The following is a 288,358-nucleotide window of genomic DNA, read 5'->3' on the forward strand; positions in this document are numbered from 1 at the left end:
TGAGCTCCCTTGGAAACTAAAATATTCTTTGGTTTATGTTTACATTCACTGTTCTCAGGCCTGAATAAAAGCTCCATTCCTAGTCCTCCCTAGGGAATCCCACTACTAACTACCAGCATAAAACAGGAATTAACTTAGTCTCACATATGTAGGATCTGGTTACAGCTTCTCAAGTCTTTTCTCTCTAAGAATGACACCTCCCAAGTCGATAACTATCATCCCCATCCCCAAATTATTATGAGCCAACAATAGTTTATAATTAAATTAGCAAAAAAAAAAAAATTAAAAGAGGAAAAATCAGTGCTAATTCTTAGTGGAATTTCCAAACTGTAAAACAGAGAAATATTAAGAAATCATTCTGTGATTGTGTGATATTCAGTGAAATGGAAGAATCTGAGGAAAAAGCCCTCCCTTGTTTTCATAATGTGGGAGTATGAAAAGGATATTTCCTCAAGGACAATGCACCTAAGTCAAACTAAGAGATAGATTCTTTGCCCAGGCTCTTCATAGCTGTTTGAAGCAGCTCTTTTCAAGCCTCTTAAGTGAATCTTGGTGGGGGGTGGGGGGGGTAGGGGGGGGAGGTGGAAATCAACCATAAGATTTACTGTGTTCTGTTTTCATTTTGCAGAATGAACAGTGTTACCAGGTCACAACATCAACCCTAAAAGCAGGAATGAGGAATAAATGTTCTATTAAATTCTGTCGCAAAATAGAGGAGTGGACAGGCATTATGCTCTATGGTTTTGGCTGGAATTATTTACTGAGTTCTCATGTTCTTCATTGTTATCCTCTGATTCCTTCAGCAGAGAAAACCAAACCCCACCAAAATCCACTCTCGTGTATAGGCATGAATGTATGTAGCATTGTGGTACATAAAGCTTGTCCTAAGTTTTGTATGTTTACAAACCTAGACCAACAATCTTTGGTTTTGTGGGTTTTATTGCTGAAACATGTGTTTTCCTCTCCTTAGAAAATCAAATTGTAAAGTTTTTTCCAAAATTACAAAGTACAATTTTTAATCCAATTTGTGTTGAAACATAAGTCATCGATGTACACTTCATGGACCAGAGGAAAACAGCATCTCTTTTAAGAGAAGGTCTTCCTGTAGCCAAGCTTAAACCATTGTAAGCTGCTAGGAGATTTAACAGACATTTCTTAAAAGTTCATTTACTTGAATAAGGAGACCTGAAGTAAAGCCTTTAAGAGATTCTTCCATGTTTGTCTGCTATTTCCTATACAGAAAGCAAAAATGATTTGCTAATGTTTCCCAATGGGAAACTCTTATACAGTCAAAGACCTACAGTCACATATCTTTTTACTCCTTTTTCTTTTTTTTTTCTTTTTCTTTTTCTTTTTCTTTTTCTTTTTCTTTTTCTTTTTCTTTTTCTTTTTCTTTTTCTTTTTCTTTTTCTTTTTCTTTTTCTTTTTCTTTTTCTTTTTTTTTCTTTTTCTTTTCTTTTTCTTTTTTTCTTTTTTCATTGAGGGGTAAGGACAGCATTGCAATTTGGGTTTTCTCAGTAGCACTGAGCTCAACAGTGAGAACAGCAGGAGGAAGCACAGGGGAATCAAATTCTATTTCAGTTTTTCTCCATGTTTTAGAAATCTGTGTGGGGTTTTACATGTTGGTTGTGGCCAATTTTCTCTTTCTCTGATTTTCTCTTAGGCTCCTTAGTTGTCTTCCTGCCTAGTCACTGAGCTTTGGTGTAGATCTAAAATCAAAAGTTCTTTTTCCTTCTGTTCTTGCCCTTAAATCAGATCAAAATATATACTGTCACAGTAAAAAAAATAGGAAAAGGTACAAAAGGACACAGGGAGAGAGACGAAAAAAAAGTGAAAGAACTTCTTTCCTTTAAATTGTTTCAGAAAGAAAAAAGCTCCAGAAAATATTATTTGGGGTTCTTATCTTTATGAGAGTCTCTTACAGTAAGTGCTTTTTAATACTAAGAAAGCATAACACAGTGTTTCTCTAGGATCTCTGGTCTCTGTTAGCTGCATGGTTTTGGCTACGTTTTTCTGATTTTTCTATTCATGAACAGAAAATAATTTTGCTTGGGGGTTGACCTGTCACCTTTGATTACATGCAGCAGTTGTACAATATAAACCACAGCATGCAGAGTACAGGTAGTTATCAGTCCTCACTGAGAGGGGGGAGAGGAGGAAGATGAGGATGAGAAAAAGGAGTTTATTTGGGTTTTAGGATGTTTTTTGCAGGTGGGTGGTTTTTTTGGGAGGGAAGGTATTGATTGTTTCTTACTATTTAAACAGAAAGTAGCTGGATTATTAAAATTGCATTGTAATGTAAAATTACATTTCTGCAGAAAGATAAATATAAAACAAAGAACACTGCTAGAAAGATCTCTGGCTCTTAAGCACAATGTGAATATTCAAAGATGAACAAATGTAGAAAAACTGAGAGAGACCTCACAGAATCTCCACAGAGGAGTCTGGCTTGTGAAAATCTTATGGTGGGAGAAAGAGAGTAAATAAGGCTGATGCAATGCATTGCTTCAAACTATAAAATTAAAAAGACCAAGCCATAGTTTAAAATTAAAATATCTAGCTCTCACAATGGTCAGCTCCCTCCACCATAAATACCTCTTTTCTGCATTCACAGCCCTCCATTTTTTTAATACAATAGACTCAAACTTTAAATGTCAAGAAAAATATCCTCCTGCTGAGATATTCTTACTCTTAACGTTCTGTGTTATGTCACTAGTTTAGTTAATTGACTTTACTGTTAATGCAAGTCTGGAATTATTATTTTAATTACTGTTATCACTATAACTATTATAATTTTAGCAAGCCTTCTGCATATACACTATTTGTTGGGAAAATTATACAATAGTCAAACACTGATGGCCACACTTTAGGATCAAGCAAAAATTACCTTTTCTGTTATTGCATGATAAAGCTTCCATTTCCTCTTTAGTTACAATGGTAGTTGGAAATATCTCTGTTAACATCCATACTAACTGTTCACAAAAAAACTTCTTTAAACCCTAATTTTCACATAGGATGCTATATTGTTTCTTTGGAAAAATAAGTTGTTTTAATTACGAATTTTGCATTTTTTGTAATTTCTACTCTTTTCCTTTTCTTCCCAATAAAAATGCAGTAGAAAGGCACAATGCTTTATTATTTTCCTTTAACCAACTGTAATTTCAGAAAAGAAATCCTAAGTTAAACATAATAAAAAATAAAACTGCAAGTGTTGGATTTTGGTTATACTTTTGCTTCTCCCACAGATGTACTTTTTTTGCGAAAAAAAACAGAGTGATGGACACAGGAGGAGAACAGGCAAAAAGAAGTTGTGAGAAATTATGAAAAGAATTTTAAAATGCGAAAACCAGTTCCATTGGAAGAGACCGCTAATAAATCTAGACCTAGTCTTGAAGAGTTTTACTGAAAATATGTTTTCTAATTTTGCAGAAAGTTTTTTTCCTAAAAAAAAAGCTGCACATTTCTTGTTGATTCTAGAAATGCTGTGGCCATCCCAAACCTCCACAATTGCAGACTGTTTAAATGAAAGCAGAAGCAACTAGAAGAGAAATAGTCAGAAAATATATTTATGAGTTCTAGCAAGATGTAGTTCTAGCAATGGTATAGAAATACCAATAGTATATATGACTAATTTTATACATATTTGATACCAAAATTTGTTCATTATTTGCTTTTTTCCCCTGATATATCTAACAGGTGAACCTACTATGGCTGAACCATCTTAAGTTTCACTTTATTTCTCTTCATCATGGTATATATTTTAATTTTTAAAAGACTAGTAGGTTTGAGTAAAGTGATAGTCAAAAGTCAAAAACACACTTGGAAGCCATGACTGTAGATATTCAATAGGCTAAAGAGGTGCATTCGGGGCAGACTGGCAACTTATACTCTTCAAAAATTAGATTATTTTCAAACTTTATATATTAGAAAAAAAAAGAAGTGAAAAATCTTCTGTAGTAAATAGTGGTTCAATGACATTATAAACATTAAGGCTGGTTGCACCATCATACTCAGGAAAACAGACTTAACAAAAGGTTGGTATCCTTAAAATCAAATGTGCGCTAGGGACAACTGAAGGTAAAGGATTGTTTTACATGTTGTTCTAGCAGGGAAAGAAAAAGAAGAAAACAGTGACAGAAACAGCGTATGAGGAAAGTGAAGAACAATCTTTTTTTTAGTTTTCTCTTTAGTATTGTCTCAGCTATAAAATAATGTAAAATTTCAGCTGAAAAAACAGCATCCTGGAAGCAACCATACAAATAGCAGCAATTTCTAAATGCTCCTTTTGTCATGATTTGTTGTCTGGAGGTCAAAAGTGCCATTCTAGCATAGGCTTCATTAAAAGTTATTTACATAACAGCAGGAGTCTCTTCTCCCAGGTTATGACAGGCTCCTACCACGAACAAACCACTAACCCACAAAATGGTCCTCAGAATGAAACAGTACAAATCAAATAATTGCTATAATAGCATAGCAAAAGACAGATAAATGCAGAAATCAGGGGAAAGGTATGGTAAGAGAGGACTTCCATCTAGTATTTAGGAAGACTATGGATTGCATTAGCTGCAACTCTTAATGATTATTTTTGTAAACCTAAGAGTCATACAGACTGTATCATACAGATTTTGACAATTCCCATAATATAAAATGGCTCAAACTCCTATTACAATCAACAGCTATTACAATCAACTGCAGGACATGGTAGGAAGATGGTGAAATGTATTTTCTGCCAAGTTGTCATTCACTGAGGCTGACCTCAGACCATTTTATTCCCTTGCTGATTAGACCATCTCTTGCTGCAGCCAGAATTCCAATTTAATACACAAGAATAAAACAGTAATTCTTTTTTATGGGGATTTTTTCATTGTGTTGTCACTTTATGCAAAATTCTGGCATTTTATGTATGTCAAGAATGCAGATAAAATGTGTTCAGGGTGTTACAATAGATTTTTGGGTGCTGACTAACTACCACTGTCTTTGTTTATTTTATGTCACTGTAATTACAAGCTGGAAAAAGAAAGGACAGCCTTGGCTCTAAAGAGATGGGAACAGGGACTTTCTTTCATAGGCACCTGAAAGAAACTGCAAATTGTCCCACATCCCCCACTGCCCCTTATTGTCACATTGCAACCTGGTGCTCCCCCGGTTTGCAAATATTTTTGCACAATGCAGTTGTGATAGGCTTACTTGTTATAGCCTGTTGCATTTTGGTACTAACAGCTTCTGCCCGCTCTGGTATTTTCTTTGCTTACAAGTACTGGTGTCACCTTTATCCCTGTGAAAGCAGCAGTCCAGACACAAATCAGGACAGCACAATACAGTGTTTCCCTAAGCATCCTTCAGAAGAGTAATAACCAGATGAGCTAAAACCCACAACAGACTAGAATGTGGAGTCTAGTGCTTTTTCAGTAGCAGCAGAGTTACACAAATGCAATTCTGTTGGTGTCAGTGAGCTCAGAAGAAGTGGGAACAGAACTGTGAATTTCAGCTTTAAAAACAGAGTTGGCTGCTTCACCTCTACAGACATTACATTGGAGAGTGAAGACTTCTCTCGTGTTTATTCATTGCAAATTAATTGCCATTATGACTTTGCTGGATTAGAAAAAGCAGTTGGCTTGAAAGAGAGAATAATAATTTAAGATGATGAGAAAAGTCTGAGATCAGTGTTTACTTTTTTCCATTTTCTTTCCAATCGTCAGTCATTAAATATTCTGCAATTTTCAGGAGCATGTGCTTGTTTGCCAATATGTTGTACACAATGTCTGAATATGTATCAGAAGTATGCTGACTTTCTTACTTATATACAAAATTAGAAAAAAAGACAGATTAACCCAGAAAAGACTTGAACATCTCTTTAGGGGGTAGGGAGATGGGGGAGTATTTCATATCCAGAACACAGCCAGACATACATTTCTTACAATGCCAGTAGGAATGTTAGATATGTATTTTCTACGAGTTTTATTGGCATCCATTTGTCTTAAGCTTTCCTTCAAGAATGCAGGAAAATTGAAAAATTACAAAGATCCCTTCCAGCAGTTTTTATCTCCATTTTTTCATTATTGTTCATCTGAAAAGAAAAATCAAATTTCATGAGATACATTTCATAAGCAATGATATTCACTATCACAGTTTTGTTCATTTGCTGTTTCTCTTTCTAAAAGACCACAGAACTAAGATTTTTGTCTAGAGGGACAAAATTAAATGAAAATTAATTTGAACCATTGTCCCTATTCAATGGACCTGCTGAATAAGTTATGGAAGTAGTCATATTTCTTCAGTGCCAAAACACACAGCTTCATTTAAAAATTAGACAGCTTTTGTCTCTGAAATGTATGTGTGCAACACAAATTAGGCTTTTAACTCTTCTGCAGCTTCTAGAGGATGACATCCTGGAAGCAGTGGGAATTCCAGAATAAAGGTGGGGAACTCTATGAGTGCAAAGAGGATTTAAGGTAAATTTCCTGTGAGTCTAGAAGAAATGTGAAAACACTGGCCCTGCTTTGGAAATGTCTTCAAATTACTTAAGGATGTCCTCCAAAACTTTCAGTGGAATTAGAAACCAGTTTGAAAAGGTAAGTGAAATCAGAAAGTAAAGGACATATGAACAGCCACTCTGGTCTCTTAGCTACTGTACCACCTGTGTCATTGGCTTCGGCATCAGTTCTTAGCAGTGTTACAGAGTGTGTTGTGTTGCTCTTCTATATTTTCTGGATTTGAGAGTGTTTTCATGCTTTTATGAATATTTCCAGCAAAAGAAAAGCAACTATGCTTTCTATATCCCAAACCATGTGCTAAATAGTTTCATTATTAAAACTGTGAGATGTTTTAAAGCACAGACTTTGGAGACTAATGGGAGCCAAAGAGCTGGCAAGGCATCTGCTGGGGAACTCTAAGGACATTCTTGTGTTGAAAGATTGACAGTGATTTTGGGGATGCAATCTGTAATGTAACATCAGTGGATAACTACTGTGTGTGAGTATGTGCTTAGATTTATTTTTTAAGACAACTTGATACTCTGTAGCTGCACTGATCTTTTGCTTGTTTCTTGGATCTGCCTATTTAAATGTACAAATACAACAAACCACACTGTAAAATATATTCTTGTAAAGTACTCACTAATAGAATATGGTAATTTTAGTTCTGGTGAAGAATGCTAATACTTGTAAAAAATACATATTAAAGAAAAAGATACTTTAAATTTTGGTTAAAACATTATAATGTCCATGTATACCAGCAGATGAGTCCACACTAAACACCACAGCTTTACAGCTGTCTGCTCATGCTAATTTCTTTTTTTTTTTTCTTTTCATTATGAGGCATTCTTTTGTGGCCCAAAATGTGATTGTATTCCATATCTATCTATGTCCAAAAGTTCCTGCTGTGTCTGTAAGACCCTACAGGTAGACACCTTGTGTGTGTGTCTGGGGGTGCCTGGGGAGAGACATGATACAATTTTAAAATTGTCTCTCATGGGGATCTTCTTTGCCACATGGTATTTTCTTCGTGTGCTGTTTGATTTCAACTCAGGCAAATGGTTTTTTCTTCTCTTTTCAGTTTTTGGGGTTTTTTCCTCATCTCAGAGGGGCTGCAGCAGGAGTTTTGGGCTGCCCTGGGGAGGATTCCGCAGGTGCCTGTCCACAGCCGAGGCTCTGCCCGCAGTGGCGCAGTGGCAGCGCTCCGGCCGGGGACAGAGAGCACCGAGTGTCCCAGGAGAGAGGGGACAGAGAGCACCGAGTGCCCTGGGACAGCGGGGACAGAGAGCACCGAGTGACCCGGGACAGCGGGGACAGGGAACACCAAGTGACCCGGGCCAGAGGGGGCAGGGAACACCGAGTGACCCGGGACAGCGGGAACAGGGAACACCGAGTGCCCTGGGACAGCAGGGACAGGGAACATCGAGTGACCCGGGACAGCGGGAACAGGGAACACCAAGTGACCCGGGCCAGAGGGGACAGGGAACACCGAGTGACCCGGGACAGCACAGGGAACACCGAGTGCCCTGAGACAGCAGGGACAGGGAACATCGAGTGACCCAGGACAGCGGGAACAGGGAACACCGAGTGCCCTGGGACAGCAGGGACAGGGAACATCGAGTGACCCGGGACAGCGGGAACAGGGAACACCAAGTGACCCGGGCCAGAGGGGACAGGGAACACCGAGTGCCCCCCACCCTGCTGGGCCTCTGGGGGAGGGTGCCGGCCCTGGGGAACCATCAGGTCTCCATGTGCTGCTGCACCTGCCCTGAGAGCTCTGCCTTCTGGCACGGATCTGTTGCTGCCATCTCGTCCCTCAGTCCTACAAGCCCGAGGCCGTCCCTGCTGGGCATGGTTTCAGGAAGGGCATTTCCAGCATTTCGGGTCTCTTTGGTCATGTGGCAGATTGTGAATTTGTTATTTTCCTTTTTTCCCTTGCCTGTTGGCATTCTTTTATTAAACTGCTACTATTTTAACTTGTATCTAGTCATATCTCATTCATCATGGATGAGAAGAGATTGCTTGGAATCAAGGAGGAAGTTAATAATTTCAGACTGCCCACCTCTTTAAACTGTCTCAGTCCAAGACAGGCATTAAAAAATTTCCAGGTCAAAAAGGCTTTTCACCTACTTGAAGATTAATTAGGTCTAACCAAAAGGGGAGTGTGTGACAGCAGGCTGTTTGAGACTATAACAGTTGTCTAGGTTTGTAATTTAGGGCTGCCTTTTGAACCTGGATTATTCCCATATTTCTGTTTGGTTCTCCAGATTAAAAGCATTTTGCTGACCTGTATCTCACAAGCTTTTTATCAAAGGTCAGGCTTATCAGTGGGTCAGGCACATGTAACTTTCAGGCCAAATCACTTCTATACTCCCTACAACATCCTCAAAAGGCTATTGGAACTGATGCTGGATGCAGCTGCCCTTCTATTAAGCTGTAAGTAGATCACACCACCTGCATCCCATTTTTTTCCACCAGCAATCCTAAGCATTGATTGTGAGTGCCATGTTTATGCAACTGGGATTCCTACTGTAGGTTGTTGGTGCCATGAAGAAAAGTCACCTATTCCACTACTCCAAGGACCAGAAAATTAACAAGGGACAGAGCAGACCTTCAGCCATGTTCAAATTTTCTTTGTTTCTTTGTACATGAAACACAGTCCAACACCTCTTTTGAACTGGATCAACGAATTAATTATAATCCTAGCAGCCTAAAAAATTAGTCAGTAGTCAAAGTGAGAGTAGACAGTTTAAACAAATCAAGAATATTTGTAATGCATTGCACATTTGCAATTCTTTTCCAAGTAAACACCTTTGTGTGGCAGCAAACAACGCTATTTCAGAATCAATTTTTAAATTTCTTAATGAATTGCTCTTAATTCAATGGGAAAAAAAATACAAAGAAAGCCCAAACTAACAAACAAAAAACCCACAAAATTCCAAAAAGCCGAACAACACCCATCTTTGCCCCAACATTTGGATAGGGTTGGTTAAAATAAAGGTTACTTTAAAGGTTACTGAGTCATTGCTGGAACTTTTAAACTGCAGTGGTTTGTTTTGTTTGCATTTCCAGATATCTAAAGAAAATATGAAAATTGGGCACTCCAGACTTTAATCATTTTGCAGACTATACAAAAAGGGTGCAAACATAGAGAGCTTGTTTCATGACCTTTTTTACCATAAACATACAAATTAAAATTGTTTTGTTGTATCATTGTTAGGGGCAGCACAGAGTTCATAACTCAGGGAAAGCAGACCCCTGTTATGAAGAACAGATTGAGTGCAATGGTGGAAACTGAAGTAAAAAAATTACTTTTCATACCATGATTCACATATTTTTCTTGGTAGACATTTCTGTGGTAGTTTCTATACAATTCTTTGGCCTGTGTACATGTTTTGTAATGCAGCTCTTAACTTTAAGACGTAGACTCCCCAATGGCAGCAGCTATCCTAAACATGAGGGGAGGGGAGGAAATAGGAGGGAAGAAGGAGACAGGGGAAACAACTGGCACAGAGAGGGCAAAACCGTGTTGAGGTCAGCAGCAGCTTGGACTAGATTACTAGAAAGGGTAAAACTGCTGCTGTTTTCCCTGGCTCAGAGACTGCAGTGAGTTTGCCTTGGCTGAACAGGGAATGATGCTTAAGAAACCAGTGCACTTCATTATTAACTTAATTCTTCAGGGATTAATTTTACTTTGAGTTCTAGAGTATCTCATGGCAAAATTCCTGTAGCTTTGCTTCTGGATTTCCTCTAAATACCTATAATCCTCTCACTGTGGTTCTTACATTGATGATCCACTTGCATTGCTGCCTGGACCAGGCATTTGCCATGTGATGTCTGGACTAGCTATCACGATGTCTGGACAAGTTATCAGGGCTTCTGCACAAACCAGCTGTGAATCATGGAGCACATACAAATATACAAATGTTGATGTAAGTGTATTTATACCACAGCAGTCACCTTAGGATCTGTACAAAGTCACAGAAGCACAAGTGAGAACAGGACATGGGCTCAAAGGACAGGTGCACATGGCAGCGTGTGACACCCTATAGGTGTAGGTCTTTTGTATCTGCACGGTATTCACTTCATTCAGTAGGAGTGTAGATGCTTCTACTACTCATTTGTATGTGTAACAATTTCTGTATAAAAATTGTTAATAACTAATAAAACACTTTCACTAACAGTAAACTAAGCCAAAAATTCATGCATCTTTCCCAATTCTTCAACATTCATAAATGTACAGCTATGGGTGCTTGTCAACAGTCAGCCATTAACATTCTTCTAAAACTGACACCTTGTTATACTAAATATTTGTTTACATTTATCAGCTACAAATTAATAGTAATATCAGATCCCTAGCTTCAGTACTTCATTCATAGAGCATGAAAGAAGCATGGCAACAAGAAAAATTCATGACTCTCTCCACTGCCATTATCCATCTTTTCTGTCTCTTTCTCCCTAAATGTACATTTTACAAATACATTCTAGAAAAGCATCTAAATGCAAATACATGTGCCTGAAAACGTACTTGTCTTAATCATTGCAGCAGAAAATGACACAAAAAAGTCTTGTATATGCTTACATGCATGCCTTATTTTTATTGATAAGGAAACTGGATTGGGTTTTTTAATTTCATATTTTATTTTGTATTTCTTTGTTTCATAATTTTCCTAATTAAACTGGCAATTTTAGCAAAATTTTACAGACTCATAATGTCAATACAATTCTAAATATTACCATGGCACAGGTAGCTGAAAAACAAAACAACTTTAAAAAGCAATAGAAATAAAAGCAATGGGTAACTTTTCAGATGCATTTCCCACAAAACAGGACACAGAACATTTATAGATGTAACTGAAAATAAAACCTCATAATCTATTTTGATTCAGTTCTACAAGCATTCCCTGATACATTGCCAAGTGGCACTGAATTCAATAATCTAGACAGATTAGTACAGGACTCCTGTTTTCAGGGATCCATCTGGTATTGTGGCAGTTGCAGCTCATCAGATTACTGCTATGTCCCAGCTATGTAAAATGCATCAAGGCTGCAAGAGAAACCTGCCCTGTACCACTTCAGTCACAATGTCAGGCCAATTGCTTGACAAATATGTATTAACTTTTTTTCAAAAATCATTATTTATAATTAATTAATGAACAGTCATATCATGTTTAAATTTTACACTACCTTCTTGTATCATGTCGAATGAAGAAGGACTGATAAATTCAGAGACTGCAAAAAGACCTACATAATATTGTAAGGAAAGCGATAATATGAAGATTTTATTCTTAAAAAGTAAAAATCCAAAACATCACTTACATCACCAACAAATACCCAGCTGGGAAGAGGAGGAGGAGGGGGCAGGCAGGTGTGGGTGTGTTTTTGGGCGTGTGTGCTCTTCCTGCTGCAAGCACCAACAGCTACATCTAGTGGTTTTAGGCAGTATGAACAATTTACCCACAGCCAAACCCTGTCTTAGGGAAGCATTTTGTATTCTCCATTAAGGAGAAAAGTTAAATTTTTCTCCAGTGTAGAGCTTTGTAGCAGCACTGATGCTTCACTGAAAGTACTTTTTCCCCCAGTTAATTTTGTGCTAATAAATCTATGGAGACTGGAAGTTCTTTGTAAGTTTTCAGTTGTATATTTGTAAAAGTTCCATATTCTGTATTTGTGTATTTTCCTTAATAGTTGGCTAAATATGCATATAGATAAAAATATAAATTCCAAATCCTAAGATTTCAATTTTGTGGAGTGGAAGTAAACAAATTCAGGAGACTTCCTACAGGTTGATACCAGAGCATCATAAAAATACTTAACTATCACATTGTTTCTAGACCTGGTAGATGAACCATAGATTAAAAAAAACCTTCAAGTTTCCATAATACCAAGTGTCCTGTTTTTCAGATATTCTATAAGCACTTGCCTCAATCAATTAGAGGCAAACTTCCTATATATCAAACAATTCCACATAATGGTAATTTCATAATATGAAAAAAAAAAGTCCACACACAAACCTCCACTATTTTTTGAAAAAGTGTTAGCAGAAATAATTAGCAATATATGGTATTTATTTATATCCAGTTATAATTTGAAATAAGCAAGTATTTGGAAGTAATATTACCAATTCAGAAATTAAAAGCATTCAATTTGTCAATAAACTCATTTAACTGAAATGTTCAGTGCAAAGAAAAATATGTTTAAAAACTCCTAATCATCCCCATAATTAAACATACATGACTCCACAAGAGTGAAGTGTTTCACTGTAAAGTGGCAGAAATAGCAGAAGAACTTTTGCAACTCAACTGGACTTCTTGAAGCCTGCCATAACCTCCCAAGAAACTTCTAAGATCTTTGTTAGCTGTTTAGCAGCCAAGTTCTAGCATAGCTTAGAATATGGCAAGAGATGGTTGTGGAAAAGAAGAAAGTGTTGAAATTTAAAATGGATAAAACAGAGCAATAAGAAATTAAAAATTTTTCTTCATTCATTACATTCATCAATGATCTTGAAAAATCATCTGCCATTTTTTGTAATGACCTACAACCACTTTATGTGGATAAGAGGGAAGGACTAAACAGAGTTTGAAAGAGGTGGAATAAGTTTAACTGCCAAGGTAAGTTATCACTGCCAGTCACAAATGCATGTTATGTAATACTTACTACCTGCAACTGCTCAGAAAACTTCTGTTGGTATCACAGTGATCAATTTAATGTAAAATTCAGCACAGCATAATCAAGGAATGTCAAAGATCTAATTTCCACCATTCTTTATTCAGACAATGCTAGAAATATTATGATTCACTTGTTTGTGAAGAATAGCATAGAAAACAATAATAAATATAGTAATGGGCACCTTGACACCACTTTTGCAAATCTCAACTCCTACGAGCAGTGCATTTATCTTTTCTATATTTGGCCCCACTGAATGAAGGAGGCACTTGAATAGGTTGGAAAACAAGACATTAAAACTAAAGCCCAGATTTTAAAATAACCTTTTGTCTACATTGTTCCAATAATCTGAAGCAAAATGGGCATACAATAAAAGCACATAGCAATTGATAGAATTGGGCACAAGCCACCTCTGGAATGGAGATGGAAAACCAGCCTAATTTCCTGGAACAGATTTATGTGATTTTGTCTTTATACTAGATAAACACACAGGACTACTTAGCTGTATCACCTTGCCATAGCACCTTCTGTAGTGGTGTCTCTTAGAAGTTCCCCTTTCTATGTCCAAGTCTGCTGAATAAGAGAGACATACCACAGGATGGATGAGTCATTCAAGTACAGGGCTTGTTGTAAACACCCATGCACATTTGCTACCGTTTTTAAGAGGCCTGGTGATGTGTTGGGTTTGGAGGTTTTTCTCATATTCTACAACTGTCTGTGTCAGCAATTTGAGAAACTTCTCTTTGCTGCTCCCCTTGAGAATACATCAGATAGTTCTTTTTTTCTACTTGTTCTTTTTGAAACCCGTGGGAAAAAATGGACACTGGAGCAGGGGGAAATAGAAAACACCTATTTTCCATGATATGCTGAACTACTTTAGCTCTCTTTATTATGGCAGTTCAGAAACAGTGTCAGTATATGAGCCTCCGCTGTTTGAGGCTGAATTTCTGTTGAAATACTATCCCTTGTCCTTGTTCTCGACAGTCACAAGGTGGCACCAGATGTCAAATTTTTTGGAAACGCCATTGGAAACTCGTAATACTTTTTCTCCTATAAATCCATTATTTGCTTTTTGAGGGCAAAGCCAAAAGGGTCAGATAAGCATTCACAGTGAAAGAGAGCCTGAAGAATCTGTCCAAGCATGCAGCAGATGGCTAATCATAAAATAATACAAATTAAATGTGACAAATGTAGCATTTCCAGAATATTTTATTAAACAGTTTTATTAAACAGTTGTGAAAGAATTAGTACTATTTGAAGGAATCGTTTTCCAATCTATTTCTAAATTATTTCAAAGTTAATAGCCCTTAAGAAAGCTTTTCCTGGTGAATACGCAGGGTGACTCTTTAATTTACATGTTTGTGTCAAAGCTGTGCCCTCACAGTAGTTTTCTGTTGATAGACTACATATGTATAATGATTAAAAAAATCGTATTTCAATCTTCTTGAAGCCTTTCTTGTGACCCTTTTGTCTCTCCCACTCCCACCAATTTGCAAGGAAACCCTTCTCATGAATGTCACTATGGCCTTTACTGTAAGGTATTTATTGACATCCCCCTGACACTTCCCCTTGATTTCACCACTCACCTCCCTCCATCACCTTTAAATGGCTGGATGGCCCTTCTCATCGAGTGGATCACCATTCTTCATGCATTTGAATGCAATTCAAATAATAATACATGACTTTCCAATAAAATAATATCTTACTGTCCTTGAAACATAATAGGCTACATTCCTTCTATTCCATGTTCACACCTGATCAAAGGCTTCTTTATTTTTGTAGCTTGTTATGAAATACCAGCCCTGTCTCAGAAGAGGGATTATAAAATTCAAAAATCGTGTTTCACTAAAATAGAGGTGAAAATTCCAGCACTGTGCCTCAGCAAACCTTCCTCTGGACAGCCTGAATAAGCACTAAGAAGTTCTTTACAACACTGTCACAGTTGACTTTTTGATTTTGAGATAACTTTAGAAAAATGTCTTTTTTATTTTGCCTTTCTTATTTTTCCTTATGCTGCTGCTTAATATCTAATATTGGTTGGGAAAACAGCAGGAGAAAAATTGTAAATATATTTCCTTGGTACAAATCTGTGGACTCTTCCCATGTTTGAACCTCAGCACAGAGAGAAGTATGTTTCTAAATGGAGTCCTTAGGGACTTATTAAAACTCACTTGCAGTGATTTTATGTGACATTGTCTCCTTTGATGCAAAAAGATAGGGACAAAAAATCAAAACAACCATTGATTACTAGTCTTCTATGGTAATCCATTTTATCTTAATGATAATCTGACTAGAGCTAGCATATGTAGACTCTTACTTACATTTCATTGCTGATGCTGTTATTAATTTTCATTGAAAATTAAGATTATTTGTGCTTCCATTCAATTCTCCGTCTCTCCCCTTTACTGTGCAGCATAACTCTTTAAGACAAGGACTGTCCTTCTTAATGCCAGGAAATTACCTTTCCATTTATGTCAGCATACCTAAAAATCTTTGTTTGTTTTATTTTGGTTTTTGTTTAGAAACATCTCTCACTTCTACTCAGACCATCACGGGGCCTTCTGGCAGTGAAATAGATGCTGCTCTGTTTCACAAGCTTTAACCTCAGTCCTATTTTTTGCAGTATGAAAGTTTCCAGACTACAATAAAGGGCTGCAAGTTTCCATGGCAATAAATAGATCACAACATTTAAAACAATTGTGAAATAGTCATATGAAAGAGCCATATGAATGGAATTTTCTAAAAAACTTCTGTTTTTCTAAATGTTTAAGTAGCTCCCTAACTGTACAGAAACTTATGCCTCTCAGACAAAAATGAACATCCTGGGGATTGAGCTGGCTTGCAGTGAAACTGTGTCTTCTCCTTGATACACCACTATGCAAACCAATCCGTCCTCTTCTTCATTTTTGAAGTAGACAAAACAGAATACAATCAAAATGCAACTAACTCTGACTAAGATGCATACATACAATACTTTAAAAAATAGTGAAATGCCTTAAAATTAGGAGAAGTGCTTTGAATACAGCAATGCACAAACATTTCCTCTATTGCATGGTCTGGCAATGCCCCTGTAATCAGATAACAACTGTTTTCATACTACTAACATGTTTAACTTTATCTCCTCCTTTACTCTAAATTAAAATTCTATTAAAATTCTAAATTAAAATGCTCCCTCATTCCTATTTTGAAGTTGAATAGTTAGGCTGGGCTCTCACAGAGGACACATTTCTGCTGAAACCCTGTTGCAGTCTGCCAAAAAGAAATCTTATGCAGATCAGAGCTATACTTGATATTACTACATTATTTTTTGATTAAGCTGTTTACTGATTTTTTCCCCTCACACACACTGCACTCACACAACTTGAAGTTAAATGCAGAATAGCAACAAAGGACATACAAAGTTACACATGGATGAATTTTATTTTTAAAAGTTTATTTGCTTCGCATAGATTAAAACTTTACCATTTTCATGATTAATCATGTGAATAGAAACTTGGGGGCATTCTTTCACTTAGGATAAATAACGACAACCAGAAATAATGATGCTGTTCAGAGCAAGGATATTGAAAAAAAACATTCTGGATTAAAGGTTTTCAACATAGTATGTATATACTAAGTGCCATTCCACAGAAACCTTTGTGTGTAAAGCCTGTGTTTTACATAGACATGCAAATGTAAAGATTTTCAGCAACTGGGCTTGAGTGCATTTCAGGAACATGAAACTTAGTTATCACTTCCACATAAAGCCACCAGGATGGTTTCATAATCCCCTTTGAGTTCATCCTGTAAATTTAAGCATGAAAACCCGACAATTGTTAGAATAATGGTCTCAAGTAAAATAAATTTCAATTAATATTCAATATACATCAATCAAATATCAGTGCTCCATCTATGTAAATTAATCCCTTGATAAAACACAAGTTAGCCACAGACTGAGATGGAACCAAGCACCATCACTGAAGTTATTTGTATGATCTAGAAATAAATGCATGCATATCCAGAGTGGAGCACAGGTAGACAAGGCTAGTAAAAATGTTGAGAGGTTTAGTGGCAAAAGTGAAGAAGAGAAGCATAGAAGTGTTTTATCTACCCAGGAGCTTAAGCTTTTGCTCTAAATAAAGGGAAACTTTCTTTCTTGATCAGTGGTGTCTAATGCTCATTAATATTAAAACACTGTGTATACACATTGTGTCTAGGAGCATCTCAAACAAAGGCTAACAGTGCAGTGATACTCTGCTCATCATGGGACTGATTACTCAGCTTGATAAAAATGGATAATATGCTTTAAGTATGCAGTGTAATTATTACATGCATTTCTTGTTTTCTCTAATTTTAATGTAGTTTTCAGAGGTAAATGAAAAGTGTAGCCAAGCTATGCCTCAAGACATTTGGATGCAATCACCACTTTGGAACATGATGAGGTGGTGTAATAACATACAAAATTACAGTAACACACATGCTTAAGGAAGATTTAAAATGACCTATGGCACCAAACTGAAAAAGTAGCAGACATCAATAAAAATCCAAAAGGCATTTCCATACATGTAGGGAGTATGATTCTACTCCAATCAAGACATATTTTTTTTTTTTTCAGTAATGTCTACTACTCTCCACAAAAATGCTTTCAAAGTTTAGCTTTCTTTGAGTCCCTCACCACTTGAATTTTCTGGAAAGTACATTGGGTGGTCAGTCCCTTTTAACAAAATATTTCTGTTAGTTTAACTCATTTACTTAGGTCATACAGAAAACAGGCCAAATACATGTTAATAAAATTAAAAATTCATTTGCTGGAGTACCCCAAATGTTAAAAGCCAATATCCAGTTGTGCCAAAAACCTCCCTTAGAGCTGTCATGGCAATCATCTCCACTCTCCTGCCAAGGACAAGAATTTGGGGATATTGTACTCTCCTTTCAGCTCTTGGATTCTACTGTAAGGTGATATCCTGAGACATGTATCACTACTAATTCTATAGCTCTTTCAACAACAACTTTGACCTGGAAAAGCAATTAGTCTCCCAGCCTGTGGACCATTAGAAACGTAAGGTATTTGTCTACAATGAGCTATGCAGGACAAACTGGTGACTGAGGAGCAGAAAAGTTAGCAGACTTCAAAAATCTGGACTTCAAAAATCATCTGGCTGCTTTGTGTTTCATGTGTCACATGGGAGAAAACCTACCATGATGGCTTGGCGGAGGGAGATGCCATAGAGACTCTTGTAATAGCCTTTGATCTCATTCAGATCCACCTCATGGCGCGAGACCATGATTCTGATGAGGTCTTTGTGCCGGGTCCCAGAACCCTGTTAAAACAAAGAAGAAAGGGGGAGAAAAAGGAGGGAAAAGAATTATGCTACTTTTATCACTGAAATACTTTTTGATCAAGTTCCTTAGGTTAAACCATCAGACTTCTTTATGGATGAACATACCCCTTTCTTTTTCCTTTAGTATCTTTTGTCACAGGGAGGTCTCATATCTGCCCTATGAGCACAAAACACGTCTGATAGGCTACCTCCACCCTGCTGTTTTTAGGGTTTTTAATATTTTTAGACATTTCTTTTAGCTGTTTCCTAAAAACAGACATCTCCTTCACGGTGCTTGCTCGACATTAGGGACAGCCTAAACTTTACTGCCTTTTTAAATTACTCTTTTGATAGTGCAATGATATGCATTTTCATAACGTTTCACTTAATTTTTCCCATATTGCTCCTAAACAAGTCATAACAGAAGTTATGACAATAACTACATACTAGACTATTTCATGATCATCAGCTGCCTCACTAACATGGGCTCCAAACTTGCCAGAAGGATCATGAATTTCTCATAATAGATTAGCCTTCCACAAGGTTCTTGCTAAGATCTATAATTGCTCTCCTTTTCCCTTTTTACTATAATTCTTGTTTCACAAGAAGGGTTCCAGTCTGCTTCCTGTCCCTGTAACAGTAAAAGATATGTGTGGATGGACAGATGCCCTCCTGAGCATATTACAGCAAACAGACAACTCCTCCAACAGAAAGTCTCCAGTTTCAAAGGAAGGAATAAAAGGAGAGAGAGAAATACCCTGAATTTTCCTCTGCAGTCTTTTTCTACAACACAAAGGGCCTAGAGACCTCTAGCTAACTTTTTATTTTTCAGCTTATAAAGCACCTCATGTTTACAAAGAGGATATCTTTATTTAGATTACCTTCATTGCCAAATGGAGTTTTTCTGCAAAGAAAGCTGGCTTGCTTGTGGCACACTTTACTGTAATGAAGCAATGAAACAAGGTCACTTCTGCTATACATGTAATAAAAGTATAATAAGACGCTTTCAAAACCCTCTCATTTTTCCTACCCACATACCCTATTTATGTACTTCTTTATTACTTTTCTTCATAATGTATGAGGACGGTAAGATCCTTTCCTCTGTTTACTCAGAAAGCAATTCAGTCAGTGGAGAATAATTACCATAAAAACAACACATTTCTCCCTAGCTTACTGTCCTAAAATTAATGAAGGTGTTGCAATTCCCAAGAAGAAAAATGGAAAACATTTTTGCCTTCTATAGCAGAGCTGGAGGTTGTAATCTGATGTTCTGTAAAACAAGTTGTAGTTCAATTTTGATATTAAGAGCAATCTGATGAAAATTATTCTTTTATCCGAAGTATATTTGACTGTGATACAAAAGCTAAGAACAAGATGAGGGTCTGGTTCCCAATCACATCCCTGATCCACTGGTAAGAGGGAGTCCCTTCCTTACCTTACTGTTCATGAACAACAGCCACTAATTTTGTATGAACATTTTCTCGAACAAAACCACTGAAGGAATGTTTTTTAATGTTTTTAATAACCACTATTATAAGTATTCTTGCAACATGAAACTTAGAGAAGAGTGGCTTTGGTTGAAGATAGGTTTAAAACTATTGGACTTTTTGATACAAACTATACCTGTTTTGACAGCTTTTTTTGGCGTACTGGTTTCATTTAAAGCTATTCCTATGTTGGCAACTCATCTGTTCCCATTAAAAGACCTTTCCAAATATTGGGAGAGGTATTTCTACTCATTCATCAACTTCAACTTATTTTAGGTGCGTCAATTAAATCACCAAGACTAGATTAGACTTTACAAGGTATTATTTAGCAAGCTCAGTGAAGCAGGGTAAGTACAGAACAGTTTCTGATCAGAGCAATTATGGCAAAAATAAAAGATTTAGTCAGAATATACAGTAGATTTCAATGTGCAGAACCACTTACCAAGGGCAGTGAGGCAATTCTCAATATCACCTTTCAGCTCCAAATCCAGTACCTTGTTCATGTCATGCTTGCTGTATTTGGTGTACTTCTGAAAGACTAAATAATGGAAAGAACAGTGTTCTCCCTGCTCTGTCTCTGCCCTATTCTGTCCTCACTGCTGCAGCAGAGGACTGTTTGTGGGTCATCCTTCTCACTTTCTTCAGACAGCACAGTGTAAAGAGCAGTGTTACTGCACACCAGGTACTGCTGATGGAGTCAGCATAGGGAATGGGACTTTGGTAGAATGGAAGGGCTCACTTCCCATTGGCTGGAGTAGAGGTGGCCAACTGACTGGCCCAGAGCCTGTGACATTGTGTGATAGCCGCCCGTCTAGGGGAAACTGGCTAAGAAGCAAGACCACTTTGGGAAGCTCCCATTACTTGGCACTGTGATCACAATCCAGCTGAGACTTCAGACTTTTTAATAGCCTACATGATATTGCTCATCTCTACTACTGAAAGAACAGCTAGGCTGCCAACCACACCCTTAGTCTGCAGGCAGACTTCCAATTAGAGCAATGTCTTGATAATCTGTATCTTCTCTGAAGTCATGACCAGACAATGTTCAAAAATCATCCCAGAGAAGCATGAAGCTTTGTTCAACTTACCCCTTCGAAGATGTGGGTAGCTTCTTGTAGTAAGAACAGTTACAAACACACCAGTATCTGTTCCTTTCCTTTTCTCTCCTGCTTCATACAAGGCCTGTCATAAAGAAAAGAAGGTCACAAGGTCAATATCAGAATAGTAAAACTCAAACAGGAATACTGTATTTTCAGGGCCATTGCTTGTTAGTAATGAACACTGGCCCTTGACCCAATCCAGATCAAAACTCTACCTCAGACTAACTCCAGATCTGTCAAATAACACTTCATACTTCACTTATGTCTTAATACTACCAAGGGAATGCTATGCATACAGAAAACATATTTTCAGACATTTTAGGACCATCATCTAGCTTTCCTGGGTGTATTACATTCTTGAACGAAGTTATTTTTCATTTGTCATGACAGCAGTCTGCACAAAAGCCTCAGGACTGGTAGGATTTCATAAGACTGACTAAATTATCTCTGCAACTATCTGGTGCAATATGTAGGAGAAACCTATCTACTAAGCACTTCCTCATCTTTCCAGGGGTCACTTTTACTACCAGGAAAGTAAAAACCAAATCAGTATCCTCCATTTTCCTCACCTCCTCAGACCTCTCTAAGAGTAATAATAGAAGACCTCCACACAGCATGAAGATTTAACACTCTGCATCAAAATAAACAGTGCTATACTTTTGAGCTTAGGAAAAGTATTAATTTACTTTCATATCCAGGGCTGATGACAGAACTAAACTCCTTATGTAACAGGAATTAAAGCAATATTTCTCAATGGTCTTCTCTTTGCTGTGTTTTTTTAAAAATCAATTTGAAGTCATCTAAACTTAAATTGTAACTGTGATGTAACATTTTGTTGGTGAAAACTTGGCAAGGACTGCTGAGTTTTATCAAGATTTTAGCAAAGATAGTCCTGCTAATTTGGAAGAAGAAAGAAAAAGATCAGATGTTTATTTTAGAATTACTGAGAAAATGACTGTGAGGTTTACCAATAATCTTGAAACATTCATCACTAAAAAGCAATACCAATATCTAACATACTGCAGAGTTCACAATGGCCAGTGTATGGTAGCTGATCTGAATATAGATGAGCACACCCTTGTTCCTTGATTCAAGAACTCTTTTATACAGAAGCAAGACTGGGTCTGATTCCTCCACCTGTTGACTTGTACTTCAAATGGTCTTCATGCTTTTCATGAACTAGACAAGGTCCTGCAGAAATGTTTCTGAAGCTACATATCAGGGTGAAGATCTAATTTCCTTCATATAATTAACTTCCATGAATTCTGTAAAATACTATCAGAATTCTGTAAAATACTCCTCAGAAATGATTGCTGTGTGACATTGAAATCTGTTAGGTCTGCAATGCAGAGGATTCAGACAGTCAGAGGAATCTCAAGAAGTCAGAAGAAGTTCTGCAAAGTGCCAATGACCATACCCTGGCATCATTGTCAGCAAGTTCATCATTCACGTGAGGGTTTTCACATCGGTCAGCCTACATGAAGAAATAAATAAAATTTCACTGGTATTCACAATCATTCAGTTCACTAAAGCTCAACATTTGAGAGCTCTGCAGCACCCCTCTCATACATAAGCCAATACATAACTGGAAATAGGTGCTGTTACATGAATGATCCTGTGAATAAAACTGTTATATTTGTAATCAGAGAACATACTTCTACAGACATCAGTGACTTATTCCTTAATTCCTGCCTAAAATTCCACAGGAAGTATTTGTTTCTTGACTTGAAACTACAGGCTTCAAATCTGTCACCTGGTCCCTCATGATCATTTAATAGACTCCTTTCAAGTTGATTTGAAATTTAAAACTGGAAGTCCAAACCATGCACATGGATGTATCAAAAAATCATCCTGTATACAAGTACAAGATTCATATACGTACATTCAAAAATCAAATATTTATTAATTTTAAAAGGGTATTTTAATTGGGAAGGTTAAAATGTGTTTGAACTCATCTACTTTTGAATGCAAATATATGAAGCATTTTGTCTACTTGTTAACTCCCTGCCCTTGTCCCATTATCTAACTACTAGAAATATTCATTAACAGGAAAGAAAATAACTTTATTTCTCTAATATTAAACATTTATTCTTTTTCTAGTCAATTGACCTGACATTATGCCTGTTACATTTTCTAGTGCTTAAATATAACACAAAAAAGTCTTAAAAGCATAATTGATTAAAAAGAAATATTGTTTTACAATTAAGTTTTTAAAAGGCATTTGAGATAAAATCTCATTATATTTTGTTTAAGGACAGTTTCTAATGGTCTAGGATTTGAAAGTTTAAAAAAGCAATGCAAATAAATAAATTTTGCCTAAATCTTTATTTATTGCGCGTCTCTCTAAAGTAGTCTTGAGAACATTGATTTTTGATTATAGATATTGCCACTCAAAATGCTTAAGCATAGCATACCTTGGCTAGAGCAACCAAAGCCTTTTGAAAGTCTCCAGATGTGTCAGAGATGATGTCTTGTGTCAGATCTCTCTTCAGCACTGCAATCAAATAGTTTGTTTTGAAGTTATCGACTAAGTTGACTACATAATCCTTAAAGGTCCCATCAAACCACTCTATGATCTTCTTCAGTATTTTCTTAATTTCCCACTGTAAAATGCCCACTAGAAATATGGTTTTCTTTTAATTTGGTTTCAAGTAAAGGAGTTTATTTATAACATATCCTTTAAATTCTGAGATGTGCTTGAAATTGGAGGTTAAACCTAAAATGTGCTGAGAACTGTCCTTCTCTAAGGTCTTGTGGGTAGCATTGTCTCGGGTTTCTGCTTGTAAAATACACAAACCTTGTTTTGAGCCTTTTTCATTCTTACTTCTGGCTGCTCTTATCAGTATTGAACTCAAACACAAAACTCTCCCAAAAAATCAAGCTTTTAATATAGGGATCTAAGAAGAAACATCTTGGTAAAAGTTACCTCATCATCTCAGAAAACAGGATTCAATTAGACAATACAGTAAACTCAACATTTAAGAGAGACACCACATTACATTGTAGTAATTTCTTCAAGTAACTTCCCCCTGCAGTTCACTGGCTGTTCCTACTGCTAACACTTCTGTGTTGCTGACTCAGTAAGATTTTTTTTTCAAGCCTATGCTTTTATCTTAAAATGTCAGCCAAGGTTTAGTTACAGGGGAAGAAGAGCAGCTTGTCTTTGCATGCATCCAAGAAAACATCTGAATGTATGACTCATTCCATGAGACCACCACAACCCCAGCAGTGGTGATGTATCTTTTCCTTCACTACTGGGATTGACATAATTCAGCAAAAGTCACCCTGATCTCCCTCACAGCAGCCCTGTCAAATTTTTGTGAAGCTTCATTTGCCTCCCATTTTGTTCTCAGCTCCTCATACTAAGAGAGGTTGTGAATCCAATGTATCTGCTATAGGGTTATACAATGGTATAACTTCTTTCTTGCTTCTTAATACTTCTTTCTTGCTCTGAATTACCTTCCTTGTAGTATCTGCTGGCTTCTCTGATCTCTTGGTTGTTTCTTGAGGCCAGAATCTCAATTAAGGTATCTTCATCAGTTCCAAGCCCCTGATAAAAGTGATTGAAGTTTTAGAGATGTTATTCAATAGAACAAACTTAAAATTTGCAACAGAAATAAGATGAAAATCATTGGCTTGGCTTTGAAGACACCACATGGAATGAGAAATAAAAAATAAACATGTTGTGCTTCCATATTATGTGATTTCAGCTCTTTTACAATTAAATTTTTATCACATTCAATACACTGGTGTCAAAAGAAGTGGTAAAAGGATCAAGCAGTGCACATAAAATATAAGACTGTAAAATCTATGAAGAGAAAATACCTCCTTCCCTTTTTTCTTTCTCCTATGTAAACATTAATGTAAGTGCTATAGCTCCCATTAGCAACCAGTTTTCAGAAGGCAAGAAAGAGTTCATTCTCTCAAACGAATTTCTTCCAACTCTGAAATTCAGCAGGGATTACTGGGTCCTGTTCTCATAAACTGAGTTGCCAATACAAATTTATTTAACAAAATGGAGTTAAAATAAAGATAATACACAAACCTTGAAATGTCCAGTGTTATTTACAGGCCTTGATAAGTACAGATGTTCTCTAGGAAAGTTTTTCTCTGAAGATTTTGCCTTACCTTCATAGAGGCTCTTAATTCTTCAGCATCAAATTGAGCTGGAGTTTTCAGCAGAGCCACAACAACATCTTCTAGATGGCCTTTCAGAGCTTTTTTCAAGGCCTCTTCCAGACTCTGTTTCAGGAAGAATAAGAAATGCACCAAGTTAATGAATGGTGGAAGTGTAGCTGCTGTTCAGTTGCAATCCAAAAATTAGTCTGACCTCTGATCAATCTAAGTCTACATCATTCCTATATCTAACAGAAAGAATTATGAAGCCCTACTTCAAGATTCAGATTTGTCACATTTGACACTTTACATTAATTAAAGTGTCAGGCAGGGTTTTTCAGTAAGTATTCTGGAGTGCTTTCACACATTGCAGTTCAACTGCATTGAAATATTTACAGCATCAGAAGAAGACTCTCAAAACACTGCTCATTTTTCCAGAGAAGATAATGTCATATTACTCTTACAATTATGGCTGAGTTGCTTATTTGTGTAACATTTGAACTCATTGTTTATTGCATGAAGTTTGAAGTGAACATATGTAATAACACCCTAAACAAAACCACAAGTTCTGAAGATAAAGGCTATATTCTAATTTAACCTAAATTTAAGTGGGGGGAAAAATAATTAAAATCTGGTTTATTCTGCTGTCCATCCAAAAATGTTCTAAAATCACTAGAAGCCTGTCCCTATGGCAGCATTGGTAGGCTTGTGGAAGAGTGTTACGGTCCTACAACTCTCCTATCCTACTCAGTATTCTATCTTTGCTCATCTATACCATTTGAGCCAGGAGAAACTTTGATAATCTGAGGGAAAATTAAGCTTGGTTTGATATACATTACCTTTCCTTTAGCCTGCTGATAGGCAGCTTTGATCTGCTGTCGCTGAGCATTTGTTCTCTTAGTCAAGATGTCAATGATTGTGGCTTCATCCACACCTTTAAATAAACAAACAAAATTCCAATATATTGAAAATATATACATCATTAAGCCAGTTAAATTATTTTATCTGCTTTATTTCATATTTTGATTTCTTGACAAACTCAAATTCAACCAAAGGAAAAGTTGCTATTGTCTACAAACTAAGAGGATTAGTTAATTAGCCAAGAAACCAAATAAATAGACCCATGTGGGACACAGAAATTTCATACAAAAAGTCTCAGTGTTCTGAGTGTAGATCTTCCACTAAACTCAAAAAACCCTAAAAAACCCCAAACAAACAGAAGCCACATTAAAAAGCAAATTAGATGGCATTCTCCATTAATCTCAGTAAGTCAAACTGAAAAACCTTTGGAATCATAAAGCACCAAATGTGATTTTCATTAAAAGAGAGATATGTAACAGAAGCATACAATATATTATCAGCATAATCACATACAATATATTATCAGCATAATCACTGCCTCTTGCAGGAATTCTGTGGTAATCAAGCCAAAAAGTATTAGTATGGTATGTTGCAATATTATTTCCTTCCCTAGAATTTACATTTTTTCAATCCTTCCTTCAACATATTCAAGAACTTTAATATAGCATTAAGGTCTGAAATAATAATACAAAGTCAGGTTATCAAAGAGTTGAGATTCTTCACCAAGTGGCATAATTTAATGTATTGCCAGGCTTTTAAAAGTAGAGGCACCTCTCCCACTTGTCACTGCCTCTTGCTCCCATATTTTATTCAGTGCTATTCTCAAAATTTTCTAAGGAAGAGTCCTAATGTAGTAAGTTAAAATATTTACTCCTCTTACCTTTTACAGTAATAGCTCTGTCCAAAGCAACAACATCAGCTGATGGATCAAAATTTGGGTATGTCTGTACTCCACGGATACCTTTTGAGCTCTTCTGCAGAGCGAAAATAAAAAGTAAAATTTAAAACAGAAAAAAAGAAAAATATTGCTCTTACCAAATAATATTTTTGTACAGAAGCAGTTTTGAATGCTCAAATAAACTATGCATTTGGGATTGCCCCTTATCATCAGGGAACATACAGTTTTGTAGCTACAGGTAATTGAACAGGTTCAATAATGGACATGCATTGGATCTATTCCTTTCACAGCTCTCATATTAAACAAAAAAGTACTTCATAAATTGGTTTAGGTACCTGAACATCTATTTCTTAGTGTAAGTTGGATTGCATAGGAAAATAATTAACTGTCATAATTAGGAAGTTATGCTCAAATTTTAAAGGCTCTAAACACAAAATTAAATTCTATAGGCACTTCCAGTAAAGTGCTATTTTCTTTGCTCATCTTATGCAAACTGACTTTGTTATCACATTGCAAGTGTCCTCAGCTGATTCATATCTAAGCTTTCAAACATTTCTCGCATTCAAGATCTTGGGGAAGTGTCCAAGCCTAACCCTACAAGGAAGTGGAGACCTCTTGCCCAGCTTCTTTGAAACTTTAGACAAAAGCCACAGTCTTTGCAAAACATTATCCACTAGCTGATTTTGGTGAATCTGCTCCTAGATGGGCACTGCCTAGTCAATGGCTGAAGATCTCTGGGAAGTGTACAACAGATCATTTGGCTTGTCCTATGTCAGCAACGTGACACATCAAGTTACAGGTAGGACTAACAGCACTAAATAACTCATACGGCACTCACCTCAACAGCACTAAATAACAGATTCTAGTCTACTACTATTACAGAATTATAAAATGCTCAAAGATTCTTGGATGAAAGATTTATAGAAAATTCCCATTGTTGTGATATGCAATGAGGTTTCTTATTAGAAGACACCACTAGTTTAGCTAGATGATTCAGAATCTCCTATAGTCTTGCTCTTGTTTCAAAAATAGGATTTCAAGTTTTTAATCTTTTGCCATTAAAATAAAATACCCCAAAAGAAAGGGCAAGGTTTTATGAGTACATATTTTATATACAACAGTTTGTATTGAATTTTGTACACTTCTAGCATCCGATAATTAAAGCTCATCTCCCTACACAATTGTCTCACTAGGAGTTGTAAGAGAGCAGACAGACTGCATACTTAAATCTCTAGCATAGAGATACTTAAACCTCGTATTTAAATCTCATATTTAAATCTGTGCATCTTAACTCTCCAGCATACTTTTCAAGAGATCATTGCGTCTTGGCTGCTCAGTCAACAAAAGAGTGGGACTGTCTCACTGCCTGTTTCTCAATCTTGCAGGCTAACCTTTGTATGCTGGTTTCCATGCCAAACTTATCTACCAGCAATACAAAAGTCTCCGTAACCACCATAGCCAAGAATGCCTCAGAACCCTAGGAATGGAAGTGGAATAGGATGGTGGAGCCAAAGGTTTGTGCACAAAATGTTATGGAGTCAAAATTACAAAATCTACAAGGGCCTAGAGCAGAAAACTTTTGTTTACTGAAATTTACCCTATAAAATTTTGTTTTCAAATTTTAAGTTTTTTTGGGAACTTGTGTGATTTCACAACATACTGCTTTACCTTTGCTTTCATTTCATATCTCCACCTCATCATTACAAAGATTCTCCATATCATCCTAGCACAGTAACTCTTGACTCCTCACAACCTATCCCTCCCTTCTAATGTATAACCATACTCATTGAGGTTTTTTATTTCATGTTGCGGCTTGTTCCACCATGAGCATGACATATGATATGAAAGCTAGGATAAATACTAGTGACTTTACTTCCTCTTTTACATTCCTGGGTTCCAACTCTTGGCTTCCTAGACCTCAGCCAAAGAGTCCCTGGTTTTTTCACATACGTTACCTGTTCATACATGTTCACACAACTCAGCATCAGATTAGTACATTAAAGAGGACCATCTGAGTCAGTCAGTGACTGGGAATTACAGTTTAATCACACTAACTAGCTCCGCTGAGGAACTGATAACTGGACTGATAGGTGCAAATAAGAGCAATTTTTCATCTTGTAGCAAACTTCCTACGTTATATGGTTACCTTAGATTATACATTGAAATAAAATTAGGTTCCAGTTCTAATCTGCTAGAGTTTTGCCACTGTTTTCGTTCCATTTGCATGTATGAAAGATGATGTTTGGCTGTCTTTAAACCACTTGTAAGACTACAAGCAAATAAGCATGGTGGTCTCAAAAGTTGATAATACTTACAATACATTCCTGCTCCTGGTTGTCAATGAACCATGCCTGCTTCAGAAATTCTGATACCATAGCCATGTTGACAGAGTTTCTGGGAAGAGACGCATCAAGTTACAAACAATTTTTCATCATTTTCAGCATCAGTGCAACTCAAGATTTCCCACCCTCAAAATCACTTCTCTAGCACAATGACATGTTGTGGTTAATGTCCCACATGGTAATTGCCTGTGCTATTGGAGGCAGGTAACTTTGATGTTTCGTGAGTGATGTGATGCTCCACAGCTGCTGGCTCACCCCTACACTCCTAGCTACTTTCAGAAGTTTTAGGTAAGAACAGCAGCAGTACTGTGTATGTGCTTATAGCAATGCATTAGAATTAGCACTTACTTACAAAGGGAAGTTACTAGAAACCAATTAGTTAATCTATCATCTATGCCCATTTAGTTTGATCATTTTGAAATTCACTGGTAAGCAAGGGTTCTTGTCTCAATCTTTATGGACATTGGAGTTCTTGTGTATTATGTTAGGAAAAAAGAAATTCCTTGTTAATATACTTTCATGTAATTTCTTTGACAAGACATTTTCTAAGAAAGATGAGAAAATCTGGATAGTTTTATATACATTGCTTTTTCTTACATATTTTCTACAATTTCTACATAATAATAATAAATCATTACCAATTTAAGAAGAGGAAATAAAAATAAGTTTTGCCTTTTACCACTCAGAAAGAAAGTCCACCCAGCTTTTCCAAAAGTCACTATGCAGAAAGGGAAAAAATGAGAGGCGATGTAACATTAAGTACTCAAAAATAATGAATAGGTTGCTTCATAACAACTTCTGTTGCTGGTGTGGGGAATATTCTGTTTGTTAACTGAAATAGTGAGGAAACAGAAAGAAGAAAGAAATGGTTTATCAAATAAAGTTATTCAAACTAGATTTTTTTTTAAAAACACTCTTCCTCAGCAAATCTGGGAAGACTTGGTTTTTAAGCATACATGTAAGCAATAACTAGAGATAGTGTTGCTGAGTAAACAAGACTGATTTTGAAACTGGTGTTAAAAGACAAAATTCTGTTTGCAGTCTTGGAGTACAGATCATATACACAATTATAAAAAATTATGTTAGTTATGCTGCTAACACATCCCCTCTGTCCTGTAGGAAGGACAGAGACCAGCCTTTTGACTTGATACTAGTTGAGGACCAGGGAGTGTAGCTGCAGCCCAGCTCTTTCTTTCCTTCACAGCAAAACTGTAAAGCTTGCTTCTGTACCCAGCAGCCAAAAAAGTGACAAATACTTCACAGCCTGCCTGCAGCTCTCTCCAAGGTAAGAGCCAGCCATATTCTCTCTTCCTCAAAAAACTCTTGCTTTTGTTTACTTCCCTCAGGAAGGAATTTAGTTCTGCCTGTGCTGCCAGAAAAGCTGAAACTGTTTTAAAATCTGTATTTGTATGCTATCTGGAGTAGGTCTCAACTGGGTAAATAATGGACAGAATATTCAGTCAGATTTAAGGATAAACTTTTTTGACCTGCTATTTCTTCAGGATCAGAAAAGCATGCTCACATCACAATTGCAACCTGCACTTTTCTCAAGCTGTCAGAGTGACTCCTTCACCCTTTTGTGGACAGAAGTTAGCAGGGGCAGATGAAGCAATATGCCCAAAAGCCTGCTGCATTTTGTAACAGCACACATGGAGGCCATATGCAGGAGATGGGAACACTTCAAGTCTCCATACTGGGTACACTGAGTCATCAAGGCTGGCATGTCCTGGTATGTCTGCTGACTAACTGATTCACAGAGCAGAGAACCACTCCACACTATAAAACAAGATTCAGTCTCCCAGCACCAGATCTGAGAAGAAGTGTATTTTGCCTGATAAAGTAACCCTATTCAGAGAGAGCTACCTGCAGGAAGCACATCCCTTTCTTCTATATGTTCCCACACCTACCTGTGACACCAAGCTCTAAATGTTTCCACGCCTTTGGGGCTCACTGGAGCAGAAGGCTACTAGACTACACTAAATTGGGTTTATTAAGCCTCTAAAACTTCATGTGTTTTCTGGCTTAAATGATACAGTAAGAAAAAGAAGTCTGTGCCTTTAAAACTTTTAAGTTTTTTTTTTCTTTTGAAATAAAGACACTGGCATGCAGATCCATCTATTTCCATCTAGTAAAGAAATAATGCAATTTTAATATAAGTCAAAGTAGCCAACAGCCCTTGGCGGAAGCTGAAGACCTTAGTCTGCTTAAATTAGCTTTGCCAAGTAAGAAACCAACTTAATATAAAACTCTTCTTCTGCTTTGGATGAAACTACAGCTGATAAGAAAAAAGAAGGCTGGAATCTAGGAAGACAGCCAGCCCCCTGATGGAGACAAGGTCTTGCCCAATACTTTGTTCTGCCACTCTAAAAGGCAAAGAGATCATGTAAACAATACATACATTCAGGAGGGATACATTCAATCCAAATACCACTTTAATGTGGTATTAAAAGGACTGAAGCAACTGATTCCCAGTTGGAACGATCAACATCGCAATGGGATTGAAAAATCAGACAGACATCCAGACTGAAAGACCTTACTGTTGTTTCACAAAAATCACCACAATATTGTTTTCTGACTGGCTCTTAATCCCCTGAAGATGCACCCTTAAACAGGAGCAATAAAAAATTTTAATATTTTGAGAAAATGCTTTACTGAAATATTTAAAGATTAGATTTAGATTTTTACACAACTAGATTTTTACATTACAGTCTGTGTCAAATGACAGCATTTATCTATGCTTATTTAACCATATCATGAAGCATGTCAGATGCCTGGTTACTTTCAAAGGCTCAGTACCAGGATCTTGATGTAAATTACTGTCATGTCACCCAGTAAGAAATATAGGCAGGAAATCTAATATAGTAATTTACTTTGCAGTGGAAAGTCTGCTGAATATGGAAACATCAGAGAGAAAAATAGCCTCATCCTTGTAAAATTCTATGGAAAGATTTAGCAGGAAGAACTCCAGATGATATAGCTTTTACGTGGCTTCGCCAAGTTCTTAGTCAGAAAAGCAGGATTTTGCTCTTATGTTTCTAAAACATTGGTTTGATTTCTAAAATTGTATTTCTATTTTGATTTCTAAGAGATTTGATTCTCATCACTTTCATGAACAATGACTCCTCTACAGTCATAATGCAGCAAACTGTTGTTAAAGTATCAACAGCTGTTTCTATTTTTCAAGTTTACATACACAGCATAGTAGTTTTCTAGGAACTATGGTTTTACCACAGATTTCTATAGCAGCCTATTAAAAAGGCAAAGAGAAAGCATATGAAATGGTAAGTTCCAAGTAAGTTTGCTTTTGAAGATTTACCCATTTTTTATTCCCTTTATTTAATTGCATTAAATAAAAGCAATCATTGTCCAAGCCCTTGTGTAAAATGTTTCTGAATGGAAAGAATTTCTCCTGCCCGCACCCGTCTTTTTCCCTGACAACAAGTCCAACCCACAGAAAGTTTCCACCAGGTCACTTGACAAATTCAGCATACAACTCCTAAAGTGCTGAGTCTACAGAGAGCAATAATGAACTACAAAATCCTACCTTCCTCTTCACGAGCACTGCCTTGCAGGGCTGCACAGTCCGGAGCAAAGGAGCAGAGGGCTCTCGAAGCTTTTGTAGCCTGTGCAGGAAACTCCACCCAGCAACCAGTGTTTCCACACTCCTAGTAATCATCTGTAGCAGCTATATCTGGGTGCCGCCCAAAGTCGAGAAACATTAGGAAAAAAAAAAAGTAATTGTGAAACTATGTGCTGGCAAAAGTATGAGCAGTTTTCAGAAGGGAAAAAACAACAAACGAGCAAGCCAGGGTAGCTCTTCTCTCCTGCCCTAGCCAGTTTTAATAAATTGCCATAAATCTTTCGGGATCACACGATTAAATATTAAGAAAACAAAATTTGAATAATTCTTTTCACATTTTAACATCTGATATAATTTCAAAAGTGAACATATTAAGATATATCTTTGCTCAGTGAAACTTTGAGAGAAGAAACAGTGAAGAGTCAAGGCAGCATCCTCACTTAACTGAGATCCGGTGGCTATCAGCTCTGCAGCATTTGCCCATGAGTCCATGGCAGAAATAACCCAGGAATAAACCACATCTAGTATTTAATGTAAATAATTTTTTCTTTTCTTGAAAAGAAGCTCATGGAAAAAGGCAGACCTAATATAAGGGCAATAATTGGCACCTACATCATAAGAAAGAGATTGAAACAATCAGATTAATCTCTGAAGTACAAAGTGAGAGTGATTTGCCAAGATGAGGGTGTACCTGCTAGAAGTGGTTTTCTGCAAGCACTTCCTTGCCAAGCCAGCACAGCACAACACCATCACTAACATCTCAGATTGGCCTGGAGCATGATGTCCAGTGAAGAAATACCTGTTGCTGAGCCAGAAGTGCTTGCAATGGGCAGATAGGGCTCCCAGCAGACTTCCATCCTCCTTCTGCTAACAGGCTGCAATGCACAAGTACCCCCAAGTATGGCTGATCTGCCCCACATGAGCATACATGAAATGCAGTCTGCCCTTGAAACCCATGTCTAACAATTAATTATATGAGGAGGAAAAGGAACAGACTGATAGTAATTATTAGAGGAAATCCTCACAAATTTCTCAAAGGTAAAATAACACACATGGATGTTCTAGCATAACTTACATCTTTCTCTGTACACCCAAATGTGTGTTGCTCAGAGCAATCTGCTCATCACATTCAAGGAGGTCCCCATCGCAGCAGCCTAAGGAGAGAGCCTCCAAGAGTGCTAAGGACAGAGCAGCCAGTCCACCCCAGCCCCAGGATCTGCCCTCATCAAGGGGCTCAGCCCTCATTCCCCACTTGAGTCACTGCCCTGCTGCCTAACACAAGGCAGGACTGAAAGTGAGACCCAGCCTATGGACTGATGGCCTGTCACATTCCAACCCCAGAGAGGTGCCAGATGCCTGGAGCTGGGACTGCCTACCCCAGGTCTTCTGCTCCTCCTGGGGTGATAGGATAGGAGGGGCTGCCAGGCCCTGCCTGCTGACCCCCATGGGAACACTTCTGGCCCCCAGGGAGTTCCCAAACACCCTGATTCTCTGAGAGCAATTTTCTCCTATGCTTTGTTATTTCCTTTTCCCCCTGCGCATTTAATATATCATTTGACAAAAGTATTTTAGATGTTTTCAGTAAACTGAAGAATTGAAGGGGCCTACCAGCTGAAAATTATAGTGAGCAAGTTGTCAGGTGTATGTTGATTTGTTTATTTAATTATGATGTGTGATGTACAAATAACTCTAGCCCACCCAACTTCCATATCAGAATGACACTAGCAGTTTTATTTCACTTCACTCAGGTATTGGCCAGAATCTCTGTTTTTACACTTTCTCTGGGACTGTTTCCCCTGTCTATTAATGAGCACAGCTAAGGGTAGGAATCAGTGTGCTAGAAGTGCATAGTAAGACACTCCTCCATGTTGTTGACTTTTTTTCTAATATGGTTTTCCCATAATCAAATTACTACCCCATTTTTATAATAGTACTTTTTAATACTATTTTCTGGTTTAGTTCTTTTGTTTTTTGGGCTTTTTTCTAAATCTAATTCTTTTGTCTTTCAGGCCCATGTTTCCACCTTCAGAGTGATATGACAAGAAGGTACAATGACTTGTGCTACTAGTCATAGAAGAAGCTGTTTGCATTTGCTTTTCCTTCTTAATGGGTGGACAGATGCTTGTTGACTCACTGTCTTCCTGGAGCTCAACTGAGTCACCATCTGCACTAGAGTGTTCTATTGTACAAAATGCTGCCACCTAAAAAAAATGCAGTTTTGAATTTGGATGGAGCTCTTAACAATTGTTTATTGATAAGTTTTTAATTGTTACTCTGTCATTTGTTTCATAAAGCTATCACAGTTTGCATATTGTTTATTGTTGAGTTGTCATTATCTATTCAGAAGTGGCAAAGCATGCAGCCACTGTTGTAGACTGTCAAATGCCTCAAAAGTGACAAAAAAAAGTATATTTGTTTAGAGCACTCAATGCATGGAATGCAATTGAGAGAAACAGAAATGTTCAGTGGAAATAAAAAAGAAAAATGGTCACTTGATAAACTGCCATATTTGGCCATGCCACATATTTCTCTTAAGGCTAGTGATGACTCAGCTCAGTTGGGAAGATGGGATTTCCCAAAGAAATCCATCCTACACAAAATTATAGGAAAATGAGTCAGGAATTTTCATGGAGTTTGACCGTGAGAGCAGCAGCCCTTACATCTATTTCAGGCTGCTAGCAACCTGCTGTAACTCTGTGTTTATTCCACCCAAGTGCCTTAAAGAAGAGTTAAGGCTGGAGAAATTTAGCAAATGATGATTCTACCTACCCGAAACCAAAGACCACATTTTACAAATGACCTTCAGACTGCCTATGAGATAAACTTTGGGAGAAAATTGATGCTCACAAATTGCATAGTTATGAAATAACATTATTCTGAGGGAGCTACTGACATAGAGCAGAGCTCTGCCTGTTTCATGCCATGACAGCCATCCATTTTGAACCATCTGATAGCAATCCAGAGCCAACTGGAATCAGCCTCTCAGATCTTTTGCACCTTGTGACTTCATTTATCTTCAGTAGCTTTTATCCATTTCCTAAAAAACTGAGGAGGAACACATTAGTCCATTTCCTTAGGCACCCAGGACCTGCAGTGTAGCACCTGTACTCAGGTTACAGGTAACAGAGACATTAATATCAAAGATACACATCTAAGAGTATGTATGACTTACAGCAGGCCTACTGAAGGCAGTAATACCCTCAAGAAGACATGCAGAAAAAATGCAGTGGTTTTACTACATATTTACCAATTTCTGGACAAATCCTATTTCAGGAAGTGTGTCTCAGTTACATTATTCAGAAAAAAATTTCCTGCATATTGAGGTAAAGGGCCTCCTCAGACCTTCATCTCTTCCTTTGACATACACAAGAGATAAAATATCAAATTCATTGAGAACAGCTACACTATCTATTCATTTGCACCTGATCTCCATGGTTCTAGTGAGGTCCATCTAGAGTCCATCTAGGTTGTAATTATTTGTATCCCTGTGATGCTACATTATGGGCTGGATGGATTAAAATCTAGACATACATTTTTTTAGCTTCATGCTTAAACAAAAAAAAAATTCATTAGACACAATAGGATATTCAAAACTGTGTAATATCTCTTATGGATTCTCTGTTAAAGGTTTGATTTTTATTGTATTTCCCATTCAGATGATGTTTCAGTTCTGAACCTCTTTGCAAACTTGTAAATAATGAAAAGATTAGGCAACATTTGTTGATGCTGATGCAAAACAAATCATAAATATTTTTGAGGAATCTTCTAATAACGATTCATTTTATTTACACTGCATTAAATATTTAACACCTCTGTCTTTTAACATGGATTTGCATTTTGTTATTGCCTCATGAAATACTGAATTAGCATAATTCTAAAGCAGCTGGAATTCCATGATTTAATCAAACATACATCAGCTTCTATAATCAGCTTTAATACTACTGCTCTCTTAGTTGTAGTAAATACTTTTTTGCATTTCCATACATTTTTTGAAGTGTAATGGGATATTCTGAGTCTCATGGTTAAACATGGCTTGGCTATCCAGAAGACACAAAATGTTAATGAGCAGCCCCCTGCACAGAGAAATAAAAATAGCCCATCCTCTCACAGAAACAAGCAGAGTAGCCACATGAGAAATCATGTCAAGGTAACATCCTTTTGGAGATTAGAAATCCCATTCAGTTTAAATGAAGTCAGGTTCAGAAAAACGCTTCCAGAAGCTTTTTAATGTCTCAGACAGCCTTACAGACAAAAACCCCTATAATGCCAAAGTAATTTAGATGAGGAAAATGTAGGCCTTCTAGGAAGCCTCTTGGAAGAATAGGTTGGATGTCTGTTACATATCTTCATCCAAATCACAGTATAGAGCACACCAGACCTGTTTGATGATGAAGTTGTGACAAAAATAGTAAATTACAGTGGAAGGTAAAACTCAATGCACATTCAGGGGAAAGTGCTAAGGGGACAAGAAAAAGTGGGAATGCATAATCTTTCACAGACCTATGCAGTGTACAATGCTAATCAGAGGCTGTAAATAGTAACAGAAGAGTCATTCAGGTCAAGGGAACACAAGTGAATTTAAACAATTGTACTGCATATAAAAATTGTGGAAATGTCAGTGTCCTTAATGGAGAAAACATCCAAACATCCTCCCCAACAGAAAAAGCAAACCAAAACAAGAGAATTGGTGGTATGTCACAACTGATCTAAGGAGGAAGGGAACTGGGCCATCTCTTCTAGGGAAACCACGCAGAAGGATGAGTCCTCCGATTTACAAGAGACTGAACCCTGCTGCACAATTAAGTTGTTGTAACTTCAAAGAAAAAAGAGACAACACTAATTAACAAAAAATTAACCAGCAGATAAACCACCTGTGGTACTGCAATTTGCAAGTTAAATTTAGCCATCTGGGATTTCCCAATTTAATTGGCATTCTGAAATTGATTCCTTGAAGTAGCTTTACATCTACTGCCATTTCTTGTGCCACTTTTTTCTTTTAAAGAAAATTAATATTATAAATATTTATAAATATGCCCTTAGCAAACTGTGCTCCTTTGGTTGCTGCTGAAATACATACCTCTGAGTGGATCTATTGACAAAAAATGTCCATGTTAAAAACAATAAAACAATAAAACATATCTCATTCCCTATCTACAGTGAGGAGCAAGTGTCATCCTCTGAATCTTCAGAATCACTTCAGTCAAGGTCATATTTGTTGTGAGCGGCATAGCCCTGACTTGGGGCTACTATGAAGAAACAAGAATTCATTACTATGAAGAAACAAGAATTACATAATAAGTGCATAATAGTAAATCGTGTTTTGCTCATTGTGTACGTTAAAGGTGGGGTAAGAATAGTCATAAAAACCTGAGGAGACTATACATTCCATTCACTCTTGTAACATCTTGTTCCCAGAATATTGAGGGTGGTTTGTGGTTAGAAGTTTTTGGAGACTGCTTGGCTGTTACTATTTCACTCAGCAGCTTACCTGCCAAAATTAGGAGACAGAACTAATTCACAATTAGTCAGTGATTGCAAAACCGGTTTACTTCTGTGGAACATCAGAACAGTTTAACCTCAGACAAAATAAAACTCTTCATGTACCTTTCCCTCAAATTTACACAAAATCAAAATGTTGATAGTGAAAAATCTAAACTGCAGTATTCCATTTGAAAAAGTAGTTTTTCTAAGCTCCTCCATTTTATGTGGGTTTTTTTCCCTCAATTTAAATATAAGTTTATTGTCGACTTTCCACAAAATATGATTTGTATCCAGGAGATGTCCTTCAAAGTCCTGCATTGTGATGTTGAACAAGAATTCCCTATTGTGTTTCCAGGTAAACCCTATTTTAAAAACTCCTGTTCTTTTGTTTCAGTTTTACTCTAGACTGGATTGCCTCAAACTGCTGGGGAAGAAATATCACTAGGGCACAATGGTGCAAGTCACAGTTATTGAAGGGAAATCTTAAAGAGTTTAAGCTTGCTTCTGTTTCAGAGAGAACAAGATTCAAGGCATGTTTGTATTTGTTGTAATTTGTCCCATTATAGAACTGCCTAAAGGTACATAATTCAGAGTTTGATTTGCATTTGATTTTCCTCAAATAGAAAGATGCAGATGCAACATTTCAAATGTAGCCCAGTTCTATACTAGTGCAAATTATTTATCCCTGGAGCTGCTATAAGTTTCTTAAGGTAATCAAAGTCATTGGGAATATACAAATAGGAACATGAAACTCCTAGCCATAGAAATTTAACTTCACATAATTATCCATTAACTATCATGGATAACAAAATATGAGACAAGAGTGGAGTAGTGAGTCCCAATGACACTAATTTAAGAAAAAGACATACAGTGTAACTGTAAAAGTATAGGACTTTTTGAAGGGTGTTTTAAGTAAAAATGTAAAGGTTTGTGAGGTAAATATTTTTCTTAAAGTAAAATTAGCAAGAATACCAGCCAAAACAAACATACCAAAAGGAGTGATCTCAAGATATCGGTGGCACTACCAATCTGTTTTAGAGTGTTTATTTAATAGATAGCACTGTCACATTCTAGTTCTAGAATGGGACTATTACACAGCCCTCAAAGATTAAACAAAGCAAGAAACATCACAGTGAAAATTAAAAATCTAAGAAGAAACCTATAATATCTTATTTAAATACAAGTGGGAGTCTGTTATTTTCTGTTTGCTTTGCCAGTTTCTTCATTTAGCAGTAGTTGTAGTGCAAATATGTCTTACTTAATTTATTACTCTAAAAATAATTTGGAAACCTAATCGGTCAAATATGTTTTTATTTTTTGTAAGATTGTGAATATTAAAAATCTAACACCCTCATTCATTCAGATGGTTGATTTTTCTATTTTTCTTTCTCTCTTTTTCCATTTTTTATTCCTTTTTTCTGGTAAGAGGAAAGAGAAAGGAAGGCAAAACCCACTTTGTTATCATAAAAATAAAAATCACAAAATAGTTCATTTTAAAAAAATACTTTCTCAAAAAAGCCTTTTGTATAGGTCCCATTGTTATATGTGTTCTTCACATCCCAGTGAAGCTATAAAATATTCAAATTAGCACAATAGAGCAAATAGTTATAGAAATTAAATTAGCTGTGGATTAGTTGTACAAAGGTTCACAATAAAGCTGCTTCCTGTAAACTCACAGCGAAACTGCTTGTTGAGTTAGTGATACCAAAAGCCTTTCTTTTGTACTACAATCAAAAGGCAAGTTCCTGGGTTTAGTCCTTTTTGTCATAAGGGTGGGGTACATAACAATAGCAGTGAGGTAGAAATCCTGAGCCATTTATCTCACCTGCCTAGGCTGGATCACGTCAGCCTGCAGATTTCATTCTCTATTTTTTTTTTTTTTTGCAACTGCTAAATAGTACTTGCTTCTCCCTATTTCTGCTCCTGTTTTGTTCATATTTATCTAGGAATATATCAGAAGTTTTGTGCCTGGAGTCATTCCAAGAGAGCAGCATATTTGACTTACAGTTCAAAATAACCTGCCTGTCTCAGCTGAGGCCAGTCACAGCATAATGGCATAGGAAGTGATAAAAGTGTGGGCTTGCTGTACATTTAATTAGCAGGAAAGGGAAATAGAAATTCACTTCCTTGAAAAAATTGTAAAAAGCAGGGAAAACTTTGTTCTAATGTAATAACAGCTTCATCTGGACTGATTTAATCACTCAGTTCATATGAAATAAGACCTGAAATTGTATAAAATACCCCTTGGAACTCTATCAATTTAAATACTCCTGGAAGTGTAGCAAGAGAATCATGTTTCACATTCTTGCAGCCAAAAAAGCGTGGACATTTATAAATTATTCTAGTGAAACCCTTCTCATCTTGTGGGTATTTGTGCCTTCAGATACATAGAACCAATCTATATTTTTTCACTTATAATAAGTTTTAGTTTGCTGGCAAAAAAAATATTGCCTGACACAGGAGTGAGTGAGAAGAAACCTGATCCACGTCTATTTTACTTTCTGTAGGTATCTTGTTACCTAGAGAGGCTCTTGCATTTTTTTCAGGTTAAATATTTATGTACACAGTGTGGGAGGTTTTCAGAAAATACCAGAAGTTAAATCTCATCTCTCTGGAAACACTGAGAAACAGGCGGATGACCATGGATGAAGGTAATTATTTGAGACTTAGTGTGTATTTAGTAAAAATGAGAAATGTTTGTGTATGTTACGTTATGACACACAACTATTGAGAGTGGAAGGGTGGAGTGAGGCTACTATTTCATCAAATAAATTGAGTGCAAAGTGTGAAGAGGACAACCATCTGTTTTTCAGGGAAAGAAAAGAACTCACTCATATGAAATATGTACCAAAAGAGCTAAGTCCTTTACATAGCAGAAAGATAAGCACAAATGAATGACAATAGTTTTAAACACAGCTAATTATTTTTCAAAAGCTGTCTTGCTAACCTAGGAAATATGGTTTTGAATGATAGGGATAATTTGGAAAGTTGTGTATGTGTCTTCATAAACATTTAGGAAAGTGTCATAAATTAAGAAAAGTCACCATTCTAAGTAAAGTCACTGCAGGTTTTACAAATAGTTTGTGATTTTTTAGAAACACAGGCCTGACTTTTCACAGTTCAACAAGTTATTGAATATTTCAGACATGACACTCATGTCTTTTCAGAAAATTGCAATCTTAGAAGATAAGCAAGAGAGATTATACAAAGGAATCATCAAAGGGCTGATGAATGTGGCTTCTGGTGAAAGTCTGAAAAGTGGAATGATGGTAATAATGGAAGAACCTTTAGTTATTTCTCAGAAGACTGAGTTCAGAAATCTTAAAAAATTATCTATTTGATTGCAGGACAGGAAGCTATGAACTTAAGGAAAGGGAGTTTCATTTGGATTTTAAACATAAACCATTTTCACCAAAAGTGATTAAAAATGGGTTAAATAGGTCCTAATTTCTTTTTTACCATTATTTTATTTAGGACTATTTTTTTTGCAAACTTAGACCTTTTCTCAAAGCCTTACATCCCTGCTCCTTATTTCTTCCCTGAAATGTTAACTCTTGTTTGCTGAAAAAAAATTAACCTGCAAGGCAAATAAATTTTCCCAGAGGATTCTGCCTCAAAGAGATGATGAGGTCATAACCAAATAAAAATAATGTTGCCAAAAGTTGCACATTTCCTCATAGATTTTCCACAGAGATAACATGTATCCTAACTTGACACCTTAAAGTTGTCTTCAAATTGCACTTGTACTCTTAAAATAATTTTTGTTATGCAGATTACCTCCTACAAAAACTATTGTGATTGTTCATTTTTTTTTTCTGATACAAACCCCGATGCGGCCATATTTGAGGCACTGAAAAACACAAGGTGGTTTGTCTTGCCCCACCTTAGAAAGCAGGGTGTTGAAAGGCAGTACAGGGAAATATGAGGAAGATTTACAGCTTCTTCTATGTAACCTGCGGATTCTGTCCATAAATCATGAGGGAACCGTCTTCTCTTTCCTAGTATTAGGCCTTCCCACACATATTTGTAGAAGTAGTTTTTCCTCAGATGTCAAACATAGTTTTTAAGCATTGTGTTTCAAATTTAAACACAATAGTAAAGATTAACATTGAAATGCCATGTCTGATTTAGAGATAAATAGCAAGATTAATGGGGAACTGAGGTCCGTGTGTAGTCTCAGGCAGCTGACTAATGAATGAGCAGACTGGTAATACCATGGAATCTCAGGTCTAACCAACATGAAGGAGCAACTCTTGTCTCATACATACACAAACAGACATCTTTTTCCAAGGAAAGTTAAATCTACATTCTTGCATTTTATCCAGCATCTCTGTGACTTATAGTACAAAATTAATGCCTTTATTTTTATTTCCAAGATGAAAGTTCAGCAAAATACAGTAAGAAAAGCTTTGCTGTCTGTCATAGCAAGCTGTTATTTTAACTCTTGATATGGATGTTTTGCTCTGCATTGACAACCTATCAGGTGATAGCTGCCACATTTTCTCTTCTTCTTGCTAATATACTATATGTACATATATATGTCCTGACTGTTTAACCTTCACACCAGAAGTGAAGAATAACAAGTTAAACACGTTTAATTGTCAGCTCTGTTGGGCAATACAACTGGGCAAGATTGTTACTTAAGGCAGCGTAACCTGAGAATGTTAGAAATAAAAATGTGGTTTGACCAGACAGAGTAAAAAGAAAATGTTTGCATAATACATTTCCATCTGGACAAGAACTGAGTTGTAGCTTGTAACAATATAAACAAGCCTTTACTTGTAATACGCTGTCCAACTTCATTGCTAAATCACTTTCAGGGAATGAGATGGAGTCATAAAAGATATCCTGGTACAAATCTTCATACCAGTTGATACCAGTGTGATGTAGTACTAATGAGGAAGGAGTGGACTTCAGTGGCAACTGCTGTTGCTGAATTCCTGCTTCTCTGCGTGATCGCAGCAGGGTTAAAAATGACAATTTCCGCTTTTTTGTAAGCCACAAAGGGAAACAATATGGTCTTGCTTGTCAGGACATTGGGAGAACAGAGAACAGTTACTCTCCATTTTCCACATGATGAAGTAGGAAACGCTTTTTGTATCTCTCTGCTCAAGTCCAGAAGCAATAGTCTTTTTCACTCCACACTTTAAGGACACTCCCACCACTCTTCTCTCACACTGCTGTTCTTTGTTTTGCATCACAGCACAGAGGGTGGGACAGGCTCTGTTCAGTCTGCTGATGTTATTACAAGAAAGCCTAGTGCATGCATTTGCACTATGGGTAATGTTAAATAGTAGAGAGTTTATGCATCAATAGGAAGTGCTGTAACAAGAAGCAAGAAAGAAACTTGCTCTCAGACAGCCTCTCTACACAAAGTTATTAAAAGAGCCTTTTTTTTACATTATGAGAGAGTGGTGTGTGGTTTAGGAGAGTGTTGGTGCAGGCACTGGGGATTACAATTCCTAAACAACAACACTGTCCAAAGGGATATCCCATGCCATACCATACTGTGTGCTGCAATAAAAGTTTAGCCTTAAGATAAAAAACAAAGGACTTTTTGAGTTACAGAATTTGTCTTTTAAGTAGCAATTTTATGCAATGGAGCCCTACTTTCCTGTAGATGACTGAACATTGACTTCCAATGGCAACTAGTGAATTAATTCCTTATTATGTTTTGCGTGCATATAGACCTTTGCTTTACCTATTAAACTCTGTTTAACTCAACCCATGTTTTTTATCACTTTTATCCTTCTGATTCACTCACCCATCACTGTGGGGGAGTGAGGTAGTGGCTGCATGGACCTGAGCTGCTAGACAGGCTTAAACCACAGCAGAAGCTGCTATCAATCTAGCAACATATTCTTTGTGCTGCTTCTTTGGGTAGTACTACTTACTAAATTGATCAAGAAAATATTAAAAAAAATTCAAACTGTGGTGATAGTGGGAGGGAAGGATTAGTTAAACCAGACTGATCTTTGTTATACTGCATTTCTAAGCTGCATTTCTCAATCCCTCTTATGAAAACATTCTGTCAGCTTCATTAGCTGTGAAGAACTTCAACTGGTCCATGGTCATTTCAGTAATAAATTTGCTCTCATTGTAATTCTTTTTGACCACTTTTAGGTGAAATTTTTAGGTCTTTTCAGGGGACAAAAGCCAAGTTTTAAAGGCTTTAACACTTTTTGTGCGATGTTGACAGGCAGCGGCAAGTCCCCTAAGCAGATAGTTGAAATTACTGCATGTCATGTCTTCAATTGCTGAACTTACAATCACTTACAATCACCTACTGTTTCATTCCTGTGCACGTGCTCTAATTGCTTCCCAAAAGCGTGTCATTTGCATTTCATGTTCAGAATCCAGTATTCATTTTATTCCTGGCTGTTGTATAAACCTTGAAGAGCTAGAAAAGCAACATTTGTCTATGAAACTTATGAGGTTGGCAAGGTATTAAAAAAAAACAAAACAGTCTTTTTGGTCACAAGTTGAAGCGGTCCAGCTGGAGAAATATTGTCCTTTTCGGGCGTCTCGGCTAGCTATCCAGCACCGCTAGCAGTACAGGGGCACTATCCCAATTGCCGTGGTTCGGGACAGCACCTAAGGCAAACGCTCTGTGCTAAGACAGCAGCACTACCTTGTGGTGGGACGTGGCTTGGCTGATGGCTACAGTCAGCAGAAACAACAGAGCGCCCCCCAGAGCAACCAACAGCCAAAAAGAAAGAGGAGGAAGTTGCAACAGCTTATAAGGAGAGAGGGAAACAAGGGAGGAGTCAGTCCTTGGACGAATAGGGTTTCAGAGGGGAGTGGGATACAAAAGATTGACTTAGGGAGAACACCAATGGGGATAACTTGAGGGTGGGGTCCCGGCCCCTGAGCCAATCACTCGACGCTCTAGCTGGAAGTTTCTAGAGAGTTCTAGAGAGAAGGGTGGGAGCGCCGAGTGACAGACAGGGCACTGGGGAGGGATTTGAGAAAGGGTACAATAATGTCCAAGGCAACAGGGGAGGAGTTGGGATAACTGGCAGCATAAAGGAGGGAAGCGAGAACCAGGGCAGAACCATTGCATGATAGGGGGGAACAGAACAATCCAACTTATACAGACACAACACAACAGCAAATATCCTTGATTTCTTTAAAATTCATCGAGAAAGCATTTTTTTTTTCTGGGGAAATAGAAATTGATCAAAAAGAGATCAAATAGCTTAGTGATATCCAGAGACAAAAGCTGGCCAAGAGTTATGCATTGAGGAGTGTGTTTGAGATGCACTTTTGGATGGAAGCTGCATGAGACTTGACAGGTTTTATTCAGGATAGATAGTGAATTCTGACTATTTTATTTCATGGACCTCAATGTGTTTTACTAATTCAGCTAAATCTGACAGTCAAACCAGGATTAAATCACCAAATCATGTTAGATTTCAAAAAAGGCAGAAAGAAAAACCCAAAACTAAAGGTTTGCTCTGATCAGTTTCTAAAAAAGTCACCCAGGTTTAATTAAACTGCTGACAGTTTGGAGTATTTTGATCTTAAACCCATTTTGGTGTGTGATATTACAGTTCTGGTCTTGTTTCGCAATTTTGATTTTAAGACTCTTTTTAAGACTCTTTAATGCCTTGTCCTGGCATTTTATTAAAAGCAATTATGTTGCTTGTTTTTCAGAAGCATGGGTGCAAAGTGATGACCTTTCAGGCTGGCAAGTTAAAGATTCAGTACGAATTGATCCTACAACTAAACCACAGACCACCAGGCACTCCACTATTCCTCTACCAGGCAGTGTTATTGATTACTCAGAGGAGGTACAGGAACATCCTTCATGTGTGATTGAAAGCGTGGTGGAAGACACACATGAGGGGGGTAAGTAGTAGTGGTAGTGCCTCATATGTTTGGAATGAGATTGTACTTCACTGCTTTCCACAAAAGGTAGTGGTAGTATCTGTATTGTAGGGTCACAAAAGCAGAACTGCATGAACATTATAGCCCACATTATCATCAGTGCTGATATACCTTGAATATGGATAAAAGTCAGTATGGACTAAGTGAAAGGGTTCCTGTCATGATTCAGTTTATAGCTTTTGGATATGATCTTCAAGCTCCTCATGTACAACAGATGCATAGTGGCTTTGTGTCTGTTAAAACAAAAGCCATCAGAACAGGACTAGATTTTTTATATGGTCTACACCTGTAACTTCTAAAACAAAGTGTGCAATCTCTCTGAAAACTGTCAAAAAGTACAGCTGTATTTATTCAGAAATAGTAATGTGGCTGCCTAGACTCTGCTGGATGCTTTCATTGTAGCTGTAATCTGAGAAAGGAGAGACCTCTGGTTTGAGGAGCCTTGCACTCTAAGAGAACTAAACTGCAAGGAGCTGTCGTACCCAGAGTGCCCTTTCGGAGCAGTCTGACTGGAGGCAATGGAAAGAAGGGTAAAGAACTGTTACAGATGTCTCATCCCTGCCACTCCACAGAGTTCTGTGTGAGTTAACTCACAAGTGGTGTGAAAAGGATGGTCAGTAGCTTTGAGAGGCACATGCTCTGTGAAATGCTAAGTTAAACAGAAGACATACAGACTGATTTTAGCATTCATTAATTAACCAGTTGGAGTTTCCAATATTTTTCTTCCCAATGGTCTGTCTAAATTGAAGACAAATTTTGCAGTTGCAGCAGTACATGACATAGTAATGTATTTTTTAACTTGGAAATGAAATCTGGATGTCTGATTAATCTTCATACTAAGGAAAATATAGACCCTATGCTCTTGGCCTGAAAGCATTGATGCATAAGTAGCTAATTTTGCCCAAAGTAGGATTATGTGAAGTGAAGGGCTGCTAAGAGTCTCCAAGATGGCAGAAAAAAACAAAATGTGAACCAAAAGGATGTAGATGCAAGACCTCAAGTCTTTTTAAAAGTTCTATACAGATTTTGTGTCCTTCAATGACATTACTCACAGAACAAATGCTGACATTTTTTTTTATCTGTAATCTATAGCAATGAAAAGACTGAATTTAGAAAAAATAATAGCTTGGGTACTCTTTGCAACATGTATTTTATGCATTTCATAAATCACCAAAATTGGATCTTGAAAAACAAGACTTTTATGGCTGTACCTGAACAGGACTGATGATCCACCGAGTAGCTGGACAGACTGTATATTAGAATGGTGCATCCACTAGTTCAGCTAGTCAAGAAAACATGCCAAGACAGGTATTTGTTAGTATAAAATCATTGCAGTATGTAACTAGAATTGTGTTAGGAACTCAGGAAAGGTATACCTTTATATTTCCTCAGTGCAAAAAATTTCTCAAATTCTGATAATTGTTTGATCAATTCAGAGTCAGAGGACTTCTTTCAGACACTGTTTTCTCTTTCACATCAGAGCACTTGAAGGTGTTGTGGCTTGGTTTTGTCTCAGCAGGAGTGTTGAATGCATCCAGAGCTCTCATAAATATACCTGTCAGACACACCTTATGTAACAATGTGATACAGCCTCACCTCTTAACACACACACACACATACAACCACATTTTCCAAGATATTGGGGCAAAATCCAGTTTATTTTGTAATTTTTCAAAATAACATTTTGAAAACATTCCTACAGAAGATGAGAAAGAAGTCCAGAATATAGGCTTTGCATTCAATATCTCTATTTTCAGGATCAAGTGGAACCATTCAAGTCTCATGCAAGTCCTCACACAACCTTCTTATGCTTCTGGTTTTCTCAATTACTTCCCAGTTTCTCACATCTGTGTAACCCTTTTAATTACTTAAAACACTTTTTAGACAAAGAGAATGAAAGCAAGAATGTCAATGATTTTCACAATATTTTAGCACTTGAATTTTGTTAACAGTTGGAGAGGGAAACTCATGGTTGCACAAGCTTGGAATTAATATAAACAAGTGGTCATTTCTGAATTCCCTGATTGGATGGAGTGAAGACAGAACTCAAGAAAAAGGTATATTTACAAAGCAAGTATTATTCTTGCTTTCTGGAACAGATAATACTTAAAGAAAAATAAGAGTTTTATTCCTTTTTTTCCCTTTTATGTGACCTCTGATTGAATTTACCTGTGTTACTTGGATTTTCAAATAAAGTTCTTTAGCTTAGATATACACAAGTCACAATTCCATGTAATTACATCAATAATTTTTAACTTATACTCCTGTTAGTTAATAATGATACTGGGTTGTGATACTTAAATTAATTTTCCAATAGAAAGTCAGCTCTGTATTAAGCCAGAGCAATCTGACAGGGAGAAAAAAAAGTAATCTTATGTTCTTATTTACCAAAAAGGAAGATTAGAAAAATAAAATTTGTATCATACTCTGATAAAAAAATATGTCTATCAAATAACTTGTAAAAGATAGTTTCTCAGGACATAAAGTGTCCTCTTAGTTGTGGTAAAAGCTAGTTTTCTTAAGGGGCAACATGTTTCTGCATGGGTTTTTAAACCTGATTTTTAATTTTTAGTTTTAATGACATACACATATGTAAGGAATGAATATCAGAGTATTCAGGAACAAGTAATTGTGAAACATAAGTTTGTATGGTGTCCCAAGACAAAAGCTAACAAGTCTGAATTGCTGTATTTCTCCTCCCAGGGGCCTATTTTGTTATCAGAAAAAAAAAAAAAAAGTAGTCAATGCCTTTAATAAAAAATTTTCAATGTAATATGTATATGTGAAGTTGCAGTGCATTTTAGGTGATAAGGTAAGTTTTGTTTTTCACCAGATCAATTTACCACATCTGGAGTTTGTTCTGCTGCTGATCACAAAGCAACTGAGTTGGAGGAATGTACAAGCAAAAAAGTGCCATACATTCCATACAGCTTAGCTACACTGCATATCATCAAGGTAAGAAAAAATTAAAACAAACATCCCCTTCCCTCAAAGAAAGTCCCCAATCATTGGATAGTTTACAATATTTTAAAAATTGACAGTATAAGCAAGAATCTCTGCTTAGGATAAACTGGATGAATTGTCATAATCACTGTCATTGTATAAACTCAATTCACACAATCCTTTTACCCAGCAGGTTGGGGTTTTGATTCGCATTTGGAAGCCTGCAGTTAAATTTTGAATATTGGTATAAAAATGCAAACACTAATATCGAAGTGCAATCTTAACTTAGATCAGACTGTAAATTGCTTAAATGCCTTTCCCAGGTTGGTGTCTAAAGATGAAAACTCCCTTGTAACTGTGTTTGGAGGAAATCCGTGCCTTCTTATATATATTTTTCATCATTTTTCCTCATTGCTGGAAGTGGTATGTGACTGGAAGTGTGAGGGTTTTGTCCTATTATAATATTTTTGGTGCCAGAAACTAGAATAACTTCTGATTTTGTATTTAGATTTATTTAATTTATGGAACATTATGTGTGCACGTTCGTCTGTATATAAAATTAAAACAAATGTACATATATCCTGGTTTAATGGTTTCCTTGCTTTATTTATTCCACTAGATATGGTCTTGTATTCTTGGTCTTTTAGTATGAATCAAAAATGTTCAGTGGTGATTTCTTTTGTACAGACTACATAAAGGCTGCTGAGCTAGCTGTAAGACACAAGTTAAATACCTGAAGCAAATTACTAAAATGACTCAGACCTCTGTGGGTGATGAGATCTGGAGCCCATCTGGAGCTTTTCAATCCTCTCAAAGAGGCTTTTCTTTGATTGTGTCTCTCTAAAATTTCTCTACTTCCTCTGTAGTTTTTGTGGATGAGGTGTAAATAGGAGAGTATATTTCAAGACTGCATCGCTGTTTGGTTATTTTTATGTCATTTGAACTGTGACAGTGTCAGGTGATAGACATTCCTCACTCCCAAGCCAACTGCTTGTAAATATTAATAAATATTTAATCTGTCAACCTAGATCCACGCTGACAACCACAACTATTTTCAAATAATGCATCAGCCACAATAAATAATCTGAGATTTTATTATTTTTGTTTTGATTTTGCTGAGCTGCTTACTGTCAGCAGAATCTGCATCACGTGAAGCTTAAATGAAGAACTGAAACCAGGGAAATCTCTAGAAAAGTTCTAGATTTTTATAATTTACATATGGTCATGTTCATTCCTGCTGTAATTGACTGAGCAGTATCTGTTAATCTCATTCATGTGTCAGTGCAATTTGACATTGCACCTACCAGATAGCTATGTCAAATAAAGGTGGACAGCAGAAGCTAGGACAGGAGCTGGTGGACTTTTCCTGTAGTGACTATTGTGAATTGATTTAAAACCAAAATTAATTAAAGAGGAACCTGATGCAATTTAAAGCTTAAATGATTCACTTTCAAACATGAAAATGCTCAATTTGTCCATCCTTGATGTACACATCTATATTTATTAGTCATTAAAACTGCCAGTGTACTTAAAGTTATATCAATTTTGTAGGATTTCAAATTATTTTAATGAAATACAACATAAAATAGAGTGTATTCTTTAACCACTTTGCTTTTCTAACTCTTAAATGAGAAAATGCAATCTTCCCTACTGACTGCCTTTTTTTCCCAGTTACAGGCCTCATAATGCTATTCTTCTTTTTCAAGAACTTTAGAATTGTTTTAATGACAATGTCTTCCATTTTCTATTTAGATCACAACATTAAAAAGGAAGAAGTGAAGGTACAATGTTAGGAACAAAAGAGAAATTCCATTTCAAGTTATTCACAGACTTTCATTCAAAAGCATAATATATTTTCTATTACTGAAGGCTGAAAGTTTTGGCCTGTACTTCTACTGGGTACTTATCTCTGGTTCATTGCAGCTGGAGTTGGTAGTGCCCTGAGTTTATAATTTCCTTCTTCCTTCTGCTCTGAGTTTCAATTTCTTTCTTCCTCTACAGATTGTAAAAGACATGCAGCAAATGAAGAATAGACACATGAAGATAATCAGAAAACTAGATGATATGAGGAAAGAAAAGCAGGTAATTATACTGAAGCATTAGAACTCTTGACCATTAACCAAAGTGATACAGAGAGATAAAATTGCCTTCATTCACAATTAAATATCCATTCCTGTACCATTCTTCTTATCTGTAAATAATGCCAGTGTATCTTGAAGTGTATTTTATCTTACAACTTTGTGAAGTCTGGTTTTACTTTTTATTTGGCACAATGGCAGAGATTTTTGTAAAATTTATCTGTTACTAAAATTTTCTCTTAATGACACCTTCATGTCATGACTGGCACCATGTTTTCAACATTTGCATTTCTGTAGGCTGTGCCTCTCAATGACTGTATTGTTAAGGCCTGTGCCAGGCTGTATTGCCTTTATGGCTTTTTATTTTTCTCTGTGTATTTTTTGTCTACTTTTTACTTAGCTTGGTTTTAGCCTTGCAATATTTTTTTTAATGTAGTTTATAGCATAACAGAATCTCTTCACCTGTAAACTCCTTCAAGGTGACAAAGAGAATCCAGAGGTGCCATTCCTGTGACCTAAATTCCACAATAGCTCTCTATCCTTAGTGGAAGTATTTGTTTCTCTAAAAATATCTCTAAAATATTTTTAGAATATTTTAGAAAAATATTCTAAAAATAGAATATTTTTTCTATTTATATAGTGGAATAATTTCTAGAATTATTTCCATCAGTCAATTATTCTCCCAAAAAATGGAATTACTGACATCATCTTTTGCTATTCTGTCCTGGAATGTTTTCTTGCAGTTAGAGCTTCACATTTCTGTTTATTTGTCACACATTCTCCTTTTCTGATCCACAGTAAGGCAGGAATTCAGCTCCTATAGAGAACAATGCTTTCCACGCAATTAAAGTTTACTGTGGGCACTCAGAAAGAGGAGATTCAGAAATACCTCTAAAGCCACCAAGGGGAACAAATTCTTCTGACTGTCAAGTAAAATCTAGAGAATTTCCTGTCTGTCATGTACAAAGGCTAGATACCCTTTGGTGTAGAGCAAGATTTCATCTTGTTCTCAGGTTGTCACATCTGCACAAGCATTGTATACCAGTGTAAATCCATTTCTGAACTTTGATAGGGATGTAACCCTGGCACAGTCACATCTTCCACTCTCAACTGACACAGATGACTAAGCGAAGAGAAAGAGAACAGGGAAGAACACAGATGCAAGACACAACAGCCTCCTGGGCAGTGATGCAAACACTATGCAATGATCTTACTCCTCAGAATTGCTGTCATTTTGGTTGCTGTGTGGATTTTTTTTAATGCTACTTCCAGACTTTCCCTGTCTGAGCTAAGTTTAATTTCTTTAAAATTGCTTAACTTTGCTTAGGCAAATTCATTCTGATCTGCTCTGAGAAAGGCTTTGGTTTTTATTTCTGCAGAAAAATACATAGAATATATGTTATTTTAGCAGTAAGTTTTGCTTGAAGTCTGCAATGAATGACAGTACAAACTGCCTGTGATCAATAGGAAATGTTTGCAGACAATAAAAAACATCGAATAAAGATAATAAAGAGAACCCGATATGGAAACTTTCCTTTATTGTGCCTGACTTCCTGTTCTCATTCACTATTAATTTTCTCATAATATTTTGTTATAAAGGAGGAGACTATAACTACTATAAAGAAACATTACAGTGAGAAAATGAGGTGTCTGAAATCGCACTTAGAAGCTTACCAAGAGCTGATGAACAAGAGCAACAGACATTGTCAAGATACAGTAAAGGTAAACAAGTATTTCTGTTTCATATGGGGATAAGCACAGCTGGTATTTACAGAGGTTGCAGGAACAGGACTTATAATTAATGCTCTCTTCTTTTGGACAGACAGTTAAATGTAGACATGCAGTTTGTAAAGTTGTAAAATTTTATTTTAAAATAAGCCATGGTTTTCTCATTCTGGAGATGAATACAGCTTTGCACAGTATACTTTCAAATCAGTTTTCATAGCTTGGCCTAGCTGTGCTATGCACTTGGAAATAGCTTTGCTTTCATGTAAATAATGTGTGAAGGGTATTCCTAGAAAATTTAGGATGTGTGCTGCTTATTTAGTGATGAATAGATATTAAGGTTTATCCTGTTCCTCATTTCTGTTTTGCTACTGAGGAAAAGGTTCAGAGTTCTCAAGCATTTAGAAAAAGTCTTTAGAAACAGACTACCTATGGCCACAGATGGTCATTGCTAAATGAGGAATTTTAATTTTTTTAAGATCCACAAGCCTTAGCAGCCTGATCCAAATATTATGACTTTTCAAGGCATGGAACAAAAAAACTGAAACTGGATTCCTTTCTGAAAAATAGCGTTGCAATTCTTATCCCTTTTGCCCTATTTTACTGCCTTCAGAACCTAAGAGAAAAAAACAGACAACTGATCCAAGAGAAGGAAGATATTCTTTATCAAATGAAACAAAGAACAGAGAACTGGAGAAAAGAAAAGGTAAAGACACAGAGTTTGTGTTTTCTTTTTGGAGTCAGATGGTGTTCTTGCTATTGTTTCCAGTGTGTGCTGTTTGCCTGCCTGTATACTTTTAGATATGTACAACTAAATTGGTGAAGATTAAACTACTATGCATGTGCCTTCTTTTTTTTTTGGAGAAAACGGTATGTTTTCGTCCTTAAACAGCAACAAAGATGGCATATGCTGTTTTGTCTTACTAAATTATTCTTTCCACTTAAAATTATTAGATGGTCATTTCTCCTGCATTTCATATTTTATGTCTTTTTTTGAAGAATTTTAAAATTACAGTACAGTACATTGTTTCTTCCTTGTTTAGCAATTAAAATTAAAAATCAACAAAACATGTCATTGTCTACATTGCTGCAATATTGCATTTCAGCTGGCTGATAGCAGCAAAACTACCTTATTTGGTGTTTCTCATGAAAAACTCCTTAAATTCCCTGAGGCTTTCCAAATTTATCTGTAGTAATGGCACTTTAATTTATTAATAGCATAGGTGTAAAAAACAAAAAGAAATTTGTTGGGTTTGTAGTAGATAGCGTTGGTAAGCATGGCCTGATATTTGTTATTTTCTGGACAGGGTTCTGCTCTGTTCAATATGTGCAACTCTTCCTTTAATTTTGCAACACTGCTTTGTTACAGACACTTTTCGTTGGATTTCTCCAAGACACGAATTCAGGAAGATCTTACCCAACCTTGGGCTGGGGAGTCATGGGGGAGGGAGGGTTCTGTCAGGCAGATTCTTTTTTAATTCATGAAACTGAATGCAGAGCTCTGTATGATTTCTGAGCCAAGATCTCGGGCAAGTTTTTTAGTTTCTCTTTTCAGGTCTGTGCAGTTTCTCTTTTAAGGCTTATACCAGGCTGTATTGCCTTTATGGCTTTTTATTTTTCTGTGTGTATTTTTTGTCTACTTTTTACTTAGCTTGGTTTTAGCCTTGCAATATTTTTTTAATGTAGTTTATAGCACAACAGAATCTCTTCACCTGTAAACTCCTTCAAGGTGACAAAGAGGATCCAGAGGTGCCATTCCTGTGACTTAATTTTCAGGTGTCTTTTCAGATGTCCTAGCACCACCTTCCGTTTAAGTTCTGCATGGCACCAGTATTTATAGTGAGGGTTTTCACTTTTCAAACACATTGAGCCATGCCCACCGCTGTAATATCCTATGCCTTATGGAGAAACTGCAAAAAAACCTGTGGTGTTTACAAATCTTTTGACCTAATTATCATATGTCGAGGAAATGTAGCAAAAGTATTGTAATGAATAGTTAAAAGTGATGAGGATACTATGTACTAAGGCTTGTGGGAAGAAGGAATATTTTCTGTTAGCACGCACAACCTTTTCTGCAGGGTTGCTGTAGGAATCCTTCCAAAAGCTTTTGTGATTCAACTGTTTCAGGAGAATCAATCGTTTTGTCACTGTTATCATTTAAGCAGTGTGGACAAAGGCTTAAGAAAGTATAAGCAGAGGACCCCTTGACTGAGGCTCATATGAAAACACTGGTGCCTGAGCTGTCTCTGGTTTATTTCTGTATTTTCTTGTCCAGTGACATCTAATTTTACTGCTCAGTAGCCCATTTGTGTTGGTTCTACACATAAGTAGAAACAACATTATTTCCTTTTCATTGATTATTCTCCCCAAGGAAGTATAATGAAAATTGGTAGAGTAATGATTTCCTGTTATTCTTCTTTTCTTTTCTTGCAGATCTGGATTATAGAAAATTTGTGTAAAAAGCTAGATTACCTTTATACACAGCACACACTGAGTAAGTGTTTCAGATGCAGCATTTCTTGATCTCTTTCTGTTTCTTCCCTGTTTGCTCTTTTGTTTACACTAAGCTGCATACCTGCTAAAGTCAATATAAGTATTTCCTTTTCAATACTGTGTGTGCAGGCGGAATAATAAAAGAATGTTGAAGCTACAAATACTGCCTGTAGTGTCTCCAAACTGCTTAGCACACCTTGCTGTTTACAGTCAGCATAATTTCTCAGTAGGTTTATTTCAACACTTGTAGCCTTTCCTTTGAAATATAAAGCAAAACAAAGCATGAATGCTTAAAAATTCTTTGAGTTTAAATAAATAAAAATGAGTTATTGATAAAAATGAAATATTGGTTATTAAAAAATATTGGCTTGTGACAAATTCTTGGTTTCTAAAGAGAGATAATTTTACAGAGACAGTAATGTTGGAACTGCAGATTAGAAATGCTGAACTTATTCTTACCTGGTTTTCTATTGTTTTCAATTCAGCTTTACAGGAACTACACAACATCAGTTTACATGTGGAAAGATTGCAAGACTTCATGAATTTCCAGATAAAAAATCTTCAACAAAAGTCTGAAAAGGCAGGAGGAGAAAATTCAGATGTGTCAGAGGTTTTAGTTTTAAAAACAGACCAAGTGAGCACAAAAATGTAAATTTAACTGGTGGTTTATGGGATTACAGCACGTATTTCAAAGTCAATCAGGTTATTTCTTTCAAAAGCTGAAATCAACCATGGGTCTAACTGAAAGTAATTAAGGTGTGCAAATAAATTAATTAAGTTAATATCATTCTCATGGCTTGAGAATGATACATTTATGATGAATGTTTAAAACATCACAATAATGAAACAAACTCATTGGTTCTGGAATCACCAATAGTGTGCTATGGTTGTCATTATATATTTGATAGTAGACACTTTGCTACCAAATGCTTTTAAGTATCCCCCTCTTTGATGTAAAAGGAGTATATTCTAAACATTGGAACCAAAGAAATCATCTTATTCAATATTTCATTTGCTTTTCTTCATTTCTGCTCCACCTTACTCATTAATTTCTCAGTAGTTTTGTATGAAAGCAATCAAAATTTAGATCTTGGTTTAGTGTATAAGAGTTATATTTTGTGCCTGCAGGCAGCTAATGAAGAAAGGAAGACTGACTGGTCAGTGGAAAAGCATGATCTTTGGCAAGCACACACCATCCTGCAAGAGATACAAGAATCTTTACAGAAACGAGAGAGGGAAGTCACTGAGCTTTTACAAAGTGAAAGAAGATTTAACAAGGCAATGAAACCTCAAGTGACTGTGCAAATATTCTTGAAATCTCTTATCAAGATGGTAAGAATACGGTTTTGGCAAAGATAAAATTTTATTTATTTAATGGACTTTCTAAAAACTTCATTGAAGAAGAAGAACACAGTTTAGTCTATTAACGTCATAGTCTTAAAAATGGCAAAATATTATTTTGTATATGTTAATTTACTGGTAAGATTTTCAGACTATCTCACGTAATTAAAGACCAACTTGAATATTCATTAGCTGGCTTTTTTTTTAAAGATAAATTAATGAAGCATGAGAATGCTACCATGGAAAAAACATGTTTTTCTAGCCTTTCAGTTTTGTGAACTGCATGAACTGCAACTTTTTATCCATGTTAGGTTCACACCATATATTGTGATGTTCCTGGAGCACAGCAATGCATCCATCAGCTTATCAGGAAGAATGAGGATGAAAGACCTGATCTGGAAGAGGTTTTTAATAATGCTCAGGCTGACATTCTGTCCTATGAAATATTTTGTGGAAATGAACTTATGGATGACACAAGGTATATTGAATAGTTAATAAAACAAAGATAGAAATAACATAGAAAAGTAATGAGCTCTTTTCACAGAGAGAAAAATATATTTTTAAGACTGCTGTTACAGTTTTTATGTTTATTTATAGGGGAAAGTATTAAAGTAGAGTCTACATCTATATTGTAAAAGAAATAAATTACTTAGAAATACCTTGTATAAAAAGAAGAAAAACATCTCAACTTAACTGGCCTGTGCAAGTTATTTCCATTGTATTATAAAATATGCTGGAATAAGCTTATTTGACAGCCCTGTGCTACAACAGCATCATCTTTGCTTCCTACTTTTTCTACAGGAAGTTCCTTTAAAAATAGCCTTTTTACAAATTAACTTCCTTACAAATAACTTCTAAGGGGTTTTTAATTACTATTTTTCTTTCTTTTTTTTTTTTTTTTTTTTATTTTTAATGATAGGACACACCTCCCAACAAAGCTTTTCAGAAATATTGGGAAAGCAAAGTCTGATTTAGAATATGTTGAAACAGAAAAAATTGTGTTTGACTGTATCCAGACCGGAGAAATCCCCAACTGGATTAAAAGTGATTGTCTTTATGTAGCCTGGTCAGGTGAGAAATCTTCTTGTCAAATCACAGAAGCTTAACTATCCTCACCCAACTAACTTTTGAATACATAAAACAGTGCAGCAGTAAAAAGTATGTTTTTGCCATGCCTTAAGGGTTTCTATGCCACATCTTCCATTTTGTGTGTTTTAGTGAGCTAGTGTATTAATTGTAATAATGGGTAATGGCTTGTAAACACAGGGCTTCTGAATTTACACTCCACCATGCATCTTTTCTTTGGTATCTTTATCATTTTGATAATAGATGTCTTTTTATATTGTGTCTAAATATCTCAGTGCATGCTCTAGGTAGATGCACCCAGAATCTGCCCAGATTTGGCAAACATGCACTGAATGAAATAAAAAATGTGGAATTCACAAGGCAGTAACCCCCACTGATGAAAACTTTAAAAAATCCATTGCATGACCTTAATACACTGTGCTCTCCTAGTGGGACTAGCAGAAAATCTTTTTCAAATATTTTATGTGCTTTTTCTATGATTCTGCAACACAAAGTCTGGTCTTAGTGACTTAGGGAAAGGAAGGCAGATGTGTTCTTGTATTTGAAAAAAGTTATTATTTCTAATTTAGAAGATTTACTGGGTTATATATTGATCCTGTATAATTATATAATTATGGGAACTCTCCAGAAGACCCTGCAATATGCTCTGAGGAGATAGAGTCACCATTCCGAGAAAGTCATGCTGAAGTTTAAAATGGAAATCAAGGTAATACCTTACAATGTATCCCTCCACATGGTTTTAAATAAGTTATTAATAATGTGATAATTTTCCTAGCTATTCTTAAGGGATTTGGGATTTGCTCTTTTTCTGTGATGTCTAAGCACATTTACATCCAAGAATGACATAGTTTTGCAAAGTAGTGAATTAGAGGGTTACAGTTTTCTGTGTAAGAAAGGATTCCCATGTTGTATTTTGCACTTGTATATCTATTGTGTTGTTCATGTACAAATCTTTGTTCATCTTGGTGGCCCATGATATCTATTACAAGTAAAATATATTAGAATCATAGAACTATTTAGGCTGGAAAAGACCCTTGTGTTCATTCAGTCCAACCATTAACCCAGCACTGTTAAGTTGACTACCATGTCCCTAAGTGCCACATCTACATAGTTTTTTAAGTACCTCCAGCTATGGTGACTCAACCACTTCCCTGTACAAACTGTTCCAATATTTGGCAACCCTCTACATGAAAAAAATTTCCCCATTATCCAATCTAAACCACCCCTTACTCAACTTGTGGCCATTTCCTATGGTCCTGCCATTTGTTTCCTGGGAGAAGAGGTATTTCCCCATCACACTCTCACCTGCTTTCATGTAGTTGCAGAGAGCAATAAGGTCTCCCTGAGCTTCCTTTTGTCCGGGCTAAAAACCCACAGTTGCCTCAGTCAATCCTCAAAAGATTTGTCATCCAGGCTCTTCACCAGCTTTGTTGCTTCTCTCTGGATGTGTTCCAGCAGCTCTGGTTTCATATCTCTAATGATTTGGGATACATGGATTCCATGCTTAATGATTACAAAGGTTACAAAAAAAAGCATTGCCTCATGTAAATTTACATCAGAGTAAATAACTGAAAAAAATAACTGTTTGAATTGAGTTTTCTCACACTGGGCAAATGACATCCATGAGTCCATAGGCCCTGACAGGATGCACCCATGAGTGCTGAGAGACCTGGCATAAATCATAGCAAGTCTGCTCACTATCCTCTTTGAAAGGTCATGGAGCTGGGGAGAGGTGCCTGAAGACTGGAAGAAAGCAAATGTCACCCCAGTTTTCAAAAATGGCAAGAAGGAGAGCACAGAGGCACAGAGAACTATCACCTCAATTCCTGGAAAGAAAATTGTCTTGGTTTAGGGCAAATTTGGGAGAAAATCTCCTAAGTGGCCCCTCCCCCAACTGGTTTGGGAAAATATTTCCTTGGAGAAAAGTGGAAAACAATTTAACAGGCAAAGCATTCACCATCAAAAAAAATGAATAATATTAAACAATAAAACCTCTTACTGCTCTGAAGAGATTACAAGCTCAGAAAGTCCCCTTCATGGGCTGTAGATCAGCTCACTCAGTCTCTTCAGTCCCTTCAGTGATGGAAGTGCCACGGCCCAGGCCTAGCCTGGTGGGCCACAGGTGTGAGCTCCTGGGTGCTCTTCTGGGTGTTCAGTCCAGAGCAGGTTTAAATAGTTACAAGAAAAAGAAAAAAACACAGTCCAGGGAACTTCTCTGCCTCAGCAAGCTAAAACTAACGAAAAAGCAAGAGAGAGCACTCTCCCGCTGTCTGTCTGTCCGCACACAGCACAGTCCAGGAGCTGGAACGTGGAGGAGTGAGTACAGTTTCTGGAAACAAACCTTGTGCTTCTTCTCTTCCCACCTTTCCATTCAGAACCAATCTTAAAGGTTCGAAACTTATTTCTGGGCTAAACAGACAAATGGGGATACAAGCATCATAAAGCCACCCCAGAACAGCAATGGAGTTCCTCATTCTGGAGGCCATCTCTATCCATGTGGAAAAAGAGGTGATCAAGAGCAGTCAGAATGGATTATCTAAAGGCAAATCATGCTTGACCAACCTGATAGCTTTCTATGATGAAACAACTACCTGGATGGATGAGGAGTGGATGTTGCCTAACTCAACTTCTGCAAGGTTTTCCACAGTTTCTTACAATATCCTCATAGGCTAACTCAGGGAATGAGGACAGACGGTCATAATCAGGCATAGGGTCAGGTTGGAAGTCTGCCCCTGGAGGTGTTCCTCAAGGCTCTATAATGGGCCCACTATTGTTTAACTTATTTTTCAATGGATTTGATGTAGGAGCAGATGCCTCCTCAGAAAATTTGCTGATGACTCTGAGCTGGGAGCAGAGGCTGATATCACTGCTGTGCTGTGCTTCAGATGGACCTCCAAACAGACTGAAGAGATGGGCAGAGAAGAGCTGTTTGAAGTTCTGCAAAGGCAGATACCGGGTGCTGCACCTGGGAACGAGAAACCCCAGGCACCAGCACAGGCTGGGGCTGACCTGCTGGAGAGCTGCTCTGTGGAAAAGGACCTGGGGATCCTGGTGGACAAGTTGTCCCTGAGCCAGCAGTGTCTCCGTGTGGCCAGGAAGGCCAGTGGTGTCCTGGGGTGCTTCAGGAAGAGCACTGCCAGCAGCTCAAGGGAGGTGATCCTGCCCCTCTGCTCGGCCCTGATGAGGCTCATCTGGAGTGCTGTGTCCAGTTCTGAGCTCCTCAGCACAACCGGGACATGGAGCTCTGGGAAAGGGTCCAGGGGAGGGGTACAAAGATGGTTAAGGGACCAAAGCATCTCTCTTATGAGGAAAGGCTGAGGGAGCTGGGCCTGTTCAGCCTCAAGAAGAGAGAACTGAGAGGGGCCTTATCAATGTAAGTATCCACAGAGAGGATGCCAAGAGGATGGAGCCAGGCTCTTGGTGGAGCTGACCAACAGGACATGGGGCAATGGGCAGAAACTGATGCACAGGAAATTCCACCTGAAAATGAATTCTTTACTGTGCAGGTGACTGGAAGATTTCGTCCAGAGAGGCTATGGAGTCTCCCTCACTGGAGATGTTCAAGAACCGTCTCGACACAATCCTGTGCCATGTGCTGTGTGGTAACTCTGCTTGAGCAGGGTGGCTGGACCAGATGACCCATTGTGATCCCTTCCAATCTGGCTCATTCTGTGATTCTCTGCTGAAATTGACCCAACTATATATGTTAAAATGCATCAAAAGCCAGAGTGCGGTAAAGCATTTACAATATTTCAATTGTTGAATCCAAAGTGAATAGGCTCAAAATTACATTAAATAATTACTTACACTACATAGACACTAAGATAACAACCATCATGTCAAGTTCATGTAGAAAAGTTCTTAATTGGTAAATATAGAATAAAAATTGTAAATTATATTTTTTACTAATTTTTAATTTTAAAGTTTGTTGCATTTTTGTGTTTGGTTTTATTTTGAGTTTGTAGGTTTACCAGGTAATGAAGAAATACCAAGATACCAACACTGAAAGAAACTCCCTATTTTAGAGAGAAGCACTGGAGAGAAAGCTTGACACACAAAAGCACTTTCTGCAGTATTTTTTGAGTGGACAAAAAATTGGAAGCATTCAATACATGTGGTTCACTAAAAATCAGAAAACTTGTGCAGGCTTTAAGTTTTAAAAATTTTATGCTTTTTAATAAACATTTTTAAGAAATCTTCTAGAGAAAATTAACAAAAAACCAGCATAGCAATGACCTGAAAGTCTGTGACTGAGCAACGGAGTATTTGAGTCAAACAGGTATAGTTCTGTTGCAAGTGGATGGGGTATATAAGTTTTTGCTGTCTAAAGTAGGGCATTTAACATGCCCCCACACGCAATACTGCAGAGAGGTGCCCCTAAGGGCACCTGTGAAGCACAAACCTCCAAAATTAACTTTGCTTTGTCCTACTTCAAATTATTCAGCCATTGTTTTAAAGTGCTGGCTTTTATACCATGGTATGTGTTTCAACTTTTCACACTTTCTCTTTTGTTTAATTTTTTTTTTTGTTTGTTTGCTTGTTTAAATAAAAGATTAGATTAAAAAAGTCATAGATAGGAAGAAAACTTTAAAAATATAAACTTCAAAAATGTCATGTTAATAAGGGGCAAATGAATGTGAAGATGATGTTTGTTGTTGAAGACAACAACTTGTCTCTAACAAGTAGTTGTTGAAGATGATAATGCTAAGTTCCTGGAAGTAAATGCACACTGGAAATTTAAATACCAAATGTGTACTTTTAGAGTTGGGTTGAGATTATATTGTTGTCTGTTAAGCATGTGTACCTGGAGCTGAGTGGTTTATTTGAACTACTTATCTGCATCATGTACCATATCATAAGTTGAAAAAATTTTGTATTCAAGCACTGATCTATAATTCAAATAGTAACATCCACAAGCTTTATTTTTTTTACTGCATGTCAGTTCATAAGGTGCATTTTCTAGGTTTGAATTACCTATCCAGAAAGAACACTCTGTATGGATGAAACATCCCTATGACAGTGCTTTTGTGCAAACAAATTGAGGTATACTTGTCACTGTCCTTGTGGGAACTGTACTTCTGGGAACTGTAGTACTGGGAACACGATGTCTGTTTCTGAGTGCTATTACTGTTCTCGGGGCATTTTGCACTTGAATCTTAGAGTGCACTCTGAGACTATCTGATGGGAATGCAAGAGAAAAGAAACAAGGACTTAGATGTCACTGAAATGTAGATGTATTATGGTGAAGATGCTGTAGAGAAAAACAGCTAGAGTGGATAGAGAGGGTGATCTTGAGTGCTTTGCTTGAACATACCACTCCAAGATGCAGCAACACTGATTGATAAGCCCAAGGTTTAGACAGGGCTGAGCCTGTTCCAGTCCACCAGAGAGAGAGACATAAAACCTAAACATTTATAAAAGCTATATACAATCTATATGCAGGACATACACATATACACTGTTTGATTTTGTACTGCTGTTAGAATTTTGATTTTTTGGTAATGAGACAGTTAAGGGCAGTTTTAAATCAGCTTTGAAGAATAGAAGTCATGTAGTGAGTCAGAACACTGTTTTAAGTGAAAGGAGATTTTTGAGGTGTGGTTCAGCTATCGAACTGTATAATGCAAAGCAATTGAACATTTATGTATAGAAGTGTAAAATAAAATATCAAAAAAAAATTTTAAAATTTTTTTTATTAACTTTATTGTTTAGCTTTGTCAGTTATTTAGAGTCCTCATGTGGAAATATTTAATCTATGAAGAAATTTTGGCACAATTATTACTCTTTCTTAACCTTTCTGAATGCCTGACTCCAAAGCTTATTATTTAGCTCCTTTCCTCACCTAATCTCATGTCTATGCAAGTTTTCTGAAGCAATTTCATAGTGTCAAGTGCAAGCTGTTAGCTTTTATATCTGTTTTTAATATGTGACAAAGAGAAAAGGAATGATTTCTCTTTTAGGCTATTGGCCTTTACTTACTTATAATGTCAACATTAAGGCTGGGAACTAGATTTTATTTAAAATTATCCCAAAAATATAATTTTAAATACCAGTCATTACATACTTCAAATATAATCAATTTAATCAATAAACTATAAGTGATAAAAATAAGAAAACAGTGTCATTTTGTTTTAGAACCATAGTCCAGGAGCAATTTCCTCCAACAAGGAGGAAATTGGGCAAAAATGACAGGAATCCTCCATGGAAGGCAAAGGAGTTGCTGAGGAAATTCAGAGCAAAAAAAGAGGCTTTCAGGAAGTAGAAAGAAGGACAGGTGACCTGGGGGGAATACAGGGGAATTGCAAAGGAAGCTAGGGACAAGGTTAAGGAGGCTAAGGCCCAGTTAGAATAGAACCTCAAGGATATTGAGGATAAAAGAGAGGGCTTCTATAGGTGTGTTGAAAACAAAAGAAAGTCTAGAGATAATGCAGGCCCTCTGCAGAAGGAAACAGGAGATCTGACTGCCCTGAACAAAGAGAAGGGTGAGGTTCCCAATGAGTTCTATAGCTCAGTCTTCAACAAGAAGTGCTCCAGCCACACTACTCAAGTTGAGAACAAACTCAAAATCAGGAACTGGGAGAATCAGGGCCCAAAGACCACTATGGGAAGGGATAAGGTTTGAGACCACCTAAGGAATCTGGATATGTACAACTCCATGGGAGGATCTGATGAGATTCCTCCAAGGGTTCCAAGGGAACTGTCATAGTTGCTAAGTCATTTTCCATCAATTTGGAAAAATTGTGAGAGGCAGGTGAAGTCCTCAATAACTGGAAAAACCAAAATACAACCCCCATTTATAAAAGGGTGTGTTGCCTTCTTGGGAAGGCCGTGGTGACCTGGTTTCAGAGTCCAGCACGGCAATCCCCTCCTGGGATCCCTCGGGGCCAATAACGGATGCTAACACCAATGTGGTGGATGGTTAAAGGCGTTTATTGAGGGGTCTCAAGGGTATTTATGGACTAAGGGGTTTCTCTACGTCAGAAAGGGGTTTGGCTATACTTTCTAGGGTTAGCATGGAGTGGAAAGTTACTGGCATGCATAGGTTAGGGGGGCTACATGTTTGGCTACATTCCAAGGGTGATCCTTATCTATGGGGAGAGGGGCAGAAGGAGTCCTGTAATTTTCCGTCACAGCCCGAAATCTTCCGAACACCTGTCCCTTTCCTACTACAAGGGGGAAAGCAGAAGATCCATGGAACCACTGACTTGTTAGTCCCACCTTAGTGCCAGGCAAGATCATTGAGCAGATTCTCCTGGAAACTGTGCTAAGGCACACAGAAAATGAAGGGGTGCTTGGTAACAGCCAAGATGGCTTTACAAAGGGGAAATCATGCCTGACAAATGTAGTGATCTTCTGTGATGGGGACAGAGCACTGGATAGGGGCAGAGCAACTGACACCATCTACCTGGATTTATGCAAAGCATTTGGCACTCTCCCTGATAATTTTACTTCATTATTCCTCTGGTGTATGGAGACAAACAAACAAAAGCTTAAAAAGTAATGTAATTAAATTGCAGAAGAGTACAACAAAAGAACAAACAAAGAAAAAAAGATTATTTAGAAAAATCACTTTCAGCAACTTAATTTAAAAATTATTTTCCCTCATCAGGGAAGAATCTTAGCTGTAAAAGTCAAGTACTCATTAAGAAAACTTCTGTATAGCTCTAATTAGCACATCTATTCTTTTGTCCTGAAAAAAAAATATATCAAATAGAATTTTTTATCAACTTGTCCATAAAATAATTACTTTTTCTTGAGTAAAATATGATCACATGAACTTATTATTGAAATTTTATTTAAATGTGCTGTAATGGTTCTCTATATAAACAGGGAAAAAAAGAGAAACAAAGCAAAAGAAAATAACAAAATAAACAAAACCAAACCAGCACAAAAACAAAAAACAAAAAACAAAACCAACCAACCAACCAAACAAACAAAAACACACACAAAAAAACCCACAAAAAATTCAGTAAAATATAAGCTAAAAGTCCCTATTCCAAAATAGGGACATTCTTGTGAACACCAATTTAAAGCTTAGAATTATTTTATTAATGCCTAACAGCTTAAAAAATGTCTTTCTATTGCTATATGATAAATCTGGAATTTTTGTATTGGTTGTGGGTTTTATATTGCCAATATTTAGAACGTTAGAAATGTCACTGAAATGATTTTAAAAAATTTTAAAAGGGATACATTTTCATCCAAAAATCTTTCTCATGACATCCTAAGCATTATAAGTAGTAGGCTTCACTGAAATCTGATGTACATGGGACTTGAGGCTGCAAGCACTCTGGACATTCCTGCTAAGGAAATTCTTGCAAGTGCACTGGTCTAGGCTGTGTTCAGGCGTTCTCCCAAACATTCCAGGACCTCTGCTTCATGTGGGATGCTCTAACCTGAATAAATTAGCAAATACTTTTTTAGGGAAAAAAAAGAAATAAATTACTGAATTATTACTCTGTAATGATATGAAATAAATATTGAAACCCAAGATTGCTAATAAATGAGAAAGCATAGCCTCCTGATTTAATTCAGCACAGCTGGATCTATTGTATCCCAGAAAATTCAAGTCATAGTTATAAGAATTTTTTACAGGCTACATCAGCAGTGTCATATAGTGCTTTATACATGCACTACTATTTATCTACTCTCAAAATGACAGCTGTAGACCCAGGTGCATAATTGAAAATTATTATCAGGCAGATTAGCCTGTCCAAAGGCTGCAAGCATAATATTTCCTTTATTACAAATATAATCCTAAAGTGAGTGGCAATTTTTGCCTCACTTTTTGCTCATGAGCCGTGTAGTCCTGATGATGCTGGCTCTGGCTGTATCTGCAGTGTTTCCAGTGTTGGGCTGAACTCAACTAACAGAGCAGCCAGTGCATTCCTACCACATTTGGGGCTGAAGTCAGGCTTGCCTGTGCCAGTTCCCTCACTGCTGGTGGCAGAGTGAGGCAGTGTGGCCATGGGCTCAGACTGGAGCATTCTCTCATTCCCTGATGAGAGGGATGAGAGCCTTCCTAGATGACAGGGCAGCCTGAGCCTTCTCTGTGGTTTAATGCAAGTGTGGCTACTACTTACTGAGAAAAGACTCTATGCTTCTGCTTGTGGTAATTTTTTTGGCATGTTCAAGGTCAATACCAGAGGTTAATCCTCCCAACCCTCACGTGTGCAATGACTGCAATATGAGTGCATTGGAAACCTCTGTTCCCATTACCTCCTTTGTCTTGATCTCATTATTTCAGCATCTGAACTATTTGCCTTCTCCTTATTTACCAAGTTCCTACTGTTTTCTCTATTTCATTTTCACAGGGCATTTTATTTCCCTGTTTCTGCATTTCACCATCCCTTCTGCAAAGGACATACGTGCAGCTTTGGCAGTATGAATAATTTTTAATTCATTGAAACACACAAAACTTAACCTGATTTGAAATTGTCTAGAGGCACTTGGCAGTTAAACCCACCCCATCCTATTGATGTGTGAGGACCTTAGTGGTGTACTCTGCAAGTCCAGCAAATCCCCCACGGACCAGACAGAGGATTCTTGGTGGAACTGCTTTCTTGAGTGCCCCAAGAGATGGCATGTCTGTTCTATTACAGGACTTTTGCTGTGACAATTGCATTTTTTGCTGACTTTTAGCGCCAGTCCTTTTATGTATCTTTGATTGCCTCTTCCAGATAGCTTCACCAAATGAATCTCTCTTTTTTTTTTTTTTTTCCCTGTATTCTTTGGTACTCTAGTATAAAAATACATTATTATGTATACCACTTATTATACATTGTTGCGTGTACCACACCATTTGACCACAACCACAGCATCACATGCAGGATATTCATTTCATTCCCCATTTTTCTTCTGCTCACACAATGCTATTCTACAAAAGGCCATGCACAGGTCACAGACAAGTTTCAAAAAGAATGTGTTATAGTCTTCTGTCTGGAGTTCTGCTTCTGGAGTCCTTTAAAATTGTTAACTTTTCTCCACTGAGAAATAAGAGAAATGAGTGCCATGCTTCAGAAGGACTTTACTGCATATTTAAATCATAGATCTAAGTGAAGTTCCCAAATTAAAGAGATCATACCTCATCTATGTCTAAAATATTTTTATAGAGACAAATTTTCAGACAATTTACAAGTTTCCTGCTATAGAGTCCTCTGAGTTTGAAAAAGAAAATTTAATTAAACACCAGAATGCATCTAGCTGTAGTAGAATCCAAACCTATAAAATTAAGCATTATATTTTACATTAGATATATTGGTACAGTTATTCTGCTAAAAAGTTTTTATTTAGCTAGCAATACAGAAATCAATTTCATGCATGTAAACAAAGCCCAACACATATACAGGAAAAAATAATTCAAATTTCATAGATATTATATTACCTGTGCAATACAAATATGTTGGAAGTGGAAGAGAAAGAGAAGAAATTTGGAAGTGGAAGAGAAAGAGAAGAAATTTGTCCTTTTGAGTGACTTTATGTTGTACTTTTACTATCCAAATTTCAATTTATGGATATGGCTAACATATTGAACTTTGATATTTAACCTGTAGGTAGCTTTTTATATGGAAAGCATGTTTTTGGTACAGAATAGAGTGTTCTACATATCTGAAAAATATCTCCTGAAGTCAGACTTGGATATGGAATCCTATATTGCACCTTTAATTAAAATTACACTTACAATGTCAATGATCAGTGTGGAGGACCAGGCATAGGCATGTTTTTTCTCAAACATTTTGACTGTTGCTACACAAAAACTTTGTTTGGAAGAGAGAGTCCCAAACCCTGTCTTGGAAGTGGGACAGTGCTGTGCTGAACCAACTTCCTTTTCCACCTGGAGACCTGTGTTCTGTTGTCATCCTTGTCGCTGATCATTGTAATTCCTGACTCACTCCCTGGAAGAGTGTTCATCAGGCTGGCTGTGTGTCTGAGGATGAACTGGCAGAACAAGTATAGTTTACATCACAGGCCGCAGGAGGTTAACTGTAAAGGGAAGCAGATCAAGCCCCCTTTCTTTTTCCTCTATTCTTCTTTTTCTTTCTTCCTCACTCCCTCAGCCCTGGACCAGGACAGCCCTGGGCAGCAGGACTAATATGGGATCTAAGGACTTGTGAACTTATCTCTCTCTCTCTCTCTCTCTCTTTTGCCTTTAATTCTATCTCCCCTTGCTTCTACCGGGCTAAGCATGGTTGTTGTATTCTACCCCATCCTCTGTAGTGAACTTTGTTGTGGGAGTAGAGTTAGTAGTTTTGTGTTTTGGCTTGTTAACCAGCAAAGTTGAGCAGTTTGCTGGCTGAGTTGAAATCTTATTTAAAGTAAAGTACTGTAAAAAAACAAGGATTTGTTAGACACTACTTTTGAGGAATAGTATTGTAAGATTTAAGGACTTCTTAGACAACAGCTTTCGAGTGTGAACTATGGGCTAGTTGCCAGATTTAAATATAGTAAAATATAGTGTATAGTAAAAGCACAAGAATTACCCAATATGTGGTCTGCGGTCTTTTTCCAGCCTGATGAGAATTTTCAATAAATATCATGCTCTGTACCAATTCATCTTGACAATTAGAAACTGTTCAGTAGGTGTTTCAAAAAAAGTTGAAATAACAATAAAATTTAAAAATTACTGGTATGCAAGTCTTGTTTGTTTTGCATGAAAATAATATGGCTAAATTCATCATGATGCAGAATAAAAGAAGAACTCCTATGTAAGCACTTTATATGTCCCAATATATATAACCATATTTACAATTTTGATCAATAATTTAAGACATTAAACATCATCTATCAGTTAAAGACAACAAACTGTCATGGTTGAAGTAAGTTATGGAATTAGTTGTTAAAAAATAGATTTAATGGGTTTTTTTTCTTTCAAGTGTCATATTAATGGCCTTAATAAGAAATGTACTAGAATACACAGAGACTGCAATAGGATATATTTTAAGACCCAAGTTTATCTTTAAATGTATTTTATGGTACAAAGAGGCCAACTGAATGTAACTATGTTTGATTTTCTACAGTATAAATTACTTAAGAGGCTATTTTTAATGGGTTTTGTGATGTGAAATCATACTTGATCATAGAGGCATGAGTTCTTTTGTCTAAAATAGAGATTGATATTATATTAAAAAGTGGCAGCTAATATTTGTCAAAATATGATTTCATTATAGTGGCTAAATTTATTACATTTTTCTTTTTGTGTAAAATTAAAAGTGACTGTAGTGCCTTCTTGACATTGTGTAAGTGTAATTGCATGAACTAGTAATAAGGAATATACTGAAAATATTAAAATAAAGCTCATACCAGATGTTCACAAGTTAATTTTACTTCCACGACAAAGGACTTTTGCAGTTTCCCACAATTAGTGCTAAAATGGGCTTGTTCTTTTATTTCACCATTTCTTTGCATCCTAAATCAAAAAAAATCATAACTTATTAAAGATTGAATCTGCATATAATCTTTCAAAGAGAAGTTGCCAACAGTAGCAGTGCAGTCTCTTTTAATGGAAAATTCTGCCAGGCAGTTTCTGTGGATTAGCATTCCTTTATTGCCTCCTTCTTTATGATATCTTTCAAAAGCTGAAGCACACAATAAAATAAACCTGCAAATCCACAACTTCCATTGAAGATATTTCTCTTTTAAATGGGGTAGGTTAAAGTCATATTCAGAATAATTCAATGTTAAATCCCAGATTCACAGAATGGGTCAGGTTGGAAGGGACCACTCTGGGTCATCTGATCCAACCTTCCAGCTCAAGCTGGGTCATCACAGAGTACATGGCACAGGATTGTGTCCAGATGGTTCCTGAATATCTCCTGTGAGGAAGATTCCATAAGCCTCCCTGGGCAATCTGTTCCAGTGTATGATCACCTACACAAGTTATTCCTTTATGTTCTCATGGAACTTCCTGTGCATCAGTTTCTGCCCCTTGCCCTACTGCTCAGCTCCACCAAGAAGAGCCTGGCTCCATCCTCTTGGCATCCTCTCTGTGGATACTTACATTGATAAGGCCCCTCTCAGTTCTCTCTTCTTGAGGCTGAACAGGCCCAGCTCCCTCAGCCTTTCCTCATAAGAGAGATGCTTTGGTCCCTTAACCATCTTTGTACCCCTCCCCTGGACCCTTTCCCAGAGCTCCATGTCCCGGTTGTGCTGAGGAGCTCAGAACTGGACACAGCACTCCAGATGAGCCTCATCAGGGCCGAGCAGAGGGGCAGGATCACCTCCCTTGAGCTGCTGGCAGTGCTCTTCCTGAAGCACCCCAGGACACCACTGGCCTTCCTGGCCACACGGAGACACTGCTGGCTCAGGGACAACTTGTCCACCAGGATCCCCAGGTCCTTTTCCACAGAGCAGCTCTCCAGCAGGTCAGCCCCAGCCTGTGCTGGTGCCTGGGGTAATTCCTCCCCTGGCGCATGCCGCTGCATTCTTAACAAGAGAAAAGGTACATTCCGTATTTTGAAAAGTTAACTACTTTCACCTCTGGAGATACTTCAGCAGGTACACAGGTTTAACAAAAACATGAAATTCAAAATTTTTATTTTTGGAAAAAGAAATTAAGCAGAAGCTCTTATACAGGTAAATTGCAGATTTAAAGTAATACCTGAATTTGCAGATGTTATCTTTTTAATTTTTATCTGGTTTTCACCTGCAACACTATGCAAGCACCTGAAAAAGAAAAATTGATCCTCAGTAACACATTTTAGGAATTTTTCAGCTACCCTCACATCTAAGGTGGTCCTCATGGGATACAATATTCATTTATTAACAAAAAATTTGCTTTAATCCTTTTCCACTGTGTAACTCTGAAATTCACAGCAGAAATATAGTCTGTTCCTATCAACAATTGCCCCCCACAAGACATAGTATATACTTTTTATTTTTCTCCTTTTTTTGAAAATGTTAACTGAAATTGCTTTTCATTGCCATCACAATGTTGTTCTTATCAAAAAACATATGCAGGATATGATGCATTAGCATAGAACAGTTCAGTAAAAAACCCCAGGAAATTCAAATAGCATGCCACTACAGAATTAAGCTTTTAAAAACATAAAAAATCTTCTTGAAGCATTATTTTCTCTGAATGTTTTTATGCAAACATTTCTGAATTAATATACTATTATGAAACAAATGAAATTATACAATTCCTGAAATGTTCTTTTCTCTAACTGAATGTTTTTATATGAATATTTCTTAATTAATATACTATCAAGAAACAAAATGATACAACTCTATAGCATTTAAGAACTCTGATCAAAAGTTTATCCAGAGATAAACAAGTTATTAAAACGAAATAATTGTAGAAATATTAATAGATTATCTATATATACACAATTCTTTATATGAACAGTTTATCTTACCCAGGCTAATGTGGGGTTTTTTTGCAGACTATGACTATTAATTCCGTAAGACTCAAAATGTGTTATTCCTGATTCTGTTCTGTCTCAGCAAATGTATTCAACTAAGTGAGGTGAGAGCTTTGCTGAGGCTTCACCTCCACTATATGTGTGTAAAATTAACTGTAGGAGAGACATATTAATTGAGGAAAATAATTAACCAAACAAAATTTCATTTTACAAAACCAGTTAAATCTCCATTATTAGCTGATTATAGATAAGGGATGTCAAAAAAAAGCTTTTAAATAGCTGACTAAAAAATTCTGAAATTTAGAAGGGTAACCTGAAATGCGCAATTCCACCTTTTAAGACAAGGTCTCTCAGCCTTCAGGGGTTTCTCTGGGTGGCTTTCCAGCCCAAAAGAAGACTTCCCAATTGCAGATCCACTGCTGAGAGAAGGAGTGACCCCAGAGGCTCTCTGGTGGGACTCCGCATAGTCAAAATTCGTCAGTACAGTCACTGTCAATCATTGCCTGGGGAGATCTGGCTTTCGGTGTTGCTGCATCCACCCTGAAGATGTGGTGGGGTCAGGGTGGTCAGGGCTGGTCAGTGCTGCATGACCGAGGCCAGTGGTAAAGTACCCTGGGCAGTCATGGTCCAGCCGCAGAGTCCTGAGCCCTGCTGCAGCAGTGAACCTCCTTTCGCATTGCATGTGTTCTGACTTTGAGCCAACCACTTCATCCCACAAAATGCTTAGTGGGCATTCTTTGAGCTCTCCCTGCAAGGAAACATGGCTGCATGACAGTAACCTCCTCTTGAGCTGAGACAGCTCTTAAGGTTGCTCCTCAAGGCTGACAGACTTTCTACTGATAACAGATCTATGGGGTAAGTCAAATCTGAGCTCTCTCTAAAGTTGCAGCAGGACAGCATTCCAGTGGCTCTCCAGCTAAGGTAGCATGCCTCCCAGACTTTGAGATTCCTTACTTGAGACTGGGATATCCTTCCATACCCAAGGCAGAGAGAGTTCTTACTTAGAAGAAATCCTGGGTAAATGACTGATAACTAGCTGAATTAGTATTAATGAGATCCATATAGTTGATTTCTGTAGGCATAAACCATTGTTCATCTATGAGACTAAGTTCTATCAGGAGTTTAGAAAGCAAGAAGTCCTCTGAGAAATTCATCATCCAATGGGAGTCTCCCACACCCTTATGCATTAGTCTCATTTTAAGTCAATTCTGACTCGATTTGCATTTTATGTTTCATCCATACAGTAAGTAATAGAGTAAGCCTTGCCGTCCAGCTTTGTTAAACTGCATTTTTATAAATTCTTATTAAAACCATTTTTGCTAATACTTTTGACAGAGATACTTTAAGTGACCATAAATGGCTTATTTGAGACAGGCATGTATAGATGCCACACCAACATAACATTTGACATAAATAATTCTAGACATTCTAAAGCAAGGCATATTAAACTTTCTTTCACAGAAAGAATGAAAATATAGACTAATATATTTCCTTGTTTAGTTTTCTCATTTTTCCCCTCTATATTAAAGAGAATATCGACTTTCAAAAATCCCCAGTGTAAATACTTAATAAGTCAGTCTACAGACACAGAGCCTATACAAATCCAGGGCAAAACAAAAGATCTGCAAAGTCTCATGGATATTTTGCAGCAATAGAGCTATGCTTGGCATATATGAGCAGATGTCATTGTGCCAAGAGACACTGGAGGCAGTAAAGTTATCTAAATTATAACTCCTGAACTGTCCCTCAGTCTAAATAATCAGGTAGAGTCCCAAGAGATATCTGCAGATAGATAGGTAGATAGATAGATAGGTAGATAGATAGATAGATAGATAGATAGATAGATAGATAGATAGATAGATAGATAGATAGATAGATATCAGAAGAGCTTCATCTGCTTGAAGAGATATTTTAACTTGTCAAAACTCAGCATGGGGTAATTTTTAAAATTGGACACAAGCAAAATTTACCTCTATGGCAGAAAGGAGAGGCTATAAAACTTCAACAAACCCTACTTTTCAAACCATAAAGAAAATATCAACATGTGCTTGATGCCAAATTAAACTATGGCCTATTTCTGTATCACTTTGTGTGCAATCCAGCTGTAACAACAGCCATTTTCAGAAAGGTTTTGTCTCCCCCTAAAGTCAGGGGATTCCCACTTCTGTGGGAATGAATGGATAGTGTGCACTTCACATTTTAACCATTTGAGTTTGAAACTAAACATGCTCACCCAGTGTTTATGTACATGTATTCCATTAAACACCAAAATCTTTTCTTTTTAAAAGGAAACAAAACTAACCCATGACCCCAACTGAGGGAAACATGTCACAACTGAGGGAAAAAGGATGACATATTTTAAACCATCAGCAAAAGATGCTGTCCGGGCTGTTCAGTTTGAGGAGAGCCATTAAAATTTTGATGGCTCCCTGGGACCTGAAGTACAAGTATCAGAATTTGTATTTAAAGTCAGTTAGATTGCTATTGATAACCAAGAGACTCTCCTCAGTAAACCAGTCTGTTCAGCAAATTTATGTTCTTTACAGGAAGAGTCTGTTCCCTTCTAGTTTGCATGCCTCATCAGCTTTCTTTTATGCAGATACTCATAGATGCAGAAGAGTCTTCCAAAAGAAAACATTGCTGAATCTTTGGGGATAAACTTTGATCAGACTGCAGAAAGATCAGATATTTGCTGTGAGAATCTGTACTTAATTTGCCACATCGTTTGTTCTCTGACTTGCTACCAACGTTTGCACCCTGAATAAATCCATTTTTGAAATGAGAGATATTTTCATGTAAAATTTATCTGTCATAACCCAGCACCATGGCCTTCCCACTTCATACAACAGCAGGTGCCATTTAAAGAACAGAAAGGCTGACAGAAGACCAGCAAACTCACCCAGGCAAGTCTTGGCCAAACACAAGCACTAATAAATAATTGAACAACATCCAAGAAAATAAATTCTTGAGTGAATGAGTGAGTTCAGCTGTCACAGTTTTTCATTCTGGTAGCAGCTCCCCATTGCAGCAGGAGGCACGGCTGGCTGGAGCCTCTGACTTCTAGCCTCTTGTCTACCAACTTTTGTCCATGCTTTTCATGGAGCAGGTTGCAACTCACTCCAGAGGTACTTTTAAGATCTTATTTTACTATTTTGTTAGCAATAAATTCAATTAGTATCTCTAATTTTAATCTGTTTCCCCATGATGTCATTCGATGAGTGATCTCTCCCAGTCCTTATCTCAATCCATGGAGCCTTCAGTACATTTTCTCCCTTTGCAGCTGTGGAAGGGAGTGAGAATGCTGCTTTGGTGGGTGCCTGGCACCCAGCCATGCACCCAGCCACTACAGTGGGTTGAAGATTATATATTCAAAAGGCACCATGATATTGACTTTCTTCCAAAATTTTTGTGTGATGAACTTTGAATGCAGAGGGGTTTTTACACATATAAGTGTTTCATTCTTTAATGTAGAAACATTATCATAGGATTTCATCACACGATCCAGTTCACACAAGGGACTGCAGACACAAAAAGATAGAAATAAATACTACAGAGAGTGAATTGCTGCATCAATTAAAGTAGCAATCTATCGAAGCAAAGAAAGGCACTAATTTGGCAAATTTAAGAGCCCACAATTAATTAAGGCATTTCCAAATGTCCCAGTGTTTCTACTGAAAGCTCCCATGATTACGTGGGTGAAAACTGTATTTCCAGGTGTACTGTAGTACCAAATCCTACCATGATCTTTCTGGAAATTATGTCAGGTCATGATAAATTGAATCTCATGCCTATGGCAAGATATGAAGGACTTTGCCCTCACCACTCCCAAGAAGCCTGATGACAATTGCAACTTCCAGATAGGAGTTCTGAACAGCTTCAGGAAAGCTGAACAGAGTTGCATCACAGTAGCTAAACAATTCCTGTCACAGTCTATGACCAGTGCTAAAGGCAACAACAACCAGGGATTACAGATGGATTATAACTCTGTCTGCAAGAACAAGTTTTGCCCTCTGCAGAATAAGTCATTCTCTGTATCTCATTGTCCCAAGAGCAAAAAAGCTGGCATCCTATGGCTGTGAGTTGACAATGAAAGTGTGGCTATGAACATCAAATATTTCAAGATTTTAATACTAAGCTGTTTCATTCCCACTTTGGACACAAAGACTGATAGTTCAAGGGAGTTCAAGCCTTTTTTCACCTTTTATGTTAAACAAGTAATGCTGTGCCATGCTTTCAATGGACATTGTTTGTGGAAATTAGGCTTTCCTCAGGTTTTCTGGTCAGGGAAGGAGAAATGACAGAAAAGATCATTTTCAAATAACCATTTCAGATTAAAGAGAATATAGAGGTCATGCAGAGGTGTTTTCTAAAAATGGACCTATATGATTTAATTCTGCTGGAAAAATTATTTTGCAGTATTTTATAAATAAGAGGATGGTTCAGAAAAGACCAGAGTATTCTGAAATACATTCTGTACTTTTCCAGATAACAATATTTAACAGTAATGAAAGAACAAGATCTTTATTATTCCTATTTTTTTTCCTAGTCCAAGGAACCCACCTTCACACAATAAAGTTTCTATAAATACAGAAATCAATTTCAGAAAATCTGAATTTAGTATTAGACAGATATATTTTTATCTGAAAATAACAAACAATAAGGAGACTACTCAAACCAAGACTATATTATAGATTTAAAAATGACTCTGTATGCACTTATGCACATGATCTCAAGTGGAGTAAGTAAGCAGAGAATAGAAAATTGCCATAGTCTTCCCAGATGTTCCTAACACAAAGATGTATGAAAGTTAAATTTTAAAGCTACTGATACCTTTGTTTCGTGTTTGTCTTTGTCATTGATTTCATAATCTGTCTTTAGAGAACTGTATTTTTATTATTTTTTTGTTGGATGTTTGTTTTTTTTTGACTTTTTTGGGTTTGAGGATTTTATTATTTATTTTATTTTATTTTATTTTGTTTTATTTTAATTTATTTTAATTTAATTTCATTTTATTTTAATTTTTACTGATAAATTTAGAGATCTTAATATCCATCTTTACAAGTTGAAATTTTTGATTTCCAAGTAAAAGTTGCTCCCATACAACTTCAGGGAAACACCTGGTTTGGTGAATACTGCTCAGGTGCTGCAGGACATTGAAAGGAAGGGATGGACGTGTCTTATTAAATGATTGTTTTGTCCACAGCTTGGAAGGTGAAACCATATCAAAACCATGACTGTAGCAGATACAGTCTCTAAGGGAGAGCAAGGTAAAATTAGTGGATCCTTGAAGATCCTAGGGATGCATAAGGAGCCCAAACATAACTTTGAATGCTCTGTAGTCACCTGTGGCTGTCAGTATAGTTAAACCATTTCTAGCAGATAGTCTGCTGCAAGATATTTGAAAGCAGGAAGAAGAAAGGGGAAAAAAAAGACCCAGACATGCCCTTGAAATGGGTGAATAGTAGACAGCGGACAGATGCAGTGGCCAGCATTTGGGTTGCAGTTCTATGTAATAGTAACAATATTTTATTTTCAACTTTGATATATTCATACTGCCCAAAAATATGCCTTCTGTAGGCCAATTCCTATGCAAATAGCAAATAAATTACAGATGGCTATTTAATGTATTTTTTGCAATAACCATAGAATCATAGAATGGCTTATGTTGGAAGGGACCTTGAAGTTCACCCCATTCCAACCCCTGTGTCCCTGTGGTGGACAGGGACACCTTTCACTAGAGCAGGTTTTTTAAACCCCTGTCCAGCCTGGCCATGAACACTTCCAGGGGTGAGGCATCCACAGCCCTGTGCCAGTGCCTCATCACCCTTGCAGTAATCTGATTCAGAAAGCTCTACAACAACCATGTATCTAAGACTCATCACTTTTTTTGGTAGACCACAAGGAGGTGCAATTGATCCTTTTTTCCTTCTTTTTTTTTTTTTTTTTTTTTTTTTTTTTTTTTTTTTTTTTTACTTTGAACTTCCTCACTTAAAAACAATTAATTTCCAGTGAGATTTGATGTTTTTATTTGGTATTTCCTATTCGGCTTTAGATGAAAACACTAACTATCCAATACTCCCAATACTCCTTTTGTTCTTACCTAAAGTATGACCTCTTCTTTGGGTAGAATAGATACAGTGTTCCTGTTCCCTTGCTAAACTCGTCCTGTGTCCTGCTTGCAATGATGTAGGAAGAAAAAAATTCATGAGAAAACCCCCAAACTACCATCACAATCCTGAGATGTTTTTGGCTTGTAGAAAGTGTGAAAGTTTTCTATTTTTTTGGATTAGTAAACTTTAAGAATGAAGTTCATGAGGTATTTCCACACTATAAAGAGAGAGCGCTAGTCCAGTGTGAAGACCATACCTGGCTGCTGGTTCTATTGAAATTATTAATAAAAATCTGCAGTATGTATTTTAGATCAATCATCAGCCACCTTCCTTTCTTTATTTCTGATAAAAAAGAAAAAAAATATTAAAAGGACCTTTTCATTTGATCTTGCTGGCATTTATCACCTACATTATTCAAGTAAAATAAACTACTAGTGTGATTTAGCACATTTAAACAGAACATATACTTAAAAATCTTGTTGTAGCTTCCCAGCCAAAATCAACCATTAGCTCACTTGCTGTTTCTTCTCTCTGAAATGGAGCATTGCCTTCTTTCAACCTGAACAGTTACCTAATCCTCATGCTTCAGCAATTGCTATTTTGCTCTTTTTTTTTTTTGTAGATTGGGAATCTGAAGACAGAAAGAAGCATGCCTCCTACAAAGACATTCCTTGAGCATTTCTACAAAAGCTGCATGGATGTGCTGATCCCCTTAGAATTTAAGTAATTGTCCTTGTGCTCAGAGTCCCTTCCTGCTTTTGGTCAGCACTTTATCCTGAATCTCTTTCTTAGCTCTTCCTCTAAATGACATATTAACAAGACTAATCTGACTGAGATGGTGATATGTTTGCCCTAAAGTTCCCTTGAACAGTGCCTTAGCCGTTGCTTTTTTCTGTATCAGTGTTTGGTCACATCACTCGGTTTCCACTCACACCTCTCTGCATGTTTGGAGTGTGTTGCTTGCATTGTTTCAGCTATCTGTTTCCACAGCTGAGCTTTATTGTTTCTTCTCTTTACTCTGTGTGAAAAGGTGTGATTGCATTGCCCTGTGACATTTCATTCAGCCTTTCTATACAATAAAGCTATATTTTCTTTTGTTCTTTTAGTCTGTCATAATTTGCTTATTAATAACCTCCTGAAAGATAATGGACTCCACTAGTATCTCCTCCCCCAGGAGGAGGGATTTTCTTGCAATTCCCCTACTAAAAAGTGAACAAAACTTCACCTTCACCAAGATATGTAGCAGAAGTTTTTTCAAGTGTTGTGGGATTTTGGAGAATGCACATTCCAAATTACAGTCAGATTGTAAGCCCTTTCTGTCAAGTGACCCAGAAGAAGAATGATTTCAGATTGCACCCTGAGCAGTGACAAGCCTCTGAGCAAATCAAGCAAGAGGTAGCTCATGCTGTAGCCCTCTGGCCAGTCCAAACAGGGCAAGATGTAAAAAATGTGCTTTGTACCATAGCCGGGGAGAACAGCCCTACCTGGAGGCTCTGGCAGAAAGCACCAGAGAACACTCAAGGTTGACTTCTAGGTTTTTGGACTCAGGCACACAGAGGATCTGAGTGCCTCTATATTTTAACTGAAAAGGAGGTACCGGCAGCTTATGAAAGGGTCTGAGCCACTTCAGAGGTGATTGGTATTGAGGCACAACTCTTCCTGGCACCCTGGTTTCTCATGCTGGATTGGATGTTCAAAGGGAGCATCTCTGTCCCATTATGCAACAGATGCTACATGGAGTAAGTGGGTCACACTGACCGCACAATGAGCTTGGATAGGAAACCCCAGCTCTTCTGGAACCTTAGAAGCATGCTGAAGGGGTCCCACTACATAATAAATTACCAGAAAGTGAGAAGCAATATGCCTTTTTTATTGATGGATCCTGCCATCTTGTGGGGAAGTATTGGAGATGGAAAGCAGCTGTGTGTGGGAGTCCCCTATAAGTCACAGGAACTGTTGAGGAATAAGGTGAATTGAGTCAGCTTGCAGAGGTGAAACCCATCCAGCTGGCCTTAGCTGTTGCTGAACAAGAGAAAGGGACAATACTTCATGCTGATTCATGGATGGTGGCAAGCACCCTGTGGGGGTGGCTGCAAGAAAGGAAGCAGAATGATTGATAGCATAGTGGTAAATCTGTCTGGGCTGCTGCACTGTGGCAAGACATCTCTGCCCGGGTGGAGAACATGGCTGGGGAGGGAGATTGCAGAGAGGCTCATGTTACCAAGGGTCAGGACAGAGAAGAACATCGGAACAACCAGCAGGGGTATCAGGCTGCTAGGACTGAAGTGGCTCAGTGGATTTGGACTGACAAAGTGTGTATTCCTAGCCTTCGGGGTCCATGACACCTTGAGACATCAAGGAGGAGATCCAACAGGGGTGATCCAAAAGGAAGAAATCCAATAGGGGTGAACCTAACCATGGATGATATCTCCCAGCTATGCATGATCATGAAATGTGCTGCTGTCAAGCAGGACCAAGTGGATAAGGCCTTTTTGGTATGGAGGACAATGGCTGAAATGTAAGTATAGGAAGGCCTGGCAGACTATGTCACACACCCCCAAAACCATGATGGCAAGCACTATGTTCTTATGGTGATGGAAGCAAGCACTGGATGGCCAGAAACATACCCTGTGTCATGCCACCACCCAGAGCAGTATCCTAGGCTTTGAAAAGCAAGCCTTATTGGCAACATGGTACTCCAGAAAGAATTAAACCAGAAAATGAAGCTCGCTTCTGGAACCACCTCATAGACATTTAGGGCAAAGAATGTAGCATTGAGCGTGTATATCACATTCCCTGTCATGCAACAGCTTCTGGAAAGATCAAATTATGTGATAGACTGTTAAAGACTACACTGAGGAGAGAGAATTCCAACATTGGGATACAACATTTTATCCCTTCAAATACTGGGATACACATTCAGCAAAGACCACCTGGTCTATCAACACCAGAGGCTCTGCCAATCAGACTGGCCTGGTCCAATCAAAATTTTTATGGACTGTGGAAAGGAATAAAATTCTTGTAGTATACATTAAAAACATGCTGGAGGAAACTGTCTCTATCATTCCTGCCTCAGGCAAAGGCAAATCCATCTGTGGGATGGTGCTTTTGGTCAAGCACTGGGGTGCAGCTTTGTGGGTAATACAGGACAATGGGGAAATCCAGGGTGTGCCCCAAGGGGATTTGATTTTGGTGAGAATAGCTGATGAATTAAGCTGAATTATGTTAATAACTACAGTGCTGTGTATCACCACTTCTGTGATGGCTACATGTGCATCACCTCACTGAGCACCTCATGGAATCGCTCTTGACCACAAGCCTTCTGTAGGTCTGAGCCTGACTCCCCTCTGATCACAGCAATGAAGAATGAACTTTGATTAAACTGAACAGGTGCAGCAGTACTGGAATCAGAACTGACTTACATGTGCAGCATACAACCATCCAACACCTCAGAACATTTTTACTGTTCAAAAGATTATTATCAAAAATGGAGGACAAAATCATGGACTAAATGAATTCAAAATTTTGTGAGGGGTTTTGGTTAGCATTTTTTGGTCTTTGTTTTGTTTTGCTTTGTTGTTTGGTTTTTTTTGGCTAGACATTTGATGATCATTTGACAAAGGTGCTCCATAGACTTACAGAATGATATTTATATGTATATCTATCAAAACAGACAAGTAGGAAAGGTGATGGGATATTGAAGAGAGTGAAACTTGGCATGACATATATGGTATGGAATAAGGGGTGGCTCCCATCATTGTGTTCATGGTTTCAGGTAGAGTAGAGCTAATCTCTTCTCAGAAGTTGTTACCATGCTGTGTTTTAGATTCAGAATGAGAATGGTGTTGATAACACACTGATATTTTGGGGTTTTTTGTGAAGTTGTGCTTATCCTAACTCAAGGACTTTTTTCCTTATCTGCCAAGAAGGAGGTACACAAAAGAAACTGGAAGGGAGGATAGCTGGGACTGTTGGCTTGAATTGACCGAAGGGATGTTCCACACCATAGAAATTCACGGCCAGTATATAATCTGGAGGAATTACCTGAAGGATAAACTGATCTGGATTCAGGAAGGGAAGTTTGGCATTTAAGATCAGGTGAAATATAAATAGGAATGAACTTCATTCATTATCTGCCAATAGTAAAATTGCACTGGTATGTTATTTCATCAGTTCTGGAAGTTTCTTATTCCTCTCATACAGGTAAGTGGATGGAGAGAAATTTCATTGTGCAGCACTTGCAGCTTTCCCCCCTGTTGTTGTTGTTGTTATTGTCTACTGTATTTAACTTTATTTGCTATTATTATTGTATTTTACTTTATTTTTAATTATTAAACTGTTCTTAACTCCACATACAAGTGTTGTTACTTGGATTCTTCTTACTCCACTGGGGTGGAGAGGGGAAGAGAGGATGGTTTGAGTGAGTGAGGACATGGTTTTCATCTCTAGTTGAGTTTAAAACCACAGCAATTACTTATGTAGGCATATTCTGAGAGTCAGGGAACTAAGTGGTACTTTAGCTCCCACATTTGCCATGGAATCATTTTTCAGGTTCAAATAGATACTACTTTTTGCTTCTCATTGAAAAGTTCTTTAAAATTTTATAGACAATCAAAAACTAGAAAGGTTAACCAGCTTATGAAAAGTCCAGCCCTCAAGGTAAAATAGTGATGAATAGACAAATTAGGTGTCATGACATAGCATGGTGATTAGGAAAATGAGGCTTGAGTTTTAATAGATTGTATAATTCAGAAATATAGTGTGAGTTACTCTGTCTTCACCTGGAATAGTGTGTGGACTACAAATGGCTGACAATGGGAAAAATAGAAAATAGAGGAAGGAGTGGGAAGCTTCCAAATTCTCTACAAACTATATTAGATTTAGTAGACATAATGGCCTCCTGATTGACATTTTGGACTTAAGTTTCAAGAACCAGAGTTTTCAGATTTTTACACAATCTTAGATATTCTTTTCAGCTCTTACAGGGCTTTTAGAGATGGACTCCATGGAGAAATTTCAGTACTCCAGGAAACTAACAGTCAGGACTCCAGTCAGGATTTTCTTATTTTTTTGTGTTGCTAAAAGATCATTTTGATTTTTCTCTCATTAAGCCTTATTAAGCCAGGGTAGTGCTGTGGGAAGAGTCCTCTAGCAGAAATTTCACCTCAGGCTAAATTCCAGTCCCTGAACTAGAAAAGTAACTCTAATACTTCCAAGGTCAGGGCATACTTCTTCCTGTGTATTCAAACAGCCCCATGGCAACTGTGACTCTTTTAGTCCTTACTGTGCATCTTTAAATATTACTATACTACTGAGAATGAATGCTGGAAGTGTTAGTAAATGATTTCTACTTAATTTTGCAGTCATCTTGGTAAAAGGGGCACAGTATGCTCTGTCACCCAGCCTTCACTGAGATCTGCTCTAACACATCCTCTGTGGATGCATTCCAAGCCATTATCCTCTAACTAGATCAAAATGTCTAGTCATACTGCAATTATTCCTCACTTCAGCGCAATATAGATCACTGAAATGAATAATTTCTTGTTCTTACATTCTGCTTACACTGAGAAACTGTGAAAGAAAGCATAGAAATTCCTTATAGCCCTCTTAGGATCATTCCTGGAGAGAGGAAATCATCCAGCAGTCTTTTTTTTTTTTCCCCTTTGAAATAATCTATCCAAAGTCGCCAATCACTCAATTCTGGCAATATTCACAGAACAGACCTCAAGGTTGCATGGCTGCACATTAAATAGTAGTAGATATTTAACTTTGCCTTTTGAGTACAGATTGTTTGAAATCTCTGGCAATGTCTTCAAAAAGCCTGTGTTGCAGGAGTCTTAGTTTTTATTGACTTCTATGTATCTCATTATCTTAGTTTCTTATTTACTTTGCTCTGCCACAGATCTCATCAAAGGTTTCTGATTCTCTGCAGTGTTACACTATTTTTTTACTGAATCCACCACTGTGCTTAGTAAAATGGATAACACAGTGTTGCTATTAATTTATAATCAATTTTTAATTTTAAATTATTGAATACTATTATTATCAGGTAATTTAAGACAAATAAAATATAAACACACTTTAAAGCTTTATACTGAGTTTGAGTCTGCAATGTAACACCTTGTGAGCAGAATTTAGTGCAAAACTTTATAGCTGCTATCTGTATAGCAAAAAGCAGATACAGAACTTGGTCCCAAAAATTGACTAAATCATTACCAGTCTATGAACAGGAAATTGCTTTATGAGATGAATAAGAAACTTCCAGAACTAATGAAATTTACAATCTCTTTTGGAATAATGGAAAACATAGCAATTTAGTTCTCATTTAATTTACATCCATACTTAGCAAATTCTGACTAACAGTGAAATCATTCCACAATCAATCTTCTTTTTCTGGAGCATGCTTGATCTGCTGCCCATGAATTTAGAATCCAGACTGAATTCAGACTGATTCCAGACGTTTTCTTGCTTCTCCCTTCATTATCTCTTTCACGGTTTGTCCTGCCATGGCTCCTTGCAAAGTATGGATCTCATCATTATGAAAACCTGGCAGTTTAAAACAGAATTAAAAGAACTTCTCAGAAGAAAAACTGTTGCTACTATGGAACAAAAAACCAAATAATGGTTATCTTGGATTGAGAAGCCACTTCAAATACTTTCTGAAAAATGCTGCTGATAACTGATGTTTCTCAAATAACAGTAAAAAACCCCCAAAATAACTGATTATTAACTCTTGGGAATCTACAACAGTTTTGACAACGTAGCTTGAAAGATACAACCACAACTGCTTTTCTTATCACAAATCCTAACAACTTAATTTTGTTTACATGTGCTATAAATTTAAATGATTTCTCTGTTAGTCAGAATTTTCTAATTATGGATGTAAATTAAATGAGAACTGAGCCCTAAATTGCTATGTTTTCCATTATTCCAAAAGAGATTGTATACAAATAATGCCTTAACAAATCCTCACCACATGCACAGCATTTTAAATGTTGAAAGTACATTATGAACAGTAATGAATTGGCAGCACAAGACTATTTGCCACTGCAGACTTTTAAGCAACTTGAGTGACCTCAGGTTTAAGGGATTACAGCTGTGAAAGTTAGGTTTGAAATCAACAAATTCTTACCAATGGAAATAGTGAATGAGTAAGAAGGAAAAGACCTGTACTTTTACAAAACATTTCGTTATAGTCTGTAGGCAATGTTTATAGTATATACTGTATTAATGTATCAGGTTGTCAGGAAGAAAAGTGTTTCTGTAAAATATAGACTGCAAGGTAATTCACTTCAACAATTCATTCATCTATATTGCAGTTTATTATTGCCACTTGAAAGAAAACATGGTACAAGAAGTGATGAGGATTAAGCATGTATACACCAAAATTCTTCCATTGATACATCAACAAATTAATATAATTAAATCTCTACAGTAGTCCAAAGTACTATTTATTCAATTATTAAGAAAAACATGTTAAAATTCTTATCATAAAGCAATCATGTCAGCTGAGTACATGGTGTTAAAATATCATTGGGACTCAGCCAATACAAAATCAGTACACCAGTTCCCCAGGAAGAGCAAAACTTCTTCGAATACAGAAGTTATTTTAATATAGAAAATAGCTGACTTTAGTAGTCACACTCAAGTAACACTTTACTGAGAAAGCAGTCATCTTTGAAAAAATAAAAAATGCAGGAAAACATGAGAGTTCATGAAGGTAATAAAACTCCACCTAAAAGAATGACTAAATAATCAGCTAAATTAGATTCCTTTGATAAGTAAAATCTCTTCAAATTTATCACAGGTGGCCATCCACAAAAGGAAATAGCAATCAAAAAGATTTTTTTTATTCAGACACACTACTGTCTTCAAAGAAAAACAAGAATAAAAAGGCTGCCCTAGGAAAAAAAAATTAGTTAAAAAAAGTAGGTGGCCTTGCTTGTATGAAGAAATTGTACATAGTAAAGCTTCTTGGGACAGGATCTTTACACAGCTTGGTTAGTTCCAGTTCAACTAAACTTACCATGACAAGCTGCAAATCGATCTCCTCACAGTTAACTATTCATGCCACGCAATAAAAAAGTCAGAAACAACAAACTCCAAGATTTTAAGGCTACTTTAAAACTGTAATTAACACAAACAGTTCCAGGCTGAAGGACAGACAGATTGCTCTTCTTAGAGATTCTGATTGTCCCATTCTGGAAATCCTGGTCCATCACTTGTGGCAGAGCCAATCTGTTGGCTCTCACACTACCCCAGTCTGAGTAGTGATGGGCTCTGGGGACTTTTTTCTCTCTTCCTCCAATATGTGACACTTCATAAAGCTCCAGTATTTTCCTGACAGTTCTGCTCCTGTCCTTTACAACTACAAGGCCACACATTGTAATAAGTAACACAAGGACTGAAACATTTCCCATAAAATTGTCTGCTGTACTAGTTTCCCAGCAGCTGTCAAAGACTCATCATTGCATTTGTTTTGGGGGACAGCTCTCTAACTGAATTTTTTTATAGAAATATGTACATGAGTTTTGGAACTAGAGGTTTGTTGCTTGGCAACAAATTTAACAGTGTTATGCCTAGAATTTTCCTAGACAACTGATTCTCAGAGCCAGATTTGCAAGGTTTCTATAGCAAATTGAACATTAAAGCATTTTTGTCTTAGTGTGAAAATCTGAATTACAGTTAATGTGGAGCATGTGCTAAATACCTGTACTATTTCTCAGCATGCTAAATACTGTCTTTAGGGTAGCAGACATTTGCTGCTCACCTTAATTGCCAATAGATATAAAGTTAAAGGAAACTGCACTTTGTATGCTGCATGAATGCGACACACTGAGGAGTATCAGATATGTGGTTCACTTCAAGACGCTGTTTTGTCCTGAAAAAAGATCAGTAAAAATACTACATGTATTAGACAATTTTTGCATTTCCTCCAAAATAACATACGTTGTCTTTCTCTGGTGGACATTCCAGTGCCTGAAATTAACCCATGATAAGTGATGCAGCTGAAGATTCAGTCATGTCAGACGTTATTTAGGGGATGGACCTGTCTGAATTCCCTAAGCTCCTGTTAGCTTGACTTGGCAACTGTTAGGACATTCTACAGCAGAACAAAGACAAAATCTGGTGGATAAAAGCCAAAACCCCCTTATCCTCCACTGACCTGCAAGTGCTTGAATGAAAAAATCATGAGTAATATGGCAATTTCTCCATATGATAACATGTGGCTTCCCCTCTGAAGAGTGCATTGCTATCTACCAGAAGATATTCAGCTTTCATGAGCACAATGTTACACCACATTTATGTTTCTCAGGAACCCACACTAGAACTAATGGAGACACAATAAGTGTTGTAACATTTGTCAATGGTTGTAAGACATCCAAATACCAAAAAAAACACAACCAAAATGTAAGTCACCTCTGGTTATACAGATCTGACATTGTTTCACTGTTGGAATAGTTTAGCAGTAGTGTGACTAAACTCAGTGAGTTGTGCTGATGTAAATTTGGTGTGACATTATCTTCAGGCAAAAGTCTACATTGAGTGCTGATCATTATTTTAGAGCTTTCAGTACTCCAAGGCCAGAAAAAGAAAGATGTAGAAAGGGTTTAAACAAAATAAACAAACTTAAAACTTGGTGCAAATGCTGCATCTTTCAGGTAATTGCTGCGTATATGAGTGGCTAGGATAGTCACAGTCCCGTCAGGTGCTGACATAATTTAAGCAGGATGTACAGAATTGCTAAGAGTGTATGCTAAGACTGCTGACTGTTCTCGTGTGTTCACATCTGTCTGGGCACCAATGCCTATGCTTGACAACCTCATGTCACAAATGAATTTTTAGGCTGCTTAAGGAGTTGTCATCAAAGCTGTTGGAAAAATAGCAGGTTTTTATACGAATTTGAGAAAGTGCCATTTTAACAGAGCTCAGTGGCAAGGTTCACTCTATCCCTTACTGATGAATCATACATAAGGAAGTCAGACAGACTAGAATCAATGTAGGGTGATTTATGTAGAGACTGTAAGATGGTTAAAGTACAAAGAATGTGAGTACAAGAAGTTAAGGGTTCAAAAGAGAAAGGTTCAAAAGGGTTCAAAAGGGTATAGTAGCATTTAATCATTGACTAATTTAACATCTATACACTTATTCAAAAAGATATGCTACAATTATAACAGTGACTTAAGTACAAATTCAGGATAGGAACATTCATGCCATAACCAACCCTCACACACGCACACAGGCAAAGAGTTGTCTACACCTACATCTGTGTGTTTAAAGGAACCCGTCAAAAATTACCTTTGAGTTCAATCAAATGCTCACATCAAATCCCCTAGCATCTCTTAATTGGCCCTGCTGTACCTCGAGGAGTATGTGTGTGTTGGGGCAGTATCAGCTGAGGCCTCATAATCAGTGACAGTCATTCAAGTATTGTCCACTGGAGAGCTGGCAGGCTCCAAGAGCCATCCCACTGGGATGGGGATACTGGCACAGGTGTCACGCCTCAGGAGAGCTCAGAGGGCTGCTTCCAGAGGGGAGCTTGAACTGCTGGTCATGGGGTTGTGAGACAATTTGCTTTAGTTATCTGTCATTTTCCATGCTGGCCAAAACACAGCTGGTAGCTACTGGACTTATTCCCACAAAGTCTAGTTATGATAGTAGCATTCCACCTGGGCTACAATATGTTTTTTCAAAAGATCTCATAACCTTGGTAGCATTTCACTTGGGTTACAATAAAGTAGGAGTATCAGGAAACTTTGCTAAAGAAACTCCTTTAGGAAATTCCTGCTAGCACTGTGTATTAGAACACAAAATAGCAACTGAAGAGAATACCTTGTGATCCAATAATTATTACAAAATTGAAAGCTTCACACCATCTTTATTTTAGAAAAAAACTTAGATTTGTTATCTGGGTAGCCTCAGGATTTGTAAATCACCAGATTGGAGAGGATATACTTCAGATACTGATTCTTTTTTTGTGTTCTCTGAAATCTCAGAGAGATGCATACCCACACAGACTCACTGAGCTCCAGCCTGCAGAATTTGCAGAACACTTTTCCTGGTAAAATGTAAAATTCAATGTGCATGTGGTTGCTGATGAATTGACATATCTATGGGATATTCGTTACCATGCAGTAAGGTATATGTTGAAGGCATTTTCCTATTACAATGAGGGGTTTATAGATTTCCAGATAAACTTTTAATACAGTTAGAATATTCATTGTCTTTTAAAAGCAAAATTTATTTCTGAAGTTATTTGCCCAAGAAGTCTATAATAATTATCATGAAGAAAACATTATTGCTTGACTTTGCACATGTCTCCTCAAAACAAATGTTGATTGAATAACTTGAATATAATTACAGAAATTAAAAAATAATTCTTTGCTATGAATGAGGGGAATGAAAAAATCTATATTATTCAGTGGAATTCAATCTTTAATGAAGGACCGCTATAGGTGTGTAGTAGATTAAAGTTTTAATCTGGTGTAACTTCATTGATTCCAACATTTATCAGCAACCTGAATGCACTTTTTTATTATTTACACTGTATGATGTAAGTATTTCCCTTTTTTTCTACATTAGGATTATAACAGAAGTGCACATTTTCGCTTCTTTTTTTTTTTTCCTCTTTTTTGAGTGTTGGGTGTTTCTTTGTGTAAACTGATATTTGGGGCTAGCATATATTTTGGAAAACCTTTAGTTCTCCAGGTAGCTGATTTTATTTTTGTCTGCCTTCATTCCCATTACTATGTCAGTTTGGAAAAGGAAAGACTAATCTCCTAATACTCCTTTAGCAAGCAGACTGGCAAAATGTGCAAGTGGGGACTGTATCCCTTCTTTATATCCTTAATCCATTTTCAGCCTTCCTGAGAGCAAGAGAAGTCAAATACTTGATGACTAATCCTATGGCAATCTAATTTCCAAAGTGGCACAGCAGTTGCAAAACTCCATTTCTGGAGTTTTTGTGCAAGGTTATCCATGGTTAAAGCAGACTGTTACAGCTTCACTTAGCCAAAGAGGGGTTATACACTGGTGTGGTCTAGTGAGACAGGACTGTCTGCACTAGCTTTGTGTAAACATGTAGTGTAATATGTGTATGCAACAAGTTTAATATCAGTTCTCTTCAGAGCTTTGCCTGTTTGTTCTGGGACTTCAGCAAAATTGTCCTCACTTTTCTCTTTTCTCCTGTTTTTCTCATGAATTTAATTTTTCAGCTGGCACACACAAAACATTCACCTGGATGTGCAAAAGTCTCTTTGAAAAAGGGGAAAAAGTGATTGTATGTTGCATATAAGTAAAACTTTACAAAGGGAAGGCCTTGTAAAGTCACAGCCCAGGCCTGCTGCTTCAGCTAAGCAGAAAATGACTATGGGAATGTGACTCAGCTGAACTAGAAGTAGAAAAACAAGTTATATAACCATCACATGTTCACATCATGGTGTGTGGTGGTTCATTCAATTATGTTTGCTATTATTTAAAAGTATGTAACTGATAAAGGCCTGACTGCTGAAAAAGGCCTGGCTTTAACAATTAAGCAGCTCTCCTTTGCACCTGCCTGGGGACTCTGTGTCTCTACAGACCCTCACTCATCTCACAATTGTACACTTTACAAAACCCATTTCAGAAAGATAAGTTAATTTCAACTTCATAAATTTGATCTTTCTCATTTACCAAAGTGTGCACACAGGTGTGCTATACCAAAGGATCTGCCAGTTAAAACTGGCAAAAACACAGACCAATTATTTTGTTTTCTTTGTGCATTCTTAATAAGCATTTAGAACCAGAGATTTCTAACCTGTGTAGTATCCAGTAAAAAGAAACACAAAACACAATGGTGTCATGTGCACAGAAATGTTATGTTCTAAATAATCATGCCTAAAAATGGTAAAACAGTTGCCTTTTTGGCATCCTGCACTAAGCTGAATGTCTTTGTGCTTTGTGCTGACTACAATCAGACTGTAAAAAAAGACTGTATGTTAACCATAATATGGCTTCTCTAAAATACCACTCCCAAATGTGAGATTGCATGATGAAATGCAGCAGCCTAAACCTATCCACTGTCACAATTTATTCTTGTACTTTTGAAATGTCATTGTGTGATGGAAGTCACAGAAGCACAGAAGGGATTCCACTGAGTTGGAAAGGACCCACAAGGATCATCAAGTCCAACTCCTGGCCCTGTGTAGAATGCCCCAAGAGCCACACGATGAGCCTGAGAGCATTGTCCAAATGGTTCTTGAACTCTGTCAGGCTTGGTGCTGTGAGTACTTCCCTGGGGAGCCAGTCCCAGTGCCCAACCACCCTCTGGGTAAAGAACCTGTTTTTTTAATATCCAACCTAAACCTCCCTAACACAATTTCATGCCATTCCCTCAGGTCCTGTCAGTGGTCACCAAATGGAAGAAATCACAAGACAGGGTTGGCCCTCCTGGCTGCCTGGGCACTGCCAACCCACATCCAACTTTCCCCCTGACCAGGACCCCCAGGTTCCTTTCTGCAGCACTGCTCACCAGCATCTCATTCCCCCGTTTATATAACACAACCAGGGTTGTCCCATCCCAGGTATGAATTCAGCACCTTCCCCTGTTGTATACTTCATATGGTTGGTGATTGTCCAGCTCTCTAATTTTGAGGTCTCCCTGCAGGGCCTCTTTGCCTTTGAGGGAGTCAACATCTTGTCCCAATTTTTTATCATCTGTGAACTTGCTCAGTATCCCTTCTACAGGGAAGGTTCAAGTCATTTATGGAGATGTTGAAGAGCACAGGGCTGAGGATGGAGCTCTGTGGAACCCCACAGGTGACAGGTCACCATTCTGATGTCACCCCATTCACTATCACCCCTCATGCCTGATCTGTGAGTCAGTTGCTCACACATGCCATGTTGTGTTTATCCAGCTCTGTGCTGCACATTTTCTCCAGAAGGATACTGGGAGAGACACTATTGAAAGCTTAACTGAAATCCAAAAAGAGTGCGTCCACTGGCTTCCCTTGATCAGCTGTGTGAGTTACCTTATCATAAAAGGATCACAGGTTTGATCAGCAGGACTTCCCTCTTATGAAGCTGTGCTGGCTGTGACCAATGACTGTGTTGTCCTTCAGTTGTTTTTCAATACCTTCCAGAATAGCCTTCTCCATAACTTTATTGGGCATTGTTAGTGACTAAAAGACATGTAGCTTCCAGGATCATTCTTTTTGCTGTTTTTGAAAGTTAGGACAAAGTTAGCCAGCTTCCAGTCAACTGGGACATCTCCTCTCTCTTTGGGTCAAATCTATCTTACTCAAAACAAAAGTACAATCTATTGGCTTTGCATTACTAAGAGAAATAAACTGTAGTATATATGGGCTTTGTTTTTTTTCTCTTCAATATTCATTCACAGAATATTCTGAGTCCAAGGGAGCCACAAGGATCATCTTAGCATTGCTAGCACCAGGCTCTGACTGAGTTAATCAGTTAATCTGTTCTCTCATTATTTTCTTCTTTTTTTTTTTTTTTAGGAAATTAAAATAGCAGAGAATGAAAAACACAATTGTTCTATACCTACAAATGTATTCTTCCTTCACATCTCTGTTGGCTAGCTTTTAGGTCTACAAGCAGTATGTCTGTAGTTCCCATGGTGGGAACTGTTTAAAGGTAACCAGAATTTTCCTTCCATTACTTTTGATTTTAAAACTACAATTCACAATCTCTTTTTTCCTTTGCTTTGTTAAACAGCTAGTGTTAGATGCAGGTTAAAATAGAGCATCTCTCAGCATACTGCAACAGCTCCTCCCAAAAATTTCCAAGGATACATTTGTAGGTAAGTAAATTCTGTGGCCCATGTGAACCTGGAAATATACACATATCTGCAAAAATAATATTCTCACAGCTGCACTAGCTATGATGTGTTTTCTTATTATTATTGTGGCTATACTTGTTCAATGCAGTATGTTAAATTCTGCGCATGTCCAAAGTCACTTAGTGATTACAAAGATACAGGTGCTCATATATCTGGGGCACAGATATCAGGCTCTTATATCCTTTGCCTGTGTTGCAGAATACATTTCAAAACTATTTGTTGTAGCTCTCTTATACAGGACCTACCTTTCCCCTGCTCCAAGGGAAAATAAATGCAAACTGAAAAAAAACTCAAACCAAAAAAAAACCAAAAAAACAAACAAAAAAAAAAAAAAAAAAACAAAACAAAACAAAAAAAAAAAAAAACCCACAAAAACTCAAGTCAAAAAAACCTCTGTTGCTAATGAGATGAAGACGTTGGAATTTTTAAAATTATTTTTCACTATGTGAAAAAAGTGTGCCAAAATTTTCCTTGGGGAAAAAAATCTTAAGAAAACCTTGGTGGAAAGTCCTGTCCTCCATTGGCTGCATTTGTAGTTAAATTTGCATTTGTGTTCAGTGTAAAACAAGGTGCTGTAGGGTCTGCTTTCCCATCCTCCCCACACAGCTCCTTTTCCCCGAGCCCAGCCCGGGCTGTGTCCCGGTGCTGCGCTCACGCCATCGCTCCCCTCGTGTCCTCAGGATGTCCAGGGTGGTTAGGATTTGTCAAGTCACACCTCAGCCTGTCAGGACTCGGCGGCACGTCCTTTGCCCTGCTGCAGCCATTGCTTCATTTCATCTGCACAGAGCCTGGCAACAGCCTGGCCTCCTTACATGCAGATAACCATGGCCAGCCAAAACGGGCTGGCTATTTTTGTCCTGCTTACCTGTCATATACCCATGGCTTTTGCTAAACCATTCAGTGCTGTTATTAACCCCGGTCTGGGCCATGGTAAAGAAGCAAGCACTGCACACATGCCTGTGCAGATGTGTGTGCAGCACATGCAGGCCCAGCAAGAGCTCCTGGTTCTGGTCCAAGTGGTGGGGGCTAGGCTACATCCCCAGCCCTTGCTTCTCCCTCTCCTTTCCCCCTTTCCTCTCCCCACGGCTCACTGCCTGCTTAAACTCCTCCTCACTCGCTCTACTCTGCTTTCAGCCTCTCTCACTGCTTTCCCTAATATTAGTTTTTCCCTAATATTTTTAATGCGAAAAGTTGACTCATTCTGTGTCTTCCACTCCCTTGGTCTGACTACCTATTTTCTTCATGGCAGTTATTTCTTTTAACCTGATCCCCAGTGACTCCCTCACGAGCCTGCCCCTCCTTCCTGTCATGATCTGGTCTCCCCTTCTACCTCTTCTCTCCCATTGCCTTCTGCCTCTCTTCTCTCCTGCCCAGCCTGAATCAACGGAGCAGGGACATCCATGGAGGAGATGAGGTCTCACTCCAGGCAGTCCTACAGCCTCAGCTGCAGCCACAGCAAACACACTCCTGCTGTCCTCTGTCTCCCACAGTCTCCCATCCTCACCTTGTCTCCTGGAGAAAGGAGACCTCAGACACAGAAACGTGGGAGCTTTGGCCAGAATCTTCTTATGGGCCTGGGGCAAAAAGGCACCCTTCTAAACATGACATTTCACACAGTATCTGCACACCTGAAAATTTTCTTTTACTTGCTTTATCTTGAAACTGGTTTAATTAGGGGCTGTGCTATCCAGCCAAACAACTAACTCACTGGTAATAGGAGAGAGATAGAAAAGAACCAGGTCAGCAGTAACTTCTAAAAAGAAGCAATAATCTAACATTAGTGCAATACTGTATTGCTTATGCTTCTTTGGTTTTTGTTTTCTTTGTCCTGTTTTTACAGGATATCTTTGCCTCTTGTTAGAAATAGAAGGCAAATCTGTTCTCAGGTGATTCTTCTCCCCTACTTTTCAGCCTTAATGGTATTTGCATCTCCTCCACCTTCTTCCTTTTTCTTTTCCTTTCTCTATCCCTTTTAAGTTGTAATTCAATCTCTTCCAACACATGATCTCTTTTCTTTTTTTGGCACTCCCTCCACCCACTCTCTCATTAGTTTGAGTTAATTAGGAATAGTAGGCAGCCCTCAATCTGTTATGTGTTAAAACAGAACAATCCAAAACAGAGGCACAGACACAACTACGTGATTTCATTGTCTAAAGGAGACAGAAAACCAGTGGGGATTCTCTTATCTAGACTAACATCTTCCCAATGGTTAACCTAACTGGCTTTAAAATGTTCCACAGTTGCAGATCTGGGATAACAATCTTTCCCTGTTTCCTTTTCTTTTTTTTCTTTTTTTTTTCCATTTCATCATTGGCAAGAATGAGTGAATTGGATTGACATGGAGGTGATAGAGGAAGAGAAATAGTCTACATGTCAAAATGACAATTTATATTACATGGTTAACAGAATGAGTGGTACGTGCAATGGCTGTGAGTATTTTCATCTGCTGTGTTGTACAATAAGGTCCTTTTTTTCTCCGAAGTGTATCATCAAGATCACTCCCAATTCAATGCAGATTGTTTGCTTGAAGGATCTCTTTCTAACAGTAATATCATTTGATAAATGTCGAATTGAAACAAGAATCTAAGTATTCACTTGTTTCTATTAGTGAATTGTGTATATATAAAGGTCATGCCTGGTATTTTTCCTGTAGTGCTGATCACAGACCTCAGGGCAGAGTGTGCTGTGGAAGTGAATTATAACACGTCTAAGAAATCAAGCCCTGATTCTGAAGGTAAGGCCTTACATTTTTTGACTGACTACATATGGTGCTCTTTGGATGAAATGCATGCTTAGAAAAGCCAGGTTTAGCTGTGCAACTACTACAAAAATTTATGCCTGCAATAACATAAATGTGAGTGCTTTTGAGTGTTTATGAGGCTGTTTATATATGTATACTTAAATGCATAATTATGTAAAGTTTTACTCTTCAAAGATTGTTGTGCAAGATTCATGAACTACAGACAGCCACATTTATAATAATTGTTAGATTAAATTTCTAATTTGGTACATATGTGCCTGCATGCATATGAAGTTGTGTGGCAGTAATTTTGTCAATAATTTACCCATTAATTAGCAATGCTAATGCAATAAAGCTTTAAAGTTACACAACTTTCAATGATCTTTTTTGAAATCTGATATACTGGCTATAGAATGAAAAATCTATTGGAAAAAAGGAAACAGAGACATTGTAAGTACTGCCATCAAAATGTCTTTGTCTGTGTTCAGAAAAAATAATTTCCTTTCTGCCAGAAACATCTCTTTATGACAGAGCAGGCATCAGACTAATGAGACACAAAAGGAATGCTTAATGAATGACAAAGTATAAGCTTGATTATCAGAACATAACAGAGTGCTACAGCACTAGAGAAGTTAATATCCCCTCAAAAAGACATCCTTGGAGGTTTTATTGGGAGGTAGGGGGGCAAGAAGTTTCTGGCTGGATACAGATAGCATGAGATCAAACATCTCCACACAGAGATGCAAGAAGTTGCAAGTTGCAAGAAATTTAGGACTTTTTTACAATTTATTACTAATATACTGTTTGTTTATTTATTATCCCAGCTATTGGTACAGTTACATGCAAACTGCATTAACTCCAGCAAGGAGATATATTTGGCCTTTATACTGTTCCTCTGTTTGATCTTTTCTTTCTATAGTAATGCAAAAAATGTAGTGATTGTTGTGGGTCTACTTTACACCACAGATGAAAAATTGTTCTTTTTTTTACCCATGGAATGAAAATAATTTATATTAACACCTCCATTTCAATACAGGCAATTAAGACTATTTAATTTATGCAATCTTTCTCTATACATTTTAGATTACAATGCATAAGAAAAATGTATAAACATGGACTTTAATGGAAATTCAGGACTTTAAACATCTCAATACTCAATGACATTAATAATTTGTGTAGTGATTACATGAATAACTTTATGAAGTTTTGACATCTGAAACTATATCACCTCCAGTGCTACACAGAAGCCATAAAACTTGTATGAACTCATATAAATCCATTTATTAGTCAGAAAGAAAAATATGAGGGGAGATAAATAAAACTAAGTTAATCTAAAATCTATCAAAAAGGTGTCCAGAAAGTAAAAACTTTTAGAAAGGGAGGAAATAATTTCCACTTTATCACACATATAGTAGACATACTAGTATTTCTTCAAGAGTAAAGATTCTTCAAGAGTAAAGATCCCTTCACATGCTCAGATTAGAACTATGTTTTTTATCATATCTTGTAGCTTTCCTCATGTCAAACCACTAAGCTAGCCCCTGAAATTGTTCCATGCCTAAAACAGCACGATTTTCTGTACAATGCACATAAAACCCCTGTCTTCCATCAACATATAAACTGGTATGGCAAGAGTAGGAGAAAGACAGTGCTTTGGTGTAAGTTTGCATTTTAGTATTTGATAAACCAGGGTGGGCATTTGTGACAAAGCTGAGAGGAATGACTGGAAGATTGTTACATAACACAAAGCAGAATCTACAGTCCCCAGTGCTCTCAATTCACTGCTGCCCCTGAAGTCCAGCTCAGACACAGCTTCCACAGCAAGCTCAGCTTGAGCCACGCTCAGTATGACACTTTGTGAAAGCTTCAGAATGCAGGGTAAGATAATAAACAGCTGCAGAACCAAGCAAAAAATAACTTCTAAAATGCAGAGGTGGTGCAGAGGTGTCTGCGTCCTGTAGGTATTAGTAGCAAATAGTGACTCATACATGTGGTTGTCTAACCAGACAAAAACATAAAGCCAATTGTTTTATAAATTATGCTTTAAGAGACACTGATCCTAGTGGATCAACAACTTTGATACTAAAAACTGCTCTAAATCAGTTAGGCATGATGATAGTTTATCTTGTGCTTCTAATTCTTATGCTTGCATTGCAGTTGATTTAGACTTACTCTTGAGACATATAGAGGTAGATTCACAGAGATACATATACTTGTAGGATACAGTGGTATTTTGACACTTGGAACAATGACCTTTTTGGATTTGATATAGTGCTTAAATACACCTCAGAATTAAAACTCAGACTAAGTATTATTTTAAAATTCATTGCTTATATGTTTAGACAAATTGGTAAAAAGTATATAAAAGCAGGTATTGCTAGCTGAACAAAAAAGAAATCCAGAAAAACAGAACCTTATAATGTTTGAGCTGCAGCAATAGAATTTGTGAACTCAAAGAATTTGAAGGATATTTAGGTTATATAGAAAAATGCTAACTATGATGAACTGGAATCATCTTGTGTGCAGGTACATGCGGAATATTAATTGGATTGCTAATTTCCTCAAAAGCCAGAGGTTCAGTAGGAAATTTTGATGATTAATAAGCCTTAATCTGTTAATAGGAATGCTGGAAAAAGATTTAGTGATCGTGAATACAGCTTACTGTATACAGAAATGTTTGCATCTCCATATAGTAGCATAAAAAACTATACAAAAATATTTTTCATCCTTTATCCAAAGATATTTGAATGTTTTTATATTTTAATCATGGAGATAGATAACTGAAATTGTTAGGCTAAAGCAGGCATATCCTTACTGTAATGGAGTTACCTACCCAAATATCCTTTTAGTTTTTGAACCCTGACCATCCCTTTTTACAAACACTTCCTTTTTAAACTACTGCCTGGCATTACACAGACTGCAGGCTTCTGCAAATGTTCACCACCAAGCAAAGTACTTTCTATCATTAATATTCATTCTCAATTTTCCATATTGGCTGCAAAGCTACAAGCACAAACCTATTTGACAAAATGCCTTTACATGATACCCAGGTTAGTATAGTTTCTTAGTTGCGAGTGTATTGCTTAAGCCTTAATTTGAGTCAATGAATTTAATTGCTTGTATTTTTAAACTTCCATTAGTATTAATATCAATTCCAAAATTAAAGCAAAATTAGTAGTAAATAAAATTTAGAGCCCTCAGAAGTAATATCTTTTTAGATCAAAGGAAGCAGCTTTTCTTATTTTGTGGTCAGGTCTGGGAAAAAATAAAAAAGAAATCAGAGAACTTTTATTTGGATGCATTTGTGAAGTTATGACATTTTTATGTGTTCGAAATTTTAAAGCTTTTTTGAAAACAAATTGCCATGACTAATTTTAAGAAATTTTCTTTGTGGTATTTATATAAACTGAACAATGAAATATTGTACAAAAGCACATAGCCTTCAGAATATGTTCTCAGTGTATATTTAACTAATTCTGTACATCAGTTCATGATGGAATTAGGGATTAGATAGGGAAAAAGGGGATGGATTTGAAATGCCTTATTGAAACTTTACCCTTATGCACTCTTACAGTTGTCACAGAGGTAGCATGGCAAGATAGCTATTTCTCTACCTCATAAAAAACAGTAAGTGTATTTGATGTTGTCTTGTTTTCGAATGCTTTGTTGTAAAACTGTAGCTACACTAAAACAAGACAAGACTTTATAAGACTTTATTAAGTCCAATGGAATAAAATGTTCATTTTCGTTTGCTTTACATGCTATCACAAAGAGAAGAAATGGGAAAATAAATTATGAGAAAAATATTGTCAAAGCAATTTTTCCACTTTGTCTTTCAGAACATTTTAAACTGATTGTCTTTCCATCCAAAACCTGCTGTCTATGATTAAATAGTTGTGATTGTATTAAGTGAACTGAAATGCAATTCCTTGAGCACTGAACATTCCTGAACTGTGAGTACTAAAAGTATCGATAAATTTACTTCCATCCTGTGACAACTTAACAGTACTCTTTGACTTTATATGAACTTACATGACTTTTCTAGCTAGATAAACATGCACTAATTTAAAAATTTTTCTTACTTTTTATTGCAAACTACAGCACTTGAATCTCATGTAATTTCTCCTCAGTGAACAGCTATTCTGTAGTTTTTCTCAGAACACTCCTGAGTAGTGTTTTCAGAAAAACTACTGAATAGAAATCTTCTTCTCTTTTCACAGAGATATGACAGCATTATTTTCCATCATTAAGTGTCCTTGGCAATGAAGGGCACTTTGAAAGGAAGTGTATGGAAAGGTTTGAGTTTCTAAGAATTTAGAATCTTGGAAAATATTAGCTGTTACACTGGTACTACATAATTATTGCAAGTACACATTTAATTATTTTTTTTTAATTTGATTTGTCACAATAAATCAGCTATGTGGATTTTGCTGAAAGAGTTGCTATTGATGAAAGAATAAAAACAGAAAGTTAATCTTGTGAAAAACAGACAAGAAAGTGTGAGGATTCATAGACAGTAGACTCCAAGCTGACACTGCAGTTTTCTGTGAGAGAAGAACAAAATAGAACAGATTCTAATGTACCTAGTGTGTAGTTGTCAGCTTAACCCCTTACACTTTTAGTGTACTGCAGTAATTTAAAACAAGACATAGGGAAAGCAGGTTTATCAAGGAATGGTGAATAAAGAGGTGAGAAGTTTCAGTGATAGAAAAGAGACTGGGTGCCCTGGTATGCCCCCAACTACTGTGATTAATTGACTAGAGCACAGTGGAAGAAAAGTTGTTCTGCCCAGAAAAAAAAAAAACTGGTTTCTGCCCGGAAAAGTGGAACTTCAGCTCAAGCTCTAGCTTCCAGCAGTTGAAAAACTGGACAATTGCTTTGGGGACATTTCTCTTCAAAAGGCACATCACAGAGGTGTGGGTGTTTATCCACTGCAAGGAAACGTAAATTGTGTGCTTGTGCTCTCACTAAGGTGGCAAAAGGAGGATTTAGCCAACATTAATCTAGAATGGGAAAATATTCAGGGTGCAAAAACATAAGTTTCTTATTGAGATCTTTCCTAGCAAGTTTGCTTACATTAACTCAGGTTGTTTAAGTAGATCGATACATCCAATTCTCTCTTATTCTAATTAATATCTTAGCCCACAGTAGCTAAATCTTCATTGCATCAAAACTTTGTTTTGATTAGTGTTCTAAGCTTTAGCTTGTATGTAGTTTGGCAATCTCTTTTTCCTCTGCTGCTTCTCCCTTCAATCTCTCTTGTTTTTACCTTCTGTTTAAGTAAAAGTTTTCTTACTTGCTTATGCCAAATTAATACAAAATTTCAGGGGACGTTTTGAGAAAACATCAGAATTTTACTTAGTTTTGAGATGAAATTTTAAATCTTTCTTGACAATGAAGAAGGAGTAACAAAGGAGTTTATCCAGAGCAAAACAATAGTGAATTTATGTTGGTTATGAAAGATTAAATACTGTCTTCCACTGTCTGCAAAACTTCTGTGTCGGTGGAGTCTGGCAAGATAAGCAAAAAAGAAAGGCAAGTAATAATTTAATTTTTCAAGCCAGATTTATAATTTTAGCTATATGCTGCTTGTTTTTCATTAAAAAATTGTAAGGAATATATAGCAACTCTGTTTTTGACCACTGTCTCCTGCCCTTGATTTATTTTTGCCTCTGCTTTTTCCAGCATGATATGCTGATCATCCAAGTAAATTTCAGTTTATTGCTATCATTATAACCCCAGAATACAACTATCATCCTAGAAATGCATAATTCAAAGAACTTTTTCAATACTTAGTATAATGATTGTGCAAAAACCCTAGAATTCTCACTACCAAAGCAATATGCCAGAGAATATGTATTTGGCAGGCTTCAGCAACATATTGAAAAATGCACTAAAATTTTATCAACATAATTATTTATCTCAGGAATAAGAAACCTTGATGTTCACACTTCTCATAGTTTTTCTTACAAATTAAAAGAAACAAGGAGGTTTTAAATTTTTCTGCTGCCTTGTAATTTGTACAGTTAAATTAAAATAGAAATAATTTTAACTTAATTTTAAAAAATATAACCCCTTAGAGATTGAACCCCTTAGAGATTTACTTTAAAGGTCTGAACCTGAGTCTTTTTCTAGGGACACTCTGGCAGCAGGTGGCATTACAAAAAATCATCTAAAAAGAAGTTTACTTACATTCTCAATTACATAGATTACCAAGGTTGCATCCACAGATGATCAGAGCATTAGCCTCATGTTAAAAACATCAAAGAGGAAAAACACTCTGAGACTGTAGGGTTTCATGTGTTTATGGAAAGACAAGCAAAAGACATGCCACAATTCTTGGACCAAAAAACCCCCAAATATTACTCTTGTTTTCTTATAAATTCTGTAACAATCAGAAAATATTTGCAAGCATTTTTATTCGTCTGAATTACAATAAGTTATTTAAATACTGAAGCATTTTATTGGACAACAAATGTTCCCATTTCAAACATTTTTACTCCTTTGAGAAGGAATTTCCCTTCTTTTTCTAATTTTCTTCTTAGAAGAGGTGAAATGTATTCATTGAATCAGTCCCAAGAAGTAAATCTTGTTCTATCTATCTGTATTTGTAAAAAACAAATACACACACAGGTGGCACATCCACAAAACACATTTCTAATTTTAGATGAAAAGTGAATAATGTCACACACAACATACAGAGGTATGGCTTCATGATAAGTTTGGTTCCTTCCAAGATTTACTGTTGCTGCGTTTGCATTTGTAATTCTGCTGGCTAACACATTTCTGTAGAAAAGCTAAAAGATTAGTTCCCAAAGTATGTTTTAACCTGATTTCCTGTAGTACAATGTTATCACCTATTTTCCATCCTGAGATGCATTCAAGGCATCTTACAGAAACTACTAGTACACTTCAAATTTCTCACAACTCATATTCATTTTTAAAAGCAATTATTTAATTAGATGATTACCAGGACTTAAAACTGCTCCTTCAGAAGATTTGCAAGACAATAGGAAAGCTCTTGAAAGGATTTAGTGGATGCTGGACTGATCACATCATCTCTTCAACAATCCTAGTCAACTGCTCTAACTGTTAATTCTTATTCACCAGTGACACTAATGAGTAGCATACACACAGTATTCTACAATATTTCTACCAACAAACACATGAGAATTTGATTATAAGCATTTGGACATTAGGAAGAAGTTCTTCAGAGAAAGGGCAATTGGGCATTGAAATGGTCTGCCCAGGGAGGTGGTGGCATCACTGTCCCTGGAGATGTTTAACCATGGCCTAGTTGACAGGGTAGTGTTGGGTCACAGGTTGGGCTTGATCACCTCAAAGACCTTTTGCAAAATAGCTGATTCTGTGATTCTGTGATTCTGTAATCATGACAAAGTAGAAAGAAATGGGAATAACAAATTACAAGGTAATGTAGCTAACTCACTACATCTAAACTTGAAATTAAGGCTTTAACTACAGAACATGAGATAATAAAAATCTTGCTAATTCTCTTAAAAGGAGACTAGACTCGATCATCTGGAAAACAGAGACTCTTCATAAGGTGCTGCAAAAGTTTTATTCTGTATTGGATTTTGAATCCTGAGTCCTAGCTCACCAGACCAAATATGCACGGATTTACAACCAGGTTAAAGTTCACTTTTCGCTAGAAGCAGCAATCTCTGATGGCATCCACAGAAACCTCCCTGAAATTTGCAAACAAAGGCTGGTCTTGCTTCATAATATTTGTTTGTTTGTTTAAGTTAAACTAAAAAGTTGGGAAACAGAGGAGTTGGAAATCCATCAAAATCCTCCATTGACATTACAATACAAGGAAAGTACTTGAGTGTCACAGTCAATTTGGAAATGCTGTGTGATTAGTCACTGTGCCAAGCTTTTTATTCCTAAGAAGTCACTTTCCTACTGCAAATATGGTTCCTTCTTAGCAGTTCCAATTACATTTCGAGTGTTATAAAGGGGAATTTTGACCTCAAGATTATTTATCTGATGCATGGTTTCTAGCCAGCTCTGTAGGAACTTCCTGGAAATACTAGTATAAATGATAAATAGCTAGTTAGTGTGGGGAGTGGGAGGACAGAATGACCAAAATGAATAATCATGGACTTCTTATTAGTTTTACATCAGTTCAGTTGCAATTTCAGCAGACATTCTCTTGATGCCTTCTATTAATTGCAAGTTTCAAATTCTATTCTAGCAGTTAACTACCATGATGTATGGAAAAGGAACTCATCTTGAGTAAAAAGATTTATATTTTTTTCACTGCAGAGAGTTCAAAACCTAATACATCCTATACCAAAACACACAAAAATGAGCCTTTCAAAAGTACTGTAGTAATGTTGATGCTGATAATTAATATAAGATAGTAACATGAATATAATAAAATTAATATGAATATAATAAAAACTGATGTAAAGAAATTAAGGAATATTCATTCAGAAAATTGTTTCTAAATACCAAAAAAGGAGGTAGACATTAAGTATACCTCTGACTATTTTTAATTTTAGCTGTACAATGACTTCTTTTAGATTCTCTTCAGAACATTAAAATTAGAAGGAAAGAGGCTTGTTTTCACTTGTGAGACTTTCATGGCTGAAGAACACAATTACTACACAGAGGCTTAAAAAGCACACATAGCAATTATGTAAAATCAGTTGAAGCTGTCTAAAACTTGGCTTTGAAACAAAGGTTCATGGAGGAAATGCTGAAAATTTCTTGGCAGTAATTGTTCCTAACAATGTAGGTTAATAACTAGTATTGGGTCTGATTCTGATCTAACCCTGACCAGTTTTTTTCAACTGATTTGCATCAAATTATTCATGAAGTTCATCGATAAGAGCTTTTATTGTGACCCATGGCATAAAATCCTTCTCTTTATTTGTAATCAATTGTTTGAGAAACCGTCAAATTATTGCATCACTTACTACTTGCCCCCTCATTTGAACTGTGTACCAAAAATGTTTAAAAAATTATTTTAATTTTTAACAGGAAAAACAGGAATAAATTTGTTCTGGTTCACAAAAAGATACTCTAAATAGAAGTCATTCTATGCTGCCAAGGCTGGACTTATAGTCTACAATAAAACTGTGCTCATTTATTAACTAATGCATTTGTCTTATAATACTGTTCTGTTAAGAGTTCTCAGACCCGATATTCCATCCAGTATTGCAAAAAGGACATAAGTACAGTTTTGTTGCATCAGACTATACTGAGTTCTTTTCATTTAATTCTGCTTGATTGCCTTCCTCACAGAAACTCATACAAAAGTAAAAGTACCTTTTACTTTTGTATGAGTTTTTTTATCATAAACTGTAAAAAAAAAAAAAGCCAGTTGCAAAGCATTTCAATTTAAGGAAGTGAAATATACTATATTCTACCAAATATTCCTGCAACTTTTAAGAAATGCTGTAATGATGAAATAGATAGTCTTTTAATTTATATTATGAAGACTATTACTTCCTGTAACTGAAATGGGTTCTACAGATAAATGTTTGTTAAAATGGTGTAAAAATTCCTGCATCACTACTCACTCTCTATGTCCCATAATATATCCAGTTCCTTTTATTTTAGTTTTATGTTTTAATGATCACGTCTTAGTCATTATTTTGTGTGTAAATTTCACTATATACAAAAATAAAACATCTGTTTCCAAAAATCAATATACATTATGAGTAATGCTACCAAAAATGTAGACTACAATGAGCAGATGTCCAAATAGCAGAAAGAGAAATAACTAATTCTAAAAATGTATTTGGCATTACAGAATGATAGAATGATTTGGATTGGAAGGGACATTAAGTATCATCTGATTCCAACCCCCGTGCCATAGGCAGGGACACTTCCCCTAGACCAGGTTTCTCAGAGCTTCATCCAGCCTGGCCGTGAGCACTTCCAGAGATGAGGCATCCACAGCTTCTCTGGGCAATCCCTCATCACTGTCACAGTAAAGAATTTTTTCTGATACCTAATGTAAACCTGCCCTTTTTCAGTTAGAGCCACGAACCTCTTGTCACTACATGTCCTCATGAAACTTCACTTTTCCAGCTTCCTTTTACCAGGCTGCCTTTACCGATGGCTGCCGTGAGATCTCCCCTGAGCCTTCTTTTCTCAAACTGAACAGCCCCAACCCTCTCAGCATGTTTCCCTGCAGGAGGTGTTCCAGCCCTCTGAGCATCTCCATGGACTTGATCCAACAGGTCCACATCCTTCTTATGCTGGCAACACCGGAGCTGGATGCAGCACTGCAGATGAGGTCTCATTAGTGCAGAGTAGAGGAGAGAAATAACTCCCTTGACCTGATGGCCTCATTTCTATTTGTGCAGCTCAGGATGCAGTTAACCTTCTGGGTTGCCAGTGCAAATTGTCAAAATATTGCTGATATTCTCACCCACCAACACCCCCAAATCCTTCTCCTTAGGACTGCCCCAAATCTATTCTTTGCCAAAACAGTTTTTGTGCTTTGGTTTGCCCTAACCCAGATGCAGGACTGCTGAAGTTTATGAGGCTCTCACAGGTCCACCTCTCAAGCCTCTCTGGATGGTTCAAGTCTCTCTGGATGGCATCCCTTCCCTCCAACTTTCAAGATGAAATGCAGCAGCCTAAACCTACCCACTGTCTCAATTTATTCTTGTAATGTTGAAATATGATTGCGAGATAGAAGTCACAGAAGCACAGAAGGGATTCCATGGAGCTAGAATCAAGGATCATTGAGTCCAGCTCCTGGCTCTGCCCAGAACACCCCAAGAGCAACACCGTGAGCCTAAGAGTGTGTTCCAAATGGTTCTTGAACTCAGAAAGACTTGGTGCTGTGAGCACTTCCCTGGGGATCCTGTTCCAGTGCCCAATCATCCTCTGGGTGATAAACCTTTTTCTGATATCCAACCTAAACTTCCCCTGGCTCAGCTTCATGTCATTTCCTTAAATCCTGTCATTTACCACAAGAATCAAGAGATTGGAGAAATATATTCCAAGACATATCTTTGTACACTGTTATTGCCCATGTTGCAAAAGGAAAGATTTTTCATTAACAGAGTTCAAATTTCAAACTCAAATAGATAGATATCCATGTGTCTACTGTCTCATTCCATGAGTATATATATTTTACAAAAATTTTATGATGACTGAAGAACTGCTAATTTTGCTCAGAGATACTGGTAATTACATTAAAGGAACACTTGGATTTTCAGAAATGCAGGATAGTTAGTGTCCTGCAAAAAGGGAAAGGAATTTGCTCTGTAGCCTTGAAAATCTTGTCATTTTTACTTCAGTTAGGAGTTAGGAGGACTTGCACATTCTACCAAGATTTGGACTCTCGATTTGGATGGGCAAAAAAGCATGAATTCCACACCAGTTCTGCCTCATTTCTTATGTGTCTGCCTTTCCCAATCATACTAAACAGAGGCCACTGTTTCTGTTCTACTGCCATTAATGCAATGCCATAAGGAAGATTGCCAGAGCATAGAGAATTTCAGAACAAGAATCCAGTAATTTTGCAAATCTCAGAGATTTCCACTTTCAAAACACATATTGGTGTTTTTGATCCTTAAATCTTCCACTTCTAACTTAATGCTCAATTTATGTCAGTATCAATAAGGGATCTGTTCAAATCCCTGAATAATACCCTTTTTGAACTCCCTGTATATTCTGAATTTGGAATAAGTATTTCAGGTAATCAAGATTTTTAATAACAATGATATTGTCTCAAAATATGTTTTTCTTTTATTTAAACTGTGAGGTTTTATAAAGCCTAGGCATGTACTTCAGCATTCAAGACTCAGTCTGAATTCAACACAGATGATGCAATACAACTACTGAGAGCAGCAGTGTATCCTGTGCAACCCCTACCCCAGAGAACTTTGGACAGTACTGTATAAGTCACCATGGAAGATTATTTATCTCCAGTGTTTTAAATTACAGCAACTTTGTAGAGGTTACTTAGATTTTTATGTTCCCTTTTAGAAGGTGTTGTGTAATTCAGGTTGTAATTCTGATTGGACATTGGATGAGAGAGATATTTAGTTTGAAAAGTTTCCAGAGTTGTAAGTGACAAAACCCAAAGGCAGAGAACATCTACTCTCTGTTTACTTGCAATAAATTCCTTGCACTCTAATGTCCTCTGACATTAGAGGTGGTTAAAGATAAATACATACAATTTTACCTGATCTATGCATCTAGAACAAATAAGAATTAGATTTCTTTAATGATCAAATATATGAAGGACAAGATTTTTTCCTATAGAAACCTATGGACCAGATTTTCTTACTGCTCTGATTCCAATTTCAGCTTTATGCAAAGATTTAGTCAATTGTCTCCTATTGCTGGAGAATGGAGGCACCTGAACTGTGGGAACTTGGAAGAAAATATGGCAGTCATTAAAAAAAAACCAAAAAAACAAAAAAAGAAAAGAAGAAAAGGGGAAAAAAGGGAAAATAAAGACTGATTAGAAAAAATACAAGCTCGTGCCTGCTTATGGGGAGTAAAATCTCAAGAGTTTATGGCCTTTAGAAAAATCAAAGTAATTTCTGAATAAATGAAATTCCCAGAATAATCTTCTTGTACAATATAAGGTAAATATTTCTCTATGAAATGCTAGAAAATCATGGCTTTCAGACAGTATTAGTTCAGCATACACTGACATAAAAATGCCAAGTAAAATCAAAACTTTCTCCTGGACTGATATCTCAGGGCAGGTAGGAAAGGCCAGGGCATTACAGATGGAACTAGGATTGCGTTTAGAGAAAAGAATCCACTCACAGGTCACATCTGGCTTGTTCTTGTGACACACTGGTTTCATTAGTTGGATTTCCAGCTAGCCCAACTAGAAGCTCTGTCTTCATCTGTGCAGTTCTGGTTATTAAATAAAATCTTACATAATGAATGTGACCTCAATATAGGCCCAATAGTTTGCACCTAGACTACAATGAACTCAGTGAACATGTTACAACATTGTTGATGTCCCACTGTATGGTCTCAAATGAGGAGAACTTGTAATTTGGTATGATGTATTTGGTTATTAATTTTTTTTGTTCAATCTTTGAGAAGAGACACATAGAAAACTATTTACAACTTTTTTCTACCATAAAACTTTTACTTAACCTCCTGACACAGAGTGACTCAGGTCAGAAAAGTTCATGCAGCAACTGGTGTCACATTTTACCACAGCCAATGTCACTCAGCAAGGCATATCACAGCTTAATCACAGCTTGCATGGTGGACCTCTACTCTTGTTCCTCCCTGAACTTGCTGTATTAAACAGGGGAAGTCAGTAGTTTTGAACTGGAATAAATATTACACTTTGGAATATAGAAAGTGCTATCACAAAATCAGAAAATACATCACATACTTTGCCAGGGTGTGGAGTCTCTAGGGATGCTTCCTTTGGCAGTGAAAAGATAACAAGTAACAAGCAAATTATTGACCAAAGAAAGGAAAGAATTAGGTAGAATATAACATTTCCAAGAAAACATTAACAACAAAACTATGTAAGCTTCAATAGCTGTATTATCCAATTGTTGTATAATTCACTACTTGAAATAATAGTACAGTCCTACAAATAGCTATAAGTCTTAAATTGCAGATCATTATTTAGGTGAAATGTGAAAGAATTGTGACTCAGGATGGGGAAAAAGTCCTAGAATGAAAATAGCAGAAAGCTAGAATAAACTGGAGGATGGTACATGAGGAAAATAAAATACTTTCTGCACTAGGCTAAAAGCATTCCTAGACTGAAAATAAATAGGAAAGTGAAGGTGATTCATGAAATCCAAGGGTGAAAAAGGAAAAAAAAAAAGAGAAAAGGGTTAGTGTTAGGGTTAGGATTAGGGTTAGAGTATGTCTTAAATGAATAAATGGTGTGGAAAACAAAGCAGTGATTACTCGCATTTTTGGAAAAATTGAAACTTTTCATCCAGCATATTTAAAGCCTGATTAGAGAGATTTCAGGCTGTCCTTTATAGATATGGAAAGAAGATATATATTATCACTTTCATAAGGAGTTGTAATAGTTAACTTCTAGTTTAAACATTTTCTTTTTTTAATTTGGAATAAAATGGTACCTAAATGCATTTAAAACACTCTCATCTGTGAGAGAGACCTTTGCTTTACCTGAAACCAGAGAAATCCACTGGTCTCTGTTTTACATCTCCAGTTAGGCAAATCTGAGCAATTTGCAGAGGTATTAACTAGAGACAAACTGTTTGTGGTTAATAGAGAAATTAGTGTCAGGAAGACTGATAGAGTAGATTTTAGTGTGAAAGTCTGGAAAAAAAAATTCTACACAAGAATAGGATTGCAAAGTTATATTCCAAATAAAAATAAACAAACCCTATTTAGACATTCTTTTTTCTGCATGAGACATGAGACTCAAAGACATTCTCTAAGGCAAAAAAAAATACTGTAACCCAAAATGTTAAAATCTTAAAATGCTGCTCAAAAATATGAACTACATGAAATAACTGTGAGCTGTGAATTCTCCAATTCTCTGTAAATGAAAACAATATGATAATTTAATTCTATTTCTATGGTGTGGATCCATTGTGCATTGATCAGAAGCCTAGCATGTAAAAACAGGTTCTGTGAGACCACTAATCAGAAAAGGCAGGACTTGATGAAAAAAGGAGTTTCTTGTACCTTATAAAATGATTTGCCTGTGCAAGATATATGTTTTTCTTTGAATAATCAGAACAGAAAAGTGGGTTCTATCCAGGGTAGAAAAGCCTAGTTTATTGAACAATCTGTTTTGGACTCAGATATTCCCAAGGACACTGTGTGAAAAACTTTGTCCTTAAATTTGTGGTGTTGCCTAGAAGAAAAAACAAGTTTTTGTTTAGTTCAACTCAGAGAGAATTTTTCCTGGATTGATTATGTTTTCCACCTTCACATTTTTGAAAAACACATGAAGGATTTTCTATCACACTAGTCTTTTCTTATCTCTGTGATCTACAAAACAAAAATTTATTACATTACTTCTAATGTACTCTGAACATATTAAAATGTAACCTCAGGTAGCTTGTTTTTAATGAATGCTTTCCAGCTCTGGTAATTATTCTCATCAACTTTCTAGTAAGAGGGGCTTGGTTTGTTTTCAGAGATAGCAAGTCTGTCTTTACCTTCAGACCTGCCTTCAAGTACGTGAAGGAGCTCCCTTAGAATCTGGATACCTGCCTGCTGAGTGAAAGCAGTTTTACAGGTAAGATGAGGAGGTCTTAAGCTCTGTTCTCCACTTAGGAATTCATAGTGTCTGCCTGGGCAGATTGTTTCAGCAGCATGTGCTTCATCGAGGTCTCAGCTCACTGAAAAGGCTGTTGCTTCTGGTCATAAAAATAAGTAGTGTCATTTTCTCTTTGCGATGAATTCTTTCATCCAATCATATTCCTGTATGCAAATATACCATGGCTGGTTCAGATAAAAAGCACAAATAAAGCCAAGGGCTCAGTCAGGGCAAAAATCACTGTATTCCCTTTATACCTTATTTCACCTGTGTTTCAGGAACATCCTCAAACTTCTCAACTGCAATCATGAAGAAACAAGGCTCAGATGGCAATCCTGCTCCAGTTATGCCAGCGCTGCCAGAACCATTAAAAGATCTGAAAATTAATTACACCAAGGTTAGTAGCACTTTTCCTAATCTTTCTTATACATTCACTTCAGACAGTAGGATGTGCTCACTTTAACCTTATATGAACTATGGAAGACACTGTAAATCAGTGCTTAAAATGTTTATACTGGCTAAATTATGATTTTACACATATTAGCAAGTGATATTCAGTGATCCTTTTAATCTAATTTAAAGTACCTATATGTGCATGCATGATAGAATTGTTCCACATTCCACTTGGTGTGGGTGTTGTTTTTTTTCCCTGAAACAAATTTTCATCAGTGATAAGTGTACCAGAAAGTACAAATGGAACAAAGAAGGAAATGTTTGTACTATATTATTTTTCAAAACAGTGAATTAAAACAGCAAATTAAAATGTTAGCATATTAATCAGATTCAAATAATTATACCAGATAAGCTTACATGGAAAGGGATATGTGAAAACAAAACTAAAATAAATTAATTCTGATCAGATGTTTACATTAGAGAAAATGAATCTGGTTTTGAATTTGTTTTTCAGGTAAAAAAGTAGCTAAAAACTAGATATAGTCTACTGATCTAACTATGTAATATTACCATAAACGCCTTGAAACAGAAAATTCTTTCCATATAGAGTTAAAAATATGCAGATAAAAAAGAACTTCTAAATCCAGACTTGTGTTTCCAGCTTTAAAACACTCTGCTGGTTTTATACCATAATATTGTATCATTGCACACAGATATCTGCTAGAACTTTGGAAAAGTGTTGACAGAAACTTTGCCCTCTGAAACATTCAGGTTTGAATTGATCAGAAAGGACATCTTAACTCTGGAGATTCTTGGTTACTATTCTTTTCTTTTTCTTGATATCATTGCAGGGGAAATAATTTTATTTTCTAGAACCACTGCTTAATTTCTTTTCCTAAAGTAGGTATTCATCTAAATTAGTTCTTTTAAATTCCATGCTATCCTTTTTCTCTAATGGAAAAATCTTAATCATATTCCACTCCATGTCTTTCTTGAATAAATCACACAGGATCTTACTTTGTAAATATTTAACAGGAAAGATATGTAGTTCTGCCATGCAGTAGCCTGCTACTGCTCTTCCTGTCTCAAAAAAAGAATATTTTACTCTTTGATTTTTTTAGTTCTCTAAAGGAAAACAACTAATACAAAAAAAGCACCAAGTGATGTAACTGAATATGCAAAACACAAATTCCTGTAAATATTTCCATCCTTCTAAAATATTTCATTATTAAGAATCTATTCTGTTAGTACCAAAAAACAATCAAAAGACAGCCAGCATTGTTGAAAAGTCTAGTTTGTAGTGTACAATCAAGGAGAGTGTCACATAATAAATATTTATTTTGCCTTGACAATAGGTACCATTTCCTTAAAAGCTGCATATAAATTCTAACTGTGTAGAAAAGCAATGCCCTTGTTTACAAAATCTAGCACAGGTCTGTTGAGACTTGATTTTTGCAATGCTTTTCTCCTCTCTTCAAATATCACATAGGATTGTTTGAAAGCCCCAGAAGTGTATTGAGGGATAGGGAGTTGGGAAAATAGAAATGTCACCCCATACATAACACTCATCCCCCAATTTAATAAGGCCTTTTCACTCTTGTGTACCCATCCCATTCCTCTCCCGTCCCATACAAGTTGGAACATGGGATGTGGGCGACTAGTAACACTGGAAGGATCAAGATGAGGGAAGCACTAATTACTGCTGATGTATTAACCTTTCTGTCTAAATCAGCTAGAACCAGATCCTTCATAACCTCCAATTTATCTTTTTCTACCATTGCATAATACCAACAGTTATCACAAAAGGATCTGAAGAGAGATCTGCAGGAGAAGTTCCAAGGACTCTCTTTACTTAACAATCTCTCTATTTTATTTTCTGTGTTTGGGATAATTTATGGCTTTTCACAAGTTTCATTAACTAAATGATCTATAGATTGGTATTATCAATATCAATTGGTATATACATCAAATGTATTTTAAACACTGAAATTGGCTTGGATTTTGAACCATAAGGTACTCTTGAGTTGGTTTCATATATGAACCTCCTTTAAAGATATTTCCATTAATCCAATGTGTTTTGGTAGCTACCTAAAAATGTCTTAGTAAATATTTTACTTAGTCAACACTAAGGAATTAGACAATGATTACTTGACAGATGCTTTCTGTCATGATTCTTTCACATACACTAAACCCTGTAGTACTCCTTTAATCAGAGAAACTAAGATTAGTTAATTATTAGGTTGTCAAATTGCATGAGGGGAAGAAAAGGGCTGAACATTCTCTTGCTCAGCCACATGTGGAGTATCAGGAAGTGTGGAAGGGTAAGACACTCTAAATAAAGAAAAATTATAACTGAACATTTAATTGCTGCAGCCACTAGACTCAAAAACAAAGGTCAGGCATAAAAGCTCAAAAATGCAATAGGAATATCTGGGGAAAATGAGCTAGAAAGTTACTATAGAAACTTACTCTATTTAAGATCAGCTCACTTTGTGGACACAGAGTCACTAAGCGGAAAATCAAGAAAGTTACATAATATTTAATAGAAAGAGTAGGTTCTCTGATTATTAGTCCATTGCAGCAGCAAAATGTAATTCCTGCATAAATAATAGCATATTGCAAGAGAGAGAAAGAAAGTTGCATGCAATATTAGCCAAATATAAAATTCTTGTAAGGAAAAACTTGAGGGGGAGAAAAAAAAGAGATTTAACACCAGCATCTATATATACATGTTTCTTTAAAGCTTAAATTTTCATCCTTTGGTAGTACCTTAAGAAATGCCACATATTTTAATTTTATTGCTCAAAGAATACAGTGGGATTTCATAGTATAATTTTAGACTAGTAAATTATATGAACTTCCAGTATTTGAAATGAGCCTTGTCTTGGGCCACAAAACTTTAAGGCTTAGATGTATCTATAAAATTTACTACCAAGTAAATTTTTATTGTGTTATTGTACTCAAGAATCCCTGAATGGCTGTCACAATCTATCTAAGCAGGAGTGAGCAGGTACAACAGTTATTCAGCACTGTGCACCACCTCACACGAGTGATGCTGAGCTGCCTCCAGCACATGTCCAGCCTTGGCCCTGGTGTCTCCTCATTGTTCCTGGCCTGTAAAATCATGCTCTTTGTGAAATGCCCTGCTTCACAGTCCACATGAGAAAGCTTGAGACCAGTCAGATGAGCAAGGGCTGGTGATTACTTTTATCTTTTTAAAACAGGAAACTGGGCTCATTTGAAGAGTATTGTCAAGAAAAGTTTTGCAATATCCACGGGCAGATTTAAGGTGGGAAGAAGCTTTGCTTTTTTCTTATACTCTTTGGAAAAATTTGGAAAGTTTGGAAAAATTTCTGATATCTAAACAGAAAGTAGCTTAGACTTTTATTTCCATGTTTAAAAAGCTATCCTTAAAGCTAGGTTAGGCAAGGTCACTTTTTAGTTAGTTCCATTACCTTTCTTGACTACATCTCTGTAGGAATTATAATGTAAATCAAAATTAGTGAATTATATAAAAATTCCTCCCGAACAAAGAGTGAGTTTATTCAGAAAGATGCTGAATATGCGACAGCAGAAATTTTCTTTCAAATCTGTACTTCTAAGTTATTTTGCAGAGGCACTGAAGCCTGAAACCCTGTACAGACTGCATAGCAAAAAGTTATGATTCATAAGATGATGGTACCAAATGTGAAGACCCTAAAATTTCTTTCAGCAGAGCTATGGTGTTGTTTGTCAGAAGCAAAGCTGTACAGACTAAAATGCTTTCTTCCTTCATGCAGCTCAGACACAAATATGGCACTTCCCATCTAGCAGATACTTCAAAATGAATTCAAAATTCTTTCAAAGCATTCCAGAACTGAAGGAAAAGAAACCACTGAGATGGCAAAAAAAAAAAAAAAAAGTCAAAGTTCAGGTCTTCTGTCTCCATTCTCTCTATTCTCTGCTCAGGTCATCTGAGTGACAAAAACAACTGTGTAAGCAAGGACAGAAATACTGTAGGCTTGCAGGTAACCTCACCACCAAATGGATGGTATTAGATAATTTGAACTGATAATAATTTCAGAAATGCAAGATTTTATTACCCTATGACATTCAGGAATAAAGACATCAGAGGGTTTTTGACTGATGCTGCCTGTGCTTTATTTAAAATATGAAGCTCCAACAGTGTAGTTTCATCTGCTGGAAATCTGTATTTCCACTTCTACTGCAAAGAAATCTGAACAGTCATTTACTCTTTGGGTTGTTGAAACAATAATTTAAAAAATCTTCTCTCCTAAAATTCCAGTGAACAGTTACAAAACATCTGTATCAATATTCCTAAATCATTGCAAAATAAATTTGTAGCCCTGAACCTGGTGGGCCTTAGACAGTCACCACAGACAACCCAGTGCACAGCACTTGCCACAGAGGGGTAGGTCCTTTGCATTTGTGTCTGAGGAGCTGTCAGTGGAGCTCTGACTCACTGACAAAACACTCTAACCTATTGCAAGGTGATCCCAAGCATTGTTGTCCTCAGCAGGTCAAGGTTGCTGCTAGAGGCTGCTGTTAGCTGGTACTTAGGTGCTGCCTGGACTTAGAGATCCACATCCTGTTTGCAGAAAATACTCCACAGCATTTTATGAGTAGGGCTGCATGAGTACAGCTGCCTGAAATGTGTTAATGCAGCTTACATAAGAATTTCGTTTTTCCTTTCCCATCATTCTTACCCCTATTTTGCAAGCCACTATCTAGCTTATGAAAGACATATGGGTAGTTTGAATTATACAACTCTGATACAATATTGTGTGTGTGTGTGTGTATGTATATATATATATATATATATATAAAATATAATGAAGTTATATTTTAAACAGGAATGGTATTAGAAACATTAATAAGAAATATATTCTAAACTAATATTATGGGTGATATTGATTGGTGCAATAAATGTAGTATTCAAACAAGTACTTTAAATATTTCCAAAAATGGTATATTTTTCTATTATTCCTTTCACAGACAGATATGAATTTGGAATACTGTAACATCATAGCAGTGTTATGTTAATATTTACCTTTTACTTTTTCTCTTTTCTTGGCAATGGCTTTTGTCATATTAACCATTTAACTGCTGTCTCTGTCCTTTTACCACACTGGAATTTTGTGTGGGTAATCTTATAACTTGCTTCATCACCTATCAGAAATTTCTATGGACTTAGATATTTATTTCAGACAGCTTTTGTTAAATCAGGAGTTTTCTGGTTAGTCCTGATGGTTGGAGGTGGCAATGACACTATATAAGTTGCCCACATAATAACAAGCAGAAAAATACAGAACTGTATTAATACAATACAGGAATATATTAATATATTAAAAGATTATTTCCATATCCATTTATGGATAGTAATTTTATCAATATTGATGATAAAATAATATTAATAAAATATTAATAAACTATTTACCAAGTATTAACAACTACTCAACCGGTTTAATATTGTGCAGAAAATTTATTCCCTGAAATCTGTGACATATTTATGACATGTGGTTGTGGTGGAAGGATTTTTTCCTCAAGTTTCTGTGACAAAAAGCATTTATCCTGCAGTTCTGGCATCTTGATACTGTCTTGCCATGTCTTGAGTCAACCATCATCTACTTTGCCTACATCAAAGTGTTTTCTGGTTTTCTACTTCAAAGTTCCTGTTACTCTAAGCAGCAACACTAGGTTCTTTGTCCTAATGGAGAGTACTAGCTGAACTCACTGCTAGACTCCTGTGCTAACTGTGGGTCAAGGTGCCTTGACTCTAGAAAAAAATCACAATTTGAGCTCAAAATATCTGGTACAGTGAGTCAGAGCCTGGCATGTCCTTGCAGGTGAGTACAATTAAGATCTCACACACATGCCTAGAATGCAATGGCACTGGGAGCCACTGAGAAGGGAGTGCAGTGGCCCACCAGCATCAGGATGGTGGACTCAAGGCACAGGTGGCACAGCTTAGCATGGCACACCTGCTTCAGCGCTGACTTGAACCCAGAGATCACAGAGGGTCAGGCAGAGAAGGACAGGTGCTCTTAGCTTTGGACTGGATACTGTGTCATGCCCACTCCAAGTGTACAAAGCACTTATTAGCAACTTATCTTCCTCTTTTCAACGGCTGTGCATTTATCGGGTCTTTTAAATTACAATTTCCTTTCTGCTTCAAGGTTAACCTACAGTTAAAAAAGAAATTAAACCACTTTGATCATTTTACCAACAGTGCCTCAGAGATGGCAGACTCTAGAGTAGTACAGATCTGATGCACCTACAGGTAAGACCCGGGCTCTGTTTTGCATTTGTGAACAGAGATAAGTACATCAAATTTCAGCCAGAGGTCCTTTTGTATGTCCTAAGCACACAGAACCATCTGGGTGCAATTCTGTGCAATGTGCTCTAATATCACCCTACATGAGCAGGGAGATTGGACCGTATGACCCCACTGCGGTTCCTTCCAGCTTTATCCATTCCATGATTCTTTACTCATTCAATTTACTATGACAGGGATTTTTTTCAGTCTCAGCTTCAATTTCAAAAAGCCCTGCTATTGCTTTTGTTTGTTTGGTGGTATGGATTGGTTTAGTTTTTGTTGGGATTTTCTTTTTTTGGCAGGAGAGACTGAAGATAAGTCAAAGAAAAGCTAATTAAAACTGTGATCTCCAAGATATTCTTAATTCAATGCACTAGACTTACTAAATCCAAGGACTGGTTTACTTCTGTCAGGCCACGTAACAGAAAGGGCCTGCATTGTTACCAACCCTGTGAGCATCGGAAACTCAGGTAGTTTTCCATAGGTCATTTAGGGCTGAACCTCCCTTCTACTTCAGAGACAGGAAGGCCACTTTACAACAGCATATTTTTATGACATGAAACAAGATAAAAGTGCAATGAAGAGAAAGTTTTCCTCTCCAAAGGAAGTGAATTTTAAAAAACTTGTCCTGGTTAAATGTGAATGTGATTACTCATCTCTTCAGAAAAATGTAATAACAGCTGTCCAGTTTTGGGTCAGACATCTATCAATCTGGCAGCTCTCAGCTATGAAAGGTAGGTTTATTCACTAAAACATAAAACAGACAACAGGTATATATGTGTTACTAATATTGTTGCACTTTTTCTTCTCCTGCAGATATTTATAAACAATGAATGGCATGATTCAGTCAGTGGTAAAAAATTTGCAGTCTTTAACCCTGCAACTGAAGAGAAAATCTGTGAGGTTGAAGAAGGCGACAAGGTAGGGTTTTCTTTCTTGCCCTTAACTGTAACTTTAATTTCAGTGCATCTTAAAAGTAGGAAGGCAAGCAGCAATCTGTGTAATGTAAAAGCACCTCAGATGGACCTACCTCATCCTGTATACCTTCTTTCACAAAATCTTTTTTTAATAAACCATAATATTTTTTGTAAACAGACACTGAAAAACTGCTTTACCTTAGGCTCATATGAGAAAAGTTCTGAAAAAATATTTTTTACTGATTTGTTTTACTAATATTATTGTTTCTTTTTCTTGTCTGTGGTCATTGACATCTAAAAATTTAGGTGGGATTTTATTTTATTTTTCTGTTATGTTTTCTTCATTACAAATTAATATAATCTTGTTCATGACACATTTATATAAGGCTTTTCCTTATAGAAAATATAAAAAGGACAAATACCTACCATTTCCCACAAATTCTGTGATGATCACTACCATGAGTATTTTTAGCTATATGTAGTCTCAGTACTGTCCCCTACAAATATTTTGTTTTTGAAAAACATATTGGAACATAGTCCTAAAAATTACTTTCAAGCTGAAGTTAGCCTATCAAATAGTCACTAATTCCACAAAACTGACCTCCTTAAAGCATGTTGAATCAATGAAGCAGATGACTAAAAATATTGTTCAAAACTGCAAAGAAACTTTTTTTTTATTCTTATGAGATTCTGTATTGGAAAGTTTCAGATAGATGCAATCAAAGATATAATGAAAACCTAAGCCTTAATCTCTGTATTTTTGTTACATTATGTGTTTTTCTTATGAACAGAATTTGCCTAGTGCTACTATATAGTTTAAATGTAAGGAAGGTGGTAGTTGTTTTTCTTTTTTAAATAGGATAGACAATGTGCTTAACAGTATTAAAAGTACTGACCAAAGAAAGGGTTTTTTATACATTCTGAGAAAGAAAATACAATAAATTAAGGTTTTATTTCCACTTTATGAGATGACTGTAACTGGTAATAAAGCTGGTTTTTTAATTACTGGTGTGGTCCATGCACAAATATATTTAATTTTCTACAGTTCTACTTCAAAGTTAATCTTGCATCCAAAAATTAAAGTTTTTTTCACATTTCTCACAAAACTATATATTCATTTTAGTCAAGAAATATACATCTCTTGAATGTTGTGCACAAGAAGCATTTTTTAAGCTTAGCATTAAAATGTTAAACACATTTTTATTCAGTAGAACAAATGTAAAACTTGTAAGTTTGTCTATGTTATAACTTCACCAAAAATTATTGCCAATACAATAAGCACATGCTTTTTTCAGAATCTTTTAATTAACTGTACAGAAATTCACACTGAAATAAAATTCTCTTTTGAGAAATACACTCAGAATCATCTTCTCATTACATCTTTCTCACTCTGGTCTGTAATCTCATCTAATAATCTTTGTCTCTAATGCTGAGCAATAGTGACCACAAATTAGCAAGGTCATAATGATGTCACATTTAAACATTTTCTTAGAGAAACATGGCTGAGAAAGTCTGACTTTTAATTATTTCACCTGGAATGAAATAATTTTTAAAAATCAAAACACCTGAAGTTTTTCAAAGGTTTTTCTTTTCTTTAATACCACTAGAAGTAGTGCTGTGACACTGATAATTTATCATCCCTAAATTAAATTACTCATAACCTAAAACTGTTCAGTTATCATTCAAAATTTTTGTAGCTTTCTTTCCTTAGAAACTCTCCAACAATTCATTAAATAAAAGAGATAATACTATTCAAAACACAGGTTTGCTTTCTCTTCAATAATTTTGCAAACTAATGTGTAATGACAACTGTTATTAACTAAATTGCCTAGTGAATTGTTCAGATCTAGTAAATTACACAGCCATTATGAACCTAATATGCAAGAGGCTAGACTTCAGATAATGAGCCAAGAGATTTTAGGAATTTAATTTGTGCATACAATAGGGTTGACAAAGGGCTGTCCACTGCCTTGCTGTGGTATTTTAAAAAACAAGAGGAGATTACAAAGAACAGACGTATATGTGGGTGGGAACTGTTTTCTTCCAGTTTGATGGCTCTTTCAAGCTACATTCCTAATCCGAAAGGCCCCTAGTAATAATAAAGCAGCTCACCTTATAGTCAGCATATGTAAACTAAATGTACTTCTGTAAAAAATCTAAACTGTCTCAGACAGGAGTTTTTGTACTCATAGTGTAGATTTATGTAATGAAATTAAATTTCATACAGTTGAAGAACAATCTTTTTTTATTACTTTTCACTCACTGCCCTCTATTATTCTTATATTATTTTTCTCGGTTTTTATTATTTCTGCACTTCTAGTAGAAAGAACACCAGACAATGTAGCTTTAGTTTATGTCATTCATGTTCATATGATATTTTATCCCCTTCTCCTTTTCCAGTTAAGTCCAAGCCATCACCCTTGAATCCTATTGCAACAATATAGAAAATTTATGACAAGGGTCACAGAGAGTGATAAGGTGATTGACAACATACTGACAGATTCTGGAAAAAATCAATTCTTAATTTGGTATATTTTAGGTACCTGGTGTCAGTATCTGATACTGACTGGTCAGTATCACTCTATAGTAATGGCTATGTTATTCATATAGTTCCTTCCTATCTTTTCCAAAATTTCCTGGAAAAACTTTTGGAAGTTATGTGGCCTTCTGCCTCACAGGTCTGTGCTGGGCTTTTCACTAACACTCCCTACTCACAGCTTCTTAAAATTAGTTGATGTCTAACAATATCAGTAAAAGATTCAAGATCTAGTTCATGTTTTAAACAATTGACTATAGTGTTGACTTAGTTGAATTTGCTGATTTAGTCAACCTTGACAATTATTCCCCTGGAGGAGATATTAGCAAACAGCAGGACAAAAAAATGTTTGAAAGAGATCCTTCAAACATTGATTGCAAATTTTTTCTGGGAGATGTAGCATATATAGTAATTCCTTTTTATTCCTTTTTTCCTCAAAATTTTTCATTTCTGACAAAAAATCTGTATTAAATCTCCTTTCTATGTCACCAATTTTCATTGGTAAATTTTACAAGAATATTTAAATACTGAAGAATTCCAAATACTAAAAGCCTTTTTTCAATAAATTGTAATTGTTTTTCCTTAAATCCTGGAATACCCTTTGTACAGAATAGTTTCATTGTAGATTTTTCTTCCATAATGGAAACCAAATGATAAATAACAAAATATGCTAAAAAAAATCAGTGGACCAATGAATTAGCTGGTATATGCAAAGACAGTGCTTAGACTTCAAAATATGTAGGCTTAGCTTTTTAAACACGCCTGATTTTTAATTTTTAAAGTAATTTTGTACATAAATATTTCTTAAAACTTTCAAAAATAAATTTATTGGTTTGTCTTCCTTAATAATAAATTTGTGTTCATTTTATGAAACATCCTAAGGAACAGGTTTTTCTAACCTGGTCTTCATTGCCCTGTAAGATACTTTCAGATGAGGAGTAATTAAGCATTTACCTTACAGACTCAGGCATTTCTTTCCAAATGAAAGAGATTAAATTCTACCATTAATGCAAGTTCTTGATATATAGGAAGAGCTTAAAAATCTAAATTTTACAAATAGAGTTCTCTATATATATTTTTATTTTGGAAATTTGAGAACCCATCTCTTTCTCATAGAATTTTACATTCCTGAAATAGCAACAGAAGTGTTTGAAAGAAAAGAACCCTTATATTTAACATTACTCGTACTAATTTTTATTAGATTGGGGTTTTTTTCTCTTATTTCAACTTTATGTCGAACTTAGGCTAAACTTTACACATTGAACAGCAAAGAAAGGCTTATGACAGAACCAATTATTGATCACATAAGTGTTTTTGTTTTCCTCGCAGGCAGATGTAGACAAGGCAGTGACAGCAGCTAGAAAGGCTTTTGAGCTCGGGTCAACCTGGCGCACAATGGATGCTTCAGAGCGAGGACGGCTCTTGAATAAACTAGCTGACTTGGTCGAAAGAGATCGTCTGATTCTAGCTGTGAGTATGATATGTGAACAAAAGGACACAGAGAAAAGTCCCATTTTTACAGAGAGATACTAGAGAGTTTAACATGTCTACTCTTTGGAAAGCTGGGCTGTCTCACTACTTGCTCTTTTTCTCTTAGCAAACAGACCTCTCTAAGCTGGCCTGCACTCTGGTCTATTAACACCCCATATCCACAAAGTACTTGAGTATTTGATTAGCTTTAAAGTGATACTTAAGCTGCCTTAACTTACACCACAGTAATTTGAATCACTGATTCTTAAGAGCACACTAACGTTGATCCCATGGTTAATGCTTGTCTAAACCAAAGTCTGAATCAAGGCCTAAACTCAAATCAAAGCCTGAATCAAGGCCTAAACTGAAAGCCTGGCTCCATGCTTATAGATGATACAAGTCAGAACTGGGAAAATTTTAATTTCATTACTCTATATTTTCTCATCACTGGTCCTTCATTAACTCCAGCTTGCAACTAGCAGTGAATGATAAAGCTTAAGGAGAACCAAAGACAGCAATGGATTATTTTAAAAAGAGCAATAACATGAGTGCTGGGGAATGATGCCCTCTCCTTACAAACCACTGTGTACTGGCTATTTTACCAAACTTAACAGAAGACACATAACTTGTAATGTTCTCACCTACAGATTGTGCACTAAGGCAAGAAATTACATATAAAATAGAAATACATCACCAATTTGATAAAGGCTCATATCCTCTCCTCTTTGCTTTAAACTCCACTTATGATTTTATTATTAAGGTGACTTCTCTGCTATTTCAAGCACATTCTGGAATTAAAACTTAGGAGGGATAATTGTTTGTGCTGAAGATGAATCCTGGTTTTCTGTAAATAGCATGAAAATTTAGAAAAGGAGGAGTATCCAACATCGAGGATGATCACTCAGACGGATCTAGTTTGAAGTATTTAGCCATTAGCCATAAAACACACTGTAGATAAGCTCATAAAATTTAAACCTTGAGATATGTAAAATCAGCAAAGCATCTGTTGCCCATTATACAGTAGAGTTTCTCAGGAGAAACTTTGTGTGGGTGGAACTCATGTCCTTTAAAACGCTAGATTTGTGTTGAGAGAGACAAATTTTAAAGAGATCTATATTCTAAATAGAGCACTATGGACTCTTGTCCATTAAATAATTGGATGAGCTGGCATTTCTTTCTTCATTGTACAGTCTAAGGCATTACAAATGCAAAGAAGATACAATCTTTTTTCCCACAGGAAAGATGAAACATTGAATTAGGTTTTGTTTACATTTGCCATTTTCATAATATAAAAGAATTGCTTTTCTCTGGGGCCTCTCCCAAATCTCTGTTTTACTGACTTCATTTATATTTCCTACAACCTAATCAACTTAATAATTATTTCCCTTTACAGAAAATGTATATATGAGTAAAGTGCTTTCCAGATTTTGATGAAACGAGATTTTCTCCACTCAGTTTATCCTGCCTGCAAAACTAGTACTATAGAGAAACACATACTCCTACAGACTAGAGATCAAAACAGATGTCCAAAGCTCATTGCAAAGTCATTTTCCTGTGTTCATGCATTTGACCAGGATGAAAATTATTCCATTTCAGTGCTTTATTTGTTGAAAAGCTGCTTCAGAGGCTCAGCAGACCTATAGATAGCCAACTGAAAGAGTAAGTCAAAGCAAGGTACTGGAAGAGCTGCTGAGAACTGTGTTACTTAGAATTCAGTCTCTTGTGATGTTGAAGAGATGTAGAGATTTCATAAGTTTGAGGTCAGGGAAGAATTTTCTCCCATGTCCAAACTGAATGACAACGGTGCCACAAATATTGCCTGGAATGGCAAGGGCATATCTCATTTAATCAGTTCCTTGTTGCTAAGAGCCATCAAACAATTGCTGTCTTCTCTGTTTGTTCTGTTCTCTCCCCAAGTATGGTATCTGAAATGTGTCCAGTTAACTAAAAATGTGGACTTCACAGGGGAGTTGTTGGTGAAAAACTTTTCTTGAAGGATCAGTCTGTTGATCTGACTGGAAATTATAAAGAATGCCAACCTGATTACATCTTGAAATTATAGTTTAGATCTTAAAACTATAGTTTGGGCTCTTCCTGCTGAACAGGTTTGTTCATAGAGTTGAAGGTCTTCAATCTCTCTGTTTTGGAAAGCTTGAGAAAAATATTCTTGAAGCATCAAAAATATGTTGACACCATTTAAGAACTTTTCATGATCTTTATGTCCCAATATTCAGGGGCATGGAAATTAATCCAAACCACATTCCTTAGATTTGGCTGGAAAATGACCTTATTTAGAGACTATTTTCTATATAAGTATTTATTTTTCATAAGGATTTTTTCTCACTTAAGAATTCTAGATGGCTCAGATCTTTCCTTTGCACATCAAACACTCAAGGTGTATTTAGGGTATTTTTTACAAGACTTGAGCTTGCTGATATTTTATTTACATCAGTTATTTGCACTATCTCCTTCCTAATCTCTTGATCTGTGCTTGCAAAATATTTAACATAAAGTAGAACTGTGTAACTGATTCATATGGGTGAGAAGTTTTTTGAGTAAACCTTACCACTACAAATGCATTGTGATTATGCTATCTGCATAGCTCAATACAAATAAACCATCATGAAAATTTCTCACTTTGAAATTGCTACATTCAGTTTTTCAAAATGTGTTCTTCAGAGGGGAGTAATCTAAATGTTTGTTCTAAAGCTGAAATCCTCAAAGTGAACTTCCAAAAGCTAAATTACAAAGCACAGGCAAAAGAACCATTATCAGTATTTGATATTAACTGTTTAATTGCTGTTGTCTGCAGACAATGGAAACCATTGATGGTGGGAAGCTCTTTTCCACAGCCTATCTAATGGATTTGGGTGCCTGTATCAAAACTTTACGCTACTGTGCAGGCTGGGCTGATAAAATCCATGGGCGTACTGTTCCAATGGGTGAGTAGTTCCAAGATAAGAAAGCTACAGAACTGAGGCCAACACAAGCTGTAAATAACTGACTTTTATCTAAAAGTTGTGCAACACAGAAAATATTTTCAAAAGTTTTTAAGATAAGCTATTAAAGAGTTGTCATAGTTCTCAGTTTAAACATTTAGTGTAAGTCTTCACATTTATTTCTTGTTCTATACACTACTAACAAGTATTGTTTATGAACCAAAAAAATTTAACCTGTGCATACATCTAAGAAATGTGGTAGGCTACTTTTGCATAGCAATGTATACTTTATACAAGGCTACAGTAGTGAGGCCTGGGTGTCTACATATTTAAGCAAAGATTAGCACAAAGCAGTAATATTTACTTCAGTGATTGGATAATATGCTAGGAAAAGTACTGTGAGATAGGAATAAGGAAACAGCACTTGCTAAAATTTCATTCCATTCCCTTGCCCATTAAGCAGCTCTATGAAAACATTGTCTCTCTAGCTACCTCTCTCAGCAAGGCCAAGAAAAGAATGGTAATAAAGAAGGAATTAAGGAAAAGGTAATAAAGAAGGAATTAAGGAAAACTAGAGTGATAAATACTTCCAACTTCTTTGCCTCCTGTAGACCTTCTTACTAGGTTTAATGGAACACATATTTATGTGAATCAAAGAGAATTTTATATTTAATGGATTTGATTTAAGCTAAGATCTAATATTAAAAAATGTCTGATATGTACCTAGGATTTAAAAGAAACGTTTTTGAAAGAAAAAAAAAAAAAAGGTGATAAAAGAAAAAAAGAAATGAGGAATGCTTATTGGTGTGCTGTGCATACCATATTGAGAAACAGGGTTGTCACTGCAAAAAGACAGTCAGACTGGAAAAATCAAACCTTGGAGCTATGAAGCAAGTAGACATTGAATCCAGATGTACTTTATAGCTTTTTGCATAGTTAAGATTTTGAAAATATCATTTATAAATAAAATTGTATCCAGCTAAGTTTGGTACCCTACTTTATCATCTTTGTGATTTAACTGTTTCTGATTTAACTGTTTCTCACAAATGCTTTGTCTGAATGACTAATTTATTTCTTTTTCCCCTAGATGGAAACTTTTTTACATTTACTAGACATGAGCCTATTGGAGTGTGTGGCCAAATTATTCCAGTAAGTTGGAACCATTTATGCAAATACAAATGTTCCTTGCTACAAATGGAAATGCATTTGAAATTTTGCCTATGCTAATGCATTTGTGAAACATTACTAACCAAAACTTTTCAGGTCCTGAAAGATAGAGATGATCCTGAGTTCTGTAATTCTGATTAATCAGTGTGTGATGAGTCTCTTCGGTCCAACCTTGTCCCTCTCCTCCCTGTACATGGAAAGAAAATAAATCTCAAATAGAAATTTGACTTATGAAATAATTTGAAAGATGAAATTGTGTTTTGTTGAAAGAATTAGAAACAAACATGTAGGAGAGTGTAATATTTACAGTCTATTATATTTAAGCCTATAAGCCTATAAACAATAAGCTCTTTAAGACCTAGAATATCTGTTATGCTCTGTACAGCATTCAGACAGCTGGATCTTTGTTTATGGCTAAGACTCATTTACCATGATGGTGGTACAAGTTACAACACAAAGAATGTGCCAGACAAAGCCCCTGTTTAGCACATCTGAATTCCCAGTTTTGAACTTGCTCTTTTCAACTGAAGTTTCAAAAGACCTACCTCAGTCTGATCATTCAAAACACTTGAGGAGCTCAAGTTCTATATTTATTTTTGAAGTCTATGTAGTTTTGGTGGGTGAAAATAGTTATATGCACTAGGCTCTCCTAATCCACCCACCACCTTGCACAGTCGTTATGAGCAGCCTCACCTAACATGCCTGTCAACCCAACAGATTCTGGAAGTCATCCTGTCTATAAGGTCTGCTCAGACATGTGGGTCCTGCTCATGTTCCTGACATTTTTAAGTTGATCTTGAAAATTTGCTTTAGACACCACATTGGTTTAGAGAACATTGTTTGAATATGGTTGTATCCAGTCCCTAGGAGAGCTTGGGAAACTGCTGGTTTAGATCCCCTTGTAGGTCAGACACAAGGCATTTCAAGTAAAACACTCAGTCAAGCTAAGATAAAGAGCTAGAAACACTAGATGTGGCCATTTAAAATATAATTATCTCCTGGAAATACAAGCAGCAGATAGTACAAACATTGACTTCCCTTATAAAATGTTAAGTATTTCTTAGTATATCTTCATTTTCCCTCCATCAAAATATGAACCAACAAACTACAGTTTTCTATATAAACCAAAACTGTGAGGACTATGTGTATGTTGCAAACTATTTTTGATAGCTCAAAATTTCCACTTCCTTTCACTTATGCAGTTGTATGTACAACTGCATAAGTTGTATGTACAACTTCAACAATGAATATGCAGAAACCTTGTAATCCCTCACTCTATATTATTTATGCTCCCATTATTTTTGGGGCTGCGGTGAGTCTGAAAGGAGACAAGGAGAGAAAAAAAAGAAGTGTTGCATGTATATTCCTCCTAGCTATTCTAACATAATAGGTAACTTTTAACTGCCTTTTTCCCCGTTTCAAAAAGGTATCTGTTGAGCTGAGGCTCATGGCCTCAATGTCACCCAAACCATAGTAAGTATTCTCAAAGGGACAAAGCTGTTTTCCCCAGTCATGTTGTCCCTCACACTGCAGAACATGGGATCCAAAGCATTCAGCTGCTCTTCAATCTGCCTGAACTGCTTACAACAGACAGCAGCCAGTGAAACCTCCAGGGGAGAGGGCAGGGGCAGCATTATGTGTTATTACCTTCTTTCCCTTAGAAAGCTGAATTGGTGATGGATGTGACCATTCAAGATAGCAAAACTCCCAATTGCACTACTAATCCAAAAACTGCCTGCAATACTTTGTTAAAGGAGTACACTCATTGTCTCTTGACCTTGTAACTAATACCTTGGATTCCCTGGACTTACACATACACAAAAATCCCCAGTTTGTACTACATGGCTTGCCAATTGTTTTTTTCAAAATATCTTCTTTCTGAAAGGATTTCAACAAAAAGCTCAACCACCCAGCTGAAAATTTGCACTATTATAATAGAAAAAGCTGAGGTATTTTGGTGATGTATTAGAAATAGGATAGACTTTCTCATCTGTCTTTCAGTGGAACTTCCCATTGGTTATGTTCATCTGGAAGATTGCCCCTGCCCTTTGTTGTGGAAACACGGTGGTTGTCAAACCAGCAGAGCAAACTCCACTCAGTGCGCTTTACATGGGATCCTTAATTAAAGAGGTAAGTCACCAACAACAGGGTTATTTGCCCCTCTCAGAAGTGTAAGAGTACACTGCAGCTGAAATGCCACAAAGGTAATATAAGACAGGCTCATTGCATGCCTAATCTTGCACTGTGGAACTCACCTTGCTGTAAACCAGAGAAGCCAAACCAGGGCAAAAGCATGCATATCTTTCAGCCTAGTACACACACAAAAAAATCCCACAACATCAATTTAGTAAACTCCATTCTTTAGCAAATATTTTTGTATTACAAAAGCACAGTACTTTTCAGAGTCAAAAGCAAACAAGGAGTCAAGTGCAGAGTATTTGGAGGTGGGTGGCAATGACTTTATTAGTACAGTTATCACAGAAAAGAACCTGTTTGTACAGCTTTTCTTTTTTTTTAACTGAACAAAGTTTTTATCCACCTAAGTTTATTATTAACAGGGAGCTGTAAAATCAAGCTGATGACTGCTGCCAAACCTGTGAATTCTCTTCACACAGAAACTGTGAGAAGACACTTTGTGCTCCTGAATAAGGGGTGTGCTAGTTTCTTCAGAAAGCTAGCGTCTCCAAAGCTATTATGCTCAGTCCAGCAAACACCCAAAGAGAACAGTCAAACAGTTTAGCTTTCTTCCCAATAAAATCAACAAATACAATCTAAGTTGTTCAAAGGTTGGCACAGATGTCAATAATCACCCGTGCAGTAACCTTGCAGAGTTTTAATGGAAGTGACTTGGCACATTTTATAATTCTGCTTTAAAACAGTGATTCAGCACAGCCCACTGATTGGTTGTGTGTTAATATTACACAGAAACAAATTTTTTATCAGACTGGAGCCATGTTCTGCTCTTATTGCATCACATAGTAAATACTATTAGATAATACTGGGGAGGAGGAATAGCTTTTAAAAATATGAGAGAAACCTTCTCTATCAATTTTTAACAATAAGTATCCGAAAGTGTATTTCTCTGAAAAAAGTAACTTTACAGGAAAAATAACTCAATTCTGTTCTGATCTAATGAAATATCTATTGTGATATTCTGATTTCTTGAAAGTCAAGCTCAGAAGTGGGAAATGTGACAAATATCCAGAATAAAAAAAGTACATTGGATGCCAAATCCCTGACAGTGGTCACTTCAATAGCTGCTTTGGACTTATGAAAATATCTGAACGTCTAATTTAACTTTCTAGTTCCCAAAATCCCACTTAAAAAAAAATATATATATAGTCTCTTCTGGTAACCTTCACTATCTTGCTTAATGACACTCCCAAGTCTCCCTTACTAATATATAGAGAAGAGCTCCTAAAACAAACATGAAAATTAAATGCTCAAAGGGAGATTTCTCTACACAACTTAAGTAAGAAAGACAATGCTCAGCAAATGGAAAGAACCTCATTGTCTCAATTTCAGGGTAAATATTTATCTGGAAAATTAAATGAGCATAACAAGCATTGACAGACTGTATCTGAGCATGAAACTGTAAGGAATAAAAGTTGCTTGAACAAAAGTAACAACCTGGTATCCAAAATGCAGGACATGAGTTTTAGGAGCTCCAACTCACCACCTGAATTTCACCATTTTCCAAAAAAAATGGAGTTTTAGCATGTAATTCCAAAATCCTGTTTAGTGTTATAAAGAGACTTATTGAAGTGATAATGCAGGATATGAATCTATTTGATATTTTAATTCCGTGTTCCTCAAGTGTCATTGAGATTGTGCAGCTGCTTCATAAACCAACAAAATTCCATCTACTCTTCTCACATCCTTGAAGTTTGCCTGACAAACTACTGGAAGAAAATAGCTTATTTTGCTGTGAATGGAACATATCTAATACAGGATTTATGGGAAATAATACATTTGTTTTGAACCATAGGAAAAGCTTATTTGCATAAAAAATGTGCAAGATATTGAAACTATGCCTATCTCAGCCTGCTTGTTCATGCTTGTTAGTTAATCTGCCTCTTTTTTTGCTGTAAACTCTCGTTACCTGCTATACTTTCAACCTACATCCAGAGTTCCATCATTTTTCTTAACTTCAGTAGCAGATCATTAATTAAATTCCATCTAGCATGGACATAAATGTGCAGAAGTCAGCAAGCACATCTGTTGATTCAAATAGTTCTAATGAAGCAGACATGAAAGTAAGCAATATTTCTTTATACATCTGAGTGAGAAAATTTTTAAAAATATTTCTTAAAAAATGGCACTGACAAAGAATGAAAGTAATATATTCTTTGGGGGAAAAAAAGAAAAAAAAGAGTTCAGTAACCTAAAAGACAGGTGAAAGAAAGAGGGTGTAAATCATGTGAGAATGAAACCTCGTGGGGCTCTAAGGCTGAGAATAAATATATGGCTAAGAAAAGATGGCTGGAGAACTGAAAAGGGAGTACCATGCAACACATGTTCTTATAGTTATAATTCTCCCCCAGATTTACAGGATTTTTTTCCAATTCAGGCAGGATTTCCACCTGGAGTAGTGAATATTGTGCCAGGCTTTGGACCCACCGCTGGAGCAGCAATTTCTCACCATATGGATATAGACAAAGTAGCTTTCACAGGCTCTACAGAGGTACTATAATCAATGCAAGAAAATATAAGCAGGAAATGTGCCCCTCTGATTCCCAGCAATGATTTAATGTCTAATTTATTCTGTGTAATTATTTTAACTCTCTTCTTTCTTAAGGCTGCTGGTTTGTTAAACAAAGTCTGTTTAATGATTTGTTGGTTATTATTAACTTTAAACATATTTAAACAATGTTTGTATTGCTGGAAAGACCTTTAAACAAAGGCAGTCTGTGAGATACAGTAGATCCTAGTATACCAAGGGTATTTTAAGTCTTTACTCCTTCAAACCAAAACTTTTTCATAACATTCCTTTTTAAAGATATTCTGTTATCTTTGAGTTTAATAACAGCAGGATGACAGGAAGGTACCTAGGAAAGCTCATTCTTCAGTCTGCACACGTTTAGGTGAGGTGACAGATTTTTTGTATTTCATTGATACTTAGTACCATCTGGGTGGTCTGGGTGTTTGAATATGTATCTGTTTAAAAGGAAGGTCGCTGTTAATTTTCCCTAAGCTTCACTCTGTGAAGTGCTATAATTGAATATTTCTCATTGCAGGCTATATATAGGATTAAGGTTTAGCTATTTCTTTGATACAGTTCATTATATTGTCTGTCTAAATGCATGCTAATGGAAAAGCTGCCATCTGGCCTCTTAAATTCTTGGATATAGACTCCAAAGATAAATATCATTGCTTCATGTCAGGGATCAGTACACACTGAGTGCAAGAGCTATGCTTACTCTCAGAAACCTTCATCTCTACAGTAATGGGAAATGAGAACAACTCAAAACCCTGACATCTGAGAAATATCCCGTAGATGTTACCAATAGACAGTGACAACTACAATTCCCAGTGGCCAGTGATCCTCCAAAGGCAGATGGACCCATGTATTCTAGAGTTTGGTGACTGTTCTCTTCTAGCTGTGCAATTTAGCAATGAGAAATGATGGCAGGAAGGCTGACAGAAGGAGAAAGTTTGCCTGATGGTTGTTACACGCAGGCAGCTAGAGTTCAAAGCCACAAGAGCTACAAGCAGATTTTTTCTTCACAGCTTTTCCAGGGCAATTCATAGTAAGTAGTTCCTTCAATTATATCATCAGTAGAAAAAGGCGGGGTAAGGGTCCTAGCTTGCAGCATTCATTTCCTGCTCTTCAGTCATCCAAGAGAGAAATTGAAACAAGGAAGAGTGTCCATGCAGCCAGTGCAGATTGTCTCAGAAACTTTGTGCATTAAAGAGCCTTCTCATGCATAAAACAAAGGGATTTTAACTTACTTGGGAGTAAAAGGTGCAGCAGCAACCCGTGCCTGCTTTAGACTAGAGATACGTGGAAGTAGAGTGGTAGTAACCAAAAAAGTACCATGTATCTTTGGCAGTTAACATTACAGGGGGAAATTCTTCTAGAAAACATTTCCAGCTCATAGGGTGCCCTGTACCCTGACTCTTTTCAGTTGTTTTATTTTAACTTATTTTTCATTTTATTACTGGGATAGTACAAATCTCTTAACTGATTTTCGCTTTTGAGGAAATCAAAAAAGTACTTAGAGGTCATTACGAACTTTTTGACATGAAGCTGTCCTCTTCCTACCTTTTAGGTTGGCAAACTGATTAAAGAAGCAGCAGGGAAGAGCAATCTGAAGAGAGTTACCTTGGAACTTGGAGGGAAAAGTCCTAACATTATATTTGCAGATGCAGATTGTTAGTAGCAATTTTACTATATGAACTACTACTATTGCAAATCCAACATGCTTTTTCCTTTCTTTGTCAGTAAATTATTTTAATCTTTTCAAAAAAGAAGTAATTTTTAATGTTTTCTGGTCATGCCATAATTTTAAGTTAGATTGCCACAAAAATCAATTGCTCCTGAATAGATGTGGAACTCTGAAAGCCTGTTCACCCTTAATGTAATTAATGATCATCCTAATGAAACACGAATGAAGACTGAAAAGAAGATAGAAGGATCTTAAACAGGTTTATTAACTTCCTGTCTGAATGCTTTTGTTGATACTCCTGACAGGGCAAATAATGTTAAATCTACAGGATTTCTGAATGTGTGTTCAGCTAGATGTACCATGATGCTCTTAAGAAGGGTAGTTTGGACATAAGTAAATGGTTCTATATCTGTGTTTTAAAGGGCCATAAAAATAAAAAGTGCTAGAAAGGGAAATTAGATGGGTGACAAAGGTTAGTAAAGAATTTATTATGTGATGATTCAGGTTTATGATCTGATGAACTCTGCATTTCTTTGCAGTGGATGCTGCTGTGGAATTTGCCCATATTGGTCTGTTCTATCACCAGGGACAATGTTGTATAGCAGGATCTAGGATTTTTGTGGAAGAGCCTATTTATGATGAGTTTGTCCGTCGGAGCATTGAAAGAGCAAAGAAGTATACTCTTGGGGATCCTTTGAAACCGGGTGTGCAGCAAGGCCCTCAAGTGAGTAATATTACATGTTTTCAGACTAATTCTGTCATGACACCACAATTTGACATCCTACTAAACCTACTGTTGCAGAAGTTTAAAGGCTAAATACAGTTTTGTAGAGGTTAGTCTGGAGTACAAAGAGGAAGAAATCAGAGTGATTGTCATTTGTGCCAATAACACAGGCCTAAGATCTCTTTTTATTATTGAAGGGAAGAAATTATAAAAAACTATAATGCTTTGAAAAAGCCCTAATGCAAGATCTGTAAAAGTGCACGTACAATCACCTATGTCATGTTAGAACTTGCTAACTTTTCATTCAGATAGTGCCACTATCAGTGACTAGCTTGAAGAAATAAGAGTTTCAATATCTTTTCCCCTTTTTCAAGGCACTACACTTTTATTATGCTGTTTCCATTTTAAAATATTACACAGTTAAAATGCAAGATTTTTTTTTTTTCTCCTTTTGTTAAAAGATCATACCAACAGCTTTCCCATCAAATGAGTGTTAAAATGCAGCATTAAAAAGTATTGCTATCACAATGCTGTGAACTCAACACTGTTACAATAGTTATCTAGTCTTATTCCCAAATCAGCTTATACTGCAGGACATGGAATAAAAGCATGGAAAAAAGTGCTGTAGTAGAGAAAAAGAAAAAGTAGGAGACAAAACCACTCCCATGCATTTGATAGAGTAACATATTCCTTACTGGTTATCACAGTCATTTTGAGTAATAAAAGACATCCAGTAAATTGGAAAAAAATACACTCCAAGCCACAAAATATATGGGAAATTTAAAAATACTATTTTGATACCCTGGAATGTATTTTGATACAAGAAAATGAATGCAGCAGAATGAATTTAAAAGTCAAAGGACAGGAAAATTCAAAAAAGTAAACTCCAACTGTGTCTGGTATACATCTAATATAAAATTAACAGAAATGTTCTCTCATATTATTGTGGCTTTATTGAGTTTGAAGTTCATGCTAACAATTTAAATGAGAGATGTAAATACACTCTTACTAAAAAATTAAGGAAGTTAAACATGTGAAAAAAACGATGAAAATATTTGAATGATCATAAAGACTCTTTTCTCCTCCAGTCTCATAATTTGCCTTTTTTGATCTATTTTTATCCTTAGCAACCTTTAGCTGAAGCTTAATTATTTTACAGATTAGAAAATGTACTCCTTTTAGAACTAGTATGGCCACATTAATGTGAAATTGTAATTATGGGTGCAGCTGCATTTCTTTTATGGTAGTTATGTTAAATATCTCTCTTTGTCATCAGATTCCTTGTTATGCTTTCTAGAGTAATGTTTTCTAGAAACAAAAAATAATAGCCTGTATCAGGTCTATTCACTGTGGTGTATTGCCACAGAGAAAAAGCCATATTTTTCTCCAGCTCAGGGACACAGGTTTAGGTTAATAAGTTAGAAGACCAACTGTTATCAGTGTGTGTTGTTTTCATTCCTGAAATATCTTTTCATTTAGATTGATAAGGAGCAATATAAAAAAATCCTGGAGCTAATTGAGAGTGGAAAAAAAGAAGGAGCCAAACTGGAATGTGGAGGAGGTCCATGGGGAGACAAGGGTTACTTCATCCAGCCCACAGTTTTTTCTAATGTTACAGATGATATGCGCATCGCCAAAGAAGAGGTAAATAAATCTTCAGCAGTCTCTTCTCTCACTGGAAGTCATCTGTTTAAATATCTGCACAAAATATTCATTTAGAAGGTCAAGTGACTACATGAAAATCCTCTCATTAAACCTGTTGTTCCATCCTGGTGGTGTTTAAAGTGCTTCTGTTGTTTTTTGGTGCCCATTTCACCAGATTGCTCAAGGAGAGAGAGTAGTATGAGGCTGCTGTGCTAGCAAAGGCTCCTGCACAGATAAATGCTGAGGTTTGGACATTTGCATTGCTCCATACTGTCCATGTCTCACATATCAAAGTCACAGTGACCTGTAAACCTTGGAGGCACAACTTGTGAATGTTTTACGCTGCCTAAGGAGCTACTTAACGTGGTGCTTGTGTGCACTAGGCAGCTACTTTGCAATGTGAGAAACTAGGTGGATTGCGCTTCCAGAGGCATTTTGTTTGTGGCATTTCATTTTGCCCCTGTGGGATTACTTAAATTAGATCAGTTTGCAGATGTGTCTACGCTTCACTGAAGAATCTGCTACTGTCCCAGCTAAGATGACAATGCTAGGGGACCAGTGACTGTCTGGAACCAGAGACATTTGAGAGTGCTGAGCTGCCGTCTGAGCTGGTTCTCTACATAAAGACTCAAAGTCAAGTCATGACTTCTTCTCTGTGGTTTTTTTACATTTATCTTAATTAATAACTGCTGCAATTGGGCTGCAATTGGTGTCCATTATACTACTTCATATTATAAAGCTGATGCAGCCTCCTAAACATATTTACTACATCCAGCAAGAGCCAACAGCCTGAGTTAAAATGAACACCACAGCATTTAGAATTAATTGTGACAGGAAGAGGGTTGTAAAACATGATAGACCTGTACAAGACAGAATTTTCATTGTTTCCACCACTCTATAAGTCGAGTAGGAAACAGCACAGTTACAATTGTTTTGCAGTTCTCTTAGTTGCCCTTTGGTCAGCAGTACAAGAACTAGTCCTTACATTATTTTAAGTGCAATGAACAAAGAAGCTGTGAGTAGCCAAGACAGTTTAAATAATATTAATGTTTAAAGAATGAGTTTTGAAGCTCACCACTTGCGCATTGGAGGAATGTTCAGTGGTTTTCTGATCTATGGAAATCAATCCTTAGAACTCTAGTTAGAAACCAGCACTGACTAAAAACTCAGTCAAGTAGAAAGCTCACAGTCTATGGAAATAGAATTAGTTAGATGTTGTAATGCCTCCCTCAGCCCACATAGTCTTGGTGTCCTGTGATAGGCATGGGCACCTCTAGCTGAGAACTTTGAACAATGGTAGCAGGGGAGCTGAATCTGAAGGACTATTTTCTTACCTGACACCCACATGGAAAGCAGAATTAGTTGTTTCCTTTGGAGTGCATTCCTGGTTGTGCAGCTACCTGCAGGGATAAAATTCTAATAATAAATTTAGATGAATGAAAAATTGAATGTCTTTCTTGACTTTAAAAATAGAGCTTGTCCAGAAAATACAAGTTTGTTGGTAACCAGTATAGATACATAGCACACTGTGACACCATGCTAACTACCTTTATGATGGGTGTTTTTTGATCACTGTTTATTTGTTTTTATTGTTCATTTGTGGTTTTAGGAATTATTTACAATAGGTAATCTTGAGTTCTTTCATATTGCAAAAATCTTTATGCAAACTTATAGTATTTTTTAGAACTTTATTCACTCTTGACTGAATTAATTCAGGAATAAGGCCATCTGACAGAAGTAAATTTAAAATACATCAATTACTTCAAAAAGTAAGTTATTCTAGTTCATGTCATATGTTTACATGTGCTTGATACAGATATTTGGACCTGTTCAACAAATCATGAAGTTTAAAACCATAGATGAAGTTATCAAGAGGGCAAATAATACCACCTATGGCTTAGCAGCAGCAGTTTTTACCAAAGACATTGACAAAGCATTGACATTTGCAGCTGCCCTTCAGGCTGGAACAGTATGGTAAATAAAGTTTTTTTAATTCTTACTTTAGATCTGCAGGTGTCAATACCACTAATTGTGAGACATATTCACAGTATTTTGGGTGGGGTTTTTTTAATATTTATTCTTTGTCATCTTTATAGAGGTAGATCATTGTCTCTTCTGTTTATCTTTCCCATATGTTTCCCTATTTTATGTGTTACTAAATAATTACTTCTTGTTAGTCATCATACAATTTTATGACAAACTTAGTCCGAAAAAAGGAAATTTACTTGCTAAAAAGAAAAGGAAACAAAAGAAAATTCTGTGAGAGTGCCCTTTACTTCAGGATCTGGGGATAGCCCAATGGATAATTAATGAGATCAGTTTTGATATTGTGTAAAGAAGTTAATTATGTGAAGTTCGGTGGCCATTAACCTGGGCAGAGCCTTTTCCATTTCTGTAATGGGAAAGGTTGATAAAAATGTGATTGAACAAAGAAAGGATATACAAGCTGGGAGGACTACTACAAGGCCAACTATTTCCAGCAACAGAAAAGAAGAGGCAACCTATATGGAGCTGGAAAAAAAAAAGCAAAGAAATGAAAGAGTGAAAGCTTGGAGGCATAGCAGGGTCTAATGACAATCACTGACAAAGACCTGCATTTCCCTACAGTTATTTCAATGCATCAGAAGGAGAACAACCAATTTTACTTGAATGCAAAACCTGTGTCCAATTTACATTTTATCTGGAAGCACTTGCAACCAGCAAAAATTCCTGCCCAAGTCCTGTGACCTAAGAACATATGCTTTCCAAAAATAAGCTAGCAATCTTGCCTTCAGAGTTGGTATTCTTTATATGGAAGAAAGTTTAGAATAGAAGTGGAATATTTGGGATTTGCTCTTACGTGACTGGTGGTCTAGGAATCCTCTAGCTATGAACAGAATCTCTTTTGTTGGAACCAATTGACTGGCAAGGATGATAGAATATAAGATATGAAAATAGAGAATATTTGATTTGACAAAGTTGTAATACAAAAAAAGCTTCTCAGCTAGGAAATGGGATGCACATTCTGCCAAAATTCTTCATACCTAAAAAGTTGCCTGTGAAATTCCTTTCTTACTCATTATTGTGTCTTCATTCTCAACCACAATACAGAATAAGGTTTAACTGAGTAGAACCCAACAAAACTTCCTAAATATATAGTGAAGTTATCCTGTATTTATCTATTGGAAAGGTACATAAACTCTTCTGCAGAACACTTATCTGTGGACAACCTTTTGTGAGAGAGCTTGTATACAAATTAGAAATTTTATTGCAATGATCAGAGAAAGATATGACTTTCTCTCAGCTTAAAGACCCTTGCTGAGTTTTAGTACCCTGATAATAACTGTAGTTGTTTTTGATGCTTCATTTATCTGAACTTCAAACTACATGCATTTTTGCAAGTAAATACTTAGATGCAGCTTGTGACTATGACCATAAGGTTTTTAGAGGTGACAGAAAACCTCTGATTTTTCAGAAGTGAAAAAAAATTGTTTAGCACTGTCAAAAGTAATTTTTCTGTTCTTCTAGGGTTAATTGCTATAGTGCATTGTCTGCTCAATGTCCCTTTGGAGGTTTTAAGATGTCGGGAAATGGACGAGAAATGTAAGTATATAGTTTTAAAGCTGTAGATTCACAGGAAATTCAAAATGAAATTCCAAACCCTGACTTAAAATATGCATAACTAGGATGTCCTGTTTGAAACTTTGGCAAATAAGTCTCTAGAGTTGTCAGAGGCAACATCAACCAGCAATTCCTCTACAAAATAAATAAGAAAATTTCTTAGGGGCACACTTTTTCAATATGAATAATTCACAGTATATCATGGTTTACTGCTAAGCAAAACTGACCATTGTGTTTATGGTTTACAGTTTTTGCATATATAGAGAAACTCTCATTTTCATGAAGATTAATCTGTGGGTTGTTTGTGAAATCCTCTTTAAATGCTAGGTTTTGAAAACACAAGACTTTCCAAAATCCTTGATTTAAGCAAAATTTTTCAGTTAAAATTTGTGAAACTAATGTTTTTAGAGTGCGTGCCAGCCAGGTGAAAAGTTTTGATGAAAATAATCCTCTGTAGTCTTTTGATCTTTGTTTTTTTCCAGAATAGAAGCAGAGTAGCATACATATATTACAAACTAATCCAATTTTTTCAAACTTCTGAGTTTTAATCCAGTTTCAACTTGAATCATATCCAGCCTTACTTGTATTCTTTGTTAAAAATATCATGTGTAGGGGAACAAACTATTTTTAAAGCAATGAGTAAAAATTAGTACATATAAGCCTTCTTTTTTTATTAAGATAAATACATAACACTCCTAAGGAACCTTGGAAGTGATTAAAACAGATATGTATGGGTGAGGCACTTCAGAGCTTCTCTTTATGTAGTTTCTTCAGAGATAAAGGCTAGTGCTTTCATACTTGCTCATCACTGGGCACAATCTGCTTCTGATGGCAAAGCTCCCACTGACTTCAAAGGAAACAGTCAAGCCAATGTTGAAAGCTTTAGAAAACTGGAAATTGAAACCCTTTAATAATTTAGGCCATTTTTATCCAATACAGCTTTGCCTTTGTTAGGTGCAGGTGCCAATAATTGGGAGATAATCAATTCTGAATTACAGTCTTTTTCAGAAATATTTTTTGGATTTATTTGCTGGAAATAACAGACTATCAAAAATGTTCTCTATAACAGTACATTTTGAATGAAAGAATCTTTCATTCTAACAAAGTTTTCAGATTCAAATTCACAATTATCAGACCAATAAGAATATTCCCACTATAGGACAAGGAAAAACTCATCACCAGATAGATGTCTGTCATGAGAAAATTTGTAAATATGTGACAATCATTTTTAGGAGAAGTGGAAAAACAAACCTACACTGAAAAAAGTAGGATGTGGTTGTGTTAAGCCACTCACTTCCTTGATCCCAAAATAAAATTATCCATATAATTCTTGGAGTGATAACGCCATTATGAATTAAACTACCAAATGTCATATACCAACAAAAATCCTCTCCAAAAAATGAAGGGAATCAGTAAACATTTTCACCCAGCACAAGTGTCCTGAGCACGTATTTCTGTTTTGCTAATATATCTATCTAATTATATCTATCTAGTTTGACTACATCAGACGTCAAATAGTTAGGAATACAAACAAGCTTCATCTCATCACTGGAAACACAAAGGTGAAGCATGCTCATAATGTCAAAGACTTTTTTTCACTGTCTCAGTTTTCATTGTGGAATAATTTTGTCCCCCATTTACTTGAGATGAAGTTCATACTCTTTGACTCTGGAGAAAGCTCTTGACATCAGAAGAAGAGCTTTACAAATAACTTGCTGAACATACTTGTGAAGATCTAACATGCTCTTCATCTGCTGTACAGAAATCTGGTTTAGAAATACTCTAAATTAAACACCACTCACAGAAATAAAACTACTCTCTCTGCCATTTTTATCAGGAGACCATTGCTGTAGCTTTTCAAAAGGTTTCCAGTCTTCCAAGGAGCAGTCTGGCTGCACAGCTGTCTTCTAAATATGTCCAGTGTACTTGTTACATATCCAGCCAATTGCACACTACCTCTGAAAATCCCATCCAGAAAAAACTCATATAAAAAGCATTAGCATAAATGCTACTCTTGGTTCTCTTTTATCTAGGGGAGAATATGGTCTTCATGAATACACAGAAGTTAAGACTGTCACCATCAAAATTCCTCAAAAGAACTCGTAATGCTGTTTGAGGTGCAGAAATTAACATCTTCAAATGAATCTGCAAAGGCTATCTGAATTCTCAGTTGTCTTGTTGTCCAAGTAACGCATTAACTTTTCTGCTTTCTGACTGTATAAGAGGTACCCTTCTTACATTAACAATATAAGGAGTAGCATAGAAAAAATCAATGTGATTATGAAAAAAATCTTTACTATCTGGTTCACAGCTAACTCATTTTAAACCCCAAATCTGGAAGTATCTACTCTTGTTTGCAGTTGTAGTTCTCTGTAGTGTTATGAAAATTTTCCTTTTTCAGTATATTCTGCAAGTACAGTTTGAATTTATGTGCTCTTATAAGTGTTAGATGTCAAGTTCTCCTTGCATTTGCTTCATGGTCTTAACAAAAACGCTAAAGAGTAATTAGCAGATGTTTCTATGTTTCTCTAGATACATTTCTCAGACTATTAAAGTTGTTCATCATGCTACATGAATGTAATCTGTATGTTAAAAAAATATTAAAGTTCACCTACAAAACCTAGTACTTCTCCCTTCATTAGTCTTTTCTATTATACCAGTTTACCACTGGGTAAAATGTACCAGAGGCACCAGTGGCATGTTCAGGTCATCAGAAATAAACTACATCTGCTACATGGAGGATAAATACCCCAATATTTTGCCAATATTACAACTGGAAAAACATGAACACACAGAACAGTAAGCAATTTGCAAAGAGCCAGTACTTGGCTATGGTAAGTGCATAACAAATCTTAACAGACTTATGGGCAAGAGACAGTGAAGAGAAAGAAGAGGAGGGGAGGGAAGGCAATCTCCTTTGTGATTTACACCTGCTACATTTTTCCTGTACTCACATACTTTCATGTAACTAGCCTGTTCTCTTCCCTATTCTTTTCTCCTCTAATCCATTGTCTTTTATCATCCTGTTTCCTGCTCTGTTCCTTACAGCTGCTTATTCTCCTAAAGTTCCTCTTTAAGCACCTGTGTCCCAAGGTGCCTTTCACAGCTCTCTAGCAGCTCAGCTGCCAGCACCCCCGATGGCCTCTCAGCACCAGCAGCCACCAGGTAAGCTCTGGGATGGTGGCCTTCAGACAGCCTGTCACAGCCTGCTGCTGACAGGCTCATATTTTCTCAGGACAGAATCCAGAGCCACAAGTCAACTCTGTTACATGGGCTCAGCCTCACAGACAACCTGGTGCACAGTACAAGCCCTGCCCAGTAATAACAACATGGCACAACAAAAATTTTTAAGCAGCAAGTATGGAGAATTTTCCCAGTATAAAAAGGAAAAAGGGTTCTGTTCATTTGGATAAACTGGTCATTTTTTAATTAATTTTCTTTTGAATATTATAGTTGGAACAAAATACAGATGAGACTTTCAGCCTATGACTCTTCTCAGAATGCCTTTTTCCATTAAGAACTGGACAAAAAAATTGTGGTATTTCTCTCCACAGCCTCTATACTATCTATTTTTGGAAGGTATCCATTCCAAATCCCATATTCATGCCTCTAAAGTAGCTTCATAAGGCATAGTTTTCAAATAAATTGAATTCTGGTCTCATATAAGAAACAAGTAAAAGACTAATAAAAGAAAAGAAGGAAGAATTAATCAAAAGTAATAGTGTACTGTAAAATAATTATCAGAGATTTTTCTGCAGAGGATAGTAGACAGACGAACGCATAGAAATAAAAATAAATTACAAATAAAGTAAAAAACAAACAATCTTTAAAAATAAGCTGCAGATAAAAAAATGGTAAAATTATCTGAAAGTCTTTAAAAGTGGCAATGAACATAGTATTAGTGAAAACATAGATACAGTAAAGGATTTCATATTTTAAAAGAAATAAAAAACCATTTGTAGAGTTGGTGGATCTTAAAAAATCTCTACCATCTTCTGCTTTTGTATTTAAGATGAGAAATCTCAAAGAAGAATAAATAAGTCAAATTAAGCCTATCTCTTAATTTTCTCTTGGATCAAGAGGGTGATTCTGAAATTATATTCCTGATCTTCCTGACTTAACTTCTTTACCTGGAAGAAGGATACAAGGGAGCAAAACGGAGTTCCTTTTTGGTGACCTTAAGCAAGCAGGCTCACATGTGGTTTCTGGTATGGTCCAACCACTGTAACCATTCAGCTCTTAGAAGCAGACTAGGGCTAATCAGAGTGTTCTTTGGCAGCACAGGGCTGCAAATCCAGTCCTACCATGGTGCCTGTGACTGCAAGCCCAAGCAAAGAATGACTTCGGAATATAATGCAAGGAAAGGTAAAACACAGCATAATACAGCTCTTTAGGAGAAGGACCATCTGGACCCTTGTATGCACAGTTGTTTTTTTTTTATCATTAGAATGTCTAAAATATTTTAATAGTGTTCCCAACATTATTGTGAATATGTGTTTTAGATCAAGACCATTTGATAGTCTTCGTAAAAGAAAGCCGGTAATCATCTTGTCCTGTTAATTTTATTTTTTCAATGTTATCAAAATGTGACTTCTAGTAGCAACTTGAAGTTGCCATATTTCAAATGCCTTGAGTCAGAGAATTTCTTTTATGTGTATATTATGTATAGGGAAAAGAGAAAGGGAGAAAGGAAGAGAGGCAAAGTCTGTCATTCAGCCAAGGTTTAACACCCAAAGTTTTCATCAGAGTCAAATAGAGATTTGCATTGATCTGATGACACACTGAAGTTGTTCCCAAGAGATGCCTATGTAAAGAGATATACCCTTTGGCATCTAGTAAGCTTAAGGAATTCAGTACATGTGTCATTCCCTTAAGGAGTTCAAATGTGTTTGGAGGAGGCAAACAAGGGCTCAATAAATTTCATAGTCTGGTCTGACTTACATAAGCACATTTGTTCACAGTATAGGATGATGCCCAAGCCAGAAAAAAAAAAGAAGAATATGATCCTACTTGTTCCTCAACTGCCAGTTTACTGACTCAAAGATCAGGGGTGGATTTTTCTCAGAAATGCACTCACTGTTAGTACTAATCACGCTGTTAATAAAAGAAATGTCCTTTCAAAATTAGATGTGTTTCTATGTTCATAGTATTAGAGTCTCCATCTGATGGTGAAATATCTTTGCTATGTCTTTGAGTTATATCTGTGCATGGGTATGATGACTTGTGATCTGAACAGGAATAAATGAGGACTTAAACTCTGCAAATATTACACAGGTGATTAAGAAGGCCCTTTCTTTCTGGGACTGAATCATTATCATGTTACTCCCATTATGTGCCAAAGCAGCACCATTGAAATTTACTGGAATGAAACACGAGAAGAGCAGTAGTTGATCTCTATGTAAATATTGCTTATAACGTTAGTGAAGTTGTAGTCAGTATTTCACAGAGGATGAAATTTAACGAGAGAAATGAGCATGTCCTTTCAAGACCCCTGAAAACTGACTGCTAGTGTCAGCAGCAGTTATTAAATGTTTATTTTATTTTTTGAAACCATGACATTTTTCCAATAGTTCTTGAAGGCAATGGCTGTCTAGGTAAATAGTATAGAGCAACAAAATGTGACTACTCATTTTTCTAGTGAACTCTTTTTCTAATCCCCTAACACTAATAAAGGCACTCCTTTAATATTCATGGAAATATGACTAAGGACGTGATTTTGCAGTTTTGTTTGAAGGTTATTTGTTTCAAGCAATTTTATACCACACCGAAAAGCAAACTCTAGAAATCTGGTCTCCTTAGAACCATTTTCTTGCCAACAGTGAAGTGATCCCTGCCCCCAACACACTAATTTTTTTTAAGAGAGAGGAAGCTTTTGAATGGCAACAGAAGGATAGAAGCACCCTTAGGCTATTTCAGTCAAAATAGTGAATTTGTAAGGAATTCTCATTCTGTTTCAAGAAAGAAAATTACTGATAATCCTTGACTACCAGATATGTTGGCCTTAAGACAGAGAAGAAAAGATATGGAAAAAATATTCAGAGCAGGAAAGGCATCTGGCTTGGATAAAAAGTGAAAATTCCCCGATGAAATAGGTTTTAGGGAGGAATTTGAAAGATGTGAACTTGGCAGCCAAAAAGTTTTTTGGGGAGAAGAGTAGGCCATCTGGGACGCAAAAGATAAGTGCAGAAAAGACAAGCGCAAGAAAAAGAGGAGAAAAGGAAGGGAGCAGTAAAGGAAGCATTAGGAGTCCAATGAGGAACAAAAGCAAAGGATCACCCTGAGATACTGAAAGATCTCATTGTAAGATCTCATTAAAATTTTGAAAGATTTGACATGAACTTTAATAGACGGAGTGTTCTTCTCCAGCCCCTCTATCACCATGTTTGCTATCAGACTATTTTTGAGCCACCCAATCCCTCTGATCTCCTTCTTTCCATTCAAGTCATGGTACAATTCTCTTGATGTTAGTGCTGTTTTCCACATATTCCCCCACTGAAAATTGAGATTTAGATAAGTCCTTATTATGGAAAGTATAAAATAAAGCAAGAAAAAGAGGTCTCTGGTAATTTGAAAATAATAGTTCCCTGTGAACTTAGTAGGAGGTCTGAAGGACTGAATTATAACTTTTGTTATGCTGAGAGAAAAACAGTGACTTGATGAACATAGTGCTCTGCAAACAAAAGTAGAAAATCTGGAAGCACAACATAAACTAAGTCAGTCAGTTTAATGTTGCATGAAAAATAGGGCAGGATAGTGACCCAATAAACGGAACTGTGTATTAGGTGATCTGACTGTTGAAAATCCAGCTTGTGGAACAATCCTCAAAGAGCAGCAACAAGGATGATACCTACACAGTGTGGGAGCTTGTCATGGAATGGACAGGCCAAAGGGTGGCAACACAGCCACATCACTGGGCCTCAAGAAATAAGAAGCTACAACTGATGATATCCAGGCAGCTTATGGTGAGGAGCAAAGACCTTGCAAAGGGCTCTGGGACCAGCTGGGAGTGCCCATGCAGCCCATGATTGGCCAGAAGGCTTCTAGAACATTCTATGAGAGACTATATAGATGAATAATGAGATGATTGGCTCTTGCAATTAAAAGATAACTATTGTGTGAATATTAATAAAAGCTTTAGTGATGTATAGTTATGTTATTGTAGTTTAAATGTCCTCTGTTCTCCCCATAGGTCCCTTTTCCCCCCTGTATTGTGACTGTCAGACAGCCAGGGTTATCTAGGACAGGTAAAAAAGAAGGCTGCACATGTGTCCCTTGCATGGGGCAGCTGGGAATGGAAAAGTTTGTTGCTTAGGGGGTGCAGCATGGCCTGATCTCCACTGAAGTTACAAGAAAGCAGTCTCTACCCATGAATAGCAAAGAGCTGACTGACAGACTTTGGGAGGGGCCAGGGTTGGCTGATGTAACCCCCAGGGATATAGAAGACTGAGCATCCAGCTTGAAGATGAACCAGCCACATGGAAAGACTTTTTGGGAGTGTGAAAAAAAAGAATGGAAGTGTCATGTGAACCTTCTACTTGGAGCATAAATATGTCCCATGCACAGACATGTTAGCACCTACTTTAGAACTCATACTGTGGACAGGCATGGTGTATTGCTAAGCACTGTGTGTTAAAGAACTGACTCAGCTCTTAAAGGATCTTAGTCCATTGTGTTGATGGCAATCTTTTAAAGGCAAAAGTTCCTGTGAATGAACAATCATGGTCAAAGCAAGAGTGAGGAAGCAAAGGAGAGAAGTATTCACAGCTCAAAAAACAAATTCCATGTAAGAAAAAAAACCCTAAACACTTTGCTTTTTCTAGTCTCCCCTTAATATGATTGAGAAATTAAATTTTGGAGTTACTTACATGCAAATTAGACATTATGGAAAGAATCCCCGCTATTGAGCTAAAGATACCTTGCAGTCTGATAAACAGCTTGTTTCATATCTTACATTTTTGCTGATTTTGTGATGGAAGAGTAAGGCTTCCTTTTGTTTCTCTCTAAATCTCAGCAAGCAAACAGAGGAAGACAATTGAACTCAATGATCTTAGAGGTATTTTCCAACATTAATAATTTTATTCTACTTTAAAAAAAATGCCATTAACTCTAAAGAGAGGTCCAGCTCTTTGAGAAATTATCCTAGGACCCTAAACCTTACACTCAGCAAAGCAGGATATGTGTTTTCCTCACAATAGGTTTCTTCAGTCTTCACTGTGTAACTGCACTCCTTTTCAGAAAGGTCTACATTACCTTAACAAAATAATATCTAAAGGAAATATGTCCGTGCATTCACTGATACAAAATAGATCATGTCTGACAATATGTCATTACCTCAAAAACCACCTAGACTGTGTCCTTCTCTGTATGTGATGTACTAGCCACCACTAAGGCAGCCTTTCTAAAACCTTCAACATTTTATCTTTCACTTTTCCTTGCCTCTGAGAATATATAGACTTTATAGCTAACTTTCACTAGGTTTTTTAATGCTAGAAATTAGGCTGTTTAATTATATGGCTTTATGGATACCAGAAGACCACCTTTTAAACTTTTTATCCAAATGAATAAATTTTTATGAGATTTGTTTGTTGCACATGCCATTTTTTTCCTATTTATACTTTACTGACAGAAAAACCTGTATTTAAGTACTAATCCTATGCAACACAAATATGAGTTCCTATGCAAGTCATTTTATTATGGAGTATATTTACAATAACAGAACATGGCAAAACATTATTTTGTAAAAGGAGATTATAAAAATAAAAAACTTTGACAGACCAGACATATAGAAAGGAAGAGACATATGCCTTCTCTGTCTCACCAAACATGCCTGCCCAGGTCAAGGTCACAGTGGTTTCATTGCCTCTTTCTTTGCCTACTTCCCTAGCAAACAAACAACTGCCTGTGAGAAGAGTGGGGTAAGCCAGTTTGATGCAGATTTTTGGGGGTGTTTATGGCACTAATGTAGCCGGAAAGCATCTGGAAAGAAGAGATTCACAGCTAATTAGAGTTCCTTCATGTTCCTTCTCCCTGCATGGGAGAAGCCAGTTGTGTATTAACAAGATTGACTCCTAGAGTCCAAAACTTTCCATCACCACCAAATCTAGCTAAGTCTGATATTTTTCACTGTTAAATCTAGTATTCAGAATTGTCCAAGCTGGCATTGCTTTGTGAACAACAGAGACCACTTCTGAACACACTATAGCCGACACAAAATTTTCAGTCCCATCTAACAAGATTTTTTAAACAGAGTATTCTCAAGGAATGTCAGCTGTCACTAGCATTAATTTTGATGGCTTCAGATAACCTTGTCATTCAGACAAATATCTTCTATGAACATTAATATGCTCTGAACAAAAGTTCTTCATTGGAATCTAGTGCTTTACTCCCTCAGGACTGCTTGCATGGCATTCTTCCTTTAACTTCCAAAAACATGGTTTTGGCTGAAAGACACCCTCTGAATCTTTTATACTGAAAGAAAATCCACGTCTCTAAAATAATCTTTTTGTTGAATGGTTCATGGAATAAATGATTTTGAAGATGAGACTAGTAACAGTGGTATTCAGACAGGAAAATGTAAAAGAAATGTGAGGACAGAAAAAAGAGCACATCAGTTTAAAGAATCTAGAAATAAGTTAAATATTTAAATCTAAAATTCTTACTGTATAAATAAGACATTACATGATTAAACAAAAATAATCTGTTTACTTTTTTGTCACTGTGCTCTCTGTAAGAAATCTTACTTCTTTAAAGTACTCATGCTCAAAGCTGTGAATGTGTGTTACAGTGAACTACAATCACCTGTTAAAATCCACAGCTGCGACGTCAAGTCTCATTCACATGAATGAGACTCACACGTGAATCATGAGATGTCATGTGAATGAGATTCACATTCTCATTCACATGACATGAAGGCAGAGGTACTCACGGAAGAAGCTGGACAAGATTTTGTCTCCCAAAAGCTTTACAAACTTAAAAAAAACAAAGCTTGAAAAAGGAATCAGAAAGAGAGGACATAAAATAAACCAAGGATCCTACTGAAGTGGGAGGATATATTTTTATGTCAAGAGACAAGTTGTGCTGTCTGTATGGATTTGATGCAGAAAACCACAGTGGTAGAAGTAAAATGTCTTGTGTTATTTAACAGGCAGCAAAATATGGTCAATTATGAAGTTTTAGCATTTGTAAGAATGCATTTTTAGTTATAAAATTTGAAAGCAAAAGTAAATTAAACATTCTATCCCCATGATATTTTGAAACCATTACCTAAAAAGTCCAGGTCCTAAGATTTATGGTTTTTCCTTATATATCTCCTTAAGAAGTACAATTCCAGGAAGACTAGAGGTCAGCATATAAAAAATTTAGATTTGAGAAAAAAAAAAAATTTACACTAGCCCTACTAAATAGATTCAGAGAATTCATATTAAAGTTTAAAAAATGCAAGTTCAAAAAATGAATGAAATGCCTGCAGGCATCAGTAATATTGACAGTGACACTCCATAGCAAGCAAAAGACAAGAAGCTGTTTGTGAACATATGCAGAAAGGTAGAGCAAACAGTTTATTTAACTCATGTGATATTTTTTTATACTTTCTCCTTTCTTGCCAATACTAATTAAATAGATGCAAAAAGGAGCAGTATCATCCACAGGTAACCTACTAATATGTAGCATGTTCAACTCAATCAGCTCAATCTTTAATGCAGTTATTAATGTGGATTTCAAGAAATTTTTTTAACATCTGTGAAACCTGTTTCTGCTGCTATGACATATGTGACAGATGGGCCTTATTTCCTCTTTGTGGTAGATACATTTGTCCTTTGCCATAACATAATGGAAACACTTCCTCAACAATAGCAACCAAAAAATACATAGATGAAGAAAAATAATCTGTCAAAAGAGTACCTGCAGAAGGATTTATTTAAAGGAACTATTCCTAGCCTCAAGGACATGATGGCACTTTAACTTGCCTTGTCTGTCAGTGCAATAAGAAACGCATGAATTAAGTACTGCAGAACAAGAAAGGATTCCATTTTAACCTAGGATTGAAATATTCTTTATTTCATAATCTGCCTGCAAGTAAATAATACGTTTTATGTCACAATCCCATATAAATTATATGCAGAGTTACAGTAAAAACTGTTTTTTGTTTTTTTTTTTAACTCTTTGTGGCAATCTCTCCTCGAACACACTTAGAAGACTGACAAAATAGCATAAATGCTACCTGTAACACATCCTTGCTGTCTGCAAACATTTTCAGGAGGTACACCAAGCTCTCAATATCCAAGTGAGCATTTTAAAAACATTGAAAAAAATCTGAAAAACCTTGTGAGCTAAGCACTAAGATAACAATTGCAAACCTGAATAGGCAACTACACATAGCACACAGGTAAGCAGCAAGTTTCCTTCATTTTCAGAGAACAGCCCCTATCATCTCCGGGTTCTGGAGTCTATCTCTGGCAGAGATGCTTTTCTTTTAGTGAAACAGGAGAAAAGGAGAAAGTGCCATCTACAGAGCAGTTTGCTATAGTGACATTTTCTGGAGAGGCAAAAGACGGTGGGAAAAATCTGGGGTAAGAGATTTGACACTGGAGTCCTGCACAACAAAATCCATTTGCCACCAAGACAGAAAAGTGGGAGCCCTAGCCTGACAGTTCACGCTATGGTCTGCAAAGCTTGCAGCTCACAGGATTTCAGCCTGAAACTGAGTTGGTTACTCCTTGTACAGTTTAGGCATGTATTGAGTAGCCTGGCTTTTGGCACTTGAAACAATCAAGTTTTAAACATGTCTAGCAATAGTGTAGCAGATATATGGGTACCAGAGTAGTTTTGTTAGTGGAAAGATGTGTTCACAGAAACTTCAGACAAGGTAGAAGAAGAAAAATTTTACTCTGTCATTCAGAATATAAGCCATGGAAGTGGAAGTTATATGCCTGGTTTGTGGGTACTGACCCTCAGTTGTATCTCTCAGCTAGGAGGAGCTGACACAGGAAAAGTATCCTTCCTTAACCATCTAACAGAGAAGTCCTGGCTGAGTCACTTTGGATTGTCATGTGTTTGTAGACTAGCCCTAGCAAGAAAAGCCAAACTGAAAGAGCAGATTCAAGTGGCCTTGCTGGAACTTATCCAAAGCTCATTAAAGGTACAGAGATTATACCATCACTTGAAAAGCAAGGTGTGTGATTCTGCCATGTATCTTTGGCACATCATAAAAGAGTACAGACAGATTATTCTACATAAGTAGTAAAATATTTCTAGCAAGGTTGCTGTGAAAAAAATTATCCTGATGATGAAAATGAAATGGATAGAGAACTGGCTGAATGGTAGATGTCAAAGGCTGGTAATCAGTGGCACAGGGAAGAGTTGGAGGCCTGTGATTGTAGGTATCAAAGTTCAATATTGGGCCCAGTATCAATGTCTTCAATGAAGGGACAGATGCCTCCTCTGCAACTTCACTGATTGAGCTGGGAGGAATGGCTGACACGCAAGTTCTGTGCATCCCTTCAGAGGGTCCTCAACAGGCAGGAGAGATGGGCAGAGAGGAACCTTCTGACATTCAGCAAGGGCAAATGCAGGATCCTGCACCTGGGGAGAAACCACTCCATGCACCAGCACAGGCTGGGGCTGACCTGCTGGAGAGCTGCTCTGTGGAAATGGACCTGGGGATCCTGGTGGACAAGTTGTCCCTGAGCCAGCAGTGTCTCCGTGTGGCCAGGAAGGCCAGTGGTGTCCTGGGGTGCTTCAGGAAGAGCACTGCCAGCAGCTCAAGGGAGGTGATCCTGCCCCTCTGCTCGGCCCTGCTGAGGCTCATCTGGAGTGCTGTGTCCAGTTCTGAGCTCCTCAGCACAACCGGGACATGGAGCTCTGGGAAAGGGTCCAGGGGAGGGGTACAAAGATGGTTAAGGGACCAAAGCATCTCTCTCATGAGGAAAGGCTGAGGGAGCTGGGCCTGTTCAGCCTCAAGAAGAGAGAACTGAGAGGGGCCTTATCAATGTAAGTATCCACAGAGAGGATGCCAAGAGGATGGAGCCAGGCTCTTCTTGGTGGAGCTGAGCAGTAGGGCAAGGGGCAATGGGTAGAAACTGATGCACAGGAAGTTCCACCTGAATAGGAAAAACTTCTTTACTACATGAGTGACCATGCAGGGGAATAGATTGCCCAGAGATGCTGTGGAGTCTCCCTCACTGGAGGAAGATTATTTAAGAACTGTCTGGACACAATCCTGTGCCATGTGCACTGGGATGACCCTGTTTGAGCAGGGAGATTGGCCCAGATGATCCACGGCGGTCCCTTCCAACCTGAACTGTTCATGTGGTTCTGTGATCCTGGAATTCTGTGATGATGCTGTTTTATATTCACACTTTGCTGGAATTAGTTTTCTTAATTTCTTGCTGCAAGATTCCCATACCATTTTAGTTTTCTTGTGACTTACAACAGACAAAACAGATTTACTCCACACTGCATAGTGGCAGCTATAGCCTAGGTTACTTGGGCTTGTTCTGGTGCGGAAATTGCCTGGAGGGAGTATTGTTTCCTGATGTAAATTTATTTGTTGTAGTCAACTAAGAAATAAAGTGGAAATTGGATATACCATTGTTGTGCATAGCACCTGACTGTTCTACCTTAGATTGAGTTGAGAACAGAATCCTTTCTGCATTTCTATATTTTTTTGTGTGTTAGAGAATAGAAATGTGAAGTCTGAAGTATCCTTGAACTTTTTCACTCGTGATGTGAAAAATGAAGGGATATGTGCCTTCATATACATCTTGAAAGGGATGTCTCAGCTTTTTAAAACTGTGTTGTATTTACCTCCATGGACAGTTCGTGTGGGGCAGAACAATCCCTCTGCCCTATTCTGTCACAGTTTATAAAGGCTGTGGATTTTTCTTCAATCATATCTTTGCATGTAAGTTCTCACTCCTGTGGGGTTTCAGCCATGATATGAATTCTTTGCAGAGATGTTTGCTACCTCTATTGAACGAGCTACAGTTTGCAGTTTATCCAAACACCTTTGCTCTGCAAAAATGTTTCCCAAATTATCCTCCAAGACTTATCTGAATGTTACTACACATTTATGCATTTGTCCAGGGAAATGAAAATCAGTACTTAATCTATACTTAGTTATTTTAAACAAGACATGTAAGACACAGGACATTATTTTTTGACCAAATAGACGATTGTGAAATGAAAGTTTCCTTTGATGAGTTTGGAGTTTGCCTTTTCTGTATACTTATAAATAATGTTTAAATCTATCTTTTCGAACAAGCATCACATTTTGTCATATTTAAAGTGATAGATGGACTAATTTGGTTTGAAAAGTACCTATAGATCAGATTATATGACTCAGCAATGTTGATTTAAAAGCAGAAATCAAAATACTGATTCTTAAGCAGTTACAGTACGAGTTATTATCTCTAAAAACACATTAATATTGGACAGGGTTGCTCCCCCTGAATTTTTCCATGCACTATGTCACATGAACTATTAATTTTTTTATTTCTTTTAGATAGCCACAGAACAGCAAACGTACCACTGGCATCAGTTGAAACATCATATCACCAGACTTCTGGCCCTTCCACAAATTCCCAATTGATCTGAAACTAGTAGATTCAGATCAATTCTGTCAACTTTTACGGGATCAAACAGAAAGGATTTATTCTTTTGGAGCAGTGTGGCTGGTAGAGCATGCCCAGGCTAGGTGACCAGCCCGTCTCCAGCCAATGGGGCGCTTCTCCAACTTGTGGTCAGGTACCACGCCTGAGACAAGGAACTGCCTTGTGGACATTGGCCGCAGAAACTCCAACCCGCAGGAGAAAGAAGAAGCGTCTCTCAGTGCAATCGGGTTTATTGGGCCCCAGAGAGACCAAACATCCCCAACAAATCCCGAGGCTGAGAGCCCCAAGGAGGGGAAAACTTCAGGTTATAAGGAAAGTGGGAGGGGAGGGTGGTAACAAATCAGGAGCGAGAAGGGAAGGATACATTGAAGATTGACGCAACGGCAAAACCAATCATACATAACTAAGGGAGGGGCCCCAGTCCCTGAGCCAATCACCCGACACCCTGGTCAGAAGTTTCTGGAAAAAGAGGCAGGGGAGCCGAGTGACAGGCAGGCAACCGAGGGTGGAGAACTAAAAGGATACATACTGCAATCATGGTAACTGGGGAGGGGTTTGGAGATTGACATTTAACTGAACCAGGGCAGGACCTTTCAGCATGACAATGGGGGAGAACAGAACAAACCCAAAACGAACAGCAACATTCTTTCCTAAGGCAATTACTCACACAGATGGAGAGAATTATCTTATGTTATTCTGACCTCTACTGGCGAGAAGACCAAAGGTGAATGTAATTTTATTTTTTAGCTTTCTTATGAGGCAAGTGGAAGACAAAGAGAAAAAAACATTTTTTACATCACTGTAAGCTTTAAAACCATTTTTTTATTATGCATACAAGTAATAGATTAATTTATAGCTGATGGCCCACATCAGTGTGAAACAAATTGTTAGGTACTCACACACTTAGATTCTCACTTAGTAGCTCCTAGTTCGAATTAGAGCAGCTTTGTAGTGGGAGCCTCACAAACCAAAAAACATCTAAGCTACCTCAAAATGTTCCCATGTAGTTCAGGACATGATGTCATCAGTAAATTTCACAATACAAAATGTTAGAAATAAACAATTGGCTAGGCAGATGACTTTTTTAATAAGTTGCATTCAACTTAAATTCAGCAATTAATAAAGTGAAGACATCAGATGTTCTTTTGCAGTCAATGAATGTAAATGCTGGACTATGATCTCTTTTATCTCTATTTTTAAGTGATAGAGTGAATAGGGTAGAAGCTGAACTAAAAATGATGTCTACAGTTAGCAAGGAAGAAAGGCAAAGAGCAAGATTTCAGGAGAGAGAGAAAGACAAGGAAGAATTGAGGGACATTTTTCATCAAGTTCATGTACTGACAAGAAAAATGTGATGTATTTGTCTTTCTTCAGTTAAAACTGGGGAAATACTGAGACAAACTATTTCCTATTTCAAACACTCTGGAATATAAAAATATAGAAAGCATTTTACCAATCAAAATTAATTGAGGTGAGAGGCTCCTTCAAGGTAAAGGTGTGATTGAAAGAGTTAATGAGTGCCTTTTAGAAAGTCTTAGTCCTGTCAGGGATACCATATAATCTTTAAAAGTAAACATAGCCAGCCTGGGTTCACTCAGATAAAGGCCTAAAAATCCATACATACAACTAGTGACATTCTGGTGGTATTCTGCAAAATTGCATATGGAACTGAGTATTGAATAATGAGGTAAACCCCTACATTAAGTAAGCAAATATCATTTTAGCCTCTGACTTGATTAAAAGCAAGAGTACTGGGATTTCTCTCTGTACATCAGAAGAGGAATCAAATGATGGTGTCCATGTGTGAAAGAAGTCCTACAGCCAGAAAAAGACTGTCTGGCTGGTCTGTGCTCTCAACAGCAGTGGTTAAATACAGGAACTATCCTCCTGCCTCAGCCATGGTATAACCATCCCAGCACAGTGCCCCCAGTGAAATATGCATGCCTAGCACACAGGGATTGCCGGTTTCATAGAAAGAGTATGGCTATGTTCATAAACTGAGAGGATATACTAACATGCTGTGCCTTTTCTGTCCCAGATAAAGGGATAAAGGAGCAGCAGCTGCAGGTGGCAAGCCTCTCAAGCAAGCATGGCAGCTCAGGAAAAAATCAGGAAAAAATCAGATCCTGATTCTGCTGGGTCAGATTGGGTCATGGGACATAGCTGGACCAGCTTGCCACCAGGAAAATGGAACTACAGCCACCACCACAATGCTGCACAGAAAAGGGAAAGAAAGTCACTTCCCTCTTCTCATCAGTATCTGTCTGCTCTTCAATGATCCTGCTGCAACCTTCCATGGAAGTATTGCTAGAAGCTGGGTTCACAGGGAATCCAAAGCCAAGGTTAGAGGTGGCTCCATACTGACATGTCCCATTGAATGAACATGCAGGAGACAGCTCGGAGATTTAAGTCCTCCTTGATGTGAGGCAATGTTTAGAAGATGAGGGCCCACAGGTTGTTGACCAGGATTCCCACTGTCATCAGCATCCTGATGTGGAGGAAATGTCTGGGGTAGAGAAGATGATGCCTAAAGATTTTTTGCTTTTTATAAATTTTTTATCTATTTGTACCTTTTTAGATTTTTATATATATAGCTGTATAGTTTTTAACACTTTCTTACACTTTAGAGATTATCCTTTCTCACACATTTATGCCATCTTCTTGAAATTCTGTTTAGTCTTATTTTCAAGAAAAGAATTTCTAACAAGGGCACCCAGGTTTGAACCAGCATTTAGGAGACATAACAAAAGATGGCATGAGGAACCCCTCAGAGTCTTTCCAATAGGGCACGTCCAAGGATGGGTTAAGTTACCAGGACAACCAGTCTTCTATTCAATGTACCTGCTAGATGTACTAATTAATTAAATTGATTAAAAGTGTGGAAATCCAATAAAGTGCTTGTGCATACACAGCTATGTTTTGTGCACTTGAAAGCTTTCATTAAAGAGCTGCTCATTATGTTATTACTAGTTTAATATTGTTTGCAAAGTTTTCTTTTGATTCCAGGCAACAGGGAGCTGCCTGGACAATGTGCCTTAATCATAGGTTTTTCATTGCCCCTGGGAGGCAATACTGAAGCAGAAGAGGAAACCAGATTTTAACACATAACATGCTTTGGAACTTAGGACATCGGTGGTGGATGATAGATTAGATAGATAGATAGATAGATAGATAGATAGATAGATAGATAGATAGATAGATAGATTTACTCCTAGTCTTGCCTGGTGATAAAAGCAGCATCATAATATAAGGCAGATAGTGGGCACTAAAATTCTCTGAAAGCTGTTATTTATAGCAAATTGTCAGCATGCCCCAGAGAATCTCACTTCCAATACATGTTGTGCCACTTTCCTCTGTTTCTGGAAATGACAGAATATTTGCTTTCCACTGTGCAGCAAAGTTCATTTGAGGATAGGAAACACCAAGTGCCAAGGAGCTTATTCTGGCAAATATTAGAGAGCACAGTTTAAACTGAGAATTCCCATCTGCATGAAGCACACAAGAGCAGCAGTGGCACAGACAAAACTGTCAGTCTGCTTTCACATGGTAGGACTGAGGCCAATATAGACAGTAAGAAACTGCTTGTTAAAAAAAAAAAAATAAACACTTCTCTCTATTTTTAAACTGCGGCTGGAACAGATCTGATTATGATCCTTCAGCATCATTTGTTTTTTGTATCTCATTAGAGATACCAGGACGTGGCAGAATGTTGGTGCTGGCCTTAAACATGCCTTAAAAATTGTACGAGAGATTTTAGAGTCCCTCATTCCTAGGTATTTACACATTAAGGACTTTAAAAACACAGTTCCATGTCTCAAAAAAACTGTCAAGGCCACAGAAGGAATGTGCCATAAGATAAACCACCGCAGCAAGAACTTGAGACAAAAAATTATGACAGGGAGGTACTAATTCCAGGCCTGGGGAGGTGAAATCAGGTTATCACATTATGACTAACATATGTGAACAAAAATTCCCAGTGTGGCAAACTGTGGGAAAGGGAGCAACTCTCATATACATACCACACCAAGTTATGAGAACAGCATCTGCTACTACCCCACAGATACTCGAATTCCAGATACTGGAATGTAAAAAGGTGAAAAATCCCCAGTAGAACAGTTTTTGGATACCCACAACTGGGAAGCCAAGGGTGAAGAAGAACCAGTGGGATTCGAAGAACAGAAGAACCAGCCCCTGGATCCGTGGGTGCTGAATATCTTCAGCTTGATCTCTCTTTCTCTCTACCCATCTCCACCCACATGACCTCTCTTCTATAAATTTTTATGTCTCTACCTCACATTTAGAGTTAAAAAAAATCCATATTCTCAGATCATTCTATTATTCTCTGATATTCTTTATTTCAATGTATGGTCTTATTTGCACTTTAATTCGGGCAAAGGCATCTCTCACTACTCAGATCATAACAACCAGCTCACCAGGCTTACCAGCTTTTGGGGAAAACATTTTTAGTGTATTAAATATGGTTCCTTTAAACAAGTGAGTATGACTTGCAGACTTTCTAAAACTATCTTTTATCCAAAATATCTGGACCCATGGCTCTCTCTGCAGAGCAGTTCTCAGGTGATTTAATAAAAAAAAGTTTTGAAATATCACATTTACTTTCAGCTAGCAAGAAATTAATCCCATGCTAATTTCAGTGAAATATTGCTACATATTTTCACACTGTAAGGATCAGATTGTTACTTTACATAAGTTATGGTTTAAATTGATATCTTTCCAGAGGTTATTTGTGTTTTGCTCAAGAGCTGGCCTTCATACTTTGAGAACTTATGAAATTATTTTAGAATATTTTGTTTCCTATAATTATTATTACATATTACTTTTTATCTTTCTTGAACTAATTTTTCCAGATCTTAAAAAAATTTTTTGCTTATATATGTTTAAAAATCCAAGAGTCATTCCCTATCAGTTATGTAACCTAATTGTCCCAGTCTTCTGTTAGCCACTTCTCTCTCTTTTGGATAGCTCATTGCATGATAATAGTTTTTAGTTTGTGGATCAATCACTTGAGATAGCTATGTGTACCATTTTGTAGTTGGAAAGTTCAATACTTTAAAATTACAATTTTTATGGGTAAAATTGGTATTGATTTAAAACTATTGGCTCTAAGAATTATGGATATAACTCTTATAATATAACTGTTATAATGTAACTGATGCAATATTTTGAGAAAACTAGTTGTAACTATTATTGACAGCAAATTACAAAAAGGATTTTTTTCTTATCTATTTCCAAGAAAGAGACAGAAAAAATGTTCTTGGTCTATTTTTTTTATTAAGTTCTTCACAATGGATTAAGAATGTGAAATATTAAAAGTTCTCCACAACAATGGAGAGCTGGCAAGGACACAGACAAAGGAGTCAAATGCTAAGTAGTGAACATTATTTACTGAACATATTGTTAGTTGTGCAGGATACAATGTACACATATAAGAATGGATCAAAGTGGAAAATCAACCATAGGTATTGGAAATTCTCTTTTCTTTTGTAATTTCCAACAATAATTTTGAAAATTTACATACCTGTGATATTAAGAGCGGAGGCTATTATGTAAAAATGCACAAAACATTTCAACACAAAGTCAATGACTAAAACAATCCTCAAAGTGTGTAATACTATTCTTCATTATTATTTTACTAACACACCACCAGATGTGATTCATAACTTTCTATGACTATGCACTGCAACTGAGAAGCTACATCTCAAAAGAAAGCAAAATATTCTGATGTCATATATTAGCTCTTTTCTTTAAATTTTCATACTAAGCAGAATAAAATAGTCAGACATTTGAAGTGCAGATCAGTACATTCCGCTGTTTCCCAGACACCCAGGGAGATTATATTTGTTTCTACATTGAATTATTATTAATGCCAAGTATCTTTCAGCTTTTTATGCTTCTAATAATGTAAGTACAAGCAAATACTCCACAGAGAATGTTTACGCCCAAATATGATACTGGTAGTATTTTGCATCCTAACATTAGCTACATTTCCATGTTGTACTGAAAAATAAAAGTGTCATAAAATAGAGTGATGAAATATCTTTACTTTTAAGTACCGAAGAATAAAAATAAATATCTCATTTTCAATCACAGAACAACATCTAGCTTTGCTGTTGTTATTCACATTGGCTATTACATGCTCATCTCTGCATATACATGTATTTTATGAGAACACAGTGATTGTTAAAAATCAGTACAGAATACAGATCTAACAGAAAGCTCCCCAGAACAATTTCAGCTGGAGATTCTTTGCTGTGTCTCTCTTCCATTCACAACGTAAAGCAACCCCACTGAATGAAATACTAAAACCACTAACAAGGAGAAAGCCTTCAGGATCCTCAGAAAATTTTCACTCCTGACAGAGCAAGGAATCATTATTAAGGTCTCTAGATGTGATATAAACATCCCTCTACATTTTAGGGAGCCAGACTGCATGGTTCTTACAAGTCTAATTTACTCCAACACCTCTTGAAAAACTCCCCAAGCTCTAACATATCTTTAAACTCAATTTCTTCAACTTTTCTATAAAAAATCATGTATTTTCTGAGGAATATCCAGAGTTTTCTTATTATGAAATGCTAACAAACAATGAACTAAAATGTCTGTGTAAATCAATATTTCAAGATAGATCAAGCCCAACTGATAGGAAAAAGATCGTTGGGAAAAAGCTTGTTAAAAGCATGAAAGCATTGCCATACTGGGTTTCATGCTTAGCTTCAGTAAGAAAACTGGCAACATTTTGTTTCTGGGCTAGAGACATATGCAGTTTAAAAACAAATCCTATTAGAAAAATTACCAGTTAATAAACAGTTTGAATTGCTATACTTGTTCCATGAGTCTGAAGTTCATAGATGAGAAGAAAGGTGAAACAACTTATGCTGCACTTATCTGTACTCTCTCTGACTTAAAATATAAGACTCACAGCACCTCAGTTGCAGATACATCTAGTATCTGCTCATGGAAGCAATACAACAGCCAAGTATAAACTGAACTTTCCTTTGTTTAATCCTTCCAAGCTCTGGCAATTGATTTAAAGACTGCTTGAGCTGGAGGTTGGATCACTGTGGTTTATGGGGATACACAGACTATGTTGAGGGGTTTTGTAAGCCTCTTTTAAACAAGATCCACAATTTAATTAGATGGAGGTTGTTTTGTGATGTCACAAACTTGTTTTGTACAAGGATATGGTTAAGATTTTTCTACTACACTAAATGAATCTCTGCTTTACAGAAGGCCCTCGAAGGAATTACATGTATTTTTTTGGAAGATAGTAAGTTGATTAATTTTGTTTCTATTAAGATTGTGAGTCTTAAAATAATTATTAAGACCAATGTTCTGAAAAAAGAAATAAGATCAGAATAAAAAAAATCAATCTTATCAATTCAATCTATCTTATTGAATTAGGTAACATCAACTTGCCCCTGGGCTTATATCTATCCTGTGCTTCCACAAGACCTGTCAGGAAAATAACCTGTTCCACTTCAGACTACATAGAGACCAATACAGGCATCCAGTCATAAATTCACAGAGAAGATTATGCAGTACATACTTTTATATAATGTTAAGTATCTCTATACTACTAGGGTATTTAGGAGAAATTACTCATTAATTGTCTTATCTCTATTTCCCAAATATCTTTTCTAGCACAGGAGATACTCCTTTACCACATTGATTTTTAAAATGTATTTCTAGTCTTCAAGAACGTGATAAAACTAATAGTAGCTGAAAGTGGTAGTGTAATAGGAGTTAAATTTTCTTCATAGTTACAGGTGAACCACTGCTTTTCTTTTTCTTTTTTAACCCTTTTACAGAGACTTTAGATGGAATCATGCAGATTTCCCTAGTTTTGGTCCTAGTTTCCACCATGTACAATCTGAAATCTTTGGCTAAGCATATTTGAACTGCTTAGGAGGACAAGATGCATGCAAGGTTTACCTGACTCTCATAGGCTTTATACAAAGCTGTGCTTTCAGTGAAATGCTCTTCTTAGGAAAAGGAAAAGATAATAGGGATAAAATTTCAAGCTTTTAAAAAAAGTCAGCTGAATACAAATTGTTTTCCACTATTCTAACAAGTATCCCCAAAAAAATCTGTAATTTTAGCAATTTGTTGATACAGACAACACATTTTCACAATGCCTTCAAATGCGAGAAGGTGTATGCCACGTTTTTTTCTGATGCTCCCATGCTGCAGAAAACTGAAGCACATGGGTTTCTTCTATGCACATGAAGATTTATGACAAACATAGCAAGGTTCTGCTCTTACAGGACGGTGGTGGGTTTATGACCACACTTCTATTATTCAGTGTCTTCTTATATATTCTTAAGGCTCCTTATCTGTACATGGGAGGGCCCCTAGGCATTCCTGGCTGCATCCCTGGGAGGCATGGATTTCCAGGTGGATAGCCTGGCATTCCAGGCCTTCTGGGCCCTGGTGGCCTTGTCACAGCTATGGATGGTGGAGGAAGGTTTCCTCCTCGGCTCTGTGGAGGATAGTGGCCATTCAGGACAGGGCCAGGATGTTGGAGAGTCTGAGATGAACTGGCTTCTTGTGGCTGGCCCATCTTTGATCCATTGCCATCCTGTCCTTTCTTGCTGTCTGAAATGTGTTTGGAGGACAGAATTAACAAACGATCATGCAAATCCGAAGCTCCCTGACAGGGAAATCCAGCAGCTGCCTGACTATCCTAGATTGCAGTAGAAAATCTGGGGCTCCCCTACCCAAACCTGGGCTAATGCTCCTTCATGACCTTTGTGCTGTATTTTCCATCCATTTTTTCTGCAAGGCTCCCATGTGGGTATGTGGGCAATTTGTCAAAATGCACTTAGATATCATCTATCAATGAAGGCAGTTATTACGCATGGCTCTTCCAAAGACAATCATCTCTCACCTGGGCTTCTCTCCTAGGCTTGAGGCTGTTTAGTGGCTGTAGGGCATGTGTGCATGATGAGGGAAAGGAAACAGCCAGCAAAATCCCTCAGGACAGACTTGACACCCACCTGCCCCAGCCAGGCTTTCTGATAAGAGTTGCTTAATGTGTTCTTACTACAACTTCTCCAGGTGAACCTGGCAGTGGTGATAAATACTTTCCTGCATAGCTCTGCATCAACAAAACGCCACAGAAGGCTAGAAGATGTAGACTTTGACTGGTATGTGATAGATAAGAAGGATCACTGGAGCTTAGACCAGGCTTTTTTCAGCAGGGTTGTGACTTTCAGTTCAATATAGTTCAGCTTTTTACTTTAATGTTGCTAGGTATGGAATAATGTTGCAGTATTTCTTAAACAAGCCAAAGAAAGAAATAGGCTAATACTTGTGATTCAGTATCGTAAAGGTGTTTTAGGAGATTATAGCAAAGGATCACCCATGCATGAATTACTCATCCTGAGACATTCAGACCAATTCTTACCTTTGTTTGGAGTGGACTCATCTTGCTTGTCTCCTTTAGGCTTTGCCGGTGGCGGTTCTGTCTCAAATGGATTTTCCTCTTGTTCATTTGATTTTTGTGCCTTTTGTTTATTTCTTCTTTTATTTTCTTCTGCTTGCTAATGACAGGGAGAGAGATGGCATTTTTCAGTGACCCCAAAGTCTCTCTAGTATTTAGTAAAATACAAAAAATCAGTAATTCTCTATTCTTACACTTTGTAACTTCTTTTTAAGTTCCAAGTTAGCTTCCTTGTAGGATTTGGATGTTGCGTTGAGATAATAAATGCTCAGGCTAAATTTAAAAAATAATAGTTTCTTGTTAGACAATGATTTAATTAGAAAGACTCAGAATATTCCTTTAGCAACCATTACAGTTGTGGTAATATAAGAGTGGTATCTTTTTCTCCTTTATTGTGCTTAATCAGTACTAGTATTTTGAACTATAATGAACTATGTGCTTCCTTACATTATTCCTTCTTCAGAAGGCACTGTTATTTCAGGGGGGAAAATGAAAGAAATTATTCTATCCATTAATATTCTACATTCAATCTTATAGTATTTAAGAAACATGTTTAATTAAGTAGTGCTTAACTCTGAAATTACTTCTATAGAATAACTTACAAAAGTTAACTAAGTCTCATGACATACCTTAAAAATGAGTAAATCATATTTATGAAAACTCCTGAACAAATATAGTAAACAATCGGAAATACTGTCAAGAAAACAACCAAAATCACATTCCTTTTGGTTTTTTCCAGTTATTACTTCCTTCTTCTACTAAGAAAAAACATAATATTTTCATTTTTCAGCATATAGAATTACTATTGTGACAACTTTATGAAATTAGTAGTTTTCACTGTCCTGATTTAATAAGAAAACATCTGCTATGAAGTTTTTAATTGACATAAGGAGTAAATAATTAATCAGTACATGCTGTTTCCTCTGCTTTGCCTGATTTTGTCTTGTATTTTTCCTCTTTCTTTTTTTTTCTTCTGTTTATTTTTAGTGTCCTTACCCTTTACAGCTAAGGGTTAAAATAGAATATGGCATCAAGAAAACCTTGTCAAAATTTCGTCTCAACATTTTATATTGCTCATATAAAATCCTTTTGTAATTTATATTGTGCTCTGTAATGTCTATATTTACTTGCAGTTCTGCAATGCAAAGTTAAATCCCAGTGTATCTTTGTATAGAATTAAATTCTAGTTCAGCAGTATGCTAAATACTGGATATAATAACCCTATGAAGCAAGTTAAAATGTCATGATAAAATAGGACTCAATAAAATCTCCAAGAGCAAATATTCCAGGGCCATTCTTCTTTACCAATTACTGAGTTACAAAAACCTCTACTAGCCTTGTTTCACAGTCTCTGAAACTCTGTCTCACGTCCCTGTCCCAATAATATAGAGTACAGTGTTTATCAGTTAAAGGCACTGAAGAGCAGGTTCACTGAAAGTTACTGAGAATAACTTTCCTCCATGATGTTCATATTTCTATTGAACTTGCTAAGGATTTACAATGTGCTGTTGTGCACTCTGGACAAGATGATCAATGTCACAGCATTACAAATTCCCTATGGCCTTTTGCATTTTAATAGTTTTCTATCTTTTAAAAGCATAACTAAACAAAAAAGAAAGCCATTGAACAAAAAAGAGATATCAGCGCTTCTGCAAATGCGCATTAAGTATGTTCAAAGAAAAGGCTCGTGAATTGTTCAAGTCTCTCATCACTGCACAATTAGCGCTGCATTTCTTAGATATTCAAGCAGTGATGATTCAGAGTGAAAGAAACTTATCAGACCTTAGATACAGCAAGCATTGAGTTAATATTCTGTACGTACACCATCAGCAATATAAAGGGTAGGATAAGTCCAGGGTTAGAGGCATAACCAAATACCTTCCCAAACCAGGAAGGAAAGTCGTGCTCCAGAGTTTCTGATATGACTTCAAACATTCTAGTCTTCCCACTATTAAACAGAAAAGTTGACAATATCACATACAATTATTATGGCAACCATGAATATATAAGCTAATCACGTCACATCAAACCTGGAAAAAGGATAATATAAGGTATGTTAACATTTTACACTCTGGAGGGAATGTTGTTTAAAGTAGTATTTATGTATTCTATGGGGGGAAAAAGACACCAAAATTCTTATTGTATGCTAATAGATTTTGCCAGGTTGCCACCCAAATTATTCCTCAGTGAATCAGTGTATGTGTTATGAACTCCATACCACCAACCAACAAACAAAGCATTATTTGTGCTCTATGAAGACGTGGGGGAAAAAATTCAAATCCTGGTTTTTATGTTTGACAAGCAAAAAGTGGTCTGCAATTATTTTTTGTTCCACCCAGTTCTTCTCGTCTTTGATGTGTGACCAATGCTACACAAGTCAGTGGCTGTGTTTCAGGATATTTTTGCTGTTGTTGCAGCAATCTAGTTACCTCATATGTAATTGTTCCAGCTTATTTATTATTTTCTCCTTAGATGATTTTCCTTCTGAAGTGTATCAATAGATGTTCTGAAAATCCCTTTCTGTTTATTTTGCCTTTTTCTATGCCTCAGGGCACAGAAGTTTGTAATTTTTAACCTGAACAAGACTGGTAGAATGGGTCTCTGTGTATCAATTCTAATTAGTAGTTTTACTTAGTTGTAGGAATTGTCACCAAATTGCCATGTGATTGTCCAGTCATTGAAGTTTTCTGTCACTGCTTTTCAGTCTGGTAAAGAATTTCTTACAAATGGGTCTTTTTCTAAACTCATTCTCAATGTTTACATTCTTTCAATTAATATAAAAATTTTGCAGGTAAAATTCTTCTCTTCTTTCTCTTTATTTGCGTACTCATAGTAGATGAGAAATTCCATCCTCTGCTCTCCTCATGCTCTTCAGCATGCACAAAGCTTTTTCTGTGGTGCTGTTGATAATTCTGTCCTTTCTTCCCTACTCCTGACAGGTCTCTGTTGAATTGTGTATGTTGCTTTAATGAATGGACTATAATAAAAAAAAAAAAAACCAAACCAAAACTAAACCCTGAATGATTCACAAATTTCAAAAAGGATGGGACTCTGAGTTACCATCAGGAAAATGTTTTGGTTTTTAAATGTAGAGGAATGCTCTACCAGTATTTTTTTCACTGGCTATTCCACTGTAGTATTACCTAGACTGAGGCTGAATGAACCTTCATCAGTTTCAAGTGCTCCTCATCAAAAGTTATATTGAAGATTTCACTTTTTGATGAAGAACATGACAGAAAAAAAATGGCAAGAATTATCCTTCTCATTTTGAAGAGTAATCTCACCATTTAGTTAATACCCAATTCAATAATTGCTGCTACTGAGATCTGACCACAAGTATTTCCTTCAATATAGTTTTGCTAGGACTCAAAAAAAATCATAATTTTCATCGCTTATTTTGTTGTAAATTCTTCTCTAAATTCAAACAATTTTCTGTGTCATCAGAATTTTTGTCATGTCATGTGGTTCTCTCTTTTAGCTACCTACAACTATTGTAATGACAATCTCTGTTATTCTGCCTTTCACCAAATTTAATGTGGTGAGACTTCTGCTCCTTTACAAAGTGCACTGGGGATCATACAGATGTCATTCTACAGCAGTAATGTATTATTTAAACCTTTCCTTGCAACCAGAATGCCTCTTTTACAGTTCTCCCACTCTTGCTTTGTTAATATTTTGTTCAGAAATAAAGGTATGAGACTTTTCAAATTTTTAATTTCTTGTCTTGTCTATTGTCAAGTGATACAACTCATTATAAATTTATCTCATGCTACCTGGCAGGTAAAGATGATTCAAATGATCCTAGACTTTCCAGGTACTGTGCACAGAAGGAGAAAGTGTGGCAAAGTCTAAACTACCTTGAATTCAAGATGTGTTTTCAGGGCAGGCCTAGGTTTTTAGGAAAGATCCATGTCTATGGAGGCCTTGAAGACTTCAGAAACAAATTCAGCTTCACAGTGGTAGTACAGACTCATGAAATTCTGGAGAGAGGCAAGGCATTCAATGACTGAACCACTGCATATTTATCACACCCTCAAGCATTCTGATCTGCCCTTCATACAGGGCATACAGACATTTCCTGAAAGCCATCTCTTTCAAACACAACAGGTCACTGCTCTACTCCATAAGAATAATTTTTCTTCAGTGCAACAGTAATTTTTTTTTTCATTGAAATTAACAAAAAGAAAAGCTTTTCTGTTCTACACGTCAGATAAAACTTGCTAAAGAATTAGTCAGTTTTCCAAGATTCCCACTTTGGGAGTTATCCACAATGAGAAATGCATCTCAATTAAACACTCAGCATATCAGGTGCTAATGCTTATTATAGAGGCACTTTTTCATTACTGCCTCATTCACTGTGATGTGTGGAAGCAGGTCATTACAACAATTGCAAAAGATGGTGGTAAAATGCAAAGAACCTGAAAGGACCACAGTCAAAGGATGGTGGGATGGAGACAATGGTGTACACAGCAGGCAGTGTGGAGAGAAAAAGGATGAAAAGCAGCATGGCCATGTAGAAGTTATTGGATCTGGAAGCCTTGAAGACTCGTTCCTGGGGGACATTGCAGCACATCACTGCCCAGCACTGCAGATACATCGATGTGTGGAGGCGGAACACATTGATTGCTGGGAGACATGGAGCATAAAAAGATCCCATCCTAGAAGAGAAGCAAATAAATAAGATAACCACTACTGACAGATTCCCTCTGTCAATGTGTTTTGCACACTGTGCACTTAGAAATTCATGTAGCCAACTTTATGGGGTTTTTAAACTGGTCTTTGATCTTTTTTTTTAAAAGATTGAATGAGTACAAAGATAATTATCTGTATGAACTTTCTGTTTCAAAGTTCTCTTTCTCTGCAAATTAAGTGAGGACTTGGTGAAATGTTATTCACTCTTAATTTTTCCAGGTAGCATCTTGCTTGTGTTGTGTCAAAAAAGGATAGCCTTTTGTTAAAAAACTAGGTATGACCAATTCCTACAGCTAGGTATGAACAATATTATTTCATTCATAATTTATTATTTTTATTGATATACTTTTTTTTTTGAAGGATATCTTTTCTTAATTGACATTTATTTTAGCTGATATTTCTGGGTTGATTTAGTGCTTCATGCAAACTATCTGTTTATTGACTCAGTTAAATATGGTTTTTTTCCTTATTATATATGGTTGCATGGTTATGACACCGAAATATTTGGCACATTTTTATTTTCATCACACCTGGTTTCTTATGTCATGCTGACTGAAGAGCATCTGAATTAATTTTCCTGGCCAAATAGTACAGAATACAAGAGATTGGGAACTTGCTTCTTCCTTAATCCTTGCTCTTGTGATCAGGTGACAAGGTGAGCAAGCTAAGCTGCTTTGCCCCTGAGTGCCTCAGACATTCTATTTGGAAACAGGAAATATATTTACATTAGGGTTGGAAAGACCTTCTGAGTACAGAAGAATGACAGGCTTTATTATATTAATGTATCCTCTTCCTCTTTTCATGTATCTTAAATGAAAAGATAAAGGGCTTTACTGAAGGGACGGCTTTTACCACAAAAAAAGTCCAATCAGCCAAGTTAAATTAAATGTAAAAAATTAGGCCTTATCAAGAACTGAGAAGTCAAATGCTTGCAGAGAACAGTTCCTTCGGAAGACTGAGCATGTTGCATGAGGACTCTACATGCTGGTGCTCTTTACCAGTCATGTAAAGTCCAAAAATAGAATGAAAACCTACACCTTTCCTCCTCTACATCTAAGGACTAATGCTCCAGCAGTAGCATTGTTTACACATTCATGTGACTGCACAGATAAGTATAAATACATTTGCTTTAAGGCCTTTTTGCATAGGAACAGGGGAAAAGAATGGTAAGGTTCACTGAAAGGCTAAATTTCAAAGCAAAACACTACAGCAAGTAGTCAGTGACCAAAGCGTAAATTTAATCTATGCAGATTTTACTGGTTGGTCTTATCAACTCAGTGCAAAATCTTGATATATGTGGTCCAATAATCTCAGTCCATAACTAGTTTTGAATTGTTCCAACTGATTGCAATGTACCATAGTTTGGTATATATTGCATATACTTCCATCAGATTAAAGAAATGGGATAGGGTCAGGATTTCAGAAAAATCCTTCACAGATACAGATAAATCCCACCATCCTGCAGATACAACATGCTTTGCCACACCTACCAGATCATGCCTTGGTTAAAGATCAGTCCCAGCACATTGCCACTTATATCAAACTCAGAATATGATGGCTGAAAGAAATTATACAGATGTTTTCATTAGGTTTGCACAGTGTTTTAAAATGAGTTAGAGCAGATAAAGACTGTCACTTTGAGGAGTAGCACCACACTGGCATCATGTTGCAAGGTCTCTTGTTGCATCTTATCAGTGAATAATGAAATAAATTATATAACTCAAGGCTACAAGGTAGTCTCTAATATAGTTTGCAGCATTTTACTGAAAATCTTTCCAACATTTGTTCAGAGGTAGGTGTTAATGGAAAATTCAAAATCATTCTGGGTACTGGGTAAATTTTAAAGCAACAATTCAGAAAATTTCCATTGGAGTGGCCTCTGGTTTTCAAAATATTTTGTCCTCCAATACTGCAGCAGCAGTGAAATTTCATGTGATGAATGTGATTTAATTGATTTAATACCCAGTTGAACTCTTGCACTATTTTTCTTTTTTTTTCATATTCCAGCAATTGCACTTTAGTTTTCCTTTTGCATTGATAGAGGTTGCCAATCATTTTCTTTTATGGATACCATATTTCTAATTTCAGTATTTGATTCTAATTTTTCCTTTAGGATTCAGAACTTTAAGAACTTTATAGGGTCTCATTATCTCTTTCTTTGCTGAAGAAAGCCCTGTATCATACATTTTTATTTCCAGTATGGACACATAAATACCATAAAAATTGTTTAGTCTTTTATTTCTGAACTAATAATTTGACCTTTCATTTTGGTTTTTCAAATCTTTAATCACTTACTAATCTCTTATTTTACCTTAATTATTTATTTCTTATTTATTACAATTTCCAGTTGTAAACATTGAATACACTGAATTTAAGCAACGATTGAAAGGCAACAGATGTTATTCTGCATCCATATGCACCAGATCAAAACTTCCTGCTAAGAAATTGATGGCTTTAAATATTTGGTTTGTACCTGAATGTCCGTTTCAAATATATTATTTATATATTTATTAATATTATTTATATATTTATACACCGTAACAGGTGTCTTGCATGATTCACCATAATGATGGACAAAAAGACCATGAATAATACATATATTCCAGTTAATAATTATATTTATAACTGATAGAGGGTAAGAGAGGCATGAGATGCAAAAGTAACAATTCCCTTACAGCTGAAACAAGACAAAGTCGTTCTACTGAAGTCTTCAATTAAAGCCACAATTTTGACTTGTACTGTGCTGTGCTTTTGGAATATCTGAAGTTTCTGCACTTTTTCTGTGTAATTTTATACATATACACATATATATATATGTTTACAGTGAAGTGATATATTTATGTCACATGTATTTATGAATCTGCTAACATAAGGGGAACAGTTAAAGAGATTACTAATATTACACTTGAAAAGCAGTTGACTAAAGAGATCTTTATAGGTTAGAATATCAAATGAAACATGGAGATATTAATAAGATCATAGAGAATCAAATAATGTATGACTGCTTTTTTTAACATAGGTGCTAACATTAACAGATTAAATAATTTGAAATCCAATTTTTAAACAAATAAAAATAAGGTCTTCCCACACAACATGCAAGTTAAACTCTGGAATTCTTCACCAAAGGACATCTTGATAATCGAAAATACTTTTCTTTTAGCAAAAGGCTTAAAATTAATGGATAAATATCCATGGCCACTAACCACAGAGACATAGGTATAGCTACTTCCTAAGAAAGATTTTCAAATGAGCTATTTCCAGAAATTCAGTGATTTCCAGTTTCAACTTCCACTTATTGTTTCAGACAGCTTACTGGACCTGGGGACCACAATGGACCAGAACATTACAGACATTCCTATATTCTGCCAAATAAAAATGTCAATTATAAAATGGTTTGAGGATCCCCTACAAGCAGATGTGTTGTTAATTTTTCTTTTCATGCTAGATTCAAACTCTTTCCATTTCATTTTGATATTGCAACAGTTATTACCTGTTTGACTACAACCTGTCTAACCTTTGCATCCATCCCCACACTAGTCCTGCTGGAAGGTAAAACATAAAAATAAAGCTGAAATTTCATGGGAGTCAGCAAGTAAGAATGAGATTGCTGCACCAGAAGCAAGAGTTTTTTAACAGAAAACATGAAAACTTTCACTTCCTCTGGAAAACTGGACTTCCCAAGATGCAGTTCTTAGCAATGTGAGAATTTTTTACATGTATGAAGATAAAATTTTGATCAAAGAAGTGAAAATTACAGCTATGACTGCTTATGTAGTAGACCCTTGATAGTCTTAAATTATGTAGCCTTTTTTTGTACTTCTCAGTAAGTACAAAACAGGCTTCAGGAGTTTCACAAGCTCTGACAATACCATGACTATTACTTAAAAAATGAAAAATAGCATCAGACCCTGAAAGCATAAGTAGCTGACAAATTTAACTTGGATCAAGTCAGTGTGAGATGGCAAGTCTCAACTTCCAAGTGAGGAGTTCTATGACTACTTATGTTATGGACGTTACTAATTTTACATCAGCTAAACTAATTCTAATAAAATACAGATATATTTATATATCTATATCTATATGCTTATACATTTATACATATAATAATACTTCTAGAACGGGATCTTTCATCATTTTCTCCACAAGAACGATGTGCTTGAAGACCCTATCCAATGAATGAGATAATACTCTGTGAAATATTCAAATAGTATATGTGTGAAAAATGTGTGTTCTTACAAAGAAAATAAAATTTTCTCTTATAAAATAAAATAAATTACAGATGTCCTAAAGTTACCAAAGTCTAAAGAAGAAGAAAAATATTAAGACATAAGCAAAATGCAAAACAAACCTAACACCATATGTTTCAGGGATTTTGAAGTTGGTGTATCTAACCAAAGTTAACTCTAAAGCATTGAAAGGAAAATGAACTTTGTTACTAAATTGTGAACTGATGGGTAACAAAGACATTTAAAATCAGATACTTACAAATCCGTACTCCAAATCCCAGCACCAGCAATAATTGAAAAACCTAACAAAGACAGCTCTCAAAAAATCGCCGATTAGAATTGTGATGTATGTTGTCATCATGTCAGAGACTGTCAGGCGCACAAATTCCTGTTAGAGCAATATTCTCTTTTAAGAATACATTTAAGCAATTAATAGTTACAATAATAATTAAATACTGTACTAGATCTTTAATTGTGTTTATCCTGCTCCAATATGGACAAAACTCTTGACCTTCCTGCATTCACTGATTCTGTAATGTGCTAGAACTACTGCCCCTCGTTTTCTAGAGTTCTTAAAATGGTTTTGACCTCTTTGAGAAGATTAAAAATTAAAAAAAAAAGTGAACGGTTTCTTTCTCAAAGAGTTTCAATGTCCAGTGGATCTGGAGAGAAAGGAAGAAAGCCCAAATGCAAATCCTCATATGAGCCTCTCCTTTTATTTTAGGCTTTTTGTTTCATTAAAACCTGCTGTAACAGGCCTTACCCTGACAGCCCAGAAAGCTATTACTCTACCTGATATGAAATTAAGGGTAAAATTATTTCAGTTATGAGCATTTGGTGTTCTTAGCTTCTTATTCAGCATCATTGAAACGAGAGGGGCTGATTTTTCTGTCTTTATGGTCCCTGCTAGAGATTTATTCATTTAGGAGGACAGATTGTCAGAGTGGTGGAGAAACAGCAAAATTTATTCAATATTGAGTTTGTTGTCATGGAGAAATCAACAACAATGAAGTAAGATCAACTAGAGGAAAAGGGTAGGTTAGAAAATTGTTTGGAAACCACATTTTATATTAGTGGGTCAATAAGAATGAATGTCCAACTGAATCAAATAAAATATTTGAACAGATTTTCCACTAAACTTTTATTGTCCTTTGGCATTATTTTACTTGGCTAAAGACAGAGATGTCTTCTCAAAAGCATACTGTTTTAAGAGCTGTCTTACATACATGTCCCTTCTGAGTTACTCCTTTATTTTTTCAAAATTAGTAGACAAGCAAGGCAAAGATGGCATCAGGAAGATGAAAATAAATTAGGGGATAGAGGAAAGGAGAGGGAAAAAATAAATGTTTTCCATTCTATCAACTAACAGAAGAAAGAATTTCCTGTTAAACAGGATTCAAAGAAAATAAAATAATTTTTAAAAAACTTTTAGTTCAAGAGAAAGTCCCACATCTGCTTCTCCTCACACTGTCTCACTTGTTAGCCAAAATAAACAGAATTTAGATATCATATCCTCTAAGAGACTGTATGATCTATTTTCAAAGCTGAGCTCCAAGCAGCTACATTACCTGTCCTACCATTGTTTCCCAACATGGTCCTCTGGGGACATCAGCAGGATCCACCTGTATTGGAGGAGCAGTTGAATTCTCTGGAATAGTACCATTGTACAGACTGGCTTCCCATATTGTCATGTTATATTTGACTATCTTTTCTTCTTCCAGCTAAGTAAAGAAATAAATCAGGGGGAAAAAATCAACATGAGCTTGTTACCAACCCTCAAGATTGTCTATCCCAAAATTCCCATTGCTAACTTAGGTAAATGTAATTTGCAGAACAGAACTAAAATGCCTTTCAGTGATGTGCCTGTGGCTGACTGGAGTGCCTCAGTGTTGCCCAGCGACCTGTCAAACATAGTGAAGGGAAGAAAATATCTTGCCTTGAGGTTGATTTCATCCATTAGGGCAATAATGAAAGTGTAGAGATTGCCAAGAAAAAGAGCAAAGATTCTTCCCAGCTGCCATCTTAGAGCTATTCGAGGGTGGTAATTTTCCAGAGAACTGATTACATCAAATAAAGTTGGACAGAACATTCCTAAAAGTGACATAACCGTGTTCACCTGAGGAGGGGGAAAAAAGTTTACAGTGAAATGTTAGAGACAAATTAATCTATTAATTCTGATTTGGGTGAAAAATATATTTCCATTACTACTTTTTATTTGGTATTTGATTTAATAAAAACCAAAATCCGCTCTGAGTATCACAAGTTGATGAAATCCACACACAGTCCCAGTCTGCCTCTTTCAACTAATTCCCTATTCCATGACTCACTAGACAATTGTATCTGAACTGCGTTCTGAGAGAACTAGGAACTGCTGATATGGAGAGTGAGATAAAAAAATTTACAACATTAAAGAGAGAGAAGGGGAGTCAGAGAGAAAAATATCTTTTCCACAAATTCATCAGCATCCTGCTATTTTGCTGTGAATTTCAGGAACACATGGCAAAAAATATATTTACCCAGGATTTCTCCATCACATATAAGCTGTGTTCAGTTCCTTAATGACTCTAGTGTAATGAAATTTTCTACACAAGCAGATTAATACTTTCATGAAGAATGTAAATTTTTAGAGCTTTCTTCTTCCTTTTACATAGGAACTGCACTTTTTTTTAAATTTAAAATTGTACATTAGGTGTTGGGATTTTTTTCTGATCAAATCCTCAATTCATATATTAATGATGCAAACATAAGAAAATTCGATCTATAGAATAAGAAAAATGTGTGAATTTCACTCAAAGCCAAATATATTTATTGTAAAATATTAATATCCAATCAAGGGCAATTTTTTGTACTCACAAATATGTTAATTACCTATCAATAGGAAAAATTTTTAGCAAATAATGTCAGTGTTGTTTTATCCACTCTGCTTTAGAGACACACTTGCTCCAGATCTTAGTTCTGTCACCTTAGAAGCATATTTTTATTACAGAAAGAAAAGAAAAACTATGAACATAAAGACAAATATTACCAACTTTCCAGATTACAGCATAAACAAATATAACAGCCTTTGGTAGCCCAGTTCCTGTTAGTACAAATCCGTTACCACACCTTTAAACTGAGAGAAAGCTGAATTCCTCCAAGCTCTGTTGTCTCAGAGCTTGTGTTGCCTTAAATCAAAAAGTTTTGTACACAATTTTTTCTTTCCTATCAAAATAAAATGTGATAACAACTAACTTAATCCACTCTCAAAAGTCCTATTTCTCTGGATTCCAGAAAATTATTTGATTTTTTTTGATATTTGATATTTTAATGTTACTTTCTCAGTCAGGCTTTGGTGTTGAAAATTCTGGATTGATTTTCCTTGTTCCATCATCACCCATCTCACCAACTTTGTGAGACTAACACCTTTCTTGCCTTACTTTTAAGTCAGATATGCACTTTACACTCCACCTCAGAAGATAATCTTGAAGTAACAAACTAGTTTTACAACACACACAGTAGCATTTTTGCTAACAAAGTAAAACTTTCCAAAGAGGTTTTCAAAGAGCACGCTGACTTCAGGTGCATACATACGCTGCTGTAGCAAACAAAATCACCATCTTCACTATACACCCCTATCAGGCAGGGTGCATCTGCTTTTGAGGAAAGCATTAGGCACAGATTAGGACAAAAAAATTGCACAGGACACTTGGACAGGGCAAGTGGAACTGGAAGGCATTAGCGTCAACCTGTGCTACACTGCAGAGTTGTATCCATGATGTCTCAAATAACTTTCTCTGTGCCCACAGATCAATCAGTCTGTTTGGGCCAGTCTCAGGAGAAAAGCAAGAAGAGATTGGGTTCTTTGAAAAGATCTCGAATCCATAGAGTATCTGGAAAACAACCCTAAGAGCACAGAGGAGGAAATGTAAAGGCCTCAAATGAGCTAAAGCTAAATACTGAGGGATATTTGAAAGAAGCAAAGTAGAAATTTGATGGAAGCAGAGAGACATAAGCAATTCTTATGTTAGATATTTCTCATCCACACAGAGTATTTAAACTACTGGGGGGAAAAAAGGCAACATGCAAAGCAGAGGAACACAATTTCAAACCACATCTATTATAGAAATAGCACGAACTTCATTTCTTTCCCACCACCCGTAGTTCTCCAGACCTTCCAAGGCAAATTGCTGGGATCTTCTGACAACAAAAAAGATAAGGTAGCCACTTCCAGCAAGTGTGCATAGGGCTAAGAAGTTAGCAAGAACCCTTAAGAATCGAGTCAAATGAATATTTTCTTCTTTTCGGCTCTCCTGCTCCTCCACAATTGCTTCCTGCACTTGTTAGAAAGAGAAGAATATTATCAATACTTTATTGGTCAAGGCCTCACATTGCTTCAATTGTTAGAAGTCAGTTAAATAAATTACAAAGATGCAAATGGACATCTGGGCTTCGTGTTTTGAGATGAATGTATATTGTCTCATAAAATCCTGTTCAGGTCCTGGACGATTCTGGAGTTTTGCCAGGGTTTCCTTTGCCCCTGTTGAGTGTGCCCACAATGAGTCTTGTTGCACCTGTACTCACACTTGTACACTATGTCAAAAAAACCTAGCACATTCTTTCAGCTTGCAAGGTGAAATAAGGTTGAGTGATACAGCAACATAAATGTGTGATTGTCTGTCAGAAAAGGAAATGTCATGTTTTTGAAATGTGCATTTGTGAGAAAAGAGGTAAATGCTTTACTCTGAAAGTCAGCAACTCAGAAAGAATGAAAAGATGTGGGAATCCCCCCAAAAAATTGGGCAATGCAGAGCTTCAGACTGCACAACAAAATGTTTACCCCACATTTACCCTTGATCATAGCTGATAAATATTAAGACTCTAAAGCAACTATAATCTCCAGTTTTTACTCTTTCCAGGTGAAAGAGCTTTTGGTCTGGAGTATCCCCATGAAAGAAAGTTTTGTTACAGCTTCTACCTTCATTTAGAGATCTGTTGCCCAGAGGGGAAGATGATTGGCATTGTATTAACTGCCTTTCATGGCCCTGCTCCTTTTACAGCATGTGTTCGTCACATAAATGACAGGAGACTGCAACAGCTTTCAAACAAAACTCCCATGACCTCACCCAAGCCAAAATTTCATCCTTTCTCTCTGAGGTTCCTTGCTTGTTTGCAACAATTACAATAAATCTTCATGAGTTTATTTCTCAAAATTAAGCCTTTTCTCGACAGATTTGTATTCTTTCCCAAATAGCTTTCAGCATCTGCTCTAATTTGGCAGGCAGGCAAGCTCAAGATTCAGCACTTTCAATCAGTATTTCTCCCGTAATTGCTTTCTTGGAATCTTCTCTTGATGGCTTACACTTGAGGGCAGTTCTCTGTTATGCCTGCAGCTGAGGAGGCGGGTAGGGTGAAGGGGGTGTGCTGGCTGTGGCACTACTGTGGACAGGAGGAGTGCTCAGCTGAGCAGAGCAGCCAGTGTCGCAGTGTCACACTTGTCAGTGTGACTGCAAGCCTGGCACCTTCTTCATTGTCTCACAACACTACACCTGTTGTTCCCTGTACATTACATTGAAAATTAAATCTTCTTTTGCATGCTACACTGGTGTATCCCAGCCACCCCACAGCATAAACACATTCATTAGCATTCAACATATAGAATATATCCCGTCCACTGTTTTCACAGCCCTGCATCTTACATCTTGCCCCAGATTCCTTACATGACTACTCTTGAAATCAATATACCCTAGACACTGGAAAAAGACCTAAGAACATTGCATTGTATATTGGGCTATATTTTATAATTAATTTGAAAGTAAGACATTTTCTTATCTAAAAGCAAGTAGAAACTCAAAATTCTGAGGTCAGTTCTTCTGATAAATAGCCCTATACAGATTATTCTATTATTTTGCCTTATATCTCTTCTCTGTAACAAGAGAAGTTGACAATGTGAGGTTCCCAAAAGGGGAGCAACATTTTGAAAAAAGTTTCTCAGACAAACACCATAGAAACTGGAAGCCATCAGAGATGAGAAAAAAGAAAATATTATTTTTACAGTAGAATCAATTTTCTAAAACTGCTACTGTCAGCAGAGAGGACACAAACGATGCTACTGTTATTTCTTTCACAATTCCAAAGGGAAAAAATCTGATAGCAGGACACAGAGACCCAGAAGGGTGTACAGATGCCAATTTGAGTACATGTTTCTAAGCCTCAGCACACCTTAGTCTTGACCTCAATTCCACCTGATTCACACCAGTGTGAAAGCCAAATTGTATTGCCTCTCCTTAGTAAACTCTGTTTTACCTTAAAGCTTGTTGTGATGGAGGCAAACTTATTATCTGCTGTCTCAGGATTGCCAATCAGGTAGTCCCAGCTTGTGAACATTTTCCAGCTGAAATTAAAACTAGTGTCATCCCCACCACCGTCATCATTTGCATTCTTTGCCATTCTACAGAAAACACAAAGACACAGGAAGACCTTGTTAGCACTAGCTCTGCTTTGTGAGCATGACTTTTAAATGGTTCCTAATTTCTAACTTTTTTCCTGAAAAAATTCTACATCATTCTTGCTGTCAGTTATGCTTTATTAAATCTTTTTTTCTGAAACAAGTGAGCAATATGGAGATTTATGAGCTTTATGAGCTCACAACAAACATTTTGATGAGAAAGAATGAATGCATTTCATTAACCTCTCAGAGAAACTCTGCTGGATAAGCTTAATAGAAAAATAATATTGAGAAAAATTCTTAAATAGAAAGGTGCAGAGCATCCTGAACTGCAATAGACTTTATCAGAGAATTCGCAAATAGAAAAAGAAGAAAAATGGAATAAGCAAAATATTTTTAAAAAAAATTTAAAAATCAATGCATAAATAAAGCAAAACATATAACAAAGAATATAAGAAATATTCTAAAATAACAAGACAGAAGAAAAAGTGGTTTTAACATATAAAATAGCAATCAAACAACAATCTTCCCTATCATCTCCTATGCATATACTAATATATTTATTACAGTGTCCAGAAACATCAGATTATTTCTTCAGAGAAGTATTTCTTCAGATTAAACTTAATCTTGTCTTCAAAGCTCTCTCTTTTTTAGAGGAGTTTCATTCATGTAAAAACCATGGTATTGCTTTGCATACTTTGTCACCTAATTCAAGTCATTAAACACAAGGAAATAGTGTGCTGATAAGATACACACAACTTAGTCATCAGTATTGCTGGTCAGGAAAAGGTAGCACTTATTTTAAATCCTAATAATCCACCACAGCTATGCTATTAATAATAATGCATTCTATGTACTACATTTTTAAAAGTTCAGTAAAATACGTGCTCTGAAATCTAGATTGAGAATAATAAGTAAATACAGAAAACCTTTCTGAGATGCCAAAAATCAGTACCAAGGTTGGTCTTACCCATAAAAGTCAGACATCACAACAGGTTCATGAAGTCTACCCAACTTCTGATTTATAGGCTAAGGCATTTCCTTCTCAAGAGTTTCTAATGAAATTATGAACATTGTAGTAAGAATATAATTTCTTTGCCATCACAAACGTTTTGATTTTATGTTATACACTACAGGAGTTGAAGAGAGGAGCCCTACATCTAAATATTTCCCCTAAATAAAATAATAGTGCTTATAATCCTCAATATCTCTTTCACATAGACCTTTCTCTGTTCTCAGTCAACAGCAGAGAAATTATAGTACCTCCTGCTACATTGCTTTTAGCATCTGTGCTCACTGTGCTTATTTCTGGAGAAACAGAAAAGAGCAGAAGATGGCAAGAACTCTCATATGACTCACGAAATATTGGTCATCATTAGTGCCATATGGCCAGATGGAAAATTAGCAGATACAATGTTGTTTTTTTTTTCTTAAGGATATTCCTTTGTTTTGGGCTATGGGGTTTTCCTGCTATCAGGAATATTTTTTTGTCTGAGTGAGAGTCATTGAAATAAAATTGTCTGAGACTAAGACTTTTCTAATCTTGGTAGTTGTTTTATCAAAAATATTTTAAAACCTCTTTTTGAACTCAATTGCTATTTTATTGTACTAGTTTGTTTCCTCTTCAAAAATACGTATATGTGACTGAAGACATTTTTTTCCTCAAATGATTGTTGTCTTATGCAGGAAGACAATTTGAAAATAGAACATGAATTAATCTAGCACTCATGCAAGTGAAAAATACTGGCTTCAGAACAAAACAATGGAAGTACATTAACTGCATTTTTCTCTATGTTTGAAAGTGTCTTTGAGTCTTGAACTGCAAGCTTCTTATTTTTTTCACAACAGGCTTTTTATAAAACCACTGCTAGACATGTACTACTGTGTTAGATGGTCATCTTGCTTGAACCAAGGGTATTAAAGATTATATTAACTGGCAGCATTTACTGTGGAGTGTGAGCTACATGCAGAATTATTTGCCATATGCTTCTTCCTTCATAAAAGTGTTTAACTCACATAAAGTACCACTGAAGGTAGAATTATGGAATTTCCTGTATTTTAGCTGAGAATATACTGGATGCCAAGTATTATGAAAAGATGGGCTGACAGATCTCTTCCTCACTTTACGCATTCATTTTTAATTTTGAAGTTCAGGAGGGAAGTATTTTGTTATTTCAGTAAAGATTTATTCACACTTTCACAACACTGTAACACAACTTCTGGTGAAGAATAGATAAAAAAATACAGGTTGAACACGTCTTACATAACTTTGACCTTGCACTTGGTCTTACATTGTCCTGTACTTAGAATTACTGCATTTTTAAAAAAGACAGTCTCCAGGGTCAACAGTGGAATTACCTGCCTTTTTGAATGTACTTTTTTCCAGAGTCAAGGAGAACTTACGTTCGAGTGACAATCATAAAGCTATAGCCAATAGACCCAACTCCAACAAGGAAATATGAAAGCGGCATCCTGAACTTGAGCCACCCGATTGTCCTCTGGTTATTGTAATAACCATAAAAGAGTACAGAATACTGTGCAAAGCCCTGAAAAATCAGAAAAAATTATAATGTTACTTTGTTATACTTTTATATATAATGTATATAATCAGTAAATGTGTCAATAGCAATATATTAAAACATTCATTTCATTGAATTCAAATTAGTTACAAATATCACTATAATAAAACTCACAGGATAGGAATAGTGTACCTTTATTTTAAAAAGACATAGGATATTTCGTAGCAACTTCAAAATCTTTTAGAACTGGTCATTAACAATCCCTCTACAATTTAATGAGTCAAAACTTCATCATCAACATACTTCTTGTAAAGAAAGAAACATATTGTCTTACAAAAATTGTTTTTCAGATTACTTGCAGATAAAATCACATTTTTTTAACTTAATTTTCACCTTTCTAAAATTTATTTGCCTGAATTTGATATGAAAATCTCGTATGCCTTCTTTGTCTAATAACAGTTGTCTGCTGTTCATTGGGTGATCATTCAGTATATATGATAACCAATAGGTAGGGGCATTTTATAGGAGATTATTCAGTATGTAATTCTTTTGCACACTTAAACTCAGTTCTAAGGCTGTAAAAAATGCACTATAAGTTCACTATCTTTCTCTGCAATTCAAAGTCTCTCTTCTAAATATCCTAATATGAATTTCCCTCTCTTCTACGGCTCAGACAGATGATTTTTCTAAATTTCAACAGTACATTATTGACTGTAAAAAATTGCTGGTGTCTGCATGGATAAAATAGTTAAATCTTCCTGGTAATTCTCAGGTTAGTGCAAGAACTGATCTCTTAGAAGAAGGCCAAAACCAGAGCCTTTACCAGGACAGCTCAGTGCATCCACAACAGTGGCAAACCTCCAGCTGGATGTAAGAATTCCAAGTGCAATATGTAGTATTTCACTGCAAAGTTGGAGGATAAACCATGCATAATTTTGACAGTAATTCAATAATAGGAAGGGTTGGTGAAATAAAAAACCATTTGCTACCCTTGTTTTTCAGTTGCCTACTTCCCTTAAAATTAGTAACATCTTCCTCTTTTATTTTTTCAAAACATGCACTTGATTTATTGAAGCTTTTCCTATACATGAAATGAGTCTCAGACTTATTTGAAAATGAGTCTCAGGCCTATTTGAAAAACCTAATTCACAATTCTAAGCCGAAAATTAAATATTAATATATGGCACACATAAATATTATTCAAAATATCTTGATCCACATATCTCATTTTTCTTCATCTCTGACTAGATTTGAGAGATGTGCTTATGCATGAGGGATAAAAATATGCTCATCTCTAATAAGGCAAGTATTCTAATGGAGCACATTTCTTGCTAAGTACTAGTAAAACATCTACACCAGTCAGGACACATTCAAATTCAATAGTATGTATATTGCATATTTTTGGTCACCTATAGCATCCTATAATTCCATTTTAGCCCAGGTTTCAATATAGCCTAATGCACTCTGCAAAGCCTTTTGGATCCTCAAAAATCATTAAAATGCCTTTTTAGTCTCTGTGTTCTGCAAGTCAGGGGTAATTCCTGCACTGTGTATCATTCAGTTTGTTGATTCCACAGCACTTCACCATAAGATTAAAAATAACTTCAATTCTGTAGAAGTGTGCATGGAAGATGTCTTTCACTCCTTTCTGAGCCTAACATAAAAGACTACTGATGGAATATGTTATTGCAATAAAGCTTGAGACTCTAATATTTTATGACTGGATTATAATCTGAAAACTATATGTTAAAACTGAATTCCAAGTAGAATATATCACAATCCAAATACACTTCCCTTTGCCATGTCAGTAATGTGAATCAAGCACAAGAGAAAGCAGAATGGGCATGTTGAGCTCATCTTTTCTTGTCTTAGAGAGTGGTTAGGTGTTATGATCCATTTATAAAGAGATGTCTCTTCCCAAAATAAGGTGACCATAAGAGACCATACTCTGAATTCAACAGCACAGTTTTTACTTAATGGTAAGTGTGAGGGGGAGAGAGACACAGAGAGAGAGAGAGAAAGAAATGGGAGTGAGGGGGTGTAAGAGACAGAGAGAGAGAAAGAGGAATGGAGAGACAGAGACAGAGATTGAGTAGAAAGGTAAAGATATCACTATCACCACATGGATTCATGTGGCACCCTGCCAGTCCTTTTTCACCCTGGTCTTCTCAGTGGGGGAGTCCCAAGACATTCTTCTTTATGCAGTCCAAGTTCCAAGCGTCCACGAGGTTCCCATAACTTGGGATGGCATGTGCTTCCTTTCTTGCTGTTTGCCACAGTGGGAATTTTTGTCCAGATGCTAACCAAACCTTTACCTCCCTTAGGCCTGGAATTAACTACTGCAGCATCTGTGCTCATCTCAGGTTCCATTATGTTGGCTTATCTAGTGGGGACAGTGTTTCCTGCTGCATTTTTAATACCCTTACGTAGGGCTTCAAGTTCTTGGATTTTGTTGGTGTTTTGTTTAGGATAAAATATTGATCAGTGATGTGTGATCATTTATTTCTAAATTACCTGGTAGCATACAGGTGTTGCTAGCAGATGAAAGGTACTATTTCCTGTGATGTTTAAAGTACAGAGATGACAAGACACAGATGTCATTGTCTTCAGGGAACATATGACATTCTGACATACCTCAAGAATTTTTTTCCCCTCAATCTTTCATGTCTTTCATTGCCTTATTCTATGTTTATTATGTTTGCATTTGCTCCTTTTGTTAACTGCTACATTGTTACTTATTGTATTTTTTTCTTCACACCTGTCAGTTTATTTCTGACAATTTTTAAAAACTTTTCCCGTCTTTCCACCATGCCTTCATCTATCTTCTCTGGAACACATTTATTTTACAAGCTTTGTTCTGATATTCTGTATAAAGCCCTTCTAGCCTATTCTCTTGGCAAAATCATCAAGTTGCTGTAATTCCTTTTTTCTCCAATATTTCCCTGATATATTTCTTTCTCATTTTATAATTTCAGTATCATATAACTGATAATACTTCAGTATTATCTAACTCACTAGCCACATGTTTAGATTTATTTTTACTGTCTCTCAAATACACAACCTCTAATGCACTAGATGAAATGAAATTTTAAAAAGTAGTCACTGCAAAATGTTATATACATATGTTTTCAGAAAGATCTTCCAATGCTTTTTTCCCAAGGAGAATCCATCACTGGCATTGTATGCAATCAAAGGGATAAAATGTGTGGAGTTCACTATTATTTTTAATGTATTTTCTTTTCTTTTTTTTCTAATTCATATTGCATTTTAAAATTCAGAATCTTAATTATATAAAAGCAGAAGACCAAATTCACACTTCAGAAATGGAAACCCAGTAGCCCAGAATGACAAACTAGCTTTGAGATATTTCCCCATGTAATTTTGGATTGCTACATATACTGAGACATGCTTGTGAATATCAAGCTTCATTATGCGTTTTGTCTGAAAGAAACCTCTATATAGAGAGCTTGGGAAAAAAATATGAAAAATAATTTTCTTGTGAATTATCTCCTGAAATACTTCATATAAACAACTGAGCATTAAATAATGAATTAATTATATTGCAAGATCATGCACTTACACTAAAATCCCAGAGGGTAGCAAAATTCATAGCAGTTGCTTCTTCAGCTCTTGGGACAGTTTTTCTAGGCAAAGAGCCATATGGCTTACCCATCAAAGCCTGAAACCAAAAAATGAGAGTCATTTCTATTTTAAAGAAAAATAGCAGCAAAAAAAAATGGACAGTAAACTGCCATTTCTTTGAAAGATTGGTTTTATCTTCCTAAACTCTCTAATGAGAAAGTCCTACTTCTACAATTCCTTTCACTGCTCCTCACGTTATTGATTGCAACTGTGTTAGCATATATATTCAGGGATGTGTTCTAAATTTAAGGTTCCACTAGTATCAATGGATTGTTAACTGTGCCTCTTACATTCAAAGGCAAGAGAGAAGTGCATCCATATTTCTCCAATGAGTGGTGTTTATCTTACAAAGGCCAAAATTTTAATTTTTCTTGCATTATGGATTTTACTGGGATATTTCAAATGAAAAGTATGGGAAGATGCTAGGGAATCAGTTTTTGGATTTTGACATTTTCCCTCCTGTTGGCAAGATGCTTATTCAGGCACAGTATATCTCCTCATGGGGTCCTTTTGAGGCTCACTCTGAAAACTATTGGACATTTGTCCAATAGTTTTGGCTTCTAAGGAAGATCACAAAATGACAATGCAAGAATATGCTGAGTTGAAGTGGACCCACAAAGATTATCAAGTCCAACTCCTGGGCCTGCAAAAGATCATCTCAAAGAGTCACATCATGTGCCTGAAAGTATTTTCCAAAAGCTTATTGAATGCTGTCAGACTGGGAGTTGTGACCATTTGGGGACAGGCTCTGGGGAGCCTGTTCCAGTGCCCAGCCATCCTCTGGGTGAAGAATCTTTTTCTGATATGTAACCTAAACCTAAAAGCCCTGCTTTTAGAAGGGCAATATGGTGGCTCAAAGAAACCATCTTTGAGTTTCTTTGGAAGTATTACAAAGAATAGGAAGTATCGCATTTCATAGAAGTAATTTATGTCTGAGTCCAATATCTGCTCTATGTACCACTCTTAAAAGAGATGTTTCACAGTGTGAAATATGAGAGGTCTCTCGTGACTTTATAACCCTGTTACGCCTTATCAACATGTGAGTGTTACATCTGGAAGGATCCTCTGAGCCTCATGTGGATGCATCTTTCTATTGCAATTCACATTTAGACAAAATAGTCCCCCTGGAGTTTTCTTAGTCTCAGTTCCTCTACTTTGTTATGCACAGAACCACCAAAACCAAACAAACAAACAAATAAACAAATCCACTTCCCCAGACAACAAAAAATCCCCATATCTATGTCATCCCAGACTGCAAAAACCATTTCAGAAGACAACCCTGAATATATTTTTACATTCTTCTGTCCTGTTTAATTCAAGACCTCTCTCTGTAGAGACAACTGTCCACAAAGGAAGCCCATTTTTACAGGTTTAGTACAGTCTAATACTTGCAAATGGAGCATAAAGAGACTAAAAACCTGTTTAAAGCTGCAGGCCTATGAAATCTCACTGCAAAGACAGAAATCCTTTGTGCAATCCTCAAAGATAATTTAAAAGACTCCCACCTCAGGCACCATTACAAGACCAAAGGTCAATCCAAAGAGAATCATATTTATTCCATACATCCAACGCAAGAATATGAAATAAGATGCTACTGATGAGCCAAAGTGACCTGTGAAAATACGAGATGAGATTAAAAGGCAGATAAACTGGTTCTTTGAAGTTATTTTATCTAAGGATGCACAAAATTTATTAAAAAGAAGTAAAATCAGGAGAGGCTTTTACACATTTGATGGATTCAAATTTTAATTAATTTTAAATTCTAATTAATTCTAAATTTAATTTATTTTAATTATTTTCTTTATTACCATAGTTCTAATAATTTTTTGCATATTGCATACTAGATATCTTGAGATGGCTGGAAAAACAAGAACAAAAATATAAAACTATTAGTTAAATAGACTTTCTAGGGTCATACAAAAGCTGTGATGCTTGCTATTATTAAGTAATCTCTAGAAGTATGTTTCAATTTTTATCTTTTTTTCTGTCTGATGTGGATTTTAAGCATTCTTGACATACTAAACCAGAACCAGCCCAGTTTTAATGGGAAGCAGTGCAGAATTAGCCAGCAAGGAAAGTCTTTCCAAGATGATAAAACAGTTGTCAGTGCTGTTATAAGAGTGCTGACCAGATTTTTTTCACTAGAGATGAAAAACATTATCTGCAAGTGTTTGTACCCTTTCTTTCTCTTATCTTCTGTTTATGTGCTCCATCTGTAGCCAGGTGTGCAGGCAGTCCCACCTCTAGGTCAAGTTTTTGACCTGAGACACCCCTGATCCAGACCTGTGCACAGATTACAGGCTGGAGGGGAAGCACTGAGAACCAAAATCCTGTTTTGACCCATGCTCTGTAAGTCAGGCCAAACAAAAATAAAAGCTCAGATTCAACCCCAGCTTGCTTTAACACAGTTCTGCTGACTATAGGAGAGCTGTCAGTTAGAAAAGTATTAGGTTTCAGTTCCATTACCATTCATTTTCACAGGAAAAAATGACCTTTAAATAGGTTTTTCATACACAGTCTAGTTTGGCAGCCTGGAGCACACCGATTGCAAATGAAAAATAAATCTCTCTGTTCAGAGACACTTATTTATATCATTATTTCCAAACTCTTTTGCAGATATATAACACATTCTTTCAGTCTGTAATATGAAGTTAATATATCTTGTGCTATTTGGGATGCATATATTCATATATGTATATATTACTGTAACAGCTCAGTTGGTAGAAAATGTAATACACTTAAATGGGTATAATACCAAAATAAAAAAAGAGGAGGACTAAGAGACATTTATCACAGCTGTGCAAAGGGAGGAACAAGCCATTCTGTCAAGAATTTCAGTATTTTGAATCTGCTTTATTCATGGTTCAGAATTAAACCATCATTTTGTAATTTTGTGTGAAGTGGCCAATCTTAGCAGCAACCAACATACTGGGAAGTCTGGGGAGAGGTATAAATCAAGAGACTTTGAGTTAGTCTATCTGGTTGTGAGATGCAGATTACCCAGTTATAACCAAACTATAGCCCTTGGGGGACACTACGGACTCAAAAAATACAGTGCAGGAAATTATGAATATTTCTGATTTCAGGTTACTTTTGTAGACCTCTCCATGCCCCATTATTTCTTGTGCTCAAATCCTAATAGCCCTGTAGTATTGGGAATACCTTCTTTTCATGCATTGAGTTATGGTTCTTGTATCAGTTACCCTGATGAAACCTCTGCTATGCATCCATTTGGAACATTTACAGTGAGGTAATGTGTTGGAATACCTGCATCGGTGTAGTTACTGCAAGCCAATGCACAGACAACTCATGTGCTTTATTCTTTTTCACCAATCAGGCAAGAACAGACACCTCTGGTAAGTAAAAAGCTTAACTATGGATGAGGACAATTTGGCCATGACTGCCCTCAGCTGCATTTTCAGAGTGGGCAGGGCCAAACAGGGGCCTGCGACAGGGAACACGGAAAATGTCACAAATGGACTGCACTAGCTGTGAACAAAACCAGTCCAAGTTTCACCAGTATTTTTAATCCACTCTGAGGTGCAACATGTTCTGCATATGAATTAAATAGTTCTAAGAAGACTTTAGCCATCATTTCCTGCACCCACAGCCTCACCACATAAGGCATTGGCATGAAGATTGGTGTGCATTTTATAAATTTCATCAGTGGAATAGGAGTCGCCCTGTCCCAACACAGGTCTGTGTGATTCCCATAAAGTCCTTTTGCACAGATAATACTGAATATCTGTTTTGTAAAGAAAAGAAGCATTTGAATTTTTTAAATATAAATATATCATACATTAGTCAACTTCTCCTTTAAACATCAGAGCCCCAGCATTAGATCACTTATTGTCCGCATGAGGATTCAGCACAGCAGAGCTTGATGCCCTTTGTTCTGAAACCAGTCTCCCTGTTCTATAAGGGACTTGCATCTTGAAGAAGGGAGCCCACCATTCATCACTGGAACTTGAACACAAAACTGAATTGTGACAGACCCCTACTCTCAAATCTACCCTTAGTACTAATTACACTGCCTCATTCCTATATGGGGCATCCAAGACCAATATTGCATTCTCTGTGTTTTGTTATGTGCCTGACAATGAGAGAAAGAAAACTTACATGAAGCTCAAGATAATGAAAAAAAGAGGCAGAAATAATTGAAATATTTCCAGTATATATGTAATCTATATAGTATAATCTCTAAAAAATAAATACAGACAAAATAAAGTGAAGGTGAATAAAGTGAATGGCTAAATCCCAATTAAACTTTTCTAGGATTAATTTCAACACTGGCTCTTTAACTGCTACCTATATAGTGACAATTTTAATCTGTAAAGTGATATCCTCTGAAGAAAATTTTCAACTAGTTATATTATCAAGCTTAATAAATATTAGTGAAAAAATAAATACTCATTGATTTTAAACTATACATTGAATACAGACGCATATACTAAAAAAAATTATCATTTGGCAGACATCAGAAATATCATGCTAGATCCTATTCTTACTTACTTTCAATCTCCTTAATTTTCATTTCCCAGGGTATGCAGGCTGTCTTAAAATTTTCAAAATCTCTTTGAAATTTCATCCATTTCTGGAAAGAGTCACAGAAAAGAAAAAAAAAACAAAAACCACAGCATCATCTCAGTGCCCAGATGCTCAGTTCTTCTTGAGCTAATGTAACCCCTTAATCATCCACAAAATCCATTGGCAGAATCCACAAAGTAATTGTTTGTGAAGAGCCATGTCCTTTTGTTTATTTTAATGTCTTCTACTGGATTTGTGTGAAGCTCCTATTTCTACCACAAGAAGAATTATTGCCTAATCACTTCCTTTCATGAAAATCTTTTTTTTTCTTTTTCTCTTTTTCTTTTTCTTTTCTTTTTCTTTTTTTTTTCTTTTTCCTTTTTCTCTTTTTCATTTTCTTTTTCTTTTTTCTCTTTTTCATTTTTTCTCATTTTTTTCTTCTCTTTCTCTTTCTCTTTCTCTTTCTCTTTCTCTTTCTCTTTCTCTTTCTCTTTCTCTTTCTCTTTCTCTTTCTCTTTTTCTTTCTCTTTGTCTTTTACAGAAGGCTGTCTCAAGGGAAAAACTGAACTTTGGATTCAGTTCACACAAACACCCAATCCACACCAAGACAAATTAGCTTTTACAAGATATTGAACCCTTGCAAACTCCTGTAAAACAGGTGATTTTTGTTTTGATGACAAGTTTCAAAAATCAAACCATAAGCTTTCATTAGAAATATTTTCATGCAAGAGCAGTGAAAACAAAAGTTTAAAATCCATAGAGAGACAAGGAACTCTACTGTGGAAGATGAGTACCCAAGGCAATAATCTCCAGAAGGCTTCCCATTAGCTTTACAGGAAGTTAGTGAAACAATCAGTTTACCTTGGTCATCATCACTTTGTATGCATAGAATTTTTTTCCTTTTCCTTTTCCAAGAGCACCTTCAAACTTCTCAACAAAAAGCTGTGCTTCCCTGGAAAATGAAGGCAAAAGAGAGATATAGATTATGTTATAGTAAATTTTATATTGTCTCTATCATAATAATGTTTTCTTTTTACTCCTCATAAAATCTTGTTACCTTAGTAATGTTTGAACTAAAAGCTCAGTATTTTTGTATTTTGCAGAAGACTCTATATGTAATGTCTATGTAATGCAAAAATAAAAGCAACTTAATTCACCTGATCTAATACAAACATATTTGGAGCTCTCAGATCTGCCTTTGTCCAGTTAAGGTTACTATATATGTTTAATCACAGTAAGTCAGTAATCTGCCTTTTGCAGTTCAGCTACTGCCTATTTATGTGATGCACAAACAGTTATTCCTGTTATTCTGACAGTTATTCCAAAAGAAGAAAGAAGCATCTTCACGAGACATTGTGGGTCCTTGGCTGTGATCACCTTTCTTGCTTTCTGTAATCCTTTGCTTTTTCCTACTCTTCTAATTTCTTCCTTGTTCTCTTCTTTGATAGTGAATAAAAGTGAATAACCATTTTAATTACCAAAATTTTATCTCTTTTGTGTCTTAGTCATGCTCTGGATACCTTTGACCCTCTCCCCTCTGTTTTCTCAGCTTAGGATTTATTCCCATGGACAGAGATGTGTACACTAGAATTTTGGTTCCCTTTGCCCACCCCTCTCAATACTACATTTAATTTAGCCCTTCTGAATTTCTGTATGTATCTTCTCCAGCTGTACCATTCCCACAGTAATTTCTTTCAGACACTGGTCCCCAAAAGGCTAAAATTTTGCCTATAGAGATATAATTTAAATAATATAAAGATGAAAGGAAGAGTTTGAAACTCTTTTTAAAATGCATAAAGCCCATGGATAAAAACAATAAAGAAATGAGGTCCAGTGCATTCTAATGTTTCCTCTATTTAATCCAATTTTCATGTATGACTTTCCACTATGTCTCTCCTGAGAAAATGTGCTCTATAGGCTAAATGTCCTAAACCACTGGACAACAGACTAAGGATTCTTTACTCTCAGTGTACATACAATGCTGTAAACTGTTTTGTTGTCACACTGTATAACTTCAAAGCACTCTATATTATGTTTATTATTATTATTATATGGTATTGCCCAAAGCATCTGGGAGAAGGTAGACTATTGGGAAAATACTAATTGTGATGCATATTGATGCTGATGCACTTTTCTTTCTTTCCAGAACTGCTACAGATAAGTTTACCAAGTGAAATTAATTATCATGCTACTATTTTCTGCTCATATATTTTATACAAGAAAGGAAAAACATAGTTTTAAACAGCAAAATCTGGCAGCGCTAATGACAATATAGCAGTGTAGTTGAGATACAAGAGAATTAAAATTATATGAGAGGAAGGCCATTAGCCATGACATAACTTTTCTAATTTAATGGTTAAAAATCTCAGCATCTAGCTGTGTATTTTTAGTAACTGCAAATGCTTAGGGTAATCTTCAGTCTGAAGATCTATCAAAGCTTTTCACAGCTTAGACATCCACTGCAACAGTTGCTTTAACTTGCAGTACCAAGGATAAGCACACATAAGTGCAAAATTGAGTTATTGAATTTAATTTTCAGCCATTGAGAACTTTCCTTATTTGAGAGTCCTCCGAGAACTCTCCCCTTCCAAGTGCTTTCACCCAAACTCTGCTGGTGAAACATCAGGGCCGGTGTAAGTTCACCTGGCCTTCTCAGGACTACTGCATGCATTTTCCAGCATTTGAAATTATAAATGCTAATCTAATCACCTTTTTTTTCTCTCTATAGCAAAAGTAAAGATTCAGATTAGAAAAGATAAACATACCCAGCCACCCCCACAGCCACAGAGCCCACCTATTGATCACATCAAACATGTTTCCTGAGGATCAAGTCAGTGTACCTTTAAGGGCGTAGATCCTTTATTTCCAATCTTGTGTTTCTAGATCACATTTGTATTCTGGATCGTTACGTCTGATCTTTCTGTATTTAGCTAGTACTGACACTGATTGGTGATTCTTTATTTTCCAAGCCACTCTGAGTCCTTTACAACACACTGCTCACATATCATTTTTTCATTTTGATTCTCAGAAAAATCAATTACATTTCAGCACTTCCAAGTAAGTAGTAGAAAACAGATTAATTCTGCTTCAGGAAACCTGTGTCCAAGGGTTGCCTTTAAACCCAAGCCTCAGGATCCAAAATCTTACTGCTTTGTCAACAGATATAAGGGCGTCCTGACAGCAGATGGCAGCTTCCTCCCAAATTCAGCAGACAGTGCTGGAACAGTGCCATAAAAGCAGGAAGACTCAATAAACTGCATACCTACCAATCTCCCTGGTCAGCATACTATATTCTACGATCACTTCTATCACTGGGTAATTCAGGCTTGTTCATAAAAATTTTCTGAAATCAAAACCTATAGAGTAGAAATCTTGTGTTTTCAGTCATTGGTTATGTTATGCTGCAGAATATGAAATTTTCAAATTTTAAGTCAGGGTTTTTTTTAGAGTGGAGCAATAAGTTAGAAATTTAAGAACATTATGTGAAAACAGCAATAAATACGTTAAAAAATCCTTAATAGCATATATGAGTACTTTTTACATCTATAGGTGAAACACTCAAGCTCTCCACAAACTTGTTCTGATACAAAATAAAGCTAAGCCAAAACAGGAAGGAATTTTCCACTATCAAATTCCTAAAAAAAATTTATCTTAAACCCTTTTTTGAATTGTTTTAAATTAATACTGTAAGGTTTTCTACTGGAATTAGTTTTTCTTATCCTCATCTGCCTCCTGGACCCCTATAATGCAATCTTTCAAGTGTAATCAGTATTTAAGCTTTTTCTTTGGGACAAACCAAGAAATTGCTTTCTGGAGGTGGTGATCTGGACTATAGATCTTATGCTGCTGATGCTCCTTGAATGCTTCCCTGGATTCTGCTTTACCAGTGGCTGAAATTTCCTCTCTCCTTGCACCCCATCATTCCTAAATGTTTTATAACATTATTTTCACTGATTTTCATTTGGTTTCTCTGCATTGGATTAAGTTCATCATTGCATCACAAACAGCCATTTCTTACTGAGTGGTTTCAAGTGCAGTCAACTGAGTTGCACAAGAAAGACTGGACCAAGAAAACTGTTGGATCCACATGTGCACAATATTTATGAAGATATTTTCATGTTTCATCATAGAAGCATGAAGCAACTTACACTTTCATTTTCTTAATAAATTGCTTTCCCATTCTGAAAAGTTTGTTGTATAATTGCTAAGTCTGAATGGTGGACTTGCAGTATCATTTTCACTTTCATTTTCTTTTATTCTGGTCTAATAACAATGAACTTTAATTTTTTTTTTTTATTAATAGAATTGCTGGTATTAATGCATTGACCATTAATGCACACAGATCATGACAAGAAGATATTTCAAACATGCATTAAAAATGGCAGCAATAATGTTTCCAATTCTTGTGAAGTAATGGCCAAAATCATCACAATAGTTAATGATCACCACATAATTAATAAAAGAGTAGCACGTGCTATATGGGCAAAAGAGAACAGAGTGACTGGAATTAAATCCATCTGTCATCCAGTTGCACTAGTGCTCTCCAGGGCTCGGTACTGAGGGCAGTCCTGCTCTATTGATATCTGGAGGAGGAGATCAAGGGCACCCTCAGCCAGTTTCCCTCCTCAAAGGAGGTTGTAGTGAAGAGGGAATCAGTCTTTTCTTCCAGGTACAAGAAACAGGACAAGAAACAGTCTCAAATGGTTTCAGAGGACGTTTAGATTAGATATTACAGAAAGTTTCTTCACCAAAAGTTGTCAAGCATTGGAACAGGCTGCCCAGGTAAGTGGTTGAATCACCATCCCTGGAGGTTTTGAAAAAATGTGTAAATGTCATGATGAGGGACTTGGACTAGAGATGGACTTGACAGTGCTGTGTTAATGGCTGGACTTGATGGTCATAAGGCTCTTTTCCAATCTAAATTGTTTTGTATTATTGTTATGAAATTGAAAAATTACAGAAATTACTTTGTGCAAGTATTTTTTCACTGTTGGAATAAAAGAAATCAAGTTACCTTTGGTGTTCTACAGGCATATCTTACATTTTCGTAGTTTTACCAATAACATTCTAAATAACATTTTGATATTGCTTATGATGCTGGAGTCATCAAACACAATATGCGTTTTCTCTCCTCATCTTATCTTCCCCCACCAGCTCTGCAGCAGATTAGTGGAAACTAAATAATTACTCCACTGAGTACTTACTCCTGACTTCTGTTTGTAAGTTACTTAAATCTCCTGACCTTAAAAGTTCAGCATCAACTTGGCACCATTCAGTCAGGGACGAGGCTTGCCATGTCCTTTCCATGTCTGTGATACATGTTCATGTTAAATATAGTTCAACAGATTACTTAACTAAGGTTTCTACCTTGATGTCTAATACCTCTATTTGTACAACCCTGTGGATTTCTGTCAAATTTTTACCTTTCCTCCATTTCTTTTGTGCTATAAATAACAGGAAGAATAGGCAACTCTTAGAAATACTTTAGAAGCCACAAAAAAAACAAAAGTACATGTATACATATTCATGCCCACTTGGAAGTATTGTGATTTAACAAACATGAGGATGTGTCAAAAACAACGCAGACCAACAAAACCAAGCTTTGTAATCACTGGTATCATGTGTTAGAGGTAAATTATCTGTATCACAAGATAGGCCAAAGTGTCCCCCACTAGCTAACTGTGAATTTACAGAAGCTTTAGAGAAAGCTTATTAATTGAATTATGGATGCAAGAACCAATAAATGTTTCAGGGGGCCAGGCATTATTGTCCCAGAGAATCCTGAGTTAATTATTAATACAAGGTGTGGAGTTACAGCTTCCAAAGTGCTAGGTGTACAGTGCCTCCGGCACTTCTGTGCTGCAGAGGGGATGCATTACAGCTCTTAGAGCTTGTTGCTAATGAATATGATTTGAGTGGACTAATCACATTTTTCAGTAACAGTTCAGGAAAGTTTCAGACTCTAAGAACTAAAAGTGCAATAAAAAGAAATGTTGATCGTCCAGGACTTTTGTAAGTCTTAGAAGATTGGCTGAAAACAGACTTCAAAACAAATGTTGGGCACAGATCACTTGAAAAGCAGCTCAGAAATAATAGTGGGCAAATTATATTGTTATTTAGTACCCAGCTGGCCTCCAAGACAGCCAGTCTGGCCTCCAGGACTGTCAATATATCCACAGTAAGAGAGATGAAATACTGATTGATGGGATTACAAAGAGTCCAACAAAAGATGAGAAATTTCCACCATCTCACACATGCATCTCATAAATCTTTGGGTTTGTATGCTTATAAAAGTTCTTCTTTCCAATTCATTTATCTTGATGGGGAGTCCAAGTCCTGTAATAAAATTAATTATGCTAGAAAAATACTGAACAATCACCATAATGTATTCTGTCCCTAGCATGTGATCTGCTATGATGCAGTGACCACATCAGTGGAAAAGGGAAGCACATCAACGTGTTGGAGCTAGTCCAAAGGAGAACTGCCAGGTTGCTCCTAGAGTAACTTGGTTAGAAGGATGGAGCCAGCCTCCTATGAGGAAAGCCTGAAAGAACTGGGTTTGCATAGCCTGGAAAAGAAAATGTTTCAAGGTGACCAAATTACAGCCTCCTAGTACCTGAAGGGGACCTGTGAGAAAGGGGAGGGACTTCTTGTGAGAGGCTGTAGTGATGGGTCATGGGGGAAAGTCTTTCAACTGAGATAGAGTAAGTTTGTATTAGATATTAGGAAGAAATTCTTTACTGTGAGGATGGTGAAATGTTGTCACAGGTTGTCTAGAAAAGTTGTAGATGCCCTATTCCTAGAAGTATTTGTGGCCAGGCTGGATGGGGCTCTGAGCAACCTGGTCTACGGAAAGGTGTCCCTTCCAATGGCAGGTGGGTTGGAATAAATTTAATTTTAAGGGCCCTTCCAACTCAAACTGTTCTATAATTCTAAGCGAAGAACAGATTCTGCACTGCACTGATTTTTCTAGGGGAAAAAGGATAGTTCTCCCATCTTTCCTTATGACATGTGTTTAATTGGAAGCCCTTCAAAAAGCCTAAACTTGATGTTTTACTATCTTTTTTTATGTAACTTGTTATTTCACTTGTTTTGATAGTGTACTAACTGTCTTGTGGTGTAACTTTAGAGAACAAGTTGGCACATCTCTGAGTTCATGCACTCAGTTCTCTAATTATATGTTACCATAATAAGCATTGCTGCTGGATACAAACTGTTCAGTTACTAATGGAATTTGTGCTTTTGTAGCACAGAATTTTGTCTGTCTAAAGTGGCATGAACACTAATAAGAGAAATGAGATGAGTATACCAGAGGCAAGCACAGTATTTAAACTCTTCCCTTTTCTTCATATTGGTGCAAAACTCCATCAGAAAAATGTACAAACAAGCATGTGGTTTCCAAAATCCAGACTGAAACTGATAGATTTCCCTGAAGATTTTCAGCTTGCAACAGCTGAAGCTCTGGCGCATTAGTTTGTTTGGGGTTTTTTTCAGTGCCTTCTTCTAATCAAAAAATCACAGAATCATAGAATGGTCAAGGTCGGGAGAGCCCTTTAAGGGACGTTATGGTGCATCCATCAACCCAGCACTACCACTGTAACCCCAAAACCACTAAACCACATCACCAAACACCAGATCCAGATGCCTCTTGAACACCTCCAGGGATGGTGACTCCACCACCTCCCTGGTGCATCCTATTCCAAAGCATGACCACCCCAACAGCAAAAAAGCTTTTTCTAGTATCTAATCTGACTCTCCCTTGTCTCAACCTGAGGCCATTTCCTCTTGTCCTCTCACTGCAGGCACTGTAGCAGATTTAGGCCCCGACTCACCTCAGCCCCTTGCAGGGAGCTGCAAAAAGCAATGAGGTCCCCCCTGAGCCTCCTCTTCTTGAGACTAAATAACCCCAGCTCCCTCAGCTGTCCCTCATGAGAGATGTTCTCCAGTCCTTTCAGGAGCCTCGTTGCCCTTCACTGGACAGGCTCCAGCCCCTCAGTGTCCCTTTTAAAGTGAGGGGCCCAGAACTGAGCACAGACTTGAGGTGAGGCCTCCCCAGTGCCCGGTCCCAGGGTTCAATCCCTGCCCTTGTCCTGCTGGCCACGCTGTTCTAGACACAGGCCAGGGTGCCACCGGCCTTCTTGGCCACTGGGCACACTGCTGGCTCATGTTCAAACAGCAGCCCCCAAGTTCCTTTCCGAAGATCAGCTCTCAAGCCACCTCACCCCAAGATTGTAGCACTGCACAGGGGCTGCTGCAGCCCCGGCGCAAGACACAACACTTGGCCTTGTTGAACCTCCTGCAGTTGTCCTCAGCCCCCTGATTGAACCTGTCCCTCTGCAGAGCCTTCCTGCCCTCAAGCAGACCAGCACCCCCACCCAACTCAATATCATCTGCAAATTCAATGAGGGTACAGTCAATTCTCATGCCCAGATCATCAATAAAAATGTTAGACAATAGTGACCCCAAAACACAGCTGTGGGGAGCACCACTAGTGACTGGCCATCACTTGGGTTTAGCTCCACTCACCACCACTCTCAGGGCCCAGAAAAACAGCTAGTTTTTACCCTAGTGCACCCATCCAAGCCCATTTTTCTGGAAGGATGCTTTGGGAGACTTTATCAAATGCTTTATTGAAGTCTAGATAGATGACATCCACAGGCTTCCCTTCTTATACTAAGCAGGTCACTTTGTCATAGAAAGTGATCAGTTTGGCCAACCACAACCTGCCTTTTCATCAATCCATGTCATCTGGGCTTGATCTCCTGATTGTCCTGCATAACAGCACTCAGGACAATGTTTTCCATAAATTTCCAGGAGCTGAGGTTAGGCTGACAGGCCTGTAGTTCCCCAGATCATCCTTCTGATCCTTCTTGTAGACGAGTGTTACATGTTGAGTGTTAGTCAGCTCAAACTTCTCCAGTTAACCAGGACTGCTGGTAGGTGATTGAATGTGTTTTGGTTCTGTCACCACTTCTCTTATTCCTGTGGGGTGGATCCCACCAGAACACGTAGACTTGTGCACATCTAATTGGCATAGCAGGACACTAACCATCTCCTCCTGTATTGTGATGGTGTCACTCATTTTCCCATCACCAACTTCCTGCTCAAGGACCTGGCTGTCATAAGGAAAACTGGTTTTGATACTGATGACTGAGACAAAGAAGGCATTAAGTACCTCTGCCTTTTTCTCACTCCCTGTCAGTACACTACCCTTCGCATTCAACAAGCAATGGAGACACTCTTTTACCTTCCAATTACTTCAAAAGTCTTTATAGAAAAATTTTATTGTCTTTAAAAGTAGAGGCCAATCAGGTTCTAGTAAGGCTTTGGCTGTTCTCCCTACATGAACTTGTGGCATCCTGGTAGACCTCCCAAGTTATCTGTCCCTCCTTCCAGAAAAAATAGATTCTCTTTTTGTCCTGAGATCAGGCCTAATATTAACCAGCCTGGCCTTTTCCCTAATGACCTGGCCTTTTCCCTTCCTGCATATGGGGACAGCCTGTTCCTGAATATTTAACAATTTCCTTTTTAAAGCATATTCATCCTTCCTGGACTTCTTTGCCCTTCAGGACTGACTCCCAAGGGTCTCTGTCAATCAGTCAATCAATCAGTTTATTCCTCTCTAAATTTCAGTCTCTCAAGTAATAATTAATGATCATTTTCACCTGGTGGTTCTTCAGGTAACTTTGTGCTGACCTGAGTAGGCAGTGTCACGAAGAAATGTCACAAGTTCTCCCGTAGAAAAGGTAGAGCAACAATACTCACAAACCATGTAAACCAGTAGAAGGAAAATTACTAGAAGAAGAAAACTCTTCTGAAGGTGAATATTTGTTTTAGAAATGACAAAAAGTCTGGACTCTAGGCACACTCTATACTCAGCAGCACAGACCAGCGTGTCCCCAGCCCACAAGTCTATTGCTTAGGGCCTAGGAGAGTGGGGATGCTGTTGTAACATCTTTTCACTCATCTCCATGTCTTCTTCCTCTCTTTTTTCACATCTCCAGACATGTGAAGAACTGACCACCATGTCTCAAGGTGAGCTTAGAGTCTGACAGTATCAATACAGCTCAACTTGAAACTGCAGAGGGACACTGTATCAGAGCAGTATCCTCATCAAGTCACGGTTCTTCAGAGAATAATCATGGGCTGTTTGAAATGCATCTTTTTAGACACAGGGATGTAAATTAGAAGTTAGAGTTGATCTAAATCGCCAATGTAGTTCTATTAAGAATGCCACTTCTGCAATGAGCACTCAGCCATTTTTTAACAGAAGGCATCCTCTGCAGAGTAACTAGTTCTACATCTGTGCTCTAAAATGATTGTTCATTCATGCATTTTTCCAAAGAATGAAGGAAAATATTTAACATTCTCCAAAATAATCACTAGAGTTAAGCATAAATCATCTTTCCCACCATATACAGTTTAAGCCATGAAAATTTTTTTCCTTCGAAAATGCTTAAACAACATTTTTAATTGTAAAAAATGCCTTGCTCTCTTATAACCACAAATTTCATTGGAAATTAAATCTTTCTCCCAAAATTGTTTGTTTTGACAACACTTCTTTTAAAAAAACAATATTTAAAATTAGAAGTCCCAACTGATGTTAATATTAACCATTCAAAATAATATAAAAAAGTATTTTTTGGTCTTGTTTTGTCATGTATAAGAGTATTACTGGATAGCACTTTTCTTCCACTTTTGGAAATAAAGATGCTGATACAGAACAAACATGGAAGTGGGGGTTGGCTTATATAATTACATAACATTCATCTTAAGGGTGAGAAGAAACCTCCAATGAAGCATCTCTCAATTGTGAAAGCTGGAAGACTTACAGAAATAGGGCAATTTGCTCTTCTACCTGTAAGGAGATAGTTTGGTTTTTTCACCACAAATCACACAATATTCTAAATCCTTCACAGAGAAAGAAGCAGATGACAGGGGGAAATACTTACTACTAACAATGTTTCAATAAGAGTTTCAAGAGCCAGAAATGCTAAGACAAGGTTATTCAAAAGTCACATAATTGATTTAAAAGTTTAAGGCACTTACAGCCAGCATGTGTCCATTTTTCTTACATACAAGAACAACGCCAATAATGCCAATCTGTTAGACTAATGATTCTGTTATGAATCTTAAATTACTTGTTAAAATACAGAACATAGATACCTTAAAATATGCTGATACTATTGTAACTGTAATCACAATAGAGTGCCCATTTATAAGATAAAAATTTTACTTCAAGTAGCATAAAAACTCCAGGCTTGTCTTGCAACTCAGTTGAACTTAGGATCCAAATAAACAATTACAAAAGCAGGGAGTCTAGAAAATACACTCTATAACTGTATTTTGGCATGTATATCCTGGGATCAGAAAATAATTAAATGGTTTAGGCTGTAAGGAATCTTATAGATCAGGTATTTCCAGACCCTCTGCCATGAGCAGAACACCTCTTACTAGGCCAGGTTGAGCAGAGCTCCATCCAGCTTGTCCTTGGACATTTCCCGAATGGGGCATCCACAGCTTCTCTGGATTCATCCAGCGTCCCTCCACCCTCACTATAGAGAATATCTTCCTTACACATAGTCTGAAACTAAATTCTCTAAGTTTTTATTACCATTTTTCTTTAAGGTTTTATTACTTCTTGTCTAATTACCATATCTTCTTATAAAAATCTGTTCCCATCTTTCTTAAAAACCCCCTTTAAGTATGGAAAAGTTGCTATAAGGTGTCTCCAGGGCCTTCTCTTCTCCAGGGTGAACAACTCAACTCTCATAGCCTGTGTCCATAGGAAAGCTGTTCCAGTCTCCTGACTATTTCTGTGGCCCTCCTCTGGACCCGTTCAAGCAGGTTCATGCCTTTCCTGTACTGAGGACCCCACATTCCAGGTGGGGTCTCATTAGAGTGGTTTAGAGGAGCAGAATCCCTTCCCTCATCCTTTTGGCCACGCTGCTTTGGGTTTGGTTTGCTGGGCTGCAAACCCACGTTGTAGGCTTTCCTTTGACTTTCCATCCACCAGCACACCCAAGTCCGCCAAAGGGCTGTCCAAGCAGACATTGACCACCAACTCCCTAGGTGTGACCTAGGGAGCTGGTCAGACAAATTCAGACAATTTCTTAGCAACCTTACAGTCCACACATTTAATCCATATCTTTAAAATTTGAGGAGAAGGATTTTGTGGGGTACTCTGTCAAAGACCTTACAGAAGTCCAGCTGAATGACATCCACAGCCCTTCCTTTGCCCACTGATGTAGTAACTTCATCATAGAAGGTTTGCTGGTTTGTTCAGGCAGTTCCTTCCCTGGTGAAGAAGTGTTTATTGTCTCAAATCACCTCCCCATCCTCCAAGAGCCTTAGCAGAGTTTCTAGGAGGATTTTTCTGTGAATTATTGTATTAATAGAGTGTTTCCTCCAATACCAGTGCTCACAACCAGAAGTATAGAGGAAAAAATTACTTCTGTGCCAGCTTTCTTTGCCAGATATCCCAAGGCCCAGAGGTGTCTCTTGATCATCCTTGAGCTACAAGTTGCAGCATCATCACTGCCCACATAGAAAAGCAATAATGGAAAATAGTCTAAGGGACATACCAAGTAATGAAGTTTTCCTTGGAATTGCTATAAATTATGGGATAGAAGAATGGCTGTAAAAATGGAAGCTTTCTCCATAGGAAGACTCTAATCAAATGTTAAGTTTATGTACATGGGGATCCTTCAGCTGTAGACTATCCAAAACCTAATCTGCTCATTTTTATTTTGTGAAAATTGTCTGACCTTCACAATTCTACTCTACATCTCCCAGATACTGTTTCCTTTTACCTAGTTTGATTCTTTTCACTACCTCTTTGTAAGTTTACCCTTTCCAAAATTACCTTACCTTCTAAAAGGATAAATCTATAGACTTTCCACACCATATTTCACATCTGTGATTTCTCTTCATATTAAAAACTCTCTGCAGGACAGACCATCCTTTCTCTGCTAGATATGTTTTGTTGGTGTCTTGGTATTGCTGCAGCAAATTAGTTATCAAAAACAGGGGAGCATAGCAGTTTTGTGAAAAGAATAAAATTCTCTCCATTTACTCAGTTCCTGTGCTTGGTGGAAATTTAAATGTAAAGAAATACTTCATTATTGCCTCCCAAGTAAATATAGCGATAGGTATGCTAGGGCAAAATGCAGTTTTCTATGTGGCATAAATAAAAATACATGAAAGTACAAGTTCTGCTTCCAAAGAGTTTGCTTTTCCATAAGCTATTTTTTTTTCCTTTCTTTAAAGTCAGATTAGGGATAAAAATCCTCTCCTTTCTCTCTAGCAATCTTGAGGTAGTCCTGCAGTTTCATAATTTTTCTGAGATATTAATGAGCTATTAATCTCACCAGTGGAAGAATTCATCAACATCAACCTAACTGAAGAAAAGGAAAAGATTTGCTCTGGGTTGTAATGGAAATTTTGAAAAGAAAAAGCTTAGCTTTCCATATTTGATTTCAGTTCTACTGGGACAAGAAAGCAGTGATCTGCAGCACCCTTTACCTCCACTTTCGGTGAGCATACCTCCTAGAGAAGAGAGATTAGATGTGGTCTGAAGTTAATTTTGTGAGTAGGTACAGAACTAAAGTGAAAATTCAGAAAAACAGTGCAGAACAAGACAACAGACATTCATTATGGAAATCAAACCATACTTCAAGACAGACAACTTCTTTTTCATCTTCCATGGCTTGTTTCGTAGCGTGGCAATAAGTTTCTTTTTTTCTTCTACCTCTTCTTTCAGCTTGGCCAATTCCTCCTCTGTAATTGGCTCCTCCTCAGATTCAGAATCAGAGCTTCGAACAAAAGCAGGAACAAAAAACATCACCAAACCTCAGATAGGACAGATGTTTCCACAGAAAAACATACTTCGTGTTAATTTCTGTTAAATTTGAGGCTATATTAATGCCTTCACACTTGCACAGAAGGGAGGACACCCTTCCTTTAGACTTGTTATTAGTTTTAGTATGAAAGGCAAAGCCTGCATACAAAATGCAGAGCTGGGGGACAGTGAGCAGCACTCTTGAGGTAAAATCTGACAGTCACTTATTGTTTCTGCAGCTGTAATTAGCCTTCTTAGAGTCCCACCCAAACTCACTATGGTCAAGTGAGGATGCTCTAGCTACAGCCATAAAAGCAAACTCCTTCACCTCAGTATGTCACAGTAGAGAGACAAATGACAGCCCATACACTTACCAAGTCAATAATATTTCATAGATGGGAAAATTTCAAAGCCACATTTCAGCAAGCATTCAAGGAAAGGAGGTGCAATTGTAATGGCATCTCCAGGTATGTTGTGTCTGTGATCTGAACTCATTATCCATATATCAGTTTGTTGTATCTTTGCAAAGAATTGCTAATTAAAACAATATTCACATTTCTAAATTCTGCATAGATAACCTTTTCTTTTGAGCAATCTTGCATCTCATATAATAGCATGTAGCTATTCATTGGCAACAAGTGTTTCTTCTTTTTATGCAAGTGAACAGAAAAATTATAAAAATGAAATCAATAGACTGACTTTCTGTCCTAAAAAGCTGACAGTGACAACTACCACTAAGTGATCTCTTGATGATAACAGTTTGATGCATTTCTGTCTGTTCTTGTTGTGCTTTCTTTATCTTCTTTTGTTGATTCGCTTGCCTGTTTCTTTGTCTTATGAATGTTTGAAACTGTACTGAAGATTTGTTTGGGGTTTTTTAATGGTTTTTTGGCTTGATTGGAGAAAAATTAATTCTGACTTGATCAAGCCAATAGTTTTCAGGCTCTTTAGCTCATACTTCACCTTTCTGAGAATTTGATATCCAAGATCTGATGTGAGAGCTGAATTATTCATTACCTAATGTATAGGTTCTATCTCCTGAAAAGTTTAGAAATTATAAAACTTTTCCTCTACCAAAACAGGTAACACAGGTCTTTTTAGAGATCTAAATGGCATAAATGACACAAGAGTTTACCAGCAAGAATACTTAAAGGATTCAAAATAAAGACATAAAATAGAAGCAAAATACTTTTTGAAACACAGAAAAATACAAGTTTGTTATTGGTCATCTGCCTATAGTCTTCATTAATTTTACTTAATTATAGGGAAAGATTAGGGGATAAGCTGAAAACTTTCAGGCAGAAGTTAGCACAGAAGTTAGCAAAGGAAAGAAAGAAGCTTCCATAGCTAAGGGTCACCTTGCTCTTAAAGGTTAAAATCCTATTTATTATCATAGAGCCATAGAATCACAGAATGGTCCAGGTTGGAAGGAACCTCAAAAATCATCTCTCTCTAACCCTCTCTGCCATATGCAAGCATGCCATTCACTAGATCAGGTTGCTCAGGACCCCATCCAGTCTGGCCTTGAACACTCCCCAGCTGTGGAGCACCCACAGCTTCTCTGAGCAACTTGATCCAGTGTTACACCACACTCGGAGTAAAGAATTTCTTCCTAACATCTAATATAAATGTGTTCCCTTTCAGTTTAAAACCTTTGTCCCCTGGTCTGTCACTGTCTGGCCATATTAAATTTCTTTCTCCTTTTCATAAGCTCCCCTAAAGCAGATCTCCCTAGAACCTTCTCTTCTCTAGGATGAACAATTGCAATTCTCTCAGCCTGTCCTGTAGGAGAGGTACTCCAACCCTCTGAGCATCATTGTGGCCCATAGTGAATAGACTGTCACCTTAGAAAGTTGTACCCATCAGTCTTACTGTGTTGGGCTTTACATGGCAAAAAACAGTATCACAGAAAGCTTGAAGCTACATGAACAAAAACTGCTACTGAGAACGACATCTATTTATTGGCACACCAGAATTGTGAAGAGCAAGTTAAGAATGGCATGAAAACTGAAGTCAAATGGATAAAGGATAACAAAGTGATTTGTGCATAAAATTTTGAGACAAAATGCAAAGAGAGTCATGTCTTCATGATGAACAGAAGGATTAAAAGTCTGATTTGAGAGAGCTCAGAATCCATTGTTGCAATCAGCTGTTCTCCATTTTACTAAGAAGAGTGATGTGCCTGAAATTAAACATGTCCTTTGACGGAAGATTGCTGGATTATGCAAAGCTGGAATTTGCTGGTTTGCAATGCTGCAGTGAGAGAGTGGGAAACATGAAGGCTTTGTGCTAATGTAGTGAACTTACTGAGAAAAGGAAGCTTAACAGAACACAGGAGGTCAACTCAGGATAATACAGGCTTTGTGCCCTTTGCCAGCTACTGCTTTGTTTGTCTTTACAAACATGTCTCATCTTACATTCTTCACCTTCCTTTGGAACCAGAAAAATAATAAAAAATCCAAATTCCAGAGTTTCTTTAAGAAATCAGAATTTTCTAGTGTGTTTACATTATGCAGCCAAACTTGGTGGAGTAGCAGCATACTTTCCCTTCAGCTCAAGTGGTGGAACACTTGAAACCAAAATTCTGTCAGGAAACCAAAATTCTGTCTTCTGCATTAAAAAGTCTTAGCCTTTCATGAAAGGTTTTTATTCACACATTTGAAAGTCAGAAGGGTTCATTGTGACCTGCAGGCTAACATAAAGCACCAAGTGTCAATAAATATCTTGACATAAAGACCCCATCCTCCTTGGCTCCAATTCAATACACATCTAAGTCAATGGAGTTCTTGAAATCAAGTGATTCTTCCGAGTTGAACACACAACAAATTTCTTCATTCTAGTTTGGTTTTACGGCCTTATTATACATCTCTATTTTGGTTTTAGTTTCATCTCCTCTTTATGGATGTAATCGACTTTTCTCATTATTTCTGTGTATAGCATTAAAAATTAGGATGAAAATGTTTTCTTTGAGCAAGGATGTTACATGATAAGACTGGTAAGACTTTGAAAGTATAGCATGACAATTTAATAAATTTTACTAAATTTGAAATCTTTCTTTCTAGTTTTTTTGTGTAAATTGTAAATTCTATTTATGCAGATAATCCCTATAGCATTGCCTGTCAGTTAATACTATTCAGTTACAAAAAGTAGTGTCTTAATCTTCCATGTACCTCCAAGCTTTTGCAGAAGTTTTATACTCTCAAATGAACTTAATAAAAGTCAATTTACTCACAGATAGAGCTATGCAGTAGGAAGAAAATTATGCCATTCTTTTCTTTTTTTATGTGACAGCACAGAGTTTCTAAAATCAATCAGACAAAATGAAACAAAGCAGTAAAGAACTAAACCATTTTCTAACCCATGAACATCTCCAACCCTCACAGTGAGATTAAAGGTGCAACTTATCATTGATATTTTGGGGTTGATGATTATGAACAGGGTAAAGCAGGCTCTCCTCACACCCTCAATAACAGGCAACAATCAGCCTCATCAACAATCATTAACATCTAAGAACAGAAGATTTAAAACTCATCGAGAAAGAACTCCTTTGATCATGGCATTACCCTGGGAAACTCACTACCACAAATTAACCAAGAGTGGAATATTTAAGTTTTGAAAAAACAAAACAACTAAACCAGAAAATCAATGCAGAGTTCTTCTAGCATTCCCTTATGTCGTTTATGTAGACTAAGCAGTGCATGAAGAGGTTTTCCTGATTTAAATGAAAAGTACAGACGGGGAAAAGGGCAACTGTAGCAGATTCTATTGACTTGTACTGTGATCTCATGAAAATGGGGCATGTTGCTGGAGTTTAGCAAAAGCCACCATGACAGCGGTAAATACAATATTATCTCTCTGCCAAATAGTTCCACTTTTCATTTAGGGAAATTTTTCTTGTATTTTCTTTCTCAACTTCTGATTTCACTGTTTTCCTGCTATTTCATGCTGAAACACTTTGGCAGTTAAAAAACTGCATCAGCAAGGTCTATGCTTAAGCAGTATAGAGAATTTGTTGTGATAGGTCCTCCTGGACTTGCTAGAGTGGCTGTATTTCTATACTGCCAACCTTACTTTCCATTCTGAAGTCTTACAAACCCTTTATCTCAATCACAGCCAAACTGATCACCAGCCTGCTATCCTTCATTCTTACATTATTTTGTCTTTTCTTTTGATAATATTTTAAAATATTATTCTTCAATCTTTTCAGAAGCTCCCGTAAGTCTAAAAATATAATACTCTTGAGTTATCTTTGAGAGTGTCCTCAGTTTTTCCTCAAATATTGTTAGGCTTAATACTTTAAGATCAATGTTTTGTTCAGGCAGCAATTTCAAGTTACTTAGCCCAAAATTATGTATTTTAATATTAAAAACTTTGGAAGACAATGAAAAACATTGTGCCTTTGTTCAGTTTTCTATTTTCAGTGGCCTTTTTTAATTAACACTGAGTAAATGTTTGCAATGAAGACAAAAATAAGCAAAGGAACATAGGTTCACACAGTCAGAGCTGTTGCTCTGTTAGTACAGAAAACTGCACACAGGAGTATAATTGCCATCACAGTGAAGAGCCAGCAGAAAGAAAAATTTTAGGGTTTCTCATTCTCATTGGGAAGGGAAATTAGGTAGAAAGGTATGGAAATGGGATCACAGACAAATTAATACAACAGCATATCTTACTGTATATTTTCCTTTTAGTCCTGCTGTGCTCTCCAGTGATGCCTCTGGGAACAGAAACAGCTGTAACAAGTGATGACTGAGGAATGGGAGTTTCTCTCCCTCTCCATTGAGATAGCTCCATTTGCTCCCTTATACATAGCTCCCAGGGTTGCTTCCTTTCAAAAGCGCAAGAAGGGACAAGGAGCAAGGGAATGCTAGGATGGCAGAGAAATAGAAATATTTTTCTGAAGGGCTCCCTGTCACTGGAGTCTTATAAAGACCCCAGGTTGCATTAGATACTTTGGAAAATTGAAAAGTGATATTTCAGAGGAAGTGAGTGGGAGACAGATTGGAAAATCCCATTTTAGTTTTTGGTTCCAGGTTCTTGAAATTTGGACACTGGTCTTAAATAGCTGGCTCAAAACTGGCTGGGAAACAAGAATGTGATCTTCTGAGAAGCATCAAGATTTTAGTTCTATACTGGAAATAAAACTTGGCTTTCTTGGAAGGTAATCAGCTTGGAGTTTGTGGCATTTTAGTTTCACAAAAAGAAAAAAACGGGTCAGATCTCACCACTTTCTACCACCTCTACCACTTTATCTTCTCCTCTGTCATTTTCACTCCCTTTCTCTAGAAAGCAGCTCACATACTTGGAATATAACTAGATATGATTTTCCAGAAAGTTTCCATTTCACTCAGCTGTCATTTCTTCTTTGCAGGACAAAGAATATCTGTCCAGCTCCAATTTGACTGTCACAAGTAAGGGAGTCATATTGACTCTTGGTATTTCTCAGCTATAAGAGAAAACAGGTTTTATCTAGGACAACTATAGTTTTATTATAAGGGAAAAAAACTTAATTACCCTGATCCTGATTTCTTTTTGTCTTTTTTCTTCTTGTTGGCCTTCTCTTTTTTCCCTTTTTTATCAGACTTTTTGTCCCCTTTCTTCTCATTTTTACCTTTCCCACTTTTACCCCCTTTTTCATCTTCATCTTCTTCATCATCTTCTTTGGATTTCTGATTTGCTTGATTCTTCCTGGCTTTTACAGGTTCCATATCAGAATCACTGGCCTCATTTCCAGCTGCTCGTCCTCGTCTACGGCTTCTGTGCCTGCGAGGCCCAGCTCTCCTCATCCCACCTTCATCATCCTCATCGTCTTCATCACCATGCCTGTCTCTCCCTCTGGCATGTCCTCTTCTGGTTCTTGGTGTTGCTTGCTTCTTCCCTTTATCTGTGATTGATTAAAAAACATAAAAACACATGAGAGGAGGGTGTATGTAAGAAGGAGACCTTTCCTCCTCCTTCATTCTTAGTAATGATCAGAAAACCTCCGTGTCCAGCCTCAAAGTAATCCAGGTCACTGACCTGTTTCTTTGGTATTTTCTTCATTCTCAACTGCACTGCCCCCTTCAATGTCATCACTGCCATCTGTCAAGTGAAAAAAAAAAGTCCAGTGGATATGAAGGGTAGATCAACGATTAGAAATTCAGGGGTTTCAAGAAATTCTTGGCAACCACTGCTTTGTACTTCTTTACAATATTTTATGAACCCAGGCTTTCAGAAATATGGCAAACAGTTTTCAAGAGGTAAGATGAAGACAGAAAAACCAGTTACACTTTCCTTCAGCACTCAAATAAATACACCTCAAAGGGACACTGGGAAGAACTCTTTTTATGGAAGCAATATATAGGAAAAGAGGATGCTAAAAAAAACCTAAAATTTGGAGAACAAGGATGAAAATGCTTCTCAGACAATTCTCTGAGATTTTCTTAAATATGAGAGATAAATAACTTGCTGAAATTAAAAAAATACTAAAAGAACCATTTTCTGATTTGACTGGAGGGCATGAAGCTCCAGACTCGCAGCATAGCTGAAGAAAACCATTCCTGAAGAAAGAGGAAGTTCCAGCAATCAACTCTCTAAGCACAGGGAGAAAACTTGTTCAACTCACTTCTACGTTCTACCACATACAAGTTCTATTCTACCACTCTACCACACAAGAGGTTTTTAACATTGAAGGCTTTAGAGGGATAGTCTATTTTTAGAAAATTATAGTTATTATAGACGTTTCTCCTTAGAAATGTCTTGCTTAATTTTTCATTCTCAATCATTCTCAATAAGCTCAATGAGAGACAATGTCTGTGCTACCTATCAATAAGCAGAAAATTATCCACTTCATTTGCCTGGCACACTTTGAAGCTGTGATCATGGATTTATAGAGAATAAAGTAAATAATAAAAATACTCTCATATGTATTATATCCATCATAATATCTAATTAATATCTAAATAATATGTATTCATACATATTATTACAAATAATAATTTTCATAGCAGTGTATTCTTTACATTGGTATGAATATATCACTTAACTTCTAAGTAATCTGAAACTGCTTCTGAAACTACTCCTGATATTCCCTAGGAAAGATTCTTCAGAAGAAATATCTGAGAAGCCAAGTTCTAATGAGCCCTTCTGAGGTATTTTTGAGCTTGTATGTGTGGCTAAACACTTTAGACACTTTATTGGTATTTATAGAAATAGGTGGTAGTAGGAAATTAATGAGAAGACTAACAGAGATTACCATGAAACAGTAGAAGTAGCCAGTAGTTGTTCCACTCCTATATAATCTGAATGTTCCATGTATGTATTGTCCAGTTTCCCCTGTGGACAGGTGATAGGTGCTGATCCTTATAGTAGCATTTTTTAGGTAAGAAACTGCAGTATCTTCCTTTTTCAATCATCTCTAACATTTCTGAATTTTTCTTTATATTCTTTCTTCACGCATTCCCTGGTTGCCCAGTTTCTCTTATAAATTTTACTAAACCACTACCAATTAATTGAAAATTTATACACAAATTGATTTATTTAGGGACTGCTGTGGCTAACTTCTTGACTTTGCCTAGTATCAAAGAAAAGGAGTAAAATGAAAAGTATGTCAGGCTGCAAACAAGGAGTCCAGGGTCTTCTTTCACTATGTGCCGTAACAGGCAAAATTGTATTAACCAGATTTTAACTGGCATATTAAAAATGAGTCTAACTTCCCTGCACAAAATATCTAATTATAATTAGCACTTTCTACCAGTCTGACAGCATCTGCACCATAATTTTTAAGATTATGCAAAAATATTGTCATTCGATATCATCATTGGAATATGACAGTAAGTGCTCCTTTGTCCTGCCTGGACACATGCCTTCTGCTGCTGACAGTAACAGGATCTCTGTTGATAAAGACCATTGTGCTGCTATTGAAAGCTTGCAAAGATGAAGATAAACACCTCTAAAGAGATACTTTGCATGCAGCGGTAGGGCACTGCCTATTATCAAAACTAATGTTGTGGCTGATCTCCTATGGCCGAACAGAAATTCCCAGGAAAGCAATTTTTTGGTTAGATATTGGCCTCAGTGCACCCTGATGAGCCCATACAACAAGCAAACAAATGGAAGTTTATCATATATACTGAAACGTGCATCAGCAGTGAAGTCTACCAAGCTTGAGTAGATGTCATATTGACATAACAATGACAGTGACAAGGGATTGTGAGACACAGAGACTTAAACAAGGTAGAAGATATCTGCTGGAATCTGTTTAATTCTAGTAGCATAAGGATAGCAAATTCACTACACTGAAAATTTGAGATAAAATTCTAAGGTAATTTACAGATTTCAGACTGCTTGGAAAAAGCATTGAAAACACTGCTGTGGGTGAGTGTATCTGAATATTAAGTTCTGTATGCTAATAGGTTTTTTTCATCTGAATTATCAGGCACCTGAGTAATAAAGAATAATTTTTTAAAAAATAAGGAAAAAGCCAAAAATCAAACAGAAATAAATATTGCCATAAAACAAACCTAGAACGCATGACCGGTGATTACATGGGGCTATCAGCTAGAAATGGGTATTATAGACATGTCCAGCAAGCACTAGTGCACCTTCAAAATTTATGTCTGCAAAGATTTAAAATTGTATCTCCAAACTGAACTTCATATGGAGAAAAAGTGTGTTAACATGAAGACTGTTTGAGGTGTGCCCTTCTCATTCTGGTATGTCTATAAAAAAAGACATCTCTTCCAGGTCAGAGGTACATGCAGAGAACATTTTGCTGAAGCTCAAGGTAGAACTAAAAGTTATTGTGACAGCACTGATAGCAGTTGGTGCTGTTTAGAAGAGAAAAAAATCACCGAGGAGAAAGAATGGAAGAACTGTGCTGAACCACATATATGTATGGGTTCATGTAAGTTACACAGCCACCCCACACTACTCCCACATTGCAGCTACCCCTGACAATTTGTACTTCAGACAAGCTGCATTAAGAACTTTTGTGTCCGATTGTTTTGTACTTACTATTGAAAGACCAGTGTTGATAGTTAGTTGGGTACTTGAGTAATAAGAAAATTATTATTATTATTATTATTATTATTATTATTATTATTATTATTATTATTATTATTATTATTATTATTATTATTATTATTATTATTATACTATACTATTTCAGGTTATAAACTCCATTATACTTTTCAAAGAGGAAAGGAACAGGCTAGGCAGCTCACAATGCAGCAATTGTACACAACTGGTGCTTGTGTAAAAGCCTGTTTCAATGAATTACCAGAGAAGCATTTCTACAATGTTCAAACACAGATAAGGGTTTTGATGACACTATATCTAAATGCAGTTTAGTACTTAATTTAAATGTTCTGCTGTAAACCACAACATAGACAAACAGTAGAGTTCATTCCTCAGGCACTGTATTTTCATCCTACGGGGAGCCAGAATGCATTTTTTTTATACTTTGGTTTGTAAAATTGTACTATTCGTTGCAGGAAAAAAAAATCCTCACTATATGAGAAATTTGTAAACTAATCTTGAGAATTTTTAAACAGATCATGTGATCCCACTTATCAAAAGTTCAGTTAATCCTCCTGTAAAAACAAGTGTCACAAAAGCACTGTCTACAATTACCAATTTTTCCAGAAAAGGGTTGATAGAACCCCTTATCTTCACAGTGTTAATATTCATAGGGCTAATAGGAGCCTTTGACTCAGCTAACTTGAGTTAGTCTGACTCAGAGCAAAAGCTCAACTGCTACAGCTTCCAGGATACATCGTCTTGTCCTAATGACTGTATACTTGCATATGTATCTTTAAGTATATTTGAAGATATAGTCCATAACTCCTTTTAGTCCAGGAAATCCAATCACATTTTTATTTTTTTTCCAAGTAGTTTAAGGGAAACTTTCTCATCTTTCTAGATTAAGGGCAGTGATAGTGTAATCTAAGTAAGCTATCATTTTACCCCAAGTCTTATTTAGACTATAGCCATAAGTAAGACTACAAGACTTAAAGAAGGTGTCCTGAATATGGACTCAGACCAACCTGCAAGTAACAGACACAGGCAGAATATCAGACAGCTCAGGGAGAGGGCTCTAAACATTGACATGTTGGCTGCTGAGGAAACTAAGGGCAGGAAAAAATGCATAACACTCTAGTTTTTGTTCTATCAGGTGTCTGTTTAGCAGATCATAAGAATAGTTTTACCCTTACCTTGATTTCCCAAGTTGTTTTTATACCTTCTATCAGAAGCTATTACCCAGATTTCATGCTTTGAATTTTTTTAAACTTATTCTACACTGACATAATTTTATGGACTTTTCACTGTGAGAGGGATAATAATTCTTGAAACTAACTCATAAAACATGGCCACACTCTAGTAATACCTGTGCTCCCACTACTACTGTGTAAAGCTGACTGCTGCTAAGCAATTCTGCATTTTGGTGCTACAAAAAATTCAGTGGAATGCAAAGTAACATGTATATCAAAAATGCTGTCTGACTTTTTTTGTATATATTATGAAAACAAATTTCTACTTAATTAAGTGTCAAGACAATGAAATGGATCATCGGCCAACAGAGACCTGTAAGCAACTACTGTGTTTGTCTCTGAACTGGACCATGTCCTGTAAGTGCTGGAAAGACATCAGCCTAGGTAGATAATAAACTAAGTGTTCAACAAGAGGAAATGTCAGAAATGCAAGATTGTATTAGACAATAAATGCCTGGCAAGTACTAGTCAAAAAAGGGTAGTGTTATGTAACACTCAGTTCTATCTATTTACATATATTTCTATATTATTCTTTCTAATCATGTTTATATGAGAGTATCTCACAATAAATATCACTGGAAGTAACAATAAATATCACTGGAAGTAACACCTGTGAAATACACCAGATATACTATATCGCTATCACAGAAAGTCTGTTGGAAAAGTGAATTAGTGAAGGCTTCACCATGTAAGATTTGTGACTTTAACACTAGAGACCTCAACCTCTTAGTGTCTTTCCAGATTTTGGGAAGAGCACCTTGGCTCACCTTGGGCACAAAAGAAGAAAGCTTGAAACACAGAAATCTCAAATAAAAATTACATTTATAGAGCAACCATAACACTTGGTATTTCAGACTATGCTTTATTTTTCCTCTGTTTTTTCTCAGTAAGTGTCACAAATTTTACTTCCAATGAACAAACATAACGATCACAAAACACAACTCAAGAAGTGCATCCTGACCAGCAATACCTATGGATTTATAAAGTAAAATAATAATCACTATTCAGTTACACACAAACTGGCTAATATATTGCTTGTTTTTTCCATCAAAATTGGCAATATCATAAATACCAAAGTAGGTAGAATATTTATGCTTCAATGTCATAAGAACACCAGGGTCTTGGAAGACTTACTGACCTTAATGTACAATGTTGTGCCCTGCAGGCCTGTGTACCTGAATCGTTTCCAGAAATTGTCTCTGGGGCAATGAGCTTTCCCACTGCAGGAAAGAAAATTTGCCCACCTGATATTTGAAATGTTTTAAATTAGTATTTGAAGACTACAGCTGGAGACCACAGGGAGCAAATGAAATCCATTCAATTCACATCCATAAATAGCTCATTTCTTCTCCATTTGTAAGAAAAAATTACTGATTTTCTACTGAAAGGTCAGAGACTGAGCTCACATAGGTCATGTTGACACTGTAGCTAGTACAGTATACATCATCTGATTGCGCTCTCTTTCTTCCCAGCTTTCTGCTGGGCTGTACTTACACATGGCAAGGTTTGATAGCTGTCTCTCAGTTTGAGGGTCAGGACTTCTTCTAGGCTAATCCTCCCCTCAGCGATAAACGAGTTGTTTATTGCATTATTTCAGTGCAAGGATTCTAAAATCTGATTTTATTGTTATAAAGACGGATCAATGAGAAGCCCCTCAGTATTTCACCCCCTTCAGGGATATGTGCAAAAGTTTCCAGGCCTCTGTAACTCACTTCATCTCTGTGTTCTCCTATCTGTGCCCTACAAAGGTCTAACCTTGGGGTGCTTATCCAAGGCTAGCGAGCTGACCAGCTGACCAGCTTGCAGGGCACATTGGTTACTGTAATAAAACAAGACACAGCATTTGCACTTGGTCTTCATCACACAATGAGGCAGTGGGTGAGCAATTTTCCGTTTTCGTTGCAGGCTTTACTGCAAGAATTAGGATCAGAATATTAAGTGTTCAGTGCACCCTGAGGAAAAAAGACTGAGACTGCAGTAAACTGTACCAATCTGGCCTTTTCCAGTTCTGAAATGGGATTTATTTAGCTCATTGTCATTCACTTCCAATGCTGTTAAAATGGGAAGAACACATATGTATATGGAGAAAAGAGTTTATATTCAAGTTAAAAATGAAGGGTTTTTAGTAGGTATGAAGTCAATCGTATTTTTTATTATTCATGAGAAGAAAGGTATTTTAAGGTTGATAACTAGAGCTGACCAGCTCACCACATATTCTTTTTACTATATTTAGAGGGTAATAGGCACCTTCCAACTGCTCCCTTTTGAAAATCCACTATGAAGATTTTTGACCTAGGTTGTCTTTTCCTGTATGAGATGCGAGGAACAATGAATTCACATTCATGAGCTCATCATAATGAGTTCATGAATATGAGTTCATGAGTTCAATCATAATAATAATACATATCCTACTATCTTAGATTTTACAGCAGACATGCTGTGAAACATGGAGAATCACCATACCAAGAATGGTTTCACTAGAGATAAAGATATCATAAAGAAAAAATGCATTATTTGACACTGTTGCAAGAATATTCCTCGGGACTGTCAGCAGTGATGACATAAAACCTCCTGTAAAGAAACTGCAACTAGATTAGCTCCTGAACTCTGTGCTATATAGCTCCAGCCCCTGGACTTTTTAAGTTAGGAGTGGATGGAGAACTACATTCTGGAAGTGTCTCATGGTTACTTTTAATGGAGGTTCAGCTTTTCATATGTTCTGAAATCGTAATGCAGTCCTAAGCTTACTCACATGATCTCATCTCCAAAGACACACATAACTGTCATTGCTAGGTTTTACTGTAAATTATATGTACAAGATAAATTTCCATGGAAAAACAAGAAGTGTCAAGGAGTGATCATGATTCAGCAATAAAAAACTTCAACTTCTCCAGATAAAAAGTGTACAGTATTGGCTTGCCATGGGAATGATATCCTCTATAATTCAAATGAATAATACAATCACTGAATCAATACAAGTCAATTCAGTCAGGTATTTTCAAGTAAAATGCAGATGTTAATGGCAAACTTAGAACCTTGTTAGTCATAAAATTTGTTCATAATAAATTTATAATAAAAATGTGTATGTTCTATGGTCATGCTCATAAGGTTTCTTATGGAGATAAAAATTCTTTTGTAGCCATTAAGTATTTTGCCTATGCTGAATTAAATTCTGTGATTCTCTTGTGTTAAAATGAGTTCCATTAGCATATACTGCTGGAAAATTAAATTGATCAATAAAGGGTGTTGTAGAAAAAAAAATGAGGTGGAGAAAAATAAGAGGATCTCAGACAATAAAAGGAAAGCAAATAAGATGAAATTTTAAACTGAACTGCTTTTTATATTCTGTAAAAATGCTCAGCAGTCCCTTATGATTTTTTCTATTGAAGCAGAATATATTTTATTAATATTGAGTGTTACAGTTATGGATTAAAAATCTAGGAAGCCCTGTTAAGTAATAACAGCTCTGGTACTTATCAAGACCTAAAGAGTAAGTCTCTTATTTTCTCCCACGCTGAACACAAGAAACATCATGCATACAATAGAGATCCTTGCTTTAGAAAGAGTAGCACTGCTAATGAGAACTGAGAACACTTCTCATATTAGACTTGCACATCGCCAGAACAAGCCATTAGGCATTATTATCCTACAAAAAAACATTTCTTAGATCCAGAATAGTGTAGTATTAATATAGAAATACTGTTAATCTTACTCTGTAGAATGTTTGACGTTTCATACTAAATATAGAAAGCGGTAAGAAAAAGAGGCAATTTTTATGCACCTTACAGAAGCCACAAAGTAACACTGTTTTCTTAGTATTTCCTACAAACTACATGTAAGTATAAGACAAATAACAGGGCTGTAGTCACAATCTTTTGATTTACTAATCAGTGGAAAAAAACACTATCATGCTACAACTAGTCAACTTCCAAGTAAAACACATTTCTGAACAAAAGATAATGAATTGTGACTAACAAGATTTTATATTAAAGAGAAGTAGAAGAAAACAGAGTTTTCACACTATTGAGCTACATGTAGAAAATAAATATGTGTTTAAGTTGCATAATGATATTTGCAATTACCGTTTCCCTCTGTGGACTTGTCCTGTTTAGTCATTGTGGTGTTTCACAGGGCTGCTGCAGGTGCTGGATATACAGGAGAGCATCTGAAGGCTGGGTGGTTCAAGATGAAGCATCCCACAATATCATCCTGCCTGTCATTGAATGGGTGGCGCTGGTGAAGTTTCACTCACTGAAATATAAGAAGATACTAATTTCGTAAGTGATAAATCTTTCATGAGTGTTTAGTTTACTATTTAGGTTTGGCATACTAGGATTAAAAGAGTGAAAGAAGTTATTTATTTTCTTTATTCTTATTGCTGAAAAAGCTCTTCTGCAATCTACTTACCTATGACAAACATAGGTTTAAGTGCATAAGTGCCTTACTGAGAAAGGAGGTTGCACAGTGTCCACATGAGTATGCTCTCATGCTGTATTCAGATCTACAGTTCTGCACATGGAGAAAATTACATAGAATATTCTTCTGTCACAAAACTCAGATTTTACCAAAGACATGCTTAAATTGCATAGCTTTAATAGAATACCCTGACACTGATTTAAAAAATCTTTGCAAAATGAGGTATATTCTGACTTATCTGCTGGTTTGCATTTGCACCTCCTTGCAGTTCTGTAGGACTCTTGTTTCTGCCTTTATATCCAGATATTACACACTGAGATTACCAGTTTTATGCAGACTGGCCTTTGATCTAAATTAACAGTGGAAGAAACCCAAAATGTACTTTACAAGACAAGTCAGGTTTGGAAATAAAAATCTGAAAGAATATGTTACAAATAAAAACAACACTAAATACAATTCTTGCATTAAGTATTTGTAATTAACTACATAATTCCATCATAACTCTTTAACTGAAATTCTTTCAGTGTGACCCAGCTGAAAAAGAGTGTGACCATCTGCAGAACAGCCTACCTTCTCAGATGCTCCTGAGTGGTGTCTGGATCCTCTTACATACAGGACTGTGAAAGCCATTTTTTTCTTTGGAGCTGTCATTCAGGTGTCTGAAGGAAGTTTATCTGGAAATTAATCCAGTGAGGCTGACTACCTTACCTTTTCATTTTCTTTTAGCATGGAGCTGCATGGATTTTTTGTTTTGTTTTGAAACATATTGCTATTTCTCTTAGAGTATTAACATTGTATGTTTGAAATATTCCCCGAGAGATTAAGCCTGCCTTCACAGTTGTAAGAGTCCCTGTCTTATATAAAATTTTTTCTGAACTAGTATCTTTCTCTTTTGCTGCATTCTTATATTAGTCATTTCATAATATCCTAGATGCTGTGGTTTTATTTACTTGGGAAAGACTTGTAATAAAAACCAAGAAATTTAGGAAAACATTAAAATAATCTCTGAATATCCCTAGTTATACTATGTTGCAAGTATTCAGAAAGTAATAATCATGTTCTTAAAATTCAGTTGGTAGACTTCTGTACTTCTTTAATAACAGAAAGAGGAATATCTTGGGAAGACTGATGAGCATGGATTTGCAAGTACTTGCAAAAAGAAGCAGTCAAAAAATTCTAACAAGGTATTTTGCAGTTGCAGTCAAAATGAGACCAGAGCACTGGTCCTATAAGTTTTCTTCAGAATTTAAACAAGAAAATTCACTTACATCTATTAGCCACATTGGAAAATATTTTACTGGATATATGAAAAGGAAAGGGAAAAATATTGAAGGCTGACTTATCAATCTTACCCAAAACAACTGCAAAACACAAAAATCAGAGATGCAAAGGCAATATTTAAAAAGATACATAAATAAAAGAGTTAAATATGGAGTCTGATGTTGTCTGTGGGTGAATATTTGCTATAATGTACATGAATTGTGAACATTTAGTTTTGTTTCTTAAGGTCTCCTGAGTCAGTTAGCAACTAGATTTTATTAAATCCTTTTTTCACAGCATAGCTTGTTAGTGTATCTAGTCTCATTTGTAGTTTATATTTGTATTTGTACAGTTAAATGTTTCTTTAAGTTCCTTCTTGCTGCCTTCATCAGTATGTCACTGTGGGGCTGCAGCGCAGACTGGATCACTAATCAAAGCAAATAGTCAGTTTCTTAAGTCAGCTTAGTGCAGTGATCCCATCCACAGCACAGTCCACAAACAATTGTATTAGCACAAGAAGTAGTCAAATTTTGACATGATGTGGGAAAGAAAGGGCAGCCAGGGTCAAGAGACAGGAGACAGGAAGAGGCTGCAAAACTTTGAAGAGAGACTTATCACTGGAGCTAACATAGCAAGGAGATATGTGCTAGATTTCCCTTTACCCTGGGGGTTAAAATACTAATCAGAGATTGAGAACAGTTTTCATTTACACTGGGTTCTCTTTACAGCATACGAGGCTTGAAAGACAAAAAACAGAGAACTCAAAAAAAAACTCCTAACCAAACCAAATAGACAAACTAAAACCCAAACAAACAAAAAACCCAAACTACTTTAATTTAGCTCTATACAATAGCAATGAAATCAGAACATACAGAATGCTATTGATAAATAAAAATATATTAAAATAGTCTCATTGCAGACAAGTTTAGAGAACTCGTCTTAGTCCTGGTGGAATTTGTCGAACACTGTGAAAGTGTCCATGTTGGCAAACATGTCACATTTTATTCCCTTTGTTCAAATGTCCATCTCTTTGTCAGAAAACAGTTACTATACATTCTGAATGTATAGTATGCATGCTGAAGCATGCATAGTAGGCAAAAGCTGAGGATGGCAATACACAATTATCCCTACCTCAGCTGAAGACCCATAATGAAGAAGAAGTGGAAAGTACTGGTCTGCATACTCTTCTGCACACTGCTGAAGTGATAGCCATCTGCCAAACACATACATCCAGCTAGGGAAAAGAGCAATGACACCAAAGAATGATGACTTAACCATGTTTTGTATAAACATTAATGCCTCAGTAAATCTGCAAGCATCAATTTTGCTTGTAAGCAGCTTTTAAGTTACAATGGCACAACTTATGCACAAAGAACCTCTGTAATTTCCCTCTTCACACTTATACAGAGCAGCTGAAAACCCTTTCTACAACCATGAAGTGCACTGAATGTTGTTTTTTACATATTTCAAGGTGAAGTTTTCCTCTGTTTCTAAACTTAATGCAAAACATAAGGCAATCATTTTTTTCCTGTCAGACTTTGCTAAAAGTTACTCTTTTCAGGATGGGATTTTATAATGCCATTTTGTCTAGAGGCATGCAAAATGTATATTCTGCCTGTCAAAGGACATGATAAAATCAGGCAGTTCTGGAAGTAGATACAAAAACAGTCTGAAGGTATGGCACTATCACCTTGCTGGCAGAAACACCTTTTTCATCCTAATGTCCTACTTAATGTCAATCTTTCCCTGACTCCACATTCAAATGACTCCGATGAGTCTGAACAGCATTAACTGGTAAGTCTATGCCTACTACCCTCATTATCCCACATCTTTTCACAGCTGAGTGGACGATTTTGCCAATCAGTCTGGGAGCAGCAGGAGACTGCAGCAGGAAGCAGCTGAGGTGGGATGGGGGTCAAAATTTCCCCTAGGGGCACCAGCCTGCAGCAGTGCTAGCAGAGCAGGGAGGTGACACTGGCACTGAGGAGACCCTGGTAAGGGTGAAAGCCACCATCAGATGACAAATCAGATTGATTCATTTCATGCCAGAAACTTCCAAAGGCAGACTTGAGTTCTTTTCAAATACTAATTCCCAAGTCAACGAGTTCAGCTGCTGAACATTGACTAGGGAATGTCATAAACAGAAACACAAGTAACATTGCTCTGATGCCTCTCTGGTATTGACTGAGAAAGGAGTTACAGCTTAAATCTACTTGTAGAAAGGTCTTTATTTGTATAGAGATCTCTGAGCCCCTTTGGAAAGGAAATCTAATAACCAAGTCAAAAAACTACAGGGAATGCCAGCACACTTTTACAATTACTGTTTCTAAACCCACTAGTAATTTCTCTGACATTTCTCAAATATTATATTTCAAGTTTTTCTAAAAAACTGGAATTTAAACCAAAAGTATAGCAGGATGTAATCTTCATTAGAGTCTCATGGTAGACAAAAGAACTGGGTTGAAAGAAAAAACATCAAAAGCCTCACAAAGAAGTCATAAAAAAAATTCTAATCAATTTATGTGAATAAATTTATTTGGGTGGTATGATTTAGAGGAATTTGTCCAAATTGGTCTTGGTCAATGAATTAGATTGTCTTATTATAGCCTCAAAACTCACTTTAAAATCCTTTAAAACCCACTTTAAAATCCTAAATATTCACTAAAATTCTCTAATTATTTTTTTAATTAGAAAAGAATATATTTAGAAGAGTTTCTGCAGATCCATATATTCTGTTCTTTGCACCACTTCTGAAAATTTTTAGCTGGAAATGTTCAGGAATTTCATGTGAAGATAAGCAAATATATATTTCCTCTAATGATAATATTACTTAGAATTAAATAATTCTACTAAGTATCATATTCTTGTCTTTCTTCTAGCCGAAATTAATGGTTGAATGAATGGTCATTAATTGACCTTTCTTTATTAATATCCAGCAGTACACAATGGCAGCAGAGATTGCCTGTGTGACTGGTCCTAGCACCTGCTGTGCTGACAAATTGGCACACTGCTCAAATAATTGCATTTACTACTTAGTTTTGGCTGGACCTGGTGGAGCAACTCCAGATTTATTTCCATGATTGGAAAAATACTGCCATGCTCAAACCCTGGATACACAGACTGAGCCTTGAAATACATGCTTAAAACCATAAAATCACATTCTCCTAAAAACCAAAGCTATAAAGTTAAGTACTCTTTAAAGAATTACTTGTAATGTAAAAGATCCTTTGAGGAAAAAAAACCTCATCATTAAATGAAATAGGCACTAAAACCTGTCTTAAAGTTACTATGATTTGGACAAAATTCAGATCATCAGCTAATATTCTAAAATCTTACAGAAAATGACACCATTATGACATGCTGCTGAGTTCTCTTCACATAATCTCTGGAATTTACTGGAAAACAAAGGTAACTTTGCAAGACTTTTTTCAGAATACCCTTGTCTCCTTGTCTTAACAAAACACCGTTGCATCATCATTTAGCAACACAAGATCCTTGGGAAAAATGCCACCTCATATTCCTGAGCACAAAGATTTCCATCACTGTGACAAAAGGCTTCAACCAACATTTTAAATCTATGGTGTTCCTGGTCCTCCAAGCCCTGGCTCAGCCTTCTAATTATCCCAAGAGGAGGTGAGACAGCTGAGTGTGAGCCATGGAAAGAACTTTCTTTACTTCCTAAAGTTTCTTAATATCTCAGAGGTTTCAGTATCCATTTTCTGTGGGTAACGTGCCATGTTGCACAGTCCTGGCCTCTCAGCCAAATTCTGGGAAAAATTTCTACAGTTCTGTTAGCTCACACTTGTCTTCATTATGTGATGCAATACTCACTCATTAATTGCAATTTTACACACACACATGTTCATGTCTGCCAAATTATATTAATTGACTTAATGCTCCTCATTTATGCAGAAGTGGAAAAATTATTTTATTATTTCCATCACTTTTTGGCCATACACACATACATACATACATACATACATACAACAGAGAGTCAGATAGAAATTTGAATTACTGGCAAAAAACTCCAGTGGACAGGCACTGGAGCAGCAGGGTAACACCAGATATTGGTGGGTGGAGCAGCGGCCAGGAAATGAGTGAAATGCCCAGGCTAGAAGAGGAGTCCAGCCTGTCTCCAGCCAATAGGGCACTGCCCAGACTCGAAGTCCAGGCCCTGTGCCCAAGCGATGTTAGGCTTGAGGGCAGTTGGTCGCAGGTGGGAAAACTCCGAGGCTGCGGGTGTGGAAGAAAGGGCGACTCAGATCTTCGTGGGAAGGAAGGTTTTATTGGAAGGGGTAGTGATGGGTCGGGGAGCCGAAGTCTGAGCCCTGAGGCAGGGAAATGCCTCAGGTTTTATAGGGAAAGGGTGGAGTCAGGAACAACAAATCAGAAGAGGGGTACAAAAGATACATTGAAGACTGACAAACATAAACAGCCAACGGGAGAAGGTTGCGGGTGGGGCCTTGGCCCCTGAACCAATCACCCAACACCCCAGCCAGAAACTTCTGGAAAAAGGGGCAGAGGTGCCGGGTGACGGGCAGGCGGCCAGGGGAGGGGACATAACAGGTAACTAGGGGAACAGAGGAGGGGTACAATGACTGACAAATACCCGAACACTGGACTAGACCATAAACTTGAACCAGAGGGGGAAACCAAACAGGCAAGTGCAAACCACAACAGGTGGGGACACCAGTGAGGACCAGCAGGGCTCCATCCTCGGCCCCGTGCCCTGCAAGGTCTTCATTAACAACCTGGACGCAGAACTCAAAGGAATACTTGCAGATGATACTTAATGGGAAGGACTGTCAACTCCTTCAAGGGCAGAAAGACCTTGACAAGCAAGAGAGCTGAGCAGTTAACAACCACATGAAGTTTAACAAGGGCAGTGCCCTGGCAGCCAGGAGGGCCAAGCGTGTCCTGGGGTGCATCAGGGACAGCATCTCCAGCCAGACAAGGGAGGGCATTGTCCTGCTCTGCTCTGCTCTGCTCTGCTCTGCTCTGCACTGGGGCAGCCTCACCTCCAGTGCTGGGGGCAGTTTTGGGTGCCACAGTATAAAGCAGACATTGAGCTATTAGAGAGCATCCAAAGGAGGGCAAGGAGGATGGTGAAGGAGGGGAAGCTATATGAGGAGTAGCTGAGGTGCTTTGTCTCTTCAGTCTGGGGAAGAGGAGGATGAGGGGAGATCTCATAGTGGTCTTCAACAGCCTCACAAGAAGAAGTGAAGAGGCAGGCACTGATCTCCGCACTCTTGCGACCAGTGAGAGGACTCAAGAAAACAGCACAAAGCTGTGTCAGGGGACATTTACGTTGGATATCAGGAAAAATTTTTCCCCCAGAATGCTGTTGAGCACTGGAACAGGCTCCCGAGGGAAGTAGTCACAGCACCAAACCTGACAGAGTTCAAGGAGTGTTTGGGCAATGCTATCAGGCCCACAGCATGATTCTTAGGATGTCTTGTGCAGGGCCAGGAGTTGGACTAAATTATCTGGATGGGGTTCTTCCAACTCAGCTTATTCTGTGATTCTGTCTTTCTATGACCTCTCCTGTGGTTCTGCAGTTTCAGCTATCAACAGATGGCAACGCGTGCCAACCAGCTGCACCTTAATGCAGGAGCTCCCCACACAGCAAAACCAGCATCAAAGGAAAATAACAGTCTCATTACTTAGGAAAGCAGTGGACCACTCAACAGATGTTTTGCTAAAAATAAGCAAAAGAGAGAGCATGAAATTAAACTGCATTAATCTTGCATGGTGTCAGTTATATCTGTTCTTCCTATGACTTGTTACATCTAAATTAATCAACTGTTTGGATGGTAGAGATAAAATACCATTCTTGGTCAATCTGTCAGTGATATAAACAATGCACTCTTTTGTTTCATTGTATGAGAATAACTTCAAAGCAACACCCAGCGAGCAGCTAACTGCAGGAGAAAAAGGCTCTGGAAACAGTCAACTTCTGGTATGACATGCAAACCTCACTTTTTGGCTGGTGTTTCTGACAGTAAATGGATGCTAATGTGCACAAATTGTACCACTCAACAAAGCAAAGAATAACTACAGAAGAAAGCAAGGAGATCTATATGCTTTATTCCATCTCTTCTTCCATCCAGGAGGAAAAAGTAGAAGCTTAATTCTATCTCCATGTATTCAAAAGGCACATGAATCAAAAACATAAATGTGGCTGTAAAACGTAAACACCTGCAAATAATTTTGTGAACTCATCACTACAGGAGCAGCATATACCAACAGAGAAGACAAACATAACTACAGAGACAGGTGGACACGAATAAATAAATATTTTCAAATATACTGACCTTGCCTTTCACCTGTCCCCTCTTTTTAAATAAAGTCCAGTTTTCTTCTAATGATCAATCATATAAATTTATTTATATGGCTATATCCTCCCTTCAAAACTATGGCTATTACTCCCATCCTTACTATCATATTAAGTCTGTAAATATATAAGGAAAATGCAGGAGAATGTAGGACTAGGTTTTCGGCCAGTCCTAGAAAAAACACATCATTAGCAAAAGCAAAACATGGTCAGATGAATCCTGTAACTGGGGTTCCTTGCTGGAGGGTTACAGCCTCCTTCAGGAGGCATAGGCAGAACAGGTAAGATGAAGGGGTTGTGTTTTATGTACTGGATGGGCTGGAATGAATGGCTCTTGCATCTGGAGGTGACACTGTGGAGACCCTTTGTGTAAGAATGAAGGGGAAATAAAATAAAGAGGATACAGGGAGAGCAAACTTCAGGGTGCAGAAGGAGCTACTTAGGAAGGTCCTCTGAGGATCTGCTTTTGAATTTACTTGGGTCCATGCTGGTTGCTTTTCTGTCAACTCTAATGAGTGACAATTTCATAGGAGCAGGCAATTTCAAAGTGTCAGAAGTCAAGCTAGCAGGGCAGAATACCAGCTTGGCTAAGCAGGGATGTGCTTCCAGAACTTAGGCAGAAAATGAAGGTGCGCTGACATTGAAAATGGGGACAAACAACACAGGGCAGCTACAGCAAGGCTGTTCCCTGTTGTAAGAGAAGCTGTGTTTCTCCTGCATGCAAAGTTTGATTGGAGTTCAGGCTGCTTAGCACTGTGAAGCACAACAAAAAGGGCTTTACAAGTATTTGAAAAGCTAAAGGAGGATCAGAAGTAACACTGGTCCATTGCTTGACAAGGCTGGTCATAAATAGGGATATGGACAAAGCAAAAACTAAAGCCTTTTTCAGCTCTTGTCTTCAACACCAGTAGTGGGCCCTGGTGCCCTCAGAGTCCAGTGCTAGAAGACCATGACTGGGGGCAAGATACACTCTCTGTCAACTCCAAACTTGTTCCAGACTTGCTTCCTCACCTGGATTCACGTAAACCACTCCAAGGGGGCTCATTCCAGGGTACTGAGAGAGCTGGCTGATAGTATCCCTTGACTTCTCTCCATTATTTTCAACATCTTGGGAGTCTGGAGATGTCCCAGTGGACTGGAAACTAGCAAATGTTGCCTGAGTTTTCAAGAAGGGAAAGAAGGAAGGCTGATAATTACAGGTCTGTCAGTCTCATAGTGCCTGCTGAAATTATGGAGAAGGTTGTTACTCTTTGAGCTACTGAAAAACACTTGAGAGGCAACAAAATCATTGGTCACAGCCAGCACAAGTTAACAAAGAGAATGTGCTGCTGAACTACATTAATTTCCTTTTATGACAAAGTCATGCTAGTAGTTGACTAAGGGAAGCCAAAAAAAGTGTGTGGTTTTTAATTTTAGCAAAGATTTTAGTAGTGTCTCTCTTTGTATCTCTCAGTATCATTACTGATAAACTGCCAGCAAGTTGGACTTAATGATACTTTGGGTGACCAATTGTCTGATGGGTTGGGTTCAAAGGATTTTATTAATTGGGATTAGAACAGGTTGGCATTTAGGGCCAGTGCTCTTTAATGTCTTTTATAAATTATCTGGACACAGGAATCAAATGTAAATTCACTTAATAATTTTGCCTTCCATACTAAACTGGGAGTAACTGTGAACTCCTTTGAGGGTAGAGAGGTTTAGAGAGAGATCTGGATGGACTAGAGAACTGAACAATCATGAACATATGAAAATGAAAAAAAGAGAAAGTGCTGGATTCTGCATCGAGGATGGAAAAATCCTGGGGCTATGTACAAACTGGGGGATAAGAGGCAGGGAAGCCACCCAACAAAAGAGACTTAGGGATTTGGATTGGTGGCAAGTTGAACATGAGTCAGAAGTGTCCCATGGCAGCCAAAAGAGCCAACCATTCCCAGGAGCGCATCAAGCACAGAATCACTGGCTGGTCAAGGGATGTGATTGTCCCACTCTACACTGCACTGGGGTGGCCTCACCTTGAATCCTGTGTCAGTTCTGGAGGGTGACCAAGCTGAGGGTGAAAGAACTCAAGGGCAAGATTTAAGAGGAGCATTGAGGTCATTTGTCTTGTGAATCTTGGAGAAATGAATGCTTGGGGAGACCCCATTGAAGTGTAGCGATGGGGGGTGACTGCTGACTTCCTCTCTCTGGGAATCAGAGCTACTTTAGAGGAATGAAGCTGCTTAAGAGGAAGTTCAGATTGGTGTTTTGGGAAAGATTCTTCACTGAAAGCATTGCCAGTCACTGAAACATCTCTCCTAGGAAGAGGTCACAGCACCAAGTCTATCAGAGGTCAAGGAGATACATTATGGATAATGCTCTAGTTGTATGGTTAGTCCTGAGAGGAGCAGGGAGACGCACTCAATGATACTTATGGCTATCTTCTGATCTGAAATATTCCACACTTCTGTGATTCTGTGATTAACAGTTTTGCTGTTACTTGCATGTACAGTGTTTGAATGTTTCAGTGGAGGCACATGAGCTTCTCTCCCGAGATACCTTCAAAGGCAGCAGAAATGGTAAGGAGCAGGAAGAACTAGGATGCTGAGGTATGTATAGGGTTGGCCTGAATACCAGCATGAAGACTTTGAAGGTCTAGGAGCTGGGTGAAAGTCTCTGAGGGTCTGGGTCCTGGACGCAGAAGGAGAAGTGAGGAATCCTCTTTGGGATGCAACTTACATTATAGTCCTGGATGAAGCAACACACACAAGGCTGGCGCTCTTGTCTAATTATTACAGAGGAAAGGAGCCAGTAGATGGCACTCCAGTACATGTAACACACTTCTTGGGGTTGAAAAGGAATGTAACGCCTGCTGTTTTACTTGCCTAATGATATGATGATGATGTGCTACTTCTCATTCTCAAAGGAGAATCTGAATCTCTTGGTGATGTCGCAAACGCACGTGCAGGAAAGGGGCATCTCCCTGGCAGTCAGCATAAGTGTTCCTGGAAGTCTCCACAGTCCCCAGGGTGCTCGTGGATGCTGTGACCTCTACACTGAACCACAGAATTTTCTTCGCTTCAGCTGGACAAGCTACAGAAATCAGTTAGTCAAGATGTTCACAGGAACCAGAGTCATCTAGGACTTAACAGAGGAAAGTGTTTCAGAAAAGTTACAAGAGGATATCTGTACTGTGAATGCACAGAACATTCTTGTCTTCTGACAGGATTCAACATTTTACAGTGTTTCCTTAAGGAGTGTTGTTTACCAACATCAATGAGTTCAAAATTTCAGCTGGCCGTTATTATTTTCTCCTGTGGAGCAGCACAGATTGGGCTGTATGAAGTAGTTAAACGGGCAGAAGCAATGCACTTTAGATTCAGCCTGCTGTGCCTCTGCCTAGCCAAAGGTGGAGACCTGGCACTGGAGCATCCCCAGGCCTCACTAAACCTTTCCAATGAGCTCTGATACCTTTAATGAAGAAACTGACGTTAAAATGCTCACATTGAATTTTGTGCTTTGTGAAGTGAATCAATAAAAAATTGTGGAGGCAATGAGGTTTTTTGTCAAGTATAATGTTTCTTCCAGACTCTTTAACGCAACATATTATGTCTTATCCTTTTTGGGTTTTTTTCATCTTAATAATGAAGTTCTGCTGAAGACTTATTTCCTCTTTAAAGTTTTTTTCTTGTTCTAATTGTAAAGAATATTTTTCATTGCCTTCATTCAAGCAGAAGTTATCAATTTAAGACAAAGAAACAAAGCAGTGGAGTGGAGAACAGTGGTGTTGCTTTAAACTGAAGTTGCCAGAAGAGGGGAACCTCAATCCATCCCATTCCTACCAGTCTCATGTCAGGACCAGCAACAGATGCTCACAGTCTAGAGAGGGATCGCAGGTCAGCAGGAGAGCTGAGACAGTTCAAAAGAATTCCAACCACTGCAGTTAGTAAGTCAGCTTCATTGGAGTCATATCTAAATGCCCCTGTGCAAATGCACACAACATGGAGAATAAACAAGAGGGATTAGAGATATGCACATGTCAGCAGGACTGTGATCTTACTGGAATCACAGAGATGTAGTGGGATGACTCCTATGATTCATTCCAGTGTTGGAATGGATGGGCACAGGCTGTGTAGGAGGGACAGGCAGTGGAGATGAGGAGGGGGTGTCTCTCTTCATGTCAATGACCTGATGGAGTATATGGAGCTCTGTTTGGGGACGGATGAGGGGCCAACTGAGAGCTCATGGCTCAGGACTAAAGGGAGGGCAGGGACAGATGACGTAATGTGGGTCTGCTACAGACTGCCTGACCAGCAAGACCAAGAGGATGAGGCCTATTGCTCCTATTGACAGATGAATGTCAAGTCCTGGTCCTCATGGGGGACTCCAATCACCCTGACATCTGTTGTAGGGACAGCACAGCAGGGCAATCCAGGAGTCTCCCACCATACAGTGATGACAACTGCCTTCTCCAAGTGAGAACAAGCAGAGGTGCCGTGCTGAACTTTGTTCTCAACAACAAGAAGGGGCTGACAAGGAAGGTGAAGCTCAAGAGCAGCCTGGGCTAAGTGACCACGAAATGGTGCAGTTCAAGATCCTTGCAGCAGTGAGGATGACGGGAAACAAGCTCACTGCCCTGGACTTAAGGAGTGATGTATCCTTCCAAAAATTCCAGAAGGCGTGTATATATGAGCAAGAAGCTCCTGGAAAAACTCAAACACAAAAAGGAAACCTACAGAGGATAGAAACAGGGATAGATAGCCTGGGGAAAATACGGATTGGAAAATCTACAGCCATGATAGAATTAAACCTTGGCAGGGACATCAAGACCAACAAGAAAAATTTCTACAAGTACGATGGTGGTAAAAGAAAGAGTAGGGGAAATAGTGGAGTCACTCAAGAAGGAAATTGGAGATTTCCTGGGAAATCCCTGATTAGCTGGGATATGAAGAAGACTGAGGCATTCAACAAAGTTCTGCCTCAATCTTCCCTGTCAAGTACACCAGCCACATCATCTGAGATGCAGAAGGAAAGGGCAGGGGCTGGGAGAATGAAGAGCTGTTGAAAATCAAGTTCAAGGCCATCTAAGGAAGCTGAAGGTGCACATATCCATGGTACCCCATGACATGCATCCACAGATCCTGAGGAAACTGGCAGATGAGATGTCTAAGCCACCATTTGTCAGGTCTGAATGTCTAGGCAGGGCATAGCCTGGTGAAGATCCCACTCACTGAAAGAGGGATATAAGGTCCCTTTTTAAAAAGGAAAAAAAGAAGATCCAAGAACCACCACAGACCTCCCAGTCCCACCTTTGTGTCCAGCAAGACCATGAAGCAGATTCTCCCACATGTTAAAAGAGGTAATAATTGACAGTCAATAATATTTCTCTAAGGGCAAATCATTTGTGTTGGGTTGGACTGAGCTGGAGTTCCTTGTCTCATATCAGCCCTCACAGTTCTGTTCCCTGCATTGGTTGGAAGGTGGTTGATAACACAGCAGTGTTTTGGTGCTGCTGAGCAGGGCTGGCACAGCACTCCCTCTCCAACATTCTCTCCCATCAAGAGGCCGGAGTGAGCAAGATCCTTGGAGGACACGCAATTAAGCCACCTGATCAAAACTTAACCAAAGGGATGTTCCATACCAAATGATATCATCTCAGACATAAGAGAAAAGGAAAGGGGAAGGAAGGCAGGCATTCATTGTTTACAATATTTGCCTTCTGGAGCAACTGTTGCATATGCTGAAGCCCTGCTTCCTGGGAAGCGGCTGAACATTGCTTGCTGATGGGAAGTAGATAATGAACCTTTTTTCTTTTTCTTCTTTCTTGTGCGTGCACAAACTTTCACTTTGCTTCAGTAAATTGCCTTATCTCAGCCTATGCCTCATTTTCTTATTTTCTCTACCCTGTCTAGCTGGGGAGGGGAACAATAGAACAGCTTGGTGGGTGCATGGCATCCAGCCAAGGTCAGTCAACCACAATCCTTTTTGATTCCCCATGTGGGGCTTGAGGGATTGGAGACAATGGCAGATTTGATTGCAATGTACTAGATGGAACTTACATTCAGCTAGTGGTATTCAGCTGGAAAAGAGCAGGCTCCTGTGCTCGCCACAGGGCTGTATTTCCTGACTAAATATTAGAATCTAGAGATTGTCAGTGGCCACTTTTTGCTTTTGCTGCTGCTGTAGTGCTCATCACCTACCTGTGTTCTGCCTGGGAACTCCTTGATTATGACCATGGTGAAGCACCGGTGCTGCCTGTGCCAGTGTGGTGCTGCTGCTTTCCGTGCTGGGAGACTGGACAGGATGGAGCTCCTGGGAAGAATTGAAGGGACTGTGGTGTCAATGACACTATGATGGAGCAGAGATCACCTGCAGCCCACGGAAGACTAGGATGTGAACTGTGCTACTACTGGTGGACTCTGGAAGGAACCCCTCATTTCAGCCAAGCTGAAAATAAGGGGAGGGGTTTGTTGCAGGGTTAAACCAGACAACCTGGTCTAAAAGGAACAGGGGTGGAGAATGTAATGGATAGAGCTTTAAATTATTGTAAGCCATGAGTAGAGTTGCATGTTTCAGGACTTATGATAAGAGAAACTTCCCAAAACAATGGAGAAGAAGCCTTACAAGAAGCAGTTGCAGCGCAGCAGTGACCCAACCTGAGGTGGCATTGCTGCTCAGTAAGTCCATCCAACACACCACCTCTCTTGTCCTGAGGAACCACCACAACAGATGGACCCCAAAATCATGAATTAATTTAATTCAACAGATATTTGGTGGACACTTTATGTGCATTTTTCAGGGGTGGTCCATAGACTAAGAGAGAAATAGTGTGTATATCTCATAAAAGAATAGGAAGTGGGGTGGTCATTACTGGGGTTGTGTGGGACCTGATGCCAATCTTATGCACTCTAAAGAACATACTCTAGTAAATTGTGCAAATCAATACCTTGAGATATTCTGACAGGACACTACATTTGTACAAGCTAGGTTCTATATACAAGCTGTAGTCAGCATTCCTTACCCAGCAAGTTTCCAGCCTGGTTGTACTGGTGAGTAAGAAAATTTTGCAATTTTTTTGTTTCTTCTTTTATTTCTATTTCTGTATCTTCTATTATCATTTCATGGTGTTTTTCTAGGAATTAACTGAAGAATGCAATAATGTAATTTTTTTTCTGAGGTTCTGTGAGCATAAAATGAGCATAAAATGTATCAAGCTTCTCCAGGACTAAAAAGAGTCACTGTTGACCGGAGCCAGCAGACTGCTGTAGAGGTTGTCCAGATGACTAGTGGAGATCCTAGCCCAGGTGAACATTGAAGCACATGCTCATGTGAGGCACTTCAGCAGCCTCATCCATGAAAAAAATTGGCCATCAGATGTTTAAATGACTAATCATGTTTCTCCTTACCAAATGGCATAAGCATGAGGTGTTTGTTTCTCAGTAAAGCCAGAAGCTAAACCCCCATCAAGAGTAGACCATGTTAAGGCCAGTGACTAGAGAGCACCCCAACCATTTTCTTCAAACAGTATTCAAATCAGACTCTGGAGGTTTGGGGAAGTCCCCACACACATGACAGGACACTATTACAATTCACCATGTCATTCATCATTATTCTGGTTTTGTACACCTAAATCCCTTGAAATACAGTTTTGAATCTGTACAAGTTATGTAATTCAGCAGCAAGAAAATATCAGATCTTTTGTGGCAATTTTTTTCCTTATTTTAACATGTTACTCAGTTAGGCTTTATGATGAACCTAATAGATATTTCTGCCTAAACTAATTTGCAGCTTAGTCTCTTATTAGCAGATTTAGTCCTGCTAATTTTCACTTCTTTTTCTTCTCTTATAATTTAGTTTTTAAAAATACTACACACAGCAGATATTTTCAACCAAAAAGATTGACTTTGATGAGATTAAACTAGAATAGATTTTATTATTGTATTTTTTGTACTAATATGCTACTTTTTTGGGGTAAATTTTTAAAGTCAAAATTTCACTGGCAAATTACGCAGATAAGAAAAAATAATACAAAATTCCATTTTTTTAATGATAATAGTTAAATACTGTGTATATATATATAAGTCAAATTTCAGTATTTTAAGGAGCTAACATCATTACTTTATCTTTTTGTATTCTTTCTGTACAGTAGGGAACAGAGATGGTCCTCCATCAGCAGAAGCCTTATCGGCATGTACAATTGATGACTGTTTCTCTACTTGTTGGCTTTACATTCATCATTAAAAAATAACTTGTTCATACACACCCATAATTTGCAACCTGGATTCTGTGCCTGTCAGAGTAATTAAATCATTACTGTCAGCAGGTCAATCAAACTAATATGGTGCACAGAGGTTGTACAAGATTGCCAGTGATCAACCCTTGGTTGTTTGTACAAAGAGTTTGCTCAAGAAACTGCTGTCTTCCCAACTGGCAGGAAGCACAAGAACAAAACCACAAAGAGGAGATATGGTTTGTGCTCTGTCTCTGGTTTCTCATTATTCAAACAGCAAACAATCCAGCACCTAGGTTTTCTTTTGTCAACACAAAAATGCATATAACAAAAAATGTATGCATTTTGTATCGTGGCTCTCTTTATATGTGTTGGTTTATTGTCAGTCAATGTAAAGACTGTTAACCATGGTTGAATGTGTTTCAGATTAATTACCAGCTCCTGACATTATGCCAGTTGCATCATTTAACTGCACTGATCACTGCTAGATATGACAAGTTCATATATCCTAGTGTTTGTACTGCACCCCATGGTTTAAAAATGGAAGCTGACCTTCCTGTTTTTAACCACACTGATCTGTCATGTGAGAGCTGTGCCACTCTGGTAGAGGGTGCCAAGTGTATCTAAGTTACTCATTGCCTCGTGAGCTAAGAAAACATTGTGCTGGACTGTCCGTGCCCTGACAGAGGCCTCACCTAAATCAATGCTTGGTGAGCTGAGGCTATGGGGACATTCTACAGACAGTTTCCATAGCAGAGGCATCTGTCCAGGCAAATTAAGTCCTTTAGACATCTTTGTTTTTCTTCAGGACAGAAGAGAGAGCTCAAATGAAAATATTCATTAGAATGCAGAACAGCCAGTGAGACTCACATGTTTATGTAGAACGGCTCTTAACACCCACTGGAGCTAGTGGGACTTAATTAGAGGAAGTTTCCAAGAACATTCTCATCTGATGGCCCAAACATGGAGCCACACTGGATTAGTGGGCTCTCATGAAAACATGAGAGGCACTAACAATTAGTATCACACTCCAGTGTAAGTCACAAGTAATAAAACATCTATAGGGAAGGCTTCTTGCAAGACTGAAGTCACCTCTTCTACCTACAGTTTGTAATTTCCTTCTACCTCACAGAATTCCTAAAAGATAATGTATGACTTAGTGCTAAGAGCCCATACAAGAATTCTGAGCTAAAATTCTTCCCCATGACAAAGGAGGAAGTCACCCATCTGAGATGGACAAGCCCCACTGTTCCCAGCAATGTCAATATCTCTGACTATGCATGAACATGTTAGAAACATTTTAGATGAGTGAGCAGAGAGTAGTATTGTTAAAATGCACTGGGAAAAACAATATCCCCTGTCATTTTTGCCACCTTCAAAAATATTCCTAGAACATTTTTCAAAGAGCAAACCACTCTTCTAATGGTTTGCTATTTCAAAATAGTTCTTGTACTTTTGCATAAATATAAATAAGAACAGTTCTCCTGGACTGGACTGAAGGTTCCTCCTGTAGCTGTAAACTCTATGACCACATAAGCACATTCAGCTGTGGAACACAGGCATCTCTGCCTCTTCCCTCTAGTGTCCTCCTCACAGCCTCTCACCTTTTCCAGTTGACAGACCTCCCAAACCTGACACAGTCACTGTGCATTAGCCAATCCTCCAGAGAATTCTTTTCCATTAATTTGTTCATCAACCCATGCATGATTTAGGTGCCCTTTCACACCCTGACCCCTATCAGTCTGATGAACCAGCAGTTCTGCTTGTTGATTCCTCCCAACATCCATTTTGGAAGAGACAGCAAACAGATGTTCCTGCCAGGTACATTGCATTTATGATTCAATAGATTCCTGAGGAAAAGCCTTCCCAGCTTTCTCACATATCTCAGCCACGGCCAACCTCTGCTGAGCCTGCCACTCACTGTGCCATGCATGCCACACAGGCCAGCTGGAGGTTTACCATTGAGGAACTTGGGCTAGGTTTTCCTTGGGTAGTAACAGTGAGATCCTGTGGGGACAAAGTAGGATAAGTCACCACAAGTTACAGTGAGAGAGACCTGCTGAAAAGTGGAGCAGGGGCAGTTTGGACCCTTGGGACATCTCTGTAGAGATAAGTGGGATTCCCAGAAGAAAAGTCACACATTGCCACTTGGAATTAAGAATATGGCTCTTGTTTGTTGCATTTGTTTGTTTATTTGTTCATTCTTGATGCCTTTATGCTTTCACTGACTGTTAAAAATTGGGGGGAAAAGCCAAAACCAGCACCTACATAGACTAAAGAGCAATGTTCTTTTCTTCTACAAGAGATGAGGAAGAGTTTGGCTTTTTACATGCCAAAAAATAGAATAGCTAAAGCAATCTGTTTCACCCTTTGACATTCATGTGTGCAGGCAATGGGAGTGGGATTTTTCGAAGCTCCCTTCTAACACCCTGAGCCAGAGCATGCACACTGGAAAAAATCCTGCTTGATAGAGCCTATGAAGTTTTCTCTTCCTCCTGTTCCCATTTCTCCAGCTTGGATGGTGTCCCTGACTGAGACTCAGTGTCAGGGTACAAAAACAAGTTCCCTTTGTTTGCGTGCAAAGATGCTGTCTCTATGTATGCCTCAGGAACACAAAAATATTTTTGAGACTACAGACAGAGAATCACTGCACCATACACAAAAAATCCTTGAGCCATTCCAGAGACTAACTCTGCTCTCAAATGCTCAGAAGCATGTCTCTGCTTGATCAGAGCTGGCACCTGTTCTTACTCCTTAAATCAAGTGTTAACAGCTCCACAACTGATTTTAAAACCAAGTCATCATAGAAGAAGGAGAAGTCAGGAGCTCAAATCTGTGTCAGAATTTCAAAACAAATATTAAGCAACATAAGAAATTACTCATTCATGTTATTACAGGGCTCCTCACTGGTGCAGCTGGATGAAGTGAATAAAAAGAGGAAGAGAAGCATGAGCTGCTTTTCAATGATTTTTTCAACTTAGACACAATAGCAGTATCTGCTCCATCACATGTGAAGCTGCCATCAGAGGCACATCTTGCAGGACCTTCCCCACCAGTAAGAAACCATCCTCTCCAACAAACTACTTCCCCTATCTGCTCTGGACTACACAAGAAATCAATTAGATGCTTATAACACTGCTGCTGAAAAACCTGTGAACTTCTATTGTTCTTGGTGGGGGGGGGGGGGGGAAGAGCAATGAATAAATTTAGTACTAAAAGTTACTAAAGGCCCTTTGGCACTTTTTTATTTCTTATTTCCAGATGATATTCTGGACTTGCAGACAAAGCAATCAGGTAGCCAAGGAAGTGTCAGGTTTCCTTCTGACCTATTTTTAAACAAAGGAAATCTATATCCCTGGAGCTGATATCAGAAGATGCTCTCAATAACTCTGCATATTAAATAAACCTAGTGGAGGGAATACTGAAAATATCTACTTTCCACACACTCTGTAATTACCTATTATGTCTTTGATAACAAAATATGTCTTCTCATGCTCTAAATTGCTAAAGCTGTGCTCAGTGTTAGACTGAGAAAAGTGTGGTCACTGCTGCCATCCTTCCTTCCCTCTCTGGACCATTTCTGGCTGCAGGCTCCCTGGAAGCATTGGATAGGACAAAGGAGAGGCACCAGTCAAGTTTTCTGCTTGTATTGGGGATGAGCATAAAGTAAAGCTGAATTATTAATGCAGAGCTATCTCCAAAGCAGGTTATTTGTTAGTAGCTAAAAGAAGAGGAAAAGCTAAGAGGTTTTACTATATGATATGGACAAGAAAAGGGCTCTGATGAAGTCACTGGTCTTGGTGTGACTTAGTTCAGTTGAAAAGTTAGTGTAGCTGAACTAAGCAAAACTAATTCTTTTTGCAGCAGCTGAAGACTCTGTGCACACAGTAATCTCTTACTCATTTCACTAAGGCTGGTCCTGCGGGACAGGACACTACAGGCAACCAGGGTTAAGGCAGTAGTTCTTGTTTTCAATATATGTGAGCTTGAAAATTCTTCTCTGTGAAAAGCCCAATTTCCCTCTTTTTCTAAGTATTCATGCTGAATATGGTTAATACATTTGTGGTCATATGATGCACCTTCTTCTTCTTGTGTCCCATTCAGTATGGCTCTAATACTAACAATTTTGATTCGCAGACCTTATAGCATTTAGTAAACTCTTTTTAGAAAGCCTGATTTTAGAAAGTCATTTCTTATGTTGCTTAATATTTGTTTTGAAATTCTGACACAGATTTGAGCTCCTGACTTCTCCTTCAGAAAGCCTGAAGAACTCACATGCTTTTGAATTTATTCACTAGATCTTCAGCTATCTGATTTAGACACTCTCTGCTAAAATAAATGAGATAGTAGTTTGTAATTTGTGCCAAATGTTATGACACAGAAAACTTCTGTTAAAAATATGCCTAAAGCAAGCTTCTAATAATGTTCTTAAAATGGTGTCTGGCTTCTCTGAGTTAAAGCCCTTACTTCTTAGGCAGAAGATGAGTGCTCAGATTTTACACTGTAGTGTGATCTGTAAGAAATCCTCACCTATGCACTAGATTAAATAAGATAAAGAAAAATTTATCTTTTTTCAACACACACAAGGAGGGTGAATCTAAGACCTTTATTACATTGTTAAGATACTGTTGTGAAAGGAAGGATGTAAACTGAAAAAGACAGCAAAATGCCACGTGGTGCTCTAGGCACAGGCATGAGGAGCACACAGATCTCTCCTAGATACCTGTATAGTTCAGAATCCATCGTATCCTTCAGACTATTTTCCATTGTCTCTTACCACCTGTGTAGCAACATCTATAATTTACAACAGTAATTGACATTTCTGAGCCTGCGAAAAAAATTTTTTTCACTTCATACTGTCTTTCTTCCCTTTTAATAAAAGTAAGAAAATACAGAAATTATCAAGCCATACTTGCTTGCAGCTTCCAATAAGTAAGCAATTCCACTAGTAAATAGAGTTATGGTTCTGCTTTCTTTCATTCACCCAGCCTCCTCAAGGAAATTATTCCTTCTAGTAGTGATTTTTTTTATTGTCTTTTTTTTGTGTCATATTGTTGAAGTACTACCCACATGCAAAATTGCTCCATGCACTGACTCAGATATCACAAACCAAAGAGCATCTTTATTTCCTTGTTTTTACCAAGTCTGAGTTAATGCAGGAGAAATTATCCCCAAATTGTAAGTCTGTTTTAAAACTTGATATAGCTACATCTCAAGGAAACCTCCAGTGTGTACAGTGTTCATAAAAACAACTTGTCAAATTTCTCCAGACTGGACTTCACTGAAGTCACAGCAATCACCAAGGCTTTATCTCTTTAGTAAAGCCACACAAGTGGACTCACTAGGACACTGGTAGGGAAGGGCAGTGGTGCTCAGTGGCGACCCTACACCTGAGCCATACTGAATGACAATTCCAACTCACAAAAGCACATCACAGGGGAGAAAGCCCTTCACACCCTGACAGTATGTTTGTTTAATATCAAAGCAACTCATCTTTTCCTCATCATAGTACCATTGACAAAGCAGTCACATCGAATGGGACCTAAAACTGTACAGTTGACTTACCTGCATTTAAAAAATAAAACTTAGTCAGAGTGAAAAACAAAATACTATAACCATTACTTAGAGAATGGCAACACTGGATGAGGGAACACATAGCTGTTCTTTTAAGTCAGCAGAGAAGAACAAATAAAACCACAAGTTATTCTTGTGAATTAGGAAGCACAACACACTTCTTATCTTCTATTGTCAAGAGTCATGTGAAATGGTTTCTTGTACATATAGCTTCTGAGGAGAGTATCTTTAGAAAGTTTTTCTCTCAAGAACAGGATCACCTCATTTGACAAATTGGTTTTCAACTACAGGACAGGTTTTAGAGCTGCTAAATTTTTGTGAGAGTAGCAATCATTTCACATTTTTTTCTGAATGAGGAGACAGACTGTGACTCAAACTGCTAGTACCCCTAGTATTCTTGGATCTTTACAAGTTTCCATCTTACAAAAGATTATCTCATTTCTGTGTTTGGAAATACCAGACTTCCTATTTCTTGTTGATCTTATTTTCATCAAAGACATTCATCTGCAGAGAGATCAAGTAAATCAATTTGAAAAATAAATATAATTATTTGATAAACACTGTCCAAACAGATCACAGAAAGAAAATGACAAGAGCAAGTGAATTATTACAATAGAAAATTGCACCTTCTGAATATGAAATATCAGTTGGATATTAGCTACTAAAAACCTCTCCAAAGCAGGTTCATTCATTTTTGTCCATAAAAACACTGGTGGTTCTCACAACTCCTTCACCAGTGTCCCCACTTTGTGAATCCTGCCCAAAATGTAGTCAGGCTAGGGACAGAAGGGACCACTTCAGTCCAGGCTGAAATCTGTCTCATAACTTTACATACTGAGTTTCAACAGTTGTGTACCACATGACTTTTTTTTAGCAAACAGAAATTCCATAGTCTGATCTGCAGCCCGAAAGAAGGGGTTACTGAAGTGCCTGCTCAGAAAAGTGGTGAAAATTAATGACTTTATTCTTCACTTTCAGAATGTTAAGGTTTACCTTTAATAGTCTTCAATTACAGAATGAGAATAGCTATGGGACATGATATCCAGCCTGGGCCCACAGCATCCTTGTTTCAGCTCTTCAGTTGTTACAGCTCCTTAAGATAATTTGGTTGTGAAATATTTTTCTGTATTTTTTCCAGCTTTTGTCACAGACGAGCTCTGTAATCCAAGCCACTGTATGATCTCACAACCAGTGATATCTGTACAACTGAGAGTGTATATAAATAAATTGAGCTAACCCCATTCATAAAGGCAAATTTGGCTTGGAAACTCATATCCTCTGTGACAAAGAAGGGTGGAGTTAAAGCTATTCAAGCATAGGCTGAGAATAAAGGCTAGGGGTAACAGTCTTTAACAACAACACCACTGCTTAAAAGAAATACTTGTTAAGTCAAAGTTTCTTTATGAACAATACCTTTCATTAAATGGTTTTTTTCCTCTTTTCCAAAGACCAGTTATTAATAGTTCATGCCATGCAAATGTAGCCATGATTAACTGGCTAAAGAACTGTATCACATATTTCTATTGTTTACTGAGAGTCTGTAACAGGTGGTATTAAAAAAAGCAGAACAAAACTTGAAATGTAATGTGATTATATACTTCAAAAAGCCCCAGCAGTTATAATCAGCTTCAGTCAACAAGCTGAAAAACGTTCTACATGTCTTCTACATGTTTCCTCAAGTGGCAAAACTGAATAGCCTCAAGGTCTTCAACAAAATTTTCTCTGGGGAGAAAAAATCAACTGGATAGGTTTTTAAAGTTGAAAAAATAATGTAAAGCTTTTGAGACATTTAAGCTTATTCTAAATATCACACATAGGGCCGGGAGGGAAAAGTAAATGCCAGGTGATCAATTATTTATTCTCTGCAGAAAAGAGAACTGCTAAAGAAAAAAACAGTGAGGATCAGTAGGAAAACAATAAATCGATTAGCAGCTTCTTAAAGAAGACAACAGCTACTCAAACTGGCACTACAATTTGCGGGTTTGACCTCAATTACTGTCTCTGTTTACTGATCAGAAATTAAACTTAACACCACAGGTGCAGTTGCAGAGAAAATGGGCGCTTCTCATAGCTAGTAACCTAGAAAATGTAACAATGTAAATGAACTGGTTTTTCTATTATTAGTCGTCCAGTAAAATCTTCTGCAGCAGTTAAAAACGTCCTTGTGTTTAGCACCTATTTTTCTCCCTGTAGAGTGGATGTGCAGTGATGACAGTCACCAAGCACATTGCCTTCCTGCTCTAAATGAGTTATCTTTATCTTCCTCATCTTTACTCATACTTGCAACACCAGCTCCTTCTGATGATAGGCTAATTACCAGGACTATTGGGTAATGCATCTGCTTATTAGCACTGACTGGAGAGCAATGGTAATATAAAGGGCCTTGCTGTGTGCAAACAGCACCTGTTTCTTCTACTGTCCCTAAACCTGTACAGACACTCACAAAATCCAGCCTTGAGTGTGACAGTAAGTGGTTACTTGATAAAAATATGTTTGATTCCATGTGGACTTTAGCTCTTACATTGTTCCTTCCATCATCCTTCTAAGATTTCAAGGAAACAGATTATTAGCCTGCATTTAATTTTTCTAAGCATTGTTTTGGCAACCAAATCCATTGTGACTTACATGAGCATTTTAACTTAGATTTCATTCTCAGCTTTCCTGAATATGGCAAATGCAATTAAATATGAATAAACTGTCAGGAAACAGCAGAAAACTCACATCATACGGGGATAGCTCATTTACAGAAGACTTTTCTTTGGCATTCCTGGCACACAGATTGCTCAGGGAAAACCAAAAACCCAAGTTAATTGTGCAGGGGACTAGAGAAATGCTTAGCTGACAAATGGGTGTTCTGGTTCATGGTTGGTTTTTACCATTCTCTGCAACTTATAAACAACACTGGAAAATGGATTACAGGAACACTCTCCTGTCCATTCAGAATTGGTTTATCCAGACAGCCAATTTTAATTGATCTACCTGACTTTTCCTCATATGGATGATTCACAGTTCATGAGATTCCTTCAACTAGAGCAACCTTTTCTTGGCTGATGGTAGCAGAACTGGCTCTTCACCTAAAAGAGATATGTCCAGAAGCGGGCAGACCCCCTTCTGGATGATCCAGAGCTTTTGGGGATGATGGTCAGCAGCTGCTGACCAAAGTACACTACCTACCCTGAATGCCAAGAGAAATCAGAGAAATGCCAAGAGAGATCCTCCCCAATAATATAAACCCACATTCTTTCAGATCCTAATAGACTTGCCAAGTCCCTAAAGGAGCATCTTGAAATTAAGAGGACATTATACAGCAGGCTCCTCCAGAGAGTCACAGATTTGTCAAGCAAATGTAGTTAGAGCATTACAATAGAATACAACAATACGAACATACAAGGAGGTAGGATGAGCACTTACTGTTTTTCATTACCTAGAAAATGTTATCAGTTATTGGCTTTCAGTATTTTCTGGGAGACAAAATATTTGCAATCCTTAAATCTGTGGACCCTGAACACTGAATTCACTACAGAAAAGAAAAAATCCTTCCCAAGGCAGGGTATATTTTCAAGATACCTCAGACACTTAATTCAATAGAGAAAAAAGGTTCAATAAACTAAAATTATTATTATTATTATTATTATTATTATTATTATTATTATTATTATTATTATTATTATAAGAAGAAGAAGAAGAAGAAGAAGAAGAAGAAGAAGAAGAAGAAGAAGAAGAAGAAGAAGAAGCGTTTCATTTTGATAGCATCACAAGCATAAATGCTGCTCTACCAAGGCTTCTTCAGTCAAGCACTGCACAGGCCATAAAATTCCTGCCTTGAGGAGATGGCAACCAAACTTCATTTACTCTTGAAAGCAATTGTGATACACTATTGTTCTTTACACAGCTTAAAAGATGTGTACCCTAATAACCAAAGTAAATAAATGGCTGATTTGGCAGTCCTTTTTGTCCAGAAAGCAATAGTTTAAGAATCACCTAAGTTTAAGAAATTTTGTAACACAATTAGTTATAACAAGCTTTTTTCATTGCCTCATTTTCTCTTCTCCTCTCAACAATATTATTGTTTTTATTTTTAAAAAAGAATTCCTTTCAGCAGATATTTATAATACCTTAATACTTCCAGCAGAATCTTTGATTAAAAAAAAAAAAAACAATCATGAGGCTACTTATAGATGCAGTCAGTTATCCTAGGAATTCCTTTCTGCAACACATTCGAAATAAGTAGAATTAAGCACACTATGGCAAGATGCAGTGAAGTTCCTGCTATGATTCCTCAGTGGGCCCTACTCCCCTTTCCTCTCCCACTCTCACTGAGGCACCAAAGGCTTCCAGTGTATTTTTCAGTCAACACTTCTCACCCATTGACAGGATCTCCACTTCCACACCTCTGCTGCTCTCCCATGGTGAGCATGGCCTTACTGAGACAACCTTTTCTGCATCCTGAGCTACTGTCTTGAGCTATAGGAGGAAGGCAGACTGCTATATTGTTGCCTTTATTCCGGTTATGTCTGAAAAACAAAAGCCTCTCCTATGACCACACCTTCTTCATCACCAAAAAAATGGTTCCCTGCTTACAAATGTAACCTTGCTGTTACATTTGTTTAAAACTTTGAGCTTTGCTGTGTTATGTTCAAGTACATGCAACCCTCGCCTTCTGTTCTCTTTTCAATTTGCTTTTGTGACATTTTTTTCATTTCCTTTCATGTAGAAAGAGATTCCTACTCTGACAGCTCTTTTTTGATAGCCCCTTCAGGCTGCACAAAACACTTTCTCACACAGATCAGACTGCTCCAAATGGTGCTGCTGTAGCTGCTGCTGCTGCTGCTGCTGCTGCTGCTGTGTGCACTGACCAGCATCCACTTACCATGGAAGTCATGACAATGTATGTGGAATAAAGTGCCAGGACTAATGGCAGGAATAAACTTTGCTCCTGCAGGCCACAAGGAATAGTATCAAAGCAGCTGAACACTGAAGTGGCTCTTACTCCATCCTGACTCCAATTCACTCTTAATAACCAAGGCTTTTTTCAAAGAGCGGTAGGAAAGGATGCAAAATGGAAGGAGGAAAAAGTGGGCTGGAGGCATTCAGAAAGTGCTTTTAACAACCTTTGGAGCAAATGAAGATCCTTGTCCCTGGTGGTTTGACATGAACATTTTTCCTCTACAGATGAGGTCTGCATAAAAGCACTTGTAAAGGTGAGGAAGATACAGATGACTCACCTAGAACAGAAACAGTGATGTCAGTGAGTTGTTTATTTGGCTTCACAACATCCTGCCTTTTTTAATTGCAAGGACTCTCCAGGTCCTCCCAGGGAACCACCCACCCCTTCTCATGTCTGTGTACCCTATCTGAAGGTGATTTGCCTCTGAAAACAGGGAAGATTTTGGCAGCAATTTTAGTGGTGTATTACTTGCACTAGCGTTCTCACTGTTACTGTTAATTTCTCTACAGGCCATTATCTCCACTTTTAACTTTGTTTTTAATCCCCAACACCAAACAAACTACCAATGTCTTTAGGGATTTCTGTTAATCTTGTTTTTTCTTGTGGAGAATCTTGTTTGTTTCAATAGCAATTAGCTTTTATTGTTTTACTTCCCTCTTTTGTTTCACTTGGTCTTCCTCCTAAATGTTACTCCATTGCACACATTCCATTGTGTGTTTGGAGAGTACCTAGCATGTCACTGTCACTGCACATCATTGCCACTGCTGTAAGAAAAAGGTCTTAATTTATTGCTTAGGAAATATCATGCCATGTTATTTCCTGAAATTTCTACGGTCACCTGAGTCTTAACCAGTCAACCCACAAAAATTCAGAGGAAACACATAAAGGAGAAATTATATTTGTAGCAAGTTCGGTCAGTCAAGTAAATACATTAGTATCATAACTTGGTATCAAGTGCAGATGGTTTACTTTAATACTTCATTTCTAAATGTAGGGTATCCAAACAGAAGGATTTCTAAGAAGCATCAATATTTCTATAGGGACATACCTCTTTCCTTTTTCATGTTATACAGATTTCTTTATAAATAAGATCCAAGAAACAGCTACTAACTGTACTTCTTTAGTTGAAACAGCCTGTCAGACATCACTTAACTGAAGAACTTTGGCTTTGGTTTGGGAGAGTGTTGTGAGCTGTCAATTTACTTTGAACAAAAATCTTTGTTGTATTCAATGATTTGAATCATCCTTGCTATGAACAGCCCAGGCTAACAACAGTCAGTAACATCCTAACTCCTCATTCACTCACTTGGTGTCATTCTTCTACAGGAATTCTCTTCTAAAAAAATTCATTGAAGAGCAACCTTTTTATGTGCCTGAGTAAATCAGAGTCAATAGAAACATAGAATGGCTTTAATTGGAAGGGACACTGAAGATCGTCTAATTCCAACTCTCCTGCCATGGGCAGGGACACCTTCTACTTCTCCAGATTTCCCAAAGCCTTGTCCAGCCTGGCCTTGAACACTTCCAGATACGGAACATCTACATCTTCTCTGGGCAAGCTGTGCCAGTGCCTCATTACCCTCACCAAAAAGAATTACTCCCTAATATCTAATGTAAACCTGCTCTCTTTCAGTTTAAAACCATTACCCTTGTCCTATCACTACATGCCCTTGTAAAAAGTCCCTCTCCACCTTTCTCTCAGCAGGCCCCCTTTAGGTACTGGAGCACCGTACCACTCCTCTAAAATCCTGTCAGCCTTCATAAGAAATCCATCAAGTGTTCCTTACCAGCTGAGCGACTTCCTGGAAATCTGCTCCTGACAAGAACATAAGTCCTTTTCCTGCTTGTGTGCTGGGCTCTTCCCAGCTCAGCAGTTCATGTCTGCTGGACTGAAATCACCCCCCATGCTCACATGCTCAGCAGGTCAAGCTGGACTCCTAGCAGCCAGCAGCTCTGGAGCAGACTACAGTGCTCCCCCAGTGTATCCCATCATGCGATTTATAACCCTTTTCTTTTTCTTGTTTTTCTCCAGAGCCGTTCACACAGTTTAACTGTAATTGGAAAAGACTGAAGGGAAAGAGTGGAAACCCAGTAGGGAAATCCCTGTCTACCTGGGTTCACCCACTCCTCACACTCATATTGGGGAATTTTGTCTCAAGTGCTCAACAAAAGAATACTCAGTTTTCAACTCCAACTTGTCCATACTCAAATTTGATGGAATTTGGGAACTGTTTGCATGAGGCAAACTTCATCCTTCCATGCACAAACATGTGATAATGGAGGAAGATTGTGCTGGATAAGGACTCTAAATGATGAGGACATTGAGTCCAGGCTGTGTACATCTTGTCTTTGTCATTCTCACTGACTAACTTTTCTTTAGTTTGGGTTTTGGTTTGGGGAGGGAGGTTTGTTTTGGGGTTTTTTCATGAGCTTGGGGGCAGGGAGGTTCTATTTTGGATTTGGGTTTTGCCATTTGGGAGTTGTTTATTTGTTTGTTTGCTTGTTTGTAATAAATGCTTGAGAATAGAAGAGAAACAACTCCCTGAACAATTTATTCTTTATCAAGTACCATACAGGCCTGAAGCAACATGTACTAGGGTATTTTAGCACATTGTATGGCAAAATATGTACTTCCTTTGTTGTTAAACATGTGCAATTTAATGAAATAAGTATTAAATAAAGATTATATTTTAAATGCCAATTGAAACACACAAAGATGCAGCAATTTTTTTTTCCCTGGCAAGGAAAATACTACAAAAAAAAACTACTTTCATATAAAGCAATTTTCAAATCAGAGGAATATCAAAAACATCAGACAGACTTTAAAATATCTGGGGCATAACTTTCAAATATAGAACGTCACCTAATTAATATCAAGCAAGACACCTTTTTTTCCAAAAGGTGACATAACACTGCTACCAGCATTTAAGATTCAAACTAGGTTAGATGTGACTGAAACTTTGTTATAGTTACTGTTTTGTGAGCACTGGGATTCAGTATGTTTTGGAGAAAGCAGCTGAAACTTCACTTGATTTTATCAGTGTTTACTTATCAGCTCTATGATATCTGCAAAACAAGAAATGAACATTTGATTTTTGGATGTCAACAAGAGAAAAAGTGTGCCTTTTCTTAATTACCTAGATTACCATAAAAAAAACAGGTTAGGATTTAGAAAACTGTGAGAACAGTTCTTACACAAAACCAGCTTATGGGCCAGCTTATGGAATTCCAGCAAAGGCTTAGGATCCTTCCCAGATAACTGCCCACATTGTTATAGTCAGCCTGGTTGCACAAGACTGTGTTTGAGTCTTATTCCAGACTGTCACTTTCTCTCCCGTGTCTGTAGGATGGAATATTACATCTCCCTACATTGAGATATTAAAAATAAACTACATAAAAATCCTCTTAGTCCACTTGGGTTTTCAGATGAATAGGTGAGTTCAACATATTATTCTTTTATGTTGAAATAAATTAACTTTTCCACATATCATGAGCAGAATATCTTGATCATAACATTGTGGACCTCCAACAAAATCCTCATAATGATAGTGCCTCTGTGAACAACTCAGTAGGATCCCAATTTGGGATTTTGGGGTGACACAGGGCACAAAGAACATAACTAGTCATGCACATGCTGGATGGAGAAAGATTCTCACTTCAGCCAAGTACAAGAGAGTAGGTATAGAGGAACATAAAGTCACAGTGACCTCTCCATTCCCTGATCTTAGCTCCCACTCATAGTCATACCCATCACCCCACACCCACAGGAACCTCTCCAAGGATTAAAGGGAGTTCCAGGGCTCCTTTGCACTTCCACAAAGACCTCCTTCCAGCAATTAATCCCTGCCAGAACCCAACCTCCCCTTTATGTTGGACACAGATGGGAGACACAGATGGGATGGTCATTTTTCAGTGTTTGCAGCTTCTTTGCTGTGTCTCCTTGGGGTAGCTTTCCTGCTCTGCCTGCCACCAGCTGACCAGACAGAAACCAATGGTATTTAAACCAGGGCTAGAACTGATTAATTAACTTTATTTTTGCTACACTATGAAACTTTTAATGAAGGTGTAACACTTGTAAATCTCTAGATAAATGCTAGCCTAGACAAGTTTAAATGAAACAACAGAAAATATTTGCAACTGTTCTCTCAACTGTATCACCATTCTTTAATCTCCTTCTCTGTTAAGTATCTGGGTGCTTATCTTGATGCCCTTTACCAAAACATTTGAGGTCTGACAAGATTATATTAACAATAATAAATCTCTCATCTTTCTCATGATGTAGTAGTTGGAACTTGATTAGGAATAATTTTAGGCATTGTTACTCCTGTGTTCTCCTCAGGGAGCAAGCAAGCCTTGTTGACTGAAACACTAGTAAACAGGACTATGATGAAACAAATCATCGAAGTAAAAGAGCTGGGGTGTGCAGCCCAAAGCATTTAGAGAAATGCATTAGTCATACCTTGGAAACTAATCAAGAATTTGGGGAAGGGGGGCAGAAAGCTAGTGAGGTCAAAAGGTAGGCAGAACTAGCTGTAAATAACTTCCCCCAAGATAGCTGACTAACACAACGTGCATGAGCTGAAACTTGTTTATTTGAACCCTGTGAACCCAGTACACATTTCTGTTGGTTAAATATCTCAAAGCTGGAGGCAGATGCAAGACATGAAGGTTACTCCCTAGTTACTAACACTAAGCAACCTGCTCTCCCACACCTCTCCACCAAGGGCTGGGATGATCAAACAAAAAAACCCTTAACCCCAGGGAAATACATTCTCCTCTGACAGGTGAGAATGGTCCTGAAAAACAGCATGCACATCCACCCTTTTTTACACACCACATGTTTGGTACAGCCCAGGACTAATAATGGAAAGGAAGGTGGGACACACTGCTTTGGAATTTCTCATTTATTTTTCTCAGCATCTCCTCTCCCTCTTGTTTTCCTTCTCTGCCCATGTCATGACCTATGAACTTGACATTTTGTTGCTGGAAACACATATTTGGCAAAAACTGCAGAAAAAAATAGCACTGGGCACCAGTGAAACCACCCTGAATAAATGTGGAGAAAAACCCAAGCTAAAACAAAAAGCACTCTCCTAGAAGAAGAGCTTTAAACAATCTCTAAAACAATAGGATGTTATTCCTTTATGATTCTTTTTCCAGTCAGCTTCTGAATAGTGGATATTCACACATTTCATCAATGAAATTTACTCGTCTGCAGATATTATCTATATTCTAACATGTTTTCATTATAAATTTTAAGGAGGGAAATACTAGAAGTGAGAAAAAAGAGTAAACTATTTCACTGCACTAATAAACCTCTCAAATCCCAGTAGTAAAGCCAAGCTGTAATGATCATGTCAAATTAAAACTCCTGTAGTGCTCTAAGCCCACCTAATGGCTTACTCCTGCTGCATCTCAGGTCACTTAAAATAGTTTGGTGATATCTGCCCCATTTCACAACTGAACTCAGAAGCTATCTAAAATTAAAATCTGAAGGAATTTGTTTACAGCAACCTGGTACATATATTTTCCTGCTGAGATCAGACTATGTCAAAATGCCCCAGTTTCACTGTTGGAGTGGAAAGATTATTCATATAGTCAAAATCATGACAAAAATTTTAACAGGAGAAGGATGAAGGCTGTACATAATTGCCAGCTGAAGTGAGAATAGTTTGTGAGTGCAGTTCACAACAAGGTCACTGCAACACCATACTTTCACAAAAACACACCTCTCACTATGGTAGTGCCTCCTTTCCATTACTGTCATAGTTATGTACATTATTGAAGGAAAGAAATGCTCCCTGATGCCCATTACTCTCTGGAAAGGGAGGAGAAAGACAATTACTTTGCCATTTTTAGAATTGATCCAAATTTCTTGCTGTAACAACCACATATTAAGTATATAAGTTTAATTGTCATTATCACCAAATAAAAATACCTAATTTTTCCAGAAGAAATGCCAAACTGACATTGTTCTGTTTGAACTGCTGTTCATACGTAGTCTCATTGAATATATCCAAATATCAACTTGTAGGAGTTTAGTACAGCAAAAGCTGCAAAAAACTATTAAAAAAAAAGATGTTTCAGGCAGTAAACTGGTTCTTCAACAATTGCAAATTGACATTCATGACAAGACTGCAACTTAGTTATTGTTATTTCAAGGGATTATACTAGAGAAATAATAGGTTAATATTTGTAGTGTAAGATTATTCAATGAGCTGGTTCAGGATGAGCCTGATAAGGCATAAACAAGTTTTGACTAATTATCAACTAGGTCAACATAACATTGTGTGCATGTGTGTTGTGTGTGCTGGATGAAACTTACAATGTTATGAATGTGTCAGATCTGCAATACTGATTACTCATCTTTGCTTGCAGACAGACACAAACACTTACTTGCTGTCAAGTGTGTGTGCCAATTAAGTCACAGAATCACAGAATATCCTGTGCTGGAAGGCACCCATCAGGATCATCAAAGTCCATCTCCTGGTCCTGCACAGGACATCCCAAGAGTCACACCCTGTGCCTGAGAGCATTGCCCAAACACTTCTGGAATTCAGACAGGCTTGCTCTTCCCTGGGGAGTCTGTTCCGGTGCCCAGTCACCCTCCGGGTGAAAATCCTTTTCCTGATATCCAGCATAAACCTCCCCTGACACAGTACCCTTATGAATTAAGTAGAGAATGTTGTCATTCAGGTTAGTGGTGGTTCAAATATTGCTGCTTGGTGAATGAATTTTCTTGAGTTTTTTAATAACTTACTGTTCCCTTGTGTTACAGAAGCTTCACCATCCTAAGAAACTAGAGCACAAACTAAAAGAATAATGTCTATAATTCAGCTATTTGTAGCCCAGCATTACATCAGAAGAGTTCTGAGTTTGCCCTCAGTGCTTTCTGTGCAAAGTTTGCAGAATAAATGGCTTTGACATATCTGTAAGCCCACAATTGCTCCTCCACTTGTACTTTGTGGTGTTTATTCCATAGAGCTCAAGGGATGTCATACACCTGCATTCACACTTGTTCACTGTATAGCTGTGTCATCCTCTTCTGCAGTTACCAAGTCAAATCTAAGCCCTACATGCACGCCACTAGTCCCCCCAGTCACACCCTGGTGATAGGCCAGACACAATTCCTTTCCTGGCACCACCATCAGCCAGGAGCTACAACTGGATAAAGATCATTACACTTGAAATTTTAAAAATGCTTTCCACTTAACTTCCACTAACAGTTTGTGGAACCACAGAAACTGGCTAATATAATGGTTTTATATTATCTGTTGCAGGGAAAATAGCCACACTTTACAATATTGTTTCAAAACAATTGGAACATTCTGTTTAGAGGAATTCTGTAGTGAATGAAGGCAGCAGGCCCAAGAATCTTCACAGAGTGCCAGCATCAGTCAACATTCTGCTTCCTGTCAGCATTATGTGTGAAAAAGAGTCAGATTCTTTAAAATGTTAACATCTACAGATGAATGAGCAGTCTAAAACTTTTGAGACCCTCAAATTTATACCTGCAAACCAAGAGGCATCAAACATACCATTGTCACAGAGCAGACAGTTCCTGAATTCTGAGAGTTGCCAGACTCAGATTTCAGTAAAAGAATTTTCCTTCCTTCTGCTGATGACTTGCACTTGGCTGAGGCAATCATGGTGACAAGCAGAGTTGTTCCGGCTCCAAAGCTGCGTCCCAGGAAACAGGTGACCAGTGCCTTCGGGTCCCCAGCTCCCAGACCGCCTGCACACATGATCAGGCTGCAGGCTTGTTCAACCACTCTTATTGCATCTACTTATATAGGAAAATTGTTAGTCCAACAACTAGCAGAAGATGGCAAATAGTTCTTACCAAGCAGCGAGCTCTGTCGACTGTTAATAAGTTTGTTTTAAAGTAGTACAACCTTGCTCTGACTTTCAATAGAAAAGCTTTGGGTTTGAACAGGCTTCCAAAATATTTAGAACCACAGAGACTACTTACACTGGTTGAAAATTACCCGGGAAAACCCAATTTTTTGTAGGTATATTCTACAAGAAGTATTCCAAATTTAAAATTGCAAAGAAATTACTAAATAGGTTATGTTTCAAATCTTACTATTATTGTCACTGTAGAAAAAATCCTGAAAAAAAATGCTTTCTGGCCTAATGTTTTGCTTTTTCAAAAGAATAAGGCATAGTTAAGGTCAGGAAAAAGAAAATTTAAAAAATATCCAAAAACCCTCTGTTCAATTTTCAAACCAAAAGGATAGAGTTGTAGTAGTATGGGGAGATATTGTCTTTTCCTTCACTCTGACCAGTGCATGTTGAGACCAGGACTTCAGACTGCACAGCTGCAAAACCCATGCTATAGAGTACAGCCTGTAGTATCATGAGTGTGCTTTATCCATGCAAATCATTCCACTAACCTTATTTGGACAAGCCATTTTCTAGGCTGATCCATATTCTCCAGCGTTCCCACAGTTTGTGTTAAAAATATCTGTTGAATGAGAAATAAATTATTAATGAATTATCAGCCTCAATTTCCCTTCTATATTTGTCAAGCAGAGCTGTGTTTCATGACTCACCCTTCCACTCCACTTGTGGATAACACAAAATCCAGGACTGCAAAATGAAGGACAGCCTTCTATAAAAGAAGGATAGAGGACGAAGGAAAGAACTCTCTTTCTTGTAGAAAAGGAAATAACACGGATCTTAGTGAATAATTTAATGAGAATTTTTGTGGTTTTTCTCACATAAAGTTTCCTCATGCAATTATTTGGACCTTTATCCAAATCAATTTATTGACAAATTCATAATTTTAAATTCCTAACATGCAGATCAGTTCAGCCCAGACAACTGGAATATTTTGACACATCTATTTGCTTCAACACTAGCAGAACAGATATGAACATTGGGGTTTACAGAAGACTGAGAGTAGAGTTTATTTCAAAATCTGAAAAGGTGGCAGCTTGATGGAAGGGTGGAGTACGAATCGTCACCTCCTTAGTGACACTGATTGCTTTGCTTAGTTTCTTGCCTGCTATTTGTCCATTTAAACACCCTGTCATTGCCAGGTTATTTTGCTATGGAGGAACCTTGGATCTGCTGAGAAGGAAAACACTGCTCAAACATGCACATTTTTTGAGTGTTAACAGACCAGAATTTCTGGACACGAGTGAATGACATTGCACAGGAGAAAACAAATTATTGCAGCACACTTTTATCTCTGCTGTCTTTCACCTCAAAAGGTACAACACTACCTGTCTGGGAGCATCTTGTGGCAGTAGGGCAACAAGAGAGCTGTTGATAGTGGGCTGACCTCCGACTTGGCCGCCCAGGCAGACAGGACCCAAGCCATGTCACACAGAGTCCCCTCCAACGGGACTGCAAGCCCAGCTGACCCTCTCAAGTACTTCAGTCAGTAGGCAGCTGTGATCAGACTCCTGATCCATGAGATGTCATGCAGATTAGTGTGGGGGGACAACGGCCTCTCTGTTTTAAAGTGAAGGTCAAGATGTACCAGTGACAACTAACTCTGCACACTCCTGCCGACCTTCATCCCATGCTGTGACTTAATTCTTTCTTCCCAATCCCCTGGTGGGCTCTGGGGCTCCAGAATAATGCTGTTCCTTGCCATCAGCACAGGTTAAAATAATATGGACTGAAATGGTCCATGTTCAAAAGTAAAATTCTATTCTGCATTCCTAAATCATGCAGAAGTCTACACCAGGAGTCTTGTTTTACCCATAAGTAAAATGTTTGTTCATGCAGGTAAGTGAACTGTGCAACTCACAGTCATGTCTGATATAATGATGGATATTTAGTTCCTGGTGTATGCACTTATTACAGAGATCCCTGATTTTCTGAAAGAGATTAGCTTTTTTCCTGAGGAAGAAAAATAATAAAAGTGTAAACACTTTTAGAGTTTAAAGCTAGAATAAACATTCAAGGAAGCCAAAGTATATTACAGTTGTGCCATTACTTAGAGGTCTTTTTGATTTTTAAATGCAAGTCAACACTACAGGGCTGGCACAACCATTTTGCATGCAAAGGGCAGCACCATCCCTCAGGAAGGAAAGCAGTGAGTTCACAAAAAGGTGGATTTCTTTTTCCCTTAGTGTCAATGAGCCCTGCAGGCTGAAATGTGCCCATGTTTGATGGTTTGAGGACTTTACTCAAGTGGTTCTTGGCAGGTGTGAAATAACTGTTGAAAACAATCTCATCTGTAAAACCAATTTGGCTGCACCACATTTTCTCTCCATATACCTACCATGTGTTGACTGATAGAGTGTGAATGACAGACATTAAAGACAGAAAGGATCTATTAACTCATGCAATCCTTCTGCTCCCGGGCCACTCTTATTCCCTCACTTGCATTCAGCATTACCTTCAAGTCCTTTTATGAAAGGTGCATACAGACTTCCACCAATTCTTTGCCAATGCACAAGTCTGACCCTTCCCCAGTTAGAAAACCCTTTCTAAAGTGCAACTTTTGTTTAATTTCATGGCATTATCCCATTGGCCTGTCCTTGGTATACTTTTAAGTCTCTTTCTGTTTGTTTTCACTTTTGCCACATTGTTCCTGCCAAATGCAAAGGAGCATATTTGCAAAGGCAGCATTTTTTAGCATCTTCAAAATTTTTCTGAGCACCTCTGTATACGACCAAATGGCTGCTGGTGAGCAGCTATTAAAAAGAAATCAGAATTATACAAAAGTGCAGCAACAGACTTCTGCTAGTGGAGGCATGACTGAACCATTACTGATGAACAGTGAGCTTTCCTGAATGCTTCTATATTTCGTGCAGTCTGTTTATGAAATGTTGAAAACAATGTATTTAAAAACCCCCAATAAGTCAAAATTTAAGGTTTTCTCTTGCTGTTTAAGCCTTTCTACTGAAAGATGAAATGAAAATGAAAGATGAGATGAGATGAAAGACAAAATGAAAACTGAAAGATTTGTGTAACTGGACAAGTCTTCTGCATTCTTAAAATGCCAGTTTCATCCATGGGTAATTGTATATGGTGGTTTCAAGTACACAGGTAGCTTCCTGTAGAATGCATTTTCTCTTACAATCTGTACTGGTGGTTAAAAATGAAATTGCATGCCCTGAAAAAACTATGCCACTTAGACCATGCCAGTTGCTCAGTACGCTGAAGCCCAGTGTCAAGAACCAGACTCTAGATTCTCTTCCTACCTGAACCTCTTTCCTCCAAAGAAAGGTGAGGGAAGGTCCCCTTGTAGCAAACTGCAAAGGTGGCGATGCCATAGAAATCTGAAGCACTTGTGTGGTTCAACATTTGCCCTGAGGCGATTCAGCATTTGATTTAACTGAAATCTTCAGCTGCCTCCATCTTCTTTCTTCATGAAAAAAGTTGCCCTTACCTGACAAAAAGGAAGGTAGGAAGATTTTACTACTCAATTGTACCTTCTAAATTGCATGGCCTTGGGGGGAGGCTCAGAATCAGGACTGATCATTTTCTGACTGTGTCAGGTCACACTACACCCACTAGCGCCAGGCAGCAGTCTGAGCCTGAGTAATGCCCCACATTTTGCAATTATTGAACGTAGAGCTGGAAATTGAAGGTGAGCACACAAAGCTTATTTTCATAGCTTAACAGCCCATGGTATTGTTTCACAGTATCAGAAAAATAGAAGATAGGAAAGACATATTCTTTGTCCAGTCTTAAGCTATCCTCTATCAACAAATTCACTGTACATATGAAAGTGAGACAGTATTTTCACCATGAATCTCAAGAACACTACATTACAGAATCACAGAATAATCTGAGTTGGAAGGGACCCACAAGGATCATCACGTCCAGCTCTTCAGAATGGCCTGTACAGGGATCAAACCCACATCCTGGCATTATTAGCACCATGCTCTCTGACCAGCTGAACAATATTTTCTAGTTTGTAGCTGTCTCAAATCAGTTTCCTCCACTTTCTCTGAAGTGTTATATCTTATCTCTAATTGGCACCAGAGCTCTGTCAATAAAGCAATCATCACTAGTACTGTGCAGTGGCAGTTTTATGAAGAATCTTCAAGTTTTTACTCTTTTATATTGCCAACAACCCAAAGTTTCAAAATTCCTCAGAAAGGAAATTCAAGGACCTAGGGATAAACTATTGGAATCGTCAAGATATCTTAAAATATTACTGTATTACTGTCAATTTTTCGACTGCTATGTTGAATTATACATAATATAAAGAATATTGTACACATACTTAAGAGAGATAAAGGTATGCATTACATCCTGTAACTGTTCCACTTATATATTGATGGGGAAATCTTCATGAGATTCAAACATTTTCCTGTTCACTTTGTTGAAGAGGAATGCCAGCCTGCAAAATAGCTTGATTTCCTCTGAAATTTGATATTACCACACTTTTGTGGCACATTTTCTAAAAAATGCTTGTCAGAAATGTAGTCTGGCACTTTTTATGTTTACTTTGCTCAACGGCAGTAAATGACATCTAGACATATGCCAAATACATTTCTATTTTGTTCCTTTCATGTATACTAAAGTATGCACAGTGTATGCCTCTTAGTGGACTCCAACATGTTCTGAATAGAAGTATAAATATTTTCCAAGTCATCAGACACACAAACTTGATGTGCACACCTTCTTAACATAAATTTTACTCAAGAGAGAGAAAACCACATGGTGTTCTAGTTTAAAAGCAGGGAAGAGGTATGGGCAGAAATTTTTTACTCAGTTTTGCATGGAAGAAGGAGGGATGCTCTGCTGCCTTTCAGACACTTGTGCAAAACTGCCTGTAATTTTATGGTTCCACAGAGACTTGTCACTTTTCCAAGTGTTAAGTACTGCTTTTGTTTTAAAATACAGTTCCCTAAGGGACTATGAGTACTGGTGAGGGTCACAGAAGAACTGCACTGACAGTTGTAAAAAATGTTCAGCTATTAGCATGAGTTAAACAGTGCTGGTAGGTTAGGCTCCACCTTTAATTGTTTATATTTACAACATTTCTTTTAAGAGTCCACGCAAGCTGTGTGTTCCTGAGAAAACAGAGAGTAGCCTTGGAGGACAAAAATTGTCCAGGGTTTTATTTTCTCATATTGTCAGTTCAAGGAAGGACAGTAAAGAGCCCTGAACTTTGAAAATGTGTTCTGATTTTAAAAAATTAACAATCATTTTCAGATACAGGACTAAGGTGGATTATTAACCAGATATAGCAAGTTTCTGATTGCTGTATTTCTCTCCATTCCCATAATGGAGATACTCATTACTGCAAGACCATAGCAGTTACACCTGCTTCCTCTTACCCGGGGAGTTACATGACAAAGATACTTGGTGTCTTTATATTCTGCACCAATCAATAACAAGGCATCAGCCTGCAATCTAGTTTACAGAAAGCTTTGTGTCAAGACACTGCAGAGTAAATCTTTATAGCTTGGGCTGATAAGCTGCCCCAAATAGGTCTGCCTGCACACCTCATGCACATGAAAAACAGATTATTGAGTACTGCATTATTTTTATTCAATTGTATTTTGGTAATGAGGACAATGTATTTGGCATCCATTCACCACACACAGAGAAAAGACAGTTTGAACACACACATGCACACACACAGTCTTCTTTCATGCAGCTGGGGAGAGTATTGAAATTGTGGCCTTACATAATGTACAGCAAATAAATAAGCAGCAGCTAACTGTAAGACAAAAAGTAATTTGATCTCACATGGTCCAACTGAGTAAATATAGCTGCTCTTCATTAAATTTTGGGTTTCATTACAAAGAAAGATGGACAATGAAATGAAGATGAGAAAATTGTGAAGAGAAGAAAGGAGTTTGCTCCCCATTGTTACCATAATCTCAGCATTGTCTCTATCAGTGCCCAGAGTGGCAGTCTGGTTCTACTTCCATGTCCTTAAATTATTATTTCCCTCACTTAACTACTTGTATTGGGTTTGCATGGCCAAGATTTTGTAGCAGGGTGGCTACAAAAGCCACCAAGGTGGCTTCTGTGAGAAGCTGCCAGAGGCTTCCTCCATGCCCAGCAGAGCGAATGCCAAGCGGCTCCAAAGGCCAACATGCTGCTGGCCAAGGTTGGGCAGATCAGAAATTACAAACGACAAAAAAAGTAATTGCACCATTGTAATCATGGCCAGAAAAGAGTGAAAGGAGAACATGTGATGGGAACAGCCCTGCAGACACCAGGGTCAGTGGGAAGGACGGGCAGGAGGTGCTCCAGGCACCAGAGGAGGCCCACACCAGAGCAGGGGGATGCCTGAAGGGAGGTTGTGACCCATGGGAGACCTGTGGAGAGAGGAGCACACGCTGGAGCAGCCTGTCCTTGAGGGGACTGCACCCCATGGAAGAGCGACCCACCCTGCAGCAGCGTGAGGGGGACTGTTGCCTGTGGGACAGGCATCAGACATCAGAGAAGTTCATGGAGAACGGCTTCCTATGAGGGGGATGCCATGGTGAGCTGGGGAAGGACTCCTCACCCCGAACAGCGAGAGAAACAACATGGGATGAACTGAGCATAACTCCCATTCCCTGTGTCCCTGCGCTGCTGGGGGAGCGGTAGAGCTGGGAAGGAGGGAGGCATGAGGGGAAGGTGTTTTTAAAGTCTGTTTTACTTCTCATTATCCTGCTCTGATTTTGTTAGTAATAAATTAAATTAATATCTGTAAATCTAGCCTGTTTTGCCTGTGATGGTATTTGGCGACTGATCTGTCCCAGTCCTTATCTCACCTCATGAATATAACTTTGTTATATTATCTCTCCCCTGTCCACCTGCAGAGGGGAGTGAGAGAGCTGCTTTGGTGGGTGCCTGGCACCTAGCCAGGGTCAGCCAACCACCACTGATGAAGAAAAAGAATTGTGACACTTGTGAAGCAATAATGAAACAGTGAGATAAATATCCTGCATTTTCCAGCCAATTGCTTACAGACTTTTTGAATTAGTATTCAGGATATTGGCAGTCTGCTGACCTAGCAGCATCTCTGAGTACAGCAGTGGAGTTAACCAGCCTGGCAGTTCAAACTCTGCACCCTGACATGGCTCTAACTCTGGTCTATGGCATTTTATGACATAGAATAGAAATCTTGCCATTTTGCAGTTAGGTCATAACTTGGAAGAACTGAGACAACAACACAACTTATAATTAGTCTAGGATTGGTAACTGATTTTTTTTTTCTGAGATATTTTTGTAATGTTAAAGGACTTCACCACCAGCTTATAAATGGAGCTTTGGTGCAAAAAGGCAGGACTACGCCCAGACTGCTATAGAACATGCTTATATAATATTATTTTCTAAAGAGAAGCTAAGTTCTAGTGTCATGATCAGAATTATTGTAGTTTGGGGATCATATAAAATAAGAAAACAAATTCTCTAAAAAGTAGTCTAGAGCAGTTGCAACGAATATGTACACCTCACTTGTGCAACTCCATTTATTTTAGTGACACCAACACAAGCCAACTGAATGCAGAAAATTGTTTAGAGGTTTTCTGCTTTCTTTGAGTTATATCAAAGTCATGTACTTCATGGTGAATATACCATCTGAGCAGGCACACAGTGGCAGCACTCCAGCAGTGAGTTGGTGCTTTCAGACAAAGCAGGTTTCCTCTGATGGTTTCACTTGCTTGTAATAGTGCTGACCTTCATCCCCAGTGGTGTTTTCCTAGTATTCAGACATAGGCCATGGAGCAACTAAGAAATGCTATGCCCCACCTTAAGATTGCACAAGAAAAATCCTGGGATGTTCTCCTGCTGTCTCATATCTGACTCCTTCAAACAGCGAGTGCCAGTGGACAGCCACAACCACAGAAAGGCAACCCACACTTGTCTGATAGTCAGGCAGACGCACTACACCCATGGTGTGTGTACCAGGGTCATTGCAAGCTGTCTGCGAGCCAGGCATTGTGCTAATCAACAGCTGTGACAGCAGCTTTAGAGGCCTGCACTGGTTTTGGCTGGGGTAGAGCTAATTTGCCTCACAGTGGCTGGCATGGGGCTGTTTTGGATTTGTGTAGAACACAGGGTTGGTAATAGAGAGATATTTTTCTTCTTGTCAAGCAGAGCTTACACAGTGATTTCTGATTTTCATCCTGCCATGCTGGTGAGCAGATTGGGGATACATGGGAAGTCACACTCTGTGTCCTCTGCAGCTTCACAAGAAAGAGAACAAGCATGAGACCAAGAAAAGAGAAGCCTGGTTCAGCAAGAAAAACACAGAATAGCTTCATTTAGCACATAATGGTTCTGGGAACAGAAAAGAGACATCATCAGGGAGAAGAGAGCATGGCTGCAGAAGACAAAGAGCTGTGAGTTTCAGAGACAGGGACATACACATAGGAGAGCTCCTGCAAGCACTTAGAGCACCTGGAAGCTCATGATGTTCAACTGGTGCCTGCAGGGGCTAATTAATACAATGCTGATAGCCTGGCAAGCAGAACTCATGACAAAGGTGAGCACATCTCTTGAATTAGTTATTGCCACCGTTTTCCCTCCAACAGTCCTCAAGACAGCTGCTGACAAAATTTATGGATGATAGTGTGTATTTTCCTGCCTTCTGAATCTTCCTTTTCTTCCATCTACAACAGCTGATGAAGACTTGATTACATCAGAAACTAACAGTCACCAAAACAGATGCAGGGGAACCACAAGCATGTTCTAGGGAAAAAGTGATCCTTGATGTGTCATATCAACCCCAGAATCCAGCTCTGAAGTACTGGCTCCAAAATTGTCTGAAGCAGTCCAGGATGCATTGCAGAAAGAGAAAGACATCAATTTTCCAGGCAAGTCTCATTGCACAAGGAAGTCCCACTTCCTAAAGGAGAATTGTTAGGAATATGGTGTCAGAGACATCTCACACAGACATGAAGACATCCATTTGGCAAAAGAAACCTTGACTAGCATATTGGGTCAGGTGTCCTAGTTTGTGGGGTGTGAACCACTAGCTAAAGTCTCCTGAGAACACACTTTTGCTTCACCTTCAGTGTGTCTTATTGAAGTCACATGCCATCATTTTATTTAAACATTTTGGCCTGTTGATTCAAAGATTTCTGTCCATGGAATTTCTCCTCATGCTTTGTAAAATGGTATTTTCCAGCTGTTTCTGGGCAGTAACATTTGGTTTAATGGGCAAAACGAGAAAATTAAATTACATTTGCACAAACAATAGCTCTCTCTTAAACTGCAACTGCTTACACGCTGTGCAAATAGTGCGGGCTCTGTAGTATCAGTAAGATCTTGGTTTGAAAATCTCAATTTTTGGATTCAAGGTTTCTTACATCTTGGAACCCCCTTGGGAACTCCGAAGGCTGAAGGAGTTAATAAAGCACCACCTTCACCTCCAGAAGAATCAAAGCAACTCAGTTTCCATGGGTCACTGTTTTCACTACAAAAGAAATCTCTAGCTGAATGGTTATGACACTTCAAGGCATGCTTCTGGGAGGAAACAGAATAATAATTCATGCCTGCCAAAAGAAAATTCTCTGCCCAGCAGCACCAGTCCTTGTACAGATCTTTTGCAGAGTGGCAAGAAATTCCTCTCCAGCCCCTAAATTTGCTGGACACTTCCCAGTGCCTAGCTCCATGAAGACTATCTGTATACAGCCCTGAATTTTTCTTCCCTTTGAGGCAGTGTTGTTGGAGTTTCTGAGTCACAGATTCTTATGGGCAGCTGTTCCTCATGCACAGGCTTTTCAGGGCCTGCCACTGATGTGACTTCAGGTTAATGTACAGGCAGTCAGACACCAAAGTGGAAGACAGCATGCTTTGTTAGCCATAAGATCTGTTTCTGCAATACCTTTAAAGCTCCCTGAATATACCAATTTCCCTTCTTCAACGATTCCCAGGTTTCATCTGCTTGGCCTGCTACTTTGCTGGTTGTCCTCCATGTCTAACTCCTCCAAAGACAAGCCTCTTCCTTCCATTTCCCTGTACTCACAAAGGTTATAAATATATCAAACAGTTTGCAGATACTGTGTAATGTTCAGCAGCAGTGTTCCAGGAAAGCTCTGGTGCATTTTGAATGTAAATTTTCTGATCCTAATCATTCAGACTTCTTGATAGCACAGCCAAGCACAAAAGACCCCAGCAAAATAGCTGCTGGCAATCATGTTAAACTAGAGTAATACACTGCCAAATGCAGATCTCTATATCAATGTAGCTTTGGTTATTACTAAGTTAATTCAACATGCACAAAAGTCCCAGATACAATTAATACTCGTCCACAAAATAAATTTTCCCTTATCATATTTCCCATTCTGCTATGACCTGGTCACGCAACATGATTTTTTTTTTTTTTATATTGGCTGGGTTTATATCTTTTTCTGTGTCAACAAGGATTGCTACAAAACTTCACATCAGAAATATGGTAGTATAGCATAGCTCAGAATCCATTGAAAAGGGAATATGGAACTCCAAAGAGACTCAATATGTCTCAGTGAGCTAAGATTAAGGGGAAAAATGGTATTTCAAAACTTCACTCTTGTACTAATTAAATGTAATCACAGCTGACAAGTAGCTCTTCTCCCCGGGGGCTTATTGAATCTGCTTTAAAGCTTTAATTCTCGATTAAATCAAAGTATAAACAGTTCCAAAAGGCATCAGAGACAGCACAGCCACTACTGGAACATTAAAATATAACATCAGCCATCGACACAAATCAACTGATTTCTTATCTGTCCTGTACTTTTCATGATGAAACCCCCTGTTCATCTCAGTTCAATACCATTCTTTTCCTCTGCTGGCACTCAGTAATTTGCTCCTTTCTTTACCAGCAGCAATGAAGTGTGGAGGTGGAACAATGAACTCTTTCATGGACAGAAAGTTAAGAAAAGAAAACCCTTTTCACTGGACATTTTTTGCTCTTGGTCTCTCTCTTTCTTGAGGCAATGTCTGCCTACGTATTTTCAAAAAAGAGAAGGGTAAAGAAGACATAATTATAGTTATAATGGTCCAAAAGGGTACCCTTTTCATAACATATCTCTTACCTGCACAGATAGAGAGTTCAAAGGGTGGATCCTTATTGATTATATACAGGCATTCTTTCATAAATGCTGGGAAATCTCTGCAGTTACTCATGGTTTGACACTGTCTGTATATTTGACACCTTCATACTGAAACAGCAGTATGGATGGGCAGGTACACCTTGGGTGGGGATGGCAGATGGGCTGATGCAGACCCAGGACCCTGCTGTGCTGAAGCACAATTTTGGGGAACAGAGCCAGCACTGCTGAACTCCCTGAATGCATGGCAAAGCCCACACAGCCATGTTGCACAGTGTTAGTGACGCACAGAGCAGATCACAGCAGATCACACACTGCAGGTGCTGGGCTGGGCAAAGCTCCTCCATCTGCTTGACTCACCAACCCATCCTAGTGCTGCTGCCATCATCCTGCCAATGTATCCATGCTGATAAAACTAAAAAGCAGAGACCAAGCCAAGCACTGATGCTCCCCAAAGCTGCCAGTAATTTTCCTTTAAGACCTTGATATCAAGCCCAGCAAGATTTAAGCATCTCAAAATTTGAACCAAAGCTTTATTTGTTAATCAGTAGCTATAGCTAGACAGTTATGATTAAGCAATTGCACTGTGAATGTTGTATGCTTGGCTAATCCTTCGTTTTAAGGGAAATTGATGGCAATCCCAAGGTGAATGGGGTGTGTGGATGAGAGCCACCAGGGTAAAGCCAGCAGAACTAAGCAGAAACTGGGGGAAAGATTATTCCAGCAGTGAGCCATCATAGCCACTGTCCACCTATTCAGACCCCAGACTCAAGCAAAGGGAACAACTGCACCTACAGACTAAGAAGCATAGAAAACAAGAGATATAACTAATAAATAGGGGTTTGAGTATTAAAAAATGAAAAAGTTATGTAATTGTAACCAATGAATACTGATTTATACATTGTTAAAATGCATGAATAGTGTAAAGTTTTAATGATCCATGAGCCAGGATATCATGGGCTACCACCAAGCTCACTACTTAGAATAAAATTTAGAATAAAAGATAGAAATTCCTCACCTCAGTGTGTGAATTGGTGCTATGCATCAGGTAACAAGCTCATATCTGAGACAACAATGTTACCCTACTAATTACTAATATTAGTGGAACTCATGGAAGGTAAAGGAGTTTGCCCATGTGGAATAACATGTGACACTGGAGCTTTCCTCCCTCTTTCAGTGGTGCACCAAGAGGTTGAATAATGACATACATAAGGATTTCTAGATATTTTTTTAATCAGATCACAACAGAAGTTTACGGTTTTAATTACAGCTGGTGAAACTGGAGTCTGTATTCCATCCCCTCAACCACAAAGATCTTTTTCCATGAGATTTTGATTTAAAAAATATGTTCTTATTGTTCCTCTTTTCCAATGTCTGTGTTTCTGTAAGAACAAACTCAAAGGCCTTGTTTAAGCAGTAATTTATTTTGTCCTCCAACGTATTCTTTTCATTAGAAAAATACTCTGTCATTTGTTGCATGGTCTGTGTCCTCTGAGAAATTGAGCAGCTCCTGAAAAGTGTGAGTGCTTAGCTCCTCATAAGGGAGGTCCAAGACAGCATCCCACAAACAGCACTGAGAAGGAACCAGGAAAAGGCTGATTTCAATTCCCATCCGTCTTAAAAGCAGATGAATAGCTGCTGCGAGAACAAAGCCTGTGTTCGCTGGCAGAACCAAATTAAAAATACAGTACTATAGGCCTGGGACTTAGATTCTTCTCTGAGCACCTTCATATTTAATACTCAGCATCTCAGACTGGAAAAGGAAAGGAAAAGGAGAGTATGCTGTATGTCATCAGGGAAGACAGGCCAGGAGCTCAAGCTGCAATACATGTCTGTGGTTTTGTTGTTTAGTGTTTTAGGAAACTCAAGTCAATTGAGCTTCTACCACCACCAGTCACTCCTTTGATTCAAATAATGAGAAAAGTGTCAGCACTCCTTATCTCTGCTAAAGACCCATGTGAAAGATGGTCAGGAGATCTCAAGACAATTATTTAGTTTAAAGGGTGGCTTCCTTTTTAAAAATCCCAAGGAGTTACGTCCTTACTTTTCCAGCTTTCTCCACATCTGTCATTAATGAGTGATTTATGTCACTTAAAGAATCATCATCACAGTTAAAAAAAAGGTTAAATATAAATTTCCAAAAGTATAACTTAACAAAATTCAATGTAAGGTTCACTGTATTACCTGAATGAAACATACAAAGGGAAATTATATTTAAATCAATTCATGCATGCATATAAGCACAAAGAAGTATGTACAGAGGTATATACCTGTTAAAAATTCACCTCAAGTTCAGTGAAATACTCATTTTGGATGTCTTTGCACCATTCAACGGGTGAGGGTTGAGATTCGATGAAGGAAGTATCAGCCCAGACCCTAATGCCAGGTTTTGGTGGCCCGAGGGCTATAAATTGCAAAATTGCTGAATTCCAAGGGGTGCTGCAATGGGACAGAGGTGCTGGGGCAGCCACTGTGGCCCAGCAGAGCTCCAAGAGCCTCATTCAGGACTGCTGCTTAGGGTCAGTCTGTCTGTCAGTCCTCCCCTTGGCCATAAACTGGGTTGGAATTTTCCTCAGAAGTCCAGTAAATATCATATTGTTTCATGCAGGCAAATGGTACATAACATTCCAAGGAGTTAGACAACAGCAGTTGGTTAGGCAGGAGAATTCCCAAGGAACACTATTTCTGATAAGCTCAAAGGGAGCTTACAGCCCATCAATCAAGGTGGAGGCCCATAGAGAATTCCTGGGATGTAGAGCAGCCAGAGTTGGAGGGTAAGGGACCATTAAAATCAAACACTGGAAGATTTATTAACATTAGCATGACAGTAGATGAAATTTTAAGTAGCAAAAAATGTATGCAGCAATGTCATTAAAGCTGGCATCATAATGCTTAATACCTCAAAGGGCCTGAACTAAGGCTACCCTGGCAACTTTGACTTTCCAACACTACATTTCACAAAGTTGATATTTCTTTCTCAGAAACTTCTGGGCTACAAAGTATTCACTTAACAAAGCTTTATGGAAAGCTTTGTTTCTGGTTATGGAAAAGATAATTTTTGTAAAACCTGGCCTTCAAAGACAACCTTGAAAAATATGAATTTTAAAAATATTATAATTTTAGCAGGGGAAAAGAAAAAATAAAAGAAAGCAAAAATTGACATGAGTTGGCAAAGTTTAAAGTTCAATGAAGTCTCCCTGTTCCTAAAGATGAGCAAAGTGCTTTTGTTACAGTGGCCATGGAAAGGTACAATAATTAGATCTCACTTTTGAAAGTCATAAAATGACTTTTGAAAGTCACAAAACCTTCTTACAAGAAAACTACATCTTAACTGTCTGTCCTTAAGTTGCAAACCTAACCACTGCTAATCATTGCTACTTGAAACCACAGCATTTTCAGTACAAAAACATCTCCTGTGACCTCTTGCCTTGTCTTGCAACCTTCTGCTGAGCTGAGGAATGAAGCCACTAGCACTCAACAGCAGCAGAAGTTCCTCACAGTGCTTTTCTCCTTTCTGAAAAGGTGAGCATGCACAAGGCTCAGCAAAAGCAATCTGCTAATCTAAAGATGTGTAATTCTTTGTGACACACCATCTAAACATATATTCATGGGCACATCTCCAGCTCTTCTTTCACCATCAACTGGAACTGAAAACGTGTGAAAATTAGGAAGTGCTCATGTGACCTTAGAAAAAGCAGATGAAAAAGATCTGTGTAATGCTGGACCTCCTGAGCAAAGGGACATTGATGAAGATGGTGCACAGATAATTTTCAGAAAAACCAAAATTTCTATTAGCAAATGCTAAGATTCTTCAGTGAGTGATAAACGCTAACAGACAGTTCCGGTTAATTCTCCTAATCAGTAAGAAATCATATCAGACATGAAATGATGTGTGGATTAATGGTCTTGTGATTCCTAAAGTTACAAGATACTGTAAGACTTTACCTAAAATTTTATTTTCAGTAATGTAAGTGGTACTATACACTGAAAATCATTAATATAAGCTTTTTTTTTTTTTTAAAAAGGGAAAGAAAAAGTCATTGTTTGACATGCAGTCATATACAGTGGCTCAGTGACAACAGACTGTTTACTAACAGACTGTTCTGCGAAAGAAACTGATTCATTATGAGGTGTGCAACAAGCCAATAATTACACTCTAGAGGGACATTGATTGCTTATTTCAAGGTTGCACAAGCCTAGATGCCTGGTGCATTCCACAAATCAAACATTTCACCTATTAAAGCTGTTTAGTATTGATACATTTTTAGTAAACAAAGGAATTTGCCACAATGCCACAAAACAAATTTGTTACATTGTTCTTATTAATTAATGTCCTATCTTCTACTGGGTAATGATTCTCTTGCTTCTCATGCTAATTCGTCTATCTGCTCATTCTTACTCTTCTCTTGAGTCAGTGGGTTTCTTGGGTTTGCAGTCTGAGCTGGTGGTCTCAGGTTCCCCGGCAGGAATTACCTTTTACCCAGTCAGAGCTAATTTCAGCACAGTTGCTGAGTTGGCTTTATTAGTTTCTCCCTTATCTTGGGAGTTCTACCAGATGTCACATAAATTCTGCATTCTTTGTGTCCAATATTAGCAAACATCGTTTCTTCCCAAGCCTTGTTAAACCTCCCCCTAGATCTGAGATCATTGAAGCATGTCATGCCCTAAACTTAAACAAGAATTTATTTTTCTGGTACATGGGCATCATTTAGAGTTTGCTTGTTAGCTGCTATCTGTTTCACAGATTAAATCTCCCTTCTTGTTGATTAGGCTTGAAAGCATACAAAGATCAAACATCAAAGAACATCCTTTCTTAAGAAAACTTTTACATATGCCACATGTTGCAATAAGACAGTACATCAAAGATTAATATAAACCTTTGCAGCTGTTTTGTTCTTATCATTTCACCCTTTAGAGACTCAGTTAAATGTGCATTTTTATAATGTTGTGTTTTCTAGAAAAATGGCCCACAGGATTATTTCTACGACCAGCTCCTCTGAGCTGCCAGGTAACTCCTTCAATTGACAGGGTGTGACCCCAGCCTCACTTGGACCTTTTGTCAGCCCTTAACTACCTTACAACAGGTTGGCTTTCCTTGTGCCCCACATATGCACCCTGGTACCCTGTTAATGTGATGTAATTTCACACTACCTTGACCACAGGAAAGAAAAGAGAGAGGAATTTTTACATGCCAGAGTTAAAAGAAGAAATAATTAATTGTACTACAGTGGGATGGGGATGGGACTTGACACCCATAGCTAAAGAACAGAAAAGGAAGGGATCACAAAAAGCCTTCCCAAAAGGTATTTTAGACCCAAGAGGAATGAGTTGCTTCTCTCATCCAAAGTATAAACCATGGTTAAAACACAAGGAGGAGAAATTAATCTAAAAATATAAAATCCACTGCCTACACATAAGAAATATTTTTGAATAATAAATAATAAATTCTGAATAAGAAATTTTTCAATAAGAAATAATAAATTTTTATTTGAAATTTTGAGAGGAATAGGAACATTCAGAATGTCCAGACCCTGGCACCAGGGAAGATGACACATCAATGTATACAAATACAGCCCATGGGCTCTCCATTCCTATTTTCTGCAGTTTTGAGCCTGTATGCAGCCAGCAATCCATTCAAATCCTTTAATAAAAGCCAGGGTTCATGATTGTAACCTCCCTAACGTCACCATTGGTTTGGCACAAGCATTTAAAAGAATGACAAATTTCACAGTTGAAATGCGAAGAGTCCTTGCACAAAGGGGGGATGAGAGCCAAAAGCATAGAAACCCTTCCACCACCCTCCTGCCCAAATCTGGGCACAAGACAAGACAGCGGCATGCAGACAAGCCAATTCTTTGTCTGCTTTTTTCCTAGAGCACACACTAGCACTTCTACAAGACAGCTGCAAGCTGGAAAGCAAAAATCAGCGCACTCACATTCATCCGCTCAGCCAGAAGTCAAGCTAGAAATGTTCACTCATTCCTGGATATTTAAAGGCAATTGGAGAAAAGCAAAAATCAGAGGTGGGCTTGAGTGTGTGCTAGTTCTCTCTTTATAGAGAGAATGGTAAAATAAATCAATTCAACAGTGGATGTGCCAGGCTGAGTTTCAAAGCCATAAGCTATGACACCTTTTTTTGGTGGAGCTTTTAAAATTTTTTCCAATATATTTTCTAATGGTTGCAGGGCTGCTCTAAGACCAAGTAGAAAGCCTTCCTAATGACATGAATGAAATGTGTGAGTTAAATAGCAGGGTTGTTGTGATTTCTGTGTCACAGGAGGAGTACAGGGACAGAATCATCATGACCCTCTACTGTGGAGGCTTGCATCCTTTTCGGGAGGATGAGAAAAGAAGAAAATGGGAAAGCAATGCTCTGGTCACCACATGCTAGTGGGCAAGAATCCTAGGCAGGCCCCAGCCACCATGTGAAAGAGACAACAGAGCCATGCTGTACCTCACCACTGCCTTTCCATGCTCCTGTTTGCAGCAAAGCTTATGGGAGAGACATCTTAAAAAATCCCATGATAAAACATCAATGAAAAACTTCTGGTATACTCCCAGATAGAGAGGTCACAAGTCACTTGTGCCATTCTCAGAATCTCCACAGAAATACCACTGGTATAAATCTTTAAAACTTCTCCTAACTTACCACATTGCTACTGCTTATGCACTAGACTTATAAAAATCTAGGCCCAGGCTAGAAACCTAAAACAAGATTATTTTCCACTCAGTGTAGCTCAGTCAGTACACTTTGAAAGACCACTGATGTCTAAACTGAAACAAAGCCAGCTAAGCTGGTTAGGCTGTGGGTAAACAAACACGATTAAGGTTTTCCCATTGTGCCGTTGAGCAAACACAGAGGAAGAACAGTTCAGGACCTTCCCTCCTGCTCCTATAATATTGTCTTGCTGGTAGTATAAATCAGATCTCCAGCAGGTAATCACCAAAAGGCTGCTCTGAACTGCTTAACTCACAGTTTAACCACCCACAGGCAACCCCTGCTTGTGTCCTGGCTCACATCAGGGCTTACCTGTACCCAATGAAAGGCCTGGCCACTCTCTCCTGTCTTTCTGCTACAGAGCAAAGTCACAGAACCTTATTTAGTTGTAGAAGCCAATAAAATTGCACATAACACCTAGGTTAATTTTGCTATGCAGAGGGAAGGGATTAATACCCAATGTTCAGACACAACATTTTCTAAGTGTCTGTCTGCAGGACATGGTGACGTATCATGACTGAAAAGTCATCAATAGTTTCCAGGTGAATTCCTGTGAGAGGCTGAAACAACAAGCAAGACACAAAGAAGAAAATCTGTAGGCAGAATTTCCATAGATTTTTTGTATTTTCCTCTCATTACCAGTTTCGTTATTTCATAATATTTTGGAATTTTATCACTAATGACACTTAGACTACATTTAAAATGTTCTGGGATAGACAGCCTGAAGTCTAGAGGGTAAACACGCTCTTTTCTATATAAAAAAAAAACCACTGGTATTTTTTCCCAAAGAATAGCAAAGAGAAACAGAGAATGGAAAAATGCAAACTATATTCTCTTCATGGTTCAATTGTCCTGATACCCTGAAACCATTTTCTATGTTCTGTCACCTGTACATCCTTGGTACCTTCCTTGGGAAGAAATATTCATCTTGATTATCTATTTGCCATAAAACCAGCTTCCCCAAAAGAGAAAAACTGGTATTTGGTATCATCCACAGGTATTTCTACAAGGTTCAGGTTATGCTTAGTAACTACTACAATTTTCCATCCTTGGCCTCATTCTGTTGTCCTAATTGCAAGTATGCAATGCTCATATTGTTTACATTTTGTTCCATTACAAACAGTTAGAGTTTCATAATCAAAGGACATGAGTAAAATATGTTATAATATATTAGGGCTAATTGTGCTCCTCTGTTGACTCACCTTTTATAACTATTCCTTATTCTCAGCTACATAATTTTAACTACTTTGAGGTTATCATTTTTTGAGACTGATGTCAATCACAGTTATGTTTCTTTTGGTTCCTTGAGTAACTCAGCCAATTTCCTAAGCGCACCAATTTCCTCACCCCTGGCTTTGATCCTATCAAGAACTGGCTTCAATTCCACTTTTCTCAATATGGCTCCAATATTGCTGAGTATGTAGGTCAACTAACTGGGCTATACATGTTATACCTCAAGTGATGTGGAATGCCAGGTTGAATCCCATGCCTCAGCATTGTTCCAGTTTGTAATTGACAAACAGTCCTGTGGAAGAAACAGAAACAGTCCTGTGACCTGTTAGCTGGAATTTAGGCAAGTAGAGATGTTTAATTAGTGCATTCACTGGTAGATTTCCCGTCTGCCTTCATGCATTGCACTGCCTCCGTAGCACACAGATGCCTGGTTCCCTGTATGATGTCCCTTCTCCCCATGACCCCATCCTACACATCCACTCTCAACTCTCTTTTTTGTCAAAAATTGCACGTTTTCATTGACATTAGAAAAGCATTTTTGATCCCAAATGGTTTCTTAATTTTCAGAGCATATGGGAAGAAGTTTGAGATTGCCAAGTGCATCAAAACAGATTACAAGATGCTGTGCTACAGTTAAGTCTGGAAACAGGTAGCTCTGTCTTGCCAGGGAAAAAAAGCATAATACAGCAAGTCTGCTATACTGTACTGAAAAATCACTCCTGTTCCACCAAAATATTTCTGGTATTAGTAAAATAAATCTGCTTTCCTGTTTCTCCTACAGATGAACAAAGCCACAGGTACAAAAACACAGTTTTGGCATTAAAAGGCGTGTGCACCAGAAGAGTCTGTAGCACAGACTCAGTCAGAGATAACATCAAGATGTATCTGTTGAATAAACTTGCATCACAATTATCTAATTCCTAATTTGGCTAAGAGGCAGTCAAAAAATAAGGTTTCAAAATTAGCAGTTGTACCTACAGAACATTATTAACAGACTGTCTATTTAAATACCCACTGGCTGTGTGCATGACTTTCTGTGCACTGGGAGAGGGAAAATTTTCCAAATATAAAGCTACGAGTTAAAACAAAAAACAAACAAACAAACAAACAAACAAACAAAAACCCCACCAAAGATTACACAAATATAAATTCAGATTATTAGTTTTTTGCCAGTGAAATCAGACTTCATTAAGCTCTCCCATTCTCCATATCTTAGTTTTGTGTTTTATGAGCTGTAGTAATCATTTTTGTCAAAACACTGCTCATAGGTATATTGCTTCTGTCTTGCAAAAGCTAGCTCCTTTGAACAAAGGAAATAAATGTTTTCAATATTAAACTACACTCTTAGGTGTAATTATGCTCTGTTGTGCTTTTCAAATGTTGAAGAGATAAATCAAGTGAAGTTGAATAATAGGGGTGAGATAAACCCCCCTTGGGTTACCATTTTTGGGGTAACCAAAGTTCGGGGTAACCAAAGCAATACAATGTTATTGTATTTCTTATCTACCTGTGCTTAAAATTGTTACTGTCTCTTCAAAACCCTGCAGCCAGAAATTAAACCACCGGGCAGCGCACGGGTGTGCTGGTCTCTTACACAAGTCAGACCCGCCCAAGCTGAGTTTTCCTGTTTGTTGGCTTAACTCTTAGGCTCTCTTGCATCTCGCCTCTCTTGCTTCTTGCCTCTTGGCTCTACTGGCAGCGGCAGCAACCCAAGAAGCTGCATTTCACAATCAAAAACTGTTTCAGAGTGAATTTGCAGCAGTAGCGGCCAGAGTGTACCATTTTCAGTGCTTGTTTTTGCCCCTGCGACACACCCCTGTGAACCGCAGCATTGACAGGTATGGAGTACAGGAGGAGGAGGCGAGACACAGTCTGACTTGCCCAAGCCGGCTGCTTGCTCTCTGCTGCCGACAGTAGAGCATCATCCCTCCGTGAGTTCCAGCCCTTGAGCGAGTACCAGCCGCCAGAGCTGCCAGCAGCACTCGGAGACAGAGCTGCTGCCTCCTGACAGATGGACGGGGAGGGCAGGGCTGCCGCCGCTTCCCTCTGCCCTCCCACAGCCTCGGCAGTGGGGCCGCTCTGCCAGCTGAGTGTCACTCTGTGCCCGGGGTCACTGAGATTTCAGCACCTTAGTAACTAGTGTCGGTTACTGATGTTTTTCACCTGCTGTTGTTCTGAGGGTTTTTTGTAAACTGTTCTTTTGTCACTTACATCTACTCACATTTCCTTCCCCTTACTGGTGGAAAGGGATTGGCTAAACTACAGGGGAGGTAATTCACTTTAGACTGTGCACTCCCTTAACTTGTCTAAAACCAAAACCTAAACTCCTTCAACAAATAGTTTAGTGAGAAATGCTACTAACTTCCAAAAAATGTAAAAGGTTTATTAAAACCTTATCAAAAATACAACAGGAGACTGAATAGAGAAAATATTTCAGTGCTGGGAGCAGAGGATTTTTCCCACCATATGCTCATCCACACCACGGAGGTTTTGCCTTTTAGCCCTTCAGCTCCTCCCAAAGTTCTGTCCATTGACTCCTTCTTCACTGTCCAGTGGTGGAGTTCACTTCCTTAAATCTTGATTGGAAGTCAGCTGCTGCCATAGTAAGAAGCAGACCCTCCCAAATGTCCCAAACCCAGACCACCCCATGATAACAATGCAAGGGGGGTAAAACATAAGTCTAGAAAACTTCTCTTAACATATATACATGATATTTGCATTTTAATTGTGAAAGTCAGCCATCACATTACTCATCTATCACAGTCTGGCTCATGGGAAAGAAGGGACAAGACCAAGCTAATGAGGTGAAAGTCAATTACTTCTTAAAAACTGACCACTTAAAAAAAAGTATCTGTTGTCCACTGCATTTCTTTTCAGGAAAAAAAATAATTAGTTTATCTTACGTGTGAATTTTGGAACACACTGTAAAGAAGGCTTTCTTCAACATGTACAAAAGAACCTTGCACAGCTTCTTTCTGATGGGATTCTGATGATAGAGAAAATATCTTTTGTAAATGTTCTGAAAATACCACTACAGTGACCATGAGGACACAGAATTGGATGGACAAGAAAGGACTTCAAATTCCACTGAACTGAGAATCCAAAGCTCCAAAAATTCAGTCCAATATGAACACTTTCTGTAAACTTCCCCATGACTACCTAACTTTAAAATCTGCTTTAGTCATAAACTGTGAGATTTAAGAAAAAAATATGATATTGAAACCAGAGGATAATAGAAAGGTTATCAATGGAAACCCGTCAGAAAGAATAATGCTAATAATTAAAAAGTGTTTAAAACAAATAAATAAAGGCAAGGTACTGAAAATCTAACAGGATGAAAAGATATATATGACATACAGCATGCTTAGGCATACTGGAGAAAGAAGCAAGAAAGAATTAATACTTACTTAGAATTTCTATGCCACACAGAAATATATTTTCCCAGATTAAGAAATGTTTATAACATTATTTTATTATACTGTATTGTACTATGCTGTATCATATGGTAATATGTTGTATCATATTGTATAATATTGTATTTTTTAATGCATATTTTATTAAAGGACTATTATAGGGATTTTCAGACCTATGGTGACTGAGTTTGCAAGATCACTGGTGAGCCTCAATAAACGAAGCCAAATTGTCTAGGACGGTATCCCCTGGGGTTGCTCATGATACACCTGGAAATCTCCCTTAATACTGTCACATTGAGGGCCCACTCTCACTGGAGATTCTCCCTGCCTCTGCAGCCTTCAACCTCCAGATCATGAAGAAAACAAACTAAACTGGCCAATCCCACCTTTCAGCACAGTAGAAAAAGCAATCAGACGCCATGGGGAGACATTCACATCAGTAAATTTGCTTCTCAGGCTGTATGTCTAGAAACAGGTTTAACTGAGTCTGTGAACTAGCTTGGCAGGCTGGGCTAATATTTAACAAGGAGAGTACTGTGAGCACTGATGTAGTCTCCAAAGGATTAAAAAAATGGCAGGGCACCAAGGATCCTTTGATTCTTCCACTGTCACCACACATGCTCTTGTCCCAGTCTATTAGATAAATATGTTTGAAAGTTTGTACATAAATCCACACTTAGGTATTGATCTGATTTCTAGAAAGGTTCAGCGTAATTCCCACTTTCATCCCAGTACAGTAGGCCCTCTTCATCCCAGGAGAGAAATGCATCTTCTGCTAAGAGTGGGAGCTTTATAAAAGAAGCAGCAAATGTAATGAGATCAGCAAGAAAAATGCTACATGTTTTATGTATCAATATAATAAATCAATGTTACAATAATTGGATTTTTTTGCATTTTAATTCGGGTTAAAATAGCATGCAAGTTACCCAAAATGGCAAGATACTCTAGCAAGAGCACGTGTATGGACAGTTCTCCCTGCTGCCATCTGCATTCCCTTCTGTATCACCATTATCCTATATTCTAGGTAAACACTACCCTTATTCTTTTATAATTTAATTCTCCCTCCCTCTCTCTCTCTCTTTTTTTTTTTTATTAAGACTTTCAAAGGGACAAGCAGAAGGTAGAAACTGTAGAAACTGGTGCCAGCAGGTATATGAAAATGGGTCAGGAATGCACAGACAAATCTTCAATTGCTGAGAAATGAATAAGCAGGTACATAAAGGCTTGTGGTGACTTTGGAGGGCCATGAAGTAAATGCTTTCTCAGAGTTGGTAATTCTGCATATTCTTTATGTTTCAAACTGCATTCTTAGCAGTTGGCAGCATGTTTTTTTCCAAACATATCTTACTTCTAGATATGAAACATGAATACTACTATCTTAATCAAAATTACCTGTGTTTGTTCACATTTACAAGGCTTTTAAAATACAGTGTTACAGAGAATTTAAAGACTTGCCAAAACAAGAACATGGACAGTTCTGAAAAGAGTCTGATGCAAATGGCTAATGAGAGAAAGCTTTTCATTAACGTTTTTACATTCACAAATTGAGGAAACATCATCTAAGGCTGCCACAGCAAGAATACTGGTTTAGCATGCAATTAATCCCTTTGCAGAAGCCCAAACTGGCCACTACATGAAACAAGTCATTATGGAAATCAGACTAATGTGCATCTTGGTTTTCTTGAGTTGCTACATACTTCTCAAAAGTCACTTAAATCAAGACGTTCAAAAGATTTTAAGAATTTTAGGTAAATGGATCTCTAGGTGTTGTAACTTGGACACCTTGAAGGACACATTAGGCTTCTGTTCAGGGTGGAGCTTACAGGAACTTTGCCAAAGCATGTTCCTTAAAGACTGTTTCAGACTGTCTATGCATCAGACAGCTGGCTTCTCTAGGGATGTATTGTTAACCTCTGTGTGAGTTACAGCAGAATAACAAGGGGATGCAATGGAGATATTTGAGATTTCTGGTGTGCTTGCAAATCTAGTGATACATAGAAATTTGGTGTTATCGGTTAATGAAATTCTGCTAATGAGTACCTGTGATTACAGAGCAGTGTCTTTATGTCTTCTTAAATTGCAGTAACTGCCACGATGCCCCTTCATGGACATTCATGCACTACAGCACACTGAAATACCATAACTCCATATTCCATAGGCACTGAACATCTAAAAAATCCAGAAAATAAGCAAGACCTCAGAAGCATGTTAGAATTTTAGCTAGATGGGAGTCTTGGATGTTTCACCAAGCAACTTGTGCAGTCTGAAGGTGATATGCTTTACATAATATAGATCAAATTTTCAATCAATCCTTACTGTCCCAGAAGAACATTTTAACATAAAACCCACTAAATTTGCAGAAAGAAATTATTTGTGTACTGATCCATTTTTATCCAGTTTTGCAGGTATGCAGGTATTTGTGGACACCCCTGAGAACTGAACCAAAGACCAAACAAATTGCTTTTAAGCTTCCAGTACTCAGAGGTAGTCTCTCTTCAGTGCAAAGATGTAAAAAAGAAAAAGGGTATATCAGAATGGAAAATCTGCCCTTCTATTAAAATGTATGTCCATCTAAAGCATCTGAATATATTTATTGCAGTGTGTTTATTTTCCTTTGAAATCAAACTGTATTTAATAGTCTTCTTTTAAGTCATGATTACTATTTCCTATAGTCACAAATTGCATGGACTGTTAGGTATCCATATGTAGCCATGAAATCCAAATAAAACTATAAATAACATATAATACACAATTTAAGTAATGCTATAAAACAATACAATAATATAAATAACTATTAGAATCAGGGGCTATCAATCAGTTTTCCTACAAAAGGCATCTTTCAGTGAAAAGTAAGCATAAACCCTACTGCTCAGTTAAGGTCTGTTAAAAAAGTAAACAGAAGAAAATTTTAAAAGACCAGTAACTCTGAGTAATGCCTCATATTAGCTCTAGTCTTCTGAAGTTGGCAGTACGCTGTCTTATTCCTGTTCTGAGGAACATTTTTGTCCTGATATGCAAGTTTCAGTTATGCCCTTAAAATTCCATCCTTTAAAATGTTCCATACTTGTCATAAAATAATTTTGGTTCCTTTACACCCAATACCCTAAACCTAAATGTAAACCAGGTTTATATTTACCATGTAAACCCATTCATTACAATGTTGCTAGCATTTAATGAGTCTCCATATTGCACCAGATGTAAAGTTTATTCCTTTCTATGTCCTTGATCCAGTCTTAGCTTCAAGGCATAAGAATTCCTTGGGCTCTTTTGTATGAAGGACCTAAGCAGCTTAAAAAGGTAAATTTCTTTTATGGTTCCACCAATTCATTCTCTGAATTTCATTCTCTGAAATTCTCACCAATTTTCATTCTCTGAGGAAATTTACTGTAGGCTGGTTTTGACACAATACTCTAATATTTATGGGGTTCCCAAAGAACACCATATGAAAGTATTGGGACACAGGGAAGGGAGAGAAGACATTTTTCTGAGGAAGTTAAAAACAAAAATAGTATTGTCCTGAAAACTCCTATGAGGAGAGAGTTAAACTTATGCTGCTTTTTGGGGGTAGTTGGAGGGGGGTTGGGTGTTTTTCCTTAGACCTAATGAGGGCATTCATAGACCACTATTGTAATATCCTGCCAAATGTTTACATATTTGTGGTAAACAAATTATAATCCACAGATCCAAATTTGCTCAAAAGCATTGAAAAGATAAAAAGGTGAACTGCTCCAAGTTGTAGGAATGCTTTTATGTCACACAGAAATCCAAGTGATTGCTGCGCCCTGACAAGCTTATATTTTGTATGACATATGTCCTTGTATCAGTCAAAAAAACCCAGTTTACAATTACATCAGGCATAAGGAAATGTACTAAGAAAGGCACACTCTGTCCACAGGTAGAGCTGGGTAGCTTAACAGGCTCTGTACAGCTACACAGACAAAAGAATGTTGCCACCACCATGAGCATTATGTGAACAAGGACACTGCTCGCCTGTATTGAAAAAACAGGTGCTGCAGATTCACCTGCTTTCATGTTGCAGCTTCTCTGCTACCTCACCCCTCCGACCTCTCTACCGACCAACACTGCAGCTACAACATCCACCTCCAAATGCTCATCTCTTTTGTGAAAAATTAAAACACATTTGTTGATTCTCCAGGACTAAGAACTGGTCACTTTGCAGATTCCTTGTATCAGGACCACAACACAACTACAGTTTGGTCTTTGCTTAGAAGATGCTCAAAAATACAGAGAAATCCAACAAGGCAAATTAGGGCAACAATTAGGTTTTAATTGTTAGATACATAAATAAAGTACTAGACTGGGCAGAAATTCCCTGCAGTCTGAATGACCCTATCTGACTCCTATTTAAATGTAGGAAGGAAAAAAAAAAATGAAATCAGGATTATCAAGAGAAGTAGATATACACTATTGCAATTTTTCTCAGGAAAATAACTGAGAGGAAGATACATGGCCAAGTAAAGCAAATAATCTATCCTCTTATTGCATTAAAAAAAAACCCCAACCACAACAACAACAAAAGAAACCTGGCATAGTTTAGATCAGTGGTCTCCACTGATAAATTTATCAGGGTACAGCAATTACTTAGATTTATGTGTGACATAAAAAGATTCCTACAACTTCACCTTTTTTTGTGCATCCCTATTAGAAAAGCATTTTTGAGCACACACGCCTAGCGTACATATATTTATTTTATCAGTTGTATACATACATTACTAAAGTTCTAATATTTCCTTCTGGCACCCCATATCGTCTCATGTGGGCCACTTTGGACACCACTGATTTAGATCATGTAAGTATCTTAAACAACTGCAGTGCTTTGGAGGTCAGAAACATCCAAACATGTGGGCTTCTTTCTTAAAATGTTGCAGAAAAGGGTTGGATGGAGAAATCTCTATTACTTATGGTCAGATATAGTTTTCCAGTCACAAGTAAAGACTATCAAACCACGGATTATATTCTGCGCATTGATTTCAGTTTTAAAGTAATTCAGTCATTAGAGAAATTAAACTAGTAGCTGGCCCAGCCACTGGGTAATCAGTTGATGAAAAACTATTTAAAGGACCATCAGAAAGCAAGGTACAAAAAGTATCATATATTAAAAAAAGGTCTTGAGAGTTGAAAATTAAAGCTATGAGAGCAGAATGTGAGCATTTGCACAAAGAAAATACTATGCAGAATAGTCCATGAACTGACACAACTTTTGGGAGCACAGTAAACTCTGAAGATTAAAATGAGTCTGGACAATGGTGTGTCACTGGCACAACAAGGAGGGGAAATTGAGAAGCACTGGCCAGGATCAACGCAGCCAGCTTCATTGAGGCACTTATTCACCACAGTCACAGAGATTCACAATTCAGCATGCCTTAAATTACACCATAGTAATGATAATTCCAATATTATAATATGTATAATTATAAAAATAATTAACTATTATTTTGTTGTACCTTGGAACAGGAGTTTACAATATTTTCAGTAGGACACAGAAAAAGAACATGAGGACCCTGTAGTCTAGTCATCTTCTAAATTTATTTTAGTCCCTACAACGGAGGTGAGATACTCAAATGTCAGCATTACAGAAGAAAGTAGCAGGGAGAAAGTACTGGCAGTCTTTTACTGTCCTTCTTAGGTGAAAGCCTAAAATTATATACCATAAAATAGTCCAACATATTTTAGAGAAGAATGGGTGGGAAAGATGGTCACTCTGCCTCTCTTGGACTGCACCCCATAAATGTCTAAAAACAATGTATCTGCACCAAAACGTTTCAGGAATGCTACACCTCAAGTCTTTTCAGAGGGCAGATGCCCTTCATCAGGAGGTGAGCTTACAGTGTTTCAAAGGAGCTTCTGGAACCCTGCTCAGATTCCCAAACCACTTATTTCCTGCTTGCCTCATCTGCTGAGTTCTAGGTACCCACATTCTTGAAGAACTCACAACATGCAACAAGAAACAACAGCTCTAAGACAATGGAAGCAGTATGTTTCTCCTCTACAATGAATATGTCCATCAGAGAAGACTTCTTTAAAAGTGTGTCCTTCAAACCAGTCACCTATTTCCTCAGAAGGCAGCTTGCTTGTGATGCTGCTAAGTAAACAACAGGAGGTCCAAAATCATTGTCGTTTGAAGCTATGGGTTCTAAGGATACACATATTCTTTCGCTCCTTGTAATGAAATCATAGGGTTACCCTGGGGGTGTCCTCCTTTTATGGGTCCCTGACATTCCAAACATCACAAGTTAGAAAAGGTCTCCAAGGCAGTTTTTTGTGAATCTCACAGTATTTTTGAAGGTAGTAACCTCTTAGAGAATAAGATTCGGTCCAAAATGGTATATGGGAACTAGCTTATTATCATTGGATTAAGTAAAATGTATAGTTATTTCCTTATTCATTCTGTCCTGTGAAACTCAGCTCTTCAGAGCAGTGAAACAACTGTTATCAGACAACTGGCAATTAAATTTATAATCGGCAGTTTAAATTGGACGTTCTCTTCCCTTCCGATGCAATGCTCCTGCATTTTTGCATTCCATCTCACAAGACGGCTGAATCTTGTAGGCAAATTTAGGTGAAATAAAAAGAAAGAAATACCCAAGAAAAATATGTTTTAAAGGCAATCTACGTTCTCTAAGACTCCAAGAGTGCCGCAGTGTGCCGGCGCTGAGGCGCTCCGTCCCTCGGACACCTAGCGGTAAGCAGGCGCTCCGGCAGCGAGGAGCCTTCCCCGCCTGGGGCTCCCGCGCTCGGTGACGTGGCTTGGGGACAGAACGGCGGGCGGGCACCGGGAGCGCCCTGCCCCGGCAGCACGCATGCACCGGCGGGTGGGCAGAGGGAGGAGCCGCGTCCGCCGGGCGGGCTGGGCTCGTCCCTCCTCCTCCTCCTCCTCCTCCTCCTCCTCCTCCTCGTCGCCGTCTTCTTCTTCCCCCTCTCCACCCACCCGCCTCCAGCGCTTTCCCGCCGCCCGCCTTCCACGCACGGCGGGTCCCGCCTCGCGCCGCTGCCGACACGGCCGCCGCTGCCGCTGCGGGAACAAAGGAGAGAAGCGGCGGCGGCGCGGCCGCCAGCCCGGCGCCCCCCGCAGCCGCCCGGAGCTGTCCGCGGCGCCTTCTACGGCACCGGCCGCGGGGTTTGTGGCCCCCGCCGGGAACAGGTGGGTGAGGGGTGGCAGGCTGGGCTCGGCTCCGCGGGGCCTTCACCGCGGCGGGGTGTGCCCGGGTCTCCTCTCGGCCGGCTGCGTTGCGTTCGGCCTTCGGCGGGGCCGCTGCGGGGCAGCGCAGGCGGCGAGACAATGAGGTTCCTGTGTCTGCCGGCGGCGTGGGGCCTGCCGGCGGCGGGGCCGACCGTGACTCAGGCGGTTGCGAGGAGCGGCCGGGCCGGAGACCCCCGTCCGCTGCCGCCGCTGCTCAGCCCGGCAGCCTCGCGGGTCTTTTCTGTCCGGGTGTCGGGGGAGGCGGAGGGGGTGGGAGACGCAGTTAAGACGCGCGGCACTGCGGGCGCTTGGCGGGGCCCCCCGCTTTGTCTGAGTCAGCCGCCGGACTGCAGCCGCCTGGCGAGCGCCCTGCTCCGGTTCGGTTCCCCGGTACCGACACTGGGCTCTGCCGAACGCGAGTGAGCGACGAGTGACCCGCGCAGCCTTTGTGCGTCCTCCTTTTGTTTTGTTTCTCGTGTTTATCGTGATCCCTCTTCGGAAGGAGGATGTTAAGGCCATTCGCTATGTAGGTCAGTGAGCCCGTTGCTAACGCAGTGCCCAGGTTTTCGGGCTGGTTTCAGCGCGCGTTGGGGCCCTCGTTTTTGTCGTTACGCCGCCAGTGTGGGATCGCCCGGCCGGACGGCGGCAGCCCGGCCATGGCATCGGAGCCGAGGGGGTGACTGAGGTGCGCGGCCGGGGCCGCTAACGGGATTTGCCGTCCTCTTTCTCCGAGTTGGGCTGATGACGGCGTGGTCCCGGTGGAAGGAGACCTTTTTCAATTATCTTTTTCCCTCCTCTCGAAGTGGAGCGGTTGGGTGTAACCCTGTTCGCCCCGGGTTGCGGGGCGCATTGGTGGGGCGATGGTTGCTTTGGGGCGCCCATCGCGGGAGGCGGCGGGCTGGCAATGCCGCATTTTCTGGGCTGCAGGTCAGCACTCGCTCTCCCCGCTCCTCCCTGGAAGGGAAGGGCAGTCGGGTTTCACCGGCGCCTCCTCCCGGAGCCGGCGGCCTGCGGGAGATATAAATAGGGGCTGACTTCAGCGGGCGGCCCAGGCCCGTCACGCCGCCGCCTGACAGGCGGAAGCGCAGGCGCTCGTCCGCCATGTGACGGACCCGCCGCAGCGGCACCGCCGAGCGGGCAGGGCCCGGCCCGGAGCTGCGGTAAGGGGTCGGTCGGGGGGCGTCAGCCGTAGCGGGGTTCCCCTTGTCGGGCGGCACCTTGAAAATGAACGCGGGTGAAACCCCGGCCGTCTCCCGGAGCCTGTAAAAAAGCATGACTTGTTTGTTCAGCGTTGGGTAGCAACGACTTGATCGTTCCGTTAGGGGCGTGCATTTCAAGTAGTGAAGACTCTGCCGACCAGAGGAGCTGCTGAGTTTCTAGTTTGTGCTGGAATATTATAGTTGGTGCCTAAAGCAACATTTAGTAAGTGGTGAAATTTTAGGGCACTAACTCGGAAATTAAACAGGTCAGTTGATGTTGGCAGTGTGTTTGATAGCATATTGATTTTACCTGGCTAGTAACAAAAGGGCAGAAGTATTATTTTTCTGTGTTATATAGACATAGTTCTGTGTCTTGTCAAAGATGACAAGATTTTTTTTTAGATTTCCTGTAGGTAGGTCGGGATTTCTTGTAGCTCCTTTGCTCGTGCGTTTGGCTGTAAAACTGTATCAGATAAAGTGTGAAGTCATGTTGTAGCCAGAAAGAATGCTATTTATACCTGGAAGGTGTTACACACCTATAAATAGTACAGCTATTTATACCTGGAAAATTAGGTCGTGTGACCACTAGCTGACGGGATGAATTTTGCTTGTTTACTTTCTCCCGGTTTTACTTACTGTCATCCTATAAGTTTAGTTTAGCTAAAGGCACCTGTCAGTTGCAGTTGCACTAGGGAAACGTAAGTACTACTCGCCGTGTGAGCTCTCTTAATTAGAATCATTTTTCTTTACGCTGTAACGAATTTACTTTTGGCATTTTTGACTTCTAGCAAATCTCAGCTGTCAAATATCTCTTACTGTGACAGTTTCTGAATAGGAAAACAGCAATCCAAAGTTTATACTAAAATGTCTTCAGATGCCATATGCGCAGCTTCTACTAAATTTAAATTTTAGTGCAATATTATTACATTACTTGAATTTGTAGCAAATGCATGATTACTGTGTTCCAGTTTTATTGCCCTTGGGAGTCAAGGATTTGGCTGCTATGCCTTTTTCTACTAACCTTGCTTTTCAGAGGTTAACAGGCGGAGAAGGTGAAGATATTATTTCTAACATGCTTAGCACTGACTGGCTCTGGAGGGCTTAGAAGTCTTGACACAACCTGATTAGAGAAGGAATTTTGTCTTCTGTAAATGTGTAAGCTATGCAACAGATCATACTCAATAGTTTGGAGTTATTGTTATCTCCCTTGGAAGAGTGTTGTGAGAGTAATTGTGAAATTAGCCTCGAAATGATGTAAGATCAGTGCTGAAAAAGCAGGGCTTTTCTGCTGGAATCCAGAAAAATAAGCTATGTTATTTGCCAGAACTGTTTTGTGCGTATGAGCTTAGTCTTACTTATTCTGCATATCCCTGTTGGAGCTCAGAAGCTGGCACTTAAGGAGGTTTATTGGCTGTCAATTAACCTGCACATGCTTCAGTGCTCAACAAGTATATTATTTCTCAGTATGATGACACTTTGCCTTGTCTTAAAGGTTCGTAATGATGTTACTTAGCAATAAATTGCGGTCTTGAATGGTATATTAATGTTCATATAACCCTCTTTAAGAATGGTGATATCACTCGGTGAGGCAGGGTGAGCAGACATACTTAAAATTCTTTTAATTCTTAATACGTTTAACCCTGTAATTGATTTTGGTGACATGCCAGCTCCTAATGCAGTTTTTGATTTTATTTACAGCATCGAGATGACTCAGGAGACAAACCAGACCCCAGGGCCTATGCTGTGTAGTACAGGATGTGGGTTTTATGGAAATCCTAGGACAAATGGGATGTGTTCAGTTTGCTACAAAGAACATCTTCAGCGACAGCAGAATAGTGGTAGAATCAGCCCAATGGGTAAGGATGTGGGGAATTGTTTGGGATTGGGTATCTCTCTTTCTGTAGAAATGAAATATACAGAGGATTACAAGGAATATTAGAACGTTTTGTTGGAGAACTTCTGAAAGCTGAACTAAAAGAATGAATATTCAAAGAAAATGCTACTTAAAAGCACAGTAAAGTTAAAAATAATTTCTGTGTAATGTGTTCTGGTTTGCTTGGCATTCAATCATAACTTGCTTTCCCACTTAGCCACTCCTGTTAGCATTTTTTAATGCAATCTCTATTTTGGTTATTAAGTAAAAGTGTCTTTTAGTAAAAAGTAATAAGCAGTAGCATTGAAAATTGTATGCAGGCAGTTCATAGCTGTATAGGAGACTATTTGATTAATGTGTTTTCTGTGCTTTGTTCATAACTTGTCAAATTCTTGTTACATAGGAACAACCAGTGGTTCAAACACTCCTACCTCAGACTCTGCATCTGTACAGAGAGCAGACACTAGCTTAAACAACTGTGAAGGTGCTGCTGGCAGCACATCTGAAAAAACAAGGTAAAATTAAGGTTGTACTGTGACGGTTGAATGAGCTGTGAGTGTGCTAGAAGGCCTGCCCTGTTGCAGTGAGTGCCTGCAGAAGAAAATGGGCCTGACAGGGCTCTATGAATCCATGTAAATTGAAAAATCATTCAGATATTTGGTGTTGTAGTACTGCAGTAAAATGAATGGGTTTTTTTTCTACGGAACTAATTTGTTACAGGCTTGCCTGTTTTTTTCTAGAGAATCTAAAATAGAATAAAGAAGTGTATTTTGAAGATAGTAGAAGCATAGGTCAGGAAAATGTATCAATAGCGACTGAACCAGTAGTTCATTAATGGGTCTGAACAGTTCAAGCTTTTATTACTAATGTAAAACTGTTGTAAATTTTGTGTTTCGCTGTGCTTAAACAGAAACGTGCCTGTTGCCGCTTTGCCTGTAACACAGCAAATGACAGAAATGAGCATTTCAAGAGAGGAAGAATTAAAACCGAAAACAGAGACTGAGCCAGGTATGTTCTCAGCGGCACTGGGCATAACCAGTGTTTTAACATGAGTGCAGGGTGTGTTTACTTTCTGAGTAGCCTTCTCCTGTTGTGGTGGTGGTCTTAAGAAATGTGTTTAGGATGCTTTTTGAGTACAGTCTCCTCAGAATAAAGAAAAAGGACTAGTTCCAGAACAGCTTTAAAATATATGTTGTTAGTAAAAGAATTTACACTTATGAGGGTGTTTTTAGATCCCTAACACTTGTTTTTAAAGGTGAGGCACTCTAAAATCATATTAGGACAAGGTGTTCTGTTTTGAAGTGGAACTGTTGGGATTTGGTATGTTATCTAGCAGAAAAATTCCAGCTGACTCATGGCAGTCAAAATGGCTTGTTGTGTTTGGAGAAGAGTCCTTAATAAATTCCATTCTACAGAGAAGTGAGGCTGTTGGGGTGGGGAGAATAGGTGGTTTAGAACCATTAACAGAAGTTGCTTAGGGTTCTTGAACTAATTGAGTAATCTGTAGATACACTCAATGCATTGTTTCAGGGATGCAGGGTAGTTGGAGCTCTAATTGTTGTGTGTTGGAGCTCTAATTGTTGTCCGTTTAACAGTTTTATTCTCATGCTGGATTGTTGTAGCTGGAGTAGTAAAACTTCGATGACTGAGCTATTTCTTGTAGTGAGGCAGGGAGGGAGGGCAGCTTGCTTAACCTAACTAGTGAACAACTGAATTTGTACCAATTTGTTCAAATGGATATCTTAATGCACTTGTTTTGTTCTTAACAATTCCAGAGTTTTTTATTTAATTTACCAGCTCTGAAACAGTTTTAAAAACTAAAAACTGATGTGTAGTAAGGAAATCTATTTACTCAAGCTGAAGGTAAAATCTGTTTCTCGAGTTTTGAAGTCATTGAGATAAAAATGGCATCAGATGCTACTAAGCCTGTATCAAAGTGGTTTTTATCTAGTTATATCTTTGCCAACAAAGACTGGTCTGACACTTGATGTTAATTTGCTCAGTATTTGTACAAAGGATTTTTACCATTTTCAGTAAAAGCTGTCACAAACTTGTGTAGAGATGGCTGGAAATACAACCAGAGAACTTAAATGGCTCTGAAAAAACTTGAAAACTTGAAAAAACTGCCTTCTGAGAGAACATAGCTGTAAATTCATGAGGCAGCCTCAGCTGCTATGATGCCCAAGTTCCCTTTTAAGTGTTATTGTTTAGCATAGATTCTAGACAGTGTAAGATAATGTCCTTATATACTATTCTTAGGGTTTGTTGGACATCTTAATTTAACAGTGTTGGCTATATTTAGCGGTGCATTACTCGGTGTCTTGCAGGCAAGAGAAGCTGGCCTAGACTTTTTATTAAAAATTCCTGATGTGTCTGGACTAGGCAGATTTTTTTATCTTCCTTTTTTCCAGTAGCATCCGTTATGTGTTGGTCTCTTGAAGACAAACTGGAACAATTGTAAATAATTTGCATCACCTGATAGCAACAAAAGTTTAACAAGCTTGTTTCTATTGATTTTGTTGGGATTTTTTGTTTTTTCTTTGCTCAGGTTGAGGTTGCAACCTAGATTCGCCTTCAGAGCAAAGCTGGTGCTAAGACAATTGTACCTTAACATCTGAAGAAAGGCATGGTGGATGTAACTCCGTTGTAACTCACATGATTGTTTTCTTGTAACTTGTTGAAGTGCTCTGAGTCTTGACTGAATTCCAGGCACCCATCAAAGCCTCACTCCCCTCCACAGCCGGACAGGGGAGAGAAAATAAAATGAGGGGTTAATGGGTTGAGATAAGGATGGAGAGAGATCCCTCCCCAGATACCTGTCAGAGGCAAAACAGACTTGAAATAGAGGTGTGGAGTTTATCATTAACAAGATCAGAGCAAGATAATGAGAAGTAAAATCAGACCTTAAAAACACCTTCCCCCCCCACATCCTCTGTGCCTCCTACACCAGTGGTGGCCAGGAGCCAGGTTTGTGGTCAGTTCATCACCCAAGGCTCCTCCTGATGAGGGAGAGGAGTCATTCTCTTGCTACACTGTGGGGATCCCTCCCACTGAGGAGAGCTCTCTATGAATTTCTCCAACATGAGTGTATGTCGCAAGCAGCAGGTCCCTGAGAACTGCTGCAATATGGGCCCATTCCATGGGCAGTGGCACCCCTCAAACTGCTTCTGGGTGGGTCACTTTTCCAGGGGGTGCAGTCTTCAAGGACAGGCTGCTCCAGCCTGGAAGCAGAGCCCCTCTCTCCACAGGTCTCCCATGGGGTCACAGCTTCCCTTCAGGTATCCCCCTGCTCTGGTGTGGGGCTCCTTCCTGGGCTGCACATGGATCTCTGCATCCCCATAGACCTCCATGGCTGCAGGGGCACAGCTTTTCACCACGGTCTGCACCACAGGCTGCAGGGGAATCTCAGCTCCAATGCCTGGAGCACCTCCTGCCCCTCTTTCACTGACCTTGATGTCTGCAGAGTCGTTCTTCTCACAAGTGATTACAGCTGATGCTGTGCAACAACTTCTGTATTTCTTTCTACTTAAATATGTTACCACAGAGGTGTTACCACCATTTCTGATTGGCCAGAAGGCAACACATCCCACTTTGAAGCTACCAGGGATCGG

At 37.6% G+C, this 288,358-nt stretch overlaps 4 protein-coding genes across 6 annotated transcripts in view; 2 read left to right on the plus strand and 2 right to left on the minus strand.

The window, feature by feature from the left end:
• Nucleotides 1–16,551: 16,551 nt before the first annotated feature.
• Nucleotides 16,552–32,873, minus strand: ANXA1 (annexin A1). The gene is made up of 13 exons (XM_036403158.1): nt 32,788–32,873; nt 29,217–29,295; nt 26,884–26,977; nt 25,982–26,076; nt 25,155–25,268; nt 24,486–24,576; nt 23,441–23,520; nt 22,444–22,500; nt 21,015–21,108; nt 20,369–20,464; nt 19,321–19,379; nt 18,317–18,439; nt 16,552–16,922 (listed from the first exon to the last, which is right to left on the minus strand). Exons 2-13 carry the CDS (start codon nt 29,280–29,282, stop codon nt 16,863–16,865), a joined length of 1,029 nt encoding a protein of 342 aa, XP_036259051.1. The 5' UTR covers nt 29,283–29,295; nt 32,788–32,873; the 3' UTR covers nt 16,552–16,862.
• Nucleotides 32,874–111,410: 78,537 nt separating this feature from the next.
• On the plus strand, nt 111,411–141,850 carry ALDH1A1 (aldehyde dehydrogenase 1 family member A1). The gene is made up of 13 exons (XM_036403164.2): nt 111,411–111,529; nt 118,658–118,762; nt 122,624–122,764; nt 125,577–125,706; nt 126,791–126,852; nt 128,872–129,000; nt 131,441–131,554; nt 133,143–133,245; nt 133,799–133,983; nt 135,463–135,627; nt 137,444–137,601; nt 139,135–139,209; nt 141,261–141,850. The coding sequence occupies exons 1-13, from the start codon at nt 111,440–111,442 to the stop codon at nt 141,331–141,333; spliced, it is 1,530 nt and encodes a 509-aa protein (XP_036259057.1). The 5' UTR covers nt 111,411–111,439; the 3' UTR covers nt 141,334–141,850.
• A 20,336-nt stretch (nt 141,851–162,186) lies between these two features.
• On the minus strand, nt 162,187–217,535 carry TMC1 (transmembrane channel like 1). The gene is made up of 20 exons (XM_036403593.1): nt 217,502–217,535; nt 209,188–209,250; nt 208,684–209,053; nt 203,003–203,143; nt 190,191–190,281; nt 189,315–189,396; nt 186,308–186,414; nt 184,741–184,839; nt 181,045–181,187; nt 178,500–178,644; nt 176,333–176,527; nt 174,154–174,333; nt 173,786–173,938; nt 172,477–172,605; nt 169,482–169,549; nt 167,718–167,957; nt 165,122–165,247; nt 163,494–163,572; nt 163,264–163,399; nt 162,187–162,452 (listed from the first exon to the last, which is right to left on the minus strand). The coding sequence occupies exons 1-20, from the start codon at nt 217,533–217,535 to the stop codon at nt 162,187–162,189; spliced, it is 2,847 nt and encodes a 948-aa protein (XP_036259486.1).
• A 63,863-nt stretch (nt 217,536–281,398) lies between these two features.
• Nucleotides 281,399–288,358, plus strand: part of ZFAND5 (zinc finger AN1-type containing 5) — a 14,365-nt gene continuing 7,405 nt past the window's right edge. Inside the window, exons 1-4 of one of the 3 annotated variants that reach the window (XM_036403120.2) lie at nt 281,399–281,636; nt 284,573–284,730; nt 285,151–285,262; nt 285,658–285,755. In XM_036403120.2, coding sequence (XP_036259013.1) covers nt 284,580–284,730; nt 285,151–285,262; nt 285,658–285,755 — 361 coding nt within the window. In that variant the 5' untranslated portion in view covers nt 281,399–281,636; nt 284,573–284,579. Of the gene's footprint in view, nt 281,637–282,186; nt 282,206–282,814; nt 282,836–284,572; nt 284,731–285,150; nt 285,263–285,657; nt 285,756–288,358 lie in introns of those variants that run through there. The other 2 variants (XM_036403122.2, XM_036403121.2) reach the window with 2 other exon arrangements.

Source organism: Molothrus ater, chromosome Z, assembly GCF_012460135.2.
Source record: "Molothrus ater isolate BHLD 08-10-18 breed brown headed cowbird chromosome Z, BPBGC_Mater_1.1, whole genome shotgun sequence".
Lineage (NCBI taxonomy): Eukaryota > Metazoa > Chordata > Aves > Passeriformes > Icteridae > Molothrus > Molothrus ater.

Excerpts from the sequence above, each read along its gene's own strand:
- ANXA1 (XM_036403158.1), bottom strand. The coding sequence starts at position 29,282 with ATGGCTATGGTATCAGAATTTCTGAAGCAGGCATGGTTCATTGACAAC. Across the intron at positions 22,501-23,440 it reads CTTTGGTTGCTCTAGCCAAG|GCTGACCGATGTGAAAACCC; the intron begins GTATGCTATGCT and ends TTCTTCATGTAG. Across the intron at positions 20,465-21,014 it reads CTACCCACATCTTCGAAGGG|TCTTTCAGAAGTACACCAAA; the intron begins GTAAGTTGAACA and ends TCCATTATTTAG.
- ALDH1A1 (XM_036403164.2), top strand. The coding sequence starts at position 111,440 with ATGAAGAAACAAGGCTCAGATGGCAATCCTGCTCCAGTTATGCCAGCG. Across the intron at positions 133,246-133,798 it reads TATATTTGCAGATGCAGATT|TGGATGCTGCTGTGGAATTT; the intron begins GTTAGTAGCAAT and ends ATTTCTTTGCAG. Across the intron at positions 135,628-137,443 it reads TGCGCATCGCCAAAGAAGAG|ATATTTGGACCTGTTCAACA; the intron begins GTAAATAAATCT and ends TGCTTGATACAG.
- TMC1 (XM_036403593.1), bottom strand. The coding sequence starts at position 217,535 with ATGACTAAACAGGACAAGTCCACAGAGGGAAACG. Across the intron at positions 178,645-181,044 it reads TTTATGATTGTCACTCGAAC|AATGGCAAAGAATGCAAATG; the intron begins GTAAGTTCTCCT and ends TGTTTTCTGTAG. Across the intron at positions 176,528-178,499 it reads CCATCACAACAAGCTTTAAG|GAAGCAATTGTGGAGGAGCA; the intron begins GTAAAACAGAGT and ends TAACAAGTGCAG.